At 36.2% G+C, this 288,358-nt stretch overlaps 1 protein-coding gene across 5 annotated transcripts; it reads right to left on the bottom strand.

Moving 5' to 3' along the window:
- Positions 1 to 94,600: 94,600 nt before the first annotated feature.
- Positions 94,601 to 216,089, bottom strand: LOC131052706 (small RNA degrading nuclease 1). Of its 5 annotated transcripts, none has more exons than XM_057987288.2 (14): positions 215,964 to 216,089; positions 210,804 to 210,986; positions 208,366 to 208,455; positions 199,398 to 199,466; positions 143,635 to 143,775; positions 143,386 to 143,502; positions 143,190 to 143,259; positions 142,850 to 142,950; positions 138,157 to 138,291; positions 137,920 to 138,027; positions 137,699 to 137,818; positions 95,725 to 96,190; positions 95,189 to 95,479; positions 94,601 to 94,878 (listed from the first exon to the last, which is right to left on the bottom strand). In XM_057987288.2, the coding sequence occupies exons 1-12, from the start codon at positions 216,003 to 216,005 to the stop codon at positions 95,777 to 95,779; spliced, it is 1,590 nt and encodes a 529-aa protein (XP_057843271.1). In that variant the 5' UTR covers positions 216,006 to 216,089; the 3' UTR covers positions 94,601 to 94,878; positions 95,189 to 95,479; positions 95,725 to 95,776. The 5 variants fall into 5 exon arrangements, with proteins under 5 accessions (XP_057843271.1, XP_057843270.1, XP_057843272.1 ...); XM_057987287.1 differs by having other exon boundaries at positions 95,753 to 96,190; XM_057987289.2 differs by having other exon boundaries at positions 95,753 to 96,190; positions 137,699 to 137,803.
- Positions 216,090 to 288,358: the final 72,269 nt, after the last annotated feature.

Below are 288,358 nucleotides of genomic sequence, written 5' to 3'. Positions count from 1 at the left end.
TAGTGTCAAGAATTAAAGCACAAATATAACTAAAACCTTTGATGAACTTTCTATAAAAAATAGCCAATCCATGAAAGCTCCTAACATCACCTACTTTCTTAGGTGTAGGCCAATTGACAATAGCCTCAACCTTTGAAGAATCCATTTTTAAACATCCTTGAGAAACCACAAAGCCTAAATACACCAATTTAGTTTACATGAATTCACACTTCTCTAGATTGATTAACAGTTTCTCCTCATGAAGATTCCTCAAAACCTGATCCAAATGCTTCAAATGCTCTCCCTTGGACCTGCTAAACTCCAAAATGTTATCAAGATAAACAATAACAAATTTTCCAATGAATTCAACCAATACCTCATTCATGAGGCACATAAAAGTGTTAGGTGCATTTGTGAGCCCAAAAGGCATCACCAACCACTCATACAGGCCCTCATTGGTCTTAAAGGTTGTCTTCCACTCATCTCCAAGTCTAACCCTAATCTGATGATAACCTAATTTCAAATCCATCTTTGAAAATTAGCATGACCCCCCAAGATAGTCCATGAGATCCTCAATCCTAGGCATAGGAAACCGGTACCTAATAGTGATCTTATTGATGGCTCTAGAATCAATACTCATCCTCCATGTTCCATACTTTTTAGGTGCTAATAAAGTAGGTACAACACATGGGCTCAAACTCTTCCTAATCAACCCCTTATCCAGCAAATCTTGTACTTGTCTTTCTATCTCTTCATTCTATTTAGGAGTCATCTTATAGGCAGCTTTGTTAGGCAAGGTTGCACCAGGAATCAAATCAATTTGATGGTTGATATCTCTGATTGGAGATAAATTATCTGACATATCTTTGGCCACAACTCCTTCATACCTATCCAACAGGGTTTTCACTTCACTAGGAACTTCACTTTTTGTACCTTTCTCTTGTTAAGACTTATCCTTGGGATTCAAGACCAAAGCATAACCTTGGGTTTCCTCTTGCTTGAGGGAATATAAAAACTCTTTCCCACTAATCATCATGACACTTGGACTAACAATTTTCTCTTCCCCTTGATCAGGTAATGGATCCATCCTAAACTTCCTTCTTGGTAATGACATACACATTTTTCTCCCCATCATGTTGGGCTTTAACATCATATTGCCATGGACGGCCTAGCAGCAAATGACAAGCATCTATAGGAAGGATGTCACACAAAATCCTATCCTTGTAGTCCCCCATTTCAAAATCCACCCAAGTTTGTGCATCTACAACTACATGTTTCCCCTTATTAAGCCAAGACACCCTATAAGGACTCACATGAGGCAAATTTTTTAGTTTTAACTTCTCTACCATTTACAAAGCAACAATATTCTCAGTGGATCCAGAATCTACAATTACCTTACAAAATTTACCATGAGACTTGCAAGTGGTCTTGAAGAGTGACTTTCTTTGTTGCAACTCCTTATATTGGGGTACCTTCAACAATGTTCTCCTTAGCATAAGACTCTCTCCATCCAAGGTAGGACCAACATTTCCCATGGGTGATTTGACACTATTTCCATCATCCTCTTGTACAAGTTGAGTCCTCCCATCTGGTCCATGTGAACTAGAAGCCTTGTCAGGGCACCTACTCATGGTATGACCCACTTGATTGCAATTGTAGCATTTGCCTGTGAACACACTAGGGCCTCTTCCTCCTTGATTTCCTTGTCTACCCCTACCAAAGGGTCTTCTTCCTCCTCTAAATCCTCCATTCCCATTATTGAAGTCTCCATTGGACTCTTGTTGATTTGAATCTCCATTTTTGAAAGGTGTGTTCCTTCCTCCAAAGCCACCTCTACCTCTGAAATTTCTACCTCCCCTTCCTCTATTGTTTTGCTCTCCTTTTATTGTTATCTTGTCTTCCACTCTCAATGCCAACTGGAAGCATTTGTGCATAGTATCAGGAGCCAAGATGTTGATCTCATCTTGTATGTTTTGCCTTGGCCCATTCAGGTATCTGGCCACTTTCTCTACTTCATCTTCATGTTTCCTTGATCTAAGACTTAGCTTATGGAATTATTCAGTGTAGGTATTCACATCCAACTCCCTTTTTCTGAGGTTTTGCATCCTTCTATACATCTACACTTCATAGTCGACTGGTAGGAATTGTTCCCTGATTTTGCCCTTCATCCTCTCCCAAGAGGATATCCTTCTCTTCCCTTCATTCATTCTTTCTTGTTGCAGGATTGTCCACCATAGCAAGGTAGATCCTTTGAGTCTATACTTAGCCAAACTCACCCTCTTCTCCTCATGAACCTCTTTGTATTCAAAATGGTTGTTGAGTGCTTCAATCCAATCAAGCACCTCCTCTCCTTTCAAGCTACCACCATAGGTAGGTAAAATTTCCACATTGTCCCTATTTACTGATTTCAAAGCATCTAGGAACAACTTCTGATCAGGAGCCAACTTATCATCCTCCTTTTTTGGGTTCTCTTCTTCTTCCCCTTCCTCTGATTCACCATCACGTGCCTTATCCTTGTTCTTGGACTGCCTAGTCTCTTTGAGTCTTTCCTCAAGCATCTCCCCTACCAATTTATTGATAGCTTCAGGATTCATTGCCTTAGAAGGCATTGTAACAGCCTCTTCTTCCAATGTTATTTTTGACATACACTACTTCACCCTTGGTAAATCTCTGATACCAATATGATGCAGAGGGATTGGACAAATGAGTAGATTGTCTTGGTTTCTTCTCAAGGGTCTTGGTTTGGCACCATCCAATGGTCCAACTTTAATGACCTTCCAAAGGTCTTTAAATCTTGTTACTAATCCTTCCCAAGGATATTCACAACTCTAACAAGTTGAGAAAACAAAGGTTCACTCACCCCTACTCCAACTACCCTTCTTTACCAAGCCTACTCACTTCACAAACCCCCCCTACCAAGTGGATCTTTGTTCAAAAGGTCAAGCAACTCATTTTTATGGACTTGAACATGTTTTTATTGATCAAAAAAAAGTTCTAATAGGCTTTAACCAACCCTTACAACCCCCAAGTGCAATTTGACCTTATCAACCTAGTAAATTGGGCTAGTAGCATTAGGCCTTTGTTTACTGTTTTTCTGCTTTAACTTCTAAAATTCCTGAACAAGACACAAAATGAATTTTATATTAAAATACCCTTTTGGAAGCTTCAAAGTATGTAAAATATTTGCATTTGGGTTTGGTCTGAAAATATCCTAACCCTATTTAGGCCTATTTGCCCTTTTCTAGCCGATTAGGGAATTTTTGAGTAAAAACCTTCAACAGCAAATTGGTTTGCAAGATAACCTTTTTAAAAATGTCTATACATGTCTAAGGATAACTTTCATGCCATTTTTCATCACTCTTGGGTCCGATGTCCTTGGTTTTGGCAATCATTTACCCTTGCACAGACTTGTCACATAGAGCATGCCAAGTCTAGGGCATCATCTTAAAAATAGAAAACAACACTTCCTGCTCCCAAATCCAAATGAAACAAGTAGTATACATTTTATTTCATCATTCCCCATTTTTCTAGGCCATTCCCATGGTGGAATGATGAAATATGGGCTTTTTAGCATACAAACCCTAGTTTCTAGGAAACTCCCAAGCAGAGAGGAAGAAAATTCAATATCTCTCTTATCCGATCACTTCAGACCCTCCCACTGGATTCAAATGAAATTTAATTCACTACCACACATTTCCAAATGGTTTAGATCATTAATTGAGTTGTACAATTTCGTACGCACTCTGATTTGCAGTAAAAATGCAGTAAAAAGATACTTTTTGATAGGTTTTAAAGCAATGTTTGTTATTTTTCTTCACCAATTGAGCCATGAGAAGTTCCAGAGGCTTATATCATGCCTTGGAACAAGTTACAACCTCCTCCAATAGTTGAAAACAACCTCTTAATCATTGGCAACCATTTTTTGAAAATATTGTCAATGTTGCCTAATGCAACATGACAATTTTTTTACTACAAAGCATAACATGAAACATGCCTTCATGATGATAATATAAAGTGGACCTAAAACACATATTTGACCCTTAAACACCAAAAAACATTAATTAAATTCCCAACTAAGGCCTTTGACCAAGTTGACCAACCTTGGTAGCCTTTGGGCTTATTACATGGCAAATATGTACAAAACACTAAAATCAAACATCATCTAGAAACTAAACATCAAAAGATCATCCTATGACATGATTGGACACCTTTGTACATGATTGAAAGAAATAATAACTCCTTTGGGTGCCCCTACACCATTGCTTGACCCCACTAGCTCCACTCTCGACACTCTCTTCTTTGGAGCAACCAAGCACCAGTCCCCACAAAAACTCCCTATGGTGAACTTTGTATCTCTACTAAGAATCGTAAGAATGTGAGCCACTTCAGAGGTCTGACCTCCTACACCAACAACTAGAAGGATTTTTTCTTCTCACACAAAAGGTGTCTAGTAAGGGCATTCATTCGAGTGGCCATACATGCAGCAGCATACGCTCCATTAAGGAAGGCTACCAGCCTATAGAGCTTAAGCTCTATAGGGTTTATTGGGATACATGCCATCGGTATGAACTAATTAGCACTCGTTGCTTGCAACTTTCATCACAAACACATTTATTTATAGTGGCTTGGAAGAGTTTGGATTTAGCTTGTGACCACTTGGGTCATTCCCTCTCACTTGGCCTTATGGGCTACTCGGGAGGCAGACCCTCTAAAAGGAAACACAAAAGGAGCCTATTGCTCAAGACACAAAAGACATTTGTTCATTTTAGACGACCAATTGAAGTGTTTTCTAGACTAAACAAGACAAAGCAAGCAATTTCAAAGTCAAATATTTTCCAAAGGTCCTGCAACAAACTTATTAGTAGTTGTGAAATAATACCCCTTCTGCAAGCACACAAGTTAGGTAAATTTTTAGAAATCCCAAATGACTTTGTGAAATAGGGGCCTTCAACAAGACGGTTTTTGATAGATTCAAAGATTTGATTTCCCACCAATTCTTTTACATCATAAAAAATAGATCACCTGTAAAATTTCAAGACATTTCCAGAAATGTAAGAAAATCCAAAAAAAATTGCTAATTTGCTTCAAAAATTATTTTTTAATGAAAAAACATAAAACATTCATAGAAAATTCAAAATTGATCCGAAAAATCTGAATTTTTTACTGAAAATCCCTGATACCATTCCAAACCTACATAAAAAAATTCCTGCAACAATTCCAAGGAGTTTGTGAGATATGGTAAAAATATTGCAAAACCCTAAATTTTAAAGATCTGATTTTTCATGAATTATTTTTCATAAAAATTAAAATTACAAAGAATTGATCCTGTGTATAATTTTGAGAAATTTCTAAAAATGTAAGAAAATCCAAAAAATTCTCTAATTTGCTCTCAAAATTAATTTTTTATGAAAATTCAAAGAAAATTCAAATATGCTAAAAAAAATCTGAATTTTTTTACTAAGCACTCCTAATACTATTTTCAACTTGCCAAAAAAAATTTGATGCAAAAATTCCAAGTCGTTTGTGAGATCTGATCAAAACCTTGAAAAACCCTAATTTTTAAAGATCTGATTTTTCACGAATTATTTTGCACCCAAATTAAAATCACAAAAATAGACCCCTTGTAAAATTCTAAGAGCTTTCCAGAAATGTAAGAAAATCCGAAAAATTCGCTTATTTGCTTCAAAAATTATTTTTTATGAAAAAACATAAAAAAATACAAATATGTTCCAAAAATTCTAAATTTCGGATTGAGCACTCCTGATACTATCCCTAACCTACAAACAAAATTTGGTGCAAAAATTTAAATCCTTTTGTGAATCAGATCAAATATCTCCAATATCTTAATCTTGTGTCCAAAACCCTAGCTGCACAAAGTTATTCTCCAAATTGTTTTACAAAACAACAATATAGGGTTAGAAAAATCTACACAAAAAACTTAGATCTAACCAAAATCCATGTCCCACCGGGTGTGCCAAAATTTATATGGTGAAAAGTGATGATAAACTATTGTAAAACCATAAAGATTCAACCACGAACAATCTAAGTCCTGCAATGAAACATTCACCAATACCAATAGAGATACCTAAGATCATGTAAATCAACAAAAATAAAACAATATTACCATTCACATGTCTAGTAGGGTTTCAATCTCCATTGTCTTCCTATCTCCATCGATCTTGCTTGATATATTTGCTCTCAGATTTTATGTATGCACAAGAGCTCAACAAAGAACGAAAATGCGGTTGATAACTTGATCGCAAAAAGTCTTGATTGCATAAGATTGATTAGAATTCTTGATTAGATTGATTAGAATATGGGTTGATAATGAAGGAGAGTATCCTCTTATATAGAAGACACTTTAAGAAATGGAGGGATAAAATTAAGAGGTATAAAGATAAATGGTCGGCTAGGATTAAAGGGTAGGTAGAGGAAATAATTAAATGATAAAGGGGGTAGGTAAGAGATGAATGCCATGTGTCATGGGTAGAAAAGGCTAATGAATGAATTAAATAAATACAAATTTATTTAATTTATAGAGGAAGTAGGATCAATTAAATAAATAAAATATTTATTTAATTTAGAAAAAGGATAATTTAAATAGATAAAAATATTTATTTAAATGAGGAAAGACTTAGAAGAGGATAAATGAATTAATTAAATAAATAAAGATTTATTTAATTAATAGAAGACTTAGGATAAAATAATTAAATAAATAAAAATATTTATTTAATTAGACAGGACAATTTTAGGTGTCTACACTCGATAGCGGAGATAGATGAAATTCTTCTATGAATATGATTTTGAGGTTTGATATATTTAGGGGAAAGAGAATGTAGTGGTAGATGCTTTGAGTCATAGACAACATGAGGTTGCAACATTTTCCCTTGGGGTGGATTTGAGAGAGAGAATCCTTGGGATTCTTCCATAGGACACATGGTATTAGGAGGTTAGAGTCGTAACTAAGACTGGAAGACCATCAGACAGTAGATATTCAAGATATAACCTTGAGGTAGATGGTCTTCTTCGACATATTGGGTGTATCTATGTACCTCCTTTAGATGGACTTTGTACTTTGATCATGTCTAAAGCCCATCGTGCACCTTGCTCAGCACATCCTGGTGTCAAGAAGATGCACACAGACATGAGATAGACATATCATTGGGTGAGCATGAAACGTGACATTGCTGATTTTGTGTTGAAGTGTTGGGAGTCTCAGTAGGTTAAGGTTGAGCATCAACACCCTACATGGCTTTTACAACCTAATTTGGTACTGGATTGGAAATGGGACATCATTTTCATGGATTTCATAGTAGGGTTGTTGGTTTCTTCGCATCGTCACGATGCCATCATGGTCATTGTTGACAGATTGACCAAAGTTGGTCATTTTGTTCCTATATGATCTCCTTATACAACAATAGTGGTGGCACGAGTTTTCATGGAAGATGTGGTGAGGCTACATGGGATTCCTAGGCGGATCATTTCAAATAGGGGTCTTGTCTTTACTTCAGCATTATGGACCTCACTTCAACATGCTTTAGGGACCCAGTTGAACTTTAGTTCAACTTATCACCTAGAGACCGATGGTCAGACTGAGCGTGTGAATCAGGTTTTGGAGGACATGCTTCGTATGTATGTTATGGACCAGCAGTCGCGCTAGGAGGACTATCTTTATCTTGTAGAGTTTTCTTATAACAATCGATATCATAGCTCCATAGGTATGTCTCCCTTCCATGCATTGTATGGTCGTCCTTTCCATACTCCTTTGAGCTAGGATTGGTTAGAGGATAGGGTGCATATAGGTTCGGATATGGTTCAAGAGATAGAGTATCAGGTCGAGCGGATTCGTGAGCATTTTTGTAGCAATGCATAATAGGCAAAAGAAGTATGCCAATTCTCACAGAGTACATCGTCGGTTTTCTATTGGAGACCGAGTTTTCTTGAGAGTGTGTCCACGAAAGAGTGATCTGTTATGGAAAGGGTTCTAAGTTGGTGCCTCGCTTTGTTGTCCCTTTTGAGATCCTTGAGAGGATAGGACTTGTTACCTAGTCGTCTTGCCTTGCCACCGAGCCTATCCCGAATCCACGATGTCTTTCATGTTTCTTTTCTCAAACCATATCATCCTAACGTGACCCATGTTCTTGATTGGAATGCATTGTAGGTCGAGGATGAACAACTTTCCATGGAGCCCGTGTGCATTCTTCAACATTGGGGTTTGACCCTCAGGGGTCATACCATCGACCAAGTAAGGGTTCTATGGGACACAAATGATGAGACCTCAGCTATGTGGGAGGATGCAGCGAAGATGAGAGAGCTTTATCAATATTTTCTTTAGGCTTCCAGGAGTAAGCCTAGTTTTGGAGGGGGGGATGTAGTACCCCTCCCTCAATCAAACTTTTTCAATACTTATTTTGACCATTGTTGCCTTCAGTGGTTATTGTGGATACACTATGTGGTGATGTTTTTTATTTAGATATTATGATATGTTGGATTATGCTTTGGTTTGAGATTCAGTGAATGTTGTTTATGCTTTATTTCCTTATGGATTATTAGATGTTAATTTTATTTATGTATTATTGACCATGGACTAACACATTTACCTTATGTATGAGATGCTTTATGTATATGTCATCATGTATGTGTGGAATATGTATGGGTTGCGAGGAGATGATTTCTCGTCACTCACTTCGGTGAGACATGGAAAGTCACGATTCTTCTTCACTGGTATGTTTACCGTATTTGTATATATATATGTATGTGTGGTTCGGTGATACAGGAATTGCAGGTATAGGGTACTGACTTCACCTGGTTCCACGATTCTGAGTGTACCTAATTAATTTGATGGAAGTGGAGGAGATAGTCTTAAGGCCCTAGATATCATCCCTAGCCTTGCTCGATAGTGGCCATTTTTAGTCGCCTGTCAACCTTCCCTATGTTGGTATGTGGGTCGTGTCTTTACTTTGTTTGGTTGATTTTGCGTGTTATGCATTTTGTAACTTTATTAATTCTCTTCTTATGTTATTTAATGGGAAATTAATTATTAATACCTTATGGTTATTAATAATTAATGTGTATTGCTTTTATAAATTAAATTAAGAATAAAGTATTATAGGCACCTTTTTATGGTTAATAAATCAATCAATCATTCTTAGTTGTTTTAGTTAAATTGATTGTTTTATTTATATCGTTAGTGGAATTTATATTTTGCTTGGTTCATTTGAGAAAAGTCATTTTTACCTTTTGGTAATTAAATATCTATTGACTTTTTGGTGTGTGAAGAATTCAAATTCAAATTAAAAATTTAAATGTTTTGATTTTGGAGAAAATCTTTTTCATTTATTTTTTGCATTTTGGAAAAGGAAAAATTTCTTAAGGAAAATAATTTTGCCCTAAAAGATATTTCCAGGCAAAATCCTTTATAATTGAGAATTTCTCCAAATTATGGAGTTTTTTCTTTTTGGGAAAATTTTCCTCCCTGTGTTTGAAAGTGGTTTGTCCGGAGGAGTTGACAAATTGGTGAAAGGTTGATTTGGTGGAGAGCTTTGGAATTCATCTTCAAATTGTATGTGTATGTGTGTATGTGTATGTGTATGTGTATGTGTATGTGTATGTGTATGTGTATGTGTATGCGTGTGTTGTGTATGTGTATGTATATGTTTGTGTATGTGTATGTGTATGTGTATGTGTACATATATGTATATGTATATGTATATGTATATGTATATGTGTGTGTGTGTGTGTGTATGTGTGTGTGTGTATGTATATGTATATGTATGTATATGTGTGTGTGTGTGTGTGTGTGTGTGTGTATATATATATAAAAATATATATGCTTTTTTTTTTTTAATTATATATATATGTGTGTGTGTGTGTGTGTGTGTGTGTGTGTGTGTGTGTGTGTGTGTATTTATATGTGTGTGTGTCTGTGTGTGTCTGTGTGTCTGTGTGTGTGTGTGAGAGAGAGAGAGAGTGAGAGAGAGAGAGAGAAAAAAAAATGTCTATTGTTGTTTTGGAATTTTTTAAATTTATATTACTGAAAATTGATTTGAAGTTTTTATTGAATTTGGGAGATTATTGTTAGTAAATGATTTATATCGAAATTTAGAAATTTTTTGTAAACTTTTTCAAATATGGACATGATGGAAAAACAAAGTCTTTTTTCAAATGTAAATAATGGTTTGGGTTTCATAATTGTTTTGGTTTCTTAATCAAGTAATCATGCCAATTAATTGGCTCTATGTTGATTTTGTCTTTTCTATGGTTCTTTCCCTTTAGTGGTCATATCTCGTGAGTAGATCGAATTGTCCAATTGGTTAAACCTAGATGAAAGGGTTTGTGTGACTATAGTGCCCAAACTTTTGGACAAAAACACAACGACAATTTTTTTTTTGTAAATGCTGAATTACTTGTGATTTACATAATGTTTAGATGTGGTTGTTCTCTTAGTTCCACTAGTTTGATAACTTAAGTGTCAACTTAATTAGTTTTTTAATGCGAGCAAATAAATATTTTATTTAACTCCTAACTAAAGGGGTAACTTTAGAACTTCTCCCAAGTCCACAAGCAATTTAATAATTAAATTATTTAAATTTTAACCAATTGTTGAAAACCATTCAATTCATCTTAAATATAATTAGTAATAAATTATATTTTAATTTCTTATAATTACCAATAACCCCACTTCTATTTAAAGATGATTAAAATGTTCCAATAATGTCAATACAACTTTAATGTTAATTATAATGTTCAATTGAAATCTTCAATTTTAACTATACTAGTATTAATATAATTTCCTTATGTTAATATTGATTAAAAATCATAAGTATTTATCTACCAACCTTAATATTCCATCACCACAATTAATCATTTAAAAATCTTTATTTAGGTGTATATGAAATATATTCATACCCAATTGTTTTATGAATATATTCATAAAATTAATATATACATTCATATATACACATACATACATACATATTATACATATACATATACATATACATATATATACATATATATATGCCTTCCATAAATACACCCCATTTAAAATTAGGGTTTTTCCCTCCCCTTTTCCTTATTAATTTATTATTTATTTTTTATTTAGGGTTCCTTCATTTTGAAAGGCCCTTTTATATGCCCTAACTTTAGTTAAGGCATCCATTTTTATGCAGGGTTTTCATCTTTTTTTCTACCGCCATGTTTTCTTTTCATCTAACAAGGTTTGTTTTAGCCATGGTGGTGAGGGGATTTTCGTCAGCACTGTGCAGAGAGGAGGAGGGAGGAGAGTGGTGATTTCGTGGTGGCCACCACCCATAGCTCATTGGTGGTCATTCTATATGGTGCTCTCGAAACTGCCTCAGCTCCTGGTACAAGATCTATATGAAAATCAATCTCTCTATGGGGTGGCATACCAGGTAGCTCAGAAGGAAAAATATCTACAAATTCCTTAAGAATAGGATGATCGTCAAGTGAGGGTTCCTTCTCATCCCCTTCTTCTCTATCTCTAATAGTGATGGCCAATAACTGACATCCCTTTTGCATGCTCCACTTAAGCTGCATAACGAAGATCATACACACGATCATTTTCTACCGAAAATCCATCTTGGCTTTGTGGGCATATAGCCAATCCATGCCAATAACAATGCCATAATATTCTAGTGGTGTAACTCAAAGGTCTTCTATGGTGGTCATACTCCTAATTTGAAGCTGACAATCCCTAACCATTGATTCAACGGACACTCTAGCTCTTGAAGCTAACTCAACTTCCCAACTAACATCTTTCCTAGTTGCCACTAGCCCAAAACGCTCCAACACCAATGGAGAAATAAAACAATTCATAGCTTCTGAATCAAATAGGATAGTAACACTACTACCTTTGATCATACATGTGGCCTCTATAATTGTGGCCTGATGCTCAGCTTGGCGGTTATCAACCACTGCGAAAACTCTATGAGACTTACCCATGTCCCCAGCTGTAGGTTTTGAACCTGCCATGCACTGACTACCTATCATCTGTACCTATGGGAACTCTCTCGACATGTGTCCCTTGGCACCACAAGTAAAGAAAGTGCCACGTGTCTGAATCTGTACACCTTGTGGCCTAGAATACTATTGTCCTCTTGTCCTACTAGATCCACTATAACCACTCCTGGTGGACTACTGAGTCTGAGTCGGAAGTGTGTACGAAACCTATGGTCACTAATCACGTCTAGGACCCTATGTCTGCCATTGTTTGGGCTTAAAGCCCTGATGTCCCTGTGGAGGCCTATGCATTTGATTCTATTAAGTCTGTTGCGGAGGTAGAGGAGGTTTGTAGCACCTCAAAGATTGTTTATGGTTTCCCTTCCAATGGGGTTTCTGAAACCTGAATGACTGTGGTGCAGAGTTTCAGTTTTGAATCCAATCTCACGTATCCTGTGATGTACCCTGAATCTCCTCTGATAATGAGGCCTTCTCTACGACAACTCGAAGGATTCCTGGAGTTGCCATGCATACGAGTCCTGCTATCCTGGTATTTAGTCCTCTGATAAAACGGTTAACTAGCAGTTTTTCATCCTTCATGTAATCCACATAAGGTAGGAGCTCAAAGAACTTTCTCTCATACTGTGACAATGTGAGTCCCTTCTACTGAAGGTCATGGAACTCATCAATCCGACGCTGCCTAAAGTGCTCTGACAAATATCTATCTCTGAACCTCTCCAAGAAGGTACCCCAAGTGATGGTATCAACTATTATGTCATTCTTATATTCCTCTTGCCTCCACCATGTGGAAGTTGACCCTCTCAGATGATTAATAGAAAACCGTGCTTTCAAATTTCTCTCATAGGGACGCAATTCAAAGCACCTCTCTAAGTTCAAAAGCCATGACTCAACTTCTACCCCATCGGTAGATCTTGCAAATGAAGGTGGTTGTAGGCATAGAAGCTCTTTGATCTAATCTCTCGGGTCACAGGGTGCTCTCTCTACAACCACTGGTTCTATAACTAGTGGTGGCTCTAGTTGGTGAACTGACTCAGGCTCATGCTCAACCCGTCCATAAATACACCAGGCATATATGTATTTAGGTGCATATGAAATATATTGAATTCATATAAAGTAATCATCAACTAGGCATGCATACATGATTCATCATAACATCAACATAAGTACTGAAATCAAACATAATATGAGATATATCATATCCAACGTTATCGAATCATATATCAAATTGTCTCAAAATCCTTAATGCATCAAAGTAATGTATCGAATGATAAGTCCATAGTGAAAAATAAAGAAGTGTTATGACGGGCTCGGGGTAGGGCCTCATAGTGACCAAGTGTTTTACTCAGTTGTTTTTGAACTCCCTTTGTAAGGTTGGTTTTTGGTATTTTGCCTAGGAGTTCTTTTGGTATTTTGTAGTGTCATAAGGAAGAGTGGATTTTGAGTGGGGGTTGGGCCCAAAGAGGCTAGCAGGATAACCCCTCGAAAGTTGGATAGTTAAGTGATAACCTAATAATGTATTAGGGGGTTTGGGTAGCTTAAACATTAATCAATATTAATTGTACCCCGCTCATGGTTGAGTGCTTGTACAGGCTTCAGATGCAGTGGGAAGGCCTGGAATGGCAAACCAACAGCCTTGTCCTCACGAAAGGTTTGTTGGGTCCACATTAGACTTGGATGGGGCCGGGGGTTCATGAGAGGCTACCAAGATAACCCAAGATGGGGGTTGGGGCCTATGGAGGCCTTCCAAGATAACCATTCCAAGCTATGCAATGACACTCTTTCCTTATATTCATTGATGTGTAGACTTGTTGATGTCATCTGGAGTTTCCTTGTGGAGTCATCTTTGTGTGTGTATGCTTTATGCAGTTATCCAAAGTTATGTTTAGACCATGTGTGCATTCTTTGTGGTTTTCTAGTGGGTCTTATTTCTATCTCCTAGCATGGTGGGGTGGTTCTTTTTGAGCCACATGGTTGGTTGGTAGTGCCACTTTCCATTGGGTGTTCATTCCTTCTTGCAAGAGTAGGCTTCACAGGTGTTTTAGTTGCTCTTTTGGATTTGAGCATCTCATATTTCCAATTGGATCCTATTTGTTCTTCTTGGATCATTCTTGTTGTTATTGGACCTTGTATGGTTAGTTGTATCATTTGTTTATGTATACCTTCATGGCAAATTGTAATTTTGATGTAATCATTATGTACTCTTATGAAACTTATTTTTTTTAGTACAATGTAATATTATGAAGATCTTGTAATGTTAATGCAATGTATTACGATGAGAATCAAATGATAGGATTTATATCTTTAATTTAAAAACATTGATGTAATGTAAATGAATGTATTATCATGAATGAAGCATAGAAATGTTAATGTTATCACATGCAAATGTATGAAACAATCATTATTTAGTGTAATTAAGTTCATAATGGATAAATATATCTTAAGTAGATTAATTGACCTTAAGTAATGTTTAGTTTAAATAAGTAATCCACGTTGGGAAACCCATTAGGAGTTTAACTTAATTCTTTTGTTTGTGCAATTTAAATGCAATGTTTATCTTAATGCATCTTTTAGTTTATTTGCAATTTAAATGCAATGTTTATCTTAATGCATCTTTTAGTTTATTTGCAATTTAAATGCAATGTTTATCTTAATGCATCTTTTAGTTTATTAATGTTTTAAAAAAAATTATTTCCACTCTTTTTCAAGTGTTTTAGTTTAATCCTTTAGGGTTTCTTGGCTAGGCATTACACATCACTTAACCTTTCAAGGCTTATTTGATAGATTATTTGCCAAGGAGATATAATGTTTCCATTGGTTTTGAGATATAATTTGTTCAATGACATCTCATATTTGGCTTTGGTTTTTTATTTGGAGTGTCAAATTGTGACTATATAATTAAAACATAAAATATAAGATTTGAGTTAAATGAAATAACAAAGTTAAAATTATGCCACATTCTCACCTTTAACAGATTGGAAAGATGGATTGTATGAAAAATAAATTGAAAACATGATTCAAATTATTAGATTTCCATAATCCATAACGATATCTATTGCTGCTTCTTGATGAAAAATGGATATGCTCTATAACTAACAAATTTTTTGTTAAGTTTGCTTTGACAACATACATGCACTCCAAATTAGGATGGATTTTTATCTCAATTTATATTTTTTTAATGAGGGATAAATTGTTCTAATTTTATCTTGTATCATGAGTTTACCCCCACTAATGGTGGAATGGATGTGAAGAGATGGTAGCTATTGCCATTTTATGGAGGTAATTAGGATTAATAAAATAATGGAATCATCTAGTTTCTTTAAATTAAGATGAGAAATGATGAATTTGATGTAAAATTTTAATTATTTTATGAGATTGATAAATGGCTAGGATTTAATCTCAAATTACGAGTTTACTCCCATTAGTGGTGGAATAGATGTGGAGAGGTGCTAGCTATTACCGTTTTATAGAGTTAATTATCTAGTTATATCATTTAATCGAATTGTTCAATTATCTTGATCTTTGAGTTAGCCACATTTTTTGTGAGTTAATTAAGTTGATTGATGAGTTAATTGCCTTGATTCAATTGTTAAATAAATTGATTGATTATCTAACCATGGAGTATAAATTATGATTTTTAATTAAATTTTTTGTGGATAGTGGATTTATTTGAATATTTATGAGAAAACGGTTTGTTTAAATTAATTAAATATCATTTAATCATATTGATTTTGATAAAGTGGATGAATTAAGATAAGATAAATAATTTCAATGATTGGATGAGTGATTATGTTGTTATATGTCACAATAGGGTTGGTGGTATGGAGATGAGCATATGTAAGATTTCAATGTGCACTTAGATATTAATTTTATCTAAGTTTTTTATTATGTTTCTTAGCTTGATTTCATAGTCCATCCAAATGTTAAATTAGAACCTTTATAGATCAAGAAAATGTAGAGACAAAAAATACCAACTTAGTTGATTCCTTACATAAGATGGACTCAATATTTAATTCGAATGAAAAAAATAATTTGAATCAACAATACAAGGGATAAAAAAAAGCCATGTTTAATAATCAATCAAGACATAATTTTAAGTAGGATAGACTAGCTACTTATATTGGTTGCTTCACATTAATGTAAGTTAGATTATGCTACTATCTTCCCATGGCATGGAAATCATGAGGTTGTGATCTCTCACATTGCTTGCCCTCTAATTAGGTATGTAATACCTCACAATTACATATTAATAAAATATCAAGTTTTTTTATTACGAAACAAACAGGTTTTGAAGGGACCCGAAACCCTTTAACAGAGAACTTCATCAAAAATTTGTATAAAGATAAACAATTCCATTACAACCCCAAAGACAACCAAAAACCAGCACAAAACCAAAAGCTACGAAAGAGACAACAAAAGGACAAAAAGTAGTACAAGTTAACAAAATATCAAGTTAGTTACAATATGTAATCAATATTTAAACTTTAAAATACATCAAATAAAGGAACACACAATTAGTTAAACTAGCTTACTAATAATTAGTTGAATCAAAATATTTAATTTGTAGTAATTCTAGAAATAGTTTTTTTGTCTAATAATTTTTATTTTATTTTAAAACTTTAACAAGAACTTGTAGAATATAACCTTTTAAACATTTTTTAACAATAATAATAATAACTTAAATTTAGCAAAAAATCCAATGCATGAAAGATTAATGCAAGATATTTTTATTATTAATTTAATGACATCTAAATTACATAATTATATGTTACAATAGTGACATAAATGGTAGCTACAACAACAACAAACTAAAAACATTTAACTAGAAGCCACAATAAATTAAACATATTTATAAATTGGTAATACCTACAATCTACAACACATAAGTCACATTCGATACAATTTTATTTTTTCATTTATCAATAATATGATAGAATTTTAAAAAAGTGATATACAATTCTATAATTCTAATATTTGAACATATTTTAATAATATTTTAAAAAATACTCCCTTTTTAATCTATTGACTTATTTTTCTAATTGTCAATTTAATTATGATAGGAACTTAGACCAAATGCGTCTCTTACTATAGTCGTCTAACAGTGTATGGAGGGGAAGATGTAATTAGACAGCGAGTGGGGAGGGCAGACGAAACAGACGTTTCTTTCTTGTTTCTTAATCGTGTGGAATTTTCTTTTTCTTTTGCCAGTTCCTAAACGTTAGAAGAAAGGGGCATTGACAGAGATAGAGATGGATTTGAATGGCGTACGCAGAGGATATTGACAACCTGAATTTCATGCGCATTACAAACAAAATATTTAGATTCTCAAACACGCTATTGGAAAAAAAAAAATTTGCCAGTTCCTACACGTTAGAAGAAAGGGGCATTGACGGAGATGGATTTGACAGCCTGAATTTCATGCGCACTACAAAATATTTAGATTGTCAAACACGCTTTACCTCTTTCATACTGTGTGATTGGAAAATGCCATGCAAAATGGGGAAAGAGGGTTCAGAAACTTTGGAATAAATTATATGAGGTGAAAGCAATATGATACGATGTTGATATTATAAAGGAATTATACTTCAATCTTTTTTTAAATTGTTAAATAGGAAAAATATCATTAAAAATTTTAAAAACAATGATAAAGAACAAAATTGATGTTCTTTTAGCCGCATCCAGGACAATAGGACATTCCGTGCCACAATTCGAATGAGCTGCCGATTCTACCTTCTCCTTAGGGAGTCGATAGTCATTTGGGAACCACTCTTCGCCCAACCCAAAACCCCAGTCATTTCCATCCACTAGATCTCCATTCTCCAAAATCCCAAAGTCATCAGTGCTCGCTAGATTTTCATCACAGAGAAATTTTTCCCTCCATTCCGACGTGAAGCCGCTTTGTATGCCAGCCGATTTAAGCAAGAAATCAATGTTCTCGGAAATGACTGGCTGGGTTGCTTGAAGAGACTCTAGAATTAAGCACATGAACAATCCTAGAAACCAAAAATATGATCTCCAATGAAAAGCAAGCAACTACTGAAACATACTAGTAGGAACACATAAAACTGCACACTGAACTGAACAAGATGTAAACTAAAAGGAAATATTTTTGGTTGATGCAAGATTTCTCATAGACTGGGGATGCTCCTGCATCAGTTATCATTTGTTACTTCAAGACCAATGATAAGTATATTAATAGTTGAACCTTTTGGCTTTGGAACCCTTAAATAGAGCTTGAGTCCTTAAAGGTGAGAAAGCCTAAAAGAGGTCCATAACAAATGAAGGAGATAAAAAGTACCCTGCACTATTAGAAGGAAATGTAAACAAATATGACCTAACAAGGGGAATAAGCATAAGTGAAAGGGAATATGCAAGAAAAATTTACATAGTGCAAAACAATCTAAATTTTTAACTCTCACATATATGATATTTCAATTATAAACTAGACATAAAATAAAATAGTCAACTAAGCCAAATATAATACATTTAAACTGCAAATTGACAAAGAAGGGAAGATGTATTGTGTGTTTATTTCAATTATGATAAATTGGACGATGTATAGAAAAAGTTGTTTGTGGATCTATTATGAGATTGTGAAAACCTACAAACGACTATATAAAAAATGAATCGACTACTCTATTCTTTGGATGAGATCATGATTGCAATCCTAGCTAGTATTTTGTAATTATGTCATTTATTACAATTCTATCACAATGTGCTTACATAGACATGGCAAATTCATTTGCATCAAACAATTAGATTATTTAAGATTGGATGGTGTTGGTTTTAACACCTTTAGAAGCTTGTTTATTCAAGCCCTTTTATTTTTGTCTTCACACTTTTTGAATTATGAGAGATTAGTATCTATACTTTAAAATGTCGATGTAAGCTATAATAAATATTTTTTATTAGATAAGTGGAGAAATGACTTTGATCTCATAAGTTCATGCAACATAACCAACTTAAACATCAAAAGTAAAATCATAAGTGACACGCATAATGAATGTTATTTTGCTTTGCTAAATATGAATTTGATGCTCTAATTAATCTTTGAAACTCCATGATCTATATCCTAGAATCTTAGATCACATCCTTAAATATGCCAACCTAAATCTTATTTCAAATTAATTTATGTATTAATAAATAGATAATGGTAATTTTTTAAAAATAGAATAATAAAAGATTTGTAGGAGGTCCATTCATATTTTTTTTAAATATTGTACTAGTAATCATCATGTCCACTTTAACGCAAACATTATGATAATTGCATGCAAGAAAGAATAAGAAAATGATGTGTAAGATTTATATAGATTTTCCTTTATTAAAGTGCAATGCTTTCAAGTCCAACAAAAGCTGTATGTAGAGAAGAGAAAGAATTTTATAATACTTTTAAATTGCGTAACAAATAATTTTCTTTTTCTTTTGCCAGTTCCTACACGTTAGAAGAAAGGGGCACTGACGGAGATAGAGATAGATTTGAATGGCGCACGCAGAGGATATTGACAGCCTGAATTTCATGCGCGCTACAAACAAAACATTTAGATTGTCAAGCACGCTTTACCTCTTTCATACTGTCTAATTGGAAAATGCCATGAAAAATAGGGAATGCGGGTTTATAAACTTTGGAATAAATTATGAGGTCAAAACAATATGATACAATGCTCCTATTGGTAAAGAAATTATACTTCAATTTGGAAAAAATATTATTAAAAATAGAAAAACAATGATAAATAAATAATAGATTTCGAAATTTAAAATAAAATTGATCTTCTTTTAAAAAAAGGAAAGATAATAAGAATGATGAAAATATACTAAACAGTATAATTCCCCCAACTTTGCATAGAGACAATTCTCTTGATTGGAGATCTCCACCACAAGACTTGGTAGGGCATTCCTTTGTGCAAGGGTGGGGCCAAATTATAGCCACCTACCTCTTAACCCAATACTTGTTAGGTTCATACTGTGGTAGTTCCCTCCATCCATGATGTTCCTTCCACTTGGGTGGGGGGTTATATTAAATAGTAGGGGTTTGATATCAACCCCTAGAAAAAAAATGGCTGGAATCCTTGGAAGATAAAGCTAGGTCAGGGTGCTTCATCTGTAATGAGAGAGGATTCAATGGCTAGCAACTATCTCAAAATAGTAGGACTCAAGCCCCTCGCCCTCTATGTGGATATGGAGATGTGAGCAACATTCTTTGGGAACTGTACATAATTAGAATATTAGCTAGGGAAAGAGGGGCTCGCGTACATATACATATATGTATACACACACACATAATGAATTGAATATACAAAACGATTAAATTCATGAGATCACTAATTTCAAGAATTTTTGGAGTTTAAACTACACTAAAATCTATGGGACCACCTAGTTTAAAATACTCCTAAAAAATATTAGTAACAACCATTGAATTTTTTAAGAAGCCCCTCTCCATGGAGTCACAACCTTAGAGAAAACCATTTTAGATTTTCAAACAAACACATGATAAATTAAAAATAGAAAATTCATGATAAGTCAAGGTCTATAATTTAGCATTTTAGGATTTACAATTAAGTAATTCTAGTATAATGGCGATATGTGCATGTTAAAGTTAGTTTTCATTTAGTTTTGTATTTATTTTCACAAAAATAGATTAAAGATCTTGTGTGAAGTTGGACTTATTCCTTTAGTCTTTACCTATCCATTTATGTGCATGCATATATACATTTATTGATGTGTGTTCCCTTTTTGCATACCCTCTCATACATATTATATTATTTTCATTCTTTATGATTTGGTATTTATTCCTACACATATATGACTATTGTGTTATCCTTGGTCATTTTTATGGTTTCCAATATTATTCTTGTAGACACCCAAAATTGTCATGTCTAATTAAATAAATATTTTATTTATTTATTTAATTATCTAAGCCTAATTCTTCTATGAATTAAATAAATCTTTATTTATTTAATTAATTCATTTATCCTCTTCTAGCCTTATTTCTCATTTAAATAAATACATTTATTTATTTAAATTATCCTTTTCCTAAATTAAATAAATATTTATTTATTTAATTGATCCCACTTCTTCTATTAATTAAATAAATCTTTATTTATTTAATTAATTCATTAACCTTTTCTACCCATGACACATGTCATTCATCTCTTAATTCCTACACTACCTACCCCTTTCATTATTTTATTATTTCTTCTACCTACCCTCTAATCCTAGCCGACCTCCTTTTACACCTCTCAATCTTATCCCTCCATTTCATATAGTGTCTTCTATTTAGGGAGATGCTTTCTTCATTATCAAACCCTAATCACTGATCTTAAGGACTTGACTATACTATGATCCTACTTGCAACCACATTCCGTTCTTTGTTGAGCTCTTGTGCACATAAAATCTGAGAGCAAATATATCAAGCAAGATCAATGGAGATAGGAAGAATGGAGATCAAAACCCTATTGGACATGTAATGGTATAATCTTTGTGATTTCATTTGATTTGCATTCTCTTAGGTAATCTTCATATGTTATGGTGGATCTTTGTTGTTGTTAGGCTAGGGTTTGGTGGTTGAATTCATTTAGCCTTTCAATTTTGTTATTATTGTTATCCATTTTCACCATAAACATTTTGGCACGCCCAATGGGACTCTTGTCCCTTTGCATTTAACCTCCTTGTTGCAGATTTTGTGTTTTTGAAGTTGTAGATCGGACGTTTTCGATGGCATTTTTGGTATTTCCGCATCTGCGTACTTTCGGATCACGTTTTTTATTTTCTGGCGCGTCTGCGACAACTTAAATCGCGTCTGTGTTATCGGCAACATTTTGTTTTGCAGGTTTTGGAACTTGTGTTTATGCCCTGGAATCGCGTCTGTGATTGTTGGAGCCACGTCTGTGTTGTATAGCCGCGTCTGTGTCTCACGTAACTGTGTTTGCGTCACAGAACCACGTCTACGTCGAGGATAGTCGCGTCTGTGTTTAGCAATTTCAAAATTTTGAAGTTTATTCATTTAATTCCAGTTTCGCATTTTGGGGTTTCAGATCTGGTTTATTTTGCGCTAACATTTTCAGATCTCGCTAACAAAATTGGTGCAGCTTGTCTTGGAAGCAAAACGTTTGGTTGAAGGCCCCTATTTTCACAAAGTCTTTTTGGGTTTAAAATCTACCTAACTTGTGTGCTTGCAGGAAGGGGTGATTATTTCAAACAATCCAAACTACTAACAACCTTTTGTTGCAGGTCCTTGGCAAGGGTTTTTGGATTTTTATTGTGTGCCTTGTTTTCATAGACTTGCAAACACTTCAATTGGTGCACTAAAATTGAATCATTGTCTTTTGTGTCTTGAGCAATAGGCTCTTTTTGTTTAATCTTTAGAGGGCCTATCTTCCCGTGTGGTCATTAGGACTACTAGTGAGAAGAGAACGACCCAAGTGGTAGCGAGGAAAACCCACCTCTTCCGAACCACTATAAACAAATGTATTCATGGTGAAAACTATGGATAACGTGTGCTGATTAGTTCATATCGACACTATGTCTCCCCATAAACCCGTTTGATCAAATTTATTTGATCAGTTGTAGGGCGTAACCCCTACCGGTTGGGAGCCTTCTGTATTTACAGAGCTAAAAGTGCCGCATGTATGGCCACACGAGCGGATGCCCTTACTAGCACCTTTTTGTTTTAGAAGCCCAAATCCTTCTAGTTGTTGGGGCAGGAGGTTGGACCTCTGGTAGCGGCCCACACACATACAGTTCTTAGTAGAGATACAAAGTTTGCTACGGGGAGTTTTCGTGGGGACTGATGCTTGGCTGACCCAAGAAGTGAGTGTCGAGGGTGGATCCCGTGAGGTCAAGCATCTAAGTATCCGCTCTGAATAGCGTAGCCTCGGGGGTAAAACCCCATATGGGATCAACAACTATTGTCTTGGCCAGCCATAAGAATTGTGCTTGACTTATTTTTAAACATTCAAACATTCAGGACCAAACAGCAAAACATTGTGTCTTTTGTGTCTTCAAGTGTATGCAAAACATTTTTATATCAAACAACACACTTTTCTTGGAGTCATTTTTGAGTCTAGACACTTGCAAACATTGAGTCCTCATCAACATTGTGTCCTCTTGTCACGAAAAATAGTCAAATAGTCATATTTGGTCACACAACAAAACGACTTCACAGATTGGAAAAAATTGCACAAATTTTACAGAAACGCATCTGTGTCTATTCTAATCGCGTCTATGTCGTATAACCGCGTCTGTGAAGGGCATAATCGCGTCTGTGTCCCCAGAATCAAAGTGCATTTCAAAAAAAAAAAAATCTCAGAAGCGCGTCCGTGTTGAACAGAGCTGCATCTGTGTCAGGGAAACACGTTTGTGAAGTATACAGGCGCGTCTGTGTTCAGAATTGCAAAAAAATTTATAGTCCAGCAAACAAACACAGTCAGTTTCGGAATTCTTGAGCTTCCTAGGTTGTTTCTCCAGGTTTCATCTAGCATTCAACCTATCTTGGGATCTCACCATCATTGCTTCACATCTTGCATTACATTCACACTTGTCTAAACTTGAGTCAAAAGGTCACTTGCTTGTCCTCACTATACTTTGTCAACACATTACATACAACAACACTTTGCTAGGTGGTCCCTCATCAAGGTTTCTTACCTTTGGGTCTCATTTGGTCTTACTTAGAGTCAAGGTCAACTTACCTCATCAAAAGAAACCATCCTCTCTTTGGAAGTCACACCTACTCTACTACATACATACTTGGTCTTACACTTTGGACATTGCAAGTACACCTCAAATTCATTTACATTCCATCCAACTCTTGGTCTTCCATACTTTATCCATTTTCATCTAGTCTCACACATCTTGGTCAATACCTAGTTCATGGTTGAAACCCGCCTTCAAAAATCTAGGAGAGAAACTAAAGAGGCTCAAGAGTCCGCAAACATGAGTTCTTATGAGTATGACAATGATATCTTTTTTAATACTGATCACACTACATTACCTGACATGGATGTCTATAGAAACATTCCAAATGTTGAGAACACGGACACTACAAACAACAATGCTACACACAATGACAATATGGACAACTTGTCAATACATTCAGCAGATGTGGAAGAATCCATTATGAATCCCCATTTCAATCGGTTGGTTGAGGAAATAATGAGGAGGGATTGACAATACTTCTTACAAATGATGGCACAAAGTGGAGCCAAGATACCTCATGATTTTGACATGTCTCAAATAATGGAAAATCGACCTTTGCAACAAACTCACTCCAACATGGATCAAAGGAGGCCTAATAGTGGAGGAAATAGAGGACCACATCTTGTGCCTGAATCACCATCATCTTTGTTTCAAAAACTAGAGGTCCCACATACACATGGTCAAGCATATGATACTCACCTTCGTAGACCATTATGGAAGTCTTATGCAGACAGATATGCTCAATCACATACTCAAGCTAAGGATCAACCACCAAAGCAATTGGATATTCAAAGGCATGCTCAAAATTTGGACACAACGAAACCCCATGTGAAATTTGGGGGCAACACATTAGAACATGACATGCCTGTAGAGTATGGTATACATGGACAAAATAGATATGGTGTTCCTCAAAATGAATCTATACCAAGTGCTCCATATATGCAGCATCACTATAGACCTCCTCCATATGAACATGTGTATGATCAATATCATCCATATATGCAACATGCTCCTCTTCCAATGGGTGCCTCAAGCATGGGGTATGGTCCAAGAAGTCGATCTCCACCTAAGAGCAATTTGGAACAACAAATCAGGGACTTACAAAAGAAAATGGAGGACATAAATACACCAAAGCCAACATACACAATGAGAGACATATGTCCTTATCCATTTGACAAGAGCATTCCAATGCCTCCATTTCCTACACACTTTGTGATGCCTAAATTTGATAAGTATAGAGGAAAAGGGGATCCTAAGGCACACATAAGACAGTTTTTCACAGCTTGCATTGAAGTAGCTTCAGAAGAGACATATTTGATGAGATTATTCTCATAAAGCTTAGGTGATCAAGCTATGGAATGGTTCTCCCAACTCCCACCTGGTATTAAGTCATGGGGTGACTTAGCAGAGGCATTTATTCAACATTTCTCCTACAATATAGAGACAGACATATCAGTCACTACTTTATGCAACACCAAGCAAAAAGAGGGAGAGTCTTTTGCATCATTTTTACAAAGATGGAGGAATCTAGCTAGCAGATGCTCTTGTAAAATTCCACAAAAACAAATGGTAGAGATGTTCACACAAAATGTTAACAAAGACATTGGCTATGATCTAAGGAAAGCTTGTTTGTCCACCTTCAGGGACGTTATTGAAAAAGGCTTAGCAACAGAAAAGGTCCTAATTGAGCAAGGAGTCATTAAGATATTTAAGGAGAACAAAGATGACTTTAAAGGAAAAGACAAGCCAAGATTTTGGAATAAAAACAAGAACATAGTCAATGATGGTGTTGTTGATGCCAATACAGTGCGACCCAAATTCATTTTTTCTGGATCAAGCTCTACAAACAATCAAGTGAATACTCAAACAACTTGTAGATCACGAAGGAAGTACACTCCATTGGGAGAACCACTTGAGTCAGTCTTCAAAAAGTTAGTGGCAAACAAGGTAATCACAGTTCTAGATTTTCCTCCATATGAACCAAAGGTTAAACCAAATTGGTGGAATGATGATGAGTATTGTGAATTTCACAAGAGCAAGGGTCATAAGACAAGAAATTGTCATCGATTGAAGAACATCGTGCAAGATCTCATTGATAGAGGTGACATTGAGATTGAGGGACACTCATCCAATCAAGAACATGAGATGTTTAAGGAGCCCTTCCCAAAGCATGACAAGGGAAAAGCTAAAGTCATAGATGATCAAGCCAACTATACTAGAGCACCTTACAACTATGATTCAACTATCAATCACATCTCGACGGACAATCATGTCTCTACTATTATCATCAAGGAAAAAACTCCTGAGAGTACTACCCAATGACCCAAGATTGTCCTAAGAGGTGTTGGATCTTCTTCCAAACCTACCTCTGAATGTCATGTTACAACTCGTCGAGGTAAAATTACTTTGCAAGGGGCTCCAACCAAAAACACTGCTTTCTCATCAACTAGGCCTAAGTATGACCTTGTAGAACAGTTAGGGAAGACACCCGTGCTCATCTCCATCCTTGAGCTCTTACGCATATCCTCCGCACATAAATCCATTCTTGACAAAACTTTGAGAGACACTTCTATCCCTACTGATCTGAACGTGGACCAGTTTCAATCCATGGTGGGATACCTTTCCATTCCACACTCTCTTACATTCACAGAAGCCGATGACGCCTTCGTAAGTCAGCCACATAATGCACCACTACATGTTGAAGCCTTCATACACAAACATCGAATAAAGCAAGTCCTGATAGATGGAGGAGCTGGTCTAAACATTTGTACATTGAACACAATTAAACAATTGGGATATTCTGATAAAGTTGTGAATTCTACAAACAAAATTACCATCAAAGCATATGATGATGAAGAGCGTTCATCCAAGGGCATAGTCACCTTACCTCTCAGAGTTGGGCCAATTACAAAGGATGTGGTTTGTCAAGTCCTAGACCTGGATCTCACATACAATATATTGCTAGGACGTCCATGGATTCATGAAATGAGTGCAGTCCCATCTACATATCATCGATGTATCAAGTTTCCATACAATGTAGTTGAAGTGACCATCAAAGCGGATCCAAATCCATTCATATATTGCAACAATCTGCAACCTCGATCAGAAATAACAATCCCAATCAATTGAGAAGCTATTCCTTCATCAGCATATGTGGATCTAGAATCCTTGAAACCTTCGACATCAAAGCAAGCAGAGCTCAAAGAAAAGTTAAAGATTAAGGACATGGGATGTGGTGAGTATATCTTCCATGTTGATCAACTCCCACTATCTCCTAAGGTATTCAGTCAACAAGAACAATCTATAAACAATTTGCAAGGAATTAGGTGTGAACCACCTAGTGTTGTGGCTACTAAGTCTGAATGCAAATCTCCTCTAGTTGTGCAAGCAACCCTTGATATCAATAGTCCTAAGAGTGGTTCTAGCAAAGAATCTATTGAGCATATCGCCAGCCCTCTTGATAACTCACATAGCCTTACTATTTCATCCACTCATTCCATTTCCACTCCACTCCTAGACTTGGATCAACAAGAATTACAAAAGCCCTTACTAATTGGGGATCAAAAATCAAGCTTTGAAAAGAAAAATCTAAAAGTCAAAAATAAAGAAAAGTCCTTTAGTCTAGATCAAAATCAAAAGCTATTGGACTCTGCAAAAATCAAAGTCAAGGATAAAAATCCTATGAAGCAAAAAGAACAAGAGTTGATCTCCCCTAATATCAAAATAACTGGGGCAAAAGTTCTACAATTTCAAGTCAAAAAGAATACTTGTTGATCCTAAGTCTCCATCATGCTATCCTACTCTCACTTCTTTTCGCAATCACAAGTCTTCATCACTCATCCACATGTTGCACACATCCATCCCCTTTTGGCGATAGATCATGGAGCTTTAATGGAACTTCCTTGAGGGACTTTGTTATCAGGGATGCCCAAACTTCTTCAGGTGACACGCATACGAGACTATGTAGTCCACACACTAGTAATTCTATCTCAGTTCCTTCATCAAGGAAGACAATCACTCGAGCTACACATCATTCAGTCAAGGAACGATGCAGCTACAATCACATAGTCAAGCCTCGTACATTTGAGTTAGGTGACTTGGTTCTCAGACAAAACCCCAAGAATCAGCAAGACAGAGAGAAGAAGGGCAAGTTCGAACCAAATTGGCTTGGTCCTTACATCATTACAGCAGTATATGGATCTGGGGCATATCAGCTCTCAACTATAGAAGGTGAACCTTTGGAGGATCCTATCAACAGCATGCACCTTCACAGGTTTTACACATAGCTCTTCAGAGTATCCTATTTCAAAAATACAAAAAAATCAAAAAAATTTCAAAAAATAAAAATAAAAAATTATAAAACAAAAAAAATCATTACTTGGTGAAAACCTGGCAAACAGGCACCTTGTGGCACAAAAAAATCAAAAAATCAAAAAAAAGTAAAGAGAAATAATTTCGTCCAATGGTGAAAACCACTTTGGTGGCGCCTTGGGCAAGTACCATGGTGAAAACTGGGTCACCAGCGCCATGCATAGAGACATTGCTCCTCCCTCCTTCAAGATCCACTTTCATCCTTTCACTTTGCACACACTCACGACCAATTCATCCATAATAAACTTACCCATTCCCATCATGGCTTGTTATTGATCTACCCAAGATTGGTTAGCCATTCATAATAAACCTCCCTTTCCATCCATAATAAATCAAATCCTATCTATGGCTACGGAAAATCCTATGTCTAGTGATGGGTGTGGAACTAAGAACATCACATGTTTTGAGGAGTACAGTTTCTTCCATCTTCCTTCAGTCTATCCGCGCACAATCCGCAATAAAGCAACATTTGCATCGCCAGTCCGCACTAAAGTTTCATCTTCTCCGCAATAAAGTATCAGTTTCATGGATTCAGTCGATTTCAGATGAGACAGCAGCAATAATGAGCTTCAACAAAATCAAATCTTTCAACAAACTCAGACAACATATGGTTCAGTGCTATCTATCCTTTTTGTGAAAGTAAACATTGTGACCACAATCAAATAAGACTTATACAAGTGACAAGAGACACTAAATTTGAGGACTACAGTGGATGTTGGTGTCGAGTCTTGGTTTTCTTTTGATTTTATCTTTTGGTGACATGTCTTTTAGCTTTTCCAGGATGTCTCTGACTAGAGATTATATCTCGAGGATGTCTTTGACTAGAAAGGCGAGGATGGGGTATCGTCACCTATTTGTATTTGCTGTCTGTGGATTGTCTCTTAGTAATGCTATGACTTGTCCAAGGATATGAGGACACTGTGAGTCTAGCGTGAACTGGGGCATTCCTTGTTTGTGACTGTCTTATCTCCATGCAAATAGGTACAATGACTTTTTGGGTCAAACATATGCCTCGATTGTCATAACCTACTTGCCATAATAAAGCTCAATGATGATAACGCACAAGAAGCTCTTTCACGTTCATGTCTTCTATCTTTCATCCCCCTTTCTTAATTGACTTCCATTGTCCTTCTCGAGTCCGTGTAGCCTGCTATCACATGACTGAGTATAATGACACACCAAAAACATTTGCATTTCATGTAGTTTGCACCTGCATTACCACATATAACCATTTCATACATACATATAGATATCACAACTGCATCACATCCTACACACAACACCTGTTAGCACAATTTACATTTGCATTATCATATTCATCTCCATTACATACATTCACATTTGCATCATGCATACACATATAAAACATAAAAGAACAAAAAAATATATTGCATTGCATCATATACATATTTGCATCCATATCATAAGCATCACATAGAAACATACATCACATAGGTATGCATGCATATAGCTGCCGCAAAGATGAATCATCTCATATATATATATATATATATATATATAAAGTGTCATGATACGATGATGTCAAAATCATATGGCTATAATCACCCGCAGGTGTCTACATCATCATACAAAATGGTACAATACTGATACATAGGGAGCCCTCTACGGCTATGATGAATTCCATTTCTCAAAGCCGGCTGGCCTAGACGGAGTCTGAGCCTTAGAAGGACCCACCCCAAGATCATCTCTCCTAGCCCCTGTGTCCCCTACAACCACCCCTCATGTCGCCCTATCCGGATAGAGGAACCCACTGATAACTCCTACCAACACTATTGGTAGTGCTAATCCTGTCCATGTCATGGTATCCCATGCCACATGTCCCACCCTCATCTCCAGTCCTGGATCCTAGACCACTTATCTCAGCGCATCCTTGTCTCCGTCTCGATCGTAGGGTACTAACTCCCCATCGATCGGTATCTGCAGAATCCTGTATACATCCTCCAAGGTGATTGTCACCTCCCCCATCAGCAAATAAAAAGTGCAAGTCTCAGAGTGCCAACTCTTCGCCAGTGCAGTTAGCAATCCCATGTTCACCCGAAACTCAGGCACATACAGAATGTATCTCAATCCCATAGCCTCAATCACTGCTCGATCCTCAAGTGTCAACTCAGGTTGCAATCTCTGTGTCGACGGGAATCTCTCCCGTGACTCTAGCATCGGCAAATACTCCTACAGTCAAGAAAATCAATCGTGTCAGTCATAGTGGCATTCACTGTTTATCACAAAATCCTACTTTTTATCTAAATGCATATGGCTATCTATCCTAGTGACACTCACTGTTCATCACAAAGTGTTGCTTCTATCCTAGTAGTACTCCCTGTTCATCACAAAGTACTACGTGTGTGACACTCACTGTTCATCACAAAGTGTTACTCACATTTGCACTCCCTATTCATCACAAAGTGCTGCTCACATTTAAGTACTCCCTATTCATCACAAAGTACTCTATCTTGGTACTCACTGTTCATCACAAAGTGCCTTGATCTATCCTATTCTTCCCTAGAGGACCTGCTTGAGTGTATCCTCTCAGCAGCTTATCCAATCGACAGCATATGTTCATCACAGAACTGTCGATTTGACCTGGAAGACACAAATTCACATTTTTGGACACAAACGCGCTTTCCTGACACAAACGTGCTTAAAGACTGCACAGATGCACCTGAAAAACACAGACACACCTGAAAGAGACAAACGTGCCTATGCTCTGCACAGACGCGCCTGGGTGACACAGATGTGCCTTCTTGGCACAGATGCCCCTGCACTGCACAGACACACCCGCATTCGACGCAGATGCGGTTCCAGACACAGACACATCTGGCACCAATGCAGATGCGCCTAACCATTTTTTGACATTTTTGAACCCTATTTCTAAGCGCATTTATTTCTCTACCTATCATGCATTAATGACAAAAATAAATGCATCGAAGTACAAGGAGGTTTTGTGGTACTTACTCTCCTGCCTCTGCTGGCCTCTGAAATCGACGAACGCGATCGAATCTGTGAGCCATTGCCATTGCTGCTAACTGTTGCTACTCTATCTCACTCTGGACTCTGATCTCTTAGATGTGTGGATGACAATGAGGATTTTTTTCCCCCCGTGGCCTATCTTATAGCCTACCCTAGCCCTCGCCCTCGTTTCCTGAGTCAGTCTTCTTTATCCTATGACTTTGTCACTTTATCTGATCAGTCCATTCTATCCCGTCTTTCTTATCAAGAGATTGTCTGTGATCTTTTTAGACATTTTCATCCAATCTCTCGAGGGGGCATATCATTCCCATCTTGGGGCAACTCTGTATCGGTTCATCTTATCTTCTTTGAAACAACGCGACAAGCCGCATTGTCTCAAAGAGGGGCAAAATGTAGACACCCAAAATTGTCATGTCTAATTAAATAAATATTTTATTTATTTATTTAATTATCTAAGCTTAATTCTTCTATTAATTAAATAAATCTTTATTTATTTAATTAATTCATTTATCCTCTTCTAGCCTTATTTCTCATTTAAATAAATACATTTATTTATTTAAATTATCTTTTTCCTAAATTAAATAAATATTTATTTATTTAATTGATCCCACTTCTTCTATTAATTAAATAAATCTTTATTTATTTAATTAATTCATTAACCTTTTCTACCCATGACACATGTCATTCATCTCTTAATTCCTACACTACCTACCCCTTTCATTATTTTATTATTTCTTCTACCTACCCTCTAATCCTAGCCGACCTCCTTTTACACCTCTCAATCTTATCCCTCCATTTCATATAGTGTCTTCTATTTAAGGAGATGCTTTCTTCATTATCAAACCCTAATCACTGATCTTAAGGACTTGACTATACTATGATCCTACTTGCAACCACATTTCGTTCTTTGTTGAGCTCTTGTGCACATAAAATCTGAGAGCAAATATATCAAGCAAGATCAATGGAGATAGGAAGAATGGAGATCAAAACCCTATTGGACATGTAATGGTATAATCTTTGTGATTTCATTTGATTTGCATTGTCTTAGGTAATCTTCATATGTTATGGTGGATCTTTGTTGTTGTTAGGCTAGGGTTTGGTGGTTGAATTCATTTAGCCTTTCAATTTTGTTATTATTGTTCTCCATTTTCACCATATACAATTCCATTTATTAAAAAATATCCTCTTTCATCCTAGATTATTTCAAATTTAAGTAGTAATTAAAAGAACACTTAAATTTGTTCCACTAAATGAATATCATCAACGTATTCATTTAGAGCATTTACATGATTTTCCTCCTACAAAACTAGTATTTTCCAAGGGTTGACTTAGGAGAACATGTACCATAGAAATCAAGTCATCTTCTAAAAGTATTATAAATACTATTAGACTTTGGAGCAAAGAAAGCATTGACAAAACCAATGAATCAAGAAGAAAAATTGTATTTTTATTGAGCATTTAATATTTGCATCAAGGAAAAGATTTATAGACACATAAATGATATATAAATATGGAATCAGCCTATAAAAGAATACTTCACCATTAATTTTCTATTCTTTGTGGCATTTCCATTTCTTAATATGGTTTATTTTGATTTAATTTGTAGTCTCATAAAACAAAAGAATCTCAAATATTTTTATAATAAAAAACGTAGAAAGCATGTATAGATCTATAAAGTGGGACCACATCATTAGTTTCTTTATTTTTTCCCTACCTATCTCACTTTTAAGTGATGTATATAACATTCTTATGTTATAAAATATGATAGAATTGCATAATATACTCATTTTATGTAACTCTCTTATGTTATATTTTTTTAAATTGCTTCCACCCTTTTAGGCTTGGGTGACCATGTCTAGGATATAATCCTATTTTGCTTTCTAAAAATATACATTTTATATTAAATAGCATTGTTGGACTTCAACATTGTCAAATTTATTAAAATTTAATGAAATTAATAAATGTTACTTTGCTTCTTGGTTTTCTATCATCTAGCTTTTTTTTATTCTCAAGTCAACATATTTTCATTTTCTTTCACCAATGTCTTCATATTATTCAAATATATATGTGTGTGTGGGAAAAGCGGGGCAATGAAACTTAAAATGTGAAAAATGATGTTCAAAGGGCTTGTCCACACACACACATGGGAATTCTTGGTGCAATTTATGCAGCTATGAAGGATAGCTCAACTTCCCAAGGTTCGTTTCATGGTTCTCTATCTCACAAGGTCCCTCAAGCCAATGTCTTTGCTCTTAAATCATTGAGCAAAGTGACTTAGGGATGACTAATGCAAGAACGAGGGATGCTTTAGATTGATTTTAACATGAATGCATCCTACTTATGCATGATTCTACAAATGAGTTAAACTAGGCTATAAGATGACAAGGTTAGCAATAGTATCCTAACATGATATATTAGTTAATGATTTAAGCTAATGATAATAGAAATACTATAAAATGCATATTAGATTGTTTCCTATTACAAAGAGAGGCTAGATGTATGCTAAAATTGAGTATAAGTGTGATGCTAAAGACTTGGATATAGAAATGGAGGAATGAGGGCTCTATTTATAGGAAAAATAGGGCAATGGATGGTCAAGATCTTATCAAGGGTCAGGATTGAAAGTTATCAATCCATGTTTGCAATTCTCATCAATGAAATGGTAACAATTGTCAACATAAGACTAGTTGAGAGGAGGGGTAGGAAGCATTAAATGCTTGAGAAGACCTCATGGTTACCCTAGGGGTGAGGGTTAAGGTTAGGTTAGGGTTATCCAATGGATAAAGCTTTTACCCAAAGGATAAACTCTTGTGCAAGGGTTAAGGGGATAACCATGGTCAAAGAAATGAATGCTTGATGAGACCCCTAGGTTAGATGTGGGTTAAGTTAGAGAGAAAGTCTCTAATCATGCAAGATGGTTGAGTTAACCCTTAATGGTTTGGAAGACTTTCAAGGTTAATTTGTTGAAGATATAAAGCCTTTAATGGTTTTCAAAGACTTTGAGGGTTTGAGAAGTGACTTCCCTTTGTTTAGGGATGTGACAATATTTAGGAAATGGATTAGGCTAAATTAGAAGTGTTTAGAAGAATCTAGAAGGGGTTTAGGAGACAAGTGGGAGATGTAGGAAAATGCAAGTGGGTGGGGAAAATAGAATTTAATTAAAATAAAATTAATTTATTTCAATTGTGATTGCAACTTGCATTTGTAGGATTTTGCAAGTGGGGGGATTTAATTAAATGTAAATTTAATTAAATGGGCTAGAAGGGGGATTTTAATTAAATGTAAATTTAATTAAATGGCTTAAATAGAAGAAGGGTATATTAATTAAATCTTAATTTAATTAATAGGTGATTAGAAGAATAGGGATATTAATTAATAGGAATAATTAAGAATAATTAAATGAATAAAATTTACTTAATTCATTGTGCAACTTTTAGGTGTCTACAATATGTTCTTTTTTTTAATCTCTTATCTATGTTTTGTTTAAATATATTAGATTGTTCTACTTTCCATTCTTTGCAAGTTAAAAGTATATAATCTCAATTATTTTTATGAAAAATTGTAAAATGAATGCTCACTGATACATTTTTTAGAATGCATCCACTTCAAAAAATCTCAAAAAAGGTATGCACTAGAAAATTATTAAAAAAATACAACTTATAAAATTAAGTATGACATATTTTTCCATGTTGATAGTTTAAAATTTTACTTAATACAACAAAAAGATTTAAAAAATAGTGTGTTGCATTCTAGATCCACTATATTATAGTTAAGTGATAAAAATAGGAATAGTTTTGCATGCACCCAATATTTAACCTTTATAATATGTAACCATTTTTTAAATTCTTTAATAGTTTTCAAATAGAGTTAAAGTATTGTAACGGCATCTTCAAATTTGAGTATGTACGTTTTTGTTTTTATCCAATTTCATGTTTAAATATTTCAAAAATAAATGTTCACTTTTGACCACTATTTTGTCCTCCATTTCCATACACTTACAACTTATTAAATATGTATAATATATTTCTTATCATTTTTATCACTTGGACAAGTGATTTTATTACTAATCATAAGTATTATGCTTAAAAAATTATCCTCTTTATCTTCTAGGTAAAATTTTAGGTCCAAAGGCTAATATTTTGGAAAGATTGTACAACCTCATAGTAGCTAGAACACTTTAATAAGATGAGTCTCTTATAGAAGGTCCAAAGACTAATATTTAAGAAAAGTTGAGTAACATGATAGCAACTACAATGCTTTGACACAACAAATATAATAAAAGGCACATTTCCTTAGATTTTAAATGCTCAACTAAAAGATATATGAAATTATATCTATATTACAAAAAATGTGAACTTGAAAATTGTGAAGTAGGAAATAGGCATAGGCATCAAAGCACAATAGTTAGGGAACCACAAACCTAACAATGCAATGAAAATAAAGTCCTATCACACTCAATAGAAGAACTGAAGACAAAATGTAAATTAAAATGCAAACCAACAAAAGCATCTCCTTCAATTTGCCTCCATTGTTTTTCTCTCTCCTTCAAATTTGTGGATGCCACCTATCAATGCAAGTGATTAAAAGAAAGTTGGATTGCAAGAAGATATATTCAAAAATGATGGCGAAAGGATACTCAAAATATGGCTGTTAAAAATGAGCAATGAGAGCTCAATTTATAGATAAATTATGATTGATTGAATGACTAAGATTGAAAAGATTCTTGGTTAAATGGTCGGATCTAATTGAGTGCACATCAAAGCTGCCATTCAAGGAAGGATGAAGATAGAAGAAAGCAAATGGGAAGATATTATGAGAATAAATAATAAAATCTTTAATTATCTTCTCATAAATACCAAAGTAGCAGGTTGAAGAGATAAATTAGATAAAAATTAGAAAGCAGAAGAGAAAATTGAAAATAAAAATTAGAAACTGGAAGAGCTAAGTGAGGTCATAAATAAATAAATAAATTTTATTATTTTCACCCACACATAGTAATTATATAAATTATAAATTTATTTAATTAGAATAAATGGAGAAACGAGATTAAATAATTAAAAATAACTATTTAATCATAGAAGAATAATCATCTTAGAATAAAGGGATTGAATAATTAGAGAATTATTCAATCGAAGAGGAATAGTTGGCATTAGTCGATTAAGATCAAGATTTATTGATTAGAAAGAGATAATGATGAATATTAACTAAATAATAAAGATTATTTAATTAATGGTTTAGAAGAACAATAATTAAATAATTAAGAATTATTTAATTATTGAAAATTAGTAGAGGAATATTAGTACTAATTAAATAATTAAAATTATTTAATCGGTTTAGACGAAAAAGGTTAGTAAAAAGTGTCGTCGAAGATTTAGGACAATTTTTGTTGGATATTGTTGGTCATTGTTGCTGCTAGGATATGTTGTTGTCATTGATGTCAACATATTCCTGTGATTTGCTCCAGTGATTGCATTTTGGGAAGATCTTATGATCCAGTTTGTAGTGTTGTTTTGTTGATCACTGTTTTGCAGAGTCAAGTATTTTCTTGGTATATTCTGATGCTATCAGATCTTGTGTTGAGACTTTGGGATACTTCTTGGGATGGTCTTGTGTATCTTCATTTCAGATGGATCGTGATTTGGTGCTCCGCAAGTTATCTTTCTTCGTTTAACAGTTGTTGATTGGTTGTGTTTTTGAGCTTTCAAACATTGACCGATGAAGATTTGATAAGCGATGTAGGTGCAACTATTCCTGATGATTTTAACGTGCTTGTTGGTGTTTCCTAGTTGTGTCCTATTTATTTTGGTGATTTGCATTGATTGTTGTATATTTTTTGGTGATTGCTATCAACTGGTGATGATTTTCGTGTTATGCAGTTTTTCTGGTGGTGGTGTGTTGCGGTTGATCTTGGCATGATTTCTGGTAGAGTTGAGAATTTGGGAATTTGATTTAGGTCCATGTTATGCTATGTAAATCATTATATTGGTCCAATGGTCGATCTTTGTATCATGTGTTGTAAGTTTGTAATTGAGGGTTGAGGGTTTAGCCGACCTTATTGTCAAGGTTGATGATTTGTATATATAGGAGATATATTCATGTAAAGTAGGTGGTGATGTTATGTCTGCATTATCAGAAAGGGGTTTATGTGCAAACAAGTGATTTATCCTTCGGTGTTGAGTTTGAGGTGAGATTGGTGATGCGGGATAGACATATGTGCTTAACCAGAACTATAATCAAGCATTTGAAGATGCTATTCTTTTAGTTCATTTCTTTCATATTGTAGTCTGAATATTGTTGTAAGTCAGTCAGACTTCCCTAAGGGTTGTAGCCTTCTGGGCCATTCTATTTGAGCAGTGAGCTCTAGGAAGTGTGCCTGAATGCATGTGCATTCCCCATTGTAATATTTACACATACTACTGCAGAGTATCATCTTAATGTGGGTAGGTTCCCATCATGGTTTTTCCCTTTTAACGAGGTTTCCATGTCAAAAATCTTGGTGTTGTGTGTTGTACTATTAATTTTCTTATCTGTTTTACTACCTAGTTTATCAAATCTGTATTTTGTGATTAAGTTTGGTATTCTGGTGAAGACTGATTCACCCCCCCCCCCCTCTCAGTCTTCCTTCTTGGTTCCTACTAACAATTGGTATCAGAGCTAAGTTTGGTATTCTGGTGAAGACTGATTCACCCCCCCCCCCCCTCTCAATCTTCCTTCTTGGTTCCTACTAACAATTGGTATCAGAGCTAGATCCTCCGGTAGAAGCTTGACCACTTGAGGAGATCCAGGATGGCAGCTCAAGGTGTTATATTTAAGAAGGATAGTTCAATATTTGATGGAAGTAACTATGCTATATGGAATAACCGGATGGAAGTGCATTTGAAATGTCTTGCAGAAGATTATTGTAATATTACAAAGAATATCTATTTTGTTCCTCAGAATGGACCGTCTACTCCCGATAAGATCAAGGAAGCTAAACACAATATTAGAGCAAAGGAAGCATTGCTTAGTGCCTTGACTGATTCTGAGATGACAAATGTGTTGGGACTTTAGACCACACATGAGATCTGGGAGAAGCTTGAGATCCTGTATGAAGGAGACAAACAAGTGAAAGTTGCTAAGTTGCAAAGTTTAAAAGGAAAGTATGAGACATTTGAGATGGGAGATGATGAGAACCTACACTCTTTCATGGCTAAGGTGAATGATCTTGTCCTAGGTATCAGATGTGTTGGTGGAACCATTGTGGAAGATGAACTTGTTGGTAAGGTGTTGAGATCTTTGCCTCCCACTTACAAACATAAGGTTGTTGTTATTGATGAGATTCAGAGTGTGACTACATTGACAAGAGATATGTTGATTGGAAAGATGCTTTCATTTGAGCTGAGTGAGTTTGGAGAATCACATGGAAATTCTGAGACTACATTTGGAGAATCTGCATCTATATCCGGTAAGATTAAATATGATCTTGATGAGTGTAGAATAGCTAGATATGAGAGAGAGAAAAGAGAGATGGAAGAGCAAGAAAGAGAGTTGGATGAACTTGAAGCATTGATCGCCCGAAGATTGCCTAAAGGTGTTGGTAAGTATGATGGAAATTTGGCTTTGAAATGTTTCTCTTGTAATAAGATAGGACATTTTATTCTAGATGCCCAGAGGAAATGGATAAGTATGACATACATGATAAGTTTGATAGGCATGATAGGAATGATAGATATGACAAGCATGAGAAATGATAAGCCCTACAAGCCTAGCCAGAAGTATAGGAATCAGAAGAACTGCTATTATGCTGCTGATGAAGGTATTATAGATGAAGAATCAGAAGGAGATGAAGTTGCATCCATTAAGGAAGACATACCTGTACATGTTGATTCCACTAGCTGTACTATTGAGGAGAAAGCTCTATCTGCTAAAGTTGAAGAGAAAGATGAATGGGTAATTGACAATGGTTGTTCACATCATATAACTGGTGATAAAAGAAAATTTGTGAGTATGAAAAGGTACGATGGTGGAATAGTTAGATTTGGAGATGACAAAGCCTATGTGATCCATGGGAGAGGTTCTATTTCTTTTGATGGTAAGCATAATATTGATGATGTCTTGTATGTTGAAGGTTTGGAACATAAACTTTTGAGTTTTGGATAGATGGTTGATAAAGGTTATGATCTACAATTTAAGGATGGTAAATGCAAGATCTTAAATGCCTCTGGTATAGAGATTGCATCTAGAACTAAGACTGAAGGTAACATTTTTCATTTGAATGCTGGTGAGAAAAGTTGTTTGATTGCTCAGATTGATGAGAGTTGGTTGTGGCATAGGAGAATGTGTCATGTAAATTTTGATTCAATGATCAAGATCAGTTCTACACACGATGTTAGAGATTTTCCTAAGATTGTTAAGCCTGCGAAGAAAACAAGAATTTATTTTAAAAGAAAATAGTATAGATCAGATGGACTGGTAGATCTTGTGCATACTGACCTATGTGGACCTATAAGTGTTAGAAGTGTGCAGGGTGATAGATATTTTATGCTACTAATAGATGATTATTCTAGGATGATGAGGGTTGTCTTTTTTAAGGAGAAATCAGAAGCATTTGATAAATTCAAGATATTTAAAGCAAAAGTGGAGACTGAGACTGGGTTGAAGGTGAAGTGTCCCAGATTTGATAGAGGTGGAGAATTCTGTTTCAGTGAGTTCAATTCATTATGTGAGATGCATGGGATTAGAAGACAATTATTTGCTCCTAGAACCCCATAGCATAATGGAGTTGTTGAGAGGAAGAATAGAATTGTTTTGGATGTTGCAAGGACTATGTTGATTGAAGGAAATGTTCTGAAGATCTACTAGAGAGAAGCTATTAGTATTGTTGTTTACACATTCAACAGAGTTCATATCAAAGGTGATACCGGTAAGACCTCTTATGAGCTATAGTTTGGTCATGTTCCTACTGTAAGATATTTCAGAGTATTTGGTAGAAAATGTTATATCAAGAGAGATGAGGATATAGGAAAGTTTGATGCTAGAAGTGATGAAGGTATCTTCTTAGGATATTCAACAAAGAGCAAAGCCTACCAGTGCTACAATAAGAGACTAGGAAAGATAGTAGAAAGTGCAAATGTGAAGGTGGATGAGAACCTTGGGAAAGAGATCAGAGCATGTGGCTATGATGATGGACAACATATTGTTTTAGTCCCTATTCATCCTGAAGAGCCTAAGAAGAATGATCCGGTAGAGACAGTTAATCCGGATGTTGTTGATGTTGGTGAAGGAGTACAGGAACCTGAGAATCAAAACAATCAGAAGACTCTGAGGCATGTAAGACTAAATCATTCTAAAAATCAAATAATTGGTAATACGAATAAAGGTGTAATGACTAGAATAAGGTTAGTTGTTGAAGAAGTATGCTTGATTTCTAAAGTTGAACCTAAAGATGTTGTTGAAGCCTATAAAGATGAAAATTGGATGAGAACTATGGAAGAAGAACTAGATTAGATTGAAAAGAATAATACTTGGGAACTTGTGCCTAGACCTAAGGATAAGAATGCTATTGGTACTAAATGGGTATTCAGGAATAAATTGAATGAAGCCGAAGAAGTTGTCAGAAATAAAGGTAGAATGGTCTGCAAAGGATACTCATAGCAAGAAGGGAATTATTATGAGGAGACTTTTGCTTCGATTGCCAGACTTGAAGCTGTTAGACTATTACTTTCTTATGCTACTAATAAAGATTTCAAGGTATATCATATGGATGTCAAATCTATCTTTTTGAATGGTGATCTTGCGAAAGAAGTCTACATTGAGCAACTTGATGGATTTTCACTATCAGATGATGGAGACATGGTATGTAAGCTGAAGAAATCTCTTTATGGATTGAAACAAGCCCCTAGAGCGTGGTATGCTAGACTAGATAAATATTTATTGAAATTGGAATTTAGTAAAGGTGTTGCTGACAGTAATCTATACTTTAAGATAGAAAATGATAACATCCTGATTGTTGAAGTCTTTGTTGATGATATTATCTTTGGAGGTAATGATGACTTGAGCATGAAGTTTGTCCGCGATATGTAGAAGAAATTTGAGATGTCTATGATTGATGAGATGATTTTTTTCTTAGGTTTGGAGATTGCATAGAATGGAAAAGGTATATTCATATCTCAAACTAGGGTGGCGGCAAGAAGTTGAGTCCCACTTTTGGGCAAAAAGTGGAAGTGTTTTCTCTGTTTTTCAATTTTTTTATCGATTGATGTCAAAATTTGAGGCACTTAGAGATTGAATCTCAAAAAATATCAGTAATAGAAAATGTAGTTCTCAGAGTCTACTTTTGAAATATGTAATTTATTTCAATACCCACATGGTATAAATCACTTTTTAGTAGTCATGTTCAAAAACCACTTTTTTAAAATGCTTGTTTTAGGACCATACCACACGTGTACAACCACCATTTTTTGATGCAAATAAATGAATTTTTGCAAATCCTTCTGAAAAATGATACCTAAGAGACCAAATATTGATGAGCATATTTTTTCTTATTTTTTATTGAATATATTTTTTTTAATTGACAATAAAGTACATTTTCAAAACATCGGGTGTACAACCACCATAATTTGATGAAAATTTTTATTTTTTTTTTTTATAAGATCTTCAAAAGAATTATATGTAGATTGATGTCGTATAATTTATTTTCTAAAATCCTAAAAAACAAAAAAGTTATTAAAGTTTTACTGAACCTCGGTATTTTAGGTTTAAGTACCACTTTCGATTAATAAATAATGTAAAAATAGTAAAAATAATCTTATCACTATGAAATTTAAATTTTTGAAATCGGGACACTGAGAACTCTAATGGGTTTTCGTTTCATCAAAAAATTTGATCAAGAAGGCCCTCAAAAAATTAGGTCAAGGCAGAAATCTGATATTCTTTTGCCTTAGCCATTTTTTTGGAGGTCCAAGCATAGGCTTGGTCCCACCAAGCCTAACTCGAAGCTAAAACCAAGGCAAAGGGTTGTTTCCCGCTCCACCTTTTATGAAATGGTCACCCGTTATTTGAAATTCAAAAAATGGGTGCTCGTTTTGCTTTGTACCATTGAAAGCGAAACAGGCGCCCATTTTTCAGAAACTTGTACCCGATTTGAAAATGGGCACCCGTTTCATTCAAATAATGGGCGTTCATTTCTTAAAAGATCCGCTGGGGAAAAAAATGGCCCACAAGGATAAATTTCAATGATTGAAAGATTATTCAATCATTATCCAACAGGTTTGATCTACAGAGAGAATATTTTGTTAAATAATTCTCTTTTCTTGTCTTGTTATCGATTTGACAAGGAGATCCATTCAAATTCGAATTTTGGTGCAGCCATGGGATCAAATCAACATAGAAAGAGGCAAAGGAAGGTTTTGACAACTGAAGACATTGCAACAAATAGAGAAGAGCAAAAACGTCAACGAGAAAGAAGAGCAAGAATTAAATAATTGAACAATGTTGGAGCTTCAAGTTCAACAATTGTTTTAGAAGAGGAGAACATTGAGGACACCATAAATGTTGAAGAAGGAAACACAATAGAACCAAATTTAGGTGAATCTTCTAATCCCTTATTGGATACAGGTATGTCTTCACAACCCCATGTTTATTCTCATGAACAAATTGGTGATTTATTAGAAGCAGGTTACTCATTAAATCAAACCCCAATTGAAAATCAAACCCCAAATGAAAGTAAAACTCAAATTGAAACCCCAATTGAAATTGAAAATCAACAAACAATTGAAATCAATAATGTGGATGTAGACATGGAAACACCAATTGAAAAAGAAACATGTTTGAATGATAATGAAATGAATGAATATTTTAAAATTAAAAGTGATGTGCTAGACAATCTTCCTATCTTGGTTTCATGGAGACAGATTAGGACACATGCAAATAGATTGCTTAGACAATTTTTTATAATAAGAAATTTGGGTTTCAATGTCGATTAATGTTACAACTAATTAAAATGACTAAAATGTGAGTCAAACCCAAGAAGAAGGATGAGTCTTTGAAACAAGTTGTATCGACTATTGCTAGCGCCTTTGATACAATCAGAAAGAAAAGGCGTTTCAAAGATAGGAATGCGACACGATGAACAATAACAACAACTTTAGTAAGGAAAACAACTTCTGATAAAAGAATGATGACTAACATAAGTGGATATCTTAATATTCATCATAAAACTTTGTCAAGAGCTATAAAGAGAAGAGTTAACTTTGAAAGTGATCTGGAAAACAATTTGTGGACTTTTAGTGGCAGACTACTAAGATCTGATATGAAACTTACTGGTGAAGTCAAAACTTTGATCAAAAAATTCTGGCATGATAATACGAGAGTATCACCTAATGCTAGAGATGTTCTTAAATTAAGTGTTGGGTCAAAAATTTGTGATCCACATCCAAAACACCTTTTGGACATGACTCAAACTGGATTGTACCAAATTTTTTTGGATGATAAGGTATTAACTATTAGCATTAGTTAAAGGTCTTTTGAAAAGTGTAAACCTTGGTATGTTTGGATTATAAAGGAAAGAGTCACATGTTGTTTCCAAACTCATGTTCAATTTCATTACCATTATGATGTATTTCGATATATACGTGTTACCATGCATAGTAATGGAATGTTGCAAGAATATGGTATAAATATACCACCTGAAACTATAAAGGAGTTTATATCAAGTTTGTTTTTTGCAACCCACCTAAAGAGCAATATTTTATTTTCAATGCACATGTTTCTAGTGTATTTGCTATATATGTGGAAATCTTGCAAATGTGTTGGATGAATGTTTGCATGAAAATATTTCAATTAATTTTGGACAACAATTAGTTGATGTAAAAAGATTTAAAATTGTTGAGTATCCATTAAAGGATGGAAAGGTTGGAAGACGGTGCGATCTAATTACTGAAAAAGTTAGTGTTCATGCATTTTTTAATGAATTTAAGAGTAAGATCGTACCTAAATATGTTAAACACTCTCAAAATGCTAGATGGGTCGATAGTCAGTTTCAAATATGTAAGAATACATTTCATGTTGGTAGTATACTTTTAGTCATTGACTTTGTAAAGAACTACACGCTTGCACCACAAGATGAGGTCCAATCACAATATTAAAATTCAGTACAAGTAGCATTTTTTGTTCATATTGTCTATAGGCATGCACTTGATAGTACAAAAGAGGATCGCAAAATTTTGAGAGAGTACCATTTCTATATGAGTGATAATAAATTGCACTCATCAGAGTTTGTCCAATATTGCTTCAAGACCTTTTATGAGAATTTGAGGGAGAGAGAAGTTCAAATGACACAACATCTAATATGGTCAGATAATTGCATAGGGAAATTCAAGAATGCTAGAATGTTTTACTAGTTGAGTATGATACATAAGCAAACTAATATCTAACACATGTGGAGTTTTTTTGAGGTTGGACATGAGAAAGGAGAACATGACGGTAATGCATGTGTTAAGAGAGCCCTTTGTAGAGAGCAACTCAATTTGAGGAAAAAGCTAAATTTAAAAACGCAGGTGCAATTGTGGATTGGTGTAGTGCAACTATATCCACATGATCAAGTTAGAACTCTACGATCATATGTTTATTCTGGCTAGTTGAAGAGGAGAATATCCTTCCAAGATATGATTGTGATACAATCAATGGGTCAGCTAGATGGCATTCATTTAAGAGTTCTAATTCTAACACTTGGACTATATGGACTAGGGAGCTTGCATGTTTTTGTCAATTTTGTGTTGCAAGTGAATGGGTTGAATAATGACAACAAAAATCCTTAACACCTAGTGAGACACAATATCAAGATGTTAGAACAAATGAAGACCCAGATCATGCATTTGCATCAGAAGATTATGATCATTTTTCAGACCTCATACAACCTGGTAATTTAATTCAATTTCTTGTTTATAACTTTAAATTATATTATTTATGTATTGTCATATAATTTACGATTTTATTTGAATTATAAATTCTAATAGGTTTTATTTCTACACATACTTAATTTTGTTTTCCTGGACATGTGTATGTTGTTGTTGCACCTGAGGATAATGATGAGTAAACTGAGTATTGGCTAGCTAGATGTGTAGAACCTAAGAAAAAGTTGATATGTCATCAAGTAGATGATGATGGTTTTTAGTATCAAGTTGGGTCTGTTGTGGTAGTTGGCACATGGCTACTCAAATACCTAACAAGAAGGAATGGCTTACCAGCTTATGAAGACTACCAATTAGAAAAGAAGATTATAAACTATTCTCATTTGGTGGTGGCAACAAACATCAAATTACAAAGATACAAAAGGAGACCTGCTAATAAGGTATTATGGACACTTTCAATGGAAGAGCATGAACAATCATAGATGCATTGAAAAAGAGAGAGGATGCAGATGGTACATTAGGTTGAATCATATTTATGCATGTAAGTTTGTGTTAATTGTGTGAACTTTTTATATGTAACTTTCTATATGTATATATGTCTTCTTTATTCTTATATGTAGCTAATTAATTTGGTGTTCGGGTGTCAAGTACAACTTTATGTAACGTGGATGACACTAAACTTGGGCATTTTACAACTTTTGGCTAATCAAAGTTGTAATACTAGGTGAGTGCAATTATTTTATTGTTGTTATATGGTAATACAATATGAGGTCCTAGAATTCAATTTAATTATGATAATTTTTTGTCTTTGTCCCTTTAAAATATATATTATTGTTATATACATAGGTAAAATAATAATAACAAGGAAATGACATAATAACAAGTCCAACTAACATAATAACAAGTCATGATAACATAACAAGTGTCATCATAAAAAGTCCATAATGTAATAACATAACATGTTCTATCATATATTATCTAAGAGCTCTCGTGCATCTGATATGCAGTCCTCTTCACTCCACATGAAGATGACTGAGATGCATCATCCTACTGGATGTGCTCCTGAGATGCACCATCCTGTGTGTCTGCAATATCAACGCATGCGCCCTCCTGTACATTATTAAAAGATAACATGAGAAGAATTTATGTGTGTTTAATTCAAATGACTTGCATAATTCACTTATAAAGTAATTAAATAATGAAAATTTAAAATAAATTAACATACGACCATGCTCTATAATGCCCTCAGTGGTACGAGGAGGTCCACTCTCATGAACAAAAAAAGTGGCTGCAGTCAAGTCTTATACAAGAAAACATTACATCAATTTTGATAATCCCTATAAAAGACAGGTACACAATAGACAAATTATAATTTATTTTTGTAATCATGACCTCAAATGACAATGTCGATGGTTGCATTTGGCTCAATCCCATAGCCATACCAAGACTGATAGTGGTGTTGACCTGAACAACATATATAAAGTATGAATCAAACTTGTATATACATAGATTATAAAGTATATAAAGACTACAAGTTTATGGAAGAAAAGCATACATATGGTGTCTAATGTGCAACCATAGTCACTGATGGGTGAGGATGTACACGTGATGCATCATCAGACAACCCAGAATCCTACAATTGCAAAAAATAGGCATGAATTAGAGTTGTACATAAATTAGTAAGCATATAAACACTTCAAATTAATGGATGAAAAGTATACTAGGGGTATATGAGGCTGAGCCTCAATGATCGATGGGTCAGAGCATGAAGAACCGCCAACCTCAGTGTTACACAAAACACCCTAATTGAAAAAAAATATCATACGCATTATTAAATTCAAGTTTTAATTGTTTATTTTAAATGTACTTCAATGTATCTAGATGAAAGTGCATACAGTAAATGGGGCATCGACATCTCGAGGTATCAAGGTAAGATGATGGCGGTCCTTCGATGACATGGTTTGAACCCTCCTGTAATGCCCCGCCATGAAACCCCAAAGGGATTAAGCTAAAACACAAGAATGGAGTGCAAATAATTTGTTTTTAAAAAATTAAACACAACACAATGGTACAACGAGTTATCCTAGGTTCAGATACTACAACGGAAGACTAAATAACACCTAAAGAGTTCCCCAACGTGATTACTTAATTCAACATTTAACTCAACTCGGGTTAATTAATCCAATTAAGATGATTAACTTAATGACAAGATAAGACTTAAACAAGGATAATTTATTTCGGTAAGATAAAAATATAGATCACATCATAAGGTTCATCCATTGAGGTTAAAAGTATAGGTGACATGATTAAGTTCATCCAATAAAATTTAACCAAGCATTACATGCAATCTTACATTAAACATATGCCATGCATCTAATTTCATAACGTACTTTAATTTCATCATAAATTAATGAATACTTTCCATGCATACTTAATTGCATAATCAATAACTAAATACATTCCATTATTCAAATCTACATTCTTCATGATCCAATTTACTACATTTAATAAGATGACTACATACATGCATTTAAGATTAACTTTATCTAATCCATATTATACATACTAACATAATGTCATCCATACATGCTAAATTAAAAGGAAACATAAGAATGCAAAACATCACATAACACCGAAATGATCTCGGAGTTCACCCCTAGTGGGCTACATCTTTGGGTCTGCTCAACTGCAAGACCCCTCTGATAATTAAATAATAGAGAAGAATACATAAGGTTAACATCATTTACAATCCTGCCATCAAGGCGAACATAACCAATAATACATACGACCTCATTGGTCAAATAAATACATGAATGATCCCTCAATAGGAAAGGATCCAACTGAACATAATAAGAAGCAATTACAAAAGATCAACTGGAGCATTAGTGAAACTAAATTTTTGCAACCCAAGGTCTAACATGATATCAGGTTCTCATGAGGGCATAAACATCAGAATGACTCCTCAACAATGCTCTTATCAAGACAACAAAACAACACACTAGCGAACATAAGGGACAAGTGTCATCACATAACCTAGTATGGTTACCATGGTAGGTCTTCATAGGTTCCAGTCCCATCCACTGGTTTATCCTAACAACCTATTCTGAACCTCCGACCCATCCAAGCCTCATGTGGACCCAACACAACCTTTCGTAAAGACAAGGTTGATGGTTTGCCATTTCAGACCTTCTCACTGCATGTCGAGTTTGTGCTAGCACTCATCTCATGCGTGAGGCACAATTATCTTACTTAGTGATTCATTAACTAACTCTCTAATATGCTATTATATTATCACTTATTTAGACACACTTTCGATAGGTTACCCAGCAACCACTTTGGGCATGGCCCCCAATCGAAAGCCACTTTCTCAAATGACACTAGACTATACTCAAACGAACTCCTAAACCAAGGAATACACAAGGTCAAGTAAACGGAGTTCAACACGATAGGAATACCTACTTGGTCAAACAAGACTTCATACGAGGTGTACTGGCTGACGGTACTCTAACTAGAGACCTGACCAGCTATGGTCAACCACAAACCAACATTCAACACCTGCATAAGAGACATGACTGATTACAACACCACCACAAGACAACAGTCAAAACTCGAGATTGAGGACAAAAACAGGTACCCAATTCAAACTTACGACAGGATCCAACAAACAAAATCAAAGACTTGTCATTTCTTAAGCAAATGTGAATACAAAAAATTAAACATGCATATACATAGATTGGAAAAGACAATCTTCTTTCCTATTGTTTTCATATAGAAATCGATCCAGTTTCTAAAGGATCTAAGTTTTCAAAAAATAATAACAGAAAATTAGCATACAGGATAAATTCAATACCATAATTGGAATAGTACAATTTTGCCTATTTCCCAATACAGAGAGAAATATAAATTAAACAATTTATTTTACTAAATGAAACTATCATTTACTTTCCAATTTTCCAAACGATACATTATTAAATTTTCAATGTTTCCAAATAATACATTATTTTATCCTTTTCCTAAAAAAAGATACTTCCTACGTACATAAAGACAAATACCAAAATTAAATATTAATTAATAAAAATTTATTAATCTGCGATTAATAAAATATAAACAATTAATAATTAATAATAAAATTTTACCAATTAAATATTAATTAATATATATATATATAAACTCTCATTAATAAAATATATATTAAATAATAATTAATAAATAAATAAAAACTATTTAAAAAAACTTTTTAATAAAATAAAATTAAAAACCTTTTTTTTTTTTTAACAAAAATTTCACTTCCTCTACACAAAGCAAAACTCAGAAATTTATGAGTTTTCCAGCAAACTCATAAATTTCTTGACTTAATATTTTAAAAGTCAATTTGATTTTTTTTTTTTTTTTTTTTTATATATTTCCACAGGTTATGAATTTTTTATTTCTTTTTCTTTCTATAAAAAATCAAACTCCCATTGCCAAGTTTATTTGGAAAATTTTCTGAGTGAAATAAGAGGGGAAAGATTTTATTTTTTTAATTTAAATTTATTAAAACTAATAAATTCAATACCCAAACTCTGGGTATACATAGACCCAACAAAATATATCTTTTATTTTTATTTTTAATCAGAGATTATAAAAATCTCTTTTCCCAGAGATTATAAAAAAAATCTCTTTTCCCAGCACTTTGAGAAAACAGAGTTTAACAAAATCACAGACAAATTTATTTTTGTTTAAATAAAAATGTTTAATAAACTACAACCATCCATAAAATTATTTTCTGAAAAATAATTTATACCATGTGTATGCGGGAAAAGTGGGTCGATAGAACTCGAAATGTGAAAAACCGAGCTCTATGGAGTCTTGCTCACACACCCATAGGACTTCTTGGTGCAAGTTATGGAGTCATGAAGTATAACTCAGCTTCCCAAGGATGGTTCCATGGTTCTCTATCTTGCACAGTCCCTCAAACCAATGTTTTTGCTCTCAAATCACTGAGCAAAATGGTTTAGGGATGACAAATGCAAGAACGAAGGATGCTTTTTGTTGATTTAATATGAGATGCATCCTAAATTATGCATGATGCTACAAATGCAATAAACTAACTATAAGATGACAAGGTTAGTAAACAAAAACTATCCTAGCATACTATATTAGCTCATGATTTAATCTAAATGATAAGGAACATACTCTAAATTAGCATATCTAGATTAATTCCTGATTTAAAAGAGAAGTTAAATGATGAGCATAAAATGAGATATGAAAGCTTGAATGGATTTGAGTATAAGTGAGATGCTAAAGTCTTGGATGATATGAAAATGGATGGATGAGAGCTCTATTTATAGCAAAAACAGGCAATGGATGGTCAGGATTGAAAGAGGCAATCAAGGGCCAAGTTTGAAAGTTAATCAATCCATGTTCACAATTCTCACCAATGAAATGGAGACAACTGTCAACAAAAGATTGTTTGAGAGAAGATGTAAGAACTATTAAATGCTTGAGAAGACCTCATGGTTACCCTAGGGGTTAAGGGTTAAGGTTAAGTTAAAATTACCCATTGGATAAAGCTTTTACCCAAAGGATAAACTCTTGTGCAAAAGGTTTAAGGATAACCATGGTCAAAGCAATAAATGCTTGATGAGACCCTTGGGTTACATGGAGGTTGAGTTTATGGAAATTCTTTAACCATGTAAGAAGGTTGAGTTAACCATTAATGGTTATGAAGACTTTGGGGACAAATTTGTAAGAGTCCTTCCAAATCGGGGGCATTCAACAAGTTAGCTTGTTGAATGGATAAAGGCTTTAATGCCTTTTGAAGACTTTACTACAAATTTGAGAAGTGACCTCCTCAAATTTAGGGGAAAAGGATAATGGATGGGTTTTGGGTTAATTGATTAGGTTTAGAAGAATTCTAGAAGAATTAGGAATAGGATTTAGGATGCAAGTGGGAGGTGTAGGATTTTGCAAGTGGGTGAGGGAAAATAGATTTTATTAAAATAAATTGCTTTATTTCAATTTGGTTGCAAGTTGGGAAATTGAATAAATTAGATTTATTCAATTTGGGATGGACTATTAATTAAATGTAAATTTAATTAAAAGTAGCCAGAAAGGGGTTTAATTAAATATATTGATTTATTCAATTAAATGATGTGAAAGGGGTCTTATGAATTTTAACTAAATAAATTGAATAATTTATTTAATTAAACAGAGGAATGTAAGTAATTTAATTAAATTAGATTTTAATTAAACATAAAATATTCATTTAGAAATATGGTCATTTTTATACGTCTACATTTTGCCCCTCTTTGAAGTGATGTGTATGCACATGTTATTTCAAAGAAAATGGTGTGTTGTTGCGATTTTATGATCGATGTCGTTTTTATGATTTAGTCGTGCCCCGGATTTGATGCGTGATGCCCCAGATTCGATATTTGATGGTGATGCCCCCTTGGGATGAATCAATATTTTGAAAAATTTGATTTGATGGGGTGATTCATGTTTGGTGTGTATGATTTTGGCTATGTGAAATGTTTAAATTGATTCATCTCCCGATAATTTATGTGTTTTAGGGTGTAATGGAGACCGCGAGCAAATTACATGCCCATTTCCCTAACCCTAATTTCATTTTTCTCCTATAAAAGGGGAAAAGTGCTTTGATTTGATTCATTTGTGCATTGTTGACTTTTGAGAAAGAGATTTCGGAGAGAAGTCAAAATGCTCATTCCGTACTCTAGGCATCGTTTTGAGCACGTTCGGAGGTATCAGAGACCTGCCGCATATGGACCACCCATAAGTCAACCCTTTTGACCCTTTTTTGATTTTTTATTTTGTCGTTTTGGTCAGTTTTTTGGAATTTTTCATGCAGGGTTCACGGTTTAGCACATAGGGGTCTTAGTTTAGCGCATACGAAAACTGTTGTAGTGCATGGGGTTTTGAATTTTGGGTGCGTCCGAATTTTTAGGGTAGCGCATCTGTTTTCTAGGTTAGCGCCTGAAGTTTTTAGGTTAGCGCATGGTATTGGATTAGCGCATTAGTGGCACAGGGTAGCGCAGAAAGTAAAAAAGGTTAGCGCATTAGTTTAACCTAGCGCATAGGCTGCTTAGAGGCTCGCATGTGCAGGGGGAAGTAGCGCATAAATTAGATATAGCGCACTGGGTTAAATAAGTAGCGCAGACGTAGGATAAATTAGCGCATAGAGTTAGTTTAGCGCACAGGGTGGATAGAATAGCACGTGCAGAAAATAGTTTAGTGTGTGGATGGAGTTTAACACATAGGTAAGTTGTTTTAGCGCATTGGGAAAAATTTTGTGAGATAGGGCGCTTTTTGTGAATGAGAAAAAGTGATAGGTTAAGGCCATTTTTGTCAAGATGGGTGTAATTTGTGCGTTGTTGTGTCTGTTGTCATGGTGTTTGCTAGTTTGTCCAATATAGCTTGTTTTGATTTGCGATAGTTCAAGTTATGTATTAGATATTGATGTGTTTGTTTTAATCAAAGCATGATTTATTTTTGCACTTTGTTTCAAGTTCAATGTGTGAAGCCTGATTTGTGTTACAAGCTGATATGGGTTGGAAACTTGATTTGTTTTATAAGCTGATATGGGTGGGAAACTTGAGTTGTTTTACAAGTTTATGTGACATGGAGACTTGAGTTGTTTTACTAGTTTTGATATGGTTTTTGATAACTTGAGTTGTTTTACAAGCTGATATGAAATGATAGGATGTTGAACTTGATGTAGATGAGCAAATTGTTTCATGTTTTTTTTGTGATTTTGATTTTGATATCTTTTTTTTGATTTGGAAACCGATATTGGACTTGTTTTGTTGTTTGACAGGAGCGATTGGGCGTAGTTCAGTCGCGCAAGCGATTTCCTAGACCTTGGACTTTGATACCACGGTTGGCACAGGCCGACCTTGATATTATTGAGAGATGTGGTCTTACTTCCCTATTGGATATGCCTCAGTTCACTGTGAACCGGGGTTTACTTATAGTGCTCGCAAAGAGGTGGCACAGCGATACAAACACCTTCCACTTTGCCACAAGTGAGATAACACTCACGCTAGAGGACTATTACAGGATCCTGTGCATACCAGTAGTAGGTTCACTACTACCTTATGAGCAGTCGGAGGAGGGCGGGACAGAGGCACTTCGCCGCATTTTCCAGGATGAGATAGTTTGTGGATATGAGATCCCTTGGCAGGAGTTCCTGGACTTGGATTATGCACCTCTTCCATCAGTACTGGCAGGGTTTATAGGTGGCTTTCTATGTCCCAACCGCAGGTTGAAGGGACTATCTGTGGGATGGGGGTTGGTTTTAGAGGATATGGTGACACAGGGCTGCAGATTCGCTTGGGGATTGACTATGCTAGCCCATCTGTATAGGGATTTGCACGAGGTGGTATACTTGGGTTACAGCAGTTTGTCAGCTAGCGTGACGCTCTTACAGGTATGGTGCTAGGAGCACATTCCTACAGCCAAGCGATTAGCAGACAGAGATAGGCTCGTTGGATGCGCCTATGCCTACGATTACAGGGGTCTAGTTGTTCAGCGGAAGCTAGGCAAACTAGAGCATTGGAGGAGAGTGCTGGATGATATCGATACGGTCACCTGGTGATCATATACAGGTTGCGAGGTATGGGCAGAGGACGGGCTGGAGATGCCCTATGTTTTCATGACGCGATACCTAATCGGGAGGACCCCATTCATGATCGAGATATTCATGGTCACCAGAGTTTTGCGACAATTTGGTCAACAGCAGGGTATACCTCAGGGGGTCTGCTTGTATGTGCGCCTGAGGCAGGACATACCAGATTGGGGTCCAACTATTGACAATGCGACGGTTGTAGAGGAGTTTGTCAGCTTAGCGGGCTAGATATGGGATTATGCCCCAGAGATTTTGAATGCTGGCATAACAGATGCATTCGCCAGATTGTTCATCACGCGGGCAGTGTCGAGGATATCAGATCCGGAGGAGATGCGGCCTTCATTTGATGATGATGATGACAAGGGAGGTGGAGATGATGAGGATGATAAAGATGGTGGAGGAGGACGATGAGGGAGAGGAGATCAGGGGAGGAGAGGAGATAGAGGGAGGAGAGGAGATAGAGGGTTGGAGATAGCAGTTAGACGGGCGGTGATGGATAGAGGGAGAGGTGAGTTGACCCTTGGAGCAGGTGGAGAGGGGATGGTGGGGGAGGTTTTAGCTGTAGTGGGGGGAACTAGCGAGGTGACATGGCCAGTTCAGAGGAGGAGGACAGATGTGCTACTACCTCCCGCACCAAGGATAGGCAGAGGGAGAGGGGATACTACTTCACAGGTACCCCTATGGGTCTAGATCCCTACTCACGTGGAGGATGCACAAATTAGGACCCTATAGATGACGGTACGGCAGCTACAAACACAGCTATTGACACATCAACGACAGATTGCGCAGTTGACCACTGAGTGAGACATGGAGATAGAGCAGCGGGGTCGAGCGGAGGAGCTTTCAGCGAGTGTGCAGAGAGCAGCAGCAGGTGGTCCGATGAGAGACACCTTGAGAGAGCTTTCTTGGAGAGCTCAGGAGGCAGAGTACTACCATCGTCACTACGAGGCTGTGGTACCCAGGGATCACCGAGTACAGAGCTTCACACAGTCGAGATCCAGTCAATCTCGAGAGACTCGGTCGTGGTCAGAGAGCCGAGGTGTGGCAAGGCCATCGAGACAAGATCCCCCTGGAGATCCAGGGGTGGGGACTTCTGGAGCAAGACCGTCTCTGTCAAGAGATAGTCATACTTGAGAGATGTCATTTCCGTTGTATTGTGATCATTGTATGTGTTTGTACTGGGCACAAACATGACAGATTTTGTACATTTTGATCATTTTTGAGATATATATATATATATATATATATATATATATATATATATATATATATATATATATATATATATATATATATACGGCACCATTTTCTTTGATCATGTGATGTGTGATATGGATGCATGTCTTATGTGGTCTTTCTTTTCTTTATGATGATGCAATGCTTAAATATATGATATGATGCATGATGCAGGATGTAGGATGTATGCTTTGATATGCTGTAAGATGTATTTTGAAAATGAGATGTATGATAATGATATGCTTTGAGATGTATCTTGAAAATGAGATGTATGATAATGATATGTTGTGGGACGTATCTTGAAAATGAGATGTATGATAATGATATGCTGTGAGATGTATCTTGAAAATGAGATGTATGATAATGATATGCAACTATTTAAAATGATATGCAACTATTTTAAAATGATATGCAACTATGTTTTAAATGATATGCAACTATGTTTAAAATGATACGCAACTATGTTTTTGAAGCATCCTCATTCTGTATTTGCCATCCTGATATAACCATATGTTATTTGCTTTTGAGATAAGTATCATCATTGACATTGATTTGTTAGGGATATGTTGAAAATTTATACAAACACAATAGTATAATTGAACCATAATGACCTGAGAAAAATTTACATGATTTTTTTTTATTTTGCAACATAGCACAAGCATCAAGGTATAATTGAACCAGGATGACCTAAGTGCGGATTACGTATAAATAGACAAGATTAAACCATTTGTATGTGCAAAGTGGATTCAGGTCTTCAGTGATATGCTTTGAATCACATCTTGAGACAAGTATATACACAATACAAATGATCACTTCCTAGACAAAAGACTAAGAAAATATTGGAGTTGCCCCATGATCTCTAGCTTTGAAGCTTTTAGTGAGAAAATGCAGAGAATCCAATAATTTAAAAAATTCAAAATGCAAAAATAGTCAAGATTTTTATGCTATAATGCAACATTTATTACTTCAGAAAATCATCCACTTTTGGTATTTCTTGTGATGCTTTGTTGTTGCTTTTGCGATGAAGTTTAGCTTTGTTTATTGGATGCGCTGTTTCTGAGGTTTGCAAATAGTTTTGATGTCTTGAATGTGTTTGCAATTTTTAACGATTTATTGCCTCTAGCTGAGTGTGCCTCTTGACGTGAATATGTACAACGATTTTCAAGCCATGGTGGAAGGTGGTAAAAGGATATATGGATAGACCAGGATAGTGACTATGCTAAGTATGTCCTGAATGGATATTTGCTAAGTGTTGGGCGTTGGCTGATAGTGTTTTACTGCGAAGATAAGGATGTGGATATAGATAGAGGAGCCATCCTCTCACAATAGCGCCTGTCACCAAGTTTTCACCAGTTGCTTTTATTGTACCTTTATATTTTCTTTTTCTGGATTTTATTTTATTTTTTTGCTTGTTTTGGATTTTTCTGTGCATTAGACTTACTCAAGTGTAGTATTTCTTCAGATGAATGTTGTTAGTTGGTTCTTCGAGCACATCTCCTTCTAAAGTTGTTAGCTGATAAGCACCTGATCCATAGACTGATATGATGACATAGGGACCCAACCAGTTAGGTTCAAACTTCCCTTTCTTTTCTTGATCTTGCTGATTTATTGGATTTTCTTTGAGGACTAGGTCACCAACTTTGAAGTTGCGAGGGATGACCTTATGATTGTAGCTCTGGCACATGTGTTGCCGATATGCTTTGAGATGAGTGTAAGCATGCTGACGTCTTTCATCTAATAGTTCCAATTCTTGCAGTCGATTGACTCGATACTCTTCATCTGGGATTAAGCCTTTTAGAGAGACTCTGAGAGACGGAATCTCCACCTCTAGTGGTAAAATAGCTTCAAATCCATAGACCAATGAGAAAGGTGTTGCTCCTATGGGTGTACGGATGCTGGTTCTGTATGCCCAAAGTGCTAGATTGAGTTGGATATGCCAATCTTTGCCTGCATCATTTACTGTTTTCTTGAGAATCTTCAGTATTGTTTTGTTGGATGCTTCTGCTTGACCATTTCCCTGTGGGTAGTATGGTGTAGAGAACCAATGTTGTATTTTGAATTGTTCACATAGTTCTCGAACATCTTGGTTTTTGAATGGGCATCCATTATCAGTGATGATGGAACTTGGAATACCATATCTGCAGATCAAATAGTTTAGGATAAAAGAGGCAATTTGTTTTCCAGTCACTGTGGTCATTGGGACTGCTTCTATCCACTTGGTAAAGTATTCGGTTGCAGTTATAATGAACTTGTGTCCATTTGAAGATGAAGGATGGATTTTGCCAACCAAATCCAACCCCCACTGACAAAAGGGCTAGGATGTTGTAAATGGCTGTAGTTCCTGTGCTGGTGCATGTATCAGATTGCCATGGATCTGGCATTTAGGACACTTCTTGGTGAAGTGGTAAGAATCTTTCTCCATTGTAGGCCAGTAGTATCCCATCCTTAGAAGCTTTTTAGCAATAGTAGTCCCACTTGAATGTGTTCCACAAATATCTTCATGAAGCTCATGTAAAGTGGAATCAGAATCATTACGATCAAGGCAACGAAGAAGAGTACCATCTAGACCTTGACGGTACAAAGTATCAGTGGTAAGGGTATAATGGACAGCTTGTCAGATAAAATTGTGTTTCTAGTTACGGGATTGGTCAATGGGTAAGATGTTGTTCTTTAGATAATCATATATCGATCCATATAAAGGGGAATCTGAACCAGTTAAGGCGTAGATGACATGGGATTTAGAGTGGTCATAGGCTGGGGAGAACAGTTGCTCTACCAGAAACTCGTAACGACTCTGTTGTTCTGGAATTTGTAGTAATGAACCGATAGTAGCCATGGCATCAATTGCTTTGTTATTCAACCTTGGTATTTGCTCGAAGGTGATGTGTATAAAATACTGTTTGAAGTCATCCACCATTCATTTGTGGGGTAGTAGCTTGTCATCTTTTGTTTGATAGTCATTGTTAATCTGATTGACGACTAGTTGTGAATCTCCGTAGACCATTAACTATGTGATTTTCCATTCTACGGCCATTTTGATGCCTATAACCAATGCCTCATATTCAGCCACATTATTCGTGCATGGGAACATAAGCCTATATGATCTTGGTATAGTGTGTCCTTCAGGAGTGATGAAAAGAATGCCAGCACCTGAACTATGTTGGGTGTAGGATCCATCAAAGTATAGAGTCCATTGTTTGGTAGAAAGAGCAAGAACGTCCCTGTTTGGAAATTCAATCTCCATAGTTTGTTTTCCTAGTAGTGGTGCTTCAGCCAGTTGATCTGCAATTGCTTGTCCTTTGATGGTTCTTCTTTCTATGTATTGGATGTCGAATTCACTGAGAATCATGACCCATTTAGCCAATCATCCAGTAAGAGCTGCTTTGCTGAGTAGATATTTGAGAGGATCAATTTTTGCTACTAGCTTAATGGTGTGTGCTAGCATATAGTGTCGGAACTTCTGAGATGTGAAGACCACTATTAGACAAGCCTTCTCAATGAATGTGTAGTTGAGTTCATAGCCATTTAATGTCCTACTGATGTAGTAGATGGCTCGTTCCTTTCCTTGTTGATCTTCTTATGCCAATAGTGCCCCCAGCAATATATCTGTTGTTGAGATATATAGGATAAGTGGCTTTCCTGCGACTGGTGGTACTAGAACTGGTGGATTCATCAGGTACTATTTGATTTGATAAAAAGATTCTGCACACTTGGTCTCCCATCTAAATGGTACATTTTTATGTAGCAAATGATTGAATGGTAGACTTTTATCTGCTAGTTGAGCGATGAATTGCCTGATTGATTGGAGTCGTCCTTGTAGTGTCCTGAGCTGGCTGATGTTCTTTGGTGGTGGCATCTGCATAATGACTTGTACCTTTGCTGGATTGACCTCAATACCTTTAGATGAGACTATGTAGCCTACTAACTTTCCTGATGTAACCCCGAAGACATACTTCTTAGGGTTGAGTCTGACTTGGAATTTCTCCAATCGATCAAAGATCTTTGTTAGGATGCCGAGATGTTCTGCTTTAGTGAAGGATTTAGCTAGTAAATCGTCCACGTAGTTTTCCATAAATGTGTGCATCATTTCATGAAAGATTGTTGTCATTGCTCTTTGATAAGTAGCCCCTACATTCTTTAAGCCAAAAGGCATAACATTCCAACAGTACGTTCCCCAAGGACAGGTGAATGTGGTTTTATCTTGATCTTTCAGGGCTATTTTGATTTGATTATAGCCTGAGAAACCATCCATTAGTGAGAGCATTGCATAGCCCATTGTGAGGTCTACAATTATGTTGATACTGGACAGAGGAAAGTCATCTTTTGGACAAGCTTTGTTGACATCTCTAAAATCAGTGCAGATTCTGATACTGCCGTCTGGTTTTGATACTGGTACTATATTGGAAATCCATTCTGCATAGTCAATGGGTCGGATGAATCTGACATCTAATAGTTTCTTTAGTTTAGCTTTGACCATGAGTGCCACCTATGGATTCATCTTTCATAGCTTTTGCTTGACTAGTTTAACTCCTAGAGAGATGGACAAGTGGTGCATGATTAAGTGTAGATCTACTCCAGGCATATCGGCATATGACCAAGCAAAGTTAATTTGCTTTTCTGTAAAGAAAATGATAAATATTGATCTTTCCTCCTCTGTCAGAGATTTTGCAAGGTGTAAGTTTTTGATTGCTTTTGTGGTACCAATGTTGATTGATTGAGTGGGCTCAATCAATATGGGTGATTGCTCATGAAAGTGCTCAGGAAGAGTGTCAAGTCTCCCATCTTTAGGTGCCTTCAAAAGGTTTTCACCCTCAGATGCGTCCTTTATTTTTACTTTTTTGTGATCTAGAGCTGTCATTGATAGGTTTTCAGCGTCAGATCTATTACTTGGTTCATTTTTGTGACTGAGAGACTTGGCACTCCCTGATTTGTCGATATCGTTACTTTGTTCACTAGTAGAGCCTGTCTATGGATTAACAGTACATAGGTAGTGGATAATAGACTCGTCATCTGGGAAAATTGGTATATCATGTATTTCGAGTTCATCCCAGTCAATGAGGTCAGGAAAGACAAGCGGTAAGGAATAGTTTGGTGGATCAAGTTCTACTACTGTAAGTGTCAAGACAGAGGTTTCATTGTAATTGGTCTTGGTTTTAAAGAAGTCCAGGATTTCGTCGAGGTCTTCGATGGTATTATCTTCCGTATAGACTTGTTCATAATGCTTTTGTTTTCTTTCCTTGGCGTCATAGATATGATGTGGTCCAAATTCAAGAGGTCTATCTTCTACATTATGCTCTTCCTAAGAAAGGGGTATGGTGCTAGTATTATTAGGGATATCTATAGTAGCATTTGAGCAGGTACCCCATTCATATTCATTGGAATCATTTTTTGAGGCATCATCCCATATTCTATTAGTGTTGTGAATAGGTATGTTGTACGGTGAAAATAGATCTTTGATGATGGATACTATTTTGATAGTTTTTGTTGATTTGGTATCAGATCCTGCTTCTACTTTCTGCATTTGTTCATAGACTGTGTCTCCTCGGGGAGAAATAATGGTATCCGGAGATGATATTATTTGTTCTCGAGATATTGGTGTTTGAATATGAGCTACTGCTGCAGATATGGCCTTCTTGTGACTTAGAAGCTTTTCTTGATGTAACTTCTATTCTTGACATTCCTATGCCTTGCGGATTGTTTCTACTGACTCAAATAGCGCTTCCTGCCAGGATTCTTCTTTGTACTTCTTCTTTGCTTTCCATTGAGGTTTTGTAGTTATGCGTGGTGGCTTTCTTAATAGGAAAGTGATCTTACAACCCAATCATGTTTTGTCTCTACTAGGCTGTAAAGGAAGATCTATGGGTTCAGTGAGTCCTTCTTTACATTTCCCAATAGGTCCTTTACCGTCATATCCCATTTGTTGCATGATTAAGTATCCTTTTCCATATACGTGTGTTGGTAGAACAATGTCCAGAGCAGCTACTCTGTTATCTTCTTCCTCATCTTTATATAACCAGCTAAGAATGTCCTTATCTTTTGATTCATGTGCTAGAGTGCCCAATTGGATGAAGGTACCATCAAATTTGGTGATGGGCTGAGTTACCAGATGCGTTGATATAGTAGGCAATCCATGAGATATGGGTGATGTTGGTAATTTGGCCAAACATAGGGGTTCCAAAGAGTATTCTCCCATACCTTGGTCTTTGATTTGCATTTGCTATTTGAAATCTCCAGATAATGAGTCGGGCTTTGTTGTTTGTAAATCTGATGTTGAGGATCTCTTCTTTTCTCTATTATGAGGAACTAAACTGTCCTGGGCTGCCCCCATGGCATTGCAATGTTGAAAGGGGTTGTGATCAGTAGATATGGAGATCTCTTGTCCATTATAAGGAAATTTGACACACTGGTGATACGTAGAAGGTACTGCTTGCATTTCATGTATCCAAGGTCACCCTAACAAAATATTGTAGGTGAGATCTATGTCTAAGACCTGACACATAGTATCCTTCTGCACTGGTCCAACTTGAATGGGTAACATCACGGTTCCTTTAGATGACCTTTCCTCATCATCATATACCTTTATGGTAATCTTTTTACGGGGATCAATAGACTCTTCTTAGAAGCCTAATGCACGGATAAGCTTTAGAGTACATATATTAAGTCCAGCTCCTCCATCTATTAAGACTCTTTTTACTTGGTGTTTACAAATGATGACTTCAATATGGAGAGGAGTGTTATGCAAATGACTCAAGGAAGTATTATCATGCTCTAAGAAGGTGAGGTTATGAGGTCTGGTCATATGGGCGACCATGGCTTGAAATCTGTCTGCATCTAGATCATGAGGTACATTGGTTTCCAATAGCGCCTGTTCCAATATGTTTTTGTGTTTGGGCGATAGTTTTAGCAATTCTAGTATGGATATCTGAGCTGGAGTTTTGCGTAGTTGGCTAACCAAATCATATTGGATCTTTGGTGTAGCAGTTGTAGGCATGGTATGTCCTTTTAAGACATATTTCTAAGTTCGGGTTGTTACATTGACAGATTCATGATCACGCTGATCTCGGATGGTGATGACGTTTACTTGATGATCTTCAGCTGATATGTGATTGATAGTGTTGTTGTAGATATGGTTGATACGAGCTCCATGTGTATCATTTGAGGTTGAAGCTCCATCTTTGTTGTAATTTGGAAGAGGATTTTTAAAGGCTCTGTGGTCACCATTTGTTTTAAGACCATCAACTGTTAAGTCACCTCGGTCAATCATGTCTTGCACAATGTTTTTCAATCTCATGCAATCGTTCGTCTGATGACCCTTGTTACGATGGAAATCACAATAGTGTGAATCAATCCACCAAGGTGGTTTGATTTGGGGTTCATAGTTGCTGATTGTAGGCAAGGAGAGATTCTTGTTTGCCAGAAGTTCTCTGAATGCTGATTCTAGTGATTGTCCCAGTGGTGTAGAGACACGCTTTTGGAAATTGTTGGTGTTGTCGCGTGAATTGTTGTTAGGTCCTGGATTCGTGGTTTTTCTTTGAGTATCATTGGTGTTGTTTGTGTTGAGTTGTCCTTGATTGGTGTTTGGTGCATAGGTGTTGGCGTTTGGATGAGCACCTTTAGGGTTTTTCGAGGTCTGAGGATTTTTGGATAATGCAAGCACAGGTTGCTTAGATTTTGGATCATGTGTTTCATTGTTGCCTTCGTTTTTGTTTCAAGTCCAAAATCGAGACTTGTCCAGGTTGTTGTTGTTTTGATTGTTGTAGTTTGATGAGTTTGTTCCTTCCTTGAAGAATTTGAGTGGTCCCTTTTTGACACATGCTTCCTCGACTTGAATGTCATTTTCAATCAATTTGGCGAAAGACGGTATGCATTGGAGTTTTAGCCTGTAACTCATTTCACCATTCAAATTATCGATGAAGATTTCCATTTTCTACTTTTCGGGAATATCTTAAGGATATCATGATACCATACATCACCAGCGTTGAAGGAATATCATAAATGTTTCATTGTTCTTTTGTTTGGTGTTGCAGACATCTAGCATGGTTATAGCATGTTGAATGTTATAGGAGTATTGTGTTATGAACTTGTTAACCAATTCATCGAATGATCTGACAGGTGGCATAATTTTGGATAACCATTCCATTGTTTTCCCTCCCAAGCTTCTTGGGAATAACCTCATTAGATAGGTGTCATCATGAGCAAACTCAAGACTCATGGTATAGAATTCTCTGACATGATCACGGGGAACACTTTTTCTCTCGTACTTGTCAAATTTAGACACGTCTGAGTTTGGAGAAAAAGGGATCATGTGCAATCTCCTGTCAAAAGGATAAGGATAGATTTCATTTAAAGAGTACCGTACTGTTGTCCCTTGTTGCATGTCCTGCATTTGCATTTGTTGAGTAAGGGCAGCCAAAGGCACATTGCTTTGTCGAGGGAAAAGTTCTTCCCTTGCATTGATCCTGGGTTGAAACAGTGTTTGGAACGGTATGTTTTGCTCAGGAAGGTATTGTCTTGGTGTATGTTGCTCTGGTATGTTTTGATCCGGGATGTTTTGTTCAGGGTCTCGGGCTTCCCTTTTCTGTTGTCGTTCTTGATATTCATAATGTTGAGGGTGTGTCCTAAACACATCTGCGTCAAGGTTTTCAGGGAGTTTTACTCCTTTACTTGTGAGCATGAGCAAATATTTTTCTTTTTCATTTTCCATGAGCCTTTCTACAAGCTTTTGGAATGAAGCGCTTTCTTGACATTCCTGAATAAGCTCCTTAGAAATTTCGGTCTCCTCTAGGTGTGGATCTTCAAAAGGATTTGACAACCTTCGATTCATACTAGACTCTGTGTGTGTCTCGCTTTGTTGGTTTTGTTGAGAGCGAGTAACAGGCATTTTAGTAGAAACTTTCAGTGACGAAGGGGACAAAATCCTCGTTGATATGTTGCTCGGGGGTGGGTGGTTCTGGTCGAGGTGTGTTATAAGTGATACACTCGTCGGGCAAGAATGTCGGATTGATCCTTCCTCGGTTTATGATTTGATTAAAAGCAAACTTTTAACAATATGCCCTAGTTTTTAAAGGCTCTTTGTCAAACTCGTTGGATTTGTTTTAGATATAACATTTGACGTGATGAAGGAATACTCGATGAGATTAGAAGAGTTGACGATTGATGTATAAAAACTTATTTCTCTTGATGAATTTGGAAAAACTAGGTTGTTGTTTCTTCAACGTGATGTTACGATAAAGATTCTTTCTTCTCAAAATATGGGGATTAGTCATGCATGAGTGATCAATGGTTCACTTTGATCTTGTTTTGAAAATTCAAGTCTTACTCTATCAAAATGAAGGTTTAGATGCCCCTTCACAACAAAGCGTGTCAAATGATATGGATAAAAGCCTCCCGATATGGAGCCTTGATTTGACAACTTGAAATTTTTAAACAAGTGTTTTTGAGATGAAATTTGTGAGATGGTAAAGGATTCTTTCGATACTTATGATGAGGTTTCTGGATTATGATAAGATAGATATGTTTTGTCATGCGATCGGTTTCGGATTTTTACAACGTTTGTTTTGACACAAACTTAGCTCAAGAAATAGCTTTTAAAGTTTTGTTTTCGCTACTCCGCTTTGATGGAAATTGATGCTGATGGAAAAAAGCTTCCGAAAATGTTTTCAAAAATTTTAAAATTCCTCACTGTTTTGCCCCTTGTCTTTATGTTTTTGGTCACGCGCTAAAACAGGGACAAAATGCGCTACCAAAATTACTTCACGCGCTAAAAGAATGACCACACGCGCTAGGCTGCCCCCAGACACGCACTAAAAGTTTTGACTGTTTAAAATTTATTTTCTCTATTTTGAAAGGTTATGTGCTAGTATGGGTCTGCTACGTGCTAACTGTTAAACCTGATGCGCTAATGTTTGGTTTCTACGCTCTAAGCTGATGCTTCAACGCACTAAATTGTTTTTCTCATGCGCTAAATGTTTAACATTGTTTTGGACTTGGGATAAAACGCTACTGTTTGGAACAGATGCGCTAACTAGATGGTTTGATGCGCTAACGGAAATACCCTACGCGCTAAGGAGTTGTCCCCACACGCTAATCTGCCCTGATTTTTCCTTTGGTTGGTTTTTTTGCAATTTTTGGGTTTGATTGTGAGTTTTTCAGCTTTGATGGATGATTTTCTGAAGTAATAAATGTAAGCACAGCACAAAGAAGACAACCATTTTTGCTTAATCTAACAAAAAATGTATGTTCTGCGAGGATGTGTTCAAATCCTCAATGTTTTAACAGGTTTGGATACGAAAAACACACTTCAGAAAGACTTTTTATTCAAAGGTCATAAATAACATCATAGCCCATTAGTCTCGATACTCCGTCAGCTCAAACAGTCGTGTCACCCCCTAGAGGGCGCCCATTTTTTTGCCTTTTGCCAGAAATTAACCCAAAGTGAATTGCTTCACAATTGAGTAGTTATCTTGGGAGATATATGGTGAGTAATCATGGGGGTGGATTCTTCCCCACCCTTGCACTATGATGTTATAAATGTCTGGTTACTGACTCGGTTCATAATTTCTATTTCTATGGCTCGTAATCAGGCTTCCTGTTCGGCCATCAGTGATAAACTCCCTCAGGAGGCTTCCCAACCTTTAGAACAAAGGCTTTACGTATCTCGAGGATACTGGGGGAAGTCTAATCACTGTACACAACCGTTGAAAGGGACTTTCGTCTCCTTCCACTTTTGATTATAGTGGGTTGGAACACTTGACGTCAAAGTCATCTCTCACTTAGGTCGTTCCCTTCACACCGGCCATAAACGGCTTTAAGAGTTGATTCCAACTCCTCGGGAAGGTAGGCCTACTAAAAGATGTAAATACTTGAAGGAAAGAAAGATTTTAAGAGAGGTCTGGCTTTTTGATCATCCAGTTAAGGGGAAAGCATATACCTTCCACTTTCAAGACAAGGCAAACAAGGTTCTTTTTAAGCCTTCAATTCAGTGATTTGCTAACCTCTATTTGGAGATGTTGCTCCAAAAAAGCATGGTGTTAATTTTACTTCCCCAAATCAGTGATTTTTTAATCTAAGGAAATAACCGGGTCAACAAAAGCAAAAAGGTTCGTTCTTGGTCAACAAAGAAAAATCGGTTAACAAAAGGGGAATTACTTCCCTCTTTGATTGTAACAAAGCTTTTTAGGTGAGGTTCTTTCCTTTGTACAAAAATTGAAGATGAATCCTTTTAAACACCAAAGGATGGTGAGGTTCTTTTTATTGATCTATTTTTGTAAAAAGAGATTATTTGTCTTGTTCTTTTTAGAGCCCAAAAAAAAATAGGTTTTCTCCTATGAAAGCAAGAAATGTTTGGTTTAGTGATTCTTTTTATAGCCCAAAGGAAATAAGTGAGTTCAATTCTTTTAAGAATAGAAGAAGCTTAAAAATTTAAACTAACTTGATTAAGTTAGTGAAAATTCTAACTATCTTAAATTCTTTAAGTTTAAGCTCCCACCTGCAACAATTTTTTTGTTAGAATCCTGCAAGAAGACAAGTTGAAAATATTAGATATTTGGTGGACTTCAACAAGTCTATTTTTCTATTTCCGGTTATAGATTTTGGAACTTTGATTTCTGCCTATTTTTGGATGTGCTACAAAACAAACTGTATGCGCTACATAATAGTCGTGATGCACTAAAAGAAGTCTTCAACGCACTACACTGTTTTCGGGATGCGCTACTCTGTGCGCTGAAAGCGCTGCTCTTTTTTTCGCCCACGCCGAGACCTACAGGAAAAATTTTGATTCTTATGTGCTAATAAACGGACTTGAAGCGCTAGGTGATAGACTCCACACGCTAAACAGTAAACTGGATGCGCTAGGCTATTAACCAAATGCGCTAGGGAATGATTCTCGCACACTGATTTTCATTTTCCGCAGACCTGCAAAAGTGGATATATTTCAAAACCGATTAGTTATATGGGGTAATGCCCCACGGTGGGCGCCAGAAATGTATGCGGGAAAAGCAGGTCGATAGAACTCGAAATGTGAAAAACCGAGCTCTATGGAGCCTTGCTCACACACCCATAGGACTTCTTGGTGCAAGCTATGGAGTCATGAAGTATAACTCAGCTTCCCAAGTATGGTTCCATGGTTCTCTATCTTGCACGGTCCCTCAAACCAATATTTTTGCTCTCAGATCACTGAGCAAAATGGTTTAGGGATGGCAAATGCAAGAACGAGGGATGTTTTTTGTTGATTTAATATGAGATGCATCCTAAGCTATGCATGATGCTACAAATGCAATAAACTAACTATAAGATGACAAGGTTAGTAAACAAAAACTATCCTAGCATACTATATTAGCTCATGATTTAATCTGAATGATAAGGAACATACTTTAAATTAGCATATCTAGATTAATTCCTGATTTACAAGAGAAGTTAAATGATGAGCATAAAATGAGATATGAAAGCTTGAATGGATTTGAGTATAAGTGAGATGTTAAAGTCTTGGATGATATGAAAATGGAGGGATGAGAGCTCTATTTATAGCAAAAATAGGGCAATGGATGGTCAGGATTGAAAGAGGCAATCAAGGGCCAAGTTTGAAAGTTAATCAATCCATGTTCACAGTTCTCACCAATGAAATGGTGACAATTGTCAACAAAAGACTACTTGAGAGGAGATGTAAGAAGTATTAAATGCTTGAGAAGACCTCATGGTTACCCTAGGGGTTAAGGGTTAAGGTTAAGTTAAGATTACCCATTGGATAAAGCTTTTACCCAAAGGATAAACTCTTGTGCAAAAGGTTTAAGGATAACCATGGTCAAAGCAATAAATGCTTGATGAGACCCTTGGGTTACATGGAGGTTGAGTTTATGGAAATTCTTTAACCATGTAAGAAGGTTGAGTTAACCATTAATGGTTATGAAGACTTTGGGGACAAATTTGTAAGAGTCCTTCCAAATTTGGGGGCATTCAACAAGTTAGTTTGTTGAATGGATAAAAGCTTTAATGCCTTTTGAAGACTTTATTCCAAATTTGAGAAGTGACCTCCTCAAATTTAGGGAAAAGGGATAATGGATGGGTTTTGGGTTAATTGATTAGGTTTAGAAGAATTCTAGAAGAATTAGGAATAGGATTTAGGATGCAAGTGGGAGGTGTAGGATTTTGCAAGTGGGTGAGGGAAAATAGGTTTTATTAAAATAAATTGCTTTATTTCAATTTGGTTACAAGTTGGGAAATTGAATAAATTAGATTTATTCAATTTGGGATGGACTATTAATTAAATGTAAATTTGATTAAAAGTAACCAGAAAGGGGTTTAATTAAATATATTGATTTATTCAATTAAATGATGCGAAAGGGGTCTTATGAATTTTAACTAAATAAATTGAATAATTTATTTAATTAAATAGAGGAATGTAAGTAATTTAATTAAATTAGATTTAATTAAACATAGAAATGAACATAAAATATTCATTTAGAAATATGGTCATTTTTATACGTCTACACCAGGAACCAAAAAAAATGTCTGTGACAGAATAGAGATTTGAGAAAAACATAAAGTTTCATAAATCTTTCTTTCATAAAGCCTTAAGGGAAATTTATTAAACCAAAAATCTCTAATTTTCTCCTTACACATGAAGAACACAAAAATACACAGAAAGAAGAAATTCCCAAAAATTTTACCAGCATGACTTTTCCTTTCGCCACAAATTTTTAAATTCATACAACAGGAAAACAAAACCCTTTCCCAAACCAGGAAACCCTTTCTCAAATTTAAACAACTTTAAAGACTCTCCAAACAGGGATCTTTCAAAAAAATCAACATACAAAGAAGTATTTTTTTTAAACTAAATTTCAAAATTTCAAAACAAAAAGAAGAGTGACAAACACCCAACCTGTGATAGCAATCCTAGATGAATACTCTGCAAACAATCTGAATCAAACCTCCAAGCTTCAGTTCTGGTTTCCAATCAAGCCTCCAAAATTTCTACAAAAATATGTCTTTTTTCTTCCCGTGAACTTACAGGCATAATATAGAAAAATATTCAACCTAAACTTTTAGGTTGAAAAATGTTTTCTAATAAATCATAATGTTTAATAATAAAAGAAATTATTTTTCTAATTTCCAAAAAGTAAATGGTAAAGTTATTTGTAAAAATCATTTCTTTTATTTCTCTTTTCTCATGACATTTAATTAACTTTTCTAAAAGTAATTAAGGCAATAGTTTTAACTCTATTTTTTTTGTGTTTTTTTAAAGGGCAAAGAAATTAAATTAATTCTATTTCAAATAAATTTAAATCTTTCCTTTCCAAAAGCATAAACTGAATAAATTTATCATTTAAAATTAATCATTTAATCGAACTTGCTACCAACTTGAATTGAGCAATTCTAATTAATGATTAATTGCATAAAGGGAACCTATTTAGTTTAGTCCCTTAATTACTAATGTGTAAACACACATTAAATCAATTTAAACATTTAAGGATTAATTACTCAATTTAACCATACACAAAACATGCAACCCAAGAAAGCCAAATAGACAGACGACCTGCATACCCCACCAAAGGGGATACTGACGACGCTCACTTGAGTACGGCTATGGTCAAACAAGGGTCTCATGACCACCTAATCCAATTTCTAAGGGTCAATGAGGAACACTCAAACCTACGAATCCAGGTGGAGACAGACCTCGCACCCATGTGGTACTGTACCTGCAATCTCCTGCAACCATGAATCACACATGCATACATATATTTATTTAATAAAAGTGTTAGCCCGAGATTAATAACATGAATCAGGAGAACTAATAAGCTTACATACAAGTTGATGCGAAAACCACATTAACTGGTATGCACAATAATCAAAACATCTGACTATAACATTATAACATGATAAACTAACCAAGGTCAAACTAAAATTAGAATCTGATTAGGGCAGGGGTAGTACATTCTCCCCCCCTAGGTTCCGACTTACTCCTAGAAGTCATAAGGCTAGACGGAGAACATGTCGCACGTATTAGCCTTGAAACTCATTCAACAAATATCAAATTGCACATAGGAATCTTTCCACAAATAAATAAAACATTATTGCTAAATCCTCTACGAATTCCATTATCCATTGGCAAGATACATCTAAATCCATACTTTTCTTAAAATATTCTAAGAACTATCTATAATCATAGCAGAGAAACAAGAATTTTTTCCCTTTCATCATACTAAATTAAAGCATGCAAAGAGGTAACCAACAATTACCATACTCATCTACTAATATGACAAGAAAACATGTCATCATGATCAATTTTCTTTACCAATCCATCTTTTCATAAAACTTTATCGCATAGAACTAGCTTCAAAATTCAAATTCTACAACCAAGTTAGCTTTCATGGAATAAGAGCAACATATAGAACACAATTGCTTACACTTGCCAGGCATATAAGAACCCTTCCAATGACTATGTCCCATAACATAGTGACAAGATAACACAATTTTACTCCATGATTACACATAATAACCATCCACATAACTAGAATGCACAACTCAAAAGGCCACATGTGAGCATGTCTAATGCTCGGTCAAAGATAACATGCATGATCAGCATCTCTATGCCTAATCTCAGAACAATAATATGATCATAAATATCCAACATCTCACTCAAGGCTCGATGGTGCTAGGGCACACCATAGCGGTGCTACCTTCCATACAAGACCTTCATGAACATCCCTTGTTGAGTAAGGTGGTTAGCCTCTAAGAGATAGTCACCACACATAGATAGGTAGTGGATCCCAGCTGCATCACAGCCTCACATACCCCCATCCTCAAGGTTCCCTACATCTACGTCCTCATACACACTCAACCAAGAATGTCTCATATGTCCTTGGAGAGGAATTCACATTTCAACACAAGACCAGCATACAAAAACAATTAGGATAAACCAATTTAACCACCAAAGTACATATGAATAAAGATAATAAATCATCAATTCCAACAATAAGGCAAGAAAATAATCCACAATTTGCAAACCAAATCAAGAAGCAAAAGATCACAAGATCGTGGCTAAATATTCAAAGTCAAAGTAGAATAAATTGTTGGTCCACAAAGAAATAAATAAGAATATCACAACTGCACATAACATCACTATGTGACTAGCATCTAGCCACCAACGAGGAAGGAGGGAACAATCGTATAGTTGTTGCAGTAGATCATCATGTGGTGCGGCCTAGTCACACATCCACACGGCATGGCAGTGTGCACCTCGACATCACGTCGTCACGCGGCATGACAATACTCCAAGAGGATAAGACACGCAATGCACGTATCCCGCATGGTAGTGTACCTCGCCGAAAAAAACACGCACAGGTCACATCTCGCATAGCAACGTACCTCACAGGATACTCATCGTAAGCCAGAGGTATACATGGCTAAGGTCCACCCACATGTCTACCAACACCTACTAACTGGCAGCTCATGTGGACAAAACTTACCTTTCATGAAGACAAGGCAAAAGATCCTCCAAAATACACCATCACAATGCTCAAGAATTGACATCAATATGCTCAAATAAAGGAGAGGAATAGGTTGGCACACATAAACCTTATAAATTGGTTCATCAAGAAGGGAAAGTATTGAGTACACCTTTAATACAGTTTCATTATATAACTATATTTTTCCTCAAAATAGAGAAGCTAAAGTTGCTTCGTGCCGACATTACTCGTACGCCGATCCATACTATTCAAGGAATGGTGACTTCTAATACTACCCCTTAACATACTGAATTACCAACAACCCGAGGTTTGGTACTCAGTAGGGTAACAAATAAGCAACATCTCATAAACAATATGGTTTTCCCATACTCATAAGTAAACATATCCTCCATGGTTGATTAATTCACCATCCCATGGGCACATAAAGCAAGCACGGGTTTCTTACATTACACAAAGAAAGCACCAGTCCTGGTTTAGTCACATTTACGGGGAGTACTTTTTAGAATGCTATCATCTACTCAAGGAAGGTGTTAATTATGCTTTTCACATGAATAACTGAAGAAAGTTTATTCTAGATACAAGTACTGAAATTCTAAACAATTCAAAACTACTTAAGGAAGTAACGGCATTCCTATATCTTTCACAAATTCCACTAAGCATTCATATTCACATTACTAGACATGCAAATTTTCTTTCCAAAGCTTAAGACTTGCATCTTTCAATAAAAAGTCAAAATGCAAAAATACAATTTCATATGCTTTATAAACATTCTATTTAAATCAATACATCATTTCTTTGAAAACCTAAGGTATGATAAGAAGGTAACGAATAACTATCAACTAAATAATATATATTAATGCATGCACATCAAACAAGCTTTTTCATTTTGCACTCTCTAGTCAAGCTAAGTCATTATATATATCCAAAAGCAAGTTCAATGTAGCAATGTTAAAATAGGTCCTCAATCAAATCGGTATAATGAAACACATAAAACAATCTTTCATGGAACACATTAATACACTCTTAGCCACTATAACATGTTCCCTTTTTATACCTCTTTTACCCACAAGGCAATTTCACATAACAACTATTCGCACATTAATGCACATTACTTAAGATAGAATATAATTATGTTACTCCTACAATACACATGGAGAATCCTCTTACAAAAACATAAAAAATTTCCTCCCAATAACCATTATGATCTTTTAAACCCATAGCCCTCTTATTATCTAGAAGCACAAAAGCATCATAAGGTTCACACAAGGGTTCAACAAGTCACAATCTTTCTCTTGTAATAAGAAAACTCACATAAGAGATAAATACACATATAACAAACATTTAAATTTCTACAGAGAAAGAGGAGGAAGGGTGATAATCGTTCAATTTGCTACAAAATAAGCCTTTAATATCTACCATACAAGTCCTTAAAGTGGAAAACACTAAGCTAGATCATAATCTTAATACAAGCACATTTTGTACTTTCAAATTCAAGACAAGTATATATAATCAATCAAAAAGAACCAACATTAAGAAGGTGAAAGCAAGGTGTGAACACACACGTTACACACAATTAAGGTTTGCTCAAAAGAATACGCAAAAGAACAGAACACGAGTCATTAAGATCTTCAAGATCCTATGCCTCAATCACACACATACAAAAGGAGGACAAGCATACAACATAAGGTCGATACACCTCACACCAACTAAGGGCACAAGCGACACCAGAGATCCCAGTGTTCGCAACCTGGCTCTGATACCAAATGTAATGCCCCACCAGTAAACCCCGAAGGGATTAAGCTAAAACACAAGAATAGAGTGCAAGTAATTTTTTTTTTAAAATTAAACACAACACAATGGTACAATGAGTTATCATAAGTTCAAATACTACAACGCAAGACTAAATAACACCTAAAGAGTTTCCCAACATGATTACTTAATTCAACATTTAACTCAACTCACGTTAATTAATCCAATTAAGTTGATTAACTTAATGACAAGATAATACTTAAACAAGGATAATTTATTTCAGTAAGATAAAAATATAGATCACATCATAAGGTTCATCCATTGAGGTTAAAAGTATAGGTGACATGATTAAGTTCATCCAATAAAAGTTAACCAAGCATTAAGTACGATCTTACATTAAACATATGTCATGCATCTAATTTCATAATGTACTTTAATTTCATCATAAACTAATGAATACTTTCCATGCCTACTTAATTGCATAATCAATAACTGAATACATTCCATTATTCAAATCTACATTCTTCATGATCCAATTTACTACATTTAATAAGATGACCACATACATGCATTTAAGATTAACTTTATCTAATCCACATTATACATACTAACATAATTCCATCCATACATGCTAAATTAAAAGGAAACATAAGAATGTAAAACACCACATAACACCAAAATGATCTCGGAGTTCACCCCTAGTGGGCTACATCTCTGGGTCTGCTCAACTGTAAGACCCCTTTGATAATTAAATAATAGAGAAGAATACATAAGGTTCACATCATTTACAATCCCGCCATCAAGGCGAACATAACCAATAATACATACAACCCCATTGGTCAAATAAATATATGAATGATCCCTCAATAGGAAAGGATCCAACTGAACATAATAAGAAGCAATTACAAAAGATCAACTGGACCATAAGGGAAACTAAATCTTCGCAACCCAAGGTCTAACATGATATCAGGTTCTCATGAGGGCATAAATATCAGGATGACTCCTCAACAATGCTCCTATCAAAACAACAAAACAACACACTAGCGAATATAAGGGACAAGAGTCATCACATAACCTAGTATGGTTACCATGGCAGGTCTTCATAGGTTTTGGTTCCATCCACTGGTTTACCCTGACAACCTAGTCTGAACCTCCAGCCCATCCAAGCCTCATGTGGACCCAACACAACCTTTCATAAAGACAAGGTTGATGGTTTGTCATTTTAGGCCTTCTCATTGCATGTCGAGTTTGTGCTAGCACTCATCCCATGCGTGAGGCACAATTATCTTACTTAGTGATTCATTAACTAACTCTTTAATATGCTATTAGATTATCACTTATTTAGGCACACTTTCGATGGGTTACCCAACAACCACTTTGGGTGCGGCCCTCAATCGAAAGCCACTTTCTCAAATGACACTAGACTATACTCAAACGAACTCCTAAACCAAAGAATACACAAAGTCAAGTAAATGGAGTTCAACATGGTAGGAACACCTACTTGGTCAAACAAGACTTCATACGAGGTGTACTGGCTGACGGTACTCTAACTAGAGACCTAACCAGCTATGGTCAACCACAAACCAACATTCAACACTCACATAAGGGATATGACCGGTTACAACACCACCTCAAGACAACAGTCAAAACTCGAGATCGAGGACAGAAACAGGTACCCAATTCAAACCTATGACAAGATCCAACAAACAAAATCAAAGACTTGTCATTTCTTAAGCAAATGCGAATACAGAAAATTAAACATGCATAGGCATAGATTGGAAAAGACAATCTTCTTTCCTATTGTTTTCACACAACAATCAATCCAGTTTTCTAAAGGATCTAAGTTTTCAAAAAACAATAACAAAAAATCAGCATACAAGATAAATTCAATACCATAATTGGAATAGTACAATTTTGCCTATTTCCCAATATAGAGAGAAATATAAATTAAACAATTTATTTTACTAAATGAAAATATCATTTACTTGCCAATTTTCCAAACGATACATTACTAAATTTCCAATGTTTCCAAATAATACATTATTTTATCATTTTCCTAAAAAAAGATACTTCCTGTGTACATAAAGACAAATACCAAAATTAAATATTAATTAATAAATATTTATTAATCTGTGATTAATAAAATATAAACAATTAATAATTAAATAAAAATTTACCAATTAAATATTAATTAATATATATATATTAATTCTCATTAATAAAATATATATTAAATAGTAATTGATAAATAAATAAAAAATATTAAAAAAACTTTTTAATAAAATGAAATTAAAAACCCTTTTTTTTTTGTTAACAAAAATTTCACTTCCGAGAACACAAAGAAAAACTCAGAAATTTATGAGTTTTCCACCAAACTCATAAATTTCTTGACTTAATATTTAAAAGTCAATTTGATTTTTTTTTTTCTTTTTTTTTTATATATACTTTTTCACAGGTTATGAAATTTTTATTTCTTTTTCTTTCTGTAAAAATCAAACTCCCATTGCCAAGTTTATTTGGAAAATTTTCTAAGTGAAATAAGCAGGGAATGATTTTTTTATTTTTTTTTTTATTTTAAATTTATTAAAACTAATAAATTCAATACCCAAGCTCTGGGTATACACAAACCCAACAAAAACATATCTTTTATTTTTATTTTTAATCAAAGATTATAAAAATCTCTTTTCCCAGAGATTATAAAAAAATCTCTTTTCCAAGCACTCTGAGAAAATAGAGTTTAATAAAATCACAAACAAATTTATTTTTGTTTAAATAAAAATGTTTAATAAACTACAACCATCCATAAAATTATTTTCTGAAAAAAAATTTATACCAAGAACCAAAAAAAATGTTTGTGACAGAACAAAGATTTGAGAAAAACATAAAGTTTCATAAATCTTTCTTTCACAAAGCCTTAAGGGAAATTTTTTAAACCAAAAATCTCTATTTTTCTCCTTACATAGGAAGAACACAAAAATACACAGAAAAAAGAAATTCCAAAAAAAATTACCAGCATGACTTTTCCTTTCACCACAAATTTGCAAATTCATACAACAGGAAAACAAAACCCTTTCCCAAACCAGAAAACCCTTTCTCAAATTTAAACAACTTTAAAAACTCTCCAAAGAGGGATCTTTCAGAAAAATAATATACAGACAAGTATTTTTTTTTAAACTAAATTTCAAAATTTCAAAACAAAAAGAAGAGTGACAAACACCCAACCTGTGATAGCAATCCTGGATGAATACTCTGCAAACAATCTGAATCAAACCTTCAAGCTCCAGTTCTGGTTTCCAATCTGGCCTCCAAAATTTCTCCAAAAATATGTCTTTTTTCTTCATATACTCATAGACATAATATAGAAAAATATTCAACCTTAACTTTTAGGTTGAAAAATATTTTATAATAAATCATAATAATTTAATAATAAAAGAAATTATTTTTCGAATTTCCAAAAAGTAAATGGGAAAGTTATTTGTAAAAATCATTTCTTTTATTTCTCTTTTCTGATGACATTTAATTAACTTTCCTAAAAGTAATTAAGGCAATAGTTTCAACTCTATTTTTTTTTTTTTTAAAGGGCAAAGAAATTAAATTAATTCTATTTCAAATAAATTTAAATATTTCCTTTCCAAAAGCATAAACAAAATAAATTTATCATTTAAAATTAACCTTTTAATCGAACTTGCTACCAACTTGAATTGAGCAATTCTAATTAACGATTAATCGCATAAAGGGAACCTATTAAATTTAGTCCCTTAATTACTAATGTGTAAACACACATTAAATCAATTTTAACATTTAAGGATTAATTACTCAATTTAACCATACACAAAAAATGCAACCCAAGAAAACCAAACAGACAGACGACCTGCATACCCCACCAAAGGGGATATTGACGGACGACTGATGACACTCACTTGAGCACGACTATGGTCAAACGAGGGTCTCACGACCACCTAATCCAATTTCTAAGGGTCAATGAGGAACACTCAAACCTGCAAATCTAGGTGGAGATGAACCTCACACCCATGCGGTACTGTACTTGCAATCTCCTGCAGCCATGAATCACACATGCATACATATATTTATTTAATAAAAGTGTTAGCCCGAGATTAATAACACGAATTAGGAGAACTAATAAGCTTACATACAAATTGATGTGAAAACCACATTAACCAGTACGCATAATAATCAAAACATCTGACTATAACATTATAACATGATAAACTAACCAAGGTCAAACCAAAATTAGAATCTGATTAGGGCAGGGGTACTACATTCTCAATGATTGATGGGTCAGGACGTGAAGAACCGCCAACCTCAGTGTTACACTAAAAAAATATCATACGCATTATTAAATTCAAGTTTTAATTGTTTATTTTAAATGTACTTCAATGTATCTAGACGAAAGTGCATACAATAAATGGGGCATCGACATCTCGAGGTATCAAGGTAAGATGATGGCGGTCCCTCGATGACATGGTATGAACCCTCCTCTATTCAGAAAAATTAACTCGTGTTATGGTTCATATGTGTATATATATTGAATTTAATATTGCACTGTAAATTATATAAATAAATTTGTACCTCTGTAGGATGATCGTCGTATGTGCACAGGAGATTAACATATGAAGAGATGACATCATCATGTACACCCTCGTCAGCATCATCATATCCACCATGGGCCACATCAGCATCAATAGGATCACCATCTCCTCCATGGGTAGCATCACTCTAGGAACCTGTACATATACCCCCACAACTCATGCAAACATGTGATATGATAGGGGCAGCCCTCACCTGGTGCAACTGCTCTAACAAATTGCCCGAAAGGGCACTCAATGAACCAAGAGCAGATTCAACTGCTCGATGATGAACGGGTGCAGGAACAACTAGTGCGGGAAGAGGAATGAGGGGATCATCATACACATAATTTCTAACTCTATCACTCAATTTGGCCCCTCACTTGTCCTGTGGCATGCCTCGGCCAGCCCCCTGGAATGATCTGATGTCAAAGGAATTGGGTTTTTTACCCAATTCAAATTCAGCCCATATTTTTTTCAAAAAATACATCGACACCTCATGATGAGAGTGTGATGGATGGTCAAAAACCATCCACCAACGCTCCCAAAAGCATGCAACTATCTGTGGGTGCCTACACCATCTAATAAATATACGTGGCTTCTTGGGATCTATCTCCTCACCCATTTTCGGGTTCACAAAATAACGTTTCAAATCATTTTTTGTTATTTTCAACTCATTGTGTATATGGTGAAAAGTGATGATAAACTATTGTAAAACCATAAAGATCCGACCACAAACAATCTAAATCCTACAATGAAACATTCACCAATACCAATAGAGATACCTAAGATCACGCAAATCAACAAAATAAAACAAGATATACCATTCACATGTCTAATAGGGAATCTCCATTGTCTTCCTATCTCCATTGATCTTGATTGATATAGTTGCTCTCAGATTCTATGTGTGCACAAGAGCTCAACAAAAAACAAAAATGTGGTTGATACCTTGATTGCGAGAAGGCTTGATTTCATAAGATTGATTAGATAGCTTGATTGGTTGATTAGATTATTAGAATGCTCAGTAGACAATTAGGAAATTAGGGTTGATAATGAAGGAGAGTATCCTCTTATATAGAAGACACTGTAAGAAATGGAGGGATAAGATTAAGAGGTGTAAAGATAAATGATCGGTTACGATTAAAGGGTAGGTAGAGGAAATAATAAAATGATAAAGGGGTAGGTAAGAGAAGAATTAAGAGATAAATGACATGTGTCATGGGTAGAAACGGATAATGAATTAATTAATTAAATAAATATATTTATTTAATTAATAGAAGAAATGGGATCAATTAAATAAATAAAAGTATTTATTTAATTTAGGAAAAGGATAATTTAAATAAATACAAATATTTATTTAAATGAGGAAAGGCTTAGAAGAGGATTAATGAATTAATTAAATAAATAAATATTTAATAATTTAATAGAAGACTTAGGATAAAATAATTAAATAAATAATTTTTTTATTTAATTAGACAGGACAATTTTAGGTGTCTACATTTTTCCCCTCTTTGAGACAATGCAGCTTGTCACGTTGGCTCAAAGAAGATAAGATAAACTGATACAAAGTTACCCCACGGGAATGATATGCCCCCTCGAGAGATTGGATGAAAATGACTAAAAGGGTTGCAGACAATCTCTCGATAATAAAAAAAGGCTAGAAAGGATTGACAAGATAGGGTGACAATGTCACACAGGAAAAAGACTGACTCAAAAGGAATCAACAAAATCATGTCTATGTCTTAAAAGGCCAAAATTGATAGTTTTGTGATGAACATATGCTATCAATTGGATGAGTTGCTGAGAGGATTCACTCAAAGAGGTTCCCTAGGGAAGACAAACTGAAAACAAGGCTAGAATTGACAATTCAGTGATAAACATATGTTGTCAATTGGATAAGTTGTTGAGAGGATTCACTCAACAGTGCCCTAAAAAAGGTAGGTTTGCTAAGATGAGTATAGGATAAGCTATCGAATTGATAAAATCCGGTGAGTGCTCTAGCAAAATAGGATATAGTGCAATGTGATAAACATATACACTAGGATGCAGCGCCATGTCATAGACATAAGCACTAGGATAGAGCCTGATGAGTAGCACCATGTGATGGGCATAGGTACCACTAGGCTAGGATAGGATAAGATAAGCATCACTATGTGATGAACATGAGTACCACTAGGATTGGAACGATTGATTTGATTGGATGTAGGAGTACTTACCCCAATTTGAGTCTAGAGAGCAATTCCCTGTGATGCAACAATTACTAACAGATTTGACTGTCGAGGACCATGTCGCGATCAAGGCAACGAGATTGAGACACATTATGTATATGCCTAATATTTGGGAAACACAAGACTATTAACTTCTTTGGTGAAAGGATGGTCCCAGAAAGTCTGTAAGAGGGGACAAACGAGATAATCCAAGTTGTATCAGTTTTTGTATGATGATGTAGACACCTTTGGGAGATTTTGTAGCCATATGATTTTGACATCATTGTATCATGACACTTATATATATATATATATATATATATATATATATATATATATATATATATATATATATATATATATATATATATATATATATATATATGTGTGTGTGTGATGATGATGATATGCAATATGTTTTTGCTATTTTATGTTTTATATGTCATGCATGATGCAAATGTGAATATATGATAGATGGATGTATGATAGTGATATGATATGATTATGTACAGGATGAGATGCATGATGTGTATATGATATACTAATCAGTGGTGTGTGCAGAATGTGATGATCTTGTGATATCTATATGTATGTATGAAATGCTAATATGTGGTAATGCAGGTGCAGACTACATGAAATGCAGATATTTTTGGTGTGCCATTTTACTCACTCATGTGATAGCTGGCTACACAAACTCAAGGAAGGACGATGGAGGAAAATCAAGAAAGGGGGATGGAAGATAGAAGATATGGAAGTGAAAGAGCTTCTTGTGCTATTATCATCATTAAGTTATATTATGGCAAATAGGTTATGACAATCAAGGTATAGGTTTGACCCAGAAAGTCATTGTACCTGTTTGCATGGAGATCAGACAGTCGCAAACAAGGAATGCCCCAGTTCATACTAGACTCACAATGTCCTCATATCCTTGGACAAGTCATAGCATTAATAAGAGAATCCACAGACAACAAAATAATAGTAGGTGAATCATATCCCATCCTTGCCTTTCCAATCAAAGACATCCTGGAGATATAATCTCTAGTCAAAGACATCCCAGGAAAGCTAAAAGACATGTCACCAAAAGATAAAATCAAAAGAAAACCAAGAGTTCACACCAACACATAATGAAATCTTCAAGTTATTTGTGTTTCTTGCCACACATGTTAATATGTTTGATTTGGTCACCATGTTGTTACCCTGATAAAGGAAAGATAGTGCTGAAAAACCATGTTGTTGCCAAAGTCTTCCGAAAGATTTGATTTATTGAAAGTCCATTACTACTTGTCTCTCATTTGAAACTGACTGAATCCATGAAATTGATACTTTATTGCAAATAAGAACGGAACTTTATTGCGCATTGTGCATGAAAAGGAGGAAATGAAAAGACGATGCTCCTCAAAACATGCGATGCTTCATGTACCACTTCCATCACGAGATTTAGGATTTTTCCCCAATTGCAGATTGGACCTGATTTATTATGGACGAAAAGCGGTGAAAAAAAGAGGAATTATTATGAATGGCTAACCAATCTTAGGTAGATCAATAACAAGCCATGATGGGAATGGGTAAGTTTATTATGAATGGATAGGTTGTGAGTGTATGCAAAAGTGAAAGGATGAGATTGCATCTTGAAGGAGGGAGGAGCAATGTCTCTACACATGGCGCCAGTAACCTGGTTTTCACCATGGTACTTGCCTAGGGCACCACCAAACTGGTTTTCACCATTGGATGAATTTATTTATCTTTACTTTTTTCGATTTTTTCATTTTTTTTGTGTCACAAGGCACCTGTTTGCCAAGTTTTCACCAAGTTACGTTTTCTTTTTCTTTTTCTTTTTTTGATTTTTTTGTATTAGGATATTCTGAAGAGCTATGTGTAAAACCTACGAAGGTGCATGTTGTTGATAAGATCTTTCAAGGGTTCTCCTTCTGATGTCGAAATATGATATGCACTTGATCCATAGACTGTTGTGATGATGTAAGGACCAAGCCAATTTGGTTCAAACTTGCCCTTCTTCTGTCTGTCTTGCTGATTTCTAGGATTTTCTCTGAGAACTAAGTCACCCACCTCAAATATACAAGGCTTAACCTTATGATTGTAGTTTCATTCTTCTTTGACTGAATGATGTGTAGCTGGAGTGATTGTCTTCCTTGATAAAGGAACTAAGATAGAATTACTAGTGTGTGAACTACGTAGGCCCGTATACGTGTCACCTAAATAAGTTTGGGCATCCCTGATAACAAAGTCCCTCAAGAAAGTTCCATTAAAGGTCCATGATATATCACCAGAAGGGAAAGGATGTGTGGAACAAGTGGATGAGTGATGAAGGATTATGATTGCGAAAAGAAGTGAAAGTATCATGACATGATGGAGACTTAGGATCAACAAGTATGCTTTTTAACTTGAAATTTTTGAAATTTTGCCCCCAGTTATTTTGATATTAGGGGAGATCATCTCTTGCTCTTTTTTCTTCGTAGGATTTTTATCCTTGACATTTATTTTTTCAGAGTCCAATAGATTTTGATTTTGATTTGGACTAAAAGACTTTTCTTTATTTTTGACTTTTAGATTTTTCTTTTCAAATCTTAATTTTTTATCCCCAATGAGTAAGGTCTTTTTTTATTCTTGTTGATCCAAGTCTAGGAGCGAAGTGGAAATAGAATGAGCGAATGATATGGTAAGGCTATGTGAGTTCTCAAGAGGGCTGGTGATATATTCAACAGATTCTTTGTTGGAACCACTCTTAGGACTATTGATATCAAGAGGTGCTTGCACCACTAGAGGAGATTTGCATTCAAACTTAGTAGCCACAACACTAGGTGGTTCACACCCAATTCTTTGATATTGTAAATTGTTTGCAGGTTGTTCATGTCGACTAAATGCCTTAGGAGATAGTGGGAGTTGATCAACATGAAAGATATACTCACCACATCCCATGTCTTTAACCTTGAATTTTTATTTTAGCTCTGTTTGTTTGGATGTAGAAGCTTTCAATGATTCTGGATCAAAATATGTTGAAGATGGAACAACTTCTCGATTGACTGGGATTGTTATTTCTGATCTTTCTCGTAGGTTATTGCAATATATGAATGGATTCAGATCACCATTAACGGTTACTTCAACTGCATTGTACAGAAATTTTATGCATTGATAATATGTTGATGGAACAACTCTCATTTCATGAATCCATGGACGTCCCAAGAGTATATTATATGTGAGATCTAAATCAAGGACTTGACATACCACATCCTTCATAACTGGCCCAACTCTAAGAGGTAAGGTGACTGTGCCCTTGGATGAGCGCTCTTTTTCATCATATGGTTTAATGGTGATAGCATGTGTAGAATTCACAGCCTTTTCAAAATATCCCAATTGTTTAATATTGTTCAATGTACAAATGTTCAGACCTACTCCTCCATCTATCAAGACTCGTTTGATGTGGTTTTTATAGATAAAGGCTTCAATATGTAGAGGTGCATTATGAGGATGGGTTATGGAGCCATCATCGACTTCCGTGAAAGTGAGGGTATGTGGAACATAAAGGTATCCCACCATGGCTTGAAACTGGTCCACATTCAGATCAGTGGGTACATAGGTCTCTCTCAAGGTTTTATCAAGGATGACCTTATGTGCAGGGGATATACGTAAAAGCTCAAGGATGGAGATGAGGTCAAGTTTCTTCCCTAGCTAATCTACAAGGTCATACTCATTCTTTGTGGATGAAGAGGTTGTGGGCTTGGATGAAATGCCTTGCAAGGTGACTTTACATCGACGGGTTGTGACATTACATTCGGAGGTTTCATTTTTAGAAGATGAGGAAGATGGTCCAAAAAACAACTTTACTCCTTTGGGTGGAAATCTCAGGAACTTTGTCCTTTAAGATGATAGTAGAAACATGATTGTCCATTGAAATATGATTAATAGTGGAATCATAATCATAGGGTGCTTTAGTATAATTGGCTTGATTATTGGTTTTGGATTTTCCCTTGTCATGTTTAGGAAATGGCTCCTTGAACATTGCATGTTCTTCATTGGAGGTGTGTCCATCCACTTCTATGTCACCTTTGTCAATGAGATCTTGTATGATATTCTTCAATATGTGAAAATTGCTAGTTAAATGTCCCTTTCTCTTGTGATATTTGCAATATTCATCATCATTCCACCAATTTGGTTTTACTTTTGGCTCATATGGTGGATTATCTGGTAGTGTTATGAGCTTGTTTGTCACTAACTTCTTAAATGAAGTTTTGATTGGCTCTCCCAAGGGGGTGTATTTTCTTCGAGGTTTTGATTGCCTTTGATTGTTCACTTGATTGTTCGAGGTAGAATAACTTGCACTTGGGAAAGTTATCTTAGGTTTCATAATATTTACGTCTACTACCCCGTCATTGACTGTATTCTTATTCTTGTTCCAAAAGTGAAGTTTGTCTTTCCCATTTGATTCCTCTTTGTTCTCTTTGAATATCTTGATACCTTATTCAATAAGGAATTTTTCTATCGCCATTCCTTTCTCAATGACCTCTTTTAAGGTAGAAAAACATGCTTTTCTTAGCTCATATCCAATATCCTTGTTGACATTTTATGTGAACATTTCCACCATTTGTTTTTGTGGTATATCATAAGAGCATCGACTAGCAAGACCTCTCCATCGCTGTAAAAACGAAGAGAAGCATTCCACATATTTCTGCTTAGTATTGCATAAGTTAGCTACTTAAACATCTGTTTCAATGTTGTATGAAAAATGTTGTATGAAAGCCTCTGCTAGATCACCCCGTGACTTAATTCTAGGTGGAAATTGGGAAAACCATTACATTGCTTGTTCACCTAAGCTTTGTGGGAACAATCTCATCATGTATGTTTCTTCTGTTGCTACCTCAATGCAAGCTATGAAAAACTATCTTATGTGTGCCTTAGCATCCCCTTTACCTTTGTATTTATCAAATTTTGATGTTAACAAAATGTGGAGGGAATGGAGGCATTGGACTGCTTCTATCAAATGGGTAAGGACATATATCCTTCATTGTGTATTGTTGCTTTGGTGTATTCATCTCTGTCATTTGCCTTTGTAAGTCCTTTATCTGATGTTGCAAGTCATTCTTGGGTGGTGTCTTTTCTCTTTGAGCTAGTCCCATGCCTAAGACACTAGGCGGAGGAGGAGCGATATAATGCATATGTGGATGGTATTGATCATAGATGTGTTCATATGGAGGAGGGATATAATTATAGCTTGGATATGGACCACTTGGTATGGTATTATAGTGAGAAGCACTAGGTCTAGGTCGATACATGTCATGACCATGGGGATAGGAGGTGTCATAAGAATGATCTTGGATATTGCCCCCAAATATGACACATGGTCTCCTCGTGTCATGATTTTGAATGTTCGATTGAGTGTAATTGTATGCATTGGTATTATCTTGGGTATCACCATGGTTATGTGTGGTGGTAGTTCTTCTACATGGGAAAAGATGACTGTGGGGTTGTTCATGAGAGGTTCTATCATAACTAGCATGAGAATGAGTGTATGTGTTTGGAATCTCAGGTTTTTGAAATAGGGATGAAGGTGACTCAAGCACGAGATGCTCTTTCTTACCACCACTATTGGGCATCCTTTGTCTTGTATTAATTAGATTTATTTGGTTTGTATCATCCTCCAAAATCTGTGGCATATCAAATCCATGAGGTATTCTTGTCCCACTTTGTGCCATGACTTGTAGGAAATACTGTATATCCCTTTTCATAATTTCTTGAACCAATCTATTAAAGTGGGGATCCATGATAGTTTCCTCAACTTCTTTAGAATCCACAGATGCATTGTCATTGTCATTATCATTTCCATTGTTATTGTCATTGTTGTCATTGTCTTGTATATTACTGCAGTTTTCAAATAGATTGTAGAATCCATCTCCATCAAACTCATAATAACTCATGTTTAAAGACCTCAAAGCTTCTTCGGCTTCCCTTTTAGACCTTTGGGAATGGGTTTCAACCATGGACTAAAGTCTTGACCAAAAAATGAAATGTAGGATGAAAATGCAAAGACTATGAAAGACCAAGAGGTGTATGAAATGTTGATGAATCTAGGGTAAACTTGCAATGTCCAAGTATGTATGTTTTTAGAGTAAGGTGTGGCTTCCAAATAGATGATGGATCTCTTGATGAGGTAAGTTGATCTTGACTCCAGGTATGTATGTTTGAGAGTAAGGTGTGGCTTCCAAAGAGATGATGGATCTCTTGATGAGGTAAGTTGACCTTGACTCCAGAAGACCAAATGAGATCCTAAGATGATGGATCTAGATATGGGAATCACCTAGTGTTGTGTTGTAGTATGTTTGCAAAGTTTGATGAGGACAACCAAAGTAACCTTTTGACTCAAATTTGAAAAATATGTATGAGCGAAATGCATGTGAAGAAAAATGATTGACTATGTATGACCAAGACAGGTTGACTGAAGAATGAAGCCCTATGGGAAGCAACCTTAGAAGCTCTTTAGATCTGAAAACTTAAGTCATTATTGTTCTCAAGAGTTTTCTTATAATCTCTCAACTGTGAACGCAGACGCAGTTTTAACAAACCCAGACATGATTCTGAAAATGTTTTGCAATTCTATCCAATTGTAAAGTTGTTGAATGTGACCAAATCTCAATGTTTTGACTTTTAGTGGCAAGAAGACACAATAAAAATGAAGACTCAATGTTTGAAGGTGTTTTGTCTTAAGGATCCAAAATGTTTCCAAATGTGAAATGTTATGTGAAATGTTTTTGCATACACTTGAAAACACAACAGACACAATGTTTCTTTGTTTTTTGTTTGAAAATGTTTGAGTGTTTTGATCATGCAAGCACAAATCCTAGGGCTGGTCGGGACAATAGTTGTTGAATCTGGCTCCACCCTCGTCACTCACTTCTCTGGGGCAGCCAAGCACCAGTCCCCTCGAAAACTCCCTATGGCGAACTTTGTATCTCTACTAAGAACCGTAAGAATGTGAGCCACTTCAAAGGTCCGACCTCCTGCGCCAATAACTAGAAGGTTTTTGGTCTTTCTAAAACAAAAAGGTGCTAGTAAGGGTCTCTGTTAGGAGACTATCCTTTGAAGTCGCGCAAGCATGATTGAGGCCTATAGCACAACAAATTACCAAACACTTTAGTAGTCACGCAAGCATGATTTAGACCTCAAGGGCCCTACAAAGTGCTTGATATGAGATAAATCTCAAATAGCTCCAACCTCTGAAATTTTCATCCCAAGAGGTCTATTTATTATAGTGAGTTGGAATGCTTGGGTTTTATCCATACTCACTTGGGTCGTTCTTTTCTCACTAGTAGTCCTAGTGACCACACGAGGAGGCAGGCCCTGTAAAGATAAACACAAAAAAAAACCTAATGCTCAAAACACGAAAGACCAATTGAAGTGTTTGCTAGACTAAGATGACAAATCATTTCAAAGCAATTTTAAAATCAAATCTTTGCCAAAGTTCCTGCACCAAGATTATTAGTAGTTTTGAAATAATACCCCTCCTACAAGCACACAAGTTAGGTAAATTTTAGATCCAAAAGACTTTGTGAAATAGGAGTCTTCAACAAGACGTTTTTTGATAGATTCAAATATCTAATTTTCCACGAGTTCTTTTGCATAATAAAAAATAGACCTCTTGTTAAATTTCAAGACATTTCCTGAAATGTAAGAAAATCCAAACAATTTGCTAATTTGCTCCAAAAAAAAAATTTCTGAAAAATCATAAAAAATTCATAGAAAATCAACAATTGATCCAAAAAAATTGAATTTTTTACTAAAAACTTCTGATACCATTCCAAAACTGCATAAAACAATTCCAGCAAAAATTCCAAGCAGTTTGTGAGATATGATCAAAACAATGCAAAACCCTAATTTTTAAAGATCCGATTTTTTATGAATTATTTTGTATCACAATTAAAATAAAAAAGAATAGATCCTGTGTATAATTCTAAGAACTTTCCAAAACTATAAGAAAATCCAAAAAATTCACTCATTTGCTCTAAAAATGATTTTTTTATGAAAATTCATAGAAAATTCAAATATACTCCAAAAAACCTGATTTTTTTACTGAGCACTTCTGATACTGTTCTCAACTTGTAAAAAAACATTTATGCCAAAATTCCAAGCCGTTTATGAGATCTAATCACAATAATGCAAAACCCTAATTTTTAAAGATCCGATTTTTCATGAAATATTGTGCACCCAAATTTAAATCACAAAAAATAGACCCCCTCTAGAATTATGAGAGATTTCCATAAATGTAAGAATCCTAAAAATTCGCTCATTTTTTCTCAAAATTATTTTTTTATGAAAAATCATAAATAATTCATAAACAATTCAAATAGGCTCCAAAAATTCTGAATTTCGGATTGAACACTCGTGATACTGTCCAAAACCTGCAAAAACAATTTGGTGTAAAATTTCCAAGTTGTTTGTGAGATCAAATCAAATCTCGCCAAGATCTTAATCTTGTGTCCAAAACGCTAGCTGCAGAAGGTTATTCTCCAAATTGTTTTACAAATAAACAATATAGGGTTAGAAAAACCTGCAAAAAACATAGATCTAAAAAAAATACATGTCCCACCAGGCGTGTCAACATGTGTATGCTAAAACGTGATAAACTATTGTAAAACCATAAAGATCCAACCACAAACAATCTAAATCCTACAATGAAACATTCACCAATACCAATAGAGATACCTAAGATCATGCAAATCAACAAAATAAAACAAGATATACCATTCACATGTCTAGTAGGGTTTCAATCTCCATTGTCTTCTTATTTCCATTGATCTTGCTTGATATATTTGCTCTCAGATTTTATGTGTGCACAAGAGCTCAACAAAGAACGAAAACATGGTTGATAGCTTGATTGCATAAGATTGATTAGACACCTTGCTTAGCTGACTAGATGATTAGAATGCTCATTAGACAATTAGGAAATTAGAGTCGATAATGAAGGAGGGTATCCTCTTATATAGAAGACATTGTAAGAAATGGAGGGATAAGATTAAAGGTGTAAAGATAAATGATTGGCTAGGATTAAAAGGTAGGTTGAGGAAATAATAAAATGATAAAGGGGGTAGGTAAGAGAATAATTAAGAGATGAATGACATGTGTCATGGGTAGAAAAAGATAATGAATTAATTAAATAAATAAAAATTTATTTAATTAATAGAAGAAGTGGGATCAATTAAATAAATAAAAGTATTTATTTAATTTAGGAAAAAGATAATTTAAATAAATAAAAGTATTTATTTAATTTAGGAAAAAGATAATTTAAATAAATAAAAGTATTTATTTAAATGAGAAAAGGCTTAGAAGAGGATTAATGAATTAATTAAATAAATAAATATTTATTTAATTAATAGAAGACAAGATAAAATAATTAAATAAATATATTTTTTTATTTAATTAGACAGGACAATTTTAGGTGTCTACACATTGACCTATTTATAAGACAGACCATCAGAATAATAAGCACACATTGACTCCCTCCATGTGAAAACTATCCAACTCACCATCCAATGTATGTACATAATGGACAATGTCTTGCATACTATCTGCAAGACGTAGTAGTTGGGGAGGAGGATGAGGGTCATGTCTAATAGTGTGAATATCCCTCATGAGGGAAGCAATATTCCTCCTCATTCTCCCTCAACTGATTGGGAGTAGGTGGAGGTGGAGGTGGAGGTGGAGGTGGAGGTGGCATCTGACCTAATAGATCATCTAAGTCAAATTCATTCATGATGTGAATATAGTCTACATATATATACAAAGTACATGAAAATTTACAATTACTATTTAACTTATATTTCACCTTCCAAAAAAACACTTATAATTAAATACAACATTTATAAATATAAATTTAAACATTCAAATTTTTATGCATGATTGAGAGAGAGAGAGAGAGAGAGAGAGAGAGAGAGAGAGAGAGATTAGCTAATGAGAGAGTGTGAGTGAGAGTGAGAGAGAGGTAATGAGAGAGAGAGTGAGAGTGTGTGTGTGTGTGTGTGTGTGTGTGTGTGAGAGAGAGAGAGAGAGAGTGTGTGTGTGTGTGTGAGAGAGAGAGAGAGAGAGTAGGTAATGAGAGAGAGTGAACGAGATAGAGAGAGAGACAGAATAAGATATATATATATATATATATATATATATATAGAGAGAGAGAGAGAGAGAGAGAGAGAGATGTGTAAACATCTAACTATACACATGTATAACATTTAAATATATGTAACATTAAGGTGAAAATGGGTCTAAGGAATCTTATGTCATAAAAGGTCCTACTAAGGGGTCCTACGTATCTTAAGGGGTCCTAGGTATCTTAAAAGGTCCTAGGTTATACTAAGGGGTCCTAGGCTATCATTTTAACTTCTAACTATACATGTTTAACATTTATACATAACATTGGAAACATATAGAACGTAACATTTCAAGATATCAAAAAGAAATTTAAACATTAAAACATCTAACTATACACATGTATAACATTTAAATATATGTAGCATTGGGGTGAAAATAGGTCTAAGGATGTAGTAGGATGTATTAAAGGGTTCTCAATTTCTTACAGGGTCAAAAAATGTCCTAGGATGTATTAAGGCATCCTATAATGTCTTAAGAGGTCCTAGGATGTACTAAGGGGTCCTAGAGAGAGAGAGAGAGAGAGAGTGGGGGGCGGGAGGGGGAGGCTAATGTTAGTGTCATACCCAAACTTTTGGGCAAGAATGGAACAACAATTTTTTTTAAGAGCATAATTACATTAAATAATCTACATTTAAAATGGAATAAACAAGTTTTGTCTTAACTAAAAGTTAACTCAGGATGAAATAATGGTTTACTAAAGTTGATTTAGTTAACTAAATCAATATGGCTACAATAATGAGAGAAGACTAATTATTCCTAAAAGGGGTCGTCACAACTTAATTAATTAATTAAACTAAATTAATTAATTTTCTCTAATTAAAAATTTCACTAATAATAAATCAAGAGATATTAATTATCTCAACAGTATTTAAAATACTCAAGGCTAAATAAAATAATGTTAACTCATATTAAAATAATTAATTGAACATGGGCGAAATACAATTTTAAATATAACTATTAAAGTTAACCAAATCAATTATTATATTTGCCAAATAAATTCATTTTATGCTAAAGTCAAATTTTAAGACCCCTTAGACATTTAAATTTCAACTATTTAAATATTCGGCCACATTATACAATTAATAAATTTCATTATTAAAATCCCCCAAATAAATTTTAACCCAAACATCCATATTTATTTAAATATGAAAATTAACTATATAAAATTTCTCATTAATAACCCTTGTTAATAAAATTAAATCAATTATGTGAATAACATTACTATATAAAAGTTAATCCCTCAAAAACTAATGTAGAATAACTTCCCTAATTAATTAATTAAAATGTAAATCAGTTTTGAAATAACTTTCCTTTTTAATTAATTGAAATGTAAATGGGTTTTACCCATCTCAAATTGAAAAGATTCCCCGCCCCTCCCTCCTCTTTTCAATTTTAATCATATTAAATTCCGAACCCTAACTAAGGTTGGATTATTTCTTGTAACTTAACCTATTATTTTCTTTCTTTCCAAATACTAACCCTAACCCAAAAATGGGTTAGGGTTGCTTATCTTAACACATCCCTATGTTTTTTGCTTTTGGTGTGTGTGTGTGTGTTTTTACAAGGTTTCATGGTGACGAAGGAGGGAGGCCGAAGGCGCAGGGCGAAGGAGGCTATCAGGCACCACTGCAGATACCCACAGTGGCGATCGGTGCCGCTCACTGTGGATACCCATAGTGGTGGCCGTGAGCCACTCACTGTGGATACCCACAATGGCGGCCCTGAGCCGTCCACTGTGGTTAACCACAGTGGCTCGGCTAAGCCATAGCACACATAATTTTTTTGTTTTTATATATATATATTTTTTGTTATTTAATTTTAAATGACTATATATATATATAAGCATAGTTAAGGAAATAATGTGCATTTCTGAGTATATAAATTTCGAATATATGAATATTTATTATAGGTTTATATATATGTGTGTGTGTGTGTGTGTGTGTGTGTGTGTGTGTTTTTATTTTGTTCTGAATACTCTGATATATTTAACCTAAATGTATAATTGTTACAGAACATTTCTACAGACTTGATAAACTATTTTTATTTTTTTTTAAACCAAAATATTAAGTAGATGAAGAATAACAAAATATGTTAAATAACAGAATAGAGTAGATCTGTTTTCCCCTTTTTTTATATCAATAACATATAGTTAATTTTTTTTATTTTGATTTAATAATCCTATAGCTATATTTATATTCTTTTCACTAACATGCTATTACAGAATGTAAAATGCGACAAAATATTTCTATTTACAACTGCAACTATCATTTTCAAAAAGACATTTAATACAATAAGCTGCAATATATAATGTAATATCATTATCTAGGTTTGGTTATTTTTCTACTTAATATGCATTTACAGAATAGAAGGAGATTAGCAAAAACGAATCTATTTACAGCTGCCATATAAATCTTTCTAAAACTCATTGGTTTAATAACAACAAGAAGCATTTGCCTATTAAATTTTTTAGTGTTTAACTATAGTTTTCTTTTTTTATTAAAAATTGCACTACTAACATTTAGATGATTTCATTTCTTTCTGCATTAAATAATTAAAACAGAATAAAATATCTTTTTCCAATCTTTTTCCAGCAACTATATCAATACAAAATTAATCCAAAAATGCATTCATCTCATTTAAAGGATAAATACTTCAAGTTACAATACAATGTTTTTCCTTTATATTTCATGGCAAAACTTAGTCAAATAAATACAATTTCTTTTTTGCAACTTAAATACAATAAGAACCGCTTTTTTTCTTTTCTACAACTAAAATACAATAAGAAATTATTTTTCTTTTCTACAACTATAATGCAATAATAAACTCCTTTTCTTTTCTGCAACTATAATACAATAAACAATAGGATCATTCCAAAGCTTCATTTCCAAACTTTCCCCAGGCGACCTGCAATAAAACCCACAATAAAACTTGAAGGTTGTGACCATGGAGGCTCACCTCCCAACCTAAAGAGTGGATGTCTACCACAACCCTCTTGCTTGGTGGCTTATACCTGCTTTCCTCAACCATGTTTCGTCTCCCTAAAGACATTTGCCATCTTGTGGAGTTGGGCAAGAGTCATAAGTGGGTTACTTGGCTCTATACATAAGTGTCCTTTGGTCCCAGGAGACATTATGGTCAACTCTAGAATGACCTACTTACTTAGCCTTGTATCCCCTTTTGCTAACACATCAAGCCTTCCTAGGTGGGTATCAATATATCAAGCACATTTAATATTCTATCATAAGAACATATACTTAAGCATCTCTTATTATGCATAAACATGTATACATATATAAGACAATGATTGGCAGATATGTCAAGTATACCACTGAATATGATTAATAATAATAATCTAAAATGACAAGAATTCTGCTATGATGAATTGGACTAGTTTCCCTTGTGATTGATGCTCCCTATCTTATGGATTTGACCTGCTTTGAATGGTTCGATCTGCTGGACTGATTTGACATATTTTTTTATGATTTGGATCTGTAAAATGTCTTTAGGAATCACTGATTATTTTCCATTCTTTACTGATGCCCACTTGATGCTCCTCCAATCTGATTCGATCTCCTCTTATATTCCCATGGTGGAACAAATAACCCTTCATTTAGTTGTCCCCTAAAAGAGACACTACCCAAACCTTTTCAACAATCACAATTCCCCATAATGTAATCAACACTTAATATGAAATGGTGATTGATTAATGATTAGCCACAACTTTGGTACAATAATGATCGCTGCATTAATTTAATAAGACCGATGCATTAATATAATGATATCATTGTTGCCTTTGATATCAGCAAGAGTCTCCACATTGTGATCTGTTCTCTTCCTTTGTGCCTGGCCGTAGATACATAACGACGACTTCTTTAAGATTGGCGCGGTAGCTGTACGTTCCCTACATAGATGGTATCGGTAGCTAAGGAAATCAAACATTATGATAACCTTAAAACCCTTGTTTATCTTCCATGCTAAAATTACGATTTCTTTCCAATGCCTTGTCTCGTCGGGTATGGGTATGGTAGGTTTCATATTAAGAAAATTGTGAAGTCTTACCAATAAGACAATTTTCTGAGAAACGGTAATACTCAATCTTATTAGAAAAAGCACATAAAGACTTGTTATTATTTGATTTCTTCTTCCTTAAGAGTGATTGAGAGACTATTCCATATCGGGCGCATGACAAATACAAGAGAGAAAAGGCTCCTGAATGTCAAATTTTTGGTCATGAATTTGATACCAACAATGATGTAGGGGTAAGTCATATGTTAACCTTCAATTTGAATTCACACCCATCTCAAATAGGATTGGTTCTCTCCAATCTTTATTCCCTCAAAGTATACAGTACAGTAGATCTTGTTTCTAGGAATGGTCAATTTGTTGCTTCTTTTATGTACCTTCTCATTAATGCTTAACCTACTCCAACACTTTTCAACTCGGTTCCTGATAAAAAGTGGCTCCACTTATAATCTGTGTAATAATCCTCTTAATCCCGCCATCACAACTCTCTCCATGTACAAGGATCATTCAGCGAAAAAAGAAGAAATCCATGACCTCAAACAATTCATGAATTTAGTGCAAAATGCATGACCTCAAACAAGCACATGCACATCTTCTATTGAAAAACTTGCAAGGAATCAAAGAAAACTAAAGTGCAATTATCACCTGTCTGCATAATCAAGAAGAAAACTTAGCAATCACATTGCTATCAATCTGTTTACAACCAAATGGAAGCAATAGAAAAAATTCTGCACAAAAAGTTTACATAAAGACGGTCTCACTTTCAGCAGCAGCTCTAGCAGATCCACAATCCAAAGCCAGTCCAACCCCGATGATTTTCCCCTAAATGATGCTGCTGGTCTAGTAAATCCATTGAATTTTCCCTTTCACAAGCAGGGCAATCGATATGTTTGTTGGGTATGGAAATCCTCCTCCTGGCTCCAACAACAGGAAGCAGATCTGCACCACCTCAGGAATCAACCATTAGGAGAACTACCTTCCGGCATTAATGATTTGGAAATATTTAATATTATAATATCTACTCTGTAATATTGAATGATTTTAGTTACACTTTGTACTGTAGTGTTATCTTCCTCATTCTTGAATACCTTTAGTTATTCTTTGTACTGTAGTGTTATCATTTCACTCCTCTTCTCACTGAAGTAAAGCTGGGTTTTTTGTAATCTTACCTTATAGTTAATAAAAATACTTTATCAAAAGAAAAAACAATGATGAACATTTACTAATGGAAATAAATAAATTAAATTACCCATGTGGGAATGCTGGAAAAAGATGAAGCCAGTCTGCTCATTTTTATGCGATTTATCAAAGTTAGTGGTGATGTAATCTGGATGCTTCTTGCACAGGAAGCAACTTGCATGTAATCAGAAATTATATCATTACACATTCTTGGAAACGCTTGTGTAATACATTGTTGAAAACTTCCACTCCCAGATTTATAACGTAAGTATGAAACACCAGCACTATCAAAGAATTTATCCATCCCGGTAGAGAGGATTTCATGTTTGTCTTGATACTGGACTCTACTTTCACAATGCAACTGCAAAAATAAATAATGTACAGATCAAATTTTGGCTGAAGTCACACGAGGAACAAAACTAAAGACTGCTTTTTTTTAATTTTTTAATAAGATAAAGTTTATGCTATAAGACTAAAGTAAAGATGCAAAAGCACAGTGTCAAGTCATGATGAGCTGATTACAGAAGCCATATGAAAGAAGCATACAAAGAAGTCTAGATGCCTATTTGCTGGAACATTGTTAAAACAAAGCATGACACGGTATACCAGAAAGCGGATTTGACAAAGACAATACCAAGGATGGCCCTGTCAGCATCAGTTAAAGACCATGCTTTCTTGTAAGTGCAGCTACAATTCGTTGTAAACTTTTGATCTCTGCATTCCTTTGTTCAAGTTCCTTTTTTAGTCTTTCTTTTTCCTCCAAGTGAATACAACCATTGCATTCTTTCTCCAAAACATTCTGCATCATATTTTCCTGATTTGTGTTTTTATCATACTTTGTTTTCTTTTGCTTGTGGAAAGTCTCTTCTGTGTCATATTTAGAAATATTGTTACTGATATCACTGGAAGTATTTCTTGTTACAATGGGATCAATGCTACAACCATGCAACTGAGAAGTTGGAGCTTCCTCATCTACAACATTCATCTTACGTACACGGACATTAATGTTTGCCCCTTTTTTGGATCCTCTTTTATGGAACCATACACGTTTCTGAGGGTGACCATACGAGTCCTGAAACAGAGAATATAGACTTTAAGAAAATAATGTCATACTTTGCATTGAATAACATGTAAGCATTAAATGAAAATAAATATACCTCTCCAACTAATCTTGATCAATATATAAGTAAACATCCTGAGAAAAAGATACAGTTGCTATAACTAGTTTAAATAAACATTATGTAGAGAGAGTGATCAAATATGCCACAATATTTTTGCAGATAAGCATAATGAGAAGAGATAGATAACACAAAAGTACAACATCTGAAAAGAAACATGATATCTTATAAACATATTGACAGATTATTTTTTTGCATTGAAGGTGATTCTATGAAAGCTCAAAAAGCTATTTTATACAACATTATAATGTTGCATGTTCGAAACAGTCAGTTTTCATGCACCTTGCATTTCACATGAAAAAAATATCACACACCATGTAACATATTGAAAATAGTTGATAGGATACAAAAGAAATTGAGATACTTGCTATATATCATATAATAAAGAAAATTTGACTGTTTAATTCCCAGCTATGGGAGAAGGCCATTAATAGAAAAGTTCCATTTAACATTGATGAATCAAATATTATTCATCAATTCAAAAACATGACAAAAAAGAGAAAAATTCTAATGATTTATATATTTTTTTTTCATATCTTCATTTGGCTTAGATATAATTTCATTGATCCCTATATTTTTCACATTTTACTGGTTAGAACTTTAGGAACTGTACCAGATATATTTGGTACAGATCCCACCATGTTTAGGTCACATCACACAGGAGCATGTATCAAGTTATCTACATAGGGGTTGATCTGGTACAATGGTTGCAAAGTGTAAATCTCTATGAATTTGAAAAGTATTACTATTAATTGGCATTGCAACCTCTCAATCCTATTAAACAAAGAAAGAATTGTGTTAATTTCCAACTGACCAAAAATAGATCACAGGGACTCGAACATACAGCAGGAACAATGACAAGGGATTGTGTAATGTACCCCTTTTGACATTAATGGAAAGTGGGGTCCACTTCTTTAATCCATAGCACTGAGTAGATTGGTAGCATGGGAGTAGAGACTATAGTTTATTTCAGTTATAGTAGTTAAAATAAAGAGATAAGGTAGATGAGTTGGTCTCAAATCTGTCAATTAAGAGTCTGGGGTTTCCATCAAATGAAAGATGGACTTGTCAGATAACTTCCATTGACTGAGGTATGGACTTACCAGTTAACTGCAATCAACTGAGGAATGAGTTTCTGATACTTAATATAAGTACAGATCCAATAGCCAACAAGATGAGAGGGGGCGGTGAATCATACAAACTTAATCTTCCATAAAAACATCAGATTCAACCTTGGTAACATATACTTCAGTAATATAACCAAAACTGCTAAACATACAAACTCAAAAGCATATAAACATCATAAACCTCATAACACAAGATTTAATGTGGAAACCCAAATAGGGAAAAACCACTGTGGGATTTCGGACCCACTAAGAAATATACTCTTCTAGAGTATACTCGGTTAAAAGCAAATCCTGTTAAAGATTACAAACACATTGCTAGATGTGACCCGGTTAAGGGATTTCCCTCAGATCTGTTAGAATCTTCACCTTGTTAGAAGTGACCTTGTTAAAAGATTTCAAACACTCAATCAGAATGTCACCTTGCTAGAGGGTTTTACAAATAAGACTGTTGAGTCCACTCGGTTAAGAGATTTTCTGTCACTTTCACAAAATAACAGTAATAAAAATCTATCTGCAACTTCACATCTAAAATGCTAAAGCAGATTCTTATTTGCTCAATACAATCTAGACATAGAACTAATCTTGTCCATCTGTTGGGCTTCTATACTGTTATTCAAACAGGTCTTCAAGCTTCTGTGCTCGGTAATCACTATGTAGCATCCCTATGCATACATTTGCCCGCATACATTGTTTATCAACAGTTCCCTATTTATAAACAATTAGCTAACCGCTTAATCTCCTTGATCACATTTCCCATTATCAATCATAGCCATCAAATCTTCAAACTTTGACCAGGTTCAATGTATCCTTCGATCTGAAAACGTTTTACCCCGCCTAGGAACTTGCATACATTTCTTGGAACTTGTGCTAGGGTATTGCGGTTCAATCTAAACTGTAGATCTTCCTGCCGATCTTCCATTGCCATAGATTCTTAACAAACTTTATTTACGGCATACCAATCATTTAATCAGTTCCAGCTCATCAGCTTCCTTCATTAAATAACGCATGTAACCATTTAATGTATTCTGTTATAGCTCGGTTACAACTCGGTTAATACTAAACTTCACTCGGTAGACATTCTGCCTTCATTAACCGATAGCGATAACCTTAGGGTTTACCGACTAGGTTCTTTGCTCGATAACATAGTATAGTATTGACCTTACAATTTACAACATATGTATGATGTTAAAACAATCTAAACATCATGATCTCATCATTGTCTGACTCGGTAATAGTTGCCCATTGAATACCTTATTCATCCCCTTATTCATCATATTCTTTCCTGTGTCTTTTACTGACATCTTTATACTCTTCAAATCATACTTCTCAAGATATGGCAATATCATACTGAATTAGAAAATCAACTTCTTGACATCAATGACAAAATAATAATATCAAGACAGTAAACATCCTTAATCAATTATATCCTTAATCATCAACAACCTTCTCAATATCCTTATTGAAATGCCAACAATCTTCCATTGTCTGTTATAATGCCAAATGCTAACAATCTCCCCCTTTGGCATTGATGGCAAAACCAATTGATTTGACCTTTAAAAAAATTCGGATTGCTGTGATTCTGAAATGCTGAAATGCTCTCTTGCTGTCATCAGACTTCTCCCCCATACATTAGACTTCTCTTTTTTTAGTCTTCTTTCCAATCTTCAGTCTTCTCCCCTTTCTCAGTTTTGTCCCCCTTTGACAACAATGCCAAAAAGTAAAGAACAAAAACATAATTTCTTCCTGTATGAAGTGAATTCCTGCTGTAGTGTGTCAATTCAGTCTCGGTCAAAGCATTTTGTCTTCAATACCTGTTCCCTGTATTATTTCCTGTAATATTTCCTGTAATATTTCCTGTACACCTTTAGAAAACATCCTAAAGTGTGTAAGTCAGCATCAACTCTAAAAAGATATTTGAAAGAGTCATTGAATTGATGCTTTCACCGAACTCGGTCAGTAAGTAGAAGATAGGGGTAGGACCCTGTTGACATGTATTTTGTACACTATCAAACACAGAATAAAATACCTAAAGGTACCTTATCCTCTCTTGAGTAAAGTCTCCGAATGCTGAAGATATCGCGAAAAGGATCAATCGGGATGACTTCAAGGTTCTTGTATGTAGGATCTCTACATGTGGATAAGCTCTCTGTGGTATGATGTGATTTGCTGGAATCACAAGGGGACTTACATTTGATGATTGAACGTCTGATTTGCTTTGAATATTGCTGGAACACAGGCTTTTACTGACTTAGATTTGAAAAAATGGAAAAAGGATGAGGGTGAGGAAAGAATCTAATCCTAATACTAGGAATGTAGGAGCAATGAATGATCTTTGATGAAATTCTAACTAAGTCTTGTTTTGACATCGCAGGACCATCTCCACAAGGTTAGTGCGATCTTCGAAGGAAAGCTTTATGATGTTCAAATCATCACTGCAGACATAGACACCATCAGACTGATGCATATCAATGAAAAACCGACAATTGAAGTTAAGCTTAAGCTGAACGATTCCAGTTGACTACGCAAGGCAAGTCTGCAATCAACAAACTGCTAGTAGTATGGATATACGAATTTCACCATCAATCAAGCACATTTCTTCCACTCATCTAATAACATGAAATCAAATATGAGAAGTATAGAGACCATGCAAATTGTCGAATCGACCCATAAATTTCACCATTTCTTCAATGAAGTTACAAGTCTTTTACAACAACATCTTGGCAACAATCTTTGCCTTCTCTCTCTACTCTACTCTAATTGTTATTCTAATCACCTTCTAACTACTCTCTATTCACTAACTCCTTTCTATTATTTCTATCTATCTGCTTCTATCTGCCTTTACAAATGAAGAGTCGGGGCTTATATAGTGCCCATAATACAATTCGATGGCTTAGATCAATTCGAGATCAATGGCCAAGATTTTACAATGAAAACCCTAATTAGGGTTTGTTACAACCATTACATAACATTTAATGCTTGACCAATGATAAAATTGTATTGCTTGGACACATGTCCTCTCTGGAAAATTCCACCAATGAATAGCTGGGGTACGTACATCGAAGTATGTGTCACCTTCCATGAGTTAGGTACATTGAATCTGGACGTGCTGAGGTGGACCACACTGACTGGAGAAGTGATGACTAGGATGCCACCTCGTTTGACACTTGTAACTTGGTAGATATTCAACTTGATGTTGTTGAGAAGCTAGCTTTAATTAATTATTCTGGAACTATCTACTTCTTCAACAAACCCTTGCTCTAACTTCTTTCGTCTTTGATGTGCAGGACGATTGATGTACCTCGCCTTGGAATGCTGGATTGGAAGAGGTCGCCCTTGTTGATGTTTGATCGAAGAAAGTCATCCTTGTCAATGCTAGACTGGAGGAGGTCGCCCTTGTCCTTGCTTGATCTTCTTGGAGGAGACCGTCCTTGATCTGGCTTGATTTTACAACTCCGGGATCTCCATTTGATGCCTACACAAAATATTAAAGTTAGTCTTTTGAGCATCAAACCTCAAAGCATGAAATTTAAGACCTTTCAAAGGTAAAACTTAAGATATTAATTTGAAAAAAGCCATGATAAATCAAGAACTACACATTTTCAAATTAATAATGAATGGAATTTGGATCTTCAAGACTTAGATTTTACAAAATTGCAATGGGATCACAATAAGTCTTGAATGAGATCTTCAAAAAAGTAATTCTTCATACCTCCTCCTTTGAGTGTTTAAACTCTAAGAAATGATGTAAAAAAAATAGATTTCGCTAGGCAAAGTGTAGATCAAAGCCTTCTCTTGAACAAATTGCATCTCCTTTGTCTTCACAAGCATCAACTCCACCACCTTTAGTCTCCATATCTGGGAATTCGCCTTCAAATGTCTTCAAAAATCTGGAAATTATCCTCCAAGCTAGCAAGAAATACGCCTCTCCAATGGCCTTCAAGATGAATTTCGCCCTCCTTAGTCTCCACACTTAGTAGAAATTCGCTCCACTCCAGCTAGATTTCGCACCTTCAATTAGCTCTCCAAACTCGCACTTGAAAGGATGATTGAATGATTTGAATTGTGAAAAAACACCTCCAATATATAGAGCGCTCACCTTCTTTCCTCCAAGAGGCCAACCTAGCAAATAAGCCTTAAAATAAAATATAAAAAAAAAAACTAAGAAGGCCGACTTGATAAATAAAGACAAAATAATGCCTTGTGCGCTCCACCTTTAATTTTTAATTATTTAAATTAATTTTAATACCTCTAAGATGTTTATTTTGATTATTTCAAGGTACAAAATTAATTTATTAAATTGAAATGCCTTTAATTTAATGTGAATTTGATTTAATTTTTTAAATATTTCGAAGTTGGCAAATTTGGCATCTAATGCGATTTAGAGGATATTAACGCCCAAGTAGAAAATAGTGAATGCCAATAACTTCGCTCTGGTCCCTTGGAGAGGGACAGGAGCGCCTTTTCACTTTTGTCCTCAATCCTTCATTTTTTAATTGCCAATTCACGTTGTGGGGCTAGCAATGATCCCTTTCGTCCCTTCAGTGCATGTTCAACTCGTTTTTTTGCAAGGCAAAATTGATGTTCTAGAGATTTTCGCCCTGGTCCTTCAGTGAGGGACAGGAGCACTTTTTGCATTTGGCCCAGGATCATCAAGTTTTTTGGAGTCAAACCTTTGTTCATCATGATTTAGAAGACCTTTCCAATCTTGCTCAGCTTTGCCTTAGCATAATCTCAGAGGGAAATTGTTCATTTTATAAAAATCGCCTTGGTCCTTTAGTGAGGGACAGGAGCACTTTTGCCAGTTGTCGTCAAAATTTGCAACTCTCGCATCTCAATTCCACCTCAAGGCATTTTAAACATCATTTCAAATTCGCGCCTTGGCTTAGATTTGTCCAAACTTGGCGAGAAGGACTGGATATTAGGTTTTTCACCCTGGTCCCTTGGAGAGGGACAGGAGGGATTTTGCAAATCCAAGCTTATCCGTCCTTTGTTAGCCTTTCAAATTATATTCAATGGATAAATCATGTTTTCCTTGGTCTCTTCAAATCATAAAATTGTCTTGATCCTGCAAGAACAGTGCAAATTTGAAATTCAAGCTCCAATCCTTCAGTGAGAGACAGGAGCGAATTTTGTCTTCTAGGCCAAAATGCTTCACTTTTCACCATGAAATGTCTTGGCTAAGGAAGATATCATCTTGTTACACGCCATGAATAAGAGTTCAAGTCTAAGAAAGGTCTAAAAATGTGTATATAAAGAAAATCGCTCTGGTCCCTTGGTGAGGGACAAGAGCGCTTTTACCTTTCTAGACAAATACTCCATCATTTCATTGTCTTTGATCAAGTCTGGATGCTCTATCATGCTCATTTCGTTCTTCACCATGCCTTTGATGTTTTAATTTGACCAAACAAAGCCAGGAATGATTCAAATAAGCCCTTTCGCCCTGGTCCCTTGGTGAGGGACAGGAGCGCTTCGCCTTGGACCCCTGTAGAGGGACAGGAGCAATTTTCGCTCTGGACCCTCAGTGAAGGACAAGAGCGCTTTTTGACTTTTTGAACTCTCTATCAGGATAATTTTTATGGAATATAACATTTAAGTATAAGAAAGATCTATCTTTCTTCTTTCTTATACTTTAAGTTATATTCCATATATACTTTCAGGATGTTTGAGAGTGGTTTCAAACCTCCAGGAGTTATATAGCAAAATCTAGTTTTTGGAGGTTTTTCAGTTTCCAGACATAGTCAAATTTCAGGATCAGGACATTCAGACTTAACCAAAATTTCAGATCAGGACATCACTCAAGCCGGACTTGCTTATCCATGTGATCCCCTGGGCGACACTCAAAATGCAAAGGCTAACTAACAAAACCCTAAAAGACCAAAAAACAAACCCTAAAAAGCAAAAATGCAAGGGTCCCCATTTGCAATGGGGCGATGTGTGAAATGGTCACAACAGACCCCTAACTTACTTCTGAGATATTCAAAAGTGTCCCTTGGTAGTGGCTTGGTGAAGATATATGCTATTTGTTCCTTTGTGCTAACATACTCCAACACCACTTTCTTCTCTTGAGCTTCTTCTCTAAGATAATGATATTTGATAGAGATGTGCTTTGTCTTAGAGTGCATAACAGGATTCTTTGAAATGTTAATGGCACTAGTATTGTCACAGAATATAGTTACTGGCTCAGAAACTTTCTCATTTATACCTTCCAACAATTGTTTGATCCATGCAATGTTGGTACAATTCAATGTTGCAGCAACGTATTCAGCTTCTGTTGTTGACTATGAAACACATCCTTGTTTCTTGCTAAACCAACTCACTAGTCTTTCTCCTAAAAAGAAAGCTCCTCCACTTGTGCTTTTTCTGTCATCAATGTTGTCTGCCCAATCAGCATCAGTATAAACTTTTAAATCAAAATCATTTCCTTTCTGATATACTAAGCCATAATCCTCTGTGCCTTCCAAGTATCTAAAAAATTCTTTTGATTGTTGTCATGTGTTTCCTTAGGATCTACAGAGAATCTTGCAACTATACCTACTGCATGTGCTATGTCTGGTCTGCTGTGAACAACATATTGTAGCTTTCCAATCATGGATCGGTAAAGTGTCTCATCAACAGATGCAGATTCATCATTCTTTGATAATTTACAGTTGGTAGTCATAGGAGTACTTACTGGTTTTGAATCCTACATTCCAAATTTCTTCAAGATTTCCTTTATGTACTTGGATTGAGTAATGAAAATCTCATTTTTCATTTGCAGTATCTGTAAACCTATAAAATACTTTATCTCACCGATTAATGACATCTCAAATTATTTGCTCATTTCATTTCCAAAGTTCTTGCATAGAGAGTCATTTCCACAAAATATAATATCATCAAAAAATATGGTTGAGATCAGTATTCCATTTTCATCATTCTTCATGTACATATTGTTGTTCTCACTTGTATTTTAAAACCAATCTTAATCAAATAAAAGTGCAATCTTTCATACCATGCTCTAGGTGCTTGTTTCAAACCATATAAGGCTTTGTTCAATTTACATACCTGATCTTTATTCTTGTCTTCAACAAATCCTTCAAGTTGTTCAATAAAAACTTCTTCTTCTAATATTCCATTCAAAAATGCAAATTTGACATCCATTTGATATACCTTGAAGTTTTTGAAAGCAGCATATGCCAACAATGTTCTTACTCCTTCAAGTCTAGCAACAGGTGCAAAAGTTTTACCATAATCAATTCCTTCTTCTTGAGCATAACCTTTGCAAACTAGTCTTGCTTTGTTTCGAATGACCTCTCCTTTTTCATTTAACTTGTTTTTGAAAATCCACTTTGTACCGATTACATTTTTGTCCTTCGGTCTTGGGATTAGTGTCCATGTGTCATTCTTCTTGATTTGATCAATCTCTTCTGTCATAGCATTTATCCAATCTTCACTGTTAAATGCCTCTTTCACTATTCTCGGTTCAAATTCAGATATCAGACATGTGTTCTGTCTCAGTTTGTTCCTTGTCATCACTGGATCATCCTTATCTCCTATAATATAACTTGGTGCATGATGTCTTCTGACATACTTGGCTAATACAGGCTCGGTAGGCTCTGTATGATCCTCTTCATCACTCGGTAACTGGATATTCTCTTCATTTTCTTCAACTGTCTTCTTGGTAGGACTTGTCGGTTGAACATAGACAAATTCATCATAGTCTTCTGGTTCCTTGGAATTTCCTTCATCATTTCTTTCTGCAAATTCATCAATTTTCACATTTGCACTTTCTGCTATTTTGTTAGATGATTTGATCAAACATTTAAATGCTTTGCTTCTAGAAGAATAACCTAGAAATGTTCCTTCTTCACTCTTCTGATCAAACTTGCCATTTCTATCATCTTTGTGAACATAGCATCTACTTCCAAAGATTTTAAAATAACTTACATTAGGTTTCTTATCATACCAAATTTCATATGGTGTCTTCAAAGTACCTTTCTTCAATTGTACTCGGTTCAGGGTGTAAACTGCTGTGCTTATTGCTTCTCTCCAAAATGTTTGTGGCACTTTCTTTTCAATCATCAGTGTTCTAGCACAATCAACAGTAGATCTGTTTCTTCTCTCAGCTATTCCATTCTGTTGTGGAGTTCTTGGTGCAGAGACTTGTCTTTTAATACCATGATCATTGCAGAATAAGTTGAATTCATCAGATGTGAACTCTCCTCCTCTATCTGATCTAAGACATTTCAGTTGTCTTCCTGTTTCATTTTCAACTCTTTCCTTGTACCATTTAAACATTTGAAAAGCTTCTGATTTATCTTTTAAAAACATTACTGACATCATTCTTGAATAGTCATCCACAAATAATATGAAATATTTATCACCATAATAACTTTGAACTTTCATAGGACCACAAAGATCAGTGTGCACAAGATCTAAAATTCCCTTAGAAGTGTAAGACTTACTTGTAAAGCTTGATCTTGTCATCTTACCCATCTGGCATCCTCGGTACATAGCATTCTCAGGTTTTTCAAGACTCGGTAGACCTCTTACTCGGTGCTTCTTACTTATTTTGATCAGATTATCAAAATTTACATGGCAAAACCTTTTATGCCATAACCAGGTATCATCTATCTTTGTATACAGACACTTGTTACGAGTTGCGTCAAAGTGAAATGTGTTACCTTTTGTTTGTGTCCCGGTAGTAGCTAACTTTCCATTCTTGTCATGAACTTTGACAATTCCTTTCTAAAATTCTATTCGATAACCTGTGTTGTTTAGCTGTGCTACACTCAACAAATTGTATTTCAAACCTTCAACCCAATAAACATCATTGCATCTTGCATTGTCAAGAAGTGTTATAGATCCTTTACCTTTCACCGGACATGGTGCATCATTACCAAATCTTACATAGCCTCCATCATAATCTTCTAATATAACAAACTTGTGTTTATCTCATGTCATATGATGTGAGCATCCACTATCTATGATCCAAGAATCATTAGTATTTATGTGAGATATTAGGGCTTTTTCTTTTTACCTTTCTTCATCTAATACATCTTTGATAGCCACATAAACTACTTCCTCTGTATCAGTTTCATCTGATTAATCATCGTTGGATTCCTCATCAGCTATTAAGCATGTCTTTCTATCTCTTCTTCTGAAGTCTTGGTGTCCTTTGTAATGATTGTCTTTCTGTCTGTCATCTCGGTAATCTCTTTTTTCAGTAGAATCTTTGTCAGGACAATTAGAAGCCATATGTCCTATTTTATCACAATTGAAACATTTCAAAGGTAGTTTTCCTTTATACTTACCTTTGCCTTTCCATAACCTTTTGGCTAATAGTGCTTCAAACTCTTCTTGCTTTTTGATTTCCTCATACAGTTTGTGTACTTCTTCCATGTTCTTACGAAATCTTTCACTTGCTCCACTGTGATCTCCTTCAGAGTACTTATACTTTCTTTCATTGTAATCATTAGATTCATCAAGATGAAAAGAACTAAATGCAGATTCAACTTTATTTACCGAAGATCCACTATTATCAAAGTTACTTAACTCAAATGCAAGTAGCTTACCAATAGTAGCATCTAAAGAAACTGGCATATTAGGTACAGACCTCAATTCATTGATTGCAAAGACTCGGATTGCATAAGCCGGTAGAAGGGTTCTTAACAACTTACTTGTTATATCCTTTTCTTCAATAGTTCCACCTACTCCTTTGGTTTGATTGACAATCTCCTTTAGTCTTGTACTGTACTGAGTTATGTTCTCACCTTCATTCATTCTCATAGATCCAAGTTGTCCTCTTAGACTATCTACTTTTGCTCTTTGAACATGTTCATCTCCTCCATATACTGATATGAGCTTATTCCACATAGCCTTTGCATCATTGCAGCCTTCTAGATCATTAAACTCTGAATCGGTCAATGCAGATGTTATTTCAATCATTGCTTGGATATGTTCTTGCTTTGCCTTTATCTCTTCCATTGTCAATGCATAGGTGCTCGGTGTGATGAAATCATTCTCCAGATAATATACAGCATATTCTCCAACTCCTGATAGGTGCAGCTTCATCCTTTTTTGCCATGTAGAGAAACTTGACTTGTTCAGCTTCGGTGCGTCCCTCTTATACATCTTTAGATCTTTAACTCAAGTGCCTTTAAACTTTTCTTCTGGAGTCCAATGCTCTGATACCAATTGATAGTTTTGATACTTAATATAAGTATAGATCCAATAGCCAACAAGATGAGAGGGGAGGGGTGAATCATACAAACTTAATCTTCCATAAAAACATCAGATTCAACTTCGGTAACATATACTTCAGTAATATAACCAAAACTGCTAAATATACAAACTCAAAAGCATATAAACATCATAAACCTCATAACACCAGATTTAACGTGGAAACCCAAATAGGGAAAAACCACTGTGGGATTTCGGACCCACTAAGAAATATACTCTTCTAGAGTATGCTCGGTTAAAAGCAAATCCTGTTAAAGATTACAAACACATTGCTAGATGTGACCCGATTAAGGGATTTCCCTCAGATCTGTTAGAATCTTCACCTTGTTAGAAGTGACCTTGTTAAAAGATTTCAAACACTCAATCAGAATGTCACCTTGCTAGAGGGTTTTACAAATAACACTGTTAAGTCCACTCGGTTAAGAGATTTTCTATCACTTTCACAAAATAACAGTAATAAAAATCTATCTGCAACTTCACATCTAAAATGCTAAAGCAGATTCTTATTTGCTCAATACAATCTAGACATAGAACTAATCTTGTCCATCTGCTGGGTTTCTATACTCTGTTATTCAAACAGGTCTTCAAGCTTCTGTGCTCGGTAATCACTATGTAGCATCCCTGTGCATACATTTGCCCGCATACATTGTTTATCAATAGTTCCCTATTTATAAACAATTAGCTAACCGCTTAATCTCCTTGATCACATTTCCCATGATCAATCATAGCCATCAGATCTTCAAACTTTGACCAGGTTCAATGTATCCTTCAATCTGAAAACGTTTTACCCAGCCTAAGAACTTGCATACATTTCTTGGAACTTGTGTTAGGGTATTGCGGTTCAATCTGAACTGTAGATCTTCCTGTCGATCTTCCATTGCCATAGATTCTTAACAAACTTTATATACGGCATACCAATCATTTAATCAGTTCCAACTCATCAACTTCCTTCATTAAATAACGCATGTAACCATTTAATGTATTCTGTTATAGCTCGGTTACAACTCGGTAAATACTAAACTTCACTCAGTAGACAATCTGCCTTCATTAACCGATAGCGATAACCTTAGGGTTTACCGACTAGGTTCTTTGCTCGATAACATAGTATAGTATTAACCTTACAATTTACAACATATGTATGATGTTAAAACAATCTAAACATCATGATCTCATCATTGACTGACTCAGTAATAGTTGCCCATTGAATACCTTATTCATCCCCTTATTCATCATATTCTTTCCTGTGTCTTTTACTGACATCTTTATACTCTTCAGATCATACTTCTCAAGATATGACAACATCATACTGAATTAGAAAATCAATTTCTTGACATCAATGACAAAATAATAATATCAAGACAGTAAACATCCTTAATTAGTTATATCCATAATCATCAACAACCTTCTCAATATCCTTATCGAAATGCCAACAATCTTCCATTGTCTGTTATAATGCCAAATGCTAACAGTCCACTTCTTTAATCCATAGCACTGAGTAGATTGGTAGCATGGGAGTAGAGACTATAGTTTATTTCAGTTATAGTAGTTAAAATAAAGAGATAAGGTGGATGAGTTGGTCTCAAATCTGTCAATTAAGAGTTTGGGGTTTCCATCAAATGAAAGATGGACTTGTCAGATAACTTCCATTGACTGAGGTATGGACTTACCAGTTAACTGCAATCAACTGAGGAATGAGTTTCCTATGATTGAGGAATACAGAAAAATGAGGAAAGCATGGAATATATAATGCATTGAGAGGAAATGGGAAGACACTTGAGAAACTTGGAAGAAAGAAAAAATCAACTACTTTTTCAGGCTTGTAACACTGTCACAACAGCTAGTGGCATTTGGGGACGAAACTCTTGAAGCATGGCATTCAGACTATCTTGAGGGCAAAAACACTCAAGAAACAGATATTAAACCTTCTGGGGATCAAAACCCTCAAAACAGGTCAAGATTCAAAGCAACTCTAAAACATCAGTGGTGTTCAAATATGCATATGTATCAGACTACTATGTTCGGATTTATAAGTTGTATTAGACTGGTAGATTTCAAGTTGTATATGTGTGCTTGAATAAAATATAGAAAATCAAATCAGATATCAACTTAAGGAACAAAGGAAGCAGAAAATGCCACAAAGATAAAGGGCAGGAATTTTTCAATATGAAAGATTCTTGAAGGATGGGTAGCAACAATTCATCAGACTATTCATCCAAAGTATGCAAAGTTAGGGAACCAAAGAGCCAAACCATGCCACTACATCTCCACGTAATGGTGCACAAAGGGAATCTTCATCTTTAGTAGCAAACCAAAACACCATGCTGAAATCAATTGATTGTACCAGACTACCAAGAGTCACATTCTTGTAGAAAGAAGCCATGTCACAGAAAGAGGATATGGACGACCAATATGACTTTGATGCTTTTTGTGTTGAATATGGAGCAAAAAAGTGTTAAGAGTTTTAAACAAATATCTCCTTCATGAACTTCTACATATTAAAGTCAAAAACCAAATCATTTGTGGAAGTAGAGAGCCACCCCAACCTGATCTCATGCAAAAAAAAAATTGCATTTTAGATTGAGGAAGCCCACCATCCCCTCATTTGATGGATCCAACAAAGCCTCAACCCAAGCTTATATCCAAAAGTTGAATACTTACTTTTCACTAAACCTTAATAAGGAGGAAGCATTCAAATTGTTACCTTTCACCTAGGAGGGGTTGCATGGGAGTGGTGGGTATCACAAGCTAGTCACTCAAAGGCACAATCTTATCACCACCTACAAGGAATTTCACATTACAATGTTAGACAAATTTGAGAGGCAAGACCCTAAAGAACGCTATAAGGAGCTCAGAAAGCTATAGCACTAGGGCTCATTACATGTATATGTGGCTGAATTTTAGAGTCATTGCGATGGTAATTGTTGTCATTTCATGCCCCATCAATGCCTATTGATGATAACCAATCTGAGAAAACCTAGATGCACCTTTCCTTAGCCATTTGCTAAAAGCCCCACTCAAAAAGGTCAAAATTTGCCCAAGTATGCTGAGTCAAAGTTTCAACCCAGTTGCGAAACATGTTTCAGGCTCTAACATAGTTCTCACAACCTTGTTGGGCCTCGATGTGCTTTTTGCAACATCTCTTCGCTCTACCTTTTCTTTTTGCCTTCTCTTTTGGCATTTCTTTTTTTTGGCTAAGTCCTTGACATGTTGGAACTTTCAATTGGTTTGGAAACTGTCGTCAAGTTTCGACAAGGTTCTCGAAACCTACCTTTTCTCTAACAAGTCTTCCCTTCCCTTCAAGGCCGCATTCTTTCTTGTCATTTTCAGCCCTTTTACTTGGTTTCGAAACCTATTGAAATCTAACAAGGTTTCCAAAACCTATCCAGGTGTCAATCAAGTTTTCAAGCTGTTGCTTATTTCGAAGGTATAGTTCCATGTGGCGGCTTGGCACTTCACACCAAGATTTCAAGCTTTCGGGTCGATTTGGAATTGTGTGGGTTTACCAAGTGGCAGCGTCCACGCAAGTTCACAAATGATAGAAGTTGGGGCCCACCATCTCTACGCGATGCACAATAAAGGATTATGCACAAATCATTTACATAGAGATTGGTAATTGCACCCTTTCGATAAATAGATCACTAGGAGACAGGACACACCTTTAGGAGTCAATAGATAGGTGACATGAACCACAATGAGATCTAGAGGAAATATTTATGCTTCAATTGCAAGGAATCTTGAGACCTTACACATGGTTTCTTTGGAAAGGGGAAAGTACATTTGATTGAGGTGTACTCTAATGATGAGAGAGAGCCTCATCCATGCATAAAGGCACAATTTATGGAGGATGTGTTACTTGGGACACATCCCCAACCAAAATAGGAACATCCCTAGCAAGGACATTTTGAGGATGCAAGGACAAGCTGGAAATCTCCCCTCGCCATCCCAAAAAAAACTCTGAAATCAGAAATGTCCTGGGGATGTTTGTAAAATTCTCAAAAATGGTCAAGATGGCTAGTCGTCTACTACAGCCAGCTTTTTTTTTCTTTTAAACACAAAAGTTAAAAACGAACATTCAACATATCATTTTGCTGGAGAATGCAGCCATGGCCACATGATTCAAGTAGGGCAATGGTTCACAAAAGTACAACTGTTGACAGTAGCAAGAAGCATCCAGAATGAATTCAAACATAGAAGAGTCTGTCGACAAGCTAAAAGCACCAAGTGATTCTAAGTGGATCAGACCCAAAACAGATTTTGTTTTACCAACCTGTTGCTCATAAACCACTATCGTTTGAAGGAAAATAGTGCTTGTTAAGTATGATAACAACCTGAAAGTAAAAGATAAATTTTATAATATTAGAAGGATAGATCTTCAAGTTCAACCATTTATGATCTGATTCTTTGGCAAAACATTCTTTGTTGGTCTGAAACTCTTACAGTCCACCATATTCGCTGTTATCTTACACCTTTTCTCATGTGCAGGACTCTCTATCATGATCATATTCCTCTTCTTTCTGGCTTCTCTAGAGCCTGATTTTAGAGCAAAGGTCAGCAGACTCCTCTCCTATTAGGAGCTGATTGCAAGAGGGCTCTATTTTTTGGAAGATGAAATGAGTAAAGTACTGATTTTTAAATGAAATATTTCCCTCCTTGTTGTAGCCACTTGCTTAAACTACCATTTTGATCAACTAATGACAAGGATATCATCATATCATCAAACTTAATTTGTTTGTCACCTTCTAAATTTCTATGAAATGAAAATCTCAATTGAACCCTAATATCATGTGTTCAGGTTCTATGATGATTGCCTTTTCAATGCTGTCATATGGATATTTGAAATTTTCTATATTTTTAAAATTATCCCCATTTTTTTGTAGTCATCCCTTGCCATCCCCTACAAAATGGCCTTCATGCCGTCCTGTTGTGACCATTTCACACATCGCCCCATTAAAATGGGGACCCCCTCTTTTTTGCTTCTGTTTTGCCTGTTCTTCTCTCTGCTTTTAGGGTTTTGAGTGAGTGACTGAGTTGTCTGGGCTAGGGCTAAGCCTTAGAGGTTTCTTTTGGATATTTTTCAAGCCGAGTCCAGTCAAATTTTGAAAGTTATTAAGCATCCTTCCGAGGGTTGGTTTTGAAGTAAGATGAGTCTGTCAGGAAATCAGATATGTCTCAAATTAGGTCTAGTCAGGGTTTTTTGAGGGAAAATTCGAATTTTGTCTAAGTGTTAGCATTTTGAAGATGAAATTGTACATTTTTGCCTAGGTAAATTTTGATCAAATTTTGGAGGCAAGATGATGCCTGAAACAAAAGTGCTCCCGTCCCTCACTGAAGGACCATGCCACTTTTTTAAGATAACTAATTCCTGGCCTTGAAGATGACCTAATTATGCCTTGTGAAATGATTGGAGACCTAAATTTTGAATATTTTAGCCAGAAAGGACGAAAGTGCTCCCGTCCCTCACTGAAGGACCAGAGCACAAATGTTATTTTACGCATATTTGTCACCGACTTTTCTATTTTGTTTTGTGCAGGGTCTTCCGGAATGATAATTGGACATGACTCGATATTTTTGAAGATTTTGAAGGCACAAAAATGGTGAATTTTGAAGGTTAAAGGAAAAAGTGCTCCTGTCCCTCTCCAAGGGACCAAGGCAAAGTGCTCCTGTCCCTCTCTAAGGGACCAAGGCAAAGTGCTTCGGTCCCTCACTGAGGGACCAGGGCGAAAAGACTTATTTGAAACATTCCTGGCCTTGTTTGGTTAAATTGAGACATCAAAAGCATGGTGAAGGACGAAATGAATATTATAAAGCATCCAGACTTGATTGAAAACAATGAAATGATGAAGTTTTTGCCTAGAAGGTAAAAAGTGCTCCCGTCCCTCACTGAAGGACCAAAGCACTTTTCTTTATATGCACAATTTTAGACCTCTATTGGACATTAACTTCTATTCATAGCATGAAGTAAGACGAAATCTTCCCTAGCAAAGGAATTTCGAGGTGGAAAGTGAGACAATTTGGCTTAGAACGCAAAAAGTGCTCCCGTCCCTCACTGAAGGACTGTGCCACTTTTTTCAAATTTGCACTATCTTTGCAAGGTTAAGGTGATTTTATGATTTGAAGAGGTTAAGGGAAGCATGTTTTGTCCATTGAATATAATTTAAGCGGATCACAAAAGAGTAAATCAACCCAAATCGCAAAAAGTGCTCCCATCCCTCACTGAAGGACCGTGCCACTTTTTCAAGTTTCTCCTATTTGTTTGATATTTTATGGCAAAACTTGACTTGGATGGGAAGGACGAAGGATGTTTTATGCCTTGAACGCAATTGAGAGATTTAAAGAACAAAAGGGTACGCCAAGATGTGAAAAGTGCTCCCGTCCCTCACCAAAGGACCATCCCACTTTTTCAAAAGTGCTCCCGTCCCTCACTGAAGGACCATCCCACTTTTTCTAAAAATACAGATTTCTGGCAAAGGCAAGGCAAGTTGCGTGATTGAGATGAATGAAAGAGGGCAAGATTCATCCATTGAAGATAATTTGGAAGACTAACAAACGACGAATTGGCTTGTAATTGCAAAAGTGCTCCCGTCCCTCACTGAAGGACCGTGCCACTTTTTCAAAAGTGCTCCCGTCCCTCTCCAAAGGACCAGAGCACTTAACATGTTATCTTGCCTTTCTCACCAAATTTGGACGAATTGAGGCTAAGGCGCAAGTTTGAAAAGGTGTTTAAAATGCCTTGAAGTTGAATTGAGATGCGAGAGTTGCAAATTTTGACGACAACTGGCAAAAGTGCTCCCGTCCCTCACTGAAGGACCGTGCCACTTTTTCCAAATATGACCATTTACCTTGCATTTTGAAATGATATTTTTATTACCAAGGCTCAAGATGGTGTGAAATGTGATATTCTACGCCTTGAGGGTAAATTGAAGATTAATATGATCAAGAATTCATGCAATGGACTCAAAAGTGCTCGCGTCCCTCACTGAAGGACCGTCCCACTTTTTTTGAAAACAACAAATTCCCTCCGAGATTATGCTAAGGCAACGTTGTATGAGATGGGAAGAATCTTCTAAAGCATGGTGAACAAAGGTTTGACTTCAAAAATTGAGAATTCTAGCCTAAAAATGAAAAAGTGCTCCCGTCCCTCTCCAAGGGACCAGAGTGCTTAACATGTGCATTCTTTATTTTGCAATGTCCCAACGTTAACATCCTCCAAATCACATGAAATGCCAAAATCATCAACTTCGAGATTTTTGAAAAAAATAAATTAAATTAAATTGGCATTTAATAAAAGCGCATAGCATTTAATAATTAATTTTAAGCCTTAGAAAATCGATTTTTTTTATTATTATTAAGGCATTTAAAATTAATTTTTTATTAAATTAAAATTAAAAAAGGGAGCGCTTGAGGTATCATTTTTATTATTTTATTAAGTCGGCCTCTTCCTTTTTAATTTTATTTATTTTTTGGCCTATTTTCATCAAGTCGGCCTATGGAGAGGTGAAATGGTGAGCGCTCTATATATTTGGGGCATGTTTTCATTATTCAAATCATTCATTCATTGTTTCAAGTGTGATTTGGAGAAGCAAGGAAGGAAGTGCGAAAGCTGGCCTATTTGGAGCGAATTTTCCTCAAGTGTTGAAGACTAAAGGTGGTGGAGTTGATGCTTGTAAAGACTAAAGGGGGCGCATATTGCTAAAGGAAGGACTTCAATCTACATTTCGCCTAACCAAAATTCACCTTATTTTTGCATCATTTTTTAGAATTAATTCTCAAGTGGAGGTATGGCGAGATCATCCTAGTCCCAACGTTGAAGTTTTAAGTTTTGAACTTCAAGTTTTTAGAAAATTGCGTAGTTAATTAGGAAATGATAATTCAAAGATTTATCATAAAGTTTCCTAATTAAAATCTTTTGTCTTCCTTTCTACTCTATATTTCTATGTTGCAAAATATATTACTCATTATGAAATGTTGTGTAGGTGTCAAGATGGCGACCCCAAAGGCAGGAGCATCCACTAGTCGTCTAGCTCTCATGAAGGAAGATCAGAGGAGTGAAGAATTGGAGACTAAAATCGTGTCAAAGTGGAGCAACATTGGAGATACCAACTTGGGAAACTTCAGTGTGAAGAAGTTTCGAGAGGTCCCTTACATTGGAAAGCCATCACCTGTCGCAAAGAGAATAATTGAAAGTGGCATTATCAAGGCGGTCGGTTTCCCTCCAACAGTCCAGTGCCATGAGCTGATGATCAAGTGTGCTCGCCATTATGACCCACAATCAAGATCAATCGTGTCCAAGGAAGGGAACACTTTGGCTTATCTTTCAAAGGAGGCTATAAGTGAAGCTCTCCATCTTCCAGAGCATAAAGATATGATTTACAAGAGCCTAGAAGGAGCCAGGTCCATGTATGAAGATGATCCAAACTCTTGCTTGAACATCATCAATAAGAATTGGTTACTCAAAAGTCGTCCTCGCCTGACCAAGATTCCCAACACACCACATAGGATCGACTTCCAGGAGGAGTACAGAGATTTGATAACTTTGCTCAATCGAGTTACAAGGGCTCCTCAGGCCTTCTATTTTGAGAAGTGGATGTTCTACTTCATCCAAGTGATGGTTCAAGGAAAAGGAACGATTCATTGGGCTAGAATTATTAGCCATTGCTTGGACGTGCAGTTGAGAAGACTAAAGGCTACCAAGTCCTTCCACATGAGTTCATACATCATATATGCCTTTATCAGGAGTTTCGAATATGCAGGACTACCTCACAGAGGAGTGATCGAGAGAGGACTCGGGGAAGTCAGAGTTTGTGATTCTTATGTTCATTTGCATCATCCATCAGGAAGTGACTACAAGTTAGTCAATGATACCTTCACGATGAACATCACCAGGATATTGCAAGGCGGGATTCACAACCGACTATCTCAAGATGCACAAGAACTTATAAAGAGGTACGGTGCTTGGTTCATCCAGTTTCAAAAGTTTACATATATCAGAGTTCATGGATGTCCTTCACCCCACTACATGTTGCCAAGGTATCCGACAGACAAGTTAGTGCTACTCGAGGTCACTAGGCAGTTGGCAGACTATGCGAAGGCATTCAAACACAGACATAGAAATGGAGCTCCCGTGCCCATCATATTGGGGAATTCAGTTGAGGTATGTCCTAATGCTCTAGCCTTAGATGATGCAAAGAGGGAGTTGGCCTCATATTCATTCGCATTCTTTGCCTCAAGGGAAAATTTTGATCCTTATGGGTATATAGAAGAGGCATATGGTAGGAAGTACAAGCACGAATTTCAGGTAGAAGACTTTAGGATGAATCTCTCAAGTGATTTAGAAGTGAAAACAAAAATGCATTCCAGATTACCTTTAGATTTCATCAGGAAATGCAAAGTTTACAGAGTGGCCGATCAAGCTCAAGACAGTGGTAGACATATCCAGTCATCCTATGACAAGGAAGACAAAGCAGTAAAGATAGATTGGAATGAACCTGAGATTACAGACTTGAGAGCTTTGATGGCTCCAGTTCTGTCATGTACTCGCAGATGGGTGGATGTACAACATCAAAAGTTAAGAGAACAGAACGTACCAATGACTTATACTTTGGAGGAAAGACCAGAAGAAGGAGGAGCAAGCGCAAGTGAAGACAATTCTCATCCTAGAGGCGCGAAGAGGAAAGAAAGACCTGAGAAAAGGGAACCCTCCAAGAAGAAGCAAGAGGCTAATCGAGATCGCTCATCAGGTACATCATCTCGACATGAGAAAAGGACAAGTCAAGTTGAAGGACAAGAGATGACGATGCCTGAGGTGGATGAGTCTATGGAGTCAATAGTGCAAAATGATAGACAGGAAAAAGGGAAGGCACCCCAGCATTCATCAAGTCGATCTCCCCAAGTCAATGAGCTACATGAAGACAAGAATGATGATGAAGTGACATCTCCCCTCCGAGAAGAAGAACCATTGCCTAAAGAGATACAAGTTAGAGAGACAAGGTCTGCCATTCCAGATTGGTTGAAGGAGAGACTAACAAGGGTGATTGTGATCGAGGATGAAGATAATGTGATTGACTTAGAGAGCCTTGTAGGAAACTCTCAGGAAGTAACAGAGAAGAAGAAGGCCACCAAGATGTCCAAGATGATCATAGATGAGACAGGATCCAGGAAGTTGCAGATAGCTACACCAGCAGTGGACAAGTATGAAGGTGAAATCCTTGCAGAGGAGTATGATGTAGAAACATTTGAACTTGGTCCACTCATCGCTGAGCAGGTACTAGATGAGGCAACCGATTCATTTGAGGCACTTAAAGACAAGCTTAAGGAAGAAATGGAAAAGAATAGAAAGCTTGAGAGAGAGGTCGGTGCTTGGAGAGGCTACTTTAGCCATCTCAATCAGCCCTTGGGACGTCAGGATCCAACAGTGTCTCCTATGCAAGCACTTCCCCTTGAATCAGTTGGCGAGGCAGAGAGAGTCAAGAGCTTGGTTCAGCGTATGAGCTCTTGGATTGACAAATCCCACACAATTGCTATTGAATTTGCAACAAGAATGATGCAGACAATTCACCGAGCTATCCAGGTCCTTGAGATCATCCACAACCTAATGATAACAGTAGCCGCTTTTGCCCACACTAGAGATGTTATCATTCCTGTTCTACAAGTAATTAGGCAAACACCAAGGAAGATCCTAGCACAAGAAAAGATAATGGATGGAGGAGCTCATAATTTACTCCAGTGGTCAACTCTACTCCAGATGAAGGAGGTTCTTTTCGAAGACATCAGCACCAAATGCAATCAAGTTGAAGAAGTCATCCATCCAATTCAAGACAAGGTGTTTGAGGTGTTATGTACTATTCTTGGCAGGAGGATCGAAGTTGAGACAGATGTGGATCTTCAAGAGTTGGAAGAAAAGGTCAAGGTCATCTTTTGCAAAGATAAGAATGTCATCACAGATGAGCAACGGGATCAAATGTTCGCTACTATGCTCCTGATTGAGAAAATCAAAGAACTCGAACCTGGATGGGATGCAACTCTTCTCAAGGCCTTTGATCAGGTTATCCGCTTGGAGGAACGAATGAGGAATCTTCCCGAGATTCCTATTGCTGAGATTGAAGGAATTGTGTCTAGATTCATTGCATATGCTAAGAAAGAGCATTGGAAAGGGAATAAGGTTCTAGAAGAGAGGTTGGTGTAGATGATGTGGCACCTTAATTATCATTGGTCTATGTTTCCTAGATTTTTGTGCCAATTAAATATTTGGCTATGCATTTAATATTGTTCAATAAAAGGGGAACTTTTTGTAACAAACCCTAATTAGGGTTTAGGTGTCAGAATCTCAGCCGTTGATCTTCTTTTGATCTGGGCCGTTCATTGTAATTGAGGATGCTATATATACCCTCTCTCATTTTCATTTTGTCATTAGAATAAGATATTAGAGATTGGATAGTTAGAAGTTAGAAGATTAGAGCTTTTGGAGAGAAGAAAGTTATTTTGTAGCAAGATTGAGCATTGAAGAAAAAATTTCAAGCAATTGTTGTCTATTTTGGCTTTGAGATCAATAAAATATTGAAGTTATGGTGTTTTATTGCAATTCTTGTGGCTATTTTGATGGTTGTTTACTTTCTTGAATCATTCTCGGTCGAAGTAGTATTTAAATTTGAAGGACTAAGTGTTGGGCTTGATCTTTGGTGAGATTCACGTTCCAAACCACTAGCTTCTTACTGATTGTAAGGACGCCTTGTGTGGTCAACTGGAGATATTTGGATTGCTTAAACCTTCAATCATTATTGAACTATTGATATGTACCTTCATGGTAGTGTCTATGATTCTTGATGAATTGAAAAATCATTAGTCACCTTAGAAGATCGCATCAATTTCAGTAGAGTTGTTATTCCTTGGCAATACTAAAATTGGTAGAATCTTACCAAGTCTAGCCTACATTGAGTCATTCTTAGGATTAGATTAGAATTCATCTCTTGCAAACCCTACCTTTTGATCTTTTTGAGAAATTGCTAATTTTAGGAAACTCTGTTCCTACAATTTGGAAACGTAAGGCCCCTTGATGAAATAGCATTCACAACGACCACTGGTGCTTATCCACACGTAGAGACCCTACATCAAAGAACCTTGGAGTCATCCTGATTGATCCTTTTTCGCGACATCTTCAACAATCAGAGGCTTTATTAAAGAGAGGATAAGGTACCTTTGGGTATTTTATTCTGTGTTTGATAGTGTACAAAATACACATCAACACGTCCCTGTCCTTGAATTGCATCCCCTTGTCCCCGTCCCTGTCCTAGAAACTTGTGGTAACATAGCCAATACGTCTTCTATCACTAGAGGAAATCAATTAACATTTTAGATCGCCCAAAATTGTCTTTCTTGAGAGCAAGAAAATTTGGTAATTTTTGGCATGAATTGAAAGTGGGGTCCACTTCTCTAATCCATAGCATTGAGTGATTGAACTAGCAGCATAAGAGTAGCAAATAGATAGGACTATAGTTTCTTTTAGTTAGTGTGAGTTAAGTAATGGAATAAGGAGGAAGACAAAAAAAAGGAATAAGGTGGAATAATGGGGGGCCTTAACAATCTAGGATTGTCATCAATTGAGGAATGGATTGCATAAGATCAAGGAACACAAAAAACTGGGGTGGGGGGGAAGCATGGAGTATCGAATGTGTTGAATGTGACAAGGCACTTGACAAATTTGGAAACAAAAAATGAACTGCATTCTCAACCTTGTGATGCAGTCACAGCAACTATAGCATTTGGGGACGAACTTTAGGAGTAGCAAGTAGACCATCTTGGGTATGAAAACCTCAAGAAGCAGGTCAATATTCAAAGTGATTATAAAACATCAAAGGTGTCCAAATTTGCATATGTATCAAACTAGACTAATTGTGCACAAAACACTTTTGCTAAAAATGTGGACATTACAATTGTCCCATATTATTTTATCAATTTGCACATTTTAATAGAATATTAAAATATGTTAATTTTAGTATTAATGCTCATTCAGTGTATATTCTATTTTAGAAAGATCGTCTTCGATCTTCTCAGCAGTTTCTTTTTAGAAACTTGCTATTCTTGTAAATAGCTTGTATTATTTATGAGCGTTTTGCTCATTCTGATTATTCAATCAATTCTTTGAAATCCATTGCGTGTTTTCGCATTGTTTTATGGTATCAGAGCTACAGGAGGAATTTTTTCGGAAATTTTTTAATCCTAATTTCAAATTAGTAGAAATTTTCGAAATTATTGTTTTGAAAAACTTTTCAAAGTTTTTTTTTCGGCTTCTGGGCGGAATCGTTGGTTTTTTTTTTGGTGTCGTGTTTTAACGCGACCTGTGTTCGCGCAGGGCCGTAGTTTTTTGGCGTTCCGTCTGCAACCTTCATCCCTGGTGGTGTCCGCGGCTCTGTGCAAACCCAGGGCTCGTTTCTGCTCTCGGTGTCGCGACCTCCGCCTGCAACGCCACCCGCGCCTGTTTCCGTGACCTGTTCGGCGACCAGCAAACCCGCGCGCTCCATGATCTGTTCGCGTCGCGATCTGAACACGTCTGCAGGCTTCGGCTTCGTCATCTCCAGCGGCGCCACCTGCAACTCGCCATTTTTCTGCGTCATTTTCTGTCTGCAAACAATGGCGCCGACCTCTGCAAACTTCGATTGAAGTTCTTACCTCCAGTTTTTATCGAAGTCCAGTTTTTCTTGCAGATTTGTGGTGGGTTTTTCAAACTCTCATCTGGGTTGTTGTCCATTTTTTTTGGGTGCCTCGATTTTCGAGCCCGCGAATCCAGATTCTGACAGGAGAATCCTTCTGGGTTTTTTGCACACTTTTCTGGGTTGTTGTTGTTTTTTTCTGGGTCAGCCAGGAATTTTTCTTGGGAAACGTGCAAATGGCTTCTCTCACCAATCTGATGTTAGAAGGCAGTCAACGCTTTAATGGCAACAATTACAACATCTGGAAACAGCGTATGTTGACCATTTTTGAATATAGGCGTCTTGACCAGCTTGTTTTGGGCAAAGAACTCAGTCCTGGTACACCTGGTGCAGATCAAGATAAGTTTGATGAACGCAATCGGGAGGCAGTCATGCTTCTCAAACTCTCAGTAACTGATGATCAGTTACCGCAGATTCCTTCTGGCAAGACAGCTTCTGACATCTGGAAGCATCTGAAGGAATTGCATGAGACATCCGACAAGAGCCGAGCATTCTTTCTGAAGAATCAGTTGTTCTCCATTATGATGGACGAACGTATGTCCTTACAGGAGCACCTCACGAGGATTAAGGACATTCGCGATCAACTCGAAGCTATTGGTCGGACTATGGAGGAAGAAGACATGGTTGTAATCACTTTAAAAAGTCTTCCGAAATCGTATGAACACTTCATTGAAACCCTCAATATTACTTCCACTAATGTTGATCTGAAGTTTTCAGAACTATGCACCAAACTTCTCCAGCAGGATCGCTGGAAACAGCAATTTGGTAGTAGTACTACATCAGCCTCCTCGGAAAATGCCTTCACAGCTCAATCCTTTCAAAAGGATAAAGGCAAATTTCAGTCCTCTCAGTCTTCTCAGCAGAAAGGCTCTTCTCAGACACAGGATGGAGCTAAGAAGAAAAATGTGCAGTGCAATTACTGTCACAAGTACGGCCATATGAAGAAAGATTGCTGTCAGAGGCTCGCTTCTGAACAAAAGAAGCAAGGAGTGTCACACCAGAAGGCGCATGTTGCGGAACATTCCGAGCAGAAGGAGTCCGCCTTTTATGCTTTTATGGCAAAGAGGTCTTCAGATCATGCCAGGTCTTCTGCTTGGTACATCGACTCTGGTGCATCACGTCACTTTTCTCATCGGCGTGACTGGTTTACAGACTTCTCACCTTTCAGTGATTCCGTTGTATTTGGCGGAGGTGAGGAGTATACAGTTGTTGGCAGAGGCACTGTTCAGATACAGTCTGGTGGCAGGACTCTTCTTTTTCTGAATGTGTATTATGTTCCTAGAATGGAACTTAATCTGCTCTCTGTCAGCCAGATTATGAGGAATTCTCCTCAACTAGATGTGGTGTTCAGTGCTCACAAGTGCTCCATCATTGATCGGGAGACTCGTCTTACTGTTGCTGTTGGTCTAGAGGATCATGGCCTATATAGGCTCCTTGACACTGGTGACTCTCCTGAAGTGGCTCTGGCAGCTCGTGTTTCTCCTCTTAGCACTTTGTGGCATCAGAGATATGGACATCTCAACATTCAGTATCTCTCTCAGCTGTCTCGGGAGGGACTTGTTTCAGGGTTACCTGATATTCAGACTCAGCATCTTGGAGTATGTGGCACCTGTCAAGCTGGCAAACAGCATCGGACTTCATTCCCACATGGAAAGTCTTGGCGCGCATCTAAGGTACTTCAATTACTTCATGCTGATATTTGTGGTCCTATGAATACATCTTCTGTTACTGGTTGCAAATATTTTTTGCTCATTGTAGATGATTTTAGTAGAAAGATGTGGGTGTACTTTCTTAAACATAAATCAGATGTATTTAGTATCTTTCAGAAGTTTAAGTCCTTTGTTGAAAAAGAGTCTGGACACAGTATCATTACTCTTAGGACAGATAACGGGGGGGAATTTTGTTCTTCTGCATTCTTCAACTTCTGTGATACCCATGGCATCAAACGCCAGTTGACTACACCCTACACTCCTCAGCAAAACAGTGTTGTCGAGCGTCGCAATCGTACGGTTGTTGAGATGGCTCGTTCTATGTTACAACACAGGAGTGTTCCGAATAAGTATTGGGCTGAAGCAGTATTTACTGCTGTCTACCTTCTTAACCGCTCTCCTACTCAGGCTGTTAAGGGGAAGACTCCAGAAGAGGTTTGGTCTGGTCGGAAGCCTCAGATCAGCCACCTGAAGGTTTTTGGCTCTGTTGCCTATGTTTGGATTCCAGATGCTAAGCGCTCCAAGTTGGATTCCAAAAGTCAGAAACTCATGATGACAGGATACAATGATCACCATAAGGCCTACAGACTGATAGATATAGACACTGAACATCTTATCTTCAGTCGTGATGTTGTATTTGATGAAGACAGAGGATTCTTTCAGTCCCCTTCTTCTGAGCAGAATTCTGAGGGTCAGCCTCACAGTGTTCTTATTCCATTAGGTTCGCCTGATGGGAGGGATGATGCAGAATCTATTTTCGATGATGCACTACCTGAGTTCCCTCCGGAGAATAATCCTCCTCTTGCTGCTCCTGCTCCTGATCCTGAGCCTCTTCCAGCTCCTAAGGCTGATCATTGGTTAGCAGCGAAGCGTGTGCTGCGTTATGTGAGTGGCACTTCTGATTATGGACTTCTGTACACTCGGAGTTCTGATCCTATACTCAGTGGTTACACAGATTCTGACTGGGCAGGTTCGGTTGATGACCGTAAGTCTACAGCAGGGTATGTGTTTAGTTATGATGCAGAATCTATTTTCGATGATGCACTACCTGAGTTCCCTCCGGAGAATAATCCTCCTCTTGCTGCTCCTGCTCCTGATCCTGAGCCTCTTCCAGCTCCTCCAGATGTTAGCACTTCTACTCTCCGGCCTAAATGGTGGGCCAAGACCATTGGTGATCTCAGGGATACTGAGCTCATTGAGGGTAGAACCTCCCGTAATAAGAGCAAACAGCAACATACAGTCAATTTTGCCCTCATGGCTAACATACACAGTGTTTTTGAACCTCAGACATATTCAGAGGCTAAAGGTATACCTGAGTGGGAACAGGCTATGGAAGCTGAGTTCCAGAGTCTTCAGAAGAATCACACTTGGGCCCTTTCTGATCTTCCTTCAGGGAAGAAGCCCATTAGCTGCAAATGGGTGTACAAAGTAAAATACAAAGCTGATGGAACCCTAGACAAGTATAAGGCTCGTCTTGTTGCTCGTGGGTTCTCACAGAAAGAAGGCATTGACTACGAGGAGACTTTTGCTCCTACAGCCAAAATGAGTACCATACGGCTCGTTCTTCCCTTGGCAGCCCAGTTCAGTTGGAAAGTCCATCAGATGGACGTAAAGAGTGCCTTTTTGAATGGTGACTTACAGGAAGAAGTCTACATGATGCAACCCCCAGGATTCAAGGTTGCTGGTCAAGAACAGAAGGTCTGTAGACTAGTCAAAGCACTCTATGGTCTGAAACAAGCTCCTCGGGCTTGGTACATGAAAATTGATAAGTATCTGACAGATCATGGCTTTCAGCGGAGTCCATCTGATGCAAACCTGTATATCAAGCATACTAGTAATGATATTCTGTTTATGGTTGTCTATGTGGATGACTTAATCATTACTGGCAGTTCAGCACATTTGATCACTGGGATCAAACAGGATTTGTGCCACACTTTTGATATGACAGATTTGGGACTTCTACATTACTGCTTAGGAGTTGAAGTCTGGCAGACTAAGACCAGTATCTTTCTCTCTCAGTCCAAGTATGCCAGAAGTCTTGTGGACAGGTTCAGAATGCAGGATTGCAAACCTGCCTCTACTCCTATGGAACCCGGGCTCAAACTTTCAGCTCAGTCATCCTCACCAGTTGTGGATGAATCTCTGTTCAGGGAACTAGTGGGCAGCCTCATCTATCTTACTGCTACTAGACCTGACATCAGTTTTGCAGTGAGCTACATTTCACGCTTCATGACAGCTCCCAAGGCTGATCATTGGTTAGCAGCGAAGCGTGTGCTGCGTTATGTGAGTGGCACTTCTGATTATGGACTTCTGTACACTCGGAGTTCTGATCCTATACTCAGTGGTTACACAGATTCTGACTGGGCAGGTTCGGTTGATGACCGTAAGTCTACAGCAGGGTATGTGTTTAGTTTGGGATCTGGTGCTGTCACATGGACTAGTAAGAAGCAGCAGGCAGTGGCTCTCTCCTCGACAGAAGCAGAGTATCGGGGAGCAGTTAAGGCATCTTGTGAGGCGGTTTGGCTTCGGCGAATGCTTGCGGATATGCATGTCTCCCAGGCAGGTCCTACTCCCTTGTTCTGTGATAATCAGGGAGTGCTCAAACTCGCCAAGAATCCAGTCTTCCATGAAAGAACCAAGCATGTGGAAACGCATTGTCACTATATTCGACAGCTGGTTGAAGACGGATCCATCCAGTTGCTGTATGTTCCTACCTCGGAGCAGCCAGCAGACATATTCACCAAGCCCCTTGGTCCTGATAAATTTGTAAAATTCAGGGGGTCTATAGGTGTAGTTAATAGATTGAGCATTAAGGGAGGGTAATAGAATATTAAAATATATTAATTTTAGTATTAATGCTCATTCAGTGTATATTCTATTTTAGAAAGATCGTCTTCGATCTTCTCAGCAGTTTCTTTTTAGAAACTTGCTATTCTTGTAAATAGCTTGTATTATTTATGAGCGTTTTGCTCATTCTGATTATTCAATCAATTCTTTGAAATCCATTGCGTGTTTTCGCATTGTTTTACATTTTTTGTTCTTGACCTTCAATTGCAAAATCTTCTAGTTGAGATTGTTAGAATAATATTATTCTATTAGTATTTAATGGTCAATAATGTAATATTAGCTTAATTAGATTGTTTCTATTTTCACTCTTTGTGAACGCTTCTTTCATTAGGAAACGTCCTTGTAATTGCTTATAAATGTACATTCAATTGTTTTAATAAAATATGCAATTACCATAATCTTAATATGGTATCAGAGTGGGTAAAAAAATATTATAAAATTTTCTCATCAAAATTTTTAGTGCAAAAATTTTTAAAGCCGTTTTTTGGGCTTCAATATCCGGAGTGTTGCCTTTGTTTTCTAAAAATCGAAAAAAAAAAAAAAACTTAGGGGTTTTGAACCAGCGTTTTCTAAAAATCGCGGACTTGATCGCGTTCATTTTTTTAAGACGTTTTTTCTTGATCTTCAACAACACGTGTTATGGTCTTCCTGTGTCTGTTCACTTCCATGCAACCTCTGTCTCTGCCTGCAACTCGAAATCGAGCCCCTCTTTTTTCAACCTATGACTCGCGTCTTCTTTCGACACCATTTCTTTGCCCATGTAAAGGCATTTGTTTAGCGGCCTCCTCTTTGTGCATGACACCTTCCTCCCTGGGTGCATCTCTTTTCCGCGCAACAATTCCTTTCTGTAAATTGCTCATGTTACAGGTATTTTTGGCTCGCATTTTTGTGTGCTTCTGTTACTCGGGATTTCCAACACGAATTTTTCATCCTACGACGACATGTGTTTGTTTGCATGAAGGGTGCAGATTTGTTTTTCGCCTAGGGTTTAAATTCAATCCTCTATAATTTTTTGTTTTTTTCTATGGCTAGGGCACAAAAAATTTAGAAGATTTTTTCTGAAATTTTTTGGGTCTTAATCAATATTTTTGGGGTTTTTCAGGCAAATTTCTGGGTTTTCATCAGAATTTTCTAAGTCCTCAGAAATTTGTACATAGAGATTTGTGCAATTAGATTTCTTTTTTTTCTGCCTCAAGATTTGGGCATTCTTTCTACCTCTATTTTTATGCATTGGGATTCGTGCCTCAGGTTCATGCATTCAATTTATTGCCTCTTCAGTTTACCTCGCTTTTCATGCCTTGAAAAACGTGAAAGATGGTGTCATTAACCAACATTATGTGGAAAGTGGTCAGAAGTTTAATAGCAGAAATTATAACACCTGGAAGCAATGGATGTTGACAATCTTTGAATATCAGCGCCTTGATCAGATGGATTTGGGTAAATCCACACGTCCTATGGCAGTCGGTTCCTATCAAGATAAGTTTGATGAAAAGAATCATGAAGTTGTCATGCTCATCAAACTATCGATTACCGATGATCAGCTCCCACAGGTTCCGTCTGACAAGATAGCTGCCCAAATTTGGGAGCATCTGAAGGCATTGCATGAGACTTCCGATAAAAGAAAAGCTTTCTTTCCCAAAAATGTGCTTTGCTCTATCATCATGGATGAACAGAAATCTTTTCAATAGCATCTCACCAAAATCAAGAACATTTGTGATCAGTTGGAAGCAATTGAGGGAAAGATGGAGGAAGAGGGCATGGTAGTCATCACTTTGAAGAGTCTGTCGAGGTCCTATGAGCACTTTGTCGAAACACTCAACATTACTTCAACTAATGTAGACCTCAAGTTTCCAAAGTTGTGCAACAAACTTCTGCAGCAAGATCAGTGGAAACAACAGTTCAGCAATGGTGCCAGTTCATCCTCCACAGAACAAGCTTTTGCAGCCAAATCCTTTCACAAGGATAAAGGCAAAACTCAGTCTTCTCAGCAGAAGAGCTATGCTCTGTCATCAGAAGGCTTGAAGAAGAATGTTCAGTGCAAAACTGTCACAAGTACGATCACATGAAGCTAGAATGTCATAAACACTTGGCTGCTTAGTCCAAGCAAGGAGGTTCTCAACCTAAGGCGAGTGTTGCAAAGCACACTAAGGAGAACAAATCTTCCTTTGACACCTTCATGGCTAAAAGACCTACAAATCATGTGAAGCCTTGCATGGTATATTGATTCAAGTGCTTCTCGACATTTCACTCATCGACATGATTGGTTCATAGAATATCAACCTTTCACCGATTTTGTGATCTTCAAAAGGGAAGAGTATATCGTTGTCAAAAAGGGCAACGTGCAGATTCAATCTAGTGAGAGGAATTTGATTTTCCTTAATGTCTACTACATTCTAGGAATAAAACTCAACCTTCTCTCTATCAGTCAAATTATGAGACATTCTCCTCCGCTCGATGTAATCTTCAGTTCGCATAAGTGTAGTATTGTTGACCAAGAGACAGTCTACAGTTGCTATCAATCTTGAGGATCATGGTCTATATAGACTCATTGATTCAGGTGTTTCTCAAGAGCGTGCTATGGCAGCCAAGCGCTCTTCCATCAGTAACCTTTGGTATCAGCATTATGGGCACTTAAATGTGCCCTATCTCTCTCAACTTGTTCGAGAGGATCTGGTTATTCGGTTGTCGGAGATTTAGACCCAAAGTCTAGGGATTTGCGAAGCTTGTTAAGCTAGAAAGCAGCATCAAAATCCATTTTCAGATGGTGATTCCTAGCGGGCTTCCAAGGTATTGCAATTGGTTCATGATGACATTTGTGGGCCAATGAACACTCCTTCAATTACTAGGTCCAAGTATTTTTTATTATTTGTTGATGATTTCAATCGCAAAATGTGGGTGTATTTTCTACAACAAAAATCAAAGGTGTTTAGTGTCTTTCAAATGTTTAAGGCCTTAGTAGAAAAAGAGTCTTGTCAACACATAAATACTCTTAGGTCAGATAATGGAGGGCAATTTTGTTCTTCTGCTTCCTCCAACTTTTGTGAACATGGCATTAAGCGCCAGCTTACAACACCTTACACCCCTCAGCATAACGGTGTCGTTGAGCGGCACAACCGCACCATAACAAAAATGGCTCGGTCTGTGTTGGAACATAAGAATGTTCCAAAGAAATTTTGGGCAGAAGTAGTCTTCACTATTGTATATCTCTTGAATCGGTCCCCTACAATGGTTGTTCAGAAGACTCTGAAAAGGGCCTAGTCAAGCCGCAAGCCCAAAATCAATCATCTGAAAGTCTTTGGCTCCACAGCATTTGTTTGGATTCCTGATGCTAGGCGCACCAAGTTGGATTCCACGAGCCAAAAAGTCATGTTCACCGGCTACAACAACAATCACAAAGCTTACCAACTGATTGATGTCGACACAGATCGTCTCATATTCAATCAAGATGTTGTTTTTGACGAAGAATGAGGGCCTTTTCAGCTCTCTTCTCCTGTTTTGGGCACTGAGGATCAGCCTCTAAAGGCTACAGATTTGGGTGTCTGTCTTTCGTTGGGTCTACCTGATGGGAGGGATACAACTGCTCCTGGCTTTGCACCAACCACCCCTGCTACAGGGTCTCCCATACAAGCAATTGCACCACCCAACTTTCCTCAAGAAAATCTTGAGCAGCATCCTGAAGACTTTGTTATTGACATTCCTGGTGATGTTGATCCACCTGTTTTAGATGTTGGTACATCTACTCTCCAGTCTACGTGGTGGGCGAAAACTATTGGTGATCTTCATGATGATGAGCTCATTGAGGGTAGATTGTCTAGGCACAAGAGCAAAAAACAGCATATAGTTAATTTTTCTCTCATGGCCAACATTCAGTGTGTATGAGCCTCAAACATACTCTGAGGCTAAAGGTATACCTGAGTGGGAACAAGCTATGGAGGCCGAGCACCATAGTCTTCTGAAGAACCACACTTGGGTTTTGTCTGATCTTCCACTTGGGAAGAAACCCATTGGCTGCAAATGGGTCTATAAGGTTGATGGTACATTGGATAATTACAAAGTTTGGCTACTAGCAAAAGGCTTCTCTCAGCATGAAGGCATTGCCTACGAGGAGACCTTTGCTCCGACAACAAAGATGAGCACCATCAGATTAGTTCTAGCCATGGCTGCTTAGTTTGGCTAGAAGGTCCATCAGATGAACATCAAGAGTGCCTTCCTCAATGGTGAGTTGCGGGAAGAAATCTACATGACGCAACCTCCTAGATTCAAGGTTGAAGGTAAAGAACACCAAGTGCGCAAACTAGTGAAAGCATTTTATGGCCTGAAACAGGCTCCTCGGGCTTGGTACATGAAAATTGATAAGTACCTCACTGATCAAGGCTTTCAAAGGAGTCTCGACTCAAATCTATATGTCAAGACTCAAAACCATTGGCAGTGATATCATCCTTCTTGTCATCTATGTGGATGATCTCATTATTACAGGCAGTTCGACACTTTTGATTCAGGAAATCAAACACAATTTGTGCCAATCATTTGACATGGCCGACCTAGGGCTTTTGCATTATTGCTTAGGTGTTGAAGTTTGGCAAAATAGTGATAGCATCTTCATCTCTTTGTCGAAGTATGCCAAGGCTCTACTAGACAAGTTTTGAATGCAAGATTGCAAACCTGCATCTAGACCTATGGAGAAAGGCCTAAAGTTGTCGGCCAAATCTGACTCTCCTGTTGAGAATGAATCCACATTCAGGCAACTAGAGGGCAGTCTCATCTACCTCACCGCCACTAGACCTTTTCTCAGTTATGCTATGAGCTACATTTCTCACTTCATGACAAACCCTACAGCTGAACATTGGGTTGCAGAGAAGCGTGTCCTATGCTATGTCAAGGGCACTTTTGACTTTGGCATTTTGTATGGCAAAAACAAAGATCCTAGACTCATTGGTTACATAAACTTAGATTGGCAAGCTCTATTGATGACAAAATCTACATCTGGGTATGTCTTCAGTTTGGGAACAGGTGTCATTACTTGGACCAGTAAGAAGCGGAAGGTCATAGCTCTTTCGTCAATCGAAGTAGAATATTGAGGAACTATAAAAGCAGCTTGTAAGGTAGTTTTGCTTCGAAGGATGCTTTCAAACATGCAGATGTCTCAAGTAGGTCTTTCACCGCTCTTCTGTGACATTCAAGGGGTGCTCAAACTTGCCAAGAATCTTGTCTTCCATGAACACACCAAGCATGTTGAGCTTCACTATCATTTCATCCAAAGGCTGATTGAAGACGAAACAGTAGATTTGCAGTATGTTCCAATAGAGGATCAAAAAACTGCAAATATCCTCACCAAGTCTCTCAGCCCGGACAAGTTTGTAAAATTTAGGGGGCAACTTGGTGTAGTTGATAAATTGACCATTAAGGGAGGGTGTTAGAATAATATTATTCTATTAGTATTTAATGGTCAATAATGTGATATTAGCTTTAATTAGATTGTTTCTATTTCCGCTCTCTATTAACATTTGTTTCATTAGGAAACGTCTCTGTAATTGCTTATAAATGTACACTCAATTCTTTTAATAAAATATGCAATTACCATAATCATAATAGAGATGTGTATACTATTTCTTTGAGATTACCATTTGAAAAGCAGTTTCATTGTCCATCTAATGGATTTTCCACCTGTTTTGTGCTGCCAAAGCAAACAAAGAATGAATGGCAGATGCTCATTCCCCAAGGTGTATATGTTGTGGCAATAGCTTCTTGATCATTTTCCAATTATTGTTCTGAAACACGTTTACATTCAAACTATTGCTGTTTCAAATTTAGCCTTTTACAAAAAAAGGTGTTGTCTAGGAAATAATTTGTCCCCTTCTGCAGTTTCCTTGTATTAGATGAGGAAATCCATATTTTCAGAACTTGATGTTTTATTGGACACGTACACCAAGCACCTTCATAATCGTTCCATTGACGAGCTCTTATTCCAATGGAAAGGTTTGCAACTTAAAGATGCCACGTGGAAACCCACCAGCATTCTTTCTAAGTTTACTCATGTCCAGCTTTGAGGACAAAGTTTTTGAACAATAAGGCAATATTATGGACCTATTCTGCTATATGGATGTTAGTATCAATAGGGTAGACATGCTTTATAAGTAATCCATAGGTAATATTTAAATAAAGATGGATGCATATGCTTTGCAAGTGGTTGGAGTTGTCTTTAACAAGAATGTATATATTGTAATGACTTCACAATTGGAAGGTAACTTGGATATTTATAATTGGAGTCTATATTCTATTGGGAGGTTGCCCCCTCGAAGTGGTACTACTGAGATAATAAAAGCATTTTGTTTCTCTCACTTATGCATATTTTAAAGTGATCAGTTTAATTTATCTTGCAGATTCATTATAGCAAAGTTGCATGGACACAGATACGGTATCGGATACAGATACGGCCATTTTTTAAGACCCCCAATATGGATAAAGCTGGATATGACAGTCAAAAAAAACACATACACATATTGTTGACCCTTGGCATAAGGTTTTGTTATTGATGTCAAAAAAGCTGATGTCAAAAAGGCAGTTTGCATTTGGCATTTGATGGGTTCTCAGATATCAGGATATGAGATCACTATGATATTGGTAATGGTAAAGGCATTGATATGGTATTGCTTACTTGGCAGTGGCATTTCCATACATTTGATTTGATACTAGACCATAGCATGTTTGGTCTCAGTATGACAGTGCATTTGATTGGTTTCAGTGATCATGTGGAATTATGAACACGTCTCCAGTTGTCTGCCAACAGCAATAAGATAGTAACATTTGATTGGGAAACATCACAGTGACATCAGTGAACAGTCATCTCTTAGCATGCATCTTCATTGACTTTGGTTGCTATAGTAAAAGGTAGTGATCATATGCAAATATAATTACATCGTTTGAAAAAGGATTCATTACCATATGATATAGGTTGACAAAGATGGTAGTTTAGTTTTATGTTGAGGCATATTCATGATCATTATAATGGCCTCTTCATTACAGTGCATATATCTAGCTTTGGTGATAAGATACTAAAGATTGTGGCAACATTGTTCGCTAGTATTTTGAAAAAGTCTTTTATATGGCATATTGTGTGGTCATATATACGTTCATATGCAAGTGCAATCTTAAGTGTTGAAAAGGTTGTATAGACTTGTCCATTTTATATCCTCCAATGAATATTTTCATAAGTCATATGATCCATTCTAAAGGCATTTATAAAACAAGGTACATAAACCTTGCAATGGGCACCAAACATATGTTAAGGATCTAAGGCATTATTATTATCCCAAAGACATCGGAAATAAAAAGGATAATACATGAATGTTTCGGGGTCTTATGACAAAGAGTCGTGAATGTAAAAACAAATCAAAGGAGACCGAAGGTCATTTGCAAAGCCATTTGTAAAGTTATTGTTGTTAAAACATTTTGGAAAGCCCTCAAGCTAAGGCATGGTATACACAGCTAGGGTTTGTTATGAGATCAAGTTTTTGAAGCGGTTACAGGATCGTGGAATGTTGTGACAGTGTGGTTTCATTAGGTAGTGTGAAGGCAGTTTTTGACATGGAACAAGGTGGAAAGAAAAATGCAGTGATAGGTGTTTCTATTCCTTAAACCCTGGTCTTCGTTTTTGAAAAGGTATAGAAAAAAGGAAAACGGATTTGAGTTTGGTTTTTCAGTTATGTTTGTGTTAACAGTGTCAATTTAATGTGTCGTTTGTTATCACTGTTAAACATACTCATTCTGGTAACATTGTTCTGGTTGTAATTTGTTAAGGGATTTTTTGATTTCGTGTAAAATGTAAATCTGTAATGTCCCCATTTTTGGAGAGGAATTGATTAATTAATTTAATTAGTTAAGTTGTCCAAAATATTATTATTTTTCATGGATAGCTTAATTCATTATTTTACTTAATAATATTAAGTTAATTATTTATAAAGTTGTCAAATAAATTAAAAATTAAAAGATGACTTTATATTTAATTAATTTAATAAAGTGACTAATTAAATCGTATATCATAAAGTCACTTCTAGAAGCTTCTAGATGTTGGGGTGAAAAAGTATTAAAGGAGATCAAGTTGAGCTTCAAGGCAAGCCAAGAGTTGATAATTGAATTGATTGGGTTTTGTAGAACCAGGAGGTTTCTGCAGAATAGTGTCTTTGGGAACGAAAACTCCCATAGATGGCATAACTGAGGGAGTGAAAGACCTTCCGAGGGGTTGCAGCTGAGAGTGGGAGACAGATCAGTCTTCCATATGGAGCTTATTGAGTTACTACATTATCATGGTGATTGGGGTTCATGAAGTCTTCAGACTATCTTATTTTAGGTCCTAATTACTACGATTTTCATTGAAAGAGAAGGGCGATTCGATTGAAAATAGTTTGGAGGACAAATTTGGGAAGATGCTGATCAAAGTGCAGGTCTGAGATGAATTGGGGTTCATTAACAAAACCCATGATTTTTCTCTTAGTCCATCATTGCAGCTTCATATTGAAGGTTGGAATCAGCGCTAGCATCAAGGAGGAAAAGCGATTCTTTTGAAGCAATTTTGGAGGGACAAGGAGAAGTAATCAGCAGCCAATCAGGTCTGAAGACAATTTTGTATCAGACCTCCATTCCTTGCAAATTGGTTAATAACTCCCCATCTTGGGATCAATTTTCACCAAAGAAGGAAGCGCTACATTAGGAGAGATTAGGCAATCATTTTAGGAGACAAGGAGAGGAGTTTGTTAATTGTAACTAGGGATATAGGGGTTATAGGGGTTCGGATTGCCTTAAGGCAACATCCGAACCCCATTTTAGGACTGGGTCCTATCCTAGGGTGACGTGACCCTATTCAATGCCACGCTATGCTAAAACACACGCCATTTAACATTGGCGCCAAAATCCAAGGAGGCCAACTTACATTTGAAAGAATAAATGATGCATATAAGTAAATGATAATTTGCAAGTCAATAATCAATGAAGTTGAGAATATACAAGGCGATTTAGCTCTGCTGTGCGAAGTCTTAAGAAGGGTGCGAACTTAAGGAAGATTGAGAACTTATTCAGCTTGGTGCGAAATTGTCCAAGAGGACATAGTGGATCTTGATGCAAGCCTTTGAAGTATGCAAGGAACAGATCTGATATGTGCAGATCAGATTCAAGCTAAGTATTGTACCTATGTTTAGAGGAGAATATATAATCTGACCTGTGGGTCTTTCATGCTGGGTTTTTCCTCCTTGGAGGTTTTCCCAGGGTATGCTTGTTTGTTTGCTGTTCCATTTCTGATTTATGTTGGCTTATTAAATACTGTAAATCTGAATAAAACCTAGGGCACAATTAATCTATGTTGGTTTACTAAAATACTGCAAATCTGATTACAACCTAGGGCATAATCAAATATATGAATCTGATTAACATACCTAGGGTTTAAAATAACAGAGTTTACTGCTGGAAATCAATAACGACCAGACTCTAATGCCAGCAGCAGGGGCAATTTGGAGAAGAGGTCGATTTGGTTCATTGAAGGCTTCAAAATTCATGGTATTGCTTGCTATGTCGGCCTAAGGATGGCGATTCATAATCAGGTTCATTAGCTAATATTTCTTGCACTTATCTTTCATATAGTTGCAATGCCAAGGGCTGCCATGAGTCCTCGAAATCTTCTGAGTACTTAGTGAATAAGAATTGATCATTAGCATTGCATTGTAATGTCCCATTTGATTATCAATTTGAAATAAAGGAAGGGTTAAGGTGGCATCCTGATACATGATTTTTCTGAGGTTGTATGCCAACTGTTCGATTAAATGTCAGCTTGCTGTAGGTGCATGATTTGTGTGCCAAATTTGGTAAAGAACACTATCAATTAATTGTATATGCACTCTTGGCAATCATTCTATCATTAGGAGCCATTTGTAGCTATTCATTAATGGGAAATAGGTGGTTGACAACTCCTACACTAGTCTGAAATTTCTGAGACACTCTGTCAGCATAGCACACAAATCTCAAAACAGCATAACACGCAGTTCAAAGTCAAACAGTCAAATATTCCTTGTTTTCAGTTATTTCAGTACAGGGGATATTTCAAAATCTCAATTTTCTAATGTCTTATTTCTGTTATGGGCCAGTCGGAAAGATTATTTTTGTTGAAAATCTAAACCCTTGTTCAGGTATTCTTGTCTGTGGATACATTTGGATGTCCAAAATTCGTGGGTCTGTGTATTTTGTGTTGAAGATTTGTTTGCATTAACCCAAGTACGGGTAGTTTTGTTCGCTTCAGTTTCAAGATGGGTCACCATGCATTCTATTAAAGGTTTTATCATGGTTGATATTTACAGTTTTCTTTATCTGTCCAAGCATGCATATTGCACAGCATTATGGTCTTAATCCTTGTACGGGTATGAAGTTCTCAGTGTAGTTAACACACATTCAGTTATTAGATTAAGTTGATCATCCACTACTTTCTTTACCCTGGTTTGGGTTTGGTGATCATGCTGCAGTTTGGTTACCATTACTTGATAAAAGGAAGTTGGAAAACAGTTATGATGTTGGCAGATTGTTTTCAGAATTGTAGACATTATATATACATTATTGAAGACACTCAAAAGGGTTAGAGTGGTCGTTTCAAAAAGAAAAATCATTTGATTATTGTACTCTGTATAGAGTTATTGTTTCAATGATATAAAGGCATCATCATTCAGTTTCTTATAGCGAAAGTTTGTAAAGCAATTGCAGTGTACTGTGAAAGAGATTCACTATATTATACCACTGCATATACTTCACATATGCAAATTGATATATTATATGTGAGCAGTTGAGGCATATTGTACTTTTGCTTCTGAATCTCAAGTGATGTGAGATCAGAAGATGTTGTGAAGAGAAACAGAGATGTTACTCTGTATTTGTATCAAAACAATGTTGGTACGAGACAGATTGTATTAGCCAATGAGGCACATTTAAATGTCAGTGAGACACATTGTAGCCAGTGAGGCATTTTCGAGTGGTTTTTATTCCCCTTGAGGGTTTTCCACTCAGGACAATTTTTGTGTTATGGATGTCCTTGATCCTTCATGTTCATTTGGTGTAGGTTTTGTTTATACCAAATTTTCTTTTAAAATGCATGAATGAAGTTTTTTAGATTAAATTTAGGAAGGTCTACATCAAATTTTTAAAAAATAAAATCACATAGAATATGGCATGGTTGGAAAATCAAGGTTTTTTGGGCACACATGGGTACAGTATCCAACATGTATCCAGGCCGTATCGGATACAGATATGGGGATACATGCATCCAAGGAGGGACAAAGGAGTTTCAAGCTACTCTACATTATAGAGATCTAACAAAGGAACACTAGGTGATCTCTTTTCTTGAGAAATATATAAGTCAGTAAGGACAAGGACAAGGACAACTTCTAGACTATATTAAATTTTCATTTTTTGAAATGCTAATTGAAAATTTAAAGGCTTTCCTTATTTGTTGATTGAAGTTGAACTTTTAGTATCTGTAGATCTTAAAATGTTTTAATTTTAGTGTTACGGATAAATAGTGTGAAAATTTCAATGTCAAGGCACCCAACCGTTGGAGGATGACCATCTAACTGACCATGCAAAGCACTTCAAGTTGTATTTGAATTTCCTAAATAGTATTTTCTCTATTTGCAATCAGCTTCACAAGAAATTATATAATGAATTTACTAAAAATACTGGATGACAGCGAAAAAATGGAGAAAAAAAATATGTGCAAATACTATTTGCAAAATACAGACTAATGCAATATCTTTTATGCAGGAAATTACCTTTTCAAGTATCCCATTTAAAATTTCAAATGCTCCATTTGCATCTTCAGAAGACTTGAAAATGGCAAATGTAGTACTAGATTTGTTCTTGATACGAGAGAATTCCTGGACATACTGCATCTAATAAATTTCTGAACTTCAAATGCAAATAAAATGTTCAAGGGAACTAAAATGAATCATGCAAATTGTTAGAAAATAAATTAAAAAATATTTCAGGAAACCTGAATTTCAACTGAATACTCTTTTGGAAATAGATTCATGAGGTCCTCCATGGAAATACAGCCTGGTATATTATGAATATACAGCTTCGACAAGTCTGCTTCACTTACCTACATTTTGCCATTTTCAATAAAGTCATGGCTAACTGCTGAATTAATGATACTTCAAGTAAAAGCATGCATGTAGAACACTTAGTTTTAGCTATAGAACCTTATATCGAAAAAATCTTAATCTCATACCTCACTCTCTCCCATGTCAATAGGATCATTTACTCCAAGTTCTAATTTGGCAAGAGTTAGTCTCATTGCAGCAATTGCATCATCCAAGCAAACATGGGACTTTCCTTCCTCTCGTAAATCACAGCCTAGTACAACCTGATCAAGTATGGAACAAATAAATAATGAAGTGAAATAATTTAATTGAAATCTCATTTCATTGTTCATAAATATTACAAGTGTCAATCTAATGTAAAAGGCATTCATGCAGATTTCATGCAATGCCCCCTCTTCCCTAAGGCCGACCTCAGCTCCATTTGTTTAGAAGTGCTTTACTTATGTATATATTTATTTCTTTATTTATTAAATCACCATTTGAAATTTAAAACTTGGTGCTGGATTTCAGCCCAAGCACCCTATGTAAGGCGATTATAAGTTTTTTGGGTGGCTGGGCAAAGCATCTCGAAAATCTGTTATGTTTGGGAAATTATTTCCCAAGTTTGAATCTGCCAAGACACAAACCATAGCAGCCGACTCGTGATGGAATGAAAGTCCTAATCTTGTTCTGTTATTTCCTCTCAGACTTGCATTATTCTGATCTAAATGTGTGTTTACATATGCAAGAGCTGATTGACATTCTTGAGAATTTGGGAAGGTTCATATATCGCCCAAGCCATCGACCACTCAGTTTGCCAAACTGAAGGCAATCTTCCATTTGCAACAGTCCAAAACATTAATTTGGCAAGCCTTTGACGGGAATGTGTAATGTCGCTTTTTAGTACATTCCAACATTCTTGAAAAGTTTGATATTTTGAGAGCTTAAGAATATTTTGGTGTGGTCATAATTCATCTTTGGTACTTTTTATTATTTCCGATAACTTTGGTGGTTGCATTAAAAATGATTAAATATCTAAGTTGTTGTAAAGTGGAAAACTAAAATATAACTTATATTTAATTAGTTAGAAAGGGAATTGTTACGGAGAAATAGAAGTGACTTATTGCTAGGTCAGAAAATAAAGTTAAATTAAAAGGTCACTTTAAGCAAGAAATTAAAAGGCAACTTATGTTTATTTATTTATTTTCAAGGGTGGCCATCATCATAAGTGTTTTTAAAAGAAGGCCAAGAGTGATAATACTAGGCATGGGGTACAAAGCAGTGATTTAAAAGGTTGTTTTAAAAAAGAATATTAAAAGTGACTTAAAAAATAAGAATTAAAAGTATTATCAAATTAAAAGAATTCAAAAAGTCATTTTATTTTTATTGAGGGAAAAAGTGAAATAGAAGAAAAATTATTTTAATCACCCTAAAAGTGCCTATAAAAATAGTTTTTAAAAAGAGAATTCATTCTTGACATTTCATTTTACAAACCCTAATTCGGAGAGACTGAACTTGGTTCATCCTTCAATGGAAGGACGAAAATCCTTCAAGTAATCGGTTTCATGGATGGAAACCCACCTAGCTGATCGAGTGGATCCATGTGGAGTTCAACATTGTGCTAAATGTTTTTGTCATTAGATTTTGCACTGTTTTGAGATTTTATTTTCTGGTTTTGTCAAGTTTACAATTTTACAAATTTATTGAATTTTGGGCAAAAGAAATCTACACTGCTGTCTATCTTTTGAACCGATCTCCCACACAAGCCATGAAGAAGAAGACTTCAAAGGAAGCCTAGTCTGGCAGTTAGACCAAAATCAGCCATTTGAAAGTTTTTGGCTCTACAACTTATGTTTGGATTCCAAATGCTAAGCACACAAAGCTGGATTCTAAGAGTCAGAACTCATTTTCACCGAGTACAAATGATAATCGCAAAGTTTACCAGCTGATTGATATAGACACTAATCCTCTCATATTCAGTCACGATGTTGTTTTTGATGAAGTATAAGGATCTTTTCAGCTCTCTTCTCTTGTTTTGAGCCCTAAGGATCAGCCTCTAACGGCTAAGGATTTGGGTGTTCGTCTTCCCTTAGGTCCACCTGATGGGAGGGATTCAGCAGACTTTGACTCTAAAGTTGTGGAGTCTCCCAGGCATATTGTTGCACCACCCAACTTTCATCTAGAAAATCTTGTGCAACATCTTGAAGACTTTGTTATTGGCATTCCTGGTGATGTTGATCGACTTGTTTTAGATGTTGGTACTTCTGCTCTCTGGCCTAAGCGGTGGGCCAAAACTATTGGTGATCTTCATGATGATGAGCTCATTGAAGGTAGATCGTCTAGAAACAAGAGCACACAGCAGCATACAATTAATTTTGATCTCATGGCCAACATTCACAATGTTTATTCGCCTCAGACATATTCAAAGGATAAAGGTATCCCTGAGTGGGAACAAGCTATGGAAGCTAAACACCGTAGTCTTCCGAAGAACAACACTTGGGTCCTCTCTGATCTTCCACCTAGGAAGAAGCCCATTGGCTACAAATGGGTATATAAAGTTAAGTATAAGGCTGATGGAACCCTTGATAAGTACAAGGCTCAGCTAGTTGCTAGAGGGTTCTCACAAAAAGAAGGCATTGACTGTGAGGAAACTTTTGCTCCTACAACCAAAATGAGTACAATTCAACTTGTCCTTGCCATGTCACCCAGTTTGGTTGGAAAGTCCATCACATGGACGCCAAGAGTGCATTCCTCAATGGTGAGTTGCAGGAAGAAGTTGCCGATAAAGAAAACCATGTGTGCAAACTGGTGAAAAGAACACCATGTGTGCAAACTGGTGAAAGCACTCTATAGCTTGAAACAAGCTCCTCGAGCTTGGTACATAAAAATCGATAAGTACCTCAGTGATCAAGGCTTTCAAAGGAATCAATCTGATTCCAATCTATATGTCAAAACTACTAGTGGTGATATTCTTTTATCTATGTTGATGATCTGATTATCACCGGTAGTGCACTTGTGATTGTTGCTTAGGTGTTGAGGTTTGGCAGACTGATGGCAATATATTTATCTCTCAGTCGAAGTATGCCAGGAGTCTCCTTTACAAGTTTCAGATGCAAGATTGCAAACCTGCCTCTACACCTATGGAAAAAGGGTTGAAGTTGTCAGCCAATTTAGATTCACCTATGGTAGACGAATCAGCGTTTAGGCAACTAGTGGGCAATCTCATCTATCTCACTGCCACTAGACCTGACATCAATTATGCAGTGAGCTACGTCTCTCGCTTCTTGACAACTCCTAAAGCTGAAGACTGAGTTGCAACGAAGCATTTGCTGAGATATGTGAAGGGCACTTCTAACTTTGGCATTTTGTATGGTAGAAGCAAAGATCCTAGACTCATTGGTTCACAGACAGATTTGGCAGGCTTCGTTGATGACAGGAAGTCTATATCTAGCTATGTCTTCAGTCTAGGAACAGGTGCAGTCACGTGGACCAGCAAGAAGTAGCAGGCGGCAGCTCTTCGAATATCTCGAGCAGGTGCTTCACCCCTCTACTATGACAATCAAGGGGCACTCAAACTTGCCAAAAATCCAGTCTTCCATGAAAGAACCAAGTATGTGGAGCTTCATTGTCATTTCATCCGCCAGCTTGTAGAAGACGGATCTATTCAGTTGCCATATGTTCCAACTGAGGATCAAACTGCAAACATCCTCACCAAGTCTTTGAGCCCAAACAAGTTTGTAAAATTTAGGGGGCAACTTGGTGTAGTTGACAAATTGACCATTAAGGGAATTAATATTTGCATATCTATTTATTTAATGGTCAATAATGTATTTTATAGGTAGATTAGATTTGTTTCTAATTTTGTCTTCAATATTTGATTGTTTCTTTAGGAAACATCAACAATGTAAATGCCTATATATGTACATTTTATTCTTTTAATAAACTCATGCATTTACCTTGACAAACTGACTGGATCGGAGCCCATAACTAACTTACTAAAAACAGTATGTGTCCAGAAAACCACTCAATACTGCTCAAAACTGGATGCAACTGAAAAAGACTAGACCAAATGTCACCAAAGTCCCTGAAATATCATTGTTAGCCAGTTAGCCTACAGGACCATAGCAAAGTAGGCTAACGGCAACACTGCTTTTAACAAGTTAGAAAGGGGGTATTACAAGGAATCTAAAGTTGGGTGTCCAATGTTGCCCCAGACAGTTCAAGAAAATCAGAAGGCTTCAATAACCATAGCAAAGTAGGCTAACGGCAACACTGCTTTTAACAAGTTAGAAAGGGGGTATTACAAGGAATCTAAAGTTGGGTGTCCAATGTTGCCCCAGACAGTTCAAGAAAATCAGAAGGCTTCATTAAAGTCAATATTGAAGCTGATACACTGAAGTGCAGACCGGTCAAGTAGAGTTTAATATAGTGATCCCAAGTTACCAATAAGTTTGGCTCGAGTCTCACAGAGACCCTGCATGCATTTTTTTCTGGTCCAGCTCAGAACTAAATAAGATTAGATTTAAATCATTCAATTCTTCAGTGAGATTGTAATGCACTGGCCACTGATATGATACCTTCAATGAAATATACAAATACTTTAAAAATAATCAAAAAAGATATAAATTGACACTACTCTGTTTCACATAAAGTATCTTTCCTGAAAGCAATTTAGCTTATTCCTTCCATCTATCCTCATTTTTTCTCTTAGTTCTTAGGCATTGGATATTCATGGCCTAACTACAAGCTGCCTATAATTATTTTTACCGTTTTCTGCTTTTTAAAATAGTATAGAATGTACGAGTAAGAATTGAACTAAAGAAAATTTTAATTCAGATTTACCTTACAGAGTTTACTTAAACTAGGGCTGTAACAAGTAGGCTTATTCAGGTACCGAAATATGAATGCTGTGTCTATGACTCTTGCATGGTCTACTCTCAATGCTGTATAAGACAAAAGCTATTGTTAGTATACAAGGCAATATTTTAAGCAACAATTATATCAGCAGAGATTACTGATGCCTTCTTAAGGGTGATAAAGCAGCTCCCTAAATAAAATTCTATTCATACCAATGGTCTCAACCCTGTCTCACCACAGCAACATGAGTTTATCTAAGCCCTGTTGTGACAGTCACAGAACAAATAATTTATCACTTTGTCTGGTGAGCACTGAGATAGCATACCTTGTAGGTCATTAAATAAACTATGACCAACCAATATCGTTTCCTTCTTGAGTAATCTCTTAAGTGTTTTCTGCAACATATCAGTATGAATGGATTCTGTTAATCAAATGTTCAAACATAAATCAATTATATTTGTATTAGTCATTGACAAGTATATTCTGAATTACAACCCCAAATAACATAAGAAATCTATTACCTGTATATCTTGTAAACTGCAAGTCACATCATCAAGATCTTCAGAAGTAACTCCAGTTATTGATGTCATATAATCTACTACATGCTTTGAAGGTTTCACAAGACTATCAACCAACGTCTGCATGTGAAGACCTAGAAGTCAGGAAAAGGTGCAAGAAACTATATTTTTTGTGAATGAACCTTGCAACATGCATAAAAATTAAAATGAAACTTTGCTCAAAACTATCAACAAGATTTTTATGTCTATTACCTCTAAATTCTCATTTACTACACAAACTTTCACAACTTCCTTTGTCCCATCCTCACATTGAACCATCTCACAATCAATAGCTATCATTGTTTCTGCACCGCTGGCCTCTGGTAATTTTCCCAACTTTGTTGTCAACCATCCCTGAAATAATTTATAATGATAGTTATAACAACTCCAATATGAAGTCACCAACATCATATCCCAAAAACTTGAGAACTGACTTGTTCAAGACTTGAATAAATAAGGAACATGGCTGCGAATACAAAAATGCAAGATAATTTTAGGTTTAAACATTTCATACTATGTAATGTCCCCGTTTGGGATTTATCTCCATTTATTCCCAAGACAACAACTCTAACTTTAAATTAGAGTATAAATATATTAATAAATATAATTTTATCAAAACTGGATACATTTTATTACAAAATTCTAAGAATAGTTCGGAGGGTAGAAATTATCTTGATAACTTTTCTAATTTGACAATGGGAGTGTAATGTCCCCTTGCATGCTACCAAGAACAAGATGCTACTGCCTGTAACTTAATAACAGTTCTGATCTGATCTGATCGATGGTGCTCTTCCTGGATGCTTTTGTTTCCTTTCCTTTATGTCTCCCATTGTGAGAGAGAGATCACACCTCTTCATCATGTATGCCCTTTGGCAAGAGACACACCCTTTGACCAATAGCACCCTTTGAAAGAGTGCAACTCTCCATTATTTCTGCTCTTTGAAAGGGACGGAACCTTTCACAATCAGATCTTCACTTCTGATTCTAAAATTCTCCTTTTAGATCTGCATATATTCCTAATCAAATCTGCATATATCTTTACACATATTCTGCACTTGTTCGTTATACATGGACTGCATATGTTCTTTAATACAAGTCTGAAGCACTCTTCATAATTATCTGCCCTATGTCTACTCCATATCAGAAATATATCTCATGCAATGCATATCTCTATCTTACCTTTACACTTCCACAACCCCTCTACCTTCTTCGTCATTTTCCATCTCTGTTTTTGCCTTCCAAAGAATGTGATTCCTTTTGAAAGACACAATGTTTCTTAACATATACACTTCCTTCAAAAGAGGCGACTTTACAAAGGAGCAGCATTTATTAACTTTGTTAATAAAACACCAAACAAGCACTAATATAATGTTTTATTGGTAATAAACACCAAAAGCTAATATTAAGAAATCGCATCATTAGTGATGATCAAATAACATTATTATGAATGGCATCAGATCTTCATTATGCATTTGTTGTATACTTATGTTGCTTTCTTAATCAAATATAATCACTGCATATTATAATTAATTGCCACCTTTGATTGAATCGAAATTTAATAGAATCTCTGCACATTATGATGAATCGCCACCTTTAATAGACTCGACCTCTTGAACGATCAGCATATTACTTTGTTTGCATATTTAGTCACTAAGCACCACCTTAACGTTTATTAATATGAACATATTAACCACTGTTCTTGTCTTAATTAATCGCTGTCTTGACAAGATGTAGTTGCTGCTCTTAACATAAGTCACTAATTCCAAAACACGGCTATTAATGTATTTAACCTTTGTTTGATCCATCGATGTTTATCATAAACTCCTTGTGATTGCTTTGCCTTATAACCACGGCTTGTTATCTAAACAAATCGCCACTATTATTAACATAGCAATCACTGTTCTTGTATTCATTAATCTTCTTTTCTTATCGCTGCTCTTGCTAATAATATCACTTCTTTCTTCATAAAGTCGCTGTTATGAAACATAATAGTTTCCTTCAAATAAACTTATTGACATTGCTTGCTTGTAATCAGCTGTTTTTATTGTATATCGCTAACAAGTGTTTTCCTATTCTAATACAGAATATTTTGCACATAATTGCTGCTTGTAAAGTGCTTCCCTTGATGCTGATAAAGTCGGTTACCTTTCTTGTATATAAATCTGCTTTATGTATTAATCGCAATCATAAAGGAGGTCACCAAGGCACACAAAGTCAACCATATGAAGGTCGCAATAATTATGTCTTTAACATTCAAGAAAATAGTGTGGCATTCCATCTTGAGATCCTAGTTCAGAACTTTGTTAAGAACACATACTTTAGTCGGTTGTCATATCCTTTGTAGTCGGCTATCATGTGTATATATACCTTCACAAAGTCACTGCTCCAAACTAATCATTAAAGTCTGCTCTTGATTACCATGACTTGCTCTGTCCTCTTGATTACCATGAAATGTGTTGGCCTTTTGACACTAATGATGATAGCCTTATTCACTTGCTTCTGCATCAATGATAAGCCATAATGACAAACAATTTCAACAATCCTTAGAGAGAATACAAGGAGTTTTCTCATTGTTCAGGGACATTACATACTATTATTGATATTCATGCTACATAACAACAATGTTGTCTCCTGACATAGAATACAATTGGATGAACCTAGATTTTCTCATACTGCTATTTTGCCCACCTCATTATTCAATCATTACACAGGTGAACTACCTTGCAGAAAAACATTCTAGGGGATTCTAATGATTTATTATGGCTATCAGCAAAAGAAAATATCTTTGCAACATGTAGAGGAACGCTCCCAATCTATTGAGAGCATTCCAAGGACATCTTAATGTCATCCACATCAATGTTTGTTTAAAAATTGGAAGTAAAACATTTTATTTTGTGGGTGGGTGGGGATAGGAAGTGGAAGAATCTTCAAACATTTATTTTTTATGATCATTCATAACACAACAAAATATAGATATTTGTATTTCCAGATTCATATTCATATTTCAGTATTCACTTAATTTTTTATTTCAATTTTTTAAAGTTAATGTTCAATGTTCAATGTCAAAGATCTTATTATTGTTCTTTGAATTTCAGCTTTTTTAAATGTTTAATGATGTTTAACTATTTTAGTCTATTTAATTACACTAGACGCAGCATAAAGTGTAGACTTATGTGTACACAGTCATTTATTGCTTGTGATAATGATCAACTAGCACACCTAAATTAAGTCTAACAAGGTAACTTAAACAATGTAAGCTCCAACGACAAATTTAACCTCCCTGCATATCTATAGATGCAGTGTACACACATTGGAGTGTGTACCATACATATTTTTCTCAATCTCCTCACATTTATTCTTCTAACATTCAGTATTAGAGAAAGTCATGACTAAAGAAGCACGGAAGCAAAGGATAGAGGACACTAACTATTAGAATAATATCTTTTATTATTTGTTAATGGTCAATTATGTAATATATTGTAAATATTTAGTTAGTTTCTATTTACGATTGTTTCTTTTTAGAAACATCGTTTTGCAAATTCTTTATAATGATCTTTCGATCATTCATTTAATAGATTGAATTTTTAACCAATTACTCATCGTGATGTGGTATCATATCGGGAACATATTAAAAAATTCGTCAAATTTTTTTCAAATTTTTTTTTGGAAGAAATTTTTTAGGGAATTCAAATTTTTCTCTATCTGAGTTTTTCATATTCAAGGAGCTTTTTTGTGATCAGAGAAGCTCATCGTGGGTTTTCTGTTAGTGGAATGCTGAAATTGCAAAATCTTTTGCATAGTTATTTTCTATCTCCTTGACCCGTGACGCTTTCTCTAACTCCCACGACGGCCCTTTGTTTTGCATGTGACAGCCTATGTGAAATCGTGGTCGCCTATTTCTGTGGTTCGTGTTCACTTTCACGACCTCCCATGCCCCTGCAACGCAATTTCTTTTTCTACCTGCATTTTTTGTTCGCGATTTTAAAAACGCACGACAAATCTTTTTTTTCAGGCGCGACTTCTTGCCTTTGCGACCTACATGATCTTCTAAACCCGCCATGACCTGCTTCTTTCCGTGAGATTTCTTGCATTTTATTCTGCACGCGTTCCAATTTCTTTAGCTCGCAACCTGTGTTTCAGCGCTCTCTACGAAAATCGTGATTTTTTCGCATTTGTGCCCACGTTTTTTCCTCCTACACCCAACTCGGCTAGGCTTTCTGAGTTTAGCGCCGATTTTTTCTGCAAGGATTTCACTGTGTATTTCGGAGGGATTCTACTTTTTTGTGTTTTGACAACCCAGGGTTTCAATCGGCTAGGGTTTTGCAGAAAACCCTCGGATTTTTGCCAGAAATAATTTTTCCTTGCAGATTCCTTGTGGGTTTTTCCCACATTCTAGGTCTCTATTGAAATTTTATGGGTCTGCTAGAAAAGTTTACCTCGAGATTTGTGCCATCCGTACTTCATATTTTTCGAAGTTTGTACGTAATTCTGCCTCTTTCTACATTGGGATCTGTGCCTCAAATTTCATCTTCAGTTTTAGACCTTTTCAAAATTTCTCGTTTTTTGTGTCTCAAAAAAGGTGCAAAATGGTGTCATTAACCAACATCATGTTGAAGGGCAATCAGCGATTCAATGGCAAAAATTATAATACATGGAAGTAGTGGATGATGACAATTTTTGAATACCGTCGCCTTGATGATCTCGTTTAGGGAAAAGAGACTCGTCCTACCATAGCTAGACAGGACCAAGACATGTTTGATGAGCAGAATCGAGAAGTTGTCATGCTCCTCAAGCTCTCCGTCACAGATGACCAGTTGCCTCAGATTCCCTTTGGCAAGTCAACATCAGATATCTGGAAGCACCTAAAGGAATTGCATGAAACATTCGACAAGAGCCGAGCGTTCTTCCTGAAGAACCAATTATTCTCCATCATGATGGATGAGCGTGTGTCCTTACAGGAGCATCTCACGAAGATTAAGAACATTCGAGATCAGCTTGAAGCTATTGGTCGAAAAATGGAGGAAGAGCATATGGTAGTCATCACCTTGAAGAGTCTACCAAAATCCTATTAGCACTTCGTAGAAACTCTCGACATTACTTCAACAAATGTTGATCTGAAATTTCCAAAGTTGTGCACCAAACTTCTGCAACAGGATCGTTGGAAACAACAGTTTGGTAGCAGTGCCACTTCGTTCTCCACTGAGCAAGCCTTCGCAACCAAATCCTTTCACAAGGATAAAGGCAAAGCTCATTCCTCTCAGCATAAGGGCTCCAGTAAAACTCAAGATGGTTTGAAGAAGAAGGTTCAATACAACAACTGTCACAAATATGGCCACTTGATAAAAGATTGTCGGAATTAGATAGCTTCCGAACAGCGGGAGCAGGGAGGGTCTTAGCCTAAAGCCAATGTCATTGAGCACACAAAGCAAAAAGAGCCAGACTTTTACGCCTTCATGGCTAAAAGACCTACAGACCATGTGAAGTATTTTGCTTGGTATATAGATTCTGATGCACCTCGCCATTTCACTCATCGGCATGATTGGTTTACAGAATTCTCTCCCTTTACTGATTCAATCATTTTTCGAGGAGGTGAAGAGTATACCGTTGTCAGCAAGGGCAACGTTCAAATACAATCTGATGGGAGGAATCTTATTTTCCTCAATGTATACTACGTTCCTAGCATGGAACTCAACCTTCTTTCAGCGAGTCAGATTATGATGCATTCTCCTCAGCTTGATGTGATCTTCAGTTCACACAAGTGTTCAATTGTTGATTGTGCATCTCGCACTACTGTAGTTGTTGGCATCGAGGATCATGATCTATACAGACTTGTGGAAATGGGTGATTCTCTTGAGCATGCTTTTGCAGCTAAATCCTCCTCTATCAGCAATCTCTGGCATCAACGATATGGTCACCTGAACATTCGCTACCTTGCTCACAGCTTGTTCGAGAAGATTTAGTACATGGCCTACCTAAAATTCAAACTCAAAATCAGCAAGTTTGTGAAGCTTGTCCGGCTAGGAAGCAGCACAAGACACCGTTCAAGGATGGTGACTCATGGTGAGCCTCTAAGGTACTACAGTTGGTCCACGCTGATGTATGTGGTCCAATGAATGCACCTTTTGTTACTGGGTCTTTCTTTTTGTTGATGATTTCAATCGTAAAATGTGGGTGTACTTTCTTAGACAGAAATCAAATGTGTTTCCTGTATTTCAAAAATTTAAGGCCTTAGTAGAAAAAGAGTCCAGTTGTTCTATTATTTCTCTCAGGTCTAATAATGGGGGGAGTTTTGTTCTACTACTTTCTCCACTTTTTGTGATACACATGGCATAAAACGTCGATTAACCACACCATACACCCCTCAAAAAAATAGTGTTGTAGAATGTTGCAACCGCACCATTACAAAAATAGCTAGGTCAATGTTGGAACACAGGAATGTTCCTAAAAAATATTGTGCACAAGCAGTGTTTAGTGCAGTGTATCTTCTTAATCGGTCTCCTACACATACCATTAAGGGGAAGACTCCTGAGGAAGCCTGGACTGGTCACAAACCCAGGATCAATCATCTAAAAGTCTTTGGCTCTTTAGCATATGTATGGATTCTAGATGCCAAGTGCTCCAAGTTGGATTTCAAGAGTCAGAAACTTATGTTGAAACATAGGAATGTTCCTAAAAAATATTGGGCAGAAACAGTGTTTAGTGCAGTCTATCTTCTTAATCGGTCTCCTACACATACCATTAAGGGGAAGAATCCTAAGGAAGCCTGGACTGGTCACAAACCCAGGATCAATCATCTGAAAGTCTTTGGCTCTTTAGCATATGTATGGATTCTAGATGACAAGCGCTCCAAGTTGGATTCCAAGAGTCTAAAACTTATGTTTACAAGGTACAGTGACAACCACAAGGCTTATCGGCTAATTGATGTAGACAGTGATCGTCTTATCTTCACTCATGATGTTGTCTTTGATGAAGAATGAGGACCTTTTCAGCTTTCCTCATTTGAGTAGAATTCTGAGGATCACCCTTTGAAGGATTCTGATTTAGGCGTCCATCTTCCATTTGGTTCACCTGATGGGAGGGATGATGTTGATTCTGAATTTGATGATGCACTACCTAAATTTCCTCCGGATGATGCTCATCTTCCACCTGTTCCAGATCTTGTTCCACCTCCAATTCCAATTATTCCTCCTGCATCTGATGTTGGCTCTTCTACTCTCCGGCCTAAATGGTGAGCTAAGACCATTAGTGATCTTCGTCCTGATGAGCTCATTGAGGGTATATCTTCCATAAACAAGAGCAAGCAACAAAATAAAATTAGCTATGCTCTCATGGCCAACATTCATAATATTTTTGAGCCTCGAACATATTCTGAGGCTAAAGGGATTCTTGAGTGGGAAAAGGCTATGGAAGCTGAACGCCAAAGGCTTCTAAAGAATAACACTTGGGTCCTCTCTGATCTTCCACCAGGGAAGAAGCCCATTAGTTGCAAATGGGTGTGTAAAGTAAAATATAAAGCTAACGGAACTCTTGACAAGTAAAAAGCTCATTTTGTTGCTTAGGGTTTCTCACAAAAGGAAGGCATTGACTACGAGGAGACTTTTGCTCCTACAACCAAAATGAGTACCATACGACTTGTCCTTGCCTTAGCAGCTCTCCATCAAATGGATGTTAAGAGTGCATTCCTCAATGGTGAGTTGCAGGAAGAGGTCTACATGACGCAGCCTCCAAGGTTTAAAGTTGCTGGAAAAGAGCACCAAGCATGCAGACTAGTGAAAGCACTCTATGGCCTGAAAAAAGCTCCTCGAGCTTGGTACATCAAGATTGACAAGTACCTCATAGATAATGGCTTTCAGAGGAGTCCATCTGATTCGGATTTGTATATCAAAAACACTAGTCATGATATTCTTATTCTTGTTGTCTATGTTGATGACCTCATTATCATTGGTAGTTCGGCACTTTTGATCGATCGGATCAAACAGAGTTTGTGCTAATTCTTTGACATGACGAACTCGGGACTTCTGCACTATTGCTTAGGTGTTGAAGTTTGGCAGACTGAAGGTAGTATCTTCATTTCTCAATCTAAGTATGCCCGAAGTTTGCTGGACAAGTTTAGGATGCAAGACTACAAACCTGCATCTACACCTATGGAGAAAGGGTTGAAGCTGACAACCAAATCAGATTCACCTATGGTGAACGAATCAGCATTCAAGCAACTAGTGGTAGTCTCATCTACCTTACTGCTACTAGGCCTAATCTTAGTTTTGCAGTGAGCTACATTTCACGCTTCATGACAGCTCCAAAGGCTGATCATTGGGTAGCAGTGAAGTGTGTGTTGTGTTATGTGAAAGGCAGTTCTAATTTTGGACTCCTGTATAGCAAAAGTCATGATCCTAGACTTTCTGGTTACACAAATTCAAATTGGGTAGGTTTCGTTGATGACAAAAAATCAACTTTTCAGTTTGGAATCAGGTGCAGTCACACAGACTAGCAAGAACCAGCAGGCAGTGGCTCTTTCCTCGACAGAAGTTGAGTATCGAGCAACAGTTAAGGCAGCTTGTGAGAAAGTTTAGCTTCGACAGATCAGACATGCAAATGTCTCAAGCAGGCCCTACTCCCCTTTACTACGATAATCAGGGGGTGCTCAAACTGGCCAAAAATCTAGTCTTCCACGAGAGAACCAAGCATATTGAACTTCATTGTCATTTCATTCGGAAGCTGGTTGAAAACGGATCAATTCAGTTGCTATATGTTTTGACGGCGGATCAAACAGCAAATATCCTCACCAAGTCTCTGAGCCTGGACAAGTTTGTAAAATTTAGGGGGCGACTTGGTGTTGTTGATAGATTGACCATTAAGGGAGGATATTAGAATAATATCTTTTATTATTTGTTAATGCAGACAAGGGTGTTAGTTTTTAATTAGGGTGAAGAGTGGATTCCAATTGCCTAAGGCAACATTGGAATCTGCCCTTTAGGGTTGGGCCCTTTCTCACACGCCACCCTCTAGGGTTGGGCCCTTTCCCACACGCCATCCTCCAATAGGGCTGGGCCCCTTCTCACACGCCACCCTCCAAATAGGGCAGATCCTATACCTCACGTCACTTAATGAGCCATTCATGAAACGTGTTAACGAAATATTTAATAAATAAAATATAATAATGCTGGCCGACCTAGAGGTCTACCGCCAAGAAGAAGATATATATATGATGCAAGTCATTCATTCAAACATACAATCAGAAAATATAATCTACTCTGCTCCTAAATGCGATCTACTCTCCTACACTTGGCAAATCTGCTCCTTGGTGAACTGCAACAAACATTTGGTTATATGTTGCTTCAGTCTGTTGAAGTTATCTTCTGCTGATTGGTGTCTTGGTCATCTACAGCTAGGGCATCACTCTACATCACCTTGGCAACTTGTTGTTTGGACAGCAATCAGAGATAAGTGTTGTAATCAAAACATTGTGTTTAAATCATAATCAGATCTGAGGATCTTTCTTGCTGGGTTTTTCCTCCTAGGAGGTTTTTTCAGGGTACTTGTGTGTTGTGTGTTCATTCTGTTCATCTCTCTACTTTTGCTTAATTCTGGAAATTCCTAACACTAACAGCAATTAATATTAATCTGGAAATTAAGGTAAATTTCTATTTTCTGAGTATTGTATCAATCTAAAAGACTAAAATTAACATGGTATCAGAGCTATAGGCTAGATCAACTTTCAGATTTCAGAATTTAGTACTCTTTTATTTCCAGATTGTTGTCTCATTCACGGGTCGGATCAATGGGGCTGAAAGTTGTGTATGCAAGAAAAGCGGGTCGATAGAACTCAATATGTGAAAAACGGAGCTCTATGGAGCCTTGCTCACACACTCACAGGACTTCTTGGTGCAAGCTATGGAGTAATAAAGTATCACTTAGCTTCCCAAGGTGGGTCCCATGGTTCTCTATCTCACAATGTCCCTCAAACCAATGTTTTTGCTCTCAGATCACTGAGCAAAATGGTTTAAGGATGGCAAATGCAAGAACGAGGGATGTTTTTTATTGATTTAATATGAGATGCATCCTAAGCTATGCATGATTCTAGAAATGCAATAAACTAACTATAAGATGACAAGGTTAGTAAACAAACTATCCTAGCATACTATATTAGTTAATGATTTAAGCTAATGATAATAGAAATACTATAAAATGCATATTAGATTAATTTCTATTTTAAAGAGAGGCTAAATGATGAGCATATATGAAATGTGAAAGCTTGAATGTATTTGAGCATAAGTATGATACTACAAACTTGGATTGATCTCTGAAAATGGAGGAATGAGAGCTCTATTTATAGCAAAAACAGGGCAATGGATGGTCAGGATTGAAAGGGGTGATCAAAGGTTGAGTTTGAAAGTTGGGGATCCATGTTTGCAATTTGCACCAATGAAATGGTGACAAGTGTCAACATAGGGTTGGGTTGAGAGAAGGGGATGGAGGCATTAAATGCCTGAAAAGACCTTATGGTTATCTAGAAATAAGGGTTAAGCTTAAGTTAAGATTAACCATTGGATTAAGAGTTAATCCAAGGATAAACTCTTGTGCAAATGATTAAGAGATAATCATGGTCAAAGCATTAAAGGCTTGATGAGACCCTTGGGTTGGATGAAGGTTAAGTTAGGCAAAAAGTCTCTAACCATGTAAGAGGGTTGAATTAACCATTAATGGTTTGGGAGACTTTGGGGATATTAAGTGGTTGAAGTTTTGAAGCCTTTAATGGTTATCAAAGACTGTAAGGGTTTGAGAAGTGACCTCCCCTTGCTTAGGGATGTGACAAAGTTTAGAAGATGGGTTAGGCTAATTTAGAAGTGATTAGAAGGGTCTAGAACAATTTAGGAAGGGGTTTAGGAAGGCAAGTGGGAGATGTAGGAAAATGCAAGTGGATGGAAGGATAATAGGATTTAATTGAAATAAAATTAATTTAATTCAATTTGGTTGTAATTTGGGGAAATTAAATAAATTAGATTTATTTAACTTAGGATAACTATTTAATTAAATTTGAATTTAATTAAAAGTGGATCAGGGGGATTTAATTGAATAAAATGATTTATTCATTAAATGGGTATAGTGAATTTAATTTAAATAAATTGAGTAATTTACTTAATTTAAATAGAAGAATGTGGGTAATTTAATTAAATAGAGAAATGAACATAAAATATTCATTTAGGAATATGGTCATTTTTATACGTCTACAAGTTGAAGATAGGCTTGATGGAAATCTCAACTTTGCTGCATGGAAGGTTCGCATCATGGTTGCCCTGGAGGAAGAAGATCTTCTTCTCTTCATAGAAGAGAAAGAGCTAACTAAACCTACAGATGCAGTTGAGCTAAAGCAATTCAAAAGGAATGATGTCAAGGCCAGAAAGCTCCTTATTGATTCAGTTAAAGATCACCTAGTCACCTCCATTGCCTCATTCACTACTGCAAGAGAAATATTCAATCATCTACAAAGTACTTATGAAATTACAAATCTCAGTAGGGCAGTTACTTTAAGGCAACAATTACTTAATATCAAGATGTCAAAAGAAGATTTTGTTATGTCTTATTTTATGAGGATTTCAGAACTAAAAAATCAGCTAGGTACAATTGGACATAACATGGAAGACAAGGATCTTGTTATGATTGCTCTAAATGGTCTACCACACTCATGGGAGTCCTTTATTCAAACCATAAGTGGAAGAACTGATTTACCTACCCTTGATCGCCTTAAGAATGATTGCATTCAAGAAGAGTTGTGTCTTATCACAAGGGGGCAATTCAAAAGTCCTCAAGTAGATGATCAACACATGCTTGCAGCCCAATGCAAGAAAGGTGGTAATTGAAGAAATATTATCCCAAAAGGAATAGAGATTTCAAACCACCTAGTTCTCAGCATTCTTGGATGAAGCCAAGAGATATCTCTCGTGTTCGATGTTTCAGATGTGACAAATTTGGTCACTATGCTAAAGAATGTCAAAATGATCCCACGCAAAGAGAAGCCAACCTAAATGAAGTCTCAGAACAAAATGATGACTTCTTATTCATCTCTGCCCTGTCAAGCAGCATACCCACAGACAGTAACACATGGTTGATTGACAGTGGTGCTTCCAGACACATCACAGGCTACCGTGATCACCTTTCAGACTTCGTAGAAAAGGATACCAGTCTACATGTGGTAATTGGTGACGATGCTCAATATTTGGTAAGAGGTTCTAGCACTACTTCTTTAAATTTAGACTCTGGTATTTCACTTCACCTTAGTGATATCTTATTTGTTCCTAGAATTAAAAGAAACTTAATTTCCATTTTTGCTCTAGAAGATAAAGGTTATCAAATTGCATTTTATGAGGGTAAAGTACTTGCTTGGCCTAAGAAATCTAGTTTTAAATCTACTCGTGTAATTGGAAATAGATATGATAGTTTATATAAGCTCTCTGCTAACCCTATTCAAGCCATCATTAATGAGGCTCCCAAATCCTATGAGCTATGGCATAGAAGACTTAGACACTTACACTATCAAGCACTTCCCTCCCTTGGAAAGTTGGTCAAAGGTATGCCTAAACTTAGTCAAATTCATGATGATACATGCAAAGGTTGTGCTATAGGTAAAAATGTTAAAAGCCCTTTTCATAAAAGTGAAAATAGAGCTAAAGATAAACTAGAACTTGTTCACACCAATTTATGTGGTCCTGTGTCTATAGCATCTCCTAGTGGATTTCTTTATTACGTAATCTTCATAGATGATTTCTCTAGGAAAACTTGGATCTACTTCTTGAAATCTACAGAATCTGATGAAGTCTTAAGTAGATTTAAAGAGTTTAAGGCATTGGCTGAAAACACCTCTGGTGAAAGAATTAAATGTTTAAGATCTGACAATGCAGGTGAGTATACCTCTAGTAGCTTTCATGATTTTTGTGTTGAGACGGGAATTAAGAGGGAGTTCTGTGTTCCTTACAATCCTCAGCAAAATGAAGTTGTTGAAAGGAAGAATAGAACAATTGTTGAGGCTGCAAAGGCTATGATTCATGATCAAGATTTGCAGACCTTTCTATGGGTTGAGGCTTTCAGAACAGCAGTGTATATTCAGAATAGATGTCCTCATCCTGTTCTAAAGAATATGACTCTTGAAGAAGCCTTCACAGGATCCAAACCTAACATCAGTCACTTAAGAATTTTTGGAAGTCTTGTATATGTTCATGTGCCCAAGGAAAAGCGAACCAAGTTGGAGCCCTCCAGGAAGAAAGGCATGCTAGTTAGATACAGTGAATCCTCCAAGGCCTTCAAGATCTATATTCCAGGTCAAAGGTATGTTGAGGTAAGTAGGGATGTTACTTTTGAAAAAGATATTGCTTTTAAGAAATCAAAAGGTTCTCTTGTTATTGATGAAGTTAATGACAATCAAGATATGAATGTTGATACTAACCCTGAGATTCAGAGGGAGCCTGTTGAACCTCCACCTCAAGAAGAGCATAATGATCCACCTGAGCCTATGAATCCTAGTGATATACCTAGTGACATTGTTGTTAGCAAAAAGAGGCCACTTTGGGTAAGAAACACCATTCAAGAAGCTGAAAGATTTGCAACTCCCAGTGGCACTTTCCGAGAAACCAAGAGACCTCAAGTATTCTCCAACTACGTTGCATTGATGTGCAATCTCATTGAGTCGGAGCCATGCAATGTTGAAGAAGCCTTGAACCATGATGCCTGGAAGCTAGCTATGGATGAAGAGTATCAGTCAATCATCAAGAATGATGTTTGGGACATTGTGCCTAGACCCAAAGGTAAATCTGTTGTTTCCTCTAAATGGTTATTAAAAATTAAACATAATGATGATGGTAGTATTGAAAAATATAAAGCTAGATTTGTAGCTCGTGGTTTTTCTCAAAAGGAAGGCATAGACTATGAAGAAACATTTGCTCCTGTTGCTAGATATACCTCTATTAGAACTATAATAGCTATTGCTGCAGCTAGAGGTTGGAAGCTACATCAAATGGATGTTAAGACTGCCTTCCTTAATGGTGTTATTGAGGAAGAAGTCTATATTGAACAACCTGAGGGTTATGAGATTCAAGATAAAGAAACTCATGTGTGCAGATTGAAGAAAGCTCTATATGGCCTCAAACAAGCCCCTCGTGCTTGGTATGAAAGAATTGATAAGTACTTGTTAAGTTTAGGGTTTTGTAAAAATGATGTTGACTCTAACATCTACTTTAAGATATCTAATGATGAACTGCTAATTCTAGTTCTATATGTGGATGATTTATTTCTTACTAGTAAAGATGAACTTATCATTAGATGTAAGAAAGAATTAGCTTCAAAATTTGAAATGAAGGACTTAGGTCTAATGCATTATTTTCTAGGTCTAGAAGTATGGCAAAGATCTAATGAAATTTTTCTAAGTCAAGGAAAGTATACTATTGATATTTTGAAAAGATTTAGAATGATGGATTGTAAACCTATGTCTACTCCTATGGAATCTAACTTAAAGAAGTTGAGTGTTTCTGCTGCTAACTCTGATTTTGCAGATCCATCGGAGTACAGGCAGTTGATTGGATCATTGATGTATCTAGTTAACACTAGACTAGACATATGCTATGCAGTGAATGCTCTCAGCCAGTTCATGAGCATGCCCAAACATGTTCATCTTTTTGCAGCCAAGCACATTCTAAGATACTTGCAAGGCACAGTTGGTTATGGGCTGAACTATCCACTTAACACTTCAATAACCTTGGAAGGTTATTCAGATGCAGATTGGGCTGGAAGTGTCAAGGACAGGAAAAGCACTTCCGGCATTTGTTTCAGCTTAGGATCCGCAGTGATCTCTTGGGCTTGCAAAAAACAATCCTCTATTGCACTAAGTACTGCTGAAGCTGAGTATATTGCAACAAGTGTTGCTTCTAGAGAAGTAGTGTGGCTTCGTAAGCTTCTTGCTAGGTTGTTTGGACAACCTTGGGTACCTACAGTTAGACATTGTAATAATCAAAGTTGTATCAAGATGTCTTGTCAATCCAGTGTTTCATGACAGGTCAAAACATGTGGAAACTCATTATCACTTCATTCGAGATATGGTAGAAAGAGGTGTTATTCAGCTGAAGTATGTCAACATTGATGATCAGATTGCAGATATCCTTACCAAGCCTCTATCCAAGGTGAAGTTTGTGTACTTCAGAGACAGGCTTGGGATTTCAAAAAATGAGACCTTGGTTGAGAGGGAGTCTCATCCCCAGTGATGCACTGTGTTGCATCAACCACCCTCTGCGGGCAATGTAAGGTGGTAGTTTTCTCAAGGAGAAGAGTAATTGTTACCATCCTCTGTGGGCAATGTAAGATGGTAGAAAAGAACCTCACTAGCCTCTGCGGGCAATGTAAGGTGGTTTCAGTCTTTGCTTGTGTGCAAGATGAAAAGATCTTTTGTTATGTAATTCCAATCTTTGCTTGTGTGCAAGTTGGAAGACCTCTGATTATGTAATTCCATTCTATGCTTCTGTGCAAAATGGAAGCCTACTATGTTCTGATTATGTAATCCATTCTTTACTTGTGTGCAAGATGGAAGATAGCGATATTCTGATTATATTCTCTTCTCCCTAATTAAAAGGGAGTGTTAGTTTTTAGTTAGGGTGAAGAGCGGATTCCAATTGCCTAAGGCAACATTAGAATCCGCCCTTTAGGGCTGGGCCCTTTCTCACACACCACCCTCTAGGGCTGGGCCCTTTCCACATGCCATCCTCCAATAGGGCTGGGCCCCTTCTCACACGCCACCCTCCAAATAGGGCAGATCCTATACCTCACGTCACTTAATGAGCTCTTCATGAAACATGTTAAGGAAATATTTACTAAATAAAATATAATAATGCTAGCCGACCTAGAGGTCTACCGCCAAGAAGAAGATATATATATGATGCAAGTCATTCATTCAAACATACAATCAGAAAATATAATCTGCTCTACTCCTAAATGCGATCTGCTCTCCTACACTTGGCGAATCTGCTCCTTGGTGAACTGCAACAAACATTTGGTTATATGCTGCTTCAGTCTATTGAAGTTATCTTCTGCTGATTGGTGTCTTGGTCATCTACAGCTAGGGCATCACTCTACATCACCTTGGCAACTTGCTGTTTGGACAGCAATCAGAGATAAGTGTTGTAATCAGAACATTGTGTTTAAATCATAATCAGATCTGAGGATCTTTCTTGCTGGGTTTTTCCTCCTAGGAGGTTTTTCCAGGGTACTTGTGTGTTGTGTGTTCATTCTGTTCATCTCTCTAATTTTGCTTAATTCTGGAAATTGCTAACACTAACAGCAATTAATATTAATCTGGAAATTAAGATAAATTTCTATTTTCTGAGTATTGTATCAATCTAAAAGACTAAAATTAACAAAGGGCAAATGGAATACAAAACAAAATTCCAATGCGGTCATCAGGTATGGGTGCAAAGATATTTTGCATACACTTAAGTCTTTTGGTCAAACTTTGTGCAACTTTTTCGTATGTAGTCTAAAATCATTTTCTTCTTGTCAAATTCTATAAAGGTCTGAAAATTGCATGTAAACCTTAGTTCAGAAACCTAGTAATGGCCAGTATTCAAATTTTGAGTTTTTCTGCAGCACAAATGGCTAACTAATCAGAATTTTAATGTCAAAGAGTCACAAAATACTCAACGTTGCTGAGCATAGAAACTGTGATAAAATAATTCTCAAAACAGAAACCAAGCCTTCTACAAATTTTACTAATTTATAGTGATTGAAGAAAGCCCTTTTATTGGTAAAATCATTTGTGTATGACGACTTGATCCCAAGTCTGGAACGTTTTGTATTTGAAAAAGTAGTTGTTTTCCACAAAGTTGGGTGAGGGTGGCTTACTTTCCAAACTTCTTATAATGAAGGATCTAAGAGAACAGCTAACCACTGTCAATATAAAGGTGGATGAAGATGGAGTTGCTCTTTTAATAAATAATCTGTCACCTTCCTTTGAAACTTTTGAGGAGTCCCTACATCTGCTAACAGCAAATCAATTTCTCACCTTTGAAAAAAGTCAGTCCATATCTATTACAGAAATAATGGGGACAAAAATAGATGGCAGAGTCAAGTTTTAGACGATCTGAGAGTGAACTTGATGCATTGTATAAGGATGAATTCAATAAGTTTGATTTTTGACTCTAAATACAAACAAAGTGTCAAATCATAAAACTATCATAAATTTAGGCATATCGAAAGAAATGAACTCTGCTAGAGTCTGGTAATTCCCAACCCTCTGCAGGTTTTAGATCTTTGTTCTTGTAATAACTACCCTAGATTTTCTTTGAAAACATTGTGACAGAAAATGAGATGCAAGCAACTTCCTTCCACTTTCTGATCACCCAGATCCCGGAATGGTCAAGGTGAGAGCCGACAGTGTTCAAGATTACAATCAAACTGAAATATAGAAATTGAAATGAAAGCAGTAGGTGGCAAGCCAGCTGATATCACTTATTTAATGGAGTGCATATACAATACTGGGAATTAAAATAAGCATCTTCCACTGATCCAATGGTAGGTGAAGGGACACATCCACTTATTCAACAGGAAAGCTTATACAATACTAAAAAATAATAAACAAACTTCTTCCACTTATTTAGTGGTGAGCATGAGGGGCACATCCACTTATTTAGTGGGAAAGCTTAATACAATTAAACCACTTGTTCAATGGGGTAAGTACATCTCTAATAACAAATTTAAACCCATTAGTGGTAAGCTTTTGACAGTATAACCATCCGAAGCATTACAAGATTAGCACATATAGATTGTGAACACCAAAATAAGAGGATTAGCTACTAATATAAAGTGCTGCTGTAAAACCAAACTGTTGTAACAAACCAAATAGAGCCCGAGGGCTGAAATCGTGTACAAACCCACCCAGCTTGAAACAACAACAATATAGCTTAATGATGATCAATGTTATTCCCGGTACATGTCTGCAAATGCACTAGAAACACGCTGCTACAGGTCAACAACATCTCATCCAACACACCCAACATGAGCATAGGCTTGATTATCACTTCCAAATTCATCATGCACACTCCAAAATCTCTACAAATGATGTCACAACCAACTAATCACAAAGATCAGTCCCAAACTGGATTGCAGCAACAAACAAATTACTGAAAATGTTGGTACAACAAGTACCAAACTCTTCGAAACTTAGGCAAATCTCCTATAAGGATCTAGGTGCCACCTATTATGATGAAAAATACTTCAAAACTCCAACACTTCTCTACATGTGTTCAAACACCCCCTTAACAAGCAAAACCCAGCATGTGGTACTACCTTAAAAATCTGCAGTCTGCCTTCACTATGTTGTATGGCCTGCAAAAGGAAGTGTTGTGAGGTATTCACACATCGCCCCATTGCAAATGGGGACCCTATTGTGACCTTTTCACACATCGACCCATTACTAACGGGGAACCCCTCTTTTACTGCTTTTTGCATTGTTAGGTTAGTGTTGTGGCTGCTTAATGGGCAATTTTGTGTTTCTCGTGCCCGAGTCTCAGAGTTTTGATCATGCCTAGTGTCGTTTAGGGTTTTTGAAGTTATAGGACCAAGCGCGTGAAAATTGAGATTTTTAAATGATCCTAGTTTTGTCTAAGTGTTGACCCTTTTGGAGCGTTAACGTGTTTTTAAATGTCCTCATTGGTGATTTTAAGTGCTAAGTTGTTTTCAAACCTTTTGGAGTTGTTTTCTTGCTCCTAGGGAGTTGTTCAGGTTGATTTCGCACTTTATCCCGATAGATTTCCTTGCGTTATGCTCCAATTTTTGATGAATTTGCCTAAGTCCAGTTGAGTTTTATTAAGTTTCAAAGTTTCTAAGTGATTCTGAGTGGATAAATCATCATTTTCCGGATGAAAATTCATATTCTAAGGGTTGAAAGGTCAAAATTCCATCCTAAAGGTGTTTTTCCCCTCATATTCCTGACTACCCATGGTTTTCCCCTCCCAGAATCCACAGTGGACATGGATTTCCCTTGGAATCGATACTTGCTCCATTTTTCCACCACTATGAATCCATACTAGGGTCGTTTTTCCCTTGGAAGCATTAAATTTTGACCAAGTGTTAGGATTTGTCCTAACTACCCACGTTTTTCCACCAGGGAAGTATGGATAGGATTGCGAATGACATTCCACACCTGGGTCGATTTTCCACCAGGTCTTTTGTGACAAGTTTCGAGGATTTTTGTGCAGACTCTCAGTCTAGACTAAAGGCGATTTTCCACTGAGAGCATTTTTGATGATTTTGAGTCCGGATTTTCATCCAAACAGAGGTTGATTTTCCACCAAGGGGTAGTTTAAGTGAATGAAGTGATTTTTAAGTCCGGATTTTCATCCAGACTCAAGTCGATTTTCCCCTAGCCCCATTATGTGTGCATTTTGATGGATTTTGTTGGGAAATTTTATCCAGACTAAGATCGATTTTCCCTTGTGGGGAATATTTTGACGTTTTAAATGATTTTGATGGGATTTTTTAATCCCTACTTATATCCATTTTCCCAAGTGGCTCAAATTTTGATTTAAATTGCAATATTTTAATAAAGTCAGCTTTGTTTTAATTGTTTTTTTAATAAAACAACGATTATTTAATAAATTTAAAAAACAATTAAATGATTTGCAATAAGCATTTAATGCTTTCAACTTTCTAGAAGCAAATCAATTTCACCCAAGCAAGTATAAGAACAAGTGTTTTATCCCACATTGCTTGTGTGGTGAAAGTTGGTGATGAAAGCAAGTTTAAAGAGAGAAGTCCAACATTATTTTATTATTGAGTTTGCGAGGTGTTTCCATGCAAGAGCGATTTTCTCTCTTATTGGCAATTTTTTGATGAAGTATTTTGGAGAGGTGTTGATTGAAGACTTATATTTTTCCTCTATTTTTCCATCTTAGCAATCCACTTGATTGCTGCCATTGGAGTTTATTGACTCCATTGTTTTCAGATTTTCAATTTTGGAGACAGCGATTTTTCTTAAGTGGAGATTTTCTACTTTGGCGACTTTTGGTGATTTTAGAGGATTCTTATTGCGATTTTCCCTCAAGTCTGCCATTCAACTTGCTGTTATCAGACCTGATTCAACTGATTTGGAGTGCATATTGAAGATCATTTGCCACGATTTTGGTGAAGTTCGCCATTTTCGGGTGAAATCCACGATTTTGGTGAAGGGGCGATTTGTGTTGAATTCCTACACTCAAAACTTTGAAGATTTTCATTGATATCGCCTTGGTTATCTGCTGTTCTCAGACCTTCATTGTTGGCAGATTGCATACATATTGAAGACATGTTTCAGATTTGAAGGTAGCGCCATAGCTGGGAAAATACAATTTCTATTTGGCAAGTGTTATGTGACATGTTTTGGTGGATTCATGCATGCTTGTTACCCCCATTGCTTCCTACTTGCTGTCATTACCTCAGATCTGAACTTTGATGCCATTGTTGCAGCAGGGGTGACCTCCATTGTTGGCTGTCCATCTATTTTCAGACTTAAACTTTCATTGCCAGCCAACTCCAAACTTAACGATTTGCCTTTGGGAGAGTTTTCAAGTCATTTTCAGTCAATCACTTGACCATTTGAGGGCTGTTGCAGGTCTGCAACTTCGCAATGGCTGCTTGTCCTCAGAAAATTTACCTTTTACCAACCATACTGTTTTTCCCGGATTTGATTTGCTTTCATTATCTAAGTTGTTTTGCATCAAATTTATGCACATTTAGGTGATTGCAACTTGTTTCGAAAGGATAATTTGTACAGTTGCAGGTTGTCTTCAAACTTTGTTGACCTCCATTGTTGACTTCGGAAGGTGTCCTTAGACATAATTTTGTGTGAAAACACAATCTTTCACACCTTTCCTTAGTCACTCTTGATCCGGTATACTCCTTTGCACTATAATTTCTAGGTATAAGGAGGTGTTGATTTCATGAGGGTTTCGTACCCTAATCTTGTCACATTTTGTATTTAAATTGTTAAAATCTACCTAGAGTGTGGACTATTTTCCTGATTTCAATACCCTAATTGATCTAAATCATTAAGTCGTCAGGAATTTTATTAAGAATATTGAATTTTTTCCTAAGTTCTAGCTTCAAGCTTTGTACAAGAACGATGTCGAAGTCTGGATTTAAGGAAAGAAGAGAACAACAGAGAATTGTAAAGACTAGATTCTATCAAGAATCCAAGATATCATCCAGATGGAAGGAAATTACGGATACGAACATACATTTCCTGAGCCTGAACCTGATGCGACAGCGGATGTTCGGAGTTGGAAATTAGATTCCTTCCCTAGCATATGTAAACATTATGAAGAGTGGTATTTTTCAAGCCGCTAGATTCCCACAGTCCATATAGTGCAGTGAGCTTATCCTCGAGTGTGCACGATGGTATGATCCTCAATCGCGAATGATCAAGACTCCTAAGGGCATTGTCATTGCCTACCTTGCTGAGGCTGCAATTGCTGAGGTGTTTGGAATTCCACATGGAGTAGATATGAAGAATGTAACTAGGGATGAATATGAAGATCGATACACGAAGAAGATGGATGCATGTAAAAATGTAGTAAACAAAGAGTGGATGATCGAGCCTAGGCTTCATCATTCCAAGGCTCCCAAGACACTCATGTGCACAAACTTCAAAGAGGACTATAGTGACTTAGTATTCCTGCTTAACAGAGTGATGGGGATGCCACAGGGTGCAATATACTATGGATGGATGTTCTACTTCATCCAAGATTGTCCTAGAGGGACGTTGATAAATTGGTCTAGAATCATAAGTGACAATCTAGACTTTCAACTGAGGAATGTAGAGCGGTCCAAGTCATTCGCCATGACTTCCTACTTGGTATACCTACTTGCACGGTTTGTTACATACAAAGGATTGATATGCAGAGGTGAAATCGGGAATGGGCAAGGACAATTCAGGAGTTATGAGTGCTATCCCCAACTGAACATGTATAGAATTGAAGATTATAAGAGAGTGAGTGATGTATTCACAATGTACATCACGCGAATGCTACAGGGCGGAATCCATAGGAGGTTGTCCAAGGAGGCAACAGAGCTGATAGAGAAATATGTATCGTCATATATACAGTTTCCCACTTTCACATACCTTAGGATTTATGTGTTTCAATCCGAACCAAAGAATCAGGACTCGGACTCGACAAGGCTGACCCGGACTCGGACTCGAGACTCGGAATCATACATGGCTTCAATCTTGGCTGGACTAGAGAAAGTGAAAAACTCAAGAAATTTAGAGATTTTTAAAGATTTAAAACTTGTTTCATGCACCCTTTATTGAATACACCTTAAAGACACAATAACATCATCAAACTCGACTCATTTGATTACATACACAAGCATACATCAATCACATAAGCATAAACGCAAATTGTAGCTGAAGGAAATAACAAACATAGATATATAAATATTGTCAAATGTATACAATATTACAAAACTCATGGAATAAAAAATCCATGTCATCGTATGATCATCATCAAATGTTCCATACAAATACCAAAGGTAAATACAATTACAAGCCTATGGTTCAGAGGAGCCTATACCCTCCAACCCCGACCCCGACCCCAACCCCTTGCGAAGGCGTCTAAGGTAGGTCTAGAAGATTCGACAGCCATAGCCGCTCTCCGTGACACCATGTCATGCTCACCAACATCAGGAACATCTATGTCACTATATGCCTCTGAATCTCTCGTCTCTACTCGTGCTCTCCGCTCCTCCTATGCCATGGCTACAGTCTCAGCCTCTATATCTACTTGGTCAATCCAATCAGTGTCAGACTCGGAGGTTAAATTTTCCCTACTTCTATCGACGCAGTTTCCCCCCATATTTTTTGACAGGGATTTGGGGGCAGCGCCCCCAAGGTGGGGTCAAGGGACAAAAAGACTTTTATTATTTAATAAAGGCGTCGGGTGTTATTTTTCTATTGGCTGACATGTTGTAACCCTAATTTTTCTCATTCTCAAGCGAAGGTTGTAGTGAACAAAGACGAGATCATTCATTTTAAAAAAACTTTTAAAATGTTTTTTTTCTTGTCATTTTATTTAACCCAGCCAGCGGCCGAGTGTCAGGCATTGGACTCACCGAGTTTGGCGATTTTAGGGCAAACTCGGCGAGTCTGGCGATTTTGCCTCCTGTACTTAACCGAGTTTGAGTCCGAGCTCTACAGACTCGGGAGGCATGACTCTGACCTGAACTCGCCGAGTTTGGGCGAGTCCGAGCGATTCTCGTTTCTCTTTAATTCTGAACCCTACAAGCTTCCTAGGTATCCTTCTAACAGAATGATCTTGTTGGAAGTGGTGAGACAACTTCTAGAGTTTGATTCTATTCAGAAAGAGAAGCACAGGACAGGCATGACATTCCCTATTTCAGTTGGGAAGACGTTGGAGATTTGCTAGTCTGCCTTAGCCGCAGCACTGCGAGCGAGAAGCTTGCATTCTATCGATTTGCAACCTTCAAGAAAAGAGAAAGATTTAATCCAGATAAGAAAGTTGGATGGATCAAGGGAGAGATTTAATCCAGATAAGAAAGTTGGATGGATCAAGGGAGAGAAGTTCATCCACAAGACGGACATAGAAGATTATTGGGCCAACCTGATGGACGAGCATCCAGTGAAGAGACGAATGTGGTCCAGAATGTCAATGGATTTCATGAGGAAGTGTGGACTTTTCTTCATTCCTGATCAGGTATTAGATGACAGAGATCATACGCATCCACAGTATGAAAATGAAATGAAGAAGGCGATCTTATTGCCTACTTGGTCAGAATCAAAAGAGACAGATTTGAAGATATTGATGAGAGAGGTCTTGAGTTTCTCCCGTACATGGGTGGATATTCAAATGAATAAGTTAGTTCACATGGGCGTTTCCTTCACTTATTAAAAGATGAAACCGGAAAAATCTACTTCCGAAGATGATCAGAGGACTATCAGTGATGTCAGTATTCATGCAAATGAAGAGAGTCAAGCTCCCAAGAGAAGGAAAAACACGTCAGGAGGAGTCAAGGCCAGAGGGAAGAAGATTGAGGAGGTCAAGAAGAAGAAACAAAAGACTATCATTCCTTCACCACCTCCCAGTGTCTCATCAATTAAGGAAGCTGAAATAACAGAACAGAACAAGGAGACCCAGCAATGTTCCAACACAATGATACTACCAGATAATATTCAGGATTTACATGCCACAGCGACATCTGCTCCACCAAATGAGAATAATGATCAGTCGGGATCCCCTACCGTCCTTTTGGAGGTTAGTTTGGGAAATGAGATATATAATTTGACTAGGAGTAATCCTGATGATGATGATAATGTTATCTCGACATTGAGAGGGCTTGATCGAGATATGTCTCAATGATGGTATGGAGATATCCACTATTCCTGATTGGTTGATGAAAAGTATGGAAAAAATTAAGAAGATGATAGAGGTACAGCCTATTGATAACATTGATGACTACCTAGCTAGGAGCAATAAGGAGAAAGAACCCAAGAGAGCTGAGATTTTGTCGCACATAGCTAGAGATGAGACAGGAATGTGGATTGCACAAGTGGTTGTTCTTATTGGAGGTGTGACGGCGGACATTGCTACTCCTATGGATTTCCAAATTACTTCAATTGCCCTTGGTCATACTACAAGAGAGCAAGAGTTTGAGGACGTTGGTGATAACCTTAGGGTGATCAACGCAAGGTTAGAAGGAGAAGGAGAAGTACAGAGAAGAGAATATCAGACTTAGAGAGTATATTGCGGGGATAAGGCGTGAGAATCCCACCCTTATTTCCCCTATTGCGGTTGATCATGGACTACATTCACACTATGAGGTAGCGAAAGATACACTCTCGGAAGTGGAGAAGTGAATTGAGAGTGCAAGAAAACAGGCGGATGATTTCCTTACTCAGCTTGTCCAGGCATATGACAGGACAACAGGGCTCATGTTTAGAATTCAATATTTGGAGGGAGCTTGGGAAGAATTCCAGCCTATTCAGGAGAAGACTATTCCACGCCTCTGAGCCTTGAAGAAGATTCCTAAGTCCACGTTGATCAGCAAGAGCATTATGCACAGTGGAGATGCATACGATTTCCATGGCTGGTATTGTTCATTGGCCGTGAAGAAATCAACTTATGAGAACGCTCAGCTGAGTTGTATAGAGATAGAAGGATTGATATAGGACATTCAGATGAAGAGCCTTGCCTCAATTGAGGAATTATTGGGTGTTGATGTTAGTGATGCTAGTGGTTTACACTTTGCCGTATTAAGAGACAAGATGTAACTTATATATTTTTGTCAGTTGGACTCTTTGAAGAAGACTCAGATGGATGATTTGGTCTCTTTGTTGATTCATGTTCATAGTTCGCAGAAGCTCGTGCCAGATTGGGAGAACACTTTGGATGCTTGCTCGAATTCATTGAACGTGATTGATTTGCAACAAGATACCTTACCTAGCATTTACATGGACGAGTTAGATTCTTGGAGTATGCTAGAAGAGAGAGAGAGATGCAGGGAGGAATCTTCTATAAGATTCCCTATTTGATGACCAGGTATCTTTTTATTGGGCCATATGTTGGTGGCACCATTTTTTATGTAAACCCTAATTAGGGCAATTCTAGGGTTTTGTTGGCATGATCTTGGCCCTTGATTTAGTTTTAATCTTGGCCATCCATTTTGTAAGAGACTCTATATATACCCCCTTGTCTCTCATTTGTAAGAGAGAGTTTTCGTAGAATTGTTGGTATATGCTGCAGCTATTTGAATCTAAATCATTGTTCAATTGTTGGTGATTTTGCTCTTCAAATGTAGTCTTTGCATTCATGGTTCTCAATTCCTCCAAGTTAGATTAGAATTTTAGATTAGAATTGTTTTCATGTTTATTAGATTGAGTGAAAGATTTGTTGAATATATTTGTGTGGAATCCTTAATCCATACCACTAGCCTCTTGCCGCTAGTAAGCCTTGTGTGGTCGACTAGAAATTTGAGTAAGCTTAACTTCAATTATTACACGTCCCTTGACAAGCGTCAACTTGGATGGTGTCAACGTTTGATGGTAATAGTCTGAAAATCCTTGAGTATACCTTAGACGATTGCACTAAGTTTGTGTCAATACCTGTTTGTGAGACCTTGCCTAGTTTGATTCCACTAAATTTGTTCATCATTTCCTACATTGGCCTAGGAATAGATTTCCTGAACCCTATTCCTTTTGCCCATTTTTAGTAAGAATTAAGTTCGGAACAACATTGCTAAATACTAAGTTGTGAGCACACCTATTCCACATATTTCATGATCAAAGAAGATAATCCTAACATTTGTATAAGTCCCCAAGTGAACACAACAATTCACATCGACCATTCAGTTACCCACTCGTCAAGACCTGACATGTAGAAACCTTGGAATCATTTTAGTTGATCTTACCCTTAGCATCTGAGGTGATTTTGTTCAAGAGAGGGTAAATTACTTTGGTATTTTATTCTGAAATGTTATGTGCATAAAACACACATCAACCAACCCCCACTTTTTTTTTGCTTCCTAGGTTGTGTTTGAGTCTTTTGCTATTAGCCTTTGCATTAGCGAAGCATAGGCGCTTAAAATGGCCAGGAGTCAGGTGAATAGCCTTGTGTGAAATGTGAAGTAAGTGAGTAAGTTCATAGAATTTGCATGTCATGTGGGTTAATCAGGAGTCTAGCTAAAGAGTTGAATAAAATTGCTGATAGCGTCAATCTAAGAGTTCAAGGTTGTAGGTAAACTCCAATTGTTTTAATTTTCCCTTGAGTCTTTTGCTTAAGAATTGGTGTACGTATGAGTTTGAGCAATTGAATAAATTCCAAGGATTGAAATCTTGTGCAATGAAGTGATTAATAAGCTCATTTGTAATCCGCCTCATCTCTAAGTCTTCTCTAGGTTTTAACTTCATGACGCACACTTTTGGAGCAAACTTCATGCTTGGGAGATTTGGAGCGTCATGTTGGAAGTGGAAGAATGAAGGAAATTGCCTACTTCATGATCAAACACTCAAGAGCAAGCTTCATGAGTTCACCATTTGAATCAAAATTCCTACTTCATGACTTGCCTCCTTGGAGTGAAATCCTTACTTCATGACTTCATGTAGAGGAGCGAAATTCATACTTCATGACTTGAGCAAGTGGAGCGAAATTCACACTACATGACTTCACCTTTTGGAGAGAATTCCTAACTTCATAAGTAGATGATCTCGAGCGAACTTCATGAGTTGGGATATTGGAGCGAATTTCACCTTCAAGGCTTCACAAGCGAAATGGAAGAAAAGAGATGAACTCAAATTTAGAATCACTCACTTCATGTTTGAGCATTCACAAGCAAACTTCAGGAGTTAGCATCTTGGAGCGAACTTCATGAGTTGCCTTCTTTGAGCAAACTTCATGAGTTGCCTTCTTGGAGCGAACTTCATGACATGCCTTCTTGGAGCGAATTTAATCAATGAGCATACATAAACAAGCCTACATAAGCGAAGTTGAATGAGAAATGAAGGATGTGTTGTCCTCATTTTTGTTTTCAAAAAATGATGGACCTTACATAAAAAAAATTGTCAATAAATGAAAATTTTACTTTATGGCATGCTTCCCGGGGCAAAATTTTGTTTCGCCCTTGGACTGGCTTAATCTTCAGTCCATCCTCGATCCACGTTTCAAATTTCATCGCATTCTAGTTTTGTTTGCTATGTTTTTCCTTCAATTTCGGGTTTTTTCTCCCTGACTGCAGGTGGGAAATTTTCCTTAAGTTGCAAGTTTCAATGTTTTCCTTTGTTTTAGTCTTTGTAGGGAAATTTTTAGTTAGTTACAAGTGCACTATATGAAATTAGAACTTGTAACTTTTTATTTCCCCCTTGATGCTTTTTGGCTTTTTTAGTCATAATAGAAACTTTTTGGATAAGTTACAAGTTAATTTTAAATTATAAATTTAAAAGTCACTTGTAATTCTTTTATAAAGTTCCTATTTTAGTGTTTTAACTTGTAATAGAGATTTTATTTCCCTATTACATGTTTTATTTTCTAAGTCACTTGTAAAAGGAATTTTAAATCCCCATGACAAGTTCTATTTTAAAGTTAAGTTATTAAAACTAATTGAGAGGATTTTATTTTCCCCTTAATAACTTGTATTTCTCTCTCAAAAACCCGATTTTGCCTAGAATGGAGATAAAGTGACATTTCAAACTTGTAAATGAATTTTCGAAACCCAATTTGCTCCATAAATGAAAAAAAAACGCATTTTAAACTTGCTAACGGGTTTTCAAAACCCGATTTTGCCTTGTGCAATGAAAAAGTGACATTTTAAACTTGTAAAATGAAAAAAGAAACCCGATTTTCATTATTGCATGTAAAAAAAGAAACTTGTTGCGTCTCTCCAAGAACCCGACCAGCCAAAGAAGGCGAATTTATTGAAGTATTCAAGCAAATTTTGTGGAGGAATTTTAGGAGGTAAGAGGCGTTTTGGATTGTCTCCTATTTTCATGCATTTATGAACACATCCCACGCCATTTGGAGGTTCAAATCACTAGGTTTTTATGATTAATAAACAGCAAAAAACGTGTTTGTTAATACTGCGATTTTCTTTGAAATTTGTCACAATTTCAACGCTCTCCTAAATCGTTTTTGTTTCCTTCACCTAGGCGTGGGGTTTGGATAGAGATTCGACCCATTTTTCTTGCATCTTGAAACACGTTTTTGCTGCTATTCTTCAAATTCGAGTTTGAAAAAACGTGGCAAGGGTTTTGGAGTTTATTTCTATTTAAAGGATTGTCTTCTCCATTCAAAGATTGTTTCATCTCTTGAGGAGGCTTCTTGGATAAGCAAGGTGAATTTTCTTTTGGTTTTGTTTTCTTGCATTGTTTATTTCCTCTTCTTGTTTTATCTTTCTAGTTGTAACGTTATATATATGTTGATTTTGCCCTAAAATCGGTTTTGTGAGAGAGATTTTCCCCTTTGCAAAGCAATTTGTGAATTGCATTGATCTTCCCCATTTTCCCTCTTTACTTGTATTCGGGATTTTAAATCCTGATTACAAGTAGGATGAAAATAATTGATCTTCCCTTATGGTTGTAATATTTTAACCATCTTTTGTTGAAATTCCAAGTTGCAAAGATGAAAAATACCCATTCTTTCAAAATCGGGTTTTTAGAACCGGATTACATGTTGAAAGTTCTTCCCATTTTCTTGAAGATGTTCTTCCCAAAATCCTTCCATTTTTATCAACGCTCATTGCCTTTATCTGTACATTCCATTCACGTCATTTCCCACATGTCAAAATCTCATTTTTCACTCATTTCTCCATTTTTCATTTTACAAGTATACTTGCATTCGGGTTTTAAAAATCCGATTGCATGTTCGTTCTTCCCCACTTGTATACTTGTAAAACTTTCCCCAAGATCTGAAATTGGTCAAAGTCAAGTTTCCGACATTCCCATTTATTTCCCATCATTCTCTCACAAAGTTGTGAAGTTCAAAGGCTGGAGTTCTTCCCATTTAAGGAAGGAAAAACGTTAGTTGTAATATAGATGCAAAAGCATATGGATTTCAAAGAATCGATGTTGTTCAATTAATTAAGGAGACAAAGCTCCTTTAAATAGAGTTACAAAGATGATGTTTCTAAAAGAAACAATCGTTAACTAGAGGCGAAATTAGAAACAACTTAAATGACCATTAATAACACAAAGAGAAAGATATTATTCTAATACCCTCCCTTAATGGTCATCGTTCTAACTACCAAGAGAAATAACAAAGAAGGTTGCCCCCTTCTTTTCAGAACACGCTGCAAGAGAAGACAAGAGCCCGCCACTAACTCTGCCACTTGAGATGAGTCTGCCACCAACCCTCCCAGAAACTGCAGAACTTCTGGAGATACAACAACACCAATTGTCCAACCTGATGTTGGAGAACTGTCCCTCCCTATAACCAGAGACACCAAGAACAGCTGTCACGATTTTGAAGAAAAAATCGGCAAACCCTCCAAACTATTGCAGATGAGCAAGATGCCCGAAAATAGACTGCAAATAAGAGACTAGTGCAAATGTTCGCACAACAACTACAAGTGCGACTAAAAACATACTGCAGCAAAGTACAATTTTTGAGGAAAAAATCATAAACCCTCCCATGATTTTTTTTCAGGGACAAAAAATATTTAAAAACCCAGAGACTTTTTTTAAGGGAAAAAAATATTAAAACCCATCAGAATTTTTTTCAAGTTAAAAAATATTAAAACCGAAACAAAAATATATGCCCATAAGCCATCTCCATGCTTTTCGAGGCAAGAAAAACAAGGTACTGAGAAGATGCTAAGTGCACAAAACCTGACTGCCTTCCAACATCAAGTTGGTCAATGACACCATCTTGCACGTTTCCCAATGCATGAAAAACGAAAAAACTAAGAAGAGGTGCTGGCACAGAATTCAAAAAAATCAAATCCCAATGCAGGAACAGAGGCAGATACAAGTACAGACTTCAAAAAATGAAGTACGGTGGGCACAAATTTCAAGAAAAAAATTCCGACTAACCTAGAAAAATCTGAAGACAACCCAAAAATCCTTGCGAAAAACCCAGAAAGAATCTACTATCGAAATCTAGATCCGCTAGCTTGAAAATTGAGGCACGAAAATCGAGGCACCCAGAAAATTCTAACAACGACCCAGTTGAGATCTCGAAAAACCCACCAAGAATCTACAATTGGAAAAAAAAACGACTTGATCTGAAGGGTAAAAACCCTAATTGAAAATGCAGATTTTCGTCCAAAAATGGCAAAAAAAAATTTGCAGGCGGGAAAAAAATTGCATCGCGTGGTTGCACGAAATGCAGGAGAGACGGATCGCGGGAGAGGGCAGAAAATAACCAGAAAACCTTAGTAGCTGCAGCTAAAACGAACTACCAAAGTAGCAATTTCGAATAAACAAAGAAATTTTTCAAAAAAACCCATGACGAATTTTTAATTGAAAAATTATTTTGAAAATAACCAAGGCTCTGATACCATAATACAGATGCAAAAGCATATGGATTTCAAAGAATCGATGTTGTTCAATTAATCAAGGAGACAAAGCTCCTTTAAATAGAGTTACAAAGACGATGTTTCTAAAAGAAACAATTGTTAACTAGAGGCGAAATTAGAAACAACTTAAATGACCATTAATAACACAAAGAGAAGGATATTATTCTATTAAGTTGCAGCTGATTATGATGTTGCTTTAATACTTTTAAGTCTTCATCGCAGCATACCAAGTTGTTCTTCAATGTCAGATTTACCATCATCTCTTATTCCAAAGAAAATGAAATATAAATATGACAAATACCAGAATGAAGTTTCCACTTCACAAGTTTCCTCTCTTTTGGATCACATTAAGGATACGGAGATAGGGCATGTTAAGATATCAGAATTCATTAAAAGGGTGGAAGATCCGCGGGATAGTAATATGCAACGGTTGTTGGACAGCCACATTCATCATGCATCTTCTTTTCCAGTGGCTGCCCTAGAACCTGAATTTGTTCTCACTTGCGCTCACCACTTCGACAAAGAGACGAGAACCATTACAAATGATGATGGTGAGGCAATAATCCGCCTTGATGCAAATACTATTGAGAAAGTCTTCAGAATACCATCAGCACCTGTGTATATGGAGATTTCAAAGGATGGTGCATCTGAGTACTATGTCAAGAGAGAAAAGGACTGCAAACGCCACATTAACAGGTGGATTCATGAACCACGAGCCGCTTTCACAAGGTGGGCTAAGTTGTACCGTTGTGACTTCAAGTGGGAAATTGGAGACATCATTACTCTCCTCAGCAGGATGATGGGTCTTGAGCACTCTAATGTTTTTGAACCCTGGATGTATCAGTTTACCATGTTCATAAGGCAGTCCCACCATATATCATGGGGAGAGATTATCAGTAACGCTTTGTGTGAACAACTTGCAGCAATTCCTACTACCATGACTTTCTACATGAATTCATATTTAGTGTATTTAGCAGCATCACTTAGACATTTCCCTGGTCTTTCTACCAAGGGTGATCGCTCACTTATACCTCTGTGGGAATATTATGATCAGCTACCCTTGAGACCCAGCAGATTACATTTCAGGAGGATTCAAGATGCATTCTTTGGTTATTTTATGTGCCAGTTTGACAAGACTCTAAAGAGTAGAAGGGTGTCAGATGAAGCGTGGGAAAGAGTGAATGAGTATGGTTGCTTGTTCCTTCAATTCCCGACTTTCACTTATATAAGAGTCGGATGCTACAATGGGCAGCCATACATGCTTCCTAGATACTCGACTAATAAGATCATTCTTATGGAGTTGGGAAGACAGATCATAGTTGTGCATGCTCATCAATCTGTCAAACATAAGGTTGAGATGGGGATTTCTACAACTAAACCATTGAAGATTGGTCGGTATTCTCTTGTCACATCCATCAAAGCCAAAGCTATGGAGACCGAGATGCAAGAGATTAAACTCAAAAGGTTTAAGTCAAGGGCAGATTTTGACTACCGAGGTATGAAAGAAAAGATCAAAAAGTCCTTCATACATGTGCATCACATTGAGGATATCTGGGTGGATCTTCGTACAGAAATGGAGGTTCTCAAGATGGACTACTGCAGGCTCACCCTTGAGCAGGTTATTGATTTGAACCTGGTGGACATTCCGCAAGGGATGATTGATGATGGGAATGTGCTTAATCCAGAGTATGTCTCACGAAGGGTTGATGAAGCCCCACTTCCTTTAATCCAATGGTCACATAAAGAATGCACTTCCATTCTTGAAAGGTTTCAGCCTATCCTAGCTAACACCAACACTTGGCTCAAAGGTAATGGTGTTAGACTCATTAAAATTAAGGTTGGAAAGAAGATGACTCTACGGGGCCTCTTGGACGAAAGTTTGAGATTCAGCTCAACAACAAGGAAGGTGCATCATCTTCAGGCACTAGGATCAAATTGCGGGTTAGTCGGGCAATAGTACTTCCTCCTAAGGAAGACGACAGTTCGTGGAAAAGAAAAGTCCCAGATTCACATTCATGTGATCGATCCTACTAATCCGGAGGAAGGACAACAATCCAATGATGCTCCTAAGTCATTGGCTTCGGAGTCACCTCATGAGATTCCCTCCTCAATTTCCATGGAGTTGCCTATATCTCCTCCTGACACAATAGTGGAGGAGTCTCCTCAGAATGTCGTTCCTATTTCAGCAGTTGAGCCATCTCTTGATCATCAACAAGAGAGTTTGCTGGAAATCTATGAGGATACTCCCACATGCATTCATTTGTCAGAAATTGATCCCTCTACTTTCGGCTTTGAAGAGTTTATGAGGCAATCTTCATGCCCTTTGGTTACTGAGCAAACCATGGTTGCCATCCAGACAGATACTCCTCCTAGGGTGACCACGGCTGTTCAAACAGAAACTACTTCTCCTTTATCTTCGGTAGCTACTAGAGGAGAACTAGTCGTTTTACCTCCTTGGCTTAGTTCTTTTACCCCAAAGAGGAAGAAGCAGGAAATCTCTCTTAATGTTTTTGATTATCAGCAACTCAAGCAATCTAGGCCCAAGGTTGCTAAAAAAGCCAAGACAATCTCAAGGGTAACTGTTGACAGCAACAAGATGAAAGTGGCAGAAATTGTTGAGCCTCTTGCAGATAAGCCACGTGAGGAAATGCAAGCTGCTGATTATAGGGTTACGAGGATAGAATTGGATAAGCAAACGCATGAAGTGGTCAAGCATGATGCCCAGCAATCCATAGCTTCACTAGTACAGCGGTATGATGAACTTCTAGCAAAGAAAGACAAACTAGAAGAGGAGAATAGGCAACTTGTTGCAGTTGTTCATAAAATTATTAAACATGCTGGTGAAGGGAGTAATCCTTCAAGTTCTTCCGATTCACAAGAATCAATTTGGGGAGTTGAAAGAGCTACTCAGAAGGTACAAGCGTTGAATTCTTGGGTGGATCAACTTCATGATCAATGTGCGCAAGTACTGAAAAACATTTTCCAAATGATGTCTAAGTTGGAGACCATTGAAGAAAAATTGAATCATACCTCGGAGACTTTCAAACTGAATTTGAAAAGGGTTGAAGGTAGCTTGACAGTTTGGCGCAAGATGCCTCGACAACAGCTAAGTATTCTTCAGGAGCATGCCATTATTCCTTCCAGGGTCATGTATCTAGAATTTGAAGAACTTCTAGAGAATAAAGCCCTTGTTCTCAAATCCCTCATTAAGGAGATTGATGATGCAATGAGATTGTGAGTTGAAGTGTTCCAAGGTGTTGTTTCTCACTCTAAGAAGGCCTCTTGAAATATCATGGGTCAGAATGGAGAATTGATACCAGAAGAAGAAGTGCTCGCAGATCTACAGATGAGGATTCATAATGAGTGGAGGAGCGAACAATTTTCAGCTACCTCAATTCAAGTTTTGATGAAACATCAAATCTTCTTGCACGAAATCCAGTCCACTTTGCAGAAGAACAACTCTATGCTTCTTCAATGCCATGATACCATCGTGAAGACTATGGTTGTTGCCAAGAACACCCACGAACCGAATCTTGCTGAGATACGAATGATCATCCAGAAGTTCGAAGGATTCATGTCTTCACATGCTACAACTTAAGTGTTTTTCAACACTTAGTTGCATTTTTCAGAATTGTAATTTCTTAGTTGTAGTTTTTCTTTTGACAAGTTACATGTAAAAACATTTTGTAAATTGCAAGTCAAGTCATTACTTGCACTTTTGTAATTACATGTAAAGCAACTACAAGTTGTGTTCAGTTAGGACTATAGCTGGAATAAGTCATAGTTAGTTATTGAATAAGTCTTGGTGGTTGAGAGAATTTCTCAACTTAGTTAGGATCCTCCCACCTTTTTCTCAAGGGTCCTCTCCTATAAATACTTGAGGGGGTCTATTGTAATTTTGATCTTTTGGAAAAGCAAGCAAAAACTTTGCCAAATTTGCAGCAAAGAAGTCTTTGAGCTTTCATGTGTGAATTTAAGAATTGAAAGAAATAGAAGAAAATTGCTCAAGCTTTGAGTCTTTGTGCTGCATTCTTGAGTTTGTGTTCCATATTATCTTTCTTGCAAGTGTTTCATAAAGAGCTTAATTGAATTTGATTTGCATGTCTTTGAGCTGCAAGTATTGGAGGTTAATGTAAATTAGAGTAAATATTATTTTGAGAGTTGTAAGACTTTGTGCTTGCACTTGTTCTTAAGAGAGTTTAGAAGTAGATTTTGTAAGAAATAGGTGTGAGTCTTTGAGCTTGTACTAGTTCTTACTATTTTAAGTAGAAAAGAATAAGGTATTTCAGTCTTTGTGCTGATATAATTTGTTCTGAATATCATTAATATAGAAAACGGGTAGATAGGACTTCATATATTCAAGACTTTGAGCTTGATATTCTTGTCCCGTCTCGAAGGAAGTGACGGAAGTCTTTGAACTTTCAAGAAACTTCATTTCCTTTCTCTCATTTATTTTAAAGTTGTTACTGTTGTTTTACCATAAATTGCTATCACTTTTCTGTGAAGAGAAAAGGATATTAGCTTTCTTCAAAAGAGAAGAAAGGCTATTGTTTCATCCAATTTTAGTTTTAGTATTAGATATAGATAGGGGGAGTTTTCCCTTAATTAGAAGAGTTTTAATCACACACTGTGGTTGAAGCCACAATTTTGTATATTTCCTCAAGTGTACAAAATTTTCAACCAACAGTTTTTGGCGACTCTGCTGGGGACATGAACGCATTCGGAAGCCTCGCGCTTTCATTTGAAGACTAGTGTCTTGCTGATTTTTCAGGATATTATCACTTTGGTTTATTAGATTTCTTTAAGCTGGAAGGTTTGCATGTTTATATTCATCGTAGGAAGGGTGAAAGTTCTCAAGAAATATCTCCTACTGAACGAGCTAGATTCTATTTGCTTACTAGTACATCCTCCCTTTCACGAACCACAAGTTACCCCCCGTCAAAGAAAAAGAAGTCTATCCCAAGTGAAAATTCTCCTTTCTTTTTCAAACCGTTGATATCTTCATCATCTATTATGGCTAATCTTCCTCCACCTCCTCTTCTCAATCTGTGGGGAGCAGCGTTTGGTCCTATAGCCTTAACCCCACCTCTTCATCCACTTCAACAAGGTTCCCGGAAAAATCTTCCCAAGTTCTATGGAGATGGAAAGCAACATCCCGATGAGCATGTCAAATCTTTTTACATGGCATGTGGTGTTCTTGGAGTAGAACATCAAGATGTTGTTGTTCGCTTGTTCGTAAAAACTCTTCAAGGTATTGCAGCCGATTGGTTTTTCAATCTCGTTGCTGGTTCGATCGTAACTTGGAACTCGTTGAGAGACAAGTTTGAGGAACGTTTCAAGCCCACAGAAGATGAACATGCCTTGCTGGCCCAATTGACCAAAATGAAGAAGGATAACCATGAAGGCATGCAGGAATTCATTGCTAAGTTTAATAAATTAGCAAATAGAATTCCTACCAATTCTCAACCTACTCTTGAGAATCTTAAGTGCTTTTTCATCAATACTCAGTTGCTGGAGGTCAATTTTTTTCTAAGGCGAGCATCTCCAACAAATTTAGCAGCTGCTCAATCAATGGCTACTGAAATTGAGGACGATTTGATCCTAGCTGGTAAAATCAAAAGGGATTCTAATCGGTCTAAAGGAGGTTCACATATGGAGATTTCATCTTCTAGTTCTACGGACCCAATGGTGCAGAAATTAGCAAATGAGCTCCTTGCTTTGAAGAAGTAGGTATCTCAAAATACCTACCCTACACCATACAAGGATATCCCAAGACGGACATATCCTAATGTTGCTGCCAGTTATACTGCTAAGAATCAACCCAAGCTACCTCCTCCTCCCGAGAGGCTAGCGCTTGAACCACCTCTTTCAAAGGCAGTTGTTGGTTATTATGAGACTGATCAAAGTGAGTCTTCTTATTTTGATTATCAGTCTGACAATGTTGCTCTTCCTCAACAAGAAGAAGAAGACGCAACTGGCGACTCTACTATACGCTATATGCACTATGATGACTCTGTTGCTACTGAAAGGACTCATAGTCAAGCATTTGTTGTAATGACAAGATCCCAGACTCGGTTGGCTCAACAAGAAGAAATTGCGAAAGTTGCAAGTGATTCTCAATTACCTGCTACTATTGCTAAAAGAGGAACAGCACTGCCATATATTCCAAAGGATGTAGCGAAAAGTCAAGTAACAATAATCCTCCTTTTGCTATTTCCATTGATCCCAAGCCCAGTATGCCTAACCCCAAATCACAGTCGGACAATGTTCATCCCTCCCTAGCTGGTTCATTTCAAGCTTTTGACATTATTGATCATGCTAGGAAGACCAAAATTCAAATGTCTGAAGTTGAATATTTACAAGCTAATCCTGATCAATTTGATATGCTAACTAATTTTGTCAAGAATAAGGAAACTTCTCCTATACTTGAAAATACTACCCCACAAGAACCTAAGAATTTGCCCAATCATTTGGTAACCATTCCATCAGCTACCCCAAGAAAGATAGAACCCTTTTATATTTCCCTATTGATCAATGGTTTTCAGTTGAGCAATTGTGTCTTGGATTTTGGTGCCTCTGACAATGTCATGCCCGCTAAGGTTGCTCGAGCTTTGGGGCTGACCATGACCAGAACTTTTGGTCATTGCTATTCCATGGAAAACAAACAAGTGCCTCTTATTGGGCAAATCAAGGATGCTCAATTTGAATTTGCAGCTTTTCCAGACATGACTGTTTTGGTAGCCGACGTTCCTGCATCATATGGAATGTTACTTGGCCGTAATTTTTGCAAGGATGTTGGAGGAGAACTCAACATGGATATGACCGAAGCAAGGATACCTGTCAAAGGTATAGTGCAGAAGTTAGTTCCTAAAAGAGAGACTAAGTACACAGTTGTCAAGTCTAATGACCCCCACGCTCAGATCCTTTTTGAATCTGCAGGTTTTGGGAATTATTATCTTCATATAGATGAAATCTCGGAATTCGCTGAAGATTGCCCTTCTAGCAGCTCCGACATTTCACTACTTTCAGCAAATGGAAAGTTTGTTGATGTTGAGCAAGACCAAGCAACAGATGATGGATCTTCAAGTTCATATATCATGGTTGAAGAATTTTCATCTCTTGTTGCTGATGAAAATGCTCAATTATCTACTCAACAAGAAGAGTTTCACTCTTCTCCTACACAAGAAGAAGGTTCATCTTCTCCCATGGAAGAAGATGAGAACTTTTCTTTTCATGATGCATCCATTCAGGATGAGTGTAGCACTAGTCACTCTAATGAAAACGACAGTTCAAATGATGTTTGGACTCTTGAGTTTGATGGTAGTTGTGCTACAAATGGATCCGGAGCTGGCATAGTTCTCATATCTCCTAAGAGAGAGAACTTCCCTTATTCCTTCAAGTTGCAATTTGCTAATACTAACAATACGACTGAATATGAGTCACTTTTGTTAGGAATGAGCATTGCATTGAAAAGAGGAATCAGAAATCTTCATGCCCAAGGTGATGCAGAATTAGTAGTTTGTCAAGTGAGGAATATATATCAAACAAGAAATGATAGACTCAAGCAATACCGTAATTTGGTCTAGGAAAATATGGAAGATTTTGATGCTTTTAGCATCTCAGTTGTGCCTCATGAGTACAATGACAGAGTTGATTCCCTTGCGGTTTCAGCTACTTTGTTGGTTCCCCATCTTGACTTTGGTCAAGATAAATATATTATTGAATTGATCTGCTATTCATAGTTAGCATTTAATATGCTTCATCTTGGGAAGCTAAATGGTGCCTTGGAAATAAGGTTATCCCCAAATATCCATCCTTTATATGTCCAAATTGGAATAAGACCGATGTTCGCAGAGATTTGGGTTTTTCAAACATTTATCAAAAGGCAATGTGATGGTATTTGGGACTGTGGCAGAGGAGAGCCTTTAATGTTGCTTGGTTGCCAACAATGCTACCGCATGTGGGCACTGGACGAACTCACAATAAATATACCCCTCTGACTTAACTTCGTCCACACTTCATCCAGATTCCTTTTTGTAGTAATGGAGTCCCCAGTACGTCTGCGATAAGATAAACAACAAATGGCCTTCTTGGGCTTCATCTTGAACCATCGCTTGCAAGCAATATGCAATGTCCCCATGGTTTTGACGTTGGAGGCCATTAGAATGAACCTGGGAAGGGAATTCCTAACAAGTGCCAACTAATACCGGGTCAACATAGATGTCTCCTCACGGTTCCTGGCTTCTCTCTTGGACCTTGGGGAGCCAAAGGTGCAAACGTTGCTCCTACTGAGGATGCTCTTCAAGGCAGACATCCTGTGGGACAACATGCATGTGGTGGTGATTGTTGAACCAGGAGTGGGCATCCCATGGCCAAATGACATCCCCAGAATGTTTGAACCAAAGGACGAGGTGGCCATGCAGCCTTTCATCCTAGGCCTGGACGAGCGTGGCTCGAAGCACAATTGGCGTTGGGTGCAAGTTGGGCGAGAGTTTGTGAGGCGAGCAATAGACATAGAAACGAAGGACAAGACTCCTTGGCTTGAACAATTTGCTAAGGTGGTTAGCTCTTAAGGCCTTCTACAACGAGGAATGATGCATGGGAGATTGTTTTTTGACCTTTTCATGACCCTGAGTTGACAATATCAAGATTTTGCATGGGGTTCTCCATGCTATAGGCGAGCTATAAAAATGATGTTTTTGGTATGAAACGAATTCATTGGTTTACCTCTCTACAACTGTTGGACGAAGATTGCAATTGAATTGGGTCAATTTGGACAACTTTCTATTTTTGGAAAATTTTGCTTTTTTGCTTTTCCTATTTTTTTAGGAAGTTTCGTTTTTGGCACTTTAAGCGTGATCCCCAAAATGGCTATTTTAGAAAGTTTTTCCTATTTTTTAGGGATGCTTGGTTTTCTATTTTTGGAAAGGAGATTTAGGGTTTGCATTATTGGCTCTGAGATTCACTAAAAATGATTGACAATTTCCTTTGAAATTCAAGTTTTGTTCAAAAAGGCCAATTTCCTAAATTTTAGGGATCCAGAGGAATTCAATGGATGAATGGAGTATGAATTTCAAATTTCAAGAAAATCCAAGTTGAAATGCATAAGGTTATGAAGATTTTGAATCTGACTTCCATGGAGATCATCTCTCTCCAAGTCCGCCCAACAATGAGGTTCATAGGGTCAAGGATCTCATGAAGTTCGCCCTCATGATGTATGCTAGAGAAAGGTGCATGAATCTCCTCAAGTTTGCCTTTGTACAAGGTGCATGAAATCAATCAAGTCCGCCAAAGGGTATGAAGATGGCTCCTAAGTCAAGGCAAGTCCATCTAGCAAACAAGCAATGTGGCGCGAAGTTAATGAAGTCCGCTCTACTTGGTTCCCAACATTCACCAAGTCCGCCTTGACTTGGTCACAAGTGTCATGAACTCCGCCCTTGATTGAGTATATGGTGCTCAAGTTTGATGAACCCCACCAAGGAGAAGGTGCATGAGTTTGATCAAGTCCGCCCAAGGGATAAGGAGACAATAAGCAAAGTGGTGCAAAGTGTTAAGGAAGTCCGCCCACACTTAGGAAGTCTGCCCACACTTGGGAAGTGAGTTTCACTAAGTCCGCCTTGGGATGTATAGGGGAATGAAGTTGCTCAAGTTCACCTTGGGATGTATAGGGGAATGAAGTTGTTCAAGTCCGCCTTGACGGAGATTGAACATGGTGCATACCTTCTTCCAAGTCCGCCTGCTCATGGTGCACAACTTTGATGAACTCCACCATGTATGAGGTGCACAAGTGTGATGAAGTCCACTTTCCTATGGTGCACAAGTTCCATGAAGTCCGCCCACATGAGAAATACAATTCAAGTAAGAGGTGCAAAGGTTTGATAAACTATGCCATATAGATGGAGAAGAGGTTCTTCCAAGTCCACCCTCATTGCTTGATAAGATGGAAGACATTTCATGAAGTCCGCCCAAGCTCAAAATGTAATTTTAAACCCTAGGTATATTAATCAGATTTATATAATTGATTGTGCCCTAGGTTGTAATCAGATTTGCAGTATTTTAGTAAATCAACTTAGATTAATTATGCCCTAGATTGTAATCAGATTTGCAGTATTTAATAAGCCAACATAAATCAGAAATAAAACAGTAGACAAACAAGCATACCCTGGGAAAACCTCCAAGGAGGAAAAACCCAGCATGAAAGACCCACAGGTCAGATTATATATTCTCCTCTAAACATAAGTACAATACTTAGCTTGAATCTGATCTTCACATATCAGATTTGTCCCTTGTATGCTTCAAAGCCTTGCATAAAAACCACTATGTCCTCTTGGACAATTTCGCACCAATCTGAAATACAATTTCGCACCAATCTGAAATAGTTCGCACTCTTCCTTGAATTCGCACAGCAGAGCTAAATCGCCTTTTTATGTGAACTTTTATGATTGTTTATTGACTTACAAATTGTCATTTATATATATGCATCTTTTGCACTTTGAAATGTAAGTCGGCCTCCTTGGTTTTGGCGCCAATAATTAAATGGCATGTATTTTGGCATAGCGTGGCAATGTGAATGAGAAAGGGTCACGTTACCCTAGGATAGGACCCGGTCCTAAAGGGGGGTTCGGATGTTGCCTTAAGGCAATCCAAACCCCTATAAGCCTAGTTACAATTAACACTCCCTCTTAACTAGGGAGGAGGAGAATACATAATCTGAACCTTTAAGTTCCATCTAGCACACAAGCATAGAATGGATCTAGCACACAAGCATAGGATGGTTCTAGCACACAAGCATAGAAAGTGTAATACACCAGTGGGTCTTTACATTATTACAATTATCCATCTAGCACACAAGCATAGATTGGATGTAGATCATTCTTGCACACAAGCAAAGAATGATTCAAAGTGCTACCAATAGTCACTGAGATCAAGGTTCCGTTTTCCATGACACCAAGTCTATCTCTGAAGTACGCGAACTTCACTCTGGATAAAGGTTTGGTGAGGATGTCAGCAATCTGTTCATCTGTGCTAATGTACTTTAGATGAATGGCGCCTCTCTGCACCATATCCCGAATGTAATGATAGTGAGTTTCCACATGCTTGGACCGATCATGAAATACAGGATTTACTGACATCTTTATACAGCTTTGATTATCACAATGAATGGTGGTAGGATCATTGACTTGACCAAATAATCCAACAAGGAGCTTACGAAGCCACACTGCTTCTTTGGATGCAACAGATGCGGCAATGTACTCAGCTTCTGCAGTGCTTAATGCTACCGAAGATTGCTTTCTGCATGCCCAAGAGATCACTGCGGAGCCCAAGTTGAAGCAGATGCCTGAAGTGCTTTTCCTGTCCTTGACACTTCCTGCCCAATCTGAATCTGAGTAGCCTTTCAAGAGGATTGGGGTATTAAGTGAATACTTCAGCCCATAACCAATCGTGCCACGTAGGTATCTTAGAATGTGCGTGGCAGCAACCAGGTGAACATGTTTAGGTGAGCTCATGAACTGACTGAGAGCATTCATAGCATAACAGATATCTGGCCTAGTATTGACTAGGTACATCAGGGAGCCAATCAACTGCCTGTACTCAGAAGGATCTGCAAAATCCGAGTTAGCTGCAAAAACACTTAACTTCTTTAAGTTAGATTCCATAGGAGTACGCATAGGTTTACAGTCTATCATTCTAAATCTTTTCAAAATATCAATAGTGTATTTTCCCTGACTTGGAAAGATTTCATTAGCTCTTTACCATACTTCTAACCCTAGGAAGTAGTGCATTAGACCTAAATCCTTCATTTCAAATTCTGAGGCTAATTCCTTTTTACATCTTATGATTAATTTATTTTCACCCGTGAGAAATAAATCATCTACATACAAAACTAAAATAAGCATCTCATCATTATAAATTTTCAAGTAAATGTAAGCATCAGCATCATTCTTGGAAAACCCTAAACTTAGTAAGTACTTATCAATTCTTTCATACCAAGCGCGAGGAGCCTGTTTGAGCCCATATAAAGCTTTCTTCAACCTGCAAACATGAGAATCTCTTTTATGAATTACATAACCTTCTGGTTGCTCAATATAGACTTCCTCCTCAATGACACCATTAAAGAAGGTTGTCTTAACGTCCATTTGATGCAGCTCCCAACCTTTGGCTGCAGCAATAGCTATTATAGACCTAATAGAGGTATATCTAGCAACAGGGGCAAAGGTTTCTTCATAATCTATTCCTTCCTTTTGAGAAAAACCACGAGCTACAAACCTAGCTTTATATTTTTCAATACTACCATCAGCATTATGTTTAATTTTAAACAACCATTTAGAGGAAACGACAGACTTACCTTTGGGTCTGGGTACAATGTCCCAAACATCATTCTTGATGATAGACCCATACTCTTCATCCATGGCTAATTTCCAAGCATGATGGGACATAGCTTCTCCGATATTGTGGGGTTCAGACTCAATTATATTGCACATAGTTGGCGTGATTTTGGACACTCTTGCTATTTCTGAAGGTTCCTCTGGGAGTAGCAAGCCCTTCAGCATCTTGAATTGTATTTCTAACCCAAAGTGGTCTCTTCTTGCAAACCACAATATCCTAAGGTATATCGGTAGATTGCATGGGTTCTGATGAGTCATTCTGAACTTCCTGATCTGGAAGATCAGTAGTCTCCTCCTGTAACTCGGGGTTAGCATCAACAATTGAATCTTGTTTTTCCATCACCATATCATCATTGTTGATTAATGAACCTTTAGATCTTTTGAAAGCAATATTTTCTTCAAAGGTTACATCTGTACTTACCTCAACATACCTTTGACCTGAAATGTAGATCCTTAGGTGACTGATGTCTGGTTTGATTCCTGAAAAGGCTTCTTCAGGTGTCACATCCTTTAGGACTCGATGAGTACATCTATTATGAATATAAACTGCGGTTTTGGATGCTTCTGCCCATAGAAAACGTTGCAAGTCCTGATCATGTATGATGGCTCTTGCAGCTTCAACAATGGTCCTGTTCTTTCTTTCAGCAACTCCATTTTGCTGAGGGTTGTAGGGAACACAGAACTCCCTCTTAATTCCTGCTTTAACACAAAAGTCATAGAAACTACCTGAGGTGTATTCACCTCCATTGTCAGACCTCAAACATTTAATTTGATTTCCTGTAGTATTTTCAACTAAGGCTTTGAATTCTTTAAATCTGTTTAGAACTTCTTCAGACTCTTTAGTTTTACGAAAATAGATCCATGTTTTCCTAGAGAAATCATCTATGAAGATAACATAATATAGGAAACCGCTAGGAGATGCTACTGACATAGGACCACATAAATCTGAATGAATAAGCTCTAACCTTTCTTTAGCCCTACTATCACTTTTATGAAAGGGATTCTTTACATTCTTACCCATTGCACAACCTTTACAAGCATCATCATGAGATAAAATGAGATTAGGCATGCCTTTGACCATTTTACCGAGAGTGGGAAGAGATTGAAAGTGAAGATGACCCAATCTTCTATGCCATAGCTCACATGATTCAGCGGTCTCATGAATGAGAGCTTGAATTGGATTAGTTGCAAGCTTATATAAACTATCACATCTATTTCCAATAATACGAGCAGATTTGAAGTTAGATTTCTTAGACCAAGCGAGTACTTTCCCTTCAGAAAATGCTATTTGCAAACCCTTATCTTCTAAAGCCGAAATGGAAATAAGATTTCTTTTAATACCAAGTACAAATAGAATATCACAGAGTTGTAAAGAAATACCAGAATCTAGTTTTAAAGAGGTAGTGCCAGAACCTTTTACCGAGTATCGAGCATCATCACCGATTACTTCATGAAGATTGGTGTCTTTTTCAATCAGATCTGAGAGATGCTCACGAAATCCTGAGATGTGTCTGGAGGCACCACTGTCAAGTATCCACGTATTGCTGTCCGTAGAAACATTGCTGGAAAGAGCAAAGATGAGAAGGTAGTCTTCACTTTGTTCGGCAACTTCATTTAAGTTAGCTTCCCTTTCCTTTGGGTCATTCTGACAATCTCTGACATAGTGACCATACTTATCACATCTGAAGCAATGAATGTGAGAGGAATCTCTTGACTTTTTCCTTGGATCATAGGAGGAGGATCTAAAATCTTTGCTTCTCTTTTCTTTCTTCCAATGACCACCTTTCCTAGATTTAGATAAGAGAACATGATTATCTTTGAGAGAGTTCTTGAGTTTTCCTCTTACCTCAATTCGAGATTCCTCTTCGATGCAATCAGATTGAAGACGCTCAAAGTAAAGACGATCGGCTCTTCCACCAATGCTACGAATGAATGGTTCCCATTCATCTGGTAGACCATTTAATGCAATCATAACAAGGTCTCTATCTGAGATTTGGCAATCAAGAGTGCTTAGCTTGTCCTTTAGTTCATTGATCTTCATAAAGTAGGCAATGATTGAGTCTTCTTCTTTCATTTTCATGTGTAGAAGTTGCTGTCTTAGGGCAAGAGCCCTGCTGAGATTGTTGACTTCATAGATCCCTTCCAAGTGTTTGATCATTTCTCTGGCAGATGTAAACTTTGATATGATAGTGACAAGATGATTCTTGACGGACTCAATTATGATCCTTCTAGCCTTGAGGGAATCTTTCTTGAACGGTTTCAGCTCTTCAGCATCTTCTGGAGGAGACAACCTTTCTTCTTCTACAAATTTCAGTAGGTCATTTTCTTCAAGGATCAACAGACTACGAACTTTCCAAGCAGCAAAATCAATGGCTCCCTCAAGCCTATCTTCAGCCTCAAACCTGACATCTTTAATCTGAACACAAACAACAACTATATGCAACAATCGATCTGCTAAAATCAAAAGTTAATGACACCTATAGCTCTGATACCATGTAATTTTAAACCCTAGGTATATTAATCAAATTTATATAATTGATTGTGCCCTAGGTTGTAATCAGATTTGCAGTATTTTAGTAAATCAACTTAGATTAATTATGCCCTAGATTGTAATCAGATTTGCAGTATTTAATAAGCCAACATCAATCAGAAATAAAACAGTAGACAAACAAGCATACCCTGGGAAAACCTCCAAGGAGGAAAAACCCAACATGAAAGACCCACAGGTCAGATTATATATTCTCCTCTAAACATAAGTACAATACTTAGCTTGAATCTGATCTTCACATATCAGATCTGTCCCTTGTATGCTTCAAAGCCTTGCATAAAAACCACTATGTCCTCTTGGACAATTTCGCACCAATCTGAAATACAATTTCGCACCAATCTGAAATAGTTCACACTCTTCCTTGAATTCGCACCAATCTGAAATAGTTCGCACTCTTCCTTGAATTCGCATAGCAGAGCTAAATCGCCTTTTTATGTGAACTTTTATGATTGTTTATTGACTTACAAATTGTCATTTATTCATATGCATCTTTTGCACTTTGAAATGTAAGTCGGCCTCCTTGGTTTTGGCGCCAATAATTAAATGGCATGTATTTTGGCATAGCGTGGCAATGTGAATGAGAAAGGGTCACGTTACCCTAGGATAGGACCCGGTCTTAAAGGGGGGTTCGGATGTTGCCTTGAGGCAATCCGAACCCCTATAAGCCTAGTTACAATTAACAAGAAAAGAATAAGCAAAATCTATGACAAAGTCCGCCTTGGCGGAAATAGTTTGGTTGGCAGCAAGGAAAGAAAACTATTCTCTCCACTATGCCAAGGAAACAAACTCGTTAATCTCACCAACCTTTGGAAAGCTTTTCATCAAGACCGCCCTCATGAAGGAAATATGTGAGGCAAGATGAGAATGATTCTCACAAAGTCCACCAGCTATATGGAAAAGATTGACAAAATCTGCTTTGCTGTCAAGAAAATCTGCCTAAGTTCGAACTAAGGGAAAGAAAAAGTTTTTAGAAAGTTTCAAATTTGGAAGAAGAAAGAAAGATGGAGTTCGATTCATGAACTCAACCTGAAAATAGAAACTTTCTCAAGGAACTAAACTCAAACTAGAAACAAAATCAGAACTTTCCCAAGTGACTGAGTTCAACTGAAATCAAAATAGAAACTTTCTTATTGAACTAAACTCAGAGTTGATTCAAAATCAGGACTTTCCCAAGAAGATTAAACTCAACTGAAATCAAAAATGGCAACTTTCTCATTGAGTTCGATGAGTGGAATGAATTTAAAAACACGACTAGTTCGAATTTGGAAAGACCAGCTATGTTGCCAAATGCAAAATTCGAATTACTTTGGAGTTTATACTTATAGCAAATCATTCATTCATTTCATTAATTGTGAAAGTTCGAACTTGGAAGAGCAAGACACAAGAGGAGGAGAAGATTTTAAGAGTTTTTGTAGAGATTTCAAGAGGATTTCAAAGGTTTTCAAGAGCATTTCAAAGACATTTCAAGTGCAGATTCAAAATTTTCTGAGACAAGCAGCACTTTCTTACTTCTCTTTTGTCTAGATTTTGAAGGTGGCAGGGGTATTCAAGGCAGATTTATTGAGTTTTCAATCTTGTTTTAAAATTTTGGATGGAGTAATCAGGGACTTAGTCTAATTTTCACATATTTTCCAGAATTTAAATCTGATTTTAACATTCATTTCACATATTTTGGGACTAAGTTATTCATTCTCAGACCAAATTCAGTCCCAAAACCTATTAAATCAGATTGAGTCTCTCTGAGTTTTTCTTATTTTTCAGATTTCTAAGTGATTACAGCTTGTTGAAGCTAAAAGTGTTGACAAATTGGAGAATCAGAGCACACTCTGCCATCAAACCTTCAAAATTTACACTCAAAGATATAACCTTAACTTAATTTCCTTTTGGTTTTGCAGATCATGGATGAGAGCTAAAGCAGGATCAACAAATGGAGTTTCAAACCAAATTCAGAATTGAAGACAAGTCCACAAGCAATGTTCGTCCAAGCATAGAGATGGCCAAAAATTGGCTAAGTATGAGAAATACTTCACAACGGGATTCTTCTCCAGATTCAAGGCACTTGAAAGAATCTCAAAGCATCAAGAAAGAAAAGTTCTCAGACTTGGTGACAATATGGAAAGAATTTCAGACTTCTTGGGGGGTTTCATCTACAATACCAGACCTATGGAAGCAATTAAGACAACTTCTTGAAGGATTTCATCTCCTGAAGAATTAAAGACAAGCTCCTAATCAGAATCAGATGGTGACAAGAAGAAACAAATTTCCATACTTGGACAATTTCTTCACACAATTCAGGAAAGACATCCAACACGCTGAGGTGGCGCCTTGTCATCTTCCAACCAATCAGATTGTTCCAGGTCAACATGTCCAGGTTCAATGAACCTGACTTATCCACAGAAGCTTCTAGAGGGCACATTTCACAATGCAACAACCTTCTATTTTTATTGTTGGTTCATATTTAGCAAGAAGGACAAGTGTCCCCAAATGTAATTTTCTCATTGGTTGAGGGGTAGTTAGTTGTAACAAACCCTAATTAGAGTTTTGATCTTTCAATCTGGGCCCTTGATCACTGTTCGATCTCAGTCATTCAAAACTTTTGTGTTATATAAGGTTTCCTCCTCTCATTTGGAAATTGTGAGGTTTTTGAAATATTGTTGCAAGGTCATTTTCAGATAATACATTAATTGTGTGCTTTTTCTTAAGGCTTTGTAATCTCTATTATTTGAGTGATTAGCAAGGTTTTCAATTTCTTCAACACTTTAGTTAGATTTTATTTCATGTTGTTAGATTGAATGAAAGATCTGATAAGTATTGATTCGTGGTGTATCTCCGCTCATACTTTTGATGGATAGATGATTTTTATTCATTGTGCAAAGTTAATCTAAGCTTTCCATTTTGTGTATGCTTAAACTTCCGATCATAAGCACATTCCTTGAAGATTGCATCCGCTTTGTGTAGTTGTCTTAAGTGGGGCGAAGCAAAGTGTGGTTTATTGAGTACACCTAGTCAATACCATCTCTTGAGTTCATAGGAGTAGAGTAGACTTCTAAACCCTTATCCTTTTTATCCTTTTTTTTTAAAGTCCTAATCCGAAAATCTAAAAAAAAAAGAGAAGAGCATCAATCGATAAACCCGTCTAAATACCAAAGTTGTGAACAATTCAAGAGTAAGTCCCTTTGTGTATTACCGGCATATCACAACGCCCATTGAGCTTATCCACACGTCAAGTCTTGGCAAAAGAAACCTTGGAATCGCCATATGATCTTCTAGCAATCTTAGCATACGCGTTGATTTTGTTCAAGAGAGGATGAATTATCTTTCGGTACTTTATTCTAATGTTTTGTATATGATAAAATGTGCACCAACAGTGCCTCATTTTCAAAGACATTGGTGTCTTTTGCTGAGTTAGTACTCAATTATGGGGATTGGTGTCATCAATGTGTTGGTGCCTACGAATCATCAAAAGGGGATTGGTGTCTCTTGTGGGTTGGTGCATACAAAGATTGTAAGAAGGTTCTAATACAAAAGCAATATTTTACTATGGTTTTCTCCTGCAAGCATTTCGACATAAATAATGTGTTCTTCTTGTGTTTCTATTAGAATAATATCTTAAGTTGTTTATTTAACGGTCAATATTGTATCTTATTGTAAATATATTATGTTTCTAATTTTGCTACAGTTATCAATTGTTTCATAATGGAAACATCGATCTTATAATCTATAAATGATCGTTTGATCATTCATTTAGTTCATTCATTATTTTACCAATTACTTGCGTAATATGGTATCAGAGCATAGAAAAAAAAAATCGAGAATTTTGTAATCCTAATTTTATAAGTAGTGAAATTTTTCAAAATTATTCCAATCTTTTTTCCAAAACCTAATCACGGTTTTCTGTTCATACTCGTGGAGCCTGTGTGTGTTCGTGGGTCGGATTCATCTCTATATACAAAAATTGCATTCATTCTTTTTTGGCTTTACAAAGCTCACGCGATCTGTTTTATATCTTCGACCCACGTGTTTGGCTTTCGTAGTTTGTGCACAATCCGCGTTGCGTTACAAATTTCGCAAGTTATGCTCACGATTTTTGTCAAAATTGTGCCCTTCCTCGATGCGAATCTTTTTTGGGGGGTTTAGTCTGGCGGATTTTCGTGGGTTGTGGCGGCTTTTTCTTCTACACGCGACTATATTTTGGTCTACGACTTGCACGACACGTTTTTTCATGTTCTTTTTATGATGGGATTATGTTTCTGGGCGACGTGTTTCTTTGTGCCTTATGAACCTGCAACAATCCACGTTTTTTCTGCGAACTTTGTGTTTCTTCGCCCACGGCCTCTACGAATTTTTTAGGGTGTTTTTCTGCTCCCGACAGTCTATTTTTTCCAAAAATCGAGTCTTGTTTTCCGATGGCGGCTTGTTTTTTTGGAGATTTTCTTTGCCTGCAACCTATTCGTGCCACCTAGGGTTTTTTACAAACCCTATTTTTTCCAATGGCTAAAGTTTTTTTTCGAAAATTCATTCTCTAAAAATATTTTCTGGGTTTTTCAAAAACTCTTCTAGGTATCTCTCAGATTTTTGGGGGGTCCTCCAAAATTCCTATATTGGGATCAATGCCCAAAAAAAATTTTGTTTTGTCCTGTAATTAGTGAAGGCTTTCTGCCTCAATTTTGTTCATTACGCGTTGCGTTTACGCAATTTCAAACATTGACAATCTCTTGCCTCGATATTCGAAACGCCATTCTGTCAACTAGCTTTGACCTCAATTTTTGTGATGGCATCTTTGACGAATATTCTACTTGAGGGGAGTCAGAAATTCAACGGTCGAAACTACAATACCTAGAAGCAACAGATGCTCACTATTTTTGAGTATCGTGTCATCGATCAGTTGGTTCTTGGAAAAGCCACCCGTCCTCTTGCAATTGGTCTTGATCAGACCAAGTTTGATGAGCAAAATCATGAAATTGTTATACTCATCAAGTTCTTAGTGACCAACAATCAGCTTCCTTAGATACCGACCGGCAAAACAGTTGTCGAGATATGGGAACATCTCAAGACGCTGCATGAGACGTCTAATAAGAGCAGAGCCTTCTTTCTAAAAAATATGCTCTTCTCTATTGTCATGGATGAGCTAAAATCCTTTCCAGAGCATCTCAATTGGATCAAGGACATTCGTGACCAGTTAGACGCCATCGGATGAAATATGGAGGACATGGTAGTTATCACCTTGAAGAGTTTACTAAAGTCTTATGAGCATTTTGTCGAAACACTCAACATCACCTCAACTGGTGTTGATCTTAAGTTCGCTAATCTTTGCACCAAACTTTTGTAGCAGGATCGATGGAAGCTGCAATTCGACAGCAGTACCAACTCATCCTCTACAGAACATGCTTTCGCAGCCAAATCCTTTCATAAGGATAAAGGCAAATTTCAGTCTTCTCAACAGAAACCCTCTGCTCCCTCACCAAAAGGCTCGAAGAAGAAAAGTGTTCAGTGCAATTACTACCATAAGTTTGGACATATGAAACTTGAGTGTCGTACAAGCTTAGCTGCCCAGTCCAAGCAAAGTTGTTCACAGCCTAAAGCAAATATACCAGAGCACACTGAGCAGAGCTAGTCTACCTTTTACGCCTTCATGGCTAAAAGACCTACAAACCATGTCAATCTTTTGCCTAGTATATCGATTCAAGTGCCTCTCACCACTTCACTCATCGTCAGGATTGGTTCACTGATTTTCAGCCTTACTCATATTCAGTTATTTTTGGAGGGGAAGAGTACACTGTTGTCGAAAAGGGCAATGTGCAGATTCAATCTGGAGGGAGGACCTTGATTTTCCTCAATGTGTACTATGTTCTAGTGATGGAACTCAACCTTCTCTCAGTCAGTCAAATTTTGAGACAATCTGACATGACCTTCAGTTCACATTAGTGCAGTATCATTGATCAAGAGACTCAGTCTACTATTGTCGTGGGTCTTGAGGATCATGGTCTATTCAGACTCACTGATTCTAGTAATTCTCAGGAGCTTGCCATGGCAGTCAAGCGCTCCTTTGTTAGAACACTCTGGCATCAACATTATGGGCACTTAAATGTGCACTATCTTTCTCAGCTTGTTCTGGAAGATCTTGTCATTGAACTGCCAGAGATCTAGACCCAGAACCTTAGAGTTTGTGGAGCATGTCAAGTTGGGAAGCAGCAACAAACTCCATTTTCGGATGGTGACTCCTGGAGGACTTCTAAGATACTACAATTGGTCCATGCTGATATCTATGTACCTATGGCTACTCCTTTTCTTAATGGGTCTAGGTATTTCTTACTTTTTGTTGATTATTTCAGTCGTAAAATGTGGGTGTATTTCCTTCATCAGAAATAAGAGGTGTTTGTTTTGTTTCAACAATTCAAAGCCTTAATAGAAAGAGTCTAGTCAACATATTGTTACTCTTAGGTTTGATAAGGGGGAAGAATTTTGTTCTTCTGCCTTCTCTCATTTTTGTGAACAACGTGGCATAAAGTGCCAACTCACTACACCTTACACGCCTCAACAAAACAGTGTCGTTGAGAGGAGAAACCGCACGATTACCGAATTGGCTCGGTCTATGCTTGAACACAAGAGTGTTCAGAAGAAGTTTTGGGCTGAAGCAATTAACACTGGAATCTATCTTCTAAATCGGTCTCCTACTATGGTTGTGAAGAAAACGACTCCAAAAGAGGCTTGATCAGGTCGCAAGCCTAGAATCAATCACCTCAAGTTTTTGGCTCCACTACCTTTGTTTGGATCCCTGATACTAAACACGCCAAGTTGGATGCTAAGAGCCAGAAACTCATGCTCACCGACTACAGTGATAATCACAAAGCCTGTCGACTGGTTGACATCGAGACAAATCGTCTCATCTTCATTCGTGATGTGGTTTTTTGATGAGGAACGAGGGCCTTTTCAGCTTTCTCCTCTAGTTATGGATTCAAAGGATCAGCCTTTCAAGGCTCAAGACTTGGGCTCAAGACTTGGGTGTCCGACTTCCATTAGGTCCACCTGATGGGAGGGTTCTAGTTGTTCCAGTTCCTGCACCTACACCGGCTCCTTCTCCCTAGACACGCAGTTGCACCACTTGACTTTCGTCTGGATTCATCCGATCTTCTGTTTGATGAACCTGATCCTGTTGCACCTCATGCATTTGATGTTGGCACTTCTACTCTCTAGCCTAAATAGTGGGCTAAGACAATTGGCGATCTTCATTGTGATAAGCTCATTGAGGGTAGAATTGCTTGGAAGAAGAGTAAAAGTCCAAATTATGTCAATTTTTCTCTCATGGCCAACATTCATAGTGTGTATGAACCTCAGACATACACAGGCGAAAGGGATACCTGAGTGGGAACAAGCTATGGCTACTAAGCACCATAGAATGCTGAAAAACAACACTTGGGTTCTATCAAATCTTCCTCCGGGGAAGAAACCCATTGGATGCAAATGGGTCTATAAGATCAAATACAAGGCTGATGGTACTTTGGATAAGTAAAAGGCTTGTCTCGTTGCCAAAGGCTTCTCTCAGCGTGAAGGAATTGATTACGAGGAGACTTTGAACAGATTTGTGAAGGAGGATCAGATCTGATTCAATAACTTCCTTTATTCTTTTGGAGGTTGGTGCTTGTTTTCAAAGACATTGGTGTCTTTTGCTGAGTCAGTACTCAATTGTGGGGACTGGTGTTGGTGCCTACGAATCATCAAAAGGGGATCGGTGTCTCCTATGGGTTGGTGCATACAAAGATTGTAAGAAGGTTCTAATACAAAAGCAATATTTTGCCGTGGCTTTCTCCCACAAGCATTTCGACATAAATCATGTGTTCTTCTTGTGTTTCTACTTGCTTGATCTTGCATTTGTGGTTAATTAAGTTTTGAAACATAAAAAGTTTATTATTATACTGATTGTGTGCTCTCAGCATGATTGTGTGCTCTTCACTTTATTCTTTTCATATCTTAGCTTATCATTTGTATAAAATCCAACATTCGGTATTAAGTAGATTGACACTATTTTGTCTATTATATGCATTTCAATTCTTAAAGGAAAGTAAATGTGTTAGTTTAATTACTATAAATTTTAAGTAGAATTTAGAAAATTATAAAGGTTTAAAATTAACCCAACACATATTAAATGCACAATAATTGCAAGTCACCAAATCCTTTACTGCACATATTGTGCCATGAGCAATACAAAGTCCTTTCCACATTGCATGGTAACTTGCACAACATAGAGAATCCAGCCACTGAATAAAATGAACTAGGTGGCATGGTTTTGAATTATGAAGAAAAACAAAATGAAACCCAAGGAAATACCTATCAAATTGCACCCCAACCATCAATAAATCCAGCCAATATTTGAAATTCAGAAGGAAAACATGACACAAAGGTATTATAAGTCAACTAAATTTTTATCCCTTTTTCTTTGGCGTTGAGTCTCTCAATTGGACTCATCAAGTCCAAGCAAAACTCTCTCAGTAACTTGCAAGTTTTGAAATAGCCTCAGTTTGCAAGTCTTGTGCAAATTACTCACCAGGCTGAAAATCTAGCAAGTACTGATCAAGTTTTAGAACAATGAATTAACCATCCAAAAGATGCACAGCCTGTAGCCAACAATTCCACTGAGTGCTCCTTGCATCATATACTTCTTTCATTGAATAATATAAAACCCCATGGTAGAATATCTGTGTCAGAGATAGCATAGAGTTAAGTAATTGATAATTTGTCAATATGATGTGTGCAAAGGGTTAAAGTGAATTATTGTGCATCCTTGTCTTTTCACCTGGACCTATAGGCTCCAGAGTAGTCAGTAAGATCTTATAAGCCATCAGAAGAAAGAGAATGAGAGATATTATTGTCCAAATGTGACCAAATTTCGTCAATGGGGCTCAAAAGTATTTCAAGTTCCAATAGAAAATCAAGAATGCCTTGAACAAACATATATGAGCTCAGGTAAAATAATGGAGGATACAAAGTTTCCAATGAGACACACATGACAAACTTATCAGCAACTTTTCTTTCCCTTCAAGATTAGGAGTGTAACTGGCTAACATAACGATGGCACAGCTTCATTGTTACCTACGGTGGGAAACCTTCCTTGTCTTATGGCATCTGTCTCAATGCCATGACTTGTGTTTTGCTCTTACCCTCCCTGCATTTCTATACTTTATTGCTCTGATTTCTCTTTGTAATTAACCATTATTGGTGTTTACTGGAGACACAAAGATCTCATTATTTGATTTGACAACATATTTTGTACTCTCTTTTGAGCATTTGGACAACAGTTAACATTTATGTTTAGATTTAATTTAGGTCATTTTGATTTTTGTCAACTTCAAACACTCAACAAATGTAGTATATTTAATAAGATCCACGCTTAGCATCAAGTGGTTGAAGAACTATTATCTGAAACTACCCATCACCTGCACATGATTATCAATCCAAGAAGTGAATTGGGTCATCAAGCACCAGAAGTTTCAAAGTACAATTTAGTTATGGAATATTACAATGCAACAATAAAATTAGCATGATAAGAAAAATCACAACGGTTTATTTAAAGCAAGCATAATTGAATTTAAAATAATATTCAAGAGAAACATTTATAATTTCCCGTACAACCAAGACTGCTTATAAACATGTTTCCAATATGAATGTGATAGTTTAGGAGTACTAGAAAGTTAAAAAAAAAATCATTGATGTGCCTAACGCATGAGAAAATTTCTATGAGTATTCTTTGCCAATGTTATTTATTATCTAAAACTTATTGCAACCTCTTCCACTATACCTCTGCATAGCTGACATTTTATATCTAAAAGCAATAGATTGGTTCAATGTTCTTTGTTTCTGGAATTAGGTACGTTATATATCATGCTAATTTTTGGTATCGAATAAACAAAAAATAACGAGCAAGGTAGCAATTTTACTTGTCCAATGAAATCTAACAAAGCTGCAGTAGCTTTTACTTGGCACCAAACAAAGAAGATAAAAAAGGAAGTTAGAAAGCACACCTTTTGGTAAGAAGGAAATGTGTAGCACTTAGAGAACTTTGGGTGCTGAAAAGTTAACAGAACTAATTCCTGCTTTGCCACATTGATTGATTAGATTAGAACCATCAAAATATTAAAGCTCTTATGTTAGAAGAGTATAACGGTGATGCAAAGGCACAATTCATATATTCTGAATACGGATGCATACAAGATTAATATGTTCCTGTGTGCACATGCATGTGCAAGTTTGTGCATGTCTATTTGAATATGATCCTGACCTTACACACTAGCAAAAATTAAGAAGTGCCTCACACCAGAAGTATATACTACAGTAGTCGATGCTTATACTGCAAACCATAATATAACCTTACATGCATTCAAAAGAATGTGTACTGTAATTCAACCACAGAAAACATTTTCCAACTTAAAGAAAATCTTCCCCATCATTATTAATTGGTGTTGGACAAAACAGTTTCATAACTGTTGTAGAACACAATAGCAAAAAAAGGAGTGATGGAAAAAAATCTTTTACCTTATACTTCTGGGTGTCAAAATAAAATGGAGATTTATTTTACTCGCAATAATTTTATCATATGCATGAATAAAACTGAAACAATTTAAGAACTGAATGAGTTAATTGCTGATATTGCCCTTCCAGAGATATTTACAGTCAGGAGTATTGTTCCTCAGCAATTATCAATAGTTTTCTACAGAATGCCCTTCTAGAGATATTTCAATGGTTTTGGGCCTTTGGCATATGAAATTCAAAAAAATAAACCATATTTTTTAAATTTTATCCTTTTTCTCCAAGACTTTATTTGCAAACATTTTTCATGTTTCTTTTGAACTGCCAGTATCTCATTTTTAATGAAAATTGTTACTATGTTGTACACTATAGATGGTGTACAACACCCTACTTCATAGACTACCATCAATATGACCCCTTCTCAAATCTTAGAAGTTCATAACACTGTCTTCCATAGATCTCTACAATACCAATGTGAATCCCTACCTCCAAAATAATTAATCAGTTTTTATTGCTGTAGTTGCATTTATCTTTACTAATCATGTCCAGATAGCCTACTAAAAAAGATAAGCGACAAAAACTCTTTACAATATCTACAAAATCCCTAGTTCAAAATTCGTTTCATATTGAAATATGAACAGATCACATACAGAAACAGGATTTGAAGTTTCACAATAACCAAAATAATTACTGCCTATGTTTATGTGGAATTCAGATCAATAATATGATATATCAACTGCAATACCATTAGATGCAGTTTGAATATATAAAGTTACCAAATCTCCATGAGCATACATAGTGTTTGAATGTCCCCCTAATAGTTCTTACAAGATAGCCAATTGAGATTTTACTTGCGCCAGTGGAATAGACTTGTATATTTCACAACCTTTAGAATTTAAGAAAATTCCTACTTTATCAAAATCCCTTGAGTTGTGGCATGTTATTAAATTACCATGTGTTTTGACTCCCCTTGATATTTAATGTAAAACTTCCTCCCCCCTTTATAAGGCATGTTAAGCAAGTTACCTAAAAAGGAATATATTTTAGGTTTAGCATGCTAGTTATTTTGGTCTCTTGGATCACCCTATTTGATCAATGGTTGAGATTGCTTCACATTCTTGGCAGTCTATATGCAGAGGCTTTTCCTCATTTGTACAGACCTTTTGGCTCTTGAAGAATGAGGTGCTCCTTCTGGCTTTGTTCTTCATACCTTGTTGTAAAGAATGTCCCTTGGTTTTGCTATCATGTGTGTGTTTGTGATTGTCTGCTTATGCCCCCCAAAAGGAAGCAAATTATATCTGCGAATCTGAAAACCATCAGCCATTGATGTCAGTGGAGTGAGTTTAGTACACAAGTAGGTTTGTATAAACCATAAATTGAGGCAGCCCCACCATAAGCATTCACATGTTCATGTTTGATGGATTGATTGAGTGTATAAGGGAGCATTAACTAATCACTCCTACTGGTGCCTTACTACCCACCGTTTTGTTTTATTTTCCAATCCCTATCTCCTAACCCTATGCCTCCTTACCTTTTCTCTAAAATCATTAATTCAAATAGGAACCCAGCCTTCTCTGAAGATTGCCTGCATGCTTGAAAGTTGTGCATTGGGCATTGCATACTATGCTGCCTTTCAATTTGGCATTTCTTGTCCACACGGCCAACTGTCTGTTTGAAACAGCCAACATTTTTCTGGCACACCTAATGGGACTTCATTCTTGAAGTTTCCATATATATTTTATTTGTTTGCTCTTCTTTTTTATTTTTAGCAAAACCCTTGGAACAACTTTGTATTATGTAAGGATTTTGGATAGAAAACTTGAGGAATCTACTTTTTGAAACGAAATCTGACACTAGATGTATTCATACCATGGATTTTTGGCGAGCAACTATGGCTATTTGTTCTGCTGAAGAATTTGTAATTCACCTAGCAACTATGTTGTTGAACCTTGAATTTCTAGTGGACAACTGCCCTTCTTTTTAATATTTTGTAGATTTGTGCATTATTGCAATGACTGGTTTTCATATACATAACCCTTGGTATTGTTGTAAAATACAATATCAATGACATCATGTGTGTTGCCATGTTTGCCAAATGCAACATCCAACTATAATTTGCCCTCATACATTTAGCAGGTACTGTAACAAAACATATTTGAAGGAAGAATGCTGAATCGAGAAATTTGAGGAAGCAGAATGCCTTAAGAAAGCTTAGTCTGAAATGCTTGTCGAAATACAAAAACCAAGCCAAAAGATGGATAAGCTAAAAGTCATTTAATTTTACTTTTTTTACAACTTTAATATTTAATCAAATAATTATTTTCCACACAACCACTAAAGTTACGGAAAATACTAAAATAGCCCAAATATGAATTTTGACCACACCACCAATTATGAATTAGTCTGTATAAAAGTTAGCGCTCTCCCAAGATGACAGCCTTCTACAACAAATGTGGAGTGCTCCCAAAATATCAAATCTGCACACAGAAAGTACCATAGTACTCATCTTGGCTCCATGAACTCTTTGTCATTGTCAAAATACATTTCCAATAAAGCTGACACTCTCCAAGAAAGAAGTTTCCAAAGAAGGTGGAATGGACCAGAAAAAGGGACACTACAAAACCCTCATTTCTATATAAAGCATCTCCGCACAAAGGTTGCATTGCAGCTGAATTGGGTGATTTATCACATTTCAATTTTGGGGCTGAATGAAGCTCAACAAACTATTTGTCGTTGTCCATGTGAAGCACTATCATTGGTGATATATGAGTTTACTATCACTAATTTTGTGAGCTGCATCAAGCCATTACTGAACCTGTAATGTCCCCACTTTCCTAGTGATAACTCAGGAGCATAGATTTGCCTGTTACTCATCTCCGCAACCGAATTCATCTCTTCCACCACCAAGATTACTTGTTCGAGAAGCTATGAAGAAGCCAATGATTGCCTCATCCTCCTCAAGTGGGCAGCCTATCCTTGTTCTAGAAAGTCCCAAAGCAGTGATACCTCTGCATACTTTGTCTCCTGGTAGGGATATACCCTTTCAGTCATCTGAAGGGTTTGATTTTCAAGGTGAACCCCCTCTACCTCCACACAAATTTGATACTAGCCTTGGTGTAAAAATTGAAGATCCTTCTCAAGAGTGGCCTCTTGATGCTTTCAAGTTGGGAGGGGATCTCACTGAGGATATGAAGCTTAATGCCTGTGAAGAGTTTATAAGTGATGATAATTTCATCCACACAAGGGAATTCCAGCAATTTGTGATTAGGAACATTGTGGAGGAGATGCAGAAAAGAAAAGGGATACAACTTGACCGCCTTGAAGAAGGGGAGAGGTTAAGAGTAAAAGAGGAACTCCTAAAGGGTGAGAAGGAGCAATTGGTTGTCATGACCCCTGAGATGGGAAGGCAGGTGGTTAAGAAGAGCGGTATACTTCTTTTGGAAGGATGGGATATTTCTTCCACAATTGCATTTGATAACTTGACGAGAAGACATGACATGAATTTAGAGAATATGGATCCAGAGCAAACACAAATTGCTTTTTGGAACAATTTTTGATGATCATTTGGACCTACTAGCTATATGGTGCTTTCATCCAGTGATAAGGAGGCCAGCAATGACCCATGAAATGGATAGACTCTGTGGTAGTCTACTCATCAAGAGAGTGGCAGACACTTCTGCCACCGAAGCTACTAATATGTCGGTGAATATAGCTAAATTTGCCCACAAAGTGGCATTTAAGATGGATGAGGAACTCAAAATCTTGGAGGATAGAGTGAAACTGCTTGAAGGCCAATTATACTCGGGACCTACTTATAAACCTCCAGCCCTACAGGAGTATCCTTCTGAGGAGGGCATGGGATTGAGGACTGATCTAGATCAGGCTAGAATTGATATCTCTAGGATGAGAAATGAAATAGATCAACTGAGATTTGATGCAGCGAGAATGGAAAAGAAAGTTGTCACTGAGATGACAGAGGCTTTGCTAGAGTCTAAATTTGATGCTACGCTGGACCATGCCAATGCTGCTTGGGATGAGCATAGGGAACTTTTGGGGTTTTATCAAAATAATCTAAAATGGCAGAGGTTTCTTGCTTGTTCTTTGTCATCCTTGAAGAAGATGGTTACTGCACTAGAGGTTGCCTTTTTTAGGCCTCTACGTTCTTATCTGCATGAGTTCATAGTTGATATGAAGTCAGCGCTAAGTGTGATGATGCAGATCTTCATCACTCACAAAATGTATACTCAAAAGATTAAGTCAGAGTTATCTGGTTTCCAGTGCTTCGTGACCTGCCATATGCCTGTTTAGTTTGACAGAGAAATAAGAGATCAGAAAATCAGAGTGGAAGTCGGAAATCAAGACAATTCTAGATCCAATGTTGGTCGATACCTTTGCTGATGAGAAACGGACAATGAAGAAGCTGGGAGCATATTTTGATGCACTGTCAAAATTTGACAATGGAATGACAAGAGTTGAAGTAGCAAGGGCAACAATTGATGATGAAGAATATCAAAAGCACATCAGGAAGATCCAACAGCTCAAAGAAAATAGAGTGGGAGTTTCTTAGTTGTCCTTCTCTCTCTTTTGAATTTTTGAATCAAAGCTAACTGTTGTTTCCCGCTGTTTTTTATTTCTTACTTTTTCTTGTTTCTTCGGTGTGTTTGGATGTAAAGGGGCATTTGATTTAGTTAGGTGGTTAATTTATGGCCTTACAGAGAGAATTTTGGTTAAAGATTTCTTTATTTAATGTAAATCTCTTGGAAGATACAGTAAGCTACTCTTTGTCATGGTGAATTTAATAGGTCTGTAGGGTTATCTGATTTTCCAGCTTGATAAGAGAGCTTGTGCGAGAAAAGGAGGATTCCAAATCATCTGCAACAGATACCACCTGCGGAGAGAAGAGAATGTTTGTCCTTGTCAGGATATCCAAAAAAAAATGTCTTTTTCTTGTCAAGCGGTCACCTACTGTTTTTTAAAAAATTGTAAAAGGCCCGAAGCTTGTTGCATCCTTATTCTATAAAAGGATAATCAAGGCCTTATTTCAAGTCTTCTTGTTAGGTGTTTTAGAGTTATTCAAGTCTTGTAAATTTAGAAAGGCATTTTCACCAAGGTGAACTTACATATCAAATCCATAGGTTTATAATACAATACTGGTTCAGTTTTTGTAATTGATATATGAGGTACTATGCAATTTCAGAAGCATCTTAGAATCAACTTCAATGATTCTCGAGTTGTCTCCACTATGTATGCTCCAAAATCTTGTTAAATCGATGATCAAGGATCTATTTGATTTTACCTCTACACTGTGTTGCTGGTTGTGTATGGTTTCAGGCTTCTTCTAAAGCAGAAGATTAAAATGCTTTAATCATTCACAGGGATTGCGTAGAGATCATATTGGATTTTGGCAAAACTTGTTAATTCATTTTCATACTATGATTAATTCTAGTATTGAAACTTAAAAATTCAAAATAAAAATAGAGATAACATGCCAAGGTTAACAATACAAAAGACTTGATAACATGCCAAGGTTAACAATACAGAAGACTTGACCAGTGCCTGTCCATTGGGCTAGATGAACCATTATTACAATATAATATATGGAATTACTGCAACATCCATAATCAGAAACATCCTCGCCTATATGACTAATACCTGATATTCAACAAATTCTTGTATAATTTGTATGACGGAATACAAACAACCTATAACATTTGCAACTACTTCATATCTGCAACACATGAAATTTCAAAACCTTAAATTCAAAATGGAAATATTTGCCGATAGAAATTTATAGAGAGATCACTAAAGTTTGATTATAGAATAACATATAAATATAGAAAAAAAATTAATGCATTTTGATAGATAGATAGATACCCCCAAAGCCCTGATACAAATAGTGAGCATGTTCGCCATTGTTCATTTTTAAACAAATGATGCCATACGTTTAAGCTTTTCACTTTTGAAGCATAGCTCTAAGAGAAAAGGAGAGAAAAAAGCTATAGAATTTACAAAGCAAGTTCTTTCAAAAGACAATTAAAGGAGAAACAATGAAACATAGATTAGGAAAGGAAATGGCACTATAAAATGCTTACTTGAAGGGCTTGTAAACATTGAAACCTCTTCAAAAATAAATATAAAACACCAAAATAAAATATTTTAAACCTGGAGATATATTTAAAAGGGTTTCTAACCAGGCGAAGTTTATGTCATCCTCCCAAACTTCACATTCAGCCTACTTTCTCTTGATAAAAGACAAATTTGGAAAATTCATAGCATTATATTTTTATTAACGGTTTTGAAAATATTCATTTCAAACTTGTATTATATTGAATATATTTATAATTAAAATGTGTCATTGTAGCCACCTTTGTCACAGTAATTTGTGACTTGACATATGGTACAATATTTTTTAAGGATCTATAATAAATGTATAATCATTAATGTATGGTACAATATTTTCTTACTGTGATTAATATCAGGTATTAGTCATATAGGCGAGGATGTTTCTGATTATGGATGTTGCAGTAATTCCACATATTATATTGTAATCATTGTTCATCTAGCCCAATGGACAGGCACTGGTCAAGTCTTCTGTATTGTTAACCTTCGCATGTTATCTCTATTCTTATTTTGAATTTTTAAGTTTCAATACTAGAATTATTTGTTCTCAAGGTGTTTCAGAGTGTGCTAATCAGGGATAAAAGCCATATCCAATTGAGTTTAATACTTCTCTGATTATTTCAAATATTGAGAACATATCTATTGAAATACTTAAGGAAAGGAATTAGGATCACAAAGTATTGCTAAAAGGTTTACCCACCTTGGTTTAACAGAGACAAAAGTGGAGAGGATATCACTAATTCCTTATCCCTAGTTATTATCCTGTTAGTTGGCCTCTGATCCAAGCCCTTGAAAATTGAGTTTGGCTACTCATAGAGGTTATTTGGAAACATCAGTTGGAAACAGCAACAGAGAGTGCAGTTGTGGCACGATGGTTTTACAATTATGTTTAAAGTGGTGCAAAGTCAACATAGTGATTCTTTTATGAGATTGACTTGGAACCCTAGGATCACATTGTTTTGCACTACAGCAGTTGTTGGGAATGAAAGAGCCAATAATAACTTTCTTGAGCTTATTCCTATAGTGTCTTGGATTGGTTTTAAAGAACAATTTTCTCAGGAGTTGACTAAGTTATTGCAGTATTTGATTGCTCTTCTTACAGGTAATTTTCGGGAGTTCTCTATTGACACAAACTAAAGGTCAGATTGAATGCTTATTTGTTTTCTGTTCAAGTCCAGAATTTAAATGATAACTCGGTCATTCAATAGATGAATATCTTGCATTTTATTTTATCTTTGCAATTTATTTTATATATGAATGTCATCCTTTATTAATGTTGTATGAAACCAATGCAAACTGGAAATACGTACTCCTACAAATAAACCTTATCAGACACTTGCAAATTGTTTGATTAGATTACTCCAGGAAAAAAGTGAAAAAAAACTGGCAAACATCCATAGGGGATCTTACGCACATTGTTGGATTTAATCACCAGTCAAGGCTCATGGGAAATTGTATGCTGATTCCAGGCCTGCCACTAGCCGACACATTATCATTGTGATATATCTTTCAGCACAGCATTGGTGAAGGCTGCCATCGCAGCATACAGATTGCTCTTTGGACTGTCATAGTTGCTGATTCAGTGTAAGTGCAGATTACATATGTTGCAAAATTGTGTAAATTGTGATATCTATTTCTACAAGCAGTAAGAGTGATGTAAACCCAATCCACCCTCTATGCTATACTCTTATTGTTTCTTGCAGAAGTAATTAGTTATGAATAATTTAATAATTTATGAAATAGAGTTCCTACCAGTTCATGCACATTCTGAAAATACTAAAAGAATATAAATCTCAGACAAATATATTCAACGTCCAAGTTTGTCTCACATTTGGATTCTACCACTTCATTCAATTTTATGGATTTGAGAGTGCTCCTAATGCAGTTTTTTTACATGCTAGGAGATGGAGGTTGTCTACCTCAGCTTGTTGAATCGTTCTTAATAGAGGATTTCAATCACTTGGATAAACAGGAAAGTAAGAATATTGTCAATATTTGAGATTTCTGAATAGGGAATCTAGGAGTAGGTTCTATTATATCACAATTTGGGTCAGATTAAATCACTACAACAAAAGGCAAACAAAAGTTGGGTTTATATGTTTCCAGGTAGCTATACTGTACAACCATTACAACAGCAATGTCTGTTTTTTAAATAGCTGTAAAGGTGTGACATTCCATCCAACTTCATTTATAACAAAAGAGTTTTTAAACTTTACTCTTTTGGCTCATCCTATCTAGTTTAAACCATCATCATTGAATAACTTGATTTACAATCACAAATTTTGATGAGGAATAAGATTTGCTCTATTATGAAAACTACCCTACATACATTTGAATAAGTACCTGCTTGGGAGATGCTTTGTCTAAAACCCTCTTCATACGTGATTGCCAAGATTTGGAGCGTTTATTCCACTTTAGAAGTCTAATGACCAACTGCACATTCAGGTGTCACAAACACAGTTTCAGCATGCATTATTGTCATTATAAACATGATGTTCTAGCAGTCCATAAACAAGAAAAGTATTGTCATTATACACTTGCCATTATCAGTTCCATAAACAATAAACTATTTCATGGGAGAAGAACGACTGAAAAAATAACAATAATTTAATGGTGAGATATGGCCTGCAGCCTGTGCTTAGTAAGCAATCATAATAATCTAATTTTAACATTTTAAGATAATCATATGATATTTTCCAGCCTGTAACCTCAAATTCCAGTGTGAGGGGGTTGCTAGTGTGTGACTACATGTGATACGACCTTTTATCTTGTACCTAAAAGAGGTATGTTGTTCTGTGCTATTCATCTATTGACCCTTGAGTAAATATTGACTAGCAGTCTCATGAGTTGTCAGTTTGTGGCAACCCCAAGCGGATTCTGATTTTAACATTTTAAGATAATCATATGATATTTTCCAACCTGTAACCTCAAATTCCAAGTGTGAAGGGGGTGCTAGTGTGTGACTAATGTGATGTGACCTTTTATCTTGTACCTAAAAGAGTTATGTTGTTCTGTGCTATTCATCTATTGACCCTTGAGTAAATATTGACTAGCAGTCTCATGAGTTGTCAGCTTGTGGCAACCCCAAGCGGTGTGTAAAGCCAATGATAAATTTTTCCATGAGTTATCCATGTTGGTGAAAGCCACTAGGGTTACTAAATATCCGTCTATTGAAAGAGACAAGTAAATATCCCAAAGATCATCAAAGTGAAAGGACAATTGGTTATAGAGACTGAACATTAAATTTGGAAACTATGTACCTATCACATATGTGTATTTATCCTTTATTAATGGTCTCATATAAGTCTGAATGGAAATACATAAAGATGTAAAATATTCAATCATATGCACAATGGCATAATATTCACAAACTTGTAGGTGTCCCCCAAGATATTCTACTGTGAATATAGGGTGGGAAACACAGAGAAAATTCTGCGCAAAGAAGAAAGCAAACTGTAAAAAAAATACACACAACTGGAATACCCAAGCAATAAACCACATTTGATAAGTTGCATACATTTTCAAAGATGTAACATTACTTATGGAGCAAATATTTACTGAGATAACAGAATTTAGCGAATTAAAATTGACGAACTCAATCCTATCCTGTTTCAGAGAACAGCATGAAGTGTCATATTTTCCCACAAGTACTGCATGATGGTTATATAAAAGCCTTTGTGGATAATGTTAAGCTGGGGAAGAGGGAGAGCAAGCTCTAATCCATTAGAGATAATCTGAACAAAATTGTCGATGTGAGTAAATCCACTATTAAAAACTGTGCTGTGAGTATCAGCCTCTTCCAGGGAAATTGTAAAATCATGCTTGCTCTGTCCAGACTAATCCAAGTTCCAGAACCTGTTGGAAGATAATAGAGGAAGATAATAGAGGAAGTGCAGTACTCTGATGCTGAGCAGTTGGATTTTGTTGAGACACATCTAGAACTAATTAAAAACGAGTGGGAAGCTGCTGGTGGTCTTAATTCCTTTTAGTTATGTTGCTATTATGCAAAGGTTCTTTTCTTCTGGCCTGTTCCTAGGTTGTGATTTGGTTGTGTCGATGTTTCCCTTTGCCCTTTCCATTCCTGGGCAGTCTCGCTCTGTTTAGGCCTTTTTGTGGATTTTTTGGCTACACTTTTGTATAAGGGACAGGGCTCCTTTCATAAAACCCCTTTTTATCATCAATTAAAAAAACAGCTGCAATCAATAATTTTTACTTCGAAGTTTATAGCTAAGATATATACTTCTGGGAAAATTATACCGCTTTTTAATTCACGGTAGAAGATAGGGCTGAATTAACATCAAACAAGTATCCTTCAGAATTATAAAAAGAGACTATAAGATCTCTGTTAAAACAAACAAAATAAGCTCACCAAATTCAAAATATCATGTAACATGGTCTTTGGTCCTACCTGCTTGCACTTAACAATCACAAAGAAGATTGTGGTTTATTTGATTACAAATTTTTTTTAAAAACACCATGCAAAACATGAAAGTTTTAGCATCATACAACAAACAAACCACCAATAAGAGACTGTTGGTTGGTTTTCTTTTGTTTTGACAATCTACTCTACATAAAATCATCATTTTCCCTTCATCAGAATAAATAATTATGAAGAATTCAAACAAACGTGTTATCTCATTAAAGACAGATAATTCTTTTCATACCAAGAGCATTTAAGTATATGCAACTTTATGACAATATCATAATGGATGCTAAAAATTTGAAGGCGAAAATGAAACCAAAGGGAAGCATACTACATTCATGTGCTAGAACAAAGTTACCTCTACATCTTCCTCGGCAGTAAATGTCTTTACAAAATCAGCTAAAACATCCCAAGATCTTTTGCTAGGATCATTCAATGATGAACCTAATTTTCCATCTCGAACACGTAGGAATTCTTTCCAATCTCCTTTTGCACCCTTGATTTGATATGCTTGAGCTAGTTTGACAATTTTGACAAGGATCTACAATTTCATGTAAGAAAACAAAACATGATAAATTAATATTAATTTATGAGAAATTACAGTATGTAGCATATTTCCTAATTCTGGACCTTCAATTAGTTCAAACAATTTTGATTAAAAAACACAAGCACAAAAATCATGTGCATTATTCAAAACAAGCAACTCTCAACTAAACATGGAATTATGAAAAAATTTCAAATATTCCACAAGATTCAAAGAAGCTACTTGAGTTAATAGAATAGTACATTAAGCTGACATGGACACAGAAGCATAAAGTAATCTAGGTCAGGCAAACATATAATTCAGAAGTCAAAACAAAATTGTGAGTTGATGACAAAGATTGTAGTAAACAGTTTTTATCGCATAATGCAGGGGCACGCCTCTAGAGTCTCAACTACTCATTTTAAACCTACTTCAGGACACCTCCATAGTAAGAAATGAAATGTACAAGAATGGGCACATCTACTCAAGTGCGTCATGTGTGCATGAAATGATCGAGTCAAAAAGGTTGCAACAAATACAAGGTGCAAATGTTCATATGCAACCACCATATATCATTGTATAGTTCCAATCCCTTTCAAGGAAGAAATAGCTCAAACTGGTTGAAACTCTTTTTCCATTCTACATCATAAATTAAGATGATGCTTGAGTTGCATGAGCCCTTAAAAGTTACAACCAATGATCATGACATGGGAGGGGCCTTGGTGGGGAAAGCCCAATACCAAAGTGATAGATATGGTGGTGAGCAATTCATTCACCAAATGTAATATACATCGCATCCATTGTATCCCTTATTTTTACCATCATTGAATATGATGACTCTTAACAGTCCCAACCTTGGGGAGATCTGTTAATGGGTAGATAGGATGCTTGGGCAACAGAGGTAGTGATTCATCAGAGAACGTTCTACAAGGTGCAATTGTACATATGCAATCACCATATACCATTGCACTGTTTCAATCCCTTTCAAGGAAGAAATAGCTCAAACTAGTTGAAAATGCTTTTGCATTCTACTTCATTAATTAAGATAATGCTTGAATTGCATGAGCCCTTACAACCAATGATCATGACATTGAAGTGACCTAGGTGGCAAGGGACCCACACCAGAGTAATGGATATGGTGGTGAGCAATTCATTTTCACCAAATGTAATATATATCACATCCATTATATCCCTTATTTTTACCATCATCAAATATGGTGACTCTTAACAGTCCCAACTTTGGAGAGATCTATGAGTGAGCAGATAGGATACTTGGGAAATTGAAGGTTGTGATTCATTAGAGAATGTTCAACAACAAGCATGTTCATCCCATCATTTAGCATAGGCAGGAAAAGTTGAACTCCGTCTTATCATATGGCCACATATGTAGTGAATCTGAAATGATTTGTGGAAAGGTCACGTTTATTCTTATTATCAACAAGAAGGTGAAGAAGGGCTTCATGAAGGTCCTCAAGAAAATGTATGATGCAAAGGATGTTGCACCAATAGGTACTCACTAGATCAGGTTCGATGAACTCCATGACTATGAAATTTCAACAACAATAGACAAAGAGACTATAGTACAAGACAAACTAGTATGTTGGTGGTGATTGTATGGGCCTCAACCATCACTACAAACAATTGCAATCACCTACTTTTACAGACTTCTAGTTCCTCTACTATTGAGAAAAATTGGTCTACAAAAGTTTATCCACTCTGTTAAGAGTTAAGAGGAACAAGGTTGATTCTAGACAGGTGAAGAAGTTTTTTATTGTACACAATGCTTTGTCTCATTGATCACAAAACAAATGAGTACAATATGAGTCAGGCGACATGGCTAAATATAGAGTTTGGGGATCTAAGGCAAGTTGATATGGAATAGAATGTGCAATCAAGACGTATTGGGGTCCCATTATAGGAGATAGATGAGTCTAGCAAATCGAGTGAGGAGTAATTAATGAGGTTTGCATCTAATGATTATATCAAGTTCAACTATTGGCTATGATACTCAATGCAACTAAGCATTTGTCATTTTCTGGCATTTAGTTTTGATTCTTAGTTTGTACTTTTTAAATTGAACTTTGTGAATTATACTTTTATAACTGTAGCCAATGATATGAATACCAAATGGATCATCAAATCAATGGATTATCATTGTAACTTCGTCCCTTTGTATTTATTATTTTCTATTAATCATATGTCAATGTCTTTAAATGTTTCATTATGAATTAAGTTTTGTTTTTTTTAATTTGCTTCTTTTAATTTGTTTAAGTTTTATATTTAATTTTCAAAGAATTTTTCTATATTTACTTTATCATCGTCCCCTCACCACCCCCAAAATCTAGGATTTGTCATCCTAGGAAATGCATCCTCCAATCCCAAAACTTAGAGAAAGGTTGGATTTTCATTCATCTGTCAAAACATCAATCATGTATCAAAGAAAATACATACAAATAATAGGTCAAAATCAAGACACATCTAAATTCATAGTAGAACGGTGGCTACAATGTATACAAATGGTTCCAAATGTAACCTATTGCTAAATAGGCTTACCAAAGCCTAACTCACTTCAAACTTGTAGGGAAGGTCTTTCTCTAGTGTTTTCTTAAAAAAGGGCCAAAAATCAACCACAAACTGCACCATTTACTAGGTAGACAATAATGTATAGAATCAAAGCGACAAAAAGTCCCTTCCAATACAAGAAATCTTAGTAAAGTGACTACATAGAAAAGAAATGCATTGCTTCAACCTAGACTACCCTTTCACATTCTAACAAAATAGAAACCCTTTGGTCTACTATTTGGTCTAGTAAATAAGTGCATAAAATTAATTCTGCTATTTTTGGTTAGCTTCAAGCAGGGTGTGGTCACACGTAAAAACATTCTCACCCAAAGGAACCTGTCAGTATCAACAACAACAATGAAATTCTGAAACTTCTATCAAAAATATTCAAAAAAACCTGGTGGTTTGACTCCCAAAAACTTCTGGAAAGGTATATTTTTGTGCTATAAACACCTGGAGAATTGCTCAAACCTACCAGAAATATTGTCAGAAGGTTTCCGGTGTAGCCAGAAATATGTCTGAATGTTTCTTGCCCCTGGAAAAGTCACTATACTACCTAAGGCATTAAAATAGTTCAAAATCCCAACATTTAGTTTCCTGCAAACAAGAAAAAATTTCTGTGATTTGAAGAATTTTATCCAAGTTTAAATGCCACTGCAAAGAAGTGATTAACATTTTTGACATGGTCACCAAGAAACTCCAGCACAGGGATGAGGGCCTTGTCCCTGTACCCAGACATTATTATTTATGTATGGCAACGTATATGCAGCCAGAAGAATGCACCCTGACAAGACATTATTTTGCATTTATTAAATATATTGAAAATCAGAATGCTCAGGGTGCATTCTTCTGGCTGCATAGACAATTTGTTAATGTATGGCATAACTGTACCCTTATTTTTTCAACTCCTGTATCCCAATTTGAATTGGCATCTCCAGCTAACAGCATTTAAATTTTTCAATCCAATTTTATGTGAGTTGAAGTACCAAAACCTGGATGCTGTTTATATTGTAATCATTCCAATCTTCTGTAAACGATTTCTTATTACGCCTATTGAAAGGCATTGTCCTTTACTCCAAGCAAACAAATTGCCTAACCACTTTTGCAAGAAAAAATATTCCACACTGAATAAAGACTGCTTACCAGGGGCTCACGCCTATTGAAAGGCATTGTCCTTTACTCCAAGCAAACAAATTGCCTAACCACTTTTGCAAGAAAAAATATTCCACACTGAATAAAGACTGCTTACCAGGGGCTCATTCGTTAATCATCTAAGGATCATCATAATCTACTCTTTTCAATTTTCTCTAGAAGGACAAACCAAATGAATTAAATTAAAAAATGTAAGTTCTCAATGTACCTCATAACCTTTTAAAACCTATTTGTTCTAACATCCTTTCGAGATATTCTAATATTTATTGAAATAACTAACTCGAATACCTTTTATTTTTTAATTTTCGCTTAACTCAAATAAATTCGCCTAAGCATTGCCAAACGAGATTAGCTCGAGTGATAAAATAAAAAGTAATGTGGCTTACATGACAGAACCCGAAGTTCAAATTCAAATCTAGGGAAACAATAATAAAGTGTCCAAAATAAAACATCTGATTTGTTGGGTTTGGCATACCCCAGTGGACGAGGCTAGGCACAGTTCACATATAGAAACAGATGGAAACAATGCCCCTTGCTGAAAATTGAGTACCTCAACAGACAAGACCACTGACAAGTCTCACGAAGAGATACCCTAGTCATGATAATTTTAATGGCAGGAATTCAATAACAAAGATGCGCCTTAGTAATGGTAATTACTCTGAAGTGAATTTGTTCACAAAGATAACCCTAAGTTGTGGAAAGTAAGATAAAGGAAACTTACACAACTAAATAGAGGCCTGGAAAATTTTTAAAAAAGGACTTAAGACTAAAACGTTGCTACCTTCTAAGTAAAGCAAATTTGTCTTCAAATGGCTGAAAAACTGTGCACTTGAATCCTGAAAAACATTAAATAATTTGACATGCTACAAAAAAACATCACATACTCGATAAATTTTGTCCTGCTCGTATTAAGATAATCCCCTATACTATTATGATTCAGCCTAACTTAGCAGAGAGGTGATAATATGGTCTGGAAGTGATGTCTGTGAACCATTCCTGGAGCTTACTTTAATACAGCTGCTTAGGAATAACTAGCTGAAGCATTGTTAGACACATTTTCAATTAAAATGTATCTCGGTTTAACAAACTCGGGAAAAGCCAAAAAAAAATTCCGAAAAAATCATCTAATAAACGATTGTGTTAAGCTAATCATTTCTCATTCTGGCTCTGTTTCGACGTCTAACCGAGACTGAAAGATTTTGTTCGTAACCTATTGAGATGAATTTTAAAAACTAACGGCCTTTTTTGAAATGTCTGCGAAAGAAGAAAAAAATGTAAAACCTCTTTGTCTTCCGCTCTGAAATCCATCTTTTCTTCCGCCATTTTACCGTTCGGAGGAACAACCAAAACCCCCTAGAGGTTTATCGTTTAGGTCTGTTCTTTTAACAAATATGCATTAGTTCAAACCTATAAAAACAAATTTATTAAATAAAATAGAGTATAATTTTAACGGGGTAAAACTATAGAATATAGAGTATAATTTTAACGGGATAAAAATATAGGAGAGGTTGTTAGTTTAACAAGTGAATAAAATTGCAATCAATGAAAATTTATTAAAAAATAAATTAAAATATTCTTTTTCAAAATTCTTAAATATTTGAGGATTGAAATAAGCATTTTTTATAGATGATAAAAAAGAAATATTTTATTATGATTGGTCATATTTGAAACCTCACAAAATTGGAAAGAGATCATCATTTAGCGAGGTATAATAAGAAATGTTTACTAACTTATTTAATGGCAAAGTTCATGTTGTAGGCACCTAGATGGTGTTGAGTTCAAATCTTCTACAGTACAAAAAAAAAAAGATTATTTACCAAATTTTTGCCTACAACGAAAACTGTTCTTATATTTTAAGTGAATGAGGGTGCCTTCTCACCATAATAATATAATATAATAAAGATAATAATCTATCAAAAGACTATTTCTAATTAAACATTTACTTACTTACCAAATTTTTGCCTATATTTCATATTTTAAGAGAATGTGGGTGCCTTTCTCACCATAATAATATAATATAATTAAGATAATATTCTATTGAAACGATCATTGGATAATAATATTATATTATATTATAGCTTTTGAAAGATCATTCATGAGGGCAACATAGTTGGTAAATTAAAAAAATGGCGAAGCGGAGCAGGTTTTCTGGCTTTCGGAAGCACGAGGGTTTCCGTTATAGAGGCGGAACAGAGTGGAGATGGCCGTTTTGGATGAATCACAGTCATGGCTGGAAAGATAGCAGTTGACAACCACCGTCACAAGGCTCTTGGTCATGGAAGGTTCCGGGGAACACAAAGTTTTGGAACAGAGGGAGAGAAGAAAGACCCAAATCACCATGGAAGCAAAAGGCAGGTTTCTTTCGAGGATATCGTGACTTCGGATCCGGCCCCGAAGTGGATTTCAGGACGATGCAGGAGAAGTTTTGGCGGCCGAAACTATCCTCGGAGGCAGCAAAGGTCCTAGAGGTAAACCCTAATGCTGAAATAAGTAGAGTAATGACGGTAGAGCTTTCATCCGATGCATGGAAGGATTCACTCAGTTTTTTGTCGGACAAAGCCCTTTTTGTCAAATGGGGAGAACTATGGCTGGCTTTTTCCAAATTTAGGAACTAGTGTGACAAAAATCGGGGGGAAGGCATGGACCTCAAAACATTGGGTAATGGATATTATTTAGTAGTTTGCCCGACAGCCCAGGATAGAGACTGGATTATAGAAAACTGGCCCTTCTTTCTTGAAGGGAAAGGTTTAAACATCTCAGTATGGACACCAAATTTTAACCCGTGTCAAGCCTTAGTTGAAAAAACCCTCATCTGGATCAAACTCCCGGGCCTTCCTCAGGAGTATAAGGATGCAGAGACATTGAAACAAATAGGTAACCACTTGGGGGAATTTGTAATGTCTGAAGAGCTTGTCGACCCATCTGACTTCAGACTGGTCTCTAGACAGACAGTTCACAATCTTCCTAATACTCTAGAGATTAAAACAGGATGGGGATTTGGAAACAAAAAGTGTTGCTCAAGGAAGACATGGAATCATGTGCTAAATGCACTAACAAAATCCATCCACCGGGCTTCTGTCAAAAAGAAAATAAAGGCAAAGAAGTAATGCAACAACATCTTGAGAAGGATATTATCAGAATGTCAGAAGGTTATCATGGAGAATGCCAGTGGAATGAAAAAGATTGGGAGATTCAATCACTTGCAAAATACAGTGAAAATTTTGCAGAGATAACTCAAATGGACAAAGGTGACTCATAGAAGAAAGTCATTGATGAGTGTTTTGTGGCAGAGGCTCACTCTTTCGATCTCAATAATAGGGAAACTGGGCCAAGGAAAATAGGTGTAGATCATTTTCTAAGTGCACCAGGGGATGCAGATGTCATTTCAGAGAAGGGACCTACAGAAGGTAACAGGTCGAGGGAGGACTCAAGAGTGGAGGCTAGTAAGTCTTCACCCATGGAAGCTAGGGCTCCCTCTAAGGACGACAAAATCCCAGCCTCTATGATCTGTAAGGTAAACGAACAAGCAACACAGCGGGGGGAAAGGATGATAACACCCCCTCCAAACACAATGAAACATTTGGAGGACAACATCGTCTGAATCAATCAGGAGACTGATATAGATATGGATCAAGTGCACTCTTCGTACAACTTAGAAAAGATGGGAAGATACACAGATCCCCCAGGGGAGGACCCAATCTATAAGGACATCCAAATTTCTCCAATAAGAAACCTAGACAGTTCCTTTGAGGGTGCAGAAGACTGTGGAGGGAATTTATCAGGGTCAAATTATGATTTTGAGACATCAGGATCCCAGGACGAAGATGATGATTTGGGTATTTTGACAGTAGCAGGAGTGCAAGAAAGGAGATCATTGGAGATGACTTTATCTTTCCAATCCAAAGCCAAAGTGGGAGAGAAAAAGAAAAGAGGTGCAAAAACAAATAAGTACAAACTGGAATTGGTGGGCAATGCAGCAAGCCAAAGCAAATTGAGATCGGGAAGAGGCTATGCCTCTTCCCAAGGGCAATGAGGACCCTTTTGTGGAATGTCAGGGGCTACAATGCCCCTGACAACATATGCTTGATCAAGCGATGATTTGACCAAGTGTGACCGGACATTTTTCTTTTACAGGAAATAAAGATCAAAGATGAAGATGTTAGTGTTTTTTCTAGGAAATTTCAAACCTAGAAATGTAGTTTGGTGGGAGCTCAAGGCGCATCTAGAGGCCTTGCAGATTTTTGGAAGGAATCTGTAGTGGAGGTGGTTGTTATTAGGGTCACTCGATGGTGGCAATGGCTGAAGATAAAATCAATGCAACTTCAGACAAGTTTTTTCCCTATAAACATATATGGGCCTAATAACACAAATATGAAAATGCAAGTCTGGAGTGAGCTATCATAAATATTGAGAAATGACAGGGAGAACTTATTTATCCTGGGAGGAGATTTCAATGCTCTACTTCGGCCTTCAGACAAAATGGGTGGTGCGGGTTGGAACAGGCAAAGCCAAAGAGATTTCAGCTCCTTTGTCATAAGCTCAGGACTGATAGAAATTCCCTTCAAAATGGGGGAGTTCACTTGGACCAATAGGAGGAGTGGCTTCCTAAATATTGTTGAAAGATTGGACAGGTTTTTTATAGTTGGAGATTGGACAGAGAGACATTGGACCAGTGAAGCTGAGATTTTACCTATCATGAGATCTGACCATTATCCCATATGCCTGAGAATTCAAGATGATAGTGCTCCTAAGAAATGCCCTTTCAAATTCAAGGCAATGTGGCTTCGGGATATTAGCATTAGAAACCTTGTTGAACAATGGTGGAAGCACAAGACGGATAATCCAGGTAATAAAGCTTTCATTTTTTTCAAAAAACTTCAGTTAAAAAAAAAAACAATTTAAGAGGTGGAACAGAGAAACTTTTAGGAATATCTTTAAAGAGAAGGTAGATTTAGAAGAGGGCTTAAGAACCCTACATGAACAAATCATCAGTCAAGGGATGGATGAAGATCTTTTTAAAAAAGAGAAAATACTAAGCACAAGATATTTAGAGGTTTTAGCTAGAGAGGAGATTTATTGGAGACAAAAGTCTAGAGAAACTTGGTTAAAGGATGGAGACAGAAATGCAAAAAATTTCCACACCTCAGTCAAAGTTAAAAGAGCTCACAACAAGATCCTCTCAATTAAGAACAAACAAGGGGAGACAATTTCAGATCTTAAATAGATAAACTAGGAAGCAATAGACCATTTCTCAGGAATTTTCAATAGAATGGATAATCAGGACGGATCCATGCCTCACATTCTGGAGGTCATTCCCTCATGTGTCATGGAAGAACACAGTAGAAGGTTAATGGAGCAGGTTTCATTGGAGGAGGTAAAGTATGTTGTCTTTAGCTTAGGAGCAGACAAATCTCTAGGACCAGATGGCTTCCCGGCACTCTTCTTTCAAAAGTTCTGGGACATTTTGGCGGAAGACATCCTTGGGGTTGTAGAGGAATCCAGGAAGGGAGGTTTTATGTTAAAAGATTTCAACAATACTTTCGTAGCTTTGATCCCAAAGAAGGCTGAAGTAAACTCTTTTGATGACTTTCGCCCGATATCTCTTTTCAACTCCATATATAAAATCATTTCTAAAGTCATGGCAAACAGACTAAAACCAGTTTTGGACCTAGTCATTTCAAGCGAGCAAAGTGGTTTTGCTGCAGGCAGGTCTATCTTTGAAGGTATCATCCTCGCCCATGAAGCTGTTCATTCCATCCAGACAGCAAGGACTGAAAAGATGATGATAAAGGTTGATATTAGGAAAGCATGTGATGAGGTAAATAGGGAATTTCTTATGAAAGTCCTTCAGTGTTTGGTTTTAGCAAGGCATGGATAGCTTGGGTCAGAAGTTGTATTTGCTCCCCAAGATTTTCAGTCATCATAAACAGAAGTCCCCAAGGTTTCTTCAAATCTAAAAAAGGCATAAGGCAAGGGGATCCTCTCTCACCGTTCTTGTTCATCATCATGGCAGAAGTGCTTGGGCGTTTTATCTCCAAGAAATGGGAAGAAGGTGTTTGGAAGGGTGTTCAAATTGCAGCAAGAGTGAATCCATTAACACATTTACAATTTGCAGATGACACTTTTCTCGCAGGAGATGCGTCCGCAAGGGAAGCAAGGGTAATGAAAGATACCCTGGATATTTATGAAAAAGCCTCAGGGCAAAAAGCAAACTGGCACATGTCTGAAATATTTTTCTTCAATACTAAACCGTGCAAGCAAAGGGAAATATGCAGAATTTTGGGAATGAAAGTGGGTTCCCTACCAGGCAAATACTTAGGAATTCCTTTCTTTGGAGGAGCAAACAAATTAGATTTGTGGAAGAACCTAATTGATAGCTGTATAAATAAAATGGAGGGGTGGAAAAGCAGATGGCTTACATCAGCTGGTAGAATTTTAATGCCGAAAATAGTTGTGTTAGTCATCCCAATATACTCAATTATGTGCCTAAAAATCCCAAAAAAGGTCATCAATTCAATACAACAAAAGATGAGAAACTTTTTTTGGAATGGGGCAAATGATTAGGAAAAAATCCCACTTTTGGCATGGGATAAAATTTGCCAGGCTAAGATTACGGGGGGTGCTGGTCTGAGGGACTGACATAAAATGAACAGTGATCTAGGGGCTAAATTGGTGTGGAATATTTATTCTAATCCAAATCAGATGTGGGTTAAAGTGCTGAGAGAAAAATACTTAGATTCTGCAGAGGACCATAGAATCTTCACAATCCGCAACCCTCCCAAAGGGTCAACGATCTGGAACTTCATACTGGAGTGTCGCAAGGTGGTTACAGACCATCTAACATGGTAAATTGGAGAAGGGACAAAAGCCAAGTTCTGGGAGGATTCTTGGGTAGGCCTCCCTATAATAAGAGAGTTGGGGGACTTTTCAGAGGCAAAGGATCTTTTGGTGCATTTATGGGGGGACAAGGTAAAGGATTACATGCAGTGCAGAGAGGGAGATTTAGGTAAGGAATGGCTATGGAAGGATCTTTCGACAACAGGTCTATCAGTTCAGGTGCAGTAGAGACTTTGGAATGTTCTGGAACAGAGGAAGATCTTCCTCACAGGCAAAGAGGATAAAGTGATTTTGTGTGGTGCAAGGGATGGTAAATATTCAGTGAAATTGGGCTACCAGCTTTTGGAAGGTAGGGAGGAGACCCAATAAAAAACATGGGCCCTCTTCTAGAGCAAAGAATGTCTCCCGAAAGCTGGTGCCTTCGCATGGCTAGCTGTTAAAGGCAGAATACTAACAGGGGAAAGAAGAAAAAGGCTCGACTTTGTGGGCCCATCTAAGTGTGTGATGTGCAATCAGTCGGAGGAGTCCGCTGATCATTTGCTTTTAAACTGTGATGTTGCACAGATATGGTGCTCTGAACTCCAAAGGAGTTTAAATTGGCAGGGTCTGTTACAATGCTCCCTAAAAGAGGTTTTTGAAAGTTGGTCGAGGCAACCTAGGAAGTCGACCCTCTCATGTGTTTGGAAAGTCAGCCCATCTATAGTAATATGGGAGATATGGAAAGAACGTAATAGAAGAATTTTTCAAGATAAGATTGAGGATGAGAGGTGGTTATTATCAAGAATCAACAGGGTTATTGAAGAGGTGGTAGGCTCAGCGGCATCCCAAACTTTCTCACTATCCACTCCCTTCACTTCAATGGACAGGAATACACAAAAAGCTTGACCAGGGATCAAAATAAGACATGGATCTGTGGCAAATAGTAAGGTAAAGAGTAATAAAACACTGGAAACCCAATGGAAACCGCCAGAGAAGGGATGGTTTAAAGTTAATTTTGATGGGGCAACGCAACAATCTGGAAGACTAGCAGGGGCAGGTTTTGCAATGTGGGATGACAATGGAGAGCTAATCAAATATGGAGCCAAAAGACTTCGGAAGAGCACCAATAATGAGGCCGAAGTGCAAGTTGCCCTTCTTGGGATAGGATTAGCAAGAAGAAAAGGGGTTCGAAATCTCCATCTAGAAGGGGATTCTTTAATTATAATTCAAGCTATTATGAATGGAGAGATAAATGCATGGCATCTTCAAGGCTTCATAGCAGTAATCTTAGATGAGTTAAAAAAAATTGAAAATTTTTAAGTCAGTCATATTCAAAGGGAAGGTAATCAAACTGTGGACAGATTGTCCAAATGGGCTCTGTCATTCGAATCAGAAGGCAAATTAAAATTGGAAAACATCCAGGGGATATTATCTCTGGGCGATGTGACATGGCAATGATTGGATGTATGGAGTGCGACGAGTGAAGACGAGCAGATGATGTCACCTTTTAGTATGGCTCCCTGCGCATAAACGATGATTTGAAAGCCCGCATAGGTGAAGAAATGATGATTCTTCAAAAAGTACAGCAATAAAGGTTGGAAATGGCGTTTTATCGGGGATGAATATTTGTCACGATATCCGTCTCATTCGAAAGCATGAAATGCCATCATTAAGATGAATGATCAAGTGGAGATTGAATGCAGATGTAAGGAAAATCGGAGGTGGCAAATGTGCGGTGGCATGATCATTGGGATGGCGTGTAACACACACAACCAAGGCCTATGCAAGGTCTATAAAACCAAGGGTAGCAGTGCAAATCAATGTGTGTGGCAAAGATAGTGGAATATTTTGAGGAAAACAAAAGGAGTTATTTGAGAGGGAAGGAAGTGCAAGCATTGTTTTCATGGAGGTGAATTTTACAATCAGCACCAAGAAGCAGCAGAAAGGTTTCAAGGGTGTCGTGTGCAGAGACAGGATGTCAGGGCTACTCAGATTCAAGGAGGATGAAATGATCAACATGGTTTTGGAGGTGGTGGGACCTTTCTTCATGGACAATGTGTCACGATGGAAGGTCAATCTGGACATTATTTCAATGGTAATAGCCTGAGGCTTGGAGATAGGTGAAAACATAGACACGGTGAAGTGAGCAGTCACTTCCGATTTTGAAGAAGTTATGCTTGAAGGGCTAGACTCCATTTTGGAATGGGCAGTGCCAGGGGTCGGTTTCAACTACTCTGAGGGTTTTGCAGAATCCAAGGATGCAGATGAGTTTGGCCTTGTTTCATTTGTCCGTTGGATAGGGAAAGTTGACAAGGAAACATATGTTTTGGAAATGGCGGTAGATTGGGAGAAGCTGAAGCGGTTGATTATGAAGCACGAGCAGGAAGATAATGAATTGGCAAGAGCATGGCCAAAGGCTCATCCCAAAGGCAAATTCTTAGGGGCGAGGAAGCAAAGGTTTTTCCTAGACCAATCTACAGAAGGTGTAGAAACAACTCAGGATTAGAATGGGGGGTTGGTGTAGGCGCATGTGTCAGTCATGGCTGTTGTGAACAGATAGTAGCGTCTGGTCTTTTTAAATATTAATAGGCGGCTAATGGCTAGTTTTCTGTAGATGTAAGCTCGAAAGGGGTCTGAATGGTCTATGTCATTTTTAGCTATCACGTGAATGCATAACACCCTGTGGAAATTGAGGGAGTTGGATAGTAGGGTGGTTTTTGTTGTTTAGATGTTTTTTGGATGCCAATGCCAAGGAGATTTCAACGATTGTATGCATGAAAAGTCTACGATCCAGCATATATGAAATCTGAAAGCCTGAATTTTGATGATATAATAAGTATATTCTATAATGCAATAAAACCAATTATTACAGACCAAAAATAAATAAACATTATATTATGGCCTCTTAATGGACCTACATGGGTTAATCCATCTTCGAAGCAATCAAAATTAGTCTAGTGGCAGATACGAGGTGGATTAAAATCAATTTTGATGGAGCTTTGAAAGGCAACCCCGAGCCCTCAGGAGCAGGTTGTGTAGCTAGAGATGAGTTGGGGAATATCCTAGTTGATGGAATGAACAATCAAGTTGAAGCTAGTGCAGCTTTACCAACAATCAATATGGCTTGCCTAATGTCGATTCCCAAAGTGCACCTAGAAGGAGATTCGCAAATAATGGTAAATATCATTACAAAAGGAGAAACACAAAATTGAAAACTTAATAGAAAATTTTAAAATATTAGGGATAAATTTAAAATATTTTTAGATTTTAAAATATCCCATATTAAAAGGGACAAAAATAAGGCGGAGGACACCTTATCGAAATGGGCAAGCAGTTTAAAGGAGGGTAATGATGAATTCTGATGGTTTGATTTCCAAGACATGCTAATAGAGAGATTGGAGGTACAATCGATGATTTGAATTGATGTGAGGGAAAAAAACATTTATTGTAGAGAGTAATGCCTAGTGGAAGAAGTGTGTAAGCGTTAAATGGTGGTCGCTCGATGAATTTTTTCACACTATATGTTGGTGGGTTGTAGAGAAGACGGAAAGGGATGGAGGCAAAATTTTCCTTGCATACAATAAAGCAGCAATTGGTGTTCCTTGAGAAGATCACAAATGATCATTTGAGAAACATCTTCCCCTTCGATGATCGCATGCCCTTCCAATTGGTTTACATGATTCAATGGGATGAGTTTGTGGCTTTGGAGTTTTGTTATCGCACCAACACAAATATTGATTCTAGGGGATGAGTTTGTGGCTTTGGAGTTCTGTTATCGCACCAACACAAACATTGTCTCACTCTTTCTAGCATGGTGCTTGAAGTTTGGAGATAAAGAGACAACATGGTGGATCATGTTGGCAATAGTAAAGAGTGAGTGGAATCTTGAACTAGAAGGGTTTATAGAGTTGGGAGAACCTAAAGAGGGTTTCAATGCTCTGAACAATGAATGGAGGCACGTTGCAAAATATGCTCTACCCAGGCAACTGTTCCTCATTTGGAAGGCAGGGTATGACAAAGAAGAGTGAAAGGAGGAGGCACAAATTGGGTGGGAGTTTATGAAATGGTACATTGTCGATTGGGAGAAGGAGTGAGGTTGCAAGTTGAGACTGGCTAGACACCTATGAGAAAGAGGCTTAAGTTCAATGCAAAGGACTCCCGGGGAGGACAAACACGAAATAAATCTCACAAGGTTTGAAACATTTAGTTTTTTGTAAAATTTTGTTAATTTTGCACATGTGACGTAGGAAGAATCTCGGCTCAAGGTCGTTTAATTGTATAGTTTTTTTATATAAGGGTAGGTTTGTTTGTGTCTGGGTTGTAGGGGGTGTTTGTAATTAGAAGGATGGTAGTATGTACAAGGGTGGGTATATATATACTTTCAAAAATATGTCATATGAATATGTATAGTTTTCTTCAATATTAATACAAATACAATATCTTTAACCAATGAAAAAAAAAATTATATTATATTGTGTATACACTCAAATTTGACTTTAAATAATTAAATAAATATTTATTATTTATTTAATGTTAATTCCTCAATTTAAATAATTAAATTGACAAGTTTAATTATTTAATTCGTTTTAATGCTTATTCTTCTATTAAATAATTAAATTGAAAAGTTTAATTAATTTAATTCATTTAGTCATTCTTCTAATTTAATCTTATTAAATATTTAATATTTAATCATGCACTATGCATTCTTCTAATGTCTCCATTAATTAAGTAATTTTACAATTATTTAATCTTGTTTCCACCTCACCTCATCTCCACATCACTCAATCTTGCCAACTCACATTTTTGTGGCTAAACAAATTATTAATAGTCATATTTATCTCCAACTTCCATCTCCTAAATGAAATAATGTGTACGTACACACATTTTCAATTCTTCTATATTTTCTCCAACATCCCTACATTCTTGGAGGAAGTTGAGTCCACTTGTCTCAACATCCCTAAATCTTCTCCAACCATCCTATATTCTCTCAAGTCTTCAACTCCAGTCAAGGTGAGCCTTCTCACACTTGGTCTTTCCTTCCACCTTTTCCTCCTCTCACATTCCAACCAATCTTTTCATAGCCATCAATCTTTCAAGATTTAATCTCAACTGTTGATCTCTGCCACAAGGAATTTTTGCTCATAAAAATCTATAAAAAGGGCATTTCCTAAAGCATTTTGAATCTAGTAGTCATCTAGGAGTTATCTTGCATTCATGCGAGTTTTAGTAATCAAGCATTTTAGCAATTTATAGTGTGCCTTTGACATTTTAGTTTAATCATTTTCATATAGTTTTGCACAATCATTTAGCTTTTATCAAACATCCAATTATCAGTCTATTCATCAAATTGTCATCTTGGAAGCAACTAAAGTGTAGTCTGAGAGCAAATATCTGCAACCAAGTTCAAATCGTGATAGGAAACAATGGGATAGTAAGTGAAGGTATAATGTTCTAAGTTTTAAATCCTTTATTTGTTTCATCGGTAACTTTTTGGAGTATTATGTAGGATTCTCTTGTTATTTGTGAAAACTAATCAATCTTGCATGTTCACTTTTGAAGTATATTTCCAGGTTACACATTTTGGCGCCCATTGTGGGGCTTAGGCCTCACTTGAACTATCTTTTGTCTTTCATTCTCACAGGTTTAGTAGAGTCACGCATTTACTCATTTTTTTAATGCATTTGTAAGCATTTTTAGCGCATTTGTTGCTTTCTACAGCGCATTTGTTCTATTTGGCAGTGCATTTGTCATGCACGGTAGCGCATCTATTAATTTTAGCAGTGCATTTGTTAGGTTTTAGCGTATTTAACACACAGTTTAGTGCATTAGCATAACAGGGTAGCGCATTTGCAGTTAGTTTTAGCACATATGTTCTTTCAGCACATTTGTTCTCTCACTTTGCAAAAAATTTCATAACAGGTTGTTTGACTAACACTTGCAGCTTTTTGACTATTGAAGACAAAATCTTTCAAACAACTAACTAGTGGTTTTGCAGGTGCTTTTCATGCATTTTCACATCTAGTTTAACTAGGGGCTCAGTAATTGACCATTTTTTCTTTACATAGCTTAAATAGGGGGTTAATTAACATCATGCAACTTGCATTTATGTTTTCTTTAAATAGTCGCACTTAGACTAATTTAGAGGGTTAATTAATCAAGTGTTCACTATGTTTGCAAAGTGGTAGGTGTGTGCGGGAAAAGTGGGGGGATGAAATGGAAAATGTGATTTCAAAACTAGTCCACACACCAATGGGACTCTTGGTGCAAGTTATGGAGTTATATTGAATAACTCAACTTCCCAAGGGATGTTCCATTGTTCTCTATCTCACAGGACCCCTCAAGCCAATACCTTTGCTCTCAGATCACTGAGCAAAGTGACTTAGGGATGACAACCATGAGAACGGGGGATATTGATCAATCTAACCTGAATGCATTCCTAGTTATGCATGATGAGATGAAATTGTTAGTAACAACTATCCTAACATGCTATGATAGTCTAATATGATGATGCTATGATAATTAGAAATGCTTCTAAAAATGTTTATTTAGATGATTTCTATTCAAAGATAGGTTAAATGCTTGATTAAGATGATTTTAGATTAGATGCTTAATAAAATGTCTATAAGTTTGATACTAAAGACTTGGATATGAAAATGAGAGAAGGAGGGCTCTATTTATAGTAAAAATAGGGCAATGGATGGTCAAGATTGGATAATCTTAACAAGGGCCAGGATTGAAAGCTATCAATCCATGTTTACAATTCTCACCAATGAAATGGTGACAATTGTCAACATAAGACTGCTTGAGAGGATATGTAAGAAGCATTAAATGCTTGAGAAGACCTCATGGTTACCCTAGGAGGTAAGGGTTAAGGTTAGGTTAGGGTTATCCAATGAATAAACCTTTTACCCAAAGGATAAACTCTTGTGCAAGGATTAAAGGAATAACTATGGTCAAAGCAATGAATGCTTGATGAGACCCTTGGGTTAGATGGGGGTTGAGTTAGAGAGAAAGTCTCTAATCATGCAAGAAGGTTGAGTTAACCATTAATGGTTTGGAAGACTTTCAAGGTTAACTTGTTGAAGACATAAAGCCTTTAATGGTTTTCAAAGACTTTGAGGGTTTGAGAAGTGACTTCCCTTTGCTTAGGGATGTGACAATATTTAGGGGATGGGTTAGGCTAAATTGGAAGGGATTAGAAGAATCTAGAAGGGGGTTTAGGGAGGCAAGTGGGAGATGTAGGAGAATGCAAGTGGATGGAGGGTAATTTTAATCAAAATAAATTACTTTATTTCAACTAAAATAGATGCAACTTGCATAAATACAAGTGGCGGGATTTATTTGCAATGAACAATTTAATTAAATGTAAATTTAATTAAAAGGAGAGAAAGGGGAATTAATTAAATAAAATGATTTATTTAATTAAAGGCTATGAGAGATAGGTGAATTTAATTAAATAAATTGAATAATTTATTTAATGAAATAGATGAATGTGAATAATTTAATTAAACAAAATTTAATTAAATAAAGGAATGAGGTTAAAATGAATATTAAATATTCACTTAGGAAAGTGGTCATTTTTATACGTCTATAGTAGGTTATTATGCTCTCACCTTAAAAAAGTGATAAGAAAACCAAACCCATTTTTAATGTGTAACCTTCAGAGGGTTTGCCTCCCAAGTTTCCAATAGGGTCAGTGAGAGGGAATGACCCAAGTGATAATGGGCTAAAGACAAGCTCTTTTGAACCACTATAAATAAATTTTGTTTGTAACAAAAGTACCAAACAATGAGTGTTGATTAGTTCATACCGACGTTATGACTCCCCATAAACCCTATAGAGCACAACCTCTATAGGCTAGGAGGTCTTTCTTACTGGAGAGTAACACACTGCATGTATGGCCACTCGGTCGGATGCCCTTATTAAAAAATCTCTTGTATAGAAGCCAAAATCCTTCTAGTTGTTGGTACAAGAGGTCGGACCTCTAATGAGACTCACACACATATGGTTCTTAGTATAGATACAAAGTTTTCCATTAGGAGTTTTCATGGGAACTGATGCTTGGCTGCCCCAGAGAAGTGAGTGTCGTGGAGTGGAGCTAGTGGGGTCAAGCATCTATGTATCCACTTTGAATAGCATAGCCTCGAGGAAACCCACGGTAGATTCAACAACTATTGTCCTGGTCTGCCATAAGAATTGTGCTTGTCTTTTCAGCTCCATTTTCCAAACATTGTGTATGTTGTGTTTACAATACATTCTCAAATCAAAATAGAAAAATCATCCCTTTTGAAAAAAAATAGAAAATTGAAAACTTGCAAGGAAAAACATAGAGTCACGCATATACACAATTTGGTAGCGCATTTGAGTTATAGCGCAGCACATCCATTAAATCCTATCACACATTTGTGAAAAAGTGCAATGCATTCATTTGGATGTTGCACATTTACAACATTTGACAATGCATTTAAACTACAGAGTCGCGCATACACTTAATAGTGTAACACATTTGTCAAATCCTATAGCGCATTCACATAATCCTGTAGCGCATTTATTTTAGCGCATTCAAAACAAAGGGCACTTCCACTAGTCACTAGAAAATTATGAAAATAGATTTTGGATACCCATTTTTTGAGAAGATATCATTTCAATTCTCCAGATTTCATAACTAGTCAAACAAATAGGTTTCTTGAGCAATTTGAACATAAAGCTAGATCACACTTAAGGTTTTTACAAGTATTCATCTCAACAAGTTTTAGATCCAACATTCTAAAGTGCATAATCACTTATCTTTGATAAACTGATCTTACAAACATAGTTTCTCATTAGGATTTATCGTCCTTTATCACAAAACTACAAAGCTCGATCGGATTAACCTTGTTCTTTGCATTGGATATATCATTTCTTTTTGAACTTGGTTATATCAAAATTTCACAAGATTTGCACTCTCATTAGGATAAAAAATGTACAAATTATCACATACTTGTATGACCATTTCGTGTCATCTCAAAAAGAGGAAACTTATCTATTATGCACTCTTAAAAAAGAGAAGGTTTCTATACATAAACCACAAAATTTTGTTGAAACATCGCATATTCCTACACCGTTTTCATAACTATCTGTATGGTCATGGAACTGAGTTTGATGAAGAAACCTTACAATCATTTGCCTTTCAACAAAGAGACGCTTTATCTCAACGTACCAATAGAGGTGGTAGAATCAACTTGGCATATCTACCTGAACAATTGATCACCTATTGAGTTGTATCTCGAAAATCAAAACATTCAATGCCAGTTTGGACTAGAGCTCAGCACAAGCAATTGAAAAGACAACAAATGGAGGAGGAAAAAACTACTTACCATCAATTTGAACGCACAAATAATGAAGAGGCAAAGAATAATGTGATCATTAGAGAACTTCAAAAAGATCCTAAATTTGATAAACTAATGGAAAGAATGTTAGAAACCCAAAAATTGAAATACTTCTTGATGTTGGCAAAATCAAGGGCTAAATTACCTCAAAGTTTTGATCTAGAAATCCTGAGACAAAATGCCGAATCAAGTCATACTCAACACAACAATGACCAAGATGATGACGGTATAAATCGGGTGAATAGTGATGCTAGAGTGGATACTAATGATACAACTAAAAACCATGATGATACCACAAAGAACCAAGATGAAATAAGAAGGGATCATGGTGACACAAGAACTCGCGGGGATACAAGGAGAACTCGTGTTGATAATCCCCTTTTAACTCTCACTCAACAAATGCAAACTTTACAACAATAGATACATGATATGTAGAATGGAACAAGTGCTAAAAGATATTCCTTGGAGGATATTTGTCCGTATCATTTTGACAAAAGTTTGAATATGGTGCCATTCCCACAACATTGTAAGATCCCAAAATGTAATAAATATGATGGGAAAACAGATCCTCGCGATCGCATTAGGGAATTTTGTACCATGAGCATGGAATTTGCGCATAATGAAACCTATCTCGTGCGTTTATTTCCCATAAGTTTGAGTGGACAATCAATGAAATGGTTCTCTAAATTACCACCTGGGATTAGATCATTTGAGGAGCTCGTGAATGAGTTCATTTCACAATACTCATATAGCATACACCATGAGATAACAATGGTGGATTTATGTAACATTAAACAAAAGAATGGGGAATCTTTCATGGTTTTTTTACAGTGATGGAGACGGTTGTTTAATAGATACCCTAGACCAATACCATATCAAGAGAAAATGGACATCTTCATTGACAATCTTACCAGTGAGATAAGTTATAGACTCAAGTTACAATGTCCTCCTAGTTTTGCAAAGTTGATTGAAAATGGTTTGAAAATAGAGGATGCTATTGTCAAGAAAGGAGAGTTGTAACTCTACAAGGAGGGAAGTAATTCCTCTAACTACAACAATAACAACAACAACCACAACAACAACAATAAACCAAAATTTTGGACAAAGAATATAAATGTTGCTAATGAGGGAGTATCGGATAACAATGGTGTAAAACCGCAACAACCTATTTTCAATCTCTCAAGTCGAGCATCGATGAATAACCAAGATAATGTTAAATCAAAACCTTTCTTTTCAAATGCTCGCAAATAATTTACCAACATCGGGGAACCATTGGAATTAGCTTTAAAAATGCTTCTTGCAAACAAGTTAATCACATTACTAGAAGCAAGAGATTCTAAGCCCAAAATTGAACCTAGTTGGTGGAATGACAATCATTTTTGTGATTTTCATAGAAACAAGGGACATCAAACTAACGATTGTCAAAGGCTAAAACATCTTATCCAAGATTTAATTGACAATGAGGTTATCACAGTGGATGGCCACAAAACGAATGAATCACATTTAGCCTTCAAAACTCCACTCCCTAACTATGATAAGGGTGGAACCTCAAATACACAAGATAACAAAGTAAAAGCAAAGGTAAATTATGCACATGCCTACAACAATGTAGTAAACGTCATCATTGTTAAGGATTAAATACCCTCAGAAATAGTGCATGCCATTACTCGGAGTAACGCTCAGGTAACATTCTTGGGTGTAACAAATGATATGACCTCTATCTCGAGGCAGTATAACTTAGTAGATCAATTAAAGAAAATACATGCACAAATATCAATCCTAGAGCTCCTAAAAATCTTACCAATGCATAAGGAAATATTAGAAAAAGCTCTACTAGAAACATGGTGGGACATCTCATAGCCCCTCATTTCTTATCATTCACAGAACATGATGGCGTATCATTGCAACATCCTCATAATGCTCAGCTACACATTGAAGTGCTTATTCATAAGACGCAGGTCAAACGCGTTCTCATAGATGGAGGAGCAGGCTTGAATATTTGTGCATTGAGTTTGGTAAGAACTTTGGGTTTTTCAGAAAATGCAGTAGATCTCAAAAAGAGAATAACAATCAAGGCCTATGATGAAGAAGAATGTTCTTCCAAAGGAACAGTGGTTTTACCAATCAGAATAGGACCAATTCAAAAAAATACAGTTTGTAAAGTCTTGGAAATTTATCTTATAACATTCTTTTGGGAAGACCATGGATTCATGATATGTAATCAGTTCCATCAACCTATCATCAATGTGTAAAATTTCCCTATGGTGGACAAGACATAATAATTACAACAAATTCAACTCAATGTTGCAGCAATTTGAAGCCAGCTCAGGATGCAACAGTGCCTTAAAACAGAGAAGCAATCTCTCCTATTATGTCATCTTAAGAGATATCATTCACTTCAACCTTAGAAAGTTTTGATAAAAAATTGAAATTGAATGATGAAGGAATGGGAAATTATTTTTTGCCAACTTTACCACTTTCTCCAAAATCTTGTGGAAAACCAACAAATTCACAATCACAAAGCCCACAAAAATCTCTTAAGAAATTTGATGGACCATTTGTCAAAACTGAAACATTATCTGAAGAACCTGAAGACAAAGACATTCTTAATTGGTTATATAAGGATGAATAAGAGATAAGAGCAACAACTTTAGAGGTCACTATTCCCACAGAACGATATGGTAATGGATTCAGAACCATGCAAAGAATGGGATACAAAGGAAAAGACCCTATTGGAAAGCATCAAGAAGGAATCACAAAACCTATCCAACCTCACTCTCAACAAGCTTATGACAAATCTGTACTTGGGTATGGCCAGCATACTCAACCTGCACAAAATTAGGATTATCTTCAATATTGCCAATGAAACAAGAAAACAATACAAAGGAAACAATCATCACAAGAATTGACACAACAACAACTAGCTAAAGAAGCAGTCAAAAGACAAAGGGAAGAAGAGTATGAACAACAACAACAACAAGAACTCACCATTCAAAGGGAAGAGTCTTCTTATAAATAGATCCAAAGAGTGCAAGCAAGCACAAAACCTGAATCAAAACAAGCGACAAAACTTGTATCAATTATCAGCAAACTCTTCTCGCCATATAACATCCCTGTCAGATACAGTGATGTAATCTTAGAAACAAAATCACATGAGTATGAGTGGGATCCAATCTCACAATTTGATTTGTCAAGAGAAGAAAATGAAGATACAACATTACAAAACAAACAAGTAACAACAGGGCAGGAAACATCTTCCACCAATCAAAAAGATGAACATGCTAGAAAACAAGAATAAGTAACATAGGTAATCAATAATAAAAAACAAAATGGTACAAAATCCAAATCAATTCCCAGTCAACAAGTACCAAAAATGGGAAGAAGTCAAGAGGAATTGATAGCAAGATAAACAGAAGAAACAATCAATCCAGAGGAGGCAGAGTATGAGAGAAGAAAAGAAATGGCAAGAAAAGCAGCATAAGCTACCCAAATATGTCAAATACATGCTAGAAATGAAACTGACTCAAATGTTGAGACATCTTCTAAAGAGGTGTGTTACCCAAAAGATATACATGTCAATATGATCCATTTGTTTGAGGGACAAATGTCAGCAAAATGACCACTTGAGGGTGGATCACAAATTAATCATTCTAATTTTACCAGAGCTAATTGGAGAGAAATTAGGAGAGCATATCCTGGAGAGAGTGATATCCTTGACTTAACTAATATACCCAAAAACTTTGACAACTACGTCATGACCATTGAGACCTTTGATATTGATCAAGCAGATGATCTACCCTTAGTCCATCCAAAACTTATTGAATGGGATAATACTGGACTCATTGAGATTGATACCTTCCCAAATGACCATGCTATATATGTATACCTTAATTCTATTGAACCTATAACACCAAAAAGAGTTTCCACTAGCGAATCAAATAATGTTTCTTATAGTCAGGAGGGTGCCAAATCTTCTAGTCGCAAAAGTGAAATAACAAAACAAGAAAGAAGGTCTAATGTTGAAAATCATTTTATGGCAACGTTAGATCAGTCAAAAGATAAAATAAAGGATGTATCTAATGGTGAAAACCTCCTCGAGGCACTAGAAGATGGAAGATTTGATACTCTACCACAATATTTTCAAGAGAGATTGACTATTCTGATAGAGCCTACAGAAGAAGTTAATGTTGGTACTCCAGAGAATCCTAAGATTCTTCATCCTGCAACATCCTTATCAGAACAAGAAAGGCATGACTTTACCAAGTTATTCAAGAAGAGGCAAGTCACCTTTGCCTAGTCATACACTAATACGCCAGGACTTGAACTAGATCTCATTATGCATCATCTCAATGTCTCTTCAGGAGCCAAAGTAGTTAAACAAAAAATCAGAAAGATGCACCCTCATATTTCTCTTCTTGTTAAAGAAGAATTGAAGAAACTATTGGATGTAGGGTTCATACGACTAGTCACATATCCAAAATGGGTGTCAACTATTGTGCTTGTATCAAAACCAGATAAAAGTATTAGAGTGTGCATAGATTTCGGGGACCTAAACAAGACAAATTCCCAAAGGATGACTTTCCATTACCAGGCATTGATATTATTGTAGATCTCACAGCAGGACATCAAATGTTCTCTTTAATGGATGGTTTCTTGGGGTATAACCAAATCAGGATAGCCTCTGAAGATCAAGAGAAAACAACCTTCACATGCCTTTGGGGTACTTTCTATTAGGATAACCAGTGAACAACTAAGAGGGGGGGTGAATCAGTTGTTAACAGATAAGTACTGGTAAAGTAGAATCAGATATCGGTAAACAATGCAACTTAACAAATAAACAGATAATCAATGCAAAGCAACCGTACCACACAACACCATGATTTGTATGTGGAGAACCTGGAAAGAGAAAAACCACGATGGGAAGCCTACCCATAGTTAGATGATACTTCTGCAGAAAGTATGTGTTACAATGAGGGGGCCTATACATGTAGGAAGGCACACTGCCTAGAGCGTACTACTCATTACAAAATAGTCTCACTGACTATAGAGAGGCTACAAACTTCTTAAGATAAATGGACAAAAATCCAATAGAGTGAACTGCCATAGATAGCATCTACCATGCCTGATTACAGTCCCGGTTAAGCTCAATACTGGAGGACTAAATCCTCTTCCTTAATCCCAATTCGATCACCAATGATCGACCAAATCCTCTTCCTGAATGATATTACAATATTCACACATTACAATCCTTGACCATGACCTTTCCAATAACCATGATACTCTACAAAGAGTTTCTACCTCTTATTTATACAAACCCTAAGGCCTAAATCAATTAGGTCACCCACCTAAAAGATGTTACAATAAGATCAATACATAAATCCATTTACAATGATATGCCATGTCGTCTCAAGACCAAAACAACAATAACGAATCCATAAAACATCTCGGTAACGTGCAGAGAACATGTTTTTATGATATAGATCCATAACCTAGATAGGTACCAGACCTATTTTGGGTCCACCACGCCAAAGTAATATCTTCAAGCAGTTGAAGCACGATCAAAGAACTTCTTCAACATCCTGAAATCCATCTAGAAGCCGCACCAACACTACTTATGCATCCTGTCAAGATTCCTCAGTGAAATCTCTGCCCGTAAAGCCATAAACCAGTGTCGGTAAGGATTTACCAGAGTGTATGATAGCATCCTATTAGCACCTCCATAATTTTTCATTTAGAATGTTCAATCTTGCGGGTTGCCTTATGGTGTCTTTATTTCTTTCAGGTCTTTTGTACCTTTTCATTTTGAACCAAAGTTGTTGAACTTTTAAAAACAGTTCAATAGGTTCAAGGTTCAAGGTGCGTTTTTGGAAAATGTCTTTAGCGACCTTTATCTCCACTAAAGCAAGCACGTTATTGTTATGTGTTTTGAACTTTGAACCCGTGAACCTTTTTGGTTCAAGGTTCAAAACATCTTTTTGTGAGTCACGACTATGTAATGTTGCTTAATGAGTGGGTGTCAATATGTTTTAAGTCGGCTTTGAACTTGAACCTTGAACCAATTGTCTTTTCGGTTCAAAGGTTCAAAGTTCTTGCTTGTTAGTCATGGTTATTGCTCATTCCCGGTATTGTTTTGAGCCGCTAGTTTATTGTTGTTCTTCCCAAATGAACTTGAACCATTGAACTCTTTGTAAGATGGTTCAAGGTTCATAAGGTTCACTTCAAGCTGATTCTAAGACTTTGTTAACACTGAAAGCGACGCGGCAAGAAGGAGTATTCCCGGTATCTAATAGTTTAAAATTTCAAATTTGGAAAGTAATCATGAGAACACTAACTATTTGTGCGGAAGTGATGGGCAATTAAGAAGGTATTAGATTTTTGATCATTTCATTGTTACTTCACACGCTTAAGTGAATCATTATGAAGCATGTGTAGTTTTCTTGGTATTTTCCCGTTTGTTTAAAGGGGATATATGAATTCATCTCCATAATTTGTAAGGGTTGCAACTACTATAATTGAGCAATTGGAGGCACCAAAGGTAAATTCAGCTCTACTTTCCTAAGAAAGTTTCCAGATTCATGGTGGTAACGGATAAGTTTAGATGATTCCCCTATGTTGTATTTATTTAGTTCTAAGGATTTATCAGTATAGGAAGAAAATCTTTAGCTTGTTGGAGTAGAATTCTACCTTGTTTTAGAATTGCTTGATTAAAAGTATAGATAGGCAGTATGAGGCCAGTATTGCCGAAGCTTGTTCGGACTTCATGTTTAGTGAGCATATTACCAGAGCTAGATGACACTTCCTTGGCTCAAATCTAGAGGAATTCCTAGAAAGAACCAAGAACCCTCAAGTTGGTTCAATGATGGAGAAAATAGTGAGAAGTGGTCTCGTTGAAGCCACTACATTTCCACCTACCGCACCATGTCCAAATTTGGTGATAGCTTGCATGAATAGGTATGATGCAGAGAATAGATGCATAAGAACCAGTAATGGTGAGCTGCTAGTTGGTATCAACAAGGAAACATTAATGGTGGTGATGGGAATCCCACACAAGAAATCATATGAGGATTGGTCTATTGGGACCTCATACGCCTTCTTCTTAGAGAAAAAGAGTATGTATAGGAGTGTAATTGCAAGAAACTGGCTCCTTAGAGTTCAAAAAGGATGGTCATGACTGCCAAAGCCCTTGACTAGAGAGTACTTCATCACAGAAGTGCGAGACATTGCTATACTACTGAATAGGCTAAAAGGGAACTCACACTCCTTTTATTGGGAAGATTGGATGTATTTTTACATTCAGGTGTTGTTATCTGGTGATAAATATCTTGATTGGGCCCAGGTTATTGTAGAGAGACTCCATGAAGGTTTGAGTAACTTTGTGGCTATGTCTAGTTTTTATATGTCCTCTTATCTTTTCTACATACTAGCTTGTACCAGAGATTGGCTTGGTTTGCTCAATAAATCATGGGTGGATGGCATGAAGGTGTATGATTACTACCCTTTGTTACAACAATAGAAACATGTAGAACATATTGCCAGATGGAATGGTGTCTTCGCAGGGAGACTTGCTTTTGAACTTCAGGGTGATGTGAACAAGAGGATGTCAATTGAAGCAATGGAGTTAATAAGTATATACGACAACTTCTTCATTCAATTTCCCAGGTTCACTTATCTTTGGGTAGGTGGTTTCGAGGGTGAACCATTCAAGCTACCAAGGTATTCCTTTGATAGCTATGTACTTATAGAGGTGAGCAGGCAACTAGCTCATATCGATAAAAGGTTGGGGGCAAAAGATGAATCTGGAGTTGCCTTTCCTATGGAACTTGGATACTACAACTGCAAGTCAGTATTTGATGCTTTAAATTTTAAATTGGAATTTAAGAGAATGAATTTGTAGCCCTACGTTTCTAGATGTAGGTTTGATAGCAGAGGTTATGTCATGGAAAATCTAAATGTGGACGACCACTTCCATCATGAACCCCAGTTGGAAGATTATTGGGAGAATTGCAGTGATGAATATGAGGTAAGAAGGAGACTGTGGTCAAGATTTACTCTGCAGTAGATAGTCACCATGAAGCTTCCTATTAATGTATCCGGAGTTCAGGAGGAAATAGGGGAAGATATTCTGGATCCCGAATTCAACAAGGAAGTTCAAAGAAAGCCAATCCCTGAGATTGACTGGAATAAAAAGGAAGATGATAATGTTCAAGCTAAAACTTCCAATGTTGTTAGGAGAACTGAGAAGTGGTTGAGAGACCAAAAATTTAAGAAAGGATCGCTCATATCCTCCCATGAACTAAGAGATGATTCACATACTGTGACTCAACTTCCTATTTCTTTCACTAATGAAATTGTTGATGTTGTAGGTGGTTCAAAGCTAAGTGTTGAAAAAATCCAACCTAGGAGATCATAAAAAAAAGTCACCATTAGGTTCTACAGCAGCCTGAGTAACTCGGTCAAGGAGCAAGAAAAAGAGTAAAAAGCCAACATTGAGCCAAATTGTTGTGGACTTGGATCCTAGTGAAGAGGTAGAAGTAATAATGGATCAACAAGATTTAGGTGAGCCTGCGGTGCAGGAAATGGACATAGGTAAAGAAACAGAGAGTGAATTGGATCCCATGAACACTCTGGTTATTGTTAATTCACCAGATACTTAGACGTCTCCTCCACCCAAAGAACCTGCGAACACACCACAATGGTTGGAAGCTGCTATTGGGAAGAAACAAAGTGTAGTTCCAATTACAATCCCTATTGAAGACATGGTCAACAAGTGTCTTGGAAAGGTATCCAAGCCGAAAAGACTCAAGACGTAAAAAAATGCTTGAGGTGGATGAAGCAATAGGTCATTGGATGACCGAGATAGCCAAGCCTATCCTAGATAGAGACGCAGACAAGGCTACTGAGGATGACTTCACAGTTGAAAAGATTGATCTGGGGCTTGCTTCACCAGCCGTTGATGTTAAACATTTGGAATCTTCCACGAAGAGAATGATTTCTAGAATATGGAAGGATGAGAAGGATAAAAGGGAGCTTAAGCAAATCATCACTCAAATGGCTGAGTACATCAATGCCATTCATCATCCAAATCCTCAACCCTTGTCACAGGTGGTAATATCATTTGATCCCAAATCTCCAGCAAATCAAAAGATGTTGGATCAAGTCCAAAGAAACAAAATGGTCGTGAAGATGTTCAATAAATGGCTGGATCTTATAATACAACAAGGTTCAAACTATATTGTTAGTCTGGTGAAAGTATATGAGGATGTTGTGACTATGAGAAAAGAATTGGAATTGGAGGATGTTGCCTAGGAGAAAGAAAGGACCAAATGGGTGGCAATTCTTGCACAGATGAATGATATACAAAAATATGGAGTGATGAAGTTCTTGGTTGAAAAACCTATGGAAAGCCTGGATGATAATGTGTTATATGTGTCAAGGAAAAACGTGGAGTGGCATAATTCAATTATCAAACAGGGCCATGAAGAACCCACTAAACTGCTAAAAGGATTGACATATTTAATTGATACAATGCAAAAGGATCTCAAATGCATTGACATCTAGCTTATGAAAGATGATGGCAAGACAATTGAGGCTGCTGCAGATATGACCAAAATCTTCCAAGAAAGGATACAGTTCATTCAGAAGACAAAATCCTTGACTACAGATGATTTCTCAAAAGTAGTCAGGATCGAGTCAATGCTCGCGGTTTGTTCTGATCATCTGGAAGCGCACAAGGCAAGGGTGACACAAGTGAATATGGACAAGGAGGTTTGGAAGCAATGAATCCTGCACATTGGACTCCCCTAATTTCAGGTAATCTTGAACTTCTCGGTGACACATTTAGAGTGGCGTGGTGTGCGCAGTTTTGCGGCAAAGAAGGATATACTAGTAGCTTCCTCTGCCGCGATGGAGTCATGATTAATTAGAGGATAAGATGTCAGCTTTTCTGTGGCTATTATTTTAGTTTCTCTTGTTTTTAACAAACAGTTTCTTTAACCTCTGGTTAAAGTAAAGTTTTAATGATTATGTAACAAACTATGAGCTTGGAGGCTATTTAAGCTAGGAAGTTAGTTTATGTTAAGCTTGGAAAAAATTGTGATTTTTCAAGGAAGAAACAATATCTGTTTTCTATGAATTTCTTAAAAATGGAATGACTAGTTTAGTAATGAAATATTATGGTGTATAGTCTTTGAATCTGTGTGTTTAAGGATTGGAAATCTTTCTTGAGAAATCAACTAATGTGAATGATATCATTTTGTTATCAGTTATTCCTATGTTTTCTGAATTTATTGTTACCATTATTTTCCAGTAAATTCATTATGGATTGAGTTGTGTTGATCCCCCTTGTCCTGTGAGGCATGAGAGAGAATCGATCAGAGTTCATACTGCTATGCATTTGCTTTTGCTCTAAATTTATGAAATGAACATGTGTGAAAATCGGAGCCTGTGAGCCCTTATTTGATCTTCAGAATATTCTTTTCGTTTTATTTTAAAAGCATTCCTTTGTGTTGATAGATGAATGATAAAGCCTTTCCACGCTTTTTGGTTAAAAGTGTCTTCATTTCAAAGTTTTTTGCATAAAATTCATTCCAAATCATACGAGGAGCTTCCCTATAATGTAGAGGATGGATTTTTAATTGATTCATCTGATAGTTGGTTTATTTGTTTCCTTTCATAAAGGGGTGTACAAGAGTCATATGATTATTCAAAGAAAGCAAACATTATAATCTGAAGAAAGGGACAAATCTGTTAACCAACACATCCAATCACCAAGTCCATACCATATGACCAAAACATGCTCTAGGAGCACGTACCACATGTAACCAAACATATTCCATGGATCCAAACATGCCAAAAGTATCCAATAGATAGTCTCTTTTGCCGATAATACTAGATCTTCTACCGGTAACCAAAACTTGTCTGCCGGTAACCAACCATAACAGCTAGTGTTGACATCAATGACAAAACACCAATGCAACACATAATCAATTCATCCAATAATGCCAACAATCTCTCCCTTTGGCATTGATGGCAACACTAGATGTGAAAAACATCTAAGTACCAAGAAATGCCAAACAAGTCTCCCCCTGTGGAAGACAACCAACAATCTCCTGAATATCAATAACTCTCCCCCTGTGAATGATATCTCTGAATTTATTTTTCACATCACTATCTCTCCCCCTTTGACATCAATGCTAGAAATCTAACAAAAATATCAAAGCAAGAATATAAACCTCTGTATCTCAAAGCTGACTACTCCCCCTGAGTAGTAGCACCACTCATCAGTACCGGAATGAATAATATCTCTGAGAATGTATGACAAACTGATGACACACTGCATCAATCAAGTCTCTGCCGGAGGGACAGAAACCCCTAACCCGTCTCTTAAATACTCAAATGATTCCTTAGACAACGGTTTAGTGAATATGTCTACAATATGTTCTTTAGTGTTCACATAAACCAATTTGACTTCCTTTGCTTCTACCTTGTCCTTCAGAAAGTTATACTTTATTGATATATGCTTAGTCTTAGAGTGAAATACCATATTCTTAGACATGTTAATAGCTATAGAGTTATCACAGTAGATAACTACCGATTCAGTACAATTTACCCTGATATCCTTCAACATTTGCTTCATCCATAAGACCTGAGTACAATTAGTTGTTGCTACAACATACTCAGCTTCTGCAATAGATAAAGAAATGCATGACTGTTTTTTGCTGATCCATGAAACAATTTCTTTCCAAGAAAGAAATCTCCCCCAGAAGTGCTCTTCCTGTCATCAGTATCTCCTGCCCAATCTGAATCAGTATATGCACATAAAGTGAAATCATCATTTTTAGAACACCATAAACCATATTCTGTTGTTCCTTGCAAATACCAAAATATCCTCTTTACTGCACATTCATGATTTTCTTTAGGATTACTTTGATATCTTGAAACAATACTTATTGAATTCATAATATCCAGTCTAGTCTGAGTCAAATATAACAGACCATCAATCATAGACTTCTACCTTGCGAATTTACCAGTGTAGAAGTATCCTTGATAGATAATTTCTCACTTGTCACCATAGGAGTACTTACTGGTTTGGAATTATCCATACCAAACTTCTTCAACAATTCCTTCAGATACTTAGTTTGATAGATAAAAATGTCTTTGTTAGTTTGAGTAATCTGCAAACCTAAGAAAAATCTCATGTCACCAATCATGGACATTTAAAATTCATCCTTCATATTGTTAGCAAATTCCATGCACAATTTATCTTCACCTCCAAAAATGATATCATCAACAAATACTTCAATAATCAGAATATCATCATCAGTGATCTTATAATATAGATTACTATCAACACTGCCTTTAGTAAAACCAAGCTTCAAAAGATATTTATCCAACCTTGTATACCAAGCTCTAGGAGCTTGTTTCAATCCATATAAAGCTTTCTTCAATCTGCAAACCATATCTTTATCATCTGTCAGTGAAAATCCATCAGGTTGCTCAATGTATACTTCTTCTTCAAGTTCACCATTCAAAAATGCACATTTAACATCCATTTGATAAACCTTATAGTTCTTATAAGCTGCATAAGCAAGAAATAGTCTAACAGCTTCAATTCTAGCTACAGGTGCAAATGTCTCACCATAATCAATTCCTTCCATTTGAGAATATCCTTTACAAACCAATCTAGCCTTTTTTCTTACAACTTTACCATCCTCATTCAATTTATTTCTAAAAACCCATTTAGTTCCAATAACATTCTTATTTTTAGGTCGGGGAACTAAAGTCCAAGTTTCATTCGTCTCTATCTGATCTAATTCATCTTCCATAGCCTTTAACCAATGGTCATCCTTACAAGCTTCAATAACAGTTGTCAGTTCAACTTGAGAAATAAGACGTACCTCATCATTTGCCAGTCTTCTTGTTGTCATAACTCCCTTATTCCTATCTCCAATAATTTGATCTTCATAATGATTTAATCTTACATACCTTGGTGTCTTCTGAACTTTAGGTTCACTGCTCTGATCATCAGTCACAGTTGAATTTTCTAATAGTGCCGGTGTAACTGTCTCAGATTCCTATACCGGTTGAGGCATTGTCAGTTCAGTTATGATCATTTCCACTATTGGTTCCCTGCCATATGATATAGATTGATTTCTGTACTACTCGTCCACTTTCACATTAGCACTCTCCATAATTTTCTGCAATCTTTTGTTATAACATCTATATGCTTTGCTTTGAATTGAATAACCAAGAAATATTCCTTCATCACATCTAGGATCAAAATTTCCAATAGAATAATATCTTTTGATATAGCATTTACTTCCAAAAATTATAAAATATTTAACAGTAGGTATCTGTCCAAACCATAATTCATAAGGGGTCTTACTGGTTTCACCTTTGATGTGAACTCTGTTGAATGTGTAGACTATTGTACTTACTGCTTCTCTCCAGTAGATATGAGGCAATTTGGCTTCCATCATCATAGATCGTGCTGCATCCAAAATGGTTATGTTCTTTCTGTCCACTACTTCATTCTGCTGAGGAGTTCTAGGTGTAGATAACTGTCTCCTGGTGCCATTTGTCTCACAGTAATTGTTAAATTCATGAGAAGTGAACTCACCGCCATGATTTGATCTTAGACATTTGATTTTCAATCCAGTTTCTGTTTCAACCTTTGCTTTAAAGATCTTGAATTTCTCAAAGGCTTCAAACTTCTCCCTAAGAAAAGTCACCCACATCATTCTATAATAATCATCAATAATCAACATGAAATACCTATCACCTTGAAATATTCCAGTCTTTGTTGCACCACATAAGTCAGTGTGAATCAAATCAAGTACATCATTAGATTTATCAAGTATGCTCTTAAGGGAACTTCTAACTTGTTTTCCTAATTGACATTCCTTACATACCAGATTATGAGGCTCATAATCCTAGGTATATCTCTAACTGCCTTAGTTGAACTGATCTTAACAATACAATCAAAACTAGCATGACACAACCTCTTATGCCATAACCAACTCTCATCAATATGAGCAATCAAACATGTCTTATTACTAGTGTTCAAGTGAAAGATATTACCTCCAGTCTGAATACCGGTTGCAATCTCCAAACCAATCTTGTTAATGATTTTACGTTTTCTATCTTTAAACTAAAGTTGGAAACGCTTGTCATCCAATTGACCAACACTCAAAATATTATGCTTTAAACCTTCTACATAATAGACATTATCAGTGTTATGCTTGTCATCCAAAGAAATAATACCTCTACCTCTGATCATACATGCTTTGTCATCTCCAAATCTGACTTGACCTCCATTGTATTCTTGTAGTGAAATTTTTTTTTTTATCTCTAGTCATATGGTGTGAGCATCCACTATCAATTACCCACTCATCCTTATCTTCAACTTTTGCTGCCAGGGCCTTTTCTTCATTTTTGATAGCCGATTCGGGTTCATATTCCTTTAAAGAACAGAACACCCATTACTTTCCATTGCCAGATACACTAGCAAAGTCTTCTGCTGGTTCATCTCCAGAATCATCACTTACTCCTTCCTCATTCGCTATGTAGCACTATTTATATTTCTTGAATCTATATCTGTTCTGGTTAGGCTTAAATGATTTCTTAACTCTTGCCTCAAATCTTGCATTCCTTTCATGACATCTAGATGCAAAATGACCAATCTTATTACATGCAAAACATTTAAAAGGTGTTTTTCCTTCATACTTACTTCCTGTCAGACCTTTAGGTACTCTTCTAGCAAATAAGGATTCAAGTTGCTCAAATTCTTCATCTTCTTTCCTCATTTCTTCCAATTCTTTTGCATATAGAACTTTCCAATCACTTTTGGTGGTAGATGATGATGATGATGCATGAAAAGTAGGTTCAAACTTTACAGCTCCAGAAGATCCAAATTCTTCAAGCTCAAAAGTAGATAATTTCCCAATCAGAATGTCTCTGTTAACTGAAGAGTTTTCCATTGTTCTTAAATCGTTAATTGCAGTTGCCTTCATCTTGTAAGCTGGTGGAAGGGCTCTCAAGACTTTGGAAACTATTTCATCTTCACTCAAAGATCCTCCACAACATTGAATTCCCATAATAATCTCATTTACTCTTTCCATAAACGTAGCAATTATTTCATTATCTTCCATCTTCAAGTTCTCATATCTTACCCGGTAACCATCAAGTTTAGCAATTTTCACAATAGGGTCACCTTCACTTAGAGTTTGCAGTTTGTCTCATGTAATCTTTGCCGATGATTTATCAGTCAATCTCATGATTTGTTGATTAGTAAGTGCACACAAGAGGGCTTCTCTAGCTCTGCAATCATTTTCAATATTCTTATCCAAGTCTGCAGGACCAGGATTGCCAGATGCTGGATCATAAGGTGCATAATCTTTCTCAGTGATCTTCCAAATATCCTTGCCAAGACATCTAAGATGAGTCTCCATCCTTATCTTCCATATTCCATAGTTTGTTCCATCAAACTTAGGGATTTCTCTTCTGAAAATAGTTGTCGATGGATTAGAAGTGTGAGTTGCCATAGGATCTACCTCAAGCGGTTAAGATTCTGCAAAAAGAGGACCACAACTCTGATACCAATTGTTAGGATAACTAGTAAACAACTAAGAAGTGGGGGGGGGGGGGGGGGGTGAATCAGTTGTTAACAAATTATAACATTTAATCCACTCAAAAACCTTTAACCAAATTAAGTATCGGTAAAGCAGAAATAGATACCGGTAAACAATGTAACTTAACAAATAAATAAATAATCAATGCAAAGCAACCATACCACACAACACCATGATTTGTATGTGGAAAGACCGGAAAGGGAAAAACCATGGTGGGAAGCCTACCCATAGTCAGATGATACTTCTGTAGAAAGTATGTGTTATAATGAGGGGGCCTGCACATGCAGGAAGGCACACTGCCTAGAGCGTATTGCTCATTACAAAAGAGTCTCACTGACTGCAGAGATGCTACAAACTTCTCAAGATAGATGGACAACAATCCAATAGAGTTAATTGTCAAAGATAGCATCTACCATGCCTGATAACAGTCCCAGTTAAGCTCAATACCGGAGGACTAAATCCTCTTCCTTAATCCTAATTCGATCACCAATGATCGACCAAATCCTCTGCCTGAATGATATTACAATATTCGCACATTACAATCCTTGACCATGACCTTTTCAATTACCATGATACTCTACAAAGAGTTTCTACCTCTTATTTATATAAACCCTAAGGCCTAAACCAATTAGGTCGACCACCTAAAAGATATTACAATAAGATCAATACATAAATCCATTTACAATGATATGCCATGTTAGCTCAAGACCAAAACAACAATAACCAATCCATAAAACATCTCAGTAATATGTAGAGAACATGTTATCATGATACTGGTCCATAACCTAGATAGGTACCAGACCTATTCTGGGTCCACCACGCCAAAGCAATGTCTTCAAGTAGTTGAAGCACGATCAAAGAACTTCTTTAGTATCCTAAAATCCATCTAGAAGTTGCACCAACACCAGTTATGCATCCTATCAAGATTCCTCAGTGAAAGCTCTGCTGGTAAAGCCATAAATTGGTGCCAATAAGGATTTACTAGAGTGTATGATAGCATCTAATTACGAAGTCCATACTATCTTACCAAAACATGCTCCATGAGCACGTACCACATGTAACCAAACATATTCCATAGATACAAACATGTTAGAAGTGTCCAACAGATAGTCTCTTCTGCCGGTAATACTAGATCTTCTACCGATAACCAAAACCTATCTGTCGATAACCAACCATAACAGCTAGTGTTGACATCAATGTCAAAACATCAATGCAACACATAATCGATTCATCCAATAATGCCAACACTTTCTGCTAGAATGTCATGCCATTTGGGCTCAAAAATGCTGGAGCTACTTACCAACAAGCTATGACAACCATTTCTCATGATATGATGCATGCCTTCATGGAAGATTATGTGGATGATATACCAACAAATTCACATAATAGAGAAGAGCATTTGGAAATCTTAAACAAAATTTTTGACAGACTGGAACAATATAAGTTTAGATTGAACCTGAAGAAGTGTGCTTTTGGAGTTACATCAGGCAAAATTCTAGGGTATATCATGTATGCTCATGGCATAGAAGTAGATCCAACGAAAGTAAAAGCAATAATGGAAATAGAATCTCCAAAGAATATCAATCAACTACGTTCTCTGCAAGTGAGATTACAATCAATCAAAAGGTTCATAGCTCAGTTAGCTTATCGATGTCATCCATTTACTCACTTGTTACACAAAAATGTTCCATTCAGATGAAATGACAAATGTGAAGAAGCTTTCACACAAATCAAGGAATACCTGGTAAATCCACTAGTGCTAGCATCACCGATTAAAGGAAAATCATTATTGCTCTACATCTCGACTACAGATGTATTATTAAGAGCTCTCCTAGCACAACATGACATTGAAGGGAAAGAAAGAGCAATACACTATATCAACAAAACCCTAGTTGGCTATGAGTTAAACTATACAATAGTAGAGAAAACATGTCTGACAATGGTATTCACAACCTAAAAGTTGCGACATTAAATGCTCACACACTCTGTTAAGTTAATTGCAAAAATTGACCCTCTAAAATATTTGCTTAGCAAGGCAACGTCAACAGGTCGACTAGCTAAATGAGTCATGGTGTTCAGTGAGTTTGACATTGAGTATGTCGATCGAAAAGCCATAAAAGGACAAGTGATTGCAAATCAACTAGCTGAAGCACCCTTGCACGATGACTCACCCTTACATATTGAGTTTCCTAATGCAGATATTCTCACTATCAGCACAAAGGCTTGGGATTTGTTGTTTGATGGCTCCTACACATAACATGGATCAGGTGCAGGTTTTTTATTCATAACAACTCAGGGTCATACTATTCCTAAATCATTAAGGTTGTGCTTCCCATGTACAAATAATACTACAGAATATGAGGCACTAATCATTGGGATCGAGATGGCTATTGAATGGAATATTGAAGAGTTACATGTCTATGGAGATTCATAGCTAATTATCAACCAGATAAATGTCGAATAGCAAACCAAGGATGATAAGTCGATGCCCTATAAGAAACTGGTTGAAGATTTCAAGAAATACTTTACTGAAATCATATTTGTTCAGATTCCAAGGAATGAGAATAAAGTAGTAGATGCCATGGCAACAATAACATTTCTTATACAAACTCAAGAGAATCAAGAACGTTATGAATTCCTGATGGAAGAATCTTTTATCCTTCTCCTGACTCTCACAATGTCCAAATCGTCTACAATATATCCAGAACTGATTCCTCACTATATATTCAAACCTATTTATACTTAAAAGACAATATCCTTCCCCCAAACCTATCCTGAAATCAGAAGTGAAACTTTATCTGTTAATCAACCCATTATACCATTATGGTCGTTATCCTGTATAGTCAAGGTCTGGATAACACTCTCCTAAGGTGTCTCGAGCGTGAAGAATCCAAAAAAGCTCTAAAAGAAGTCTATGAAGGTATTTGTGGCACAAATTCAAGTGGTCTTACACTATCTAAGAAACTCATTCGATTGGGGTATTATTGGCCTACTATTGAAAGAGACTCCTTCACATATATTAAAAAGTGCAAACAATGTCAGATTCACAATGATCTTATCCATGCACCAACACAAGAATTGCATCCTTTGGCAAGATCATGGTTGTTTTCTCAATGGAGACTGGACCTAGTGGGAAATATTAATCCTTCATCTTCAAATGGACACAAGTTCATTTTGACTGCAACTGAGTACTTCACTAAATGGATTGAAGCAGTGCCTTTAACAACAGTGAGAGGAAAACAAAATGTATCTTTCATCCTTAATTACATCATCTGTCGCTATGACATTCCCATCTCTATCATCATTGATAATGGAAGACCGTTTAAAAATCAATATGTGTAAGAACTATGTGAGTGATTCCAAATTCAACATAGGTTATGGACACCATACTATCCTCAAGGGAATGGTCAAATTGAGGCATCCAACAAAATAATTCTCAAATTTTTGAAGAAAACAACTAATGAGGTTGGTAGGGATTGGCATGTTCAATTGAATCCTGCTCTATGGGCTTATCACACTAGCATTCATACACCAACTGGAGTAACTCCATATTGTCTTGCATATGGATCAAAATAAATCTTACCAATTGAAGTAGAGATACCTTCTCTGTGTGGGTCACTAAAGGGACTCATTCCAGATGAGGAACAAAGAGTATCAAAGTTGCAAGAACTTGAATTGCTACAAGAGCGTTGCCATAATGCTTCAGATTATTTAAAAGCATATTAGCAAAGATTGGCAAGAATATACAATCACAAAGTTAAGCCTAGAGTATTTCAATTGGGAGATCTTGTTCTAAGGGAAAATCCACACAACCAACAACATAGAGAGAAAAAGGGAAAGTTTGAACCAAACTGGTTGGGTCCTTATATTATAGTAGTTTCATATGGATATGGAGCTTATGGATTGTCTACACTAGAGGGTGAATGGTTTGAAGAACCAATCAATACCATGCACCTGAAAAAGTTCTATGTTTGACAAAACATAAAACCCATAAAAAGTAGAAAAGAGGAAAACACAAAAACAGTGAAAAAAAATTAAATATCAGGAAAAATGCAATAAAAAAAGATGGTGAAAACCTGGCAACAGGCACTAGCTGTCTGTTGGCTCTTCTATCTATGAGTTCACATTTCTTTCTGCATCCATCTATCGCATATGTGCATATTCATAATAAGGCCATTTGTACATAATCAAGCATAACCGTCTCACCATGTTTTGATTATTGTTGTATATCCATAATAAAGTTTATTTCTAACTAGAGGCAAAATCTTGAACTTAGCTGGGGGCAACATTGAAAACTTGGAAAAATAAAAAACATTGAGAAACTTAGAAAAAACAAAAACAATTTGGATTTTGAAAACAGACGACAAGCACTAAGACAACAAAGTAAAGCAAAATTAGGACGTAGACAAAAATTGAATCGTGAAACTTAGAATTCAGAGATTCAACAAGAAAGTAGCAATACATATCAACAATCATTAATTGAGATGATTATATCTGTTTTGACTAAGAGAACATACATGTGACATTCATGATTCAATGTTTGTATTTTAGTTTTTGTTAATCATGTTCCCTGTGTAACTCGATGATGTCTGATACTAGAGGAGCTATAATGGGGCATAGTTATTGTTGTTTGTGTTTTATCCCTTAGTAATGCATGTACTTATCTTAGGACATGGTTGGCAAAAATTCATCGAGGACATGCCGAGTCATACATGGAAGGGGATAATCCTTGTTTGTTTAGGCAAGAAGTACTCAGGTCATCTTGGTTCATTATACCTAGATACTTGTATTAACTTGATAAATCAAAATCCATGTAAGAAATACTCAGGTCATCTTGGTGTAATTGTACCCAGGTGCTTGTATTTTCTTACAACATTTTAAAAGCTCAATGATGAATTAAAGCACTGTCCCAAAATGCGAAAAAAATGACAATATCATTTAGGTAGGTCTTTTACATTTGCATTTGCATTTTTTTTTACTATTCATTATCATTTGCATTATAAGCATCCATATCATTCATGATCAATGGTTGAAAAATAATGATTGAGTATACTTGGACAAATAAAAACATTTTGCATTGGTTGCATTCATTTCATTTTATTAGGCTCATTTCATTATCATTTAGGTTCATTTATCATTGATTTAGTTCATTAAGCATATTTAGATTTATAGATAGCATAAACATCTTTTCATATATCATCATTTCCTATCATCCTATCATCATCATATGCATATACATCCATAGCAATAAGACATCACATGAGAATCATCAACATTGTAAGCATTTTGTTGTAAGTATCATCATAAGCATATAATAAGATGCTAAATGATCATTTTTACATTATGGAATCATCAACACATTACATATAAAAGCATGACATCATAATCAAAGCATCATCCATATAAATAAAGCATGTAGGTCATATCATCCATATAATCAATGCATATAGATAATAAATCATCGTCATATAGATAATGTATAATCATCATCATGACATCATCATACATGATTATCAAAGTAAACATCATAAAGTAGTATCATGTAGAGTCTATAAATGTCTGTATACCATCATAAATCATAAAATGTCCAAGTATACAATGATATCAAAAAAATCATCAATAGTGTACAAAGTCCCATGATACAACATCAAAGAGAATCAAGTCTAAAGATATATCATGTGGCACTACCACCAGAATCTGTATGCCTTTGATGAGAAGGATCTGCTCCACTAGATGGTCCTACCTTTGGATCTTGGTCTTGGCGAGGTGGCCCCATAACTCCACCACTCTCGGTCTGTAGTTTGGATGGTCGTCATGTAGACACATAGTTGTCTGCTCTCTGATTAGGAGGAACCACACTCTCATATAATATGCACCAGTGAGAGATCTCCTTCCCAACGCATACCAATTCTTTGATTGTATCTGCAGAGAGTGATCCAGAGCCAACCTCCTGAATATGCCTCAGCATGCTCTCTGCCTGTCCATATCTCTCAATAGCAATTTCCCTCTAATGTCTGGTGGTATCCCTCTCTAGAGTAAGTACCTGGATTTGTGGTGAGTTGTGCAACCTATGCTCTTAAATCACCTATATCATCATGTGCCTTTGGCACATCCTAGTGCATCGGCTCATCCTCACTGCCCACCTGTCCCTTTTCTATGTCTCGGCCTGCTGGGGTAGCCACCTGTGCTACCCTGGTAATCGTGCACCTAATCAATGGCACATCATCCTCTGAATCCTCCTCAAAACTCTCCACATCCAATTCACCGTGAGATGCTAGCACACCTAGATCATGACCAACCTGCCCAAAACCAAGAGGTGTACCTCTCCCCTCTCTCCCCCTCGGCCTCTATTAGAACCATTCCCTCAGCTCCTATCTCTCCTGCCACCTCTGGCTAGACCAGGTAATAGTGGTCCTCTAATGAATCTGCCTCACCCTCTGCCCCTGCCTATATACCTGCCTCCAATAGGTGGTGGAAGACCTCTCCCTCTAAGCCCAAATGGTCCACCTCGTACTCGAGCCCAATTGCCTCTCCTCCCTCCTCCTCTCCCTCCTCGACCATCATCCCCCTCCTCTCTACCCTCCCCTTAGGCTCTCTCCCATTTCCATCTCCTCTTCCTTCATCAAGGGTCATCATCATCATCATCATCCTCATCCCCTGAACTCGATGGTGGATTTGTAATGTGGGGGAATGGGTGAGCTGCTAGGTATCGTTCCTACTCCTTAGTGGTCCCAACATCCAAAACATGTGGTTGCAAATCATAAGGAACAAGTGGCATGGCTATAAACTCTACATATTCTGCATCAAAAGAAAGAGGACCCTAATATTTCTATCCTTGTATGTCTGTGCATACAAGGTGACACCCTGTGGCATACCCTGTGGCCTGTCGAACTATCTAAGAACTCTCTGAACGATTTGCCTCTCTAACAAATGGTATCCTACCAATCAAATATCTAGTCTGCATAATAACCGGTAATGACCGAGCATCATCCATCCATGGCTCACAATATACATAGGGCCTCCAAACAAATGATTCCATGAAATCTAGAACCCATCACCAGTACTCAAGCTTACCCAGCTTGTGTTGGGTAGTCATGCCCCGATAAAGATAAATGTATGGTTTTCCATCACCATGCACCCTATCATGAATAGGTCATGTGATCGCAATATTCTCCCAACACCTGTAGGAGAGTGACACCTGAAGATAAACGGGCTGCACCATCGTAGAAAACCTGGTGAAGATCATGGTATAAGTGGGATAGCATATAAACTCCGCAAGCATATCTCGTCTGATGCTGCATCATGCTCAACAGAATCCTACCCCAACCAACCGATAATCTGCATGATCTCCTATCTGGGTAAATGAAACTACTAACTAATCCAACTAGAATGCAAGGGAGAGTATCATAATACATCAGCATGTCCTCCCATCTCACCTCTGCACCATCAATAGACTCATCACCAAAAACGGTCCTCAATGCTACTATCACACCCATCTCATGGTGATCATACTAGACGAGCTCACCGATGATCGGGATGCGTAGAATCCTATATACATCCTCCAGTGTAACACTGATCTCACATGTCGGCAAATGGAAGGAGTTGTGGTTGTTGTGCCACCGCTCCGCTAAGACTGTCAATAATCCCCTGTTTATCCTAATATTAGGCGTATACATGAGCTATCTCAAACCACATGCATCAATATGTCTCACGGCTGTCGCATCTAGCTCTGGTACTAAGTGTTGCATAGAGGGAAATCGCTCCCGACACTGGAGAACATCTAGTTTCTCTTGTTTAAGAAAACAAACTTGTCTAAGTCAATCATCATTTATCAATTCATCTATCCTATCTATCAAGGAATCCATGATCAAAATTGGTTGTTTAACCTATCAAGCTTTTCATTAGAGACTAGATCAGTCTCTTAGAGCTTCTATCCAATCTAAAAACCATCAATCATGGTTATCAATCTATCAATCGCATCTCAATCATCTCAAAATTATCTCTCTTTATCAAAATCAGATAAAAAATCATCGATTCATCAAACAAAATTGACTTACAACAAAATTGTACAAGGCAAAAAGCAAAAGCACTAAATCAAATAGCATATGCGTGAAAACTTTAGATATTTGCACCAAATCTAATATATGCTCTGCACAACTTGGAGAATGCGTGATCAAAAGGGACATATGCGCAAAAACACGTGAATGCGCTATCCAATTCAACAAAAGCGTGAATACTTTAAATGAATGTGATATACTAAACAAAAGTGCTAACAAATCATGTGGATGCACGACAACTCTAGGTGTAAGCGCTAAGAAAATCAAATGCGCAAAAAATTTATGTGAATGTGTGACAACTTTGCACAAATGCGCCAGAAAAATGAAAGCACGAAAAAACTCTACAAATGCTCTAAAAAACCTAACAAAAGTGCTAAAAAAGGACCAAAAAAGTGGAAAAAATTCAAACTTGGCCTAAACACATGCGAAAAAATGGGAAAAACTGTACAAATTCAATCAAAAGATCAAGTTTAGGGTACCTACCGGGGGTCCATACACAACTAGCCTTTGATACTGTCGTACTCGCTCGAATCGATGGCTAGCATAGGGGACCACCATGGTGACAACTCGACACTCCAAGTCAACTCTCCTACTTTCACTCTCCAAAAAGGAAAAATGCAAATGAGATGGAAATGGGCCTAATGTGAATAATATAATTATCTTTTTGATTTATTAAGGGGGTAATTAATTTTTAAAATTTGAGTGGCAATTTTATTTTTTTCAAAAATAAAATTTAATTGCTAAGGGCTTTTTAATCAAACTTTTTCATCATTTTATCATGATATTCATTGCTCAATTTCAAAATTTCACGATCAATCTCCCGAGGGGGTATCCTAGTGGTATTTAATCACTGCCAGGGGCAAAAATATCAAGACTTGATTTTCTTTGAAACAATGTTGTTCCAACAATATTTCAAAGAGGGGCAAAATGTATACACTCAAATTTGGCTATGAATAATTAAATAAATATTTATTATTTATTTAATGTTAATTCGTCAACTTAAATAATTAAATTGACAAGTTTAATTACTTAATTCATTTTAATGGTTATTCTTCTATTAAATAATTAAATTGAAAAAGTTTAATTAATTTAATTCATTTAGTTATTCTTCTAATTCAATCTTATTAAATATTTAATATTTAACCATTAATTAAATAATTCTACAATTATTTAATCTCCTTTTCTACCTCACCTCATCTCCACATCACTCAATCTTGCCAACTCACAATTTTGTGGCTAAACAAATTATTAATTTTTAATTATTAATAGCCATATTTATCTTCAACTTCCATCTCCTAAATGAAATAATGTGTAGGTACACACATTTTCAATTCTTCTATAATTTCTCCAACATCCCTACATTCTCGAAGGAAGTTGAGTCCACTTGTCTCAACATCCTAAATCTTCTCCAACCATCCTATATCGTCTGAACACTTGGTCTTTCCTTCCACCTTTTCCTCTCACATTCCAACCAATCTTTTCATAGCCATCAATCTTGCAAGATTTAATCTCAACCGTTGATCTCTGCCACATGGGATTTTTGCTCATAAAAATCTATAAAAGGGCATTCCTAAAGCATTTTGAATCTAGTAGTCATCTAGGAGTTATCTTGCATTCACGCGAGTTTTAGTAATCAAGCATTTTAGCATTTTAGTTTAATCATTTTCACATAGTTTTGCACAATCATTTAGATTTTGTATAATGTTATAAGTTTTAAATCCTCTATTTGTTTCATTGGTAACCTTTTGGAATATTCTGTAGGATTCTCTTGTTATTTGTGAAAACTAATCAATCTTGCAGGTTCACTTTTGAAGTATATTTCCAGGTTACACATATTGTATTAATATTTTTAATATTATGTTATATTTATATTATTATATTATATTATAAATATTTCATACTATATTTCTATTATTAATTAAATATAAAATAAAATTATTATTTATTATATTAGACTAGATCATATTAATAGCACACTTAAACTCTAACTAAACTATTGATTCTCAAAAAGCTTGGGATATTACTCTAAATGAGATATGGTTCCCTCTTTTGCTCTTGGATATTACTTGTTCATATGTGGCTTACTAAACGAGTGTAATCCCTCTTACCATAATTCTATTGCTTTACTTTAGGTTTCCCACGACACATCAAATTACACATTCCCTTAGTAATCTTATCACCTATCTTCTCCTTACACATACTATTATCTATTTGAATGCATCATTTCAAAATATTAAAAAAAACACAAATTGTACCCAATGCACTATTGACATGCAAAATAAACAATTATTAGTTCCTAGCCCACTAGAAACTCTTCATGCTTCCCAAATGCACTACTAACACCCATAACTAAATACAAAATTTTAAAGTTATCTTCATTAAGTTAAGCAATCTATATTAGTTTTTTAATTTAGAAAATTAAATAATACAAAACCAAATTACTATTTGGGCAAGCCAATGCTCCTCTCATATTCTCTACTTTCCGAAGAGAAAAATAGTTCTACCAACATTTGGCAAGAACTATGTTGCAACATGGCCTTGTTTTATAATTATATTGTGAGGGTAAACAGTGTATCTATTATATTTTCATTTTTAATTGGTATTTATATTATTATTTAATTTCTCAAACACAATATTAATTATTTTTTACCACTTGTTTATTAATCGCCTCTAAATTCATATCTTGTATCATAATTAAATCCCTTTCATATGCAAACATATTATTTGTTTCTATATTTCTACTACTTTAAGTATTAGTGTATCACTCTTGTGTCCTCTAAATACTACACACCTAATTGTGTTATTCATATTCAAAAAGTATTCTCCCCCTCCCCCGAACTTTTATTGTTCTCTCTACTTCCACATGCAAAACCTAATAGACCTCCTAATGGTCAAAAAATATAAAATTCAACTTAAAATAAGGTCTAGTAGAATGAAAGTGAGGTTAATTAAAGTGAGTGTAAAGGAAGTGCATGGAAACATAAACCAATAAGAACCACACACTAGACACCTTCATTGTTGAACCTCTACCACCAAGCAACACACACATTCTTGTACCTAGGGATTACACACATATTAAGCAAGTTGCAATACAACAATTGTTGAATAATTATAAAATTTGACTAAGGTAAATCTCCAAATGTGTCATAAGAACCAATTCAACCCAAAACAATAATCTTTGTGTAAGTATAAGTGCATAAAATTTGTAGATGAGGTCATCAATATGAAACGTTGATGCACTACCTAAAAACTAGCATGATCATACAGAATTCCTAACACACTAGCTAGACACTAGCAAAAATATAGGGATAGTACCTCATCTGACAAGGCATCAACACCAATGGTCACATCCTAGCTAATACAAATGCAAAACATAGAAAGTAAAGCGTGAAACCAATGATGCAATTCATCCTTCTAAACCCCTTTATTTACCAAAATCATCTTTAGTCATCAAACCAAACATGCTTCACTTGTAATCTTATTTCTTTTAGCATTTACTTAAAATAGACAACCTCAAGTATCTATTTTTTAGTTTTTAAATATAGAACTAAAGTGGATATTTAGAATGGTTGAATATATTTTATATTCATTTTGTAAGTTAAATTAATAAATAACAAGAAGGATGACTAAACACATTAGAGAACCTTATTTTAATCCTTTCACTTTAATAAACCTAACATTCTAAAAAAATCCCTTTCCTTTCAAAAACAAAACAAAATTCATTTAGTTGATATTTCTCTCTTTGTTGCATTTAGAGTTAAGGTTAGGGTTGTTTTTTAAGATTTAAATAGGTAACACATTCCAACCTTCTCCTTAATTCACTTTCCTTCTCCCCAACAAAATAAACAAAACCCATGAACAAACTCATATTTTCAAACATCTTCTTTATTACAATTAGAGTTTAAATCTAGGCTTTTATTTTCTCGTTTATGTTATTTGTCTCTCTTTCCTCCAAAACAATTACAACACGCTACTAAAAAAACTCAACTTGATTTTTCTATCATTATGGGTCCACATCACGAGTGCTCTATGACATTTTAAAACTTCAAACACATTCACACAAATAAAGAGGAACCAAAAATTAAACTCTCATTGCTAATCTCTTCTAACTAGAGATTTAGGTTCAAGTTTCATTCATCTTCCATTTGCCTTTGTCAAACACTTGAAATCTTCCTCACCCAACCCTTGTCTCTATTTTATTTCACCAATAGATCCTTCCATCGCCCCTGTCTTCATGAAAATCTTGATGATGCCAATTGATATTTTCCACTCTCTACAATCACCACCAACTTGAACGTGTGCTTACCTTCTTTGGCTTACATGATTCTTATTTTCCCCTCCATTCATCTACTTTATCCCACACTACTCCCTTCATGCTACACTTCCTCTTTCTTTCACTTATACCTTCAATAGTCATTATAATGCTTTGTTTGATGTAAAAAATGTTTGACTCTTCATTTCATGTTTGTTCTTATAAACTTTTAAATTTAAATGCATTTTATGACAACGAAATATTCAAAGTTACATTTAAAAAATCCCTTTCTTCTATATATAAATTTTGACACAATAGATATTTTGTTTTAAAATTATTTCTAATTATAATATAAAATGGTCTACTTGAATGATTCAAACTATATGTAATACATTGTGCCTCTTTATATTATTTTATGAATACATTTATGAATTATTTTACAATGTCATCTCAAATTTATGCTTCCAACATATTTAAACAAACTAAAAGCAAATTTTCTTCCTTTCCTTCTTTGCACAAGAGTAAATTCATACACAAGTTCACTAAGTTACTAAAGGCGCGCGCACACAGAGAGAGAGAGAGAGAGAGAGAGAGAGAGAGAGAGAGAGAGAGAGAGAGAGAGAGAGAGAGAGAGAGAGAGAGAGAGAGAGAGAGAGAGAGAGAGAGAGAGAGAGAGAGAGAGAGAGAGAGAGAGAGAGAGAGAGAGAGAGAGAGAGAGAGAGAGAGAGAGAGAGAGATCATACTTGAATAGATTCAATCCATAAACCTCAACACACCTCTAAATATTTAAATCTTCAAGCCTCTCCCTCTCATTTTACATATTGTTTCTCTTTATATGTCTTCCATCATGACTTCATTTTCACTGTTATTATTTTGTGGACTATATTATTCTCCTAAACCATCCCATTTTTTACTTCAAGAAGCTATATCTAGCTCTAAATTTCACATTGTAAATCATGCTTACGAAAGACTAGTTTGAGGATGAGATTCTCTTCCACTTTCTACATCATCATCTATCACTTCTCATAATCTACCTCCATCACCATATATGACTCCTACGATTCCTAAAGAGTGTTCTTGTAAACCACCTACAAAACACCCCAATCGATATCTCTGTATGTGACATAATGCATACATCTAATACATTTCAAGAGATATTATATATGGCTTTGCAAAAATTACTCATGTCATCTAATACCAAGCCTCGATTGAAGTAGCTACAATGTTGGAGTCCATCTAACATAGTGATAAACTATATTTGGTTCTTACTCCCTCGTGTGATAAAATCTTCTTATATTAACTATTATCAAATACAAGAAAATTACCATCAAAAGAACATTAGTGGACGATAGTTCAATAATCATAGTGCTAGCTTTCTATATTAGAATAAGGGGCCTAAGAGTCATTATAAACCTTAAAAATTACCATATCTAGTATAATTATTTAATATTTAATAATATTTTAAATAATATGATAACATTGAAAAGGGTATCCATTTTGAGTGAAATCATTAGATCCTATAGTTGGAACTCTCTACCATGTGTCCTTGGTATTATGAAAGTTGTAAGAAGATACTAGATAGTAGGTTACTAGGTGGTCTATGACTAGCATATTTGATTAACTATTTGCATTGTCTGTAAGAGGTGATTTGTAATTATTACACCTACATGAAGTGCTTGGGAGTTTCTTTGACCCCACTTTATCATGGAAGTTAAACATTTAATTCTATGGTTATATTATGTTTATGGAGGAGTTATACTTAGAGGCAAGGTACATGGGGAATGTGGACCACCTTGACTAGTCTTGACTCATTATTTTAAGCCTATGGTTTTTAAAAATTGTTATTGGTTTCCTAGGTTTCTATGGCCAATATATAAGGTTTAAGATATAGATATAATGTCCAATTTTTTGTATTTATGTTGCCAAAATCACTCCAAATGAAGAATGTTGCACTGTATGAAGCTCAAAGCTTTACTATACTATAACTTACATGATTGGTAATAGTACATTACTTCTAGTTGCTTTGAAGGCTAGGTTTTTCCCTTTACAAGATCTTCCTAGAGTGTATTAGTGAATTTTAATTGTGGTCATTTCTATTCTTATTCTATTTCTAAGTGTTGTCACCATGGTAGAATGCTGGTGATTTTTTCAAGAATTGATAACTTATAACACACTCACCATATAAATAAGTAGAAATTTATTTCATATTTCCTTTTTATTTCATATTAGAGCCTAATTTTGGTTTTTCTGAAGAGATTCTTGTTATAAATGTATGTTTAGTTGTCACTAATGTCAATCCCAGTGATCTGGATTAATTTAGATACTATAAGGAAATGTACAAAGTGAAGGTGATGCAGAACAATGGAAGATAGGTATGTATGATGCAGAACGATGAAAGATAGATATGTATGTATGCAGATGAAAGAACCTGTTATTATGTCAAGAAGTTAGTGTTGCAGAGACAGTTGTTACATATGTGTTTTTCAAAAGGATGTTGCTTTAGAAATGTATGTTATGCGGATGAAAGAACCTGTTATTATGTCAGGAAGTTAGTGTTGCAGAGACAGTTGTTACATATGTGTTTTTCAAAAGGGTGTTGCTTTAGAAATGTATGTTGACCATATGTGGATATGAAGTTTTGGAATTGGTTGTGTCAATTGAATTTGGTGCTCTGGAAGTTGTGTTTCAGAAGTGTATAAAGCAATGATGGTGTTTGACAATGTTTGTAGTGCTCTGCTTTCCTACGTATTTTGGTTCTTATGATGATCTCTTGGCAATACATTGTTCATGACCTTAACTACTTTGTGTCAAGTTGGACCGTGTTTTTTGTGTTTCAAAATCATGCTTGCAGAAGTTTGAGGATATGATTATTGTGGATCTAGCCAACCTTGGATGTTTTTATTTTTATTTTTCCTTCGGTGAATGTAATGTGTGATCTAACCATTGGAAGATTCTTGAAAGAAAACATGTAGAAGACTGATAAAGAAGTATTCTTGGAGAAAGCGTTCTTGAAGATGACTTAGTGCATATACCTATTGGTGTATATATGTGTGAGGTAGGAAATCGAAATAAAGCATCAAAAGCATTAACATTAGGCAACCACAAACATAATTGCAAATGAAATCAACTCCTATCACGTTGAATGAAAGAATTGAAGATAAGATGTAAGCAAGAAATGCAAACCAAACAAAATCTCCTTCAATTGACCTCCATTGTTTCTCTTTCTCCTTCAAATATGTTGTGGATCTCACCTACAAAGCACAATTGCAAGTGAAAGCAAGATTTGTAAGTGAAATTGACAGTGTAAGGATACTAAAAAAATGTGGTTTTTAAATTGAATGAGAAAAGGGCTCAATTTATAGAAAAATAGGGGATTGATTGGATGGCTAAGATTGAAAATATTTTTGGTTAGATGGACAAACCTAATTGAGTGCACAACATAGTTTCCCTTCAAGGAAGGATGAAGATAAAAGAAATCAAATAGTTAGATATTATGAGAGTAAATAATAAAAGCTTTAATTATCTTCTCATAAATACCAAATTAGCAAGTTGGAAATATAACAATGATTTTAATAATTAAAAATTATTAAATATCTTCATTCGAAAAGATAAATAGAAGAATCGAAAAAAAAAAATCCTCTCACAAAAAAATAGATTTTTGAAGATGCATACCACATTTTTAAATTTTTAAATTAAGATTAATGAGATATTGCCAAAAAGATTGATTTTTGAAAATAAAGGAAAGATATTAGTTTCCAAATTCAAAAATTAGGAGGATTTTATGAAAAGATTTAATAATTAAAAATTATTAAATATCTCCAAATAAGAGGGTAAACCAGAAGAATAAAAAAAAAATTAAAAAAGAAATATCCTCACATGGGAGGATAAATAGAGATAATTAATAAATAAGATTTATTAATTATCTCCTCACAAAAAGCAGATAAAGATGAATTAAGAAATAAATTTATTAATTATCCTTATGTTGGAGGAAGATAAATATGATAAATTAATAAAAATGATTTATTAATTTATTGCTCATATTTATGAATTAGTTAATTAAATAAAATAAATTTATTTAATTAATGGACAAAGGAGACAAATAAATAAATTATTTAATTGATTTATTTAGGACTTAGAAGAATTATTAGTAAAAAGAGGGTTTAATTAATTAATTAAACCTAAAAGGCACTATGCGAATGATATGTTAAAAAATAGAAGACACAAGTGTTGACCATTTTCTAGTTTCTACAATATGTTATGGTTTGCTTGGTATAAGGTGTGTGTGTGTGTGTGTGTATGTTATTGGATATGACTGGGAGTGAGTTTTATTGAGTACATTCTCATTTGCATTCCATCATAAGCATTCATCGTTGCATCATATAGAACATCATCATCATGAAAAGAAAAGATGTTCATGTGTTGTAGTTTTTGAGTGTGTGAAGAAGAAAGACATAATAGGTGCGATAATGAATACATGTGTGACTGGTGCAAGCGAATTGCAAAAGAGTTGCAAATATTCTTGACCGAATCTGCTACAAGCAATTATTCAGATATATGAGCTTATCAGGAACTGAACCTAAGCACATGTACATGCAATATTCTCAATTCATATTTGTTTCTATCTACTCGTAGTAAGCCTTCCGATAGTGATCCATCATAATTTGGGCATTGAGCCCTCCAAGCAGTGAACCCTTCAGTAGTGAGCCTTGTAATCTCGTATAACTAGTTATATTATCTTGAGAGTCAACCCTCTTTGTGGTTTTTCCCATTTCCATTTGGGTTTTCCATGTATAAAAATCTGGTGTCTCTCTTATGTTTATGTATCTCTTGCATTTTAATTGTGTTGCATGCGTTACTCTTGTGCTAAGATTAATTGAGAATAAGTTAAGTTTCAAAAGTTTAGTTTTTATGTTTAAGGGAAGTGTATTCAACGATGATGGTGTTCGACAATGTTTGTAGTGCTCTGCATTCCTCCACATTTTGGTTTATGATGATGATCTCTTGGCAATACATTATTCATGACCTTAACTTCTTTGTGTCAAGTTGGATCATGTTTTTTGTGCTTCGAAATCGTGCTTGCGGAAGTTCAAGGATATGACCATTTCGGGTTTAGTCGGCTTTTGATGTTTTTGTTTTTGTTTTGCTCTAGTGAATGTAACATGTAGAAGACAAATGAATAAGTATTCTTGGGGAAAGTGTTCTTGAAGCCAACATAGTGCATATATACGAGTGAGAGTGAGTTTTAGTGAGTATGTTTATGTGTTGTGGTTGTTGAGTGTGTGAAGAAGAAAGGGAGAATTGGTGCGACAATGAATACATGTGTGATTGGTGCAGATGAATTGTGAAAGAGTTGCAAAGATTCTTGATTGGATCTACTGCAAGCAGTTGTTTAGATATCTGAGCTTATCAGGAGCTGAAAATATGCATATGTAGATGCAATTTTATTAGTTCATATTTGTGTTCTATCTCTTGGTAGTAAGCCTTTCGATAGTGAGCCATTGTAATTTGGGCAATGAACCCTCCAGGCAGTGAGCCTTGTAATCTCATATAACTAATTGTATTATTTTGAGAGTTAACCCTCTTCGTCATTTTTCCTATTTAAGTTTTCCAGATATAACAATATGGTGTATCTCTTATGGTTTTGTATCTCTTGAATTTAATTTATTTTGCATGCATTACTCTTGTGCTAAGGTTAATTGAGAATAAGATAAGCTTTAGAAGTTCATTTTTTATGTTTAAGGGAATATTTATTCACCCCCCTCTCAATATTCTGGATTGTTCAACAATTCCTTCCTTGAATGGTACTAACCTTTGTTCAAGTGTGAGGTTTTGCAATCTATTAGGTTTATGGATAAATATGACAAGAACTCCTACAATGGAGTTTGAGAGATTAAATGAAGTAGTTTTGAGATTTGGAAGCTCAAGATGTAGGATTTACTTATCAATAACAATAAGTGCATTATAAATCATACTAAAACTTCCTTATACGCCACCATTATTTTATTAGATTTATTCATATTGTGACTTAGAGAATCCATTTTATTTTATAGAATCAGTCACTGGTCACATGGAGGTTGTGCAAAAATTTCATCAATTTCTCTAATACAACTGTAAAGTGCTTATATTGGGATTATTTCTAGACCCTCAATCACATGAGTAAGTACCAATTCAACTAGTTAGTGTTTCAAATGATTATTTTGGGTGATTATATTTAGGCCCTAGTTGCATGAGAAAAAAATAGATGTTAAGCATCGTAGCCCTTTAGCACTTTGTATCCATGTTCTAAAATCATGGTGTGTTAAATCTCTATTTTATATATTTGTGATATTTTTCATTAAAAATGAGAATCTTTTGTTGGAGTTTGTTGATAGCATGAGCTTGTATGGTTTTCTTTGATGTCAAACATGGTTATTTGGATGGATGTTGGTTTGGATATGCTTTGTTGGACCTTGGTGATCTGATGGATGTTGGTTATGTCATCCTGTATTCAAGGTGGTCTGGAATGCTTTTGGTGCACTCTGGATATGTTTTCGATTGTATTGCGGTTTAGTGGTTCATATTATTTTGGTTTGGATATTTGTTGGAAGATGTGTTAAGATGTTTATTTGGGCCTCACCTTGGCATGTGGAGATCCGCATGGAGTATTTTTGCATTAGAAGTGGTTATGTGGTCGATTGGTTGGTTATGTCTACACGTTACGCCTTGTAATGCCCTTTAGAGTATGTGTAGCATGTGTGGATTGTTGGATCAATCATGGAAGGATATTTTGTGATATGTTTTTGTTCCCTCTTTCTCCTAGATTAGACTGATCTAATTATTTTAGGTCTAGATTTTGTGTAATATTAATTATTTTATTTTGGTTGACCCTTAATTAGGTTTTCAATGTTGTGTCTCATATTTAAAATGTACAGATGCATGATTTGTGTGTGGATGAGAAGTGAATTGTGTGAGAAATGTATACGAATAATTTGCAAGTAGATTTGAGTTTGTTGTGATGTGAAAGACAGTTTGAGAAGAGCTTTGAAGGTGATATATTTTACAAGATAACGTGTTGTGACAATGAAGATTATCAGAGATGTTTGCCATGATGTTGGTCACTTGATTCAGTTGTTCAAGGAAAATTTCATGATCAAGAGAATCCTTCTCAATTTAATTTCAACTATTTCATTCATTGTTGATTTCTAGTGAGTCCTATTGCAATAGTTTGTATCTTGTCTTGAAGAAGTTTTCTTCAGCTGGGCATGTCCTCTTTGTAGCTCGCCTAAGGTTGTGTGCCTTAGTTCTGCAAGTCCTTCACCTATGTTTGTGATCCTTGGTTGTGTGCCTAAAATGTTGTATACAATGTTATTCATATTGTGAGTTAGATTCTCACCGTTGTTTTTCCTTGTTTGGGTTTTCCACATAAATCTGGTGTGAATGTGTTGATGTTTGATGTTTATGTGTTGATCGTTAATGTGCTATTTCTAAATAAGTTAATTAATAATTATTTTTGAAGTTTCATACTAATTCACCCCCCTCTTAGTCTTGATGGGTGTTCAACATGTTTTGCTTACAATTTTTTATGCATTTTAGACATGTTTCAAGATTCAATGGATTTGTACTTACATGTTGATTTTTGGTGCTTGCTACTATATGCAAGGATTTTATATATAATGAATGTGCATTTTTGTCTTCTTTTTGTTTGTTTAAAATCTACATTCTTTATAGATCTATGGAAAATTATTTTTTTAAGTGCAATTCGTAGTGATTACATAAATGAGAGATAGCGATAAACTTGCATACATGCTTTCAAGCATTGTTGGAAGCATTATCATCAATATTTAGCTATTGACCTATAGTTGTTCCATGTTTATTTTTGGCATTTTAGATGTCATGGTGTTTTATTTTTTTGATAAGTGATATCATGGTATTTTGGATCTAATATTTGTGTCACAAGGGAAGATTCTATATGTTGTTTTATAAATGTAATTCAATTCCTATTGTTAAGCGCGTGCTAAAGATTTATACTATTGGATCAATGTGTATTTGGAAAATCTAAGTTGTACATTATTTAAATCTATGAGGCTACTATGTGGTTTACTTTGGTTTAGTTTTTTGTCGTATGAATAGCATGCATGCACCTCAAATATCAAAATATTTACTAAATAAAAATCTTGATACACGTGTAAACAAACTATGTTTATAAAGCATAAACAAGACACAAATTCATTATATACATTAATCCTTGAGGAAAGAAATAGAAGACGTCATATCTATAAAAAAATTAGTAGCATAACAAAACACAAATCAATAATTAGAAAGAAAGAATGGGGATGAAGAAAAGAGGCATAGATAGAGAATAAAAGAGATATCAATATACCTGGGAAAACTTTTTCAATAAAACTCAACCTCAAAAGCACCAAATTAATTAATTGTTCAATAAGAAATAGTCACAACACGATATTGATCTTATAGGCTTAATATGGAGATCAATATCATTCTCTTCTACGAAAAAAAAATGATGCAGAACTCTACAATGCACATTCCATAATGCCCTCATTTGAATTGCCTAATATATAAACTTGGAGAGGCATAAAAAACCACCAAAATGTATTACCATGGGCTCAATGAAAGTCCCAAAATACCATAGTGAAAATCATCACTACCCAAACCCCATCTCAAACTTATTATTTTGTTATTTACCTCTTTTAGAAAGATGTTATGGATGCATCATAACTATATTATAAGTGTATCAAGACTGACTAGTTCACTTTGTAACCTCACTTTTACATATTCTTACATAGATCATAGAGTATCTTACTTACAATTTTATAGGTGCTTGGACACATCTTACATGCTATTATATTCTCATATATTCTCATACATACATCATACTAAGGAATACACATGACATAATTACCATCATAAGTGAGATGCTCTTCTCTATGAAGGTATAAAATATTACAAATTAATAAGGCTTATAAGGTGTATGACATGTTGACATGTTGAATCCCAACATTTTCCACTTGTCATACACCTTACAAGAGAAAAATAGTAACTCCAACAAATCTATGAACTATTCACTAAGGGTATAAAGAAGTTGTACCACTTAACTCCTATGTGCTCACAAGCTTCATAAAGGCATCTACAACATCTTTCAAATGATCACCATCTCAAATCTAATTATATCACCCTCTGTCATACCCAATTATAAAAGAAAAGAACCCTAATCAAAGATGACACACTAAATGTCACACAAATAGGCCATTGTATATAACCTCAATCTACTATCCAAACACAAACTTTAGTATCATCCAAATAGGATCAAATATGTACCACACACTTACTCTATCAAGAACAATAATCACATCCACACACTCACATGAAAATAACTATAGCCACTATTAAACCTTTTTGTATCAACATATATAACCCACTTGACAACTAATGTCCCTTTATGTGCATTAACCCACTCAAGGTCACTATATTTATTGCTAGAAAATACACCAATTATGCAAGAAATTTAAAAGACTTGATATTGCACTCTAATGAAACTTTCCGATAAAGGAAACATATATTGTCTGTGACTCCCACTACATGGACCTAGTGTCTTGTATGGTGCAACCAAAGCATAAAAAATTCCACAAACTATACCCTTACGAAGGGTGTGACTCATGTCATCAAAACCATATAGTTTTAAATAACACACATAATGATTTACATACCTACAATGAAATTTTTTCAAAATAGAACATGCTTCCTCCAAACATTTCTTTCTTACTTTCTCACTTTCTCACCCCCAATCTCCTAATCTCTCCCATGTTCTCCACATTATAATATCATATATTATTATAAGAAAATGATGAAGTACAACAACAATAAAACCCAAACTCCAATATTGTATGAATCAACCCTCTAGGAAGAAATAATAAGCCATAGAGAGAAAAGTTACAAAACATACCATATACCATGCCCTTCCACCAATACTACCAAGCACCTGAATGATCAAAAGTAATACCTTTACATTCAAAACCCCATACAAAATCTTTAACAACATCCAATAGTTCAATCCCAATTTCAAACACAACACCACTAAATTATTAAACCAACAAGGATATAAGATTCTTAATTGAAGGAAGATAAAGTTATCAACCAATTCCCACTTCAAGTGAATATTCCTAAAGCCATATGCTAAACTCCTCAAAAAAGTATTCTTATAAACAAATGCATACAAATGAGAAGACATGGGAAAAAAATATCATATCAAGTACTCATAAATAAAGGCCTTTGAAATTGACATTTGTAGTCGAAGAATCACTTGCATGAGAAGACAAAGTGCAAAAAAGTAGAACACACCTAAGTAACCAAGTGGATAATATCTATCAGATGATTCTTTACTAAGTGGAATTATAGTAGGGTACAATATTTCTCCTCTTGAAATGTATTGAGTCACACACTCTCTTCGTGAATATCCTCACTAGTTCCATGCTAAACTCATTTCCAACTCTAAGTGAAGGATCATCAATATTGATATTCAAATCTCGTAAAATAGACACATCCCACCACTTTGGCACAAAATAATAGAGATCTCTACTCTCACCTAAGTCCATTTGGTATTAATGAGTACCCAATAGACCATCTCATGTTGAATAAGCTTCATTTAAATCAATTTAGTCTTTAAAAGTTCCCAAGGAAAAATAATTGCCATACAAAATACCAAATGAATACCTTAAACCATTGCCAATTTTTTTACTATAGTATTAGTAACTCTATATGAAATCATGGTTTATTATTTTTATTGATGATAAAAAATGTTTTTTCACTTTCTAGAACCAAATCTAATTATCATGGCCAAGGTTGTCATCATGTAAGTGAAATCAACTCATTGATAGACTATGGAGGATTACTGGTCAAACATATGAGAGTGAGTTGTATCTCCTACACTTCAAGCTCAATCTAGACTCGATAGGGTGTTACCAAGGGTATACCTTAATAAGTATTAAACTCACATAAATATATAATCAATAAAAAACTATAGCCAAACCCAACTTGATGTCTTGGTCCCAAATTTTTTCATTGGACTAAGAACCGCTAGCTTCCATGACCCTTACATAGCTTATATGACTGTGCATACAAAACCTACATGAAATATATTCAGTAATCATTCTCTAAAGATAAATCTTTGGTTGTGATACAAGGTTATGAAGATATTGAACTACTCCTACTCCAAAACTATTGGTTTGTTCTTTATATTTTAAAATATTTGAGATTGGCGATGTGGGTGAAGAGACTAATGCCTATTTATTGGGCTACAAAGTCACACACGAAAAAAGAAAAACCATGGAGGAAGCATAAAAAAATAAATCTAGACATACATGTCATCAAAGCATAAATTTGTACCTATTCATTGGGCTAGAAAGTCACAAATAATAATAAATAATGGAGGAAGCATAAAAGAAATTATCTAGACATACATGTCATCACAACACAAATATTACATAGAGAACATACTTAGTAATCCACATTAAACTACATGCACCCATTTGAAATGTGCAAATTGCCATTACAAAGCCTGCAATATTAGGAATATTGTTACATTCACCAATTTCATATTATAAGAATATAAACGAATGTCGCAAGGGAGAATATTTCCAACCATCAAAGACTTCATAAAGAACTAAAAACAATGATGGGCACATTATCTGCATAATATCTATATATGAATCTTACTCCTTTACATGCTCTAGGAATTAACAACTATCCTATAACCAGACAAAGTGCAAGTTGAAACCCTAGATGAAACTCTGCACCTACATAGCCTTCAGTGACCACTCAAAGAACCAACCTCTTCAAAATGATAAACACTTTTATAACATATACTTGGGCTCCAAAACCTTAATCACAACATTGTGACACTACCCAAATTCATGGTTGGAAATAAATTGCACTCAAAGTATGTGTCCTAGATTAAAGTGAATCCAATGACAATCACATCAAGTGGATTGGTGAAAAATTAGGGTTTCCACCACAAGAAGGATGAAAACCACTAATTTATGACTTAGGGACCAATACATCAAAAGAGGGTTGTAATTCAATAGATCTAGTCACAAACCAACAAGGATTAGGACTGAGAATTCTGATTGGATTGGGTTTTTGATGATGTGAATTAATTAAACCTCTTTTTTAAATTGAATTTATGAAACTAGGGTAAATATGTTGAAATGAAGATGAAAATGTGGAAACAGTAAGCCACAGTCGTCAGATTGAGTTGCAAACCTGAATTTGAGAAATATAAGAAAATTTGGACCTGCTCCTCGAAAGAGCTCCTAAAATGTTGAGACTTAGATTGTACACATTTGTGCATGGATCCCATGAGACTTTGATTGTACCAATCTGCCATTGATGAGTATTCAATTGATGCTCAAAGCAGGTGTCTCCATGGTTGATCTTTATTTTTGTTGCAATGAGTGATTCATCATCATTGACATGGTACCTGGTTTTGTCACACTTTGATATTCTTGGTGCAACATTGGCTCTATTTCTTCCTAATGGGGAGGTATTTTGGTCAATATCATTGGACCATCCTTGTAGGATATTCTACATTGGGGGGGAGCTTCATGGTCTCTCTTCTTCTCTCTTATGGGGGGGGCTTTTTCCTCACATGGGGTTTTGTCCTTCTCATACTTTTTTGAGAGTTCTTTTATAGTTTTCATCTGTCTTTTTTTTTTTTTTTGGTGGGGGGGTGTGTTCCCATTGGTTTTTTCTCTCTTTCTCCATTTGTGAGAGATTTCATTGGTTTGCATGCATTTGTACATGTTTACCTAACATGGCTTGGTAGTTGAGACCCATCTTGCATTGTTAACTTGAGTCTACATTCCCTTGAGTTGCACTTAAGGGGGGGGGGGGGGGCGAGGGTGTTGGTGTAAATTATGTCTCATAATTACAGTTTACTTAATTTGACTTAGGGTAATGCATTGCATAGTAGTTTGGATATGAGACACTTAGGGAAGTCTGCACATAGGGATTATGTATGTAGGAGAAATTCCGCCTTTTGTGGTCTTATCTTGTTGTTACATTCCACCTTTGGTGGGTGATCCAACTCTTGTGGAATATTTTATTATTTCTCCTACCTACCCTCACCTACCCTTATTTCTCATTGAGCCGCATATCATGATTGTGTGCTCACATATCCATATGGTCCTTCCTTTATAAGCAGGTTCATTTACATTTTATGTTATCCAATCAATTCATTCAACTTAGTTGGTTGAGGTATTTTGCATATTGATGAGAATACAGTTTGTTCTTGTCACATATTTTTTATCTCTTGTTTGTGCTATCAATTGGACTCTAGATCTTGGCACATTCTAACATGAAGATCTCTAGAAATGCCTGATGATGAATGCTTCAATTCTTGAATGATAGATTGCTTGAATACAAATTGATTGAATGCCTTATCATTCTCCTATGATGATGAAATGAGAGGGATGGACCTTTTTTTATACTTCCCATCGAAAAACATCTTAATTTTTTGACATAGGATGACATGGAGATCACATTCCCACTAGCTCATTATGACCATTAAGAGGGGCCAAATTAAGGTCCCATTTGCAAAGAGAAAAGGAGTCTAGATTTGAATGGTATAGGTCCTAGTCCAGCTTTGGGACATGAATGCTAAGATGAGGGCCCAAATGTGGACCAAATCATAAGGTAGTACAATTTAGGATGCTACATCAAGCCATACACCATAATTTTGGGTAGTGAGAAAGGTGAATTCCATTGACATGAATAGGTGCAATAGGTCAATCATCATTGATTTTCCGAAACCAAACTAAAAAAATCAACAAACATTGAATAGGCCAATACTATAATTTAACATTAAATATTATTGACCCCTGATAAGATAACTTGTCATCAGTTGGGTCATTGGGCATTGATCATTAAGGTTACCTCTAAACACATGCTAAATAGAGCTAAAAGAAGAAAAAATGAGAAAATAATAAAAGGTATCAACTCATCAACCATCGACCTTCAGATATATCTTCTACTAAAGGAAAACATAACAATCATGGACATCTCTAAACTCTGCCATTAGACATTGACCTTTGAGACCCTTCCATAACTTACAATAAAAGGTAGAACAAAGACAAACAAAACGTCAAAATCCCACCACCTACAATACTTAGAAATTTTTCATTACTTCATCAACGATTAAAAAGGATCTTAGAAATAAATAGAGGTTCTTATGGTTCTAGGAACCATAGGAAGCCCTCATACAAAAGTTTTCCTTCATGAAACTTTACCACTTTACAAAAATCAATGATCAATGAAACATAAGCAACTAGGAACTAAGTTGTAGGTTCTAATTGTTTTTAGAATCACCATTAAAACTGTCCCAACACAACGTAGCCAATTTCAACCAAAAATCAACCAAAAAGAAATTGAAATTGATCTACCAAATAGCTACTTTAAAATCATGTATGTGTAACATATCTTCACTGAAACTGATGTCAAGAAAAAATCAATGCAAAGAATGGAGTCAAGAACTAAGTTGTTGATTTTGTCCAGTGGTTACACAAAAAATATTTTCATCTTCCATCAACACTTACACCAAGAATAGGAGCAGGAAGCATTGGCGATTTTAATGGTGCCAGGAACAAGCAAAAGTCTCGATCAACACAACCAAAAAATCAACTAAGTGATGAAGAGGAAGTCGATGGTCGACAACGGGGAAGGAAGTAGGGAACCATTGACATATTGACAACTAATAAATAGTATAGACATTAGTATTTGCACATAATCCCAACACATGGAACCCTTGTCGGGTTATATGAATATAGTCTGAGGTTACAAGTGTCGTGTTTGTGTGCAATAAATAGTTTTTCCACAAAAATGGTGATAGAAATTTTTTAATCCTTTTGATCATTTAAATATTATTTATATGGATGTCATGGAGAAACATGATTTACATAGTGTCTTATGGATTTTATATTATTTACATTTGACCATAATTAAGCATTGTCATATTGGTAGTATAGAGGTAGTTGAATAAGTAGTTAATAAGAAGTTGTTTTGATGTCCATATAAAAAGAAGGAAGAGTTTTTTGACATTATTAGTGGTTTTGGTTGAGTGTACCACAAGGTAATCACCCATACATATGTTGGTTTATATAGACGGTCTTTAGGGGTTTAGGGACATGCATTATTCTATCACAATAAGTTGCATATCATAGTTTAATAGGAGATTTGTGCAAGGATATAGTTGGTTGAAATATATTATCTTGTAAGTTGAATATGGTGACTATAATTCCATGTGAATATCCTAAATGCATAGTCAAAGTTTTAGCATGACATGGTTGTGACTATGAAGCATTAGGATGTTGGTTTCTTTTCTATGAGAAGATCTTGTAAGCATGCAAAAGGAGTTTTTACTATAATATGGTTATGTGATTTTTTTTAGTAAAAGATAAACTATTTCTTATTACGAGGATAAAAATTAAAGTGCCATAAGGAGTTTCTAGAATCTACATTGATCATTGTAGACACTCAAATATGTCTACTTAATTAAAATGAATACTTAGTATTTATTTGATTATTTAATTATGTTCTTCTATTAATTAAATTAACATTTAATTAATTCACCCTAACCCTTTTCTTTTATTAATTAAATAAATTATTCAATTTATTTGATTTAATTCACTTAACCAAATTCAGACAATTAATTAAATAAATAAATCATATTTGTTTAATTTAATCCCTCTCTCATATTTAAATAAATTAACACGTATTTAAATCCCCTTTATCCTTCACTCACTTGCATTTTCCTAAAAACGCAAGTTGCACACACAATTAAATAAATGAATATTTATTTAAATCTCCATCCACTTGCATTCTCCTAAAAAGGCAAGTTGCACCACTATTTTAAATAAATAAACATTTATTTAAATCCCCTTTATCCTTCACCCACTTGCATTTTCCTAAAAAGGCAAGATGCACACACAATTAAATAAATGAATATTTATTTAAATCCCCACGCACTTGCATTTTCTAAAAAGGGCAAGTTGCACCACTATTTTAAATAAATGAATTATTTATTTAAAATCCTATTTATCCTCACCCACTTGCATTTTCCTACAATGCCCACTTGCTCACTAATTTTCTTCTAAACCATTCTAAATTAGCCTAATCACTTCCTAATGGGTTGCACATCCTTAAACTTGGGGTTAAGGGAGTGGCCACTTTTCAAGCATTTATTGCTCTTACAAAGTCTTCTCCCCTTCAACACACTAACGCACATGGGCTTGTCCCATTGTCCATAGGTAAACCTTGCACAAGAATTTACCCATTGGATACTAGATTTACCATTGGACAAAGATTTTATCCAATAACTTAACCACATGAGGTTACCCTCATGTCTCTTCGAGCATTTAATGCCTCTTACCTCTCCTCTCAAGCCCTCTCATGATGCCACTTGTCACCATGTCATTGGTGGAAGTTGCAAACATGGATTGAGGATCATGCCTCTCTCATGCAGTCCTAGCCCTTGCTAAGCCAAATCAATCCTAGCCATCCAATTGCCCATTTTGCCTATAAAAGGAACCTTCATCCTCATTGAAAAAAAACATTTTAGCATAGTTATTATAGAGAAATAGAGATTTCTCATTAGCATTTCATAGAAATACTATCTCTTGTACTTGCATAGTCATAGTTAATTTTCAAACACTTCCATCCTCCATTTGACATTCATAGCTATGTGCTAAAACTAAGAGCCATATTCAAGAAGGTTTTGGATCTTGGAGAGGAGAAGAGCAAGGGAGAGAAAACAAGGCAAGCAATGGGAGAATCTTGAGGGGATCATTCTTCCTTCTTCTACATCCCAAGCTTCTATTTTTTGTCTTAATTCCTTTTTGGTATGCTTGTTTTGATTTTAAAGTTCATTGTATGCTTATTTTGTTAAAAGATAACTCTAACCTTGAACTTTCTTTTTGTGTCCATTTTAGCAAGCATCAATCATATAGAAGCATTGACTATGATTTAAATATTGCAATAAAATTACTTGCACAAGAGAATAATATATTTTTGGGATAAAGATTAGGGATCGAGTACACAAAAATCTTTAGTTAAGTTAGAGTAAGTATGTTGGTACCATTTTGTGAAGGTTTAATATGAAAGACTATAAGTCGATCACTATTCTATTTTCGGTTGGTACTAAGTTAATTTTAGACACATGTCCTAATTTTGATGTTAATTTTAAAGATATTTCTAAGATTTTTTATGCCAGTTCCATTTATAGTTTGATGTATATAGTGGTTTGAATTAGACCAAATATAGCCAAAGCAGTGGGAGTTTTGAGCAAGTTATGTCTAACCCCGATAGAAAGCATTTGAATTTTGTTAAAAGAGAGTTTAGATATTTGTTATCCCCAATTTAGACATGTGGAAAAATTGGGGTAACCCCACAAATTATTGGTGCATTTGTGGTTCACTTGCTCTATGCAAGCATCTCAATATGACTTTGTTATCTCACCCGTGGTTATCGCTTTGTATTCCCAAATTATCTTCCTTTTGAGTTCTAGGTGTCAATCAAGCCAATAAACCCGATTTACACCATTTTGGACTCTAGGTAAAAATCGAGTTCATAGACCCAATTTACACCCCTTTATGCCTTTCCTTTTTGCACTAGGTCCAAATCGGGTCTATAAACCTGAAATGCACCTTGTTCATAGTTACAAGTGCAAATCAGGGTTACAAACCCAACTTGCACTTATTAATTACTTATTGAGTTTTTTTTTTTTGATAGGTAATAGGCCGTAGCCGGAATATTTTGAATTATTATTATTATTATGTTTGATTAGATTGACCTAAGACCTTCCCCATCCTATGGAAGGCCAAGAGTCACAACTTAGAATTCCACTTTAGATGTCCCTGTTGGGAATTGAACTTGGGTCTCCACAGTGAGAACCCAGTGTTTTAACCAGTTAAGCTCAACCCCTTGGACATTACTCATTGATTTTTATTAATGCGACCTTTTTCTAATTCAATTAGGAATTGTTTTACCTTGTTTTTAATCTTTTGGACTCTAAGGCGACTTTGTGGAGTGTTTTTTCTCTCCGAATTTGCAAGATTCCTTTGTTGGTAAGATCCTTTTCTTTTTACTCTTCCATAGTTTTCTCTTCCCATGATTTATTCTTTTCCATTTTTATTTTGTTCAGAATTAAAACCCTAGTCCCCGTTCTTTATAATGGTTTTCACGTTTGTATGAGCCAAATGCCTTTCTTCTTTTTATTTTTTCAATCAATTATGGTAAGTTAGAATTATATTTGGTTGGAATTAAATATTTTTTAATGTTTTATGATAATGTAGATAAAAATATATATTTTTATTTGTAGATTTAATTAATGGTTTGAGAACCTAAATCACACTAATGTTTGGTGGTATTTGGGTTCACCAAACTCAAATACCCTTTTGACTTAACCCTTGTTTTCATGGCACTTCGTTTCATACCTTTCAATGTTGTTTGGGTTTTCAAGCCCAAACAAAACCATATATTTGGTGTTGCTCAGGTCTGTAAACCCAAGAAACACCCTATCTTCTCCTTTGCAAAAACCCCACCTCGCCTGCACTCAACCATTACATGGTGTAAGGTGGGTCTATGAGCCCTACCTACATGATGGACCCAACCTTGTTGTATGGCGAGCTTATAGGTCCGTCCTACACCACCTCAGTCATTGTACACCTTAGTGTATGGTGGGCCTATAGGTCCGCCTTTAACCTATTTTATCCTTTGCATTTTATAAGTGTAGTTCAAACCTATGGACTTGACCTACACCTATCATACATTTTTCCTCAAGTGTAGTTCGGGTCCATAGGCTTGAACTACACCTAGTTTTTTTACCAAGTGTAGTTCGGTTCTATGAACCCAAACTACACCTTTGAACCATAGTTTTTCTTAAGTGTAATTCGGGCCTATGAACCAAATTACACCAATTGCACACATGTGTAAATAGGGTTCGTAGGCCCGATTTACACTTGAACTATCATGATGCAATGAGGGTTTTTATAACCCTGGTGACACCAAATGTGACACATGCATGATCTTGTTTACTTCAAAATGATCAAGATGGTTGATGATTTCTCTTCTCAAGTACTAATGATTTGCTACAATGTTATTCCCATACAAATGACAGAACCACCACCAAGAAAGAAGACCATGAAGTTCAAGAAGCAGGATTTGTATCCAATCTTTCGTCCTTCGTTAGTGTCTTCGAATATTGATCATATAAGGGACACTAAAATAGGACATGTGGACCTTGTAGATTTCCTCAAGAGAACTAAGCAACCACCTTGATACTATAATATGGATCCCACCATCAATGATGGTATTCATCTGGTTTCAATATTCCCCATGTCTGCTTAGAATCTTAAATTTATCATGGCAACTGCAAGTCATTTTGATCCTGTTAGAAGAAGCGTGAAGGATACAAGTGGGAAAAAGCTAATCAGACTTGATGAAGATTTCTTTGACACTATCTTAAAGTTCCCAAGCATTAATAAATATTTCGATATCACCATGCAGTCAGTACAAGCTTACTATGATAGAAATTCAAATAAGTGTAGGAAAAATATGAATGGAAATTGGTTAAAGATCTCGAGACCTACAATTGCTAGGTGGCCAAAAACCTTTCCTTGAAGTGATTTCATTGTAGAGGTTAATGACTTGATTACTCTTGTGAGTAGGGTGAAAGGACTTCATACCTCAAATACCTAATATAAATGGATGAATCAGTATATCCATGTCATTTGGCAAAATAAGGAGAATATATTTTGGGGCAAGCAAATAAGTGATGCCATATGTGAGAAACTTGCTAAGGCACCCACTACTCTTAATTTCTACATGACATCCTATTTGGTGTATGCAACAACTTCTATGAGGCATTTCTTAGGTTTGTCTACTTCAGGAGACAAAAGGAAAGTTGTTGTGTATGAGTACTATTCCCAGTTGGTATTGAAGAATAGTTTCAATAATTTTTGAAGGGTGAATGATGCATTCTTTGGCTATCACATGTGCATGTTGAACAAATATTTATACAACAAAAGAGTGTCATATCATGCATGGGAAGTAGTGAATTAATACAACTGTATTCTCCCATAATTCCCTACCTTCACCTATCTCGGGGTAGGATGTTTCAATGGTGAAATTTTTATGCTCCCAAGATATCCATCCGATAATTTTTTTTGATGGAATTGGCTCATCATATGGTGGAAGTACATGAGCCATAGTCTGAATCAAACAAAACACATGTTTATTTCTCTTTGACTATTGGTAGGTACTCTATCAACTCAATCTTCAAGGCTAGGGAAATGGAAGAAGAGATGAGGAGAGTAACTATGAAATTCTTCAATGCAAGGAGAGATTTTGACTATAGAGGAATAAGGAAAAAATGGAAGAAAGCATATGTTAATGTGCACCATATTGAAGACATATAGATTGATTTCAGAATAGAGCCTGATATCAAGAAGCTTGATTATTGTCGACTCATAGTGGACAAAATTTGAGAATTTGATCTTGCAGATATCCCAAATGATCTTGAAGAGGATGGTAATGTTCTAGACCATACCTATGTAGAAAAGAAAGTTTTATCAACACCCTTGCCACTCATTTAATGGTCACATAAAGAATCAATCTACATTAGAGATAGATTTTAGAGTATTCTTGTGAATACTAATGTTTGGCTTTAAAACAAGGGAATCCAGTTGAATCCTTTCTCTATTGGATCTAATGATGATATAGTTGGACCTATTGGTAAAAGGTTAGAGATCTGAAAAAAGAATAAACAAGACTGTGCCACATCTTAGAAGGATCCAAAGTTGAAATTCATAGTTGGGGCTTACAAAGGAAAATATCAAGGAGAACCATCCACTTCAAATGTTCAACAAACAAAAGAGTTTGAATTACAAGATGAGAATTTGAATGATAAACATCTTGATCTAGAACCTATTGATATAGACCAACTTGAATATGAGGAGGAGGATAATGAAGAACAGGATGATGAATATGATGAAGAAGGACTACCACAATCTTGCAAGACTTCTCAATTAGATAAGTCTCGTGAGTCCCTACCCCAGGTATCTCTTTCTTCTTCCACCATATTTCATGCTCCTGTTTCTACCATTGAATCAATTTTTTTTGGATCTACTGTCACTTATGTCACCCCTAGCACAATTGTTCATGTTTCTTCCATTAGTGCCAGTGAGTCTGCATTAGATACCCCACATGATAACATTGTGAATGTTTTCTCTACTTTTCCAAATTTATCTAAAGTGTTACGTACCGTGTTAGATGATTTTGATAAATTCATGATAAAGGTTGGCCCTAAACACAATGAGTCATCTCTTGAAAATCCTTGGGCATTATTGTTAGCACAACATCACCTATTGTGACTATTGCTCCTCGAGAATAAACATATATCTCTCTCAATATTTAGACACAGGTTTGGATGATGATTCTTCCTTTCCACCATGGTTGTTCTCAAATTCTCCTAAGAGGAAGAAATAATTTGTTTCTCTAGATGATTTTGATTTCAGTCAACTCATCTCCACCAAGCCTAAGACTACCAAGAAAGCCAAAACCGTATCAAGGGTGAAATTGGATAAAGCTACAAACAAATATGCAAAGATTGTCATTCCCCCTCCTGATAAAGACATTGATTAGATCCAAGACTCAGACTATATTATCAATAGGGTTGAATTGGGGAAAAAAACTCATGATTCTACCACATGAGATGTTCAAACAACATTAGATGCCCTAGGTATGATGAAGAAAAAATCAAGAAGGATAAGCTCAAAGCACAAGTTGAGCAGCTCACTATTGTACTAATCAAGGTGACTAAGTATTCAAAGGCCATTGAATGAATGGCTTCAGTATTGGATGAACAAGTTATGAAGAGAGTCAAGAAAGAAGCTTCACAAAGCAGAGAAATGGGTGAATGGATGGATATAATAATTAGCCAAGGTACATGGCTCCTAAGTTTAGCAGTTATCTTAGTCGAAAATCTTGATATTGTGAAGAATGAGGTAGATAACAACATAGAAATCTTTTCTCAAGAGTTGGAAACATGGGAGAAGAACATCAATGCATGGTTGAAACTCGAAGATTTCAATTCTGATGTTCTTATGGAAAATGGTGTTATTGCTTCTTGAAATATGTATGTTGAGCAGCAAGAGGCATTGGAGCATCAAATGAATACTTTGGAGTGACTGGTCAAAGACCTAAGAAAGGCTCAGAATTAATGTATGGACAAAAAGAAAGAGATTGTTGACAAAGTATCATAAATTCCTTATGCTTTCTTAGATGAGAAATAAATAGTGCTCAATGTTATGAAATCATCAAAGAATCTAGTTTACTGCTAATTGCTGAAATTGAGAGAGAGGTCTTCTCTTTGTCCTCTACTGACAAGTTGGTTGATCTTCAGTTCATTCTAGATTTTATAATTTATCTTTTAAATAAACAAAAGATATGTTGTGTTAATTTAGGAGATTCTCTTACATAGGTCAAAGTTATCACCAGTCATACTCAAGGACTCGATGAAGCTTAGATGAAAATTTCTCTACAAAAGCTTGAAGAATTCTAGGAATGGGATAAGTGCAAAGATGAAGACACTTCGTTTATTTTATGCTTTTCCAGTGGAATTTTGTAAATCCAATTGACACCTTAAGTGTCATTTCATATATTATCTAGTACACATGTAGGACTACACATGTCCTAAGTCAAATAGGTCTCTACCTTTGACTTAGTCACATTTAGTTGTAACTTTTCCTATTTTTGTGCATCATCCCTTTGTTATGTATATGAGGGATCTCATTGTAATAAGAATATTTTTCCATCTTTTTGCTAATACACTGAAACTTTACAAAATTGAAAAACTATCTAAGACTTTGAGCTTGTAGTGTATTCACCAAAGTTTAATCAAAGAAGAAAAGAGGTTGCATCTAATCTCTATCTTGGGACTACTTTATTGTGTGAGGGAATGTTACTATGTCATTCTTGTCTAATTTATTTGAGGTTGATAGGACTCGAGTGTTTGAAGTAGACTTTGAGCTCTTTTGTATATAAAAGCCCTATCCCTTAAGTCATTTTCAGAAAAGAAAACAACGAAGACATTGTGCTCTCATAAACACTTTGCTTTCAATTAGTATAGAATTTTAAAATTACTACAAGTTTTAATTGTTTTATTGAGAGAAGAAAAAACCTATTCTAAATAAAGAATTAGATAAAAGCTTGTTCTTTAAAAAGAGAGCTGAGTTATTCTACCATCTTGGATTAGTGTAAAGTTAACAGGTAGATTTAGAATAGATAGAGATTGCAGTAGAAAGGGGGAGCCTTCCCTTATAAATAGGAGAGTTCATATCTTGCCTTCTAAGAGGTATTATCTCATGTACTTCCATGAATCTCACATTTTGTAAGCCTCCATGATTTTACAAAATTTTCACCCATTGATAATTGTGAGGATATATTGACTAGTGTTTATTTTGTCATGGTAATAATGATGTGGCAAAGCTACTGGACATATATAGTTTTGTTGATGCAGATTGGGCAAGTGATTTAGATAGTCAAAAGTCCATTGGTGGCTATGTATTTACTTTGTTTGGAGAGACAGTGAGTTGGATGAGTAAAAGATAGCTTAAAATTGTATTTTCTACCACTAAAGAAGAGTATATGGTTTATACACATGGATTTAAGGAGGTGGTATTATTGCAAAGATTTTATAATGGTATTGGATTTTATTGCAATAAAATGAAGATTGGATGTGCTAATTAGAGACATGTTTTGCCAAAAATCCTATATACCATGCTTTTACTAAGCATGCTGATGTTCAATATCACTATGTACATGAAATGGTTGAGAATGGGAAATTATTAATTGAAAAAGTTAACACTTTGGATAATGTTGCAAATTCCATAACAAAGCTAGTGACTGCAAATAAGTTCTCTTGGTGTAAAAAGGCCATGGGCCTTGATCACTACACTAGAATCTTGATTTTGATGATCCGGTGAGCAGTTACAGAGCAGAATAGAGAATATCATTACATCAGTCACATCGGATCACTTTCAGCCCAACCAGAATTGATTCGTGGCATATTTAGATGCTATTTTTTAGTTCATCACTTAGTGTAATTCTTTTGTAATCATTTGTAAGGAAGTGAGTCTTCCTCCAAGGTTGTAGCCCTCTTTATTTTATTGAGTAGTGAGCTCTAGGCAACGTGCCTGAATGAAAGTGCATTCCCCTTTTGTAATATTGTTTTGCTACTGGCCATAGTGAAATAATATTGTGGGTTCAAATCCCACCATGGTTTTTTGCTTTTGGGTTTCCACGTAAAAATATTAGTGTTATGGTTGCATGGTTATTTGTTTTGTGTTCTTGAACTTTACTTTCTTTCTTATGCATCCAATGGTTAAAAAATCAGAATAACAAGTTTAAAATTTGTAGAACAGTGATTCACCCCCCTCTTAGTGTTCATTGATTCTAACAATTGGTATCAGAGCTTAGTTCCTCCGAGAAAGCCTAACAAATTAAGGAAGATCTGGAAGATTGAATCAATGGACTTCGGTTTGCAGAGATAGCTTAGTGTGGCACTTGAAGACCTTGATTCGCCAAGGAAAGAAGTAAGTTCCTTAAAGAGAAACCTAAGGGCATCTGAAGTTTTCATTGAGACACTGAAAGAACAAGTGAGAACTTCAAGAGGCAAGAGGAAAGAGATGATGGACAAACTGAAAGAGAAAGAAAAACAAAGCATGAAAGATTAGGGCAAGACTGATGAATGTGAAAAGATTGCTAGAGAGAATGTTGTTATGAAGAATGAGATGCAATCCATTATTATGAAGCTGACTAAGGAGATTGAAGACTGGAAGAAGAATGAAGAAAGATTAACTCAATCACTAAAAGATAGAGCAGATGTATGTTGCAGACTGAATTACGAGATTGACCAATTGAGGCTTGAGTTGGCAAAATCCAAAAATTATGGTCAAGAGCTTGAAAGACAAATCACAATTCTAAGGGATGAGCTAGCGACTTCTACTGAGTACAAATAAAAGTTCAAAGCTAGTTCAACTTGGTTGGATGAGACGCTGGATAGTTAGAGACATGGAAAGGACACAAGAGGACATGGATATGAGAAAGGAGAATCCTCCAGTTTTGGACAAAGAAATACAAAACCTAATCATTAGGAGAGCAACAATCCTCCGGTAAGACAACCTAATGCTTATAATTCAATGGTAGATGTTTTACTTGCAATAAATTTGGTCATATGGAAAATCAATGCATAAGTAGGATGAATAATGGAATGATGAATAGTGTGAAAAATGGTCCTATCTTTACCTGTCAGTGTTTCATATGCAACAATTTTGGTCACAAGTCAAACATGTGTAGTGTAGTAATGAATAATATTTAGAACAAGAGATGTCATGCTTGTTAGATGTTTGGACATATCTCTAACCAATGCAAGAAGAGACCAAGTTAGATGAATTTCAAGCCTATGCAGAGAAATATTGTCTGCCATGCATGCAACAAACAAGGTCACATTGCAAAGTATTGCAAAAGTAGGAATAATGGTCCGGTAAACAAGAACAAATCAGATGAGAAAGGCAAAGCAAAGGTAGAGGAAATCAGAGATCAACATCAGAAGATGTGGGCTAAGAAAGATGATTCTAATGTGCAGAATGACTCCACACTTGAATCCGATGATGGAACCTCATCCGGTAACTAGGGCTTTTGGCCTTAGGGGGATTTTTTCATGCCGATTCATAAAACCCCCTCTTCAGATATTTGTAACTGATTTTGGAAGGTTTCAGAAGGTTTAGATCATGTATGCATATGACACTCAAAATATTGTCTAAAGATAAAGAGGTCATCTCTCTTGCAACTGAGGTTTTGGAAAATCTTTTGCCTAGTTTTAGTCAAGACTCTGGTGCTTCTCCATCCGAAAAGTTTAAGAACTTGTTAAATTCGATTAACACTCATTTTGTATCATTACAGAAGGCTGTAGATGAATCTTTACATAAAATATTTAATGAAATGAGATTGCAGAAAAATCTGAAAGAAGTTGAGAGAGATAGAGCAAGCCTGAAGATTGTTATGAAGAGTGTAGAAGAGGCATTGGATGAAGGCGGTAATTTTTTAAAATAATGTTTGTTTTTGCCCAAATTTACTGCAGACATTAATCAACAAATAAGAGGTCTTGAAGGTAAGTTAGCCGATATCAGTCATTCTTTTGCACCCCAATTAATTTTTCTGAGTTCACTTGAAGCACAAATTTTGGATTATACCAATAAATTAAAAGGTTTGAATAAAGACAAGGAGAAATTTTTGAGTAGAGTGGGAGAAATTCAAAGTTTGATAACTCCCCGAATGGACACCTTACTTGGAGAACAACAGGATGCAATCAATGCCTTAGGTAAACTGGTGCCATCTAACTTTTAGAGTGTTAAGATTCATACATTCATGTACAATGCCCTAATAAGTGTTTTGGAGTGTTTCCTGAGAGGATGGAACCAATATTTGGAATCCTTGAAATTGACTTACTCAGACATATTTAAGTTCATTTAACCAATTGTATTTATTCATTCTTTTGTACATAAGTTTTGGTGGATTCCCACCATTTTCCATTGATATCAATGGGGGAGAGAGAGCAGTGAAACATGGAGCAAGCCGTGTAGATTGATTCACATCTTTAGGGGGAGTCAACTATCCATTGAGTGCATAGATTTTTAGATTGCCGGATTGATTGCAGTGATTGGAGCACTTATCATTTTTCACTAGTGTTGCCATTAATGCCAAAGGGGGAGATTGTTGGCATTTGATGTTCCAATGATTCTCCGATGAAGATTGGTGTTTCCTTATGCTTATAGATTATTAGGAGTTATCATTGATGGAAAATAAGCCTTCTGATCTGATTTGTTATGGATTTTTGGCTAATCGGATGTCTTGGATAATCTATTCCTAGATTAAGACTATTAGTGCAGTTCAGTATACAGTGTTGTGATCATTCTCATTTGCGATGAAGAAGGTTTTGGTTTCGGTGATCAGTGATTAGTTGTTTGGGTATATGAAGAATATTATCATGACAATGTACCTTTTGGTGTTGATTCTTATGCTTGATCAAAGGTTCAGTATCCGGTAGAGAAACAAAATAGAGTATGCATCATGTTTGGTGGTATAACGTGTGATCAGATTCTTAGAGTTGATTTTGTTGATTGGAGAAGTGTTCGAGATGGTTGATGAGACCTATAGGAAGTGTGTGATCTTTTATTTTAGGTCTGGAATATGGTTCGGTAAAAGATCTAAGATGACTTGCAGCTACACGTTTCATTTTTTATATTTGGTGAAGCCGACTTGTGGAAGATCATTTTTGTTGGTGCAGATATATAAGATCGATTGGCTTAATTAATTTTGGTGTGGTAATGGTGTATGCAATACTTTTAGGAGCAATTGAGCGCAGTTTCATGTGCACATCCTGATTTTGATGATCCAGTGAGAAGTTGCAGAGCAGAACAAAATAAATCATTACATCAGTCACAACAAATCACTTTGAGCCTATCCGAATTGATTTGTGGCATAGTTAGATTCTATTTTCGAGTTCATCATTCAGTGTAATCCTTTTGTAATCGTCTGTAAGGCAGTGATCCTTCCTCTAAGGTTGTAGCCCTATTTATGTAATTGAGCAGTGAGCTCTAGGCAGTGTGCTTGAATGCAAGTGCAATCCCCTTTTGTAATATTGTTTTGCTACTGGCCATAGTGGAATAATATTGTGGGTTCAGATCCCACAGTGGTTTTTCCCTTTTGGGTTTCCACGTAGAAATATTGGTGTTATGGTTGGATGGTTATTTGTTTTGTGTTGCTACACTTTACTTTCTTTCTTATGCATCCAGTGGTTAAAGAATCAAAATAACAAGCTTAAAATTTGCAAAACATTGTTTCACCCCCCCTCTCAATATTCATTGATTCCAACAGAACCTTGCTCTGATACCAATTGTTGAACATACCATAGGATTGAGAGGGGGTGTGAACCAGTTTGAACCTTCAAACACTTAAATACCTATCTTGAATCTTTAAATCACAAGCATATGATCTCAACTAAAACAAACTATGAAAGTATGAAGCATAATAAACACATGAACACCAATTTATTGAAAAACCCAATCACGGAAAAATCACATTGATAATAAAAATCACATTATAAATATAATTTATTACAATGTTGCCTCCAAAACACCTTTCTCTTGAGATGACTTTTAGGACTAAGGCACATAGCCTTAGGGAAAGATATAAATGACTTACAAGACTAAAACTCACTATTTCAAGGCAATATACAAAAAAGCTACCAAGAGATTCACTATCTTCCAACAAAAAAACAAATAGTTGAATTGGAATGAACAAGATCTCCTAATCATGAAATTGATCTTGAACCACTATGTCAAGTGGTCAATATCATAGAAAACTCTTCTGCTTCCAAAACACAATCTTTGAAGTCTGTCATATTGAGAATATCATCATCAAATCTCTTCACAATAATCTTTTGCACATTTCCAAAACTAGATATTCTTGTAGGTCTTTCACACCTTCAACAAATCAATTCAAATCCATTCCACACACACACTAATACATCTGTACTCCTTTATATACAAGATTAAACACCAAAACCCAAGTAAGTAGGTCAACCACATATATAATATGTCGGCCATTTGGAGGAATTGATTATGTGTTGCATTGATGTTTTGTCATTGATGCCAACACTAGTTGTTTGGATGCTTTATCGACACCCTTCTAGTCCTGGTAAGTTGAGTGGTTTCTGGTTGATTTGGATCTGGCATGATTCGACAAGCTCTGGTATAGTTTGGTTGTGGAATTGGCTTGCTCATGATACTCATATTCACATTCAGTCAATTGGTTTTAGTGTGGTGATCAAATGCTATCCTGTTTGGTTAGAGGCCTGGCTTCTGGTTCTGGCAAGAGTTTTACCATCAGAGCTTTTGATGAAGATCTTTGATGAATTGCATGTGGTGCTGGTGCAGCTTCCAGTATGGTTTTTGGATGCTTTTGGTGATCACGTTCGAGACTTGGCGGATGAAGATCATTGCTGTAGCATGTGGACCTATACTGGGTCCCCGTTGGTCTAGGTTATGGACCGGTTTAATGAAGTGTGTGGATTGGACCTCTTGATACATTTCCGGGATGTCTTGTGTTGGATATTATTTATTTGGTCTAAGGCCGACATGTTTTGTAGTTATGTATTTGGTTTATTATCTGGTATGTTGGTGTAAATAATTATTCATCTTGGATATTATTACACCTTACTTAAGTTTACTTATGTACATGCATTTCATAGTAGTTTGGGTGTGAGACACTTGGGTGTTTGTGCCACATTGGGATAGTGTGTGTAGGAGAATTTCTACCTTTTATGGTGTGATCTTGTTACTACTTTATCATATCCACTTATTGTGGAGTGATAATTCCACCTTCGGTGGGTGATCCATCTCTTGTGGAATATTATATTATTTCTCATACCTACCCACACCTATTTCCT

This window comes from Cryptomeria japonica, chromosome 5 (genome assembly GCF_030272615.1).
Source record: "Cryptomeria japonica chromosome 5, Sugi_1.0, whole genome shotgun sequence".
Lineage (NCBI taxonomy): Eukaryota > Viridiplantae > Streptophyta > Pinopsida > Cupressales > Cupressaceae > Cryptomeria > Cryptomeria japonica.
This window is presented reverse-complemented; position numbering and strand designations above follow the sequence as displayed.

Coding starts and splice junctions, on each gene's coding strand:
- LOC131052706 (XM_057987288.2), bottom strand. CDS start 216,005: ATGGCGGAAGAAAAGATGGATTTCAGAGCGGAAGACAAAGAG. Junction 208,456..210,803: donor CTGCCGAGGAAGATGTAGAG/GTAACTTTGTTC, acceptor CTGAATGTGCAG/TTGGTCATTAGACTTCTAAA. Junction 143,776..199,397: donor CATTTCCTTCTTACCAAAAG/GTGTGCTTTCTA, acceptor AAATTATTTCAG/GGATGGTTGACAACAAAGTT.